Genomic DNA, 288,358 nt, shown 5'->3' with positions numbered 1-288,358 from the left:
ATCTGAACTGAAGAACCAGTAGACAAGGAAGATGTGCTTAACTCTTTCCCAGGTTTCTGCTTCTCTACTAGTACATCTTTCTCCCAGACATAACTTCCATCTGTAATTGCTTCATGTTCAGCACATCACTAATGAAGTCCCCATAACTGATAAATTCCTATTTGAGCCTGATGTCGGGGAGGAGCTTTAATGGCGGGGGGGGGGTATTATTTTCTTCTTATTGCAAAATAGCATAATTTCACAATTAAAAAAAAACAAATGAAAATAAATCCTTTTGTGAGAGCAGAAGCAGAACATTAAGGGGTAGTTTATCAGTCATGTCCCAGCTACACTGGACAGGAAGAATGAAGCTTCTAAGCAAAAGTACACTAGCCCTGGATTGTCTAGCACTGCAAACTGTCCTTTAAGATGGGGACTTTGTGGATTGCCACAAATCACAAATGAGGTCTGGAAAAAGATGGGAGGGTATCACAGAAAACTCTGGAATGCAACAGAATAGCAGTGACATCTAGATTCTCTTTAAAGTGGGAATGAAGGATAGCAAATCTGGTCAGTGTAGAAGCAATCTCAGCCTTCCAGAACAATCCCTATGTTTTGTAGCCCATGTCCCAGTCCTGTGCACACAGTTACTTGAAAGGAAACCATATTGAAATCAATGGAACTGACTTTCAAGTATTTAGTATTGTAAGGTAACCATCTGGGAGTATGTCCTGCTGAACTCGCTGGGGCTCCCTTCCAGGCAGACCTACCTCCAACTACTGTATTTTGGCTTGCTCTTTTTTGATCCAGCCTTGAAAAGGTTAAAGCAGCAAAGAGGATTTTGAAAAGCATCACTTCCAAAGCCAGACAGAAAGACAGAGGTGGGAGAGGAACTCTGATGTCATGCAATGTCAACCCAGCCATGGGATGTGCACAGGTGGGGCAAGGGTGCCCCACATGGAAAGTCTTTCCAGAAGACCCCTCTCGACTGGGTTGGCAGTGCTGCTGAATGCCTGGCAGGTCTCTCCTTGATTGTGGCTCAGATTCTTGAGAAAGGTCGGGGTTTAGTTTTTTGAAGGGAGCAGAGCAAGGGCGTACCCACCGCGGGGCAGGGAGGGGCCGCTGCCCTACTCTAGAGGCAGGGCCGGTCGGGCAGCTGCGGGCAAGAGTGGCGCTGCCGGCGGGGCTGGTGGGCAGAGGCGGAGGACAGCCCAGCGGAGCGCGAGTTCGGCGCCCGCAGCAGTCTCTTGCGCCCGAGCCGTGCGGAGTCCACACAGCCGCGCTGTGTGGGAGGGGGCAAGGGCTGACGCTCCCGACGTTCGGGAGACCTTTGCGCATGCGCAAAGCGGGGCGCATGCGCACAGCGCGGCTGTGGACTCCGGCGGCCGCCGTGCAGGGCGCATGCGCACAGCGCGGCTGTGCTCAAAGGTCTCCCGAACGTCGGGAGTCGTTCAGCGCCTGAGACCGCTGCAGCAACGGAGCCTCGGATAGCTTCGCGGAGGCCGGGGCTTTGCTCCAGACCTCCGCGGAGGCCCCGATCCAAGCCTGGTTCCCTTCTCTCCCCCCCCCCCGCCCACCCCCAGACTTCCCTCTTCTCCTCTAGGCGGCCGCTGGTTTTCTCCCCTTCGCCGCCGTCGCTTCAGGTTTATTTTGATTTCACCTGGGCTCTGTAGCCCCGCCCACATTCCCACTTTGTGGCCCCTCCCCTCCCGTGCCTTGGCCCCGCCCCTTGCCCCCCCCTAGTTTTGATCCTGGGTACGCCCCTGGAGCAGAGAGCAGTCCATTGCTCCTTTTCAAATGACATTACAGCTCTCTGCTCTGGGTGATGCCGTATATTGTCAGCTGTTTCAAGCTGGAAGATGGAAAGGCAGAAGTTGCCGGCGAGGGGCGGGAGAAGGATAAAAAACAAAGCAGGAAGCAGGAGGGAAGGAGTGCCACGACTAACTGGTTTGATAACAAATTCACTGACGCAGGGAACCATCTTTTTTCTTTCCCCTGACGCTGCCAATTGCTTTAACGATGCTGACTCTAAGGGCTCCAGAGGGAGAGGAACTTTGACTCCACAAAAAAACCCTTTACTGCAACAGAATTGCTTTATTTAAGGCTATGTTGGGCATGTTTAAATATTAAAGGCTGAGCAATAATGGATGGTGTTAGTTTAGACTGAAGAGGAGAAGCCACCTCCCAGAGCCCACATTCACCAAAGGCTGATGGGAGAGAGAGAGTGTGTGTGTGTGTGTTTAAGAGGTTTTTCAGAGGACAGGGAAACCAAACAGTTTATTCTGCTTTCAGTTTCCTTTCACAGCTATGCCAGACAGGTCTTGAGCAGGTCTCAAGCAGACAGGTCTCGAGCAGGTTGGGTGCCCTGGCGCTGAGGCGCAGAGATCACTCCGGCGCCCCCGTCCTCGCAGCACAGCTTCCGCACGGCTTCACCACGCAGCGCCCCCTCCTGCCGGCCCGGCACCCTGGCGCCCCGCGCCACCGGGAGTGCACCTAGAGCTGGGCCTGATGCCAGATATCTCTTTTCTACTTCTTTTTTAAAAGATGTCACTTCCATCCAATTCTAGAGCCCTATCACAAGAACCATCATGATGCATTTTACTTCTGAAGTTCTGGTTTAGTCATCTGTCATCTGATTGGTATCAGTGAATTTACGGTAAGAGAAAACGGAATTTACCCTAGAATTCTTCAGTTAAGAATTAGTATCAATACAAAAAGAGACATTGCTTAGGATTCTCAGAAACAACAAAGGGTGAGTTGCTGTTTCAGGTTCTATCAGCAGTGTCCGTCCCCCCTCACCCTGCCCACAGCTCCTTTTAGAGAGCAAAACCTGCAAACTTGCAAATTCCCTCTTTTTTTCTTTGTTTCGTTTCTCCAGGGGGTTTCTGCAAGCAGAAATCACAGTGACAGGTTCTCTGTGTTGGAGATTCATTCCCTGTGTCTGCAGTCATGGGATTGTTGTCTATCACATGACTGTATATGTTTTTCATTCCACAGAGTGGGAAGTGACGTAGACAGGATGTTTGTCTTGGGACTATTGTCCTTTGTTCTTTCTCTTTGCTGCCCTTGCATGAAGTCTTGGGTTTGCAATTTTGGGAGAGGGGAGACTGCCCGCTGGGGAGCGGGAAGGCTGGTGAGGCCCCCTAGATTTAGGGGCCCTAGGCTTCAGCCTACTTAGCCTATACATAAATCCGGCACTGGTTGGGGAACATCAGGCCCAAATGTGGCTCTCCAAGAGGGCCAGCATCATGTAGTGGTTAAGAGCGGTAGACTCGTAATCTAGTAAACCGGGTTTGCGTCCCCGCTCCTCCACATGCAGCTGTTGGGTGAACTTGGGCTAGTCACACTTCTCTGAAGTCTCTCAGCCTCACTCACCTCACAGAGTGTTTGTTGTGGGGGAGGAAGGGAAAGGAGATTGTTAGCCGCTTTGAGACTCATAGAATCATAGAATCATAGAGTTGGAAGAGACCACAAGGGCTATCCAGTCCAACCCCCTGCCAAGCAGGAAACACCATCAAAGCATTATTGACATATGGCTGTCAAGCCTCTTTAGGGTCACTCCTTAGGGTAGTGATAAAGAGGGATATCAAATCCAAACTCTTCTTCTTCTTCTTCTTCTTCCTCTTCTTCTTCTTCTTCTTCTTCTTCTTCTTCTTCTTCTTCTTCTTCTTCTTCTTCTTCTTCTTCTTCTTCTTCTCTATCTGGCCCTTAGTACTCTTCCCAGCCAACATCCTCTCCCCCCAGGCCAAACACCATCCTTGAACATTTCTGCCCGGCTAGAATGCATCCTTGAATTCTGGTAATGACTATTGTTTCCCTGAATGGAGAACAGAGAGGGTTGTATGAGTGTGTGTAGAGACTAGCCTACTGTGCCGAGGCCAAAATCACATTCATCGCTCTGACCACTTTTTCCTCTGGCCCTGCCCTGGCCCTGCCCACCACTCACATGTGGGGGCCCCAGATGCTTTCCCAGAAGGAAATGCTGGCTTTGGGCTGAGAAAGGTTCCCCAAGAACACCAAGGCTGGATCTAGAGGAAAATGCCTTGTAAACCTCATAATGAGAAATCATGTTGCTGAAGGTCGGAACTCCACAGCGCCGTCTGGTGTCACAGTGTTATAACACATTTACAAAGGCTGGCAGGCTCCCTTCTCTAAACCTAGCTCTGCTCAGCTCACAGCAACACCTGCAGCTGGCAATAACAAGGCTACACTCAACCAGACCATGCAGTGACCTCATGAGGCACAGTCTCCCTTCCTTGCCACTGGCTCTGGCACTGAAGCAGTTCTCCAAGCCCTGCTGAGCCCTGCTCAATTCATACCAAACACTGAAAGCACTATGGTACCATTTTAAATAGTCGTGGCTTTCCACAAAGAAACCTGTCAGTTTCTTAAAGATGCTGAGAGTTGTTAGGAGACCCCTACTCCCCTCACAGAGCTACAGTTCCCAGAGCTCCCTATGAATAGGGATCAATTCATTTCAAATGCTAGTGGTCCTTCTTCAGGGAAATTGAAAGAAGAGTGATTTGAAATTCAGATGTGATGGTTGGCATCTATCTGCCTTGGGAGAAAATGGAAGAGTGTGCCTTTGGGCGTGAAGTCAAACCATTGGAGAGTTGCGGCGCCTGCTGTGGCTGTAGAGACCAATATGGGAGAGACATGTTTTGTTGCTGATGGGGCAGATGAAGGCATCTGGTTGTGCTGCTGCAGATGCACCATGGTGTACCTTCTTTCAGCACTCCTCCCAGCAGTCAATCTTCCTCTGGTCACTGCCGTGACTGCCTGTCTCCAGGCCCTGTGGTTGTCTGCAAAGGGTTCACATGCAGCGGGGTTAATGTTGCCAGACTTCGTATTGTGTATGCAGACATCTTTGTAATGCAGAGTTAGTCTGCCAGTGGGACCTACCCATTCTATTTCTTATGCTAGCTTGAGACATTATGGGGTTTAACTGCAAGGGAGCTTGGGATTTTGGGGAGTTGGAAAGGACTGGAGTTCTTCCCCCCCACCTCCAGACATGTAGCTGGTGTGATATAAGGAACGAGTGAAAGGGAAGAACTATGTCCCCTATGCTCTTTGGAGAAAGGAGGAGATAGAAACGTAAAATATAAGTAAATAAGAACCTGCCCCTAATCATTACACCACAACAGAGCTCTCTTTTCAACTGGGATCTTACACTGTACTGTAGCATGCATAGCATAATAGTTAATTTAGCTCTATGAAGGAAGATTGCAAGGAAGGGGGGAAGCAAAATAAAGCACACATTGTACGTGTGTGTCATAATATTGTAAATATGCTGGTGTAGCAATGAGACCAGAATTAGCTATTGCTGAATGCTGTGCAAAGCCAGCTTTCCTGGAAATGCAAAAGTACTGCATGATAAGGGGAAGAGGAGAGATCCATTTCGAAGCTGCAAGAGAAGACCCGTACAAAAGCCGGGGGAATCAAGGCAAGAAAACTCCTTTTGCCACATGTCCTCAAAGCTTCTGGTGCTGCTGACTAACTACTTTTGAAGACTGAGCAGTGAGATAGATGGGCATGAGGCTGGGTTTGTAAAGCTTGTGTTGCAATTATGCTGTTGCATGATCTATTTTTAATATCCTCTTCTCACTGGGGGAAAAATGCAGTGGGACACTTAGAATCAAAGAGAAGAGCCAGTGAGGAATATACCCCCAATGCTATAGTTAGCTCTTAATGTAATTTCTTTGATTCCAGTAGAGATTATCTAGGGGGTGACCCCCCCCAAAAAAAGGATTGACCTTTAAGTGAAGTAGAGTGCCCCCCAACTGTATATGGATATCCATCTTCCTCCTCTTGAGATGATAAAGATGATGAAATCCTAGCACTGACACAACACAAAAGGCAACCTCATACGCACACTGAAGAATCTAGCAAATATTCGGATTACAAGTCCTTTTAAAACAGAGTAATTTAATTACTGCAGTTGTACCCACATCTTCCACTGAGATCAGGGTGGATACACTGTAGATAAGAACCTGGCTCCATGGCTCCTCACCCTGCTCCCAGTTCTGGTCCATCCACTTTCCAGTGCAATCCTCCAATTTCTTATCCATAACAGCACAGCCTCCTTCACAGGATGGCTGTTTCCTTTGGGAAAGGCAAACACTCCACATATCCAATGAACATGCCCAATCCCTGCCAAAACTGTCCATTAGTGGTTAAAGTTCCAAGCAAGCTCTGATTTGCCCATCACCTTGAAGGTGAAACTGTGCAACCTCTTCCTCTGATGCAATCTGAGGGTGGTACAGGCCAAATCTATTCAAGTATTGTGATGATGCCCCCTTCTTTCTGTCTCCGAAATACCTGTGACAGGCTAATACTTTAATCCACAACTGCAATGACAGACTTAAAACCAACTTCCTCCATTCTTTTCCACCCCCAATAAGAAGAGAGAAGAAGAGTTTGGATTTGATATCCCGCTTTATCACTACCCAAAGGAGTCTCATAAAACGGCTAACATTCTCCTTTCCCTTCCTCCCCCACAACAAACACTCTGTGAGGTGAGTGAGGCTGAGAAACTTCAGAGAAGTGTGACTAGCCCAAGGTCACCCAGCAGCTGCATGTGGAGGAGCGGAGATGCGAACCCAGTTCCCCAGATTACGAGTCTACCGCTCTTAACCACTCTCCTCTCTGAGAGACCCTTTTTTAGCTGGTTGCAGTAAAAGCGGCTCAAATAGGTGTTTTTTCTCAACCCAAAATCAAGCAATATACAGTATGTATAGTACATGTATATGTAGTATATTTGTTCACATCATGCATACTCTGCAGAAGATCTGAAAACTCAAGCTTTGGAACTATATTCCTAGTATGGATCCATTCAGCTTGCCCACAAAAGTGTCTTGCCCACCAGATCAGCTCACCCACAAAAGTGTCTTGCCCACCAGATGTTGTCCAGGGATTGAACAGCTGAAGGATTCAAATTGCAGAAACAAGGGGAAAGTACAAGAGGAGCCCACTCATCAGCCCAAGGAACCATTGGAACCAACTGCTTTTCAAGCAAGAACACCAGCAAGGGAAGATCAGTCTATCCCAAACTGGATATAGATGCCCACTTGAAACTTACATCTTCATTCTGGCCTTGGAGATACTTTTCCTTTACCGTGTGTGATTTCCCCCTCCCCTTTTTTTAGTTGGAAGTCTGATGGCAGGCCCCATCTTTAAACAGTCATGGCTTCCCCCCCCAAATAATCCTGAGAATAGCAGTTTGTTAAGGATGCTGAGAATTGTTAGGAGATTCCAATTCTCCTCACAGAGCTACAATTCTCACAGCACCCTGCAAAGATAGATTGGTTGTTAAACCACTCTGGAAATTGTAGCTCTGTAGGGCGAATAAGAGTTTCCTAACAACTCCCAGCATCCTTAACCAACTACAGTTTCTGGGATTATCTGTTTAGAATGTTATGGAACTGCTTGAAATGTGTACAGCAGATGGGGCTTCTTTCTTTACTGACATGAGCTGCTTTGCAAGACAATAATTGTCTGGAAAGGGGTATAAAAAGCAATCTCAACAAAATAAAGAAAAAAAATGTTATTTCTTGACATGCATAGAAAAGAGGCAAACATTCTCCTCCTTTGTACTGCTGCTGTTTATTCTTTTCTCTCTCTTTTCCCAATCTCTACTTTCCAACTTTACAAAGTCATCACTGATATAAGTTATTTATAAAATATGTACAGAAAATTGCCACAGTAGTCATTCCGCCCTTTATAGTCCGTTCGGCTCATAAACCAAATGTCATAGCAAAAGACGCTTCCTCTGCCTTGGGGGTGGGACGGGAGGGATAAAGAGCTTGTCATCAAACAAAAAAACCAGAAAGATTTCAATGCCTGCAAGCAAATATTTACAGGTTTCAAGACAAAAAGCTATCTATGGTGCCATTTTGAGGATATAGGGGTTTGTGCAAGACTCAGAACTCTGTACAGTTCCATTTGTTATAATGATTTATCAGTATATCGATTTCCATCATCCATACACTTAACAGCAAGAATGCACAACTCAGATGACTTTGCATTCATTTTCTTGTACTTAGAAAGGAGTGAAAGAGACAGTTCTGGATTCATCGCTCCACGTTTTATCGATACGAACGGATGCCTTTGAAATAGCCCCTGAATCTTGTGTAACTTCAGAAACACACTGAATACCTTCCAGAAAGAGAAAAATTCAGTTCAATAATCCTTTGAAGCTTTCGTAATTTGCATACAACATGTGCCTTCAAGAGGATTCAGAATACAGTACAAAGAAGCTAGACTCGTCATTTTGGGGTCCAGCTGGAATGGACTCTGGAACCTGCTCAGTGCCACAAGGAAAATACAAATACGCAGTGTGTTTCTTCCTCCTAGAAACAATGTGGCTAAAAAGCAAAAGTGTTTGTGTCTTCTAATAGGATTCAGTGAGTAACAAACAGCTGGAGTGAAGATGATGTCTTTAATCAGTCAATAAAGCAAGTTAAGCACGGATGGTGACAAAGGGCAAAGCTACCTGTCTTATTGGTTTTTATGGCAATATTTTTACTTTGTTGTTGTTTTCTTTTACCTTGGGTGGCATCTGGGCTGGCTGGAAAGAGACCTGTAGGCCTCTAGCAACCCTGCCACCTTCCCTTCCTTTCCTTTCCCCATTTTTAGACTAAAATAAGGTGAAGTAGCTGGAGGCCAGTACTTTGATTTCCAGCCTCTCTTGTCTAAAACTCTGTGGGAGGGTCCTGGCCTGGTAAGCTTGGGTGATGCTACCATGTCTGTGTGTTGTGTTGTGTTATTTGTTGTAGGATGCTTGTTTTTGTTTTCTTTGGGGGTACCTTGTCTGCATTTTGTGAGGATTTGGGTGTGTTTGTTTTGAAGCAGAGGGGTCTTGCCTGGTTTTTTTTAGTGTGTATGTGTGTTACCTGTTTGGGGGTATGGGTGTTTTGACTGTTTATTGGGGGGGCTGCCTGTTTTTTGTTTGTTTGGGCTACATGCTTTGCCCTTTTTTAGTTTCTCACACAGCAGCCATTTCGTTGTGGTATCCATGACTTTATCAAAGTGCCACATGTGCCTTTGGTCCCAGAAAGGTGGGGAGACCCTGAACTAAAGGCAACTATCCAGAAACAAAGCATTGTTCCATTGGGTTAAAAGCAACAACTGTGATAATTCAACCCTTTCCCTCCTTTCCTCCCTTCCAGCAGACTTTGGTGAAAATGTGGAAAGCTGAACCTATAGCTGAGGTGGTTGTTCCAATCTTTGTCCTCAAAGCACACAGAAAGCAAATCATACCATTCCTTAGATGTAACCACTGTTGAAGGAAATGCAGATATTGCTTCTTGATCTGATATCTTGGCCTTCCCTTGTGCTAAATAGCTTAGTTCCATGGTGAAGTTTGAAAAAGTAGGGATGGATAAGTCTGTTTCTGCTCCATGTTAGTAACACATGCATTCCTTCATAAATTCATTCATAAATCACATGTGATCCTTTTCGGCTTCCATTTGCATTTTTAAAACCTGCACAAAAACTCACATATAATCTTTTTTTTTCACAAGACACACATTTCTGGATACATTTCAACCTTAAATAGGCAATTTTAAACAAATTCTGGTATATATTTTTCTCTGGGTTTCTTTTTTAGTGAAAAACTGCATCTCAAAATCTGGAGACGTGTCAAAACCTAAGAATAACTGCATTCTGTAAGCAGAAGCTATTACAGTAAGCCCGCAAATTACATGAGGGTTGCATTTCAGGGATAGCACCTAAAGTCAAAATCGCATATAGTCAAAACACATTGGGTGCAATAGCAGGTAGAATGCCAAAGGCTTTTCCCAGTCACTGGGTTCCTTTCCATCCCTTATTTATTTATTTAAAAATGCCAAGTGTGCAAAGTTAAATGCCAAGTGTGCAAAGTTAAATGCACACCAGTTAAATGTACATAATTTGTGGGCTTACTGCAATTGTTCATTTAAAAAAACTCAGTACGTAGACGTGAACCTGTGTGGCCCCTTAAGTGATCTAGCAATCTTCCTATAAGAACGGTAGCCAGGAGCTGCTGATTCCTAATGTCAGTCTCAATACGGACATCTTCTCTGGCTTTGTTCAAATGGAGGCAGTTGCACACAGCACTTAAAGCACTAAGCATTGCTAAGAAAACAGAGCTGAGCTGCGTGCAAAGCTTCACCATTTTGGCCAAATACCATACCCCTGCACTGTCATGCACATTTGTTTGGTCAAGTTTGACCCCAGTGTGCCTCAAGCTAACAACCGCCAACAATCATCAGCATCCAATCACATGGAGAACATTTTATTTCCTTTTCTTTGTGTGTGCAAGTGAGCAGACAAGCTTGGTTTTGACTGTGTCAAGCAAGGAGGTGTGAGTTGACAGGGCCTTCATACAAACTGCAGTTCTCATGTACAAACAACACAAATAAATGTGATGAGCAGCATGTCCATTTCCACAAATGTGTGCTGATCACATAGAATCATACAATCGTAAAGTTGGAAGGGTCCATCTACAGAGTCATCTAGTGTCGTCGTCCCCCCTGCAATGCTGGAATCTTTTGCCCAACGTGGGGCTCAAACGCAGGACCCTGAGATTAGAGAGTCAAGCTGTACCGACTGAGCTATCCCAGGTTTCATGGGCAGGTTTTTGCCCAGAGGAATGCTTGCACAAATGGTTATAGGATGCACACAACTATTGCAGAGAGGGAATTACATAGATTACAAGTAGATACCATCAAAAGGGTTATGCTAGACTGTGCACTCCTGTATGTGTGCGGTATACAACATTTGTGCATAAAATAAAAATTGGGTGAGAGGAGCTCATAAACCAGAGCTCAGTTGAGTGAGCCCATTTCCATTTCCTGGTCCCAAAGTGTGGCAGGTCACCAAAGGTCAAAATGTCCACAGCCTATGCAGGTGACACTTGGCTGGAGGAGACAGAGGATACCTCAGTTTTGCTTTGGGATACAGTTGATGAGACATCGTCGTCCCCAAAGGGGTTCTTGCCGCAGCAGATTGTGGTGATCATGCAATTACGGAACTAGAAAGAGAAAGAGAGAACAGAGATGCTCTGGAACAATTAATGTGTACCACACAGTCAGAGAAGCTTAGCTGCAAGGGAGATATTCTGGTAGAAAGCAGAGGGTCTCTGCATGCCTCGTTGGGCTGTCAACTCTAGGCATATTAACCGTCATCACAAATATGTGTTTTCAGAGAAGCAACTCAATGGCAGTATGACATTCCAAGTAACTCTAGGTAGCAGAATCAGGTACACTATTGCATCCACTTGGACTTTGGACTTGGTTAGCAGGAATTGACATTAACTGATAGCCACTGAGATTTAATTGTTTTTATGTTCCCCCTTTGACACAGAGATTTATCAGGAGAGCTATATTAACTGTATTCAAAACTGTAATGTCCGAAACCTGCAAATGAGGACTCCTAACACCACCTGGGGTTGAGGTTATTATTTAAGAGAGGAATATGCAATGTTTTAAGTTCAGAGAAGTTAGCAATGGAGTCTATTGGAGGGGAAGTTGGGTTCATTTTTTGATTTGGGGGGAATCTCACCTGTTTGTTCATGAGGACATAGATGATGGGATTGTAGAGGGATGAGCTTTTTGAGAAGAAGGCAGGCACTGCCATGAACGTAGCAGAAAACTCTGACCCTTTGTTGGTGAAGATCCAGAATGCCACCACAGCATAGGGGGTCCAGGCAAGCATAAACCCTAGCACCATCAAGATCACCATGCGGGTAACTTCTTTCTCTGCCTTCTGGGTGCTTGCAGACTCTTGCTGCTGAGCAGCTGCCTGGGAATGCAAGAGAAGACAGTGACTCAAAAGGGCTCTCTCCAGCCAAGCAGCTATGGGGCTATTTCAACATCACCCTCAGAGTTGAGTTGAGTTGCAGTTGCCTTGAACATCAGAAGAGGGCAGTAAGCTGTTGTCCTCCAGTAGCCAAAACAGGGCTGGCAACTGAAGGCTGTTCCTGTTCCACCATCTGCCTCTCCCTGCACAGGGAAGTGGATATTGGTGCTCATATCTTCTCTTTCCCCACTCCAGATTCCATTTGTCCAGGCAGACCCGTCCTAGCCATAGAGGCTAGTGGCGCAGAGAACCACTGCGCTGGGCACTGGAGGGCGCTGGAAGGGCGCTGGAAGGGCGACAAGTGAGCACAGGGTTCCGGCAATCTGACCAGGACTGCGCTCCATGAGCTGAGAGGCTGCGCTGCATCTCTCTCCTTCTCCGAGGACTCCGCGCTGTGCCTCCTCCTCATTTCCCCAGCGCTGGGTTCTGCTCAGTCGAACTTTGCCACCAGTGCGCATACAGCGCCCAAGCAGCTCTTGCTGGTCCCGCGGTGCGCATACTGGTGGCGAAGCTTGACTGAGCAGAACCCAGCGCTGGGGAAATGAGAAGGAGGCGCAGCGCGGAGTCCTCGGAGGTGGCCTCCCGCTGCTGCCGTGGTCCGCTTGGTGCTCCCGGGCCCTTGGAGAGGCTCTGGAGGGAGGCACTGGAGGGACCTTAGCGCCAGGGCGCTGGATGGGCTTAAGACGGCCCTGTGTCCAGGTAACCAGAAGAAGTCTATCTGCTGGTTTCTCCCTTTGGTTAAGGCAAGTGGAAGCTGTGGCTGTGAACTGGTCCCAGTCCCCACTTCCCTTTGGTTTGGGGGAGGTAAGTGCTCTGGGATATCGCCTATATTCTTCCAGTGGTCAAAACAAGTGGTGGGGAAAATGAGTTTCTGACATTTCCTCAGGTAAGAGGCTAATGTCTGAATTGGCCCTTCCATGAGACCAGAAGCCTAGAATAGTTGAGGCTCAGATCCCATTCACACCACACATTGTGATACCACTTTAAACAGTCCTGGCTTCCCACAAAGAATTTGGGGGGCTGTAGTCTGCTAAGGGTTGTGAGAGTTGTTTGAAGACACCTATTCTCCTCACAGAGCTACAATTGCCAGAATGGTTTACCGCTCAATCCTGTTTCACAGGGAGTTCTGGGAACTGTAGCTTGGGGGGGGATCAGGGTCTCCTAACAACTCTCCCATAATTCTTTGGGGAAAGCCATGGGTGTCTAAAGTGATATGATATTGCTTTATATGTATGGTGTGAGTGTGGCCTGAGAAGCAACAAAACAGAGACCAGGTACACCTATAAAGTGGTCCCCAATTCAGAGACCCTTGTGGATATGCAGATTCCACTATTACATATTACAAATGACTTGTGATCTTGCCTATTCAAAAGTGTGTAGCCTTCCCATTTTGTCTCCCTTATGGAGCCTCCATAAAAACCTAGATGCTTATATAACACTGAAGACATGCCCAGCTATCTTTATGACCACCCATCAAGGTGGAACCAGCCTGCAGCATCCCTCAGACAGTCCAGCGTACACCTCATTGCTCTTGACCTCTGCCTCCTCATACCTTGAGTGTGGAGGGAGATACGCTACCTCTCGGACTTTGCATATGAGCCGCCCATAGGAAAAGAAGATGACCACCACGGGGATAATGAAGTGGGCGACAAACATATAGACAACGTAGGACTCATTGTGGTAATCAGGGTTGAGGGTGTAGTAGTCTGGGCCACAGGAACACTGCATCCCCTCAGGTATATATCTGTGAACAACAAAACCAAGCCTTTGGATCAGTGCAAGAGTCACTGGCTCAAATAGAGTCATTGTCACCAAATTTCACCTATAAGCAAATTTTTCAGCTAATTTCAGAGGTTCTTTCTGGGGTGAAATTTCTGAGGGTTTCAAAGGAAGCACGAAGAATGCAGTTAAAACTAACAACTTTTCTCAGAGCAACTGCACACCTCCCTAAGTAGCCATTAGCTAAACTTCAACATTAATGTGGAGGCGCTCACTTCTCTGCAGCCTCTAAGAAGCCTGCAAATTGTTTCAGGATGGTTCCATTTATTCCCAGTTGAGAGCATTAACTGAAGTTATAATAAAAAAAATTCCTTCAGTAGCACCTTAAAGACCAACTAAGTTTTTTATTTTGGTATGAGCTTTCGTGTGCATGCACACTTCTTCGTTATAATTCCAGAATATCGTTCTGTGAAGTTTCTCTAGCAATTTCCTGTCTTTGCACTCCCTTCTACATCTCCCTTCAACAGTTCAGCTAATGCACCAGAGACTCTTGCAGCATTCTGTATAGTTGCTCTCGACCTGGTCATGCTCATCCACTATCCTTTAGTGTAAACTTTGAGTTCCACTTTTAGCACACAGTTTTTCCCAGGCACTTCCATCCAATCCAAAGAAGTCCTGGGCTATATTCATTGTAGACTAATAAGGGATCATACCGGTAGTGTTTTTCTGGAAAATTGCTCACCTGGTGCCTCCCTCCGAGATCAGTTGTGTCTCCAGAATTTTTGGGCAGGAGATGATTTGACAAAGGATATTTGACAGTGATATATAACCACCTCCTGCTTACTCTAAAGCAAGAGTGGGAAACCTTTTTCTGTCAAAAACCACATTCCCTTGAGGGTGATCTGTAGGGGTCCACATGCTATTGGTAGGTGGAACCAAAACCAGTAGCAGGCAGAGTCAGAACTGAAACAGGTTTAGGGAGCACAAAGGAAAAGAGAGGAGGGAAATTCCTGTTACACAAGGGGACTTCATTAGCCATGCACCTATGCTACGGTACACTGACTTTCACCTGCATAAGGTACATGTGTTTTATCTCTTTCTAGCTAGTGTTGATTTTTAAACATCTTTGAATGTTTTTAAATGCCTGCTTTTAACTGTTTTTATTAAGAATGTTTATGTTTTATTTATAGGGTGGTGCAATCAAGTGGTATACAAAAATTTGCTAAATAAATAAACTGAATGAATGAAAAAAAATAGAAAAAAAATAGAAAACAGGCAAATCTGATCTAGTCATCTACTGAAAGCCATAGGATTAATTAAAATGTCTAGGGAACACTGTCATAGTCAAACAATGACACCACATGCAGGGATCAACGGCTTTCGTCTCTGGGGTGCCTCCTGTTGCCAGTCTCACAGGGACAACACCATGCCATCATGTATATTCACTTAGAAGGAGGCAACAAATGAGCTGAACATATTCACAATGTGCTCCAAGCTGGCATGTTGCAGTTGGATGTATAGCATGAGTTTGTTGTGACGCTCACTGCCTCCCACGGGGAACTATTGATTTAGTCTAATCTCTGCGCAGCTGAGTGCATGTGGTTGAACTTGTCAGACACCTGATTGCGTTGTGGCAAACTGATGAGGAAGGCAACAGAGATTATGTGGGTCCTTGAGGGCACTGCTAACTCTAAGGAGTCTGTAATTTGCAGCTGCAGAAGGAAGTGGAGCAGGGGAGTATTGAAGTGCCCATTTGCCAGGTCCTTATACCTAAGTAGCACACAGCTAAGTTGTAAATAGAATTATAAACAATGCCTTGGAAGCAGAGCTGTGAAAGCCTAGTCTTAAGTGTTCACTTGAGCTGTGTGTAACATAGTGTGTAATAATAAGAGAGCATGCTAGAGCATTACCTGCTTGAGAAGGCACTAATATATTAAATACTGATACTTTTCACTTGTACATATGGGAGAACTCTGTTGACCTGAACACCATAAGAACTCCATGAAAATTACTAAAATACACCAGTATGTCCAGGACTGCAGTTAAAATTTACCACCAATGGGGGGACACAGGGGCAGTTCCCCCAAGCGAAAAATTCTTAGGGGCACAAAATTTCAACACCCACTGCTGCCTCAGTACAGCTACGTGCTTCCATCGCTGGGGTCCGTTGAAAATGGCTTCTCCATGTGAACCAAGAATTGACCTCTTCAGACAACTGAACAGCTTCTTTTTTTCTTATCTCTGTGGCTGTGATCTCCTGGGTGGTGCAGATGCCATTAGGCAGATGAACACATGCATATTCTGCCAGGTCCGCCCCACCCCACCCCCCGCATGGCCCCCGCATGGCCCTGGGTACTGGCAACCCACGCTAGGCCACTGCAACCAATGGTGAGGTTTTTCGGTAATGTCTACTGATTTTGTGTTTCCATATACATTGGTACCTCTACTTACGAATAACTCTACTTACGAATGTTTCTACTTACGAATGGAGCTCCGTCCGCCATCTTGGATGCGGTTTAGATAGGATTTTTTCTACTTACGAATTTTTAGATAGGGTTGCTTCTACTTACGAATTTTTTCTCCCAATGCATTCCTATGGGATTCGACTTACAATTTTTTTTCAACTTACAAATGTGTGTTCAGAACACATTAAATTCGTAAGTAGAGGTACCACTGTACTAAGGACCAGGAACAGTCAGATGTAGAAGAAAACTGTTCATCTTAGTTTTTTTTGGGGGGGGGGCATACAAACTATTGTCTTTTTCCCAAAAGGGCTTGAATTTGTGTTTCTCAAACAGCAGGCCTCCAATGCCCCATGGCAAATTGCTTTTGAAATGGAGATGAAATTCCAAAGGTGTTTGTGTTGCACCATAAAGGGCTGCTGTTCAAAGGGGGGAAAGTCAAGCATCTTGCTGGGCACCCTATGGGCATGTCTACATGCTCTCTGTGGATCCTGGCCATTGTGTGTAGAGAAAAAGATGAGGTGTGCGAGTCAGTGCTTTTACTTCCCTTGGATTTGGGAAGCTAAATGGAAGCCGTAGGGAATATTTCTGTGTTGGAAGGCTGGAAATGGAGATACTGGATAGACAGCCTTCTATGGTAGAGAAATCCCTCGTCTTTCCATTGAACTGTAAGCAAATACTAAGGCAATTCACAATGCCCAGCATGGTGATCCAGTGCAGATTATCACCCAGCTCCTTCCCATTATTGCTGTTCAGAAGTAAATGGCAATTGATTAAGCACCGCATCTGAAAAGCATGACCTCAGCTTCCCTTACTTGCGTGAGAAAGCCCACAGACTCTGAGAATGACACAAATGCACAGGGATCTACTGAATGGTTCAAGGCTGTTAAAATGGGACTCACCATCTTTTCGTTAAAGCTAAGGTTAATTTGTAGCAGCTGCTGGAGTAGAAATAGATGGTCTCTGTGTGCATGTGTAAAAGAGATGTTGTGTGTGTGCCCGGTCACATGTGCAAGCATGCATGCACAAATGTGCCTCATGCCCTCCAGAGGAGAAAACAGCTGTTAAATGGAGCACAGCAGGTGGGACAGGGAATTAGACAATTGCATTACAAGCAGCCAGCACTTCCACTGAACTCTCAGCTTAGTACAAAGAATCTCTCCTCTCCCGTGCACTTCACCCCTTTCACTTAAGGGCTTGGGCTCCTCAGACTAAATAGTGGAAAGTTTAGAACAGTGTTTCTCAACCTTTTTTGGGCCACGGCACACTTGTTCCGTGAAAAAAATCACGAGGCACACCACCATTAAAAAAGTTAAAAAAATTAACTCTGTGCCGCCCTATATTATAATTATGACTGTAAGAAACACTTGCCAAATATTGCTTTCTGGCGGGTCAGTGTTGTATATTGGCGGCCGCCAGGCTCGTTTGCACTGAGCCTTGGGAAAGAGGAGGAGAAATATTGCTTTCCAGCGGGTCAGCACTGCTTATTGGCGGCTGCCAGGCACATGACAATGCAAATCGCCCTTCTCGTCGCCGCACGTCGTGGCACACCAGCCAGCGTCTCGCGGCACACTAGTGTGCCGCGGAACAGTGGTTGAGAAACACTGGTTTAGAAGACTCCGAGTGACTTGTGAAGACCTCATATAACCAATTTTATGACATGTCAAACTGACTTTGCCCTTGACCACTCAACTCACCCACATTCACACTGCATCAGTGAGATGACCTGAAATTAGAGAATGGTTCTACTGAGAATGATGCCTCAAACTGAGATGCCTCAGTTGTCTGCCATGAGTGAGACCCCATGGAGATATTTTATTATTATTATTATTATTATTATTATTATTATTATTATTATTATTATTATATTTATCCCCCACCCATCTCTGGCTGGGTTGCCCTAGCCACTCTGGGCAGCTTCCAGTGCATATAAAAACATAATAAAAGTCAAACATTAAAAAGTTCTTGATACAGGGCTGCCTTCAGATAGCTTCTAAAACCTGTGTGGTTCTTTCTCTCCTTGACATCTGATGGGAGAGCATTCCACAGGGAGTGATATATTTGGAAGTTGATGTCGGAAATTACAGAATCATCATACAACAGGTCCCCAGATTAATCTGGAGTAGGGTGATTTCATCTGTATGATGAACTTTTGCCAAAATGCAAGGAAATGCATTCAAATTTACTCATTCTTATGTGAATATAGGGAAATTGCACATACAGGCTTGTATGTGCAGGCATTCCCAAAATTTCCATTCAATTCTGCTTCCATATCTGATATTGCACAGTACTCCAAGTGCCAGCCTTAGTAATAAAATGGGATTGATGCCTATGAAAATCTATAGCTGTTCCCATAATTACTTCTCAGCTAGTCAGTTCCTAACTAATTGGATTTCAGTATTTAGTCAGTGCAGCATAGTACCCCAATGCATGTATATAATGCAAAACTATCATTTTTACTTACCTGGACCAACCAAAAAGGGGTGGACATGCACAGGATAGGGCCAGAACCCAAGTAAAAGCAATGCCCATCAAGGCATGGGAGGAAGAGAAGCGAAAGTTTCCCATTGGTTTACAGACCACGATATAGCGCTCTATGGCAAGAACAACCAGTGACCAGAGAGCAACTTGACCTGCAAGTAATAAGGGGGAGAGAGAAACACAAAGCAATGAAATGCAATTAATGTATATCGGTTGGTTGGGTGCCCTTTGTGAGGCCTAATTCAGGTCTTTTTAAGATAGCACAGAAGCATGATGTGCTGGTTTCAGTGAAGGATGGGGAATCAGGAGCCTCGTAGCTTACATTACATCATCTGAGTCCACATTTAATGGAAGATGGTCTGCAAGACCTGTGGTGCACGGCATGGCGATGCAAAAGCTCCTGACAAAATGCCAACAGTGGTATAAGTATTATCATCCTTTGATTGTGTACGTGAGCATATGGGCCTATTAATCTCTTTATCAAATGTAATCAAAACTCAGGGGATTATCTGAGCCTAGGCTGTGCCTTAAGCCTATTAATGCCCCCAGCATGCGATTATCCAGTGATAAGTATGCAGGGTTTCATGTTGGAAAGGCAGCTGCCGCTTTTATATCTAGACTGTTCTTTTCACTCTCCATTTGAAATATAACATGATTTCCCCCAACCCTCCAGAGATGGTATCTCACTTACAGTGTTGTTTTCCCGTGGGCCCAGGGCAAGTTTTTGTCTTAAGTGTAAAGTGTAAAGTGATGCTTCACAATTTCCTGTTGCGTCATGAACATGCATGTGCCTTGTTTTGTAATTATTTGAATATATACACATCATTTTCATATAATCCTATTGGGACCTTATAATCACCATTTGGATTATTCTCGATGTATGGAATGCTTGTCAATGCTCATTTATAAACATCTCATTTATTTCAAAGCAAGAGAAAATGTGAGGGCGGGTGCACATCAGGAAATTCTGGGGCAAGTTTGATGCATTAAACGGAAGTGTAGAATTTGGTCAAAAATTGTGGCTTAGCTGCAGCACTAAAATAGGAACTTTCTCACTTCTTACTAAGGATTTAGTCTGCTCCAGCTCTTTTTATTTTGATTTATCCCTCCTTGTGTGACGAGATGTCCCACATCTACCAACCAACAAACAAGGCACACCACAACCATTGCCAACTGATAGTGAAGATTTCGCTAGGGTTCAAGCCTAGCTGGTTTGGATTAGCCAACTAAATTACATGAGAAGGTTGCTCATGCAGCGGGTGAGTAAAGACAACATGCTTTGAAGAGCATTGGGGGAGGCGGGGGGGGGCTCAAATCTCAGTTACATTTATGGGACTCATGAATCTACTCCAGAATCCAGTTTGGCCACTACAGCACATAGCCAGAAGCGCAACAAATGCTGACATTGTGAAAGGGAATTGCTTTTGCCTTGGAATCCCGCAGTATTGAAAGAGAAAGCCCATCTGTGTAGCCAGTAGCAGCCTTGCAATCATCCCTGTTCGCTACATGGGCAAGGGACAAGGGCTGTGCCATCCCATATGTGCTAAACACAGCTCCTAAAGAAACACATGGAACCCTTTGAAGTTGCACATTTATTATTCCAGAGATTTTTTTTTACCCAGCTCAAGCTAGAGACAGGTGACTTTTCTTTTCTTGTTGCTCTTAGTGTCACTTCTTCAGTCTCAGAGCTCCTACAAGGTGTCTCTTTGAGCCCATTCTTCATCACAAAAATACTGATAGAAGCTCCAGGCTTATTTCCCTTTTTCTGTTGTTGTTGTTGTTGTTGTTGTTGTTGTTGTTGTGGGATGGTTTGTGCAGGGCATTAAAGATGACTTCTAACTGCTTCGCAATTCTCACAGCACAACTAAAGATGCCAATAAACTTCACCAAACTTGGGCCCAAAAAAGGACTTCAGTGGCACAAAGAAGAGGTGAATCTTCTCTGGCTTGGATTAAACTATTAGCTGAGAGGACTTCCTGGCTTAACCCTGCTTAGAAGGGCTGCATCCTGGAAAATTGCTGGTGTGACATTATCACCTTCGAGGAACCCTCTTGCCCCATGAATCTCCTAATGAGAGAGGGCTTTTATCCCCAAAGCAGCAGTTTTCCCAGGTGCAGTCTTTGAAAGCAGCCTATATTCAAATAGAAGGAAACCCTTATCTCCATCTGTTTGCACAGAGACTACTTTCAAAGATTGCAACTGTGGAGGAAATGGCAAATTCTTATTGGATCTGAAATTAGGTGATCTGCTTCCTGATTACAGAGAGAATCATTTAGATTATTTCCAAACCAAATCAGCATGAACCAGATGGAGCTCTACCATCTTTAGACACAATTAGGTTTGACGCACCAGGAGATCCAAGATTGGGATCTCCCACGGATTTTTTAAAAGAACTAATAGCAGCTGGAGGATGGTGATCTGGTATAGTTTTGCCTCCATGCAGATTCCCCAATAAAATTGCTCCCTTCCCCCAAGCTATTTTTCCTGTGGTGGAAAACATATGCATTTCAAATGCTATTTTTATCAGCATCTGGGAGTGTTTCTGTCTAAAGAACATGGAATAAACATTTTGAATACAAATAAATAAGAAAGATGTGGGGTAGCTATGTTTTTTTCTCTCAGAGAGCAAATAGCATGTTGGATAGAGGGTGCTGATTTTTTAGTTCAGAAAAACCATATGGAATTGGGTTGCGAGCCTCAATTCCAGTACTGCAGTCCCAATCTGAATGTTCCCACTAGGCAGGTATTCACTTTTTTCAAAGGTTCACATGAAGCCTTGATCATGGCTCGCTCATGTCATGTTTAGTTGTGCCCACAGGAATTGCTTGATGGCCTCACCCCACCTTGGAATGTGAGCTCACCTGAAAGCACTTGGGCTTCCCTTTTACTCCACGAAGCAGGAAGATGCTACTAGGTTGTTCAATGGCTCCCATCTGGAGCACCTTGGCTGTGCCTTGAATCCACTTGCTCATTCTTCTCTTCCTCTTGCCATGCTTTTCCTTGACTCTCTTTATATCTTGCCACATCTCTTCCCTGCTCCCTGCCTGTTTACTGTTAGCTTCCATCTGTACCTATTATGCTACCTATGTCCTGACTTTCCCCCTGAAACTCAGTCCCTCTGAAACACAAAAAAAAACATCCTCCTCCCTGGCACAGCACCTCTTTTTCTCCAAATGCCAACTGCCTTATCTCATTCCAAAACTATGATCATGGTTTGGACTGCTTATTTTTAAAAGGCTGGCATGTATAGCTTATCTTAGGGTATGTCCATGTTAATTATTTTTTTATCGGCTGGTTGTGCTCCAGCTTTGCAGTAATATAGATTAAGCACAGATTTCACTTCTTCACATTAAAATCAGTGAAATTTGCAAGTTCTTACCCCTAACTAGATTTTTTGGTCTATGTAGAAACTAATCAAAACCTTCTGTTTTCAAGGCAAAACTTAGAGAGAATTGTGTGTTCAAGCATTAGCCTTAATATTCTGAAAAGGCAACATATGATTAGCAGGCTGGTGTTTTCCTCTCAGGACCACAGCAAGAAGTGAAGCACATAGCACAGCACAGCTTGGTCCTGCAGTTGCCCTTTTAAGTGATATAGAGGGAATCAATGCCAGGAAAAAAAACCCAGACCATGTGGATTTTAAGGACCGTGTTCTACATGATTGCCTCCAATTCATAGTGATGACCTGGTTAGTGGGGTAGAAGTGGCAGGATCATTAGGTGGGAGTGACCATGCTCTTCTGGAGTTTATTATACAGCGGAAAGGAGCAACTAAGAATACTAAGACTCAAATCCTAGACTTTAAGAAAGCCGACTTCAGAAAACTTAGAGAAACGCTGGGTGAAATCCCATGGACAGTAATACTAAAAGGGAAGGGAGTTCATGATGATTGGGAGTTTGTTAAAAGGGAGATATTAAAAGCACAACTTCAGGCAATACCAATGAGACGGAAACATGGAAGGTGCCTAAAGAAGCCAGGGTGGCTATCTAAAGAACTTTTAACTGAGTTAAGTTTTAAAAGGGATATGTACCAAAAATGGAAAAGGGGGAAATCACCAGAGAGGAATTCAAACAAATAGCCAGCACGTGAAGAGACAAAGTCAGAAAAGCTAAAGCACAGAATGAACTCAGGCTTGCTAGAGAGGTTAAAAGCAACAAAAAGGGTTTTTATAGGTATGTCCGTAGCAAAAGGAAGAACAAGGAAACAGTGGGGTCACTTAGGGGAGAAGATGGTGAAATGCGAACAGGGGACAGAGAAAGGGCAGAACTCCTCAATACCTTCTTTGCCTCAGTCTTCTCCAAAAAAGAAAACAAGGCCCGACCTGAAGAATACGGAGCAGATGATTCAGCAGGGGAAACACAGCCCAGAATAAGTAAGGAGGTAATACAAGAATACTTGGCCAATTTAGATGTATTCAAGTCTCCAGGGTCAGATGAACTACATCCAAGAGTATTAAAAGAACTGGCAGAATTGATTTCAGAACCACTAGCAATAATCTTTGAGAATTCCTGGAGAACAGGCGAAGTCCTAGCAGACTGGAGGAGGGCAAATGTTGTCCCTATTTTCAAAAAGGGGGAAAGAGAGGACCCAAACAATTACCACCCAGTCAGCCTGACATCAATACCAGGAAAGATTCTAGAGCAGATCATTAAGCAAACGTCTGTGAGCACCTAGAAAGGAACACTGTGATCACTAAAAGTCAGCATGGGTTTCTGAAAAATAAGTAATGTCAGACTAATCTGATCTCATTTTTTGACAGAATTACAAGCCTGGTAGATGAAGGGAATGTTGTGGATATAGCCTATCTTGATTTCAGCAAGGCCTTTGACAAGGTGCCCCATGATATTCTTGTAAAGAAGCTGGTAAAATGCGGGCTAGACAATGCTACTATTCAGTGGATTTGTAACTGGCTGGCTGACCGAACCCAAAGGGTGCTCATCAATGGCTCCTCTTCATCCTGGAGAGTAGTGACTAGTGGGGTGCCACAGGGTTCTGTCTTGGGCCCAGTCTTATTCAACATCTTTATCAATGACTTGGATGGTGGGCTTGAGGGCATCCTGAGCAAGTTTGCAGATGACACCAAATTAGGAGGGGTGGCTAATACCCCAGAGGACAGAATCACACTTCAAAATGACCTTAATAGATTAGACAACTGGGCCAAAGCAAACAAAATGAATTTTAACAAGGAGAAATGTAAAGTACTACACTTGGGCAAAAAAAAATGAAAGGCACAAATACAGGATGGGAGACACCTGGCTTGAGAGCAGTACATGTGAAAAGGATTTAGGAGTCCTGGTAGACCACAAACTTGACATGAGTCAACAGTGTGATGCAGCAGCTAAAAAAGCCAATGCAATTCTGGGCTGCATCAATAGGAGTATAGTGTCTAGATCAAGGGAAGTAATAGTACCACTGTATTCTGCTCTGGTCAGACCTCACCTGGAGTACTGTGTCCAGTTCTGGGCACCACAGTTCAAGAAGGATACTGACAAGCTGGAACGTGTCCAGAAGAGGGCAACCAAAATGGTCAAAGGCCTGGAAACAATGCCTTATGAGGAACGGCTTAGGGAGCTGGGTATGTTTAGCCTGGAGAAGAGAAGGTTAAGGGGTGATATGATAGCCATGTTCAAATATATAAAAGGATGTCATATAGAGGAGGGAGAAAGGTTGTTTTCTGCTGCTCCAGAGAAGCAGACACGGAGCAATGGATTCAAACTACAAGAAAGAAGATTCCACCTAAACATTAGGAAGAACTTCCTGACAATAAGAGCTGTTCGACAGTGGAATTTGCTGCCAAGTAGTGTGGTGGAGTCTCCTTCTTTGGAGGTCTTTAAGCAGAGGCTTGACAGGCATATGTCAAGAATGCTTTGATGGTGTTTCCTGCTTGGCAGGGGGTTGGACTGGATGGCCCTTGTGGTCTCTTCCAACCCTATGATTCTATGATTCCGATAAGAAGAATCATGCAGATGTGCGCTGAGCGTTTTCTTTGGCAGTGCAGAGAATAATGCAGCACCAGCTGTGTCCTTTCAGAGCCTCTTTTGGAGATGTGTCCAGTAGAATAAGAAGTGACATTTTTCATCTATTTGAGCATTAGGCAAAATGTGAGAAATTTGCAGGACATGAGATACTTCTCAAGCAGAGGAAATAACAACACTGACTTGATTCATAATCTAGTTAGGGGATAGGTTTTCATTTATCAATGGTAAATTTCCCTTCAGTTGAATACCTCCCCGTTGCCTACCTGCATCTCCAAACATAAAGAATTGTATATATTTTGTGGCATGCACATTGAAAATAAATGTGTGTTTTTATTTTTTGCATGCACACAGGCTTGACATAATAATAAAGATCATAGAGAGTTCCTCACCCTTATAGGGTTGCCATACATCCAGAATTTCGTGGACATACCTGGAATACTGCAGTCGGAAACAGTGTCCGGGCAAAAATTGATAAAATGTATGGGGAAATCTGGACGTACGGCAACCCATGTTGTCAGTGTTGTTTTCGCCGGTTTTCCTTTTTCAAAAACTTATGTGTCTGTATTTTCACTTTTTGAAATATGGCAACCCTAGTATATGTTAATTATATTGAAACTTGGCTTGGTTTAGCCCTGGAGTGATGTCAGTGTGATTGAACTAGGCATGGGCTTTGTAGGAGCTGTTTTATCCCTCAAATATTCATTCCAGAGAGCAAGGCCCAAAGATTCAGCATTGTTTAGTTTGTGTTCTCTCCAGATGGCAGAGAAACAACAGAGCACATAGGCGCCATAGGGAAATGGTTTCCATAGGGTAATAATGTTCTATTGCAACTTGCAATGCAGAGAAGCAGTTCTTAAATGAACTCCAATAGGTTTGCCAGAATAGATACCCACTTCAATTTTATGTTGTTGGAAGCCTATGGGCTAGTGTCTCCTGACAGCATATGGCAACTTCTCCTGCTGCAAGTTTAGTGCACTGGAATTTATTTGTTGGACCACTTCTCTTTCCATGTGAAACAAAAATCTCCTGTCAGTAGGAATGCTTAAGTAAAACGTTCCTTGCAAACAGAAAGGATCTAGGGGGCACAACATTTTCTATTCATTCACTGGAATTGTGCCTTCCTTACTACAAGTGGAATTTCATAGTTCCCTGAGGATGTTACACTGATATACATAAACCAGCCTCAACCAGATTTCCATTGTTTGAGACACAACCTACATGGGAAACTATCTCCATGTAGGAAAAATCATGTGTTGATTACCATACACAATGACTGCACACAGATATGTGTCGCAGTGTGTACAATGCTTTTCAGGTAGGAATTTTGTCAAATGAGCAACCCCAAGTCTTTGAACCAGTCGATACGATGAATAATGAAATATTTCAATTTTTTTTAGTAATTATAGTTGAAGCAAATGAAGGGGGATTCATATCTTCATGAAGTTGGCCAATAGTTCAAATAAAAAAATAATACATGAATGGGTCAGGATGGACAAAACTGTCCATTTTGGTTGCCTAAGTTTCTCAATCTTAAAATGAGTTCTGTACATTTTTGGAGCAATAAGCTTTTCTTTAAAAAAATATTCATGAAAATTCACGAGGAACTTCTTCTAATAAACACATTTTTGTATGTATTTGACTAATGTACACATTTTTGCAAGAAATTTCCCCAATATAATGCATATATTATTTTCACCAAGATATGCATTTTATATGCATTTCTCCCTAACACACACATTTTTGTACATTTTGTTTGGTTGGAGAACCGCACTGCAAAATTCAGCGATGCACAAATTTCAAAGGATAGCTGTGTTTTGGTTCACACATTCAAGATGTCTGATGATAAGTGAACCCAATGTAGGCAGCAGAAGCTGAGCCAGCCATGCCGCTTCTGCCCACCGCTTATCTAGTCATGTGCCACTGCTTCCTTGCAATGCTCCCATAGCTCATTGCTAGAGCATCTGCAAAAGATCCTAGGTTCAATCCCCTGACATCTCCCAGTACGGCAGGGAATTTTGAGTCTGAAACCCCAGAGAACCACTGACAGACAATAAAGACAATACTGAGTTAAGAGGACCACTCCTTTAACTCCGTACAAAGTAGTGCTCACTACTCCCCTCGTGGATCTTACCTCCCAGTGTTGCACAGAAGCCCTCAACGGCACAGCCGGTGGGACCAAATATGAAGTAGCCATTCCAGGCTGTGGAGAAGGTGACCGTGAAGCCAAAGCAGGCCATGAGGAGGTCTGCTACTGCCAGGTTAACCAGGATATAGTTGAGCGGCTGTCGTAGCTTCTTATGTTTGAAGGTCACAAGGAGGGTGAGGATGTTGATGGGCAGCCCAGTGGAGATGAGGAAGAAGATGTAGCAGCACACTACGTTGTACTTCCAGCGCTCTGCTAGGTAATACTGGGGATATTCAAAGGGGCTCCGCACCAGCCCTGTCTTGTTGGAAAAAGGCACATAAAAATTGATACCTTCCGTTCCATTCATGATTCACTTATTTAATCAACTGCTTTCTTTTGGGTTTGCGGTTGTCTTTTTTGTTTTGTATTTAAGTCAAATCGATTTGGGGTTCCCGCCCCCCCAACTTTGATTATTTTTCTACGAACTCTTAAAAAAATAGCAAATCCCCTAAGGGAATGCAGAGCTGGTGCATCTGCCGTCATCTATGTCCCGGGGCTGGCGCAGCCAGGATCCAAAGGGGGTTTTTATACCCTCTGCCCAGTCCTGCTGGAGGGAGAGGAAGGAGTGGGGAGGGGAGAGGAGAGGAGGATTAGGGTCTAGGCTAACTTTATATGACAAGGGCAATGGGATTGAGAGGGGCTGATGCTTTAAGCACCCTCTAAGCAGCTAGTTGGCCCCAAAACCTGTCCTAAGGCGTATTAGTTTCTACTAAGTGTTTAATATTATTTAAAGGGTTTGTTTTATTTAAAGATGAGGGGGACAACTAGGCTGACAGGTAGTTGTCATAGAAGAATGTTAGATTTGTACAAAAATACAGAAAAGAAAAGAAAAATACAGAAAATACACCGTATGAAAGGATATACAATTCCTTCCTTATGAAAATCAAACTGGTGATTTATTGCAAATCATGAGAAAGAAAGAAAGAAAGAAAGAGAGAGAGAGAGAGAGAGAGAGAGAGAGAGAGAGAAACTCCAGAGATAGTCAACAAGGTGCCCTACAGATGTTATTGGACTACTGCTGTCATCATTCCCTCAACTTTGACAGCTGAGGAACACAGAAGAGAACTTCCAATGTGGACCTCAAAGTTTAGGCAGGTCCATAACAAGACAGTGTTCTTAGAGTATCTTGAGCAGAGGATATTACCATATGCTATCTAGAAACAAAACAGGTTCAAAGGATGGCATCACCTGAGAGAGAACCTTCTTGTTGGTGGTCCCCAGGCTGTGGAATGGCCTCTGCCCCAAGGTGTGTCTTGCACCACCAATGTATACTTTTTGACGATGGGTCACAATGCACTTCATTACCCAGATCTTTGGTTGAGTGTATGTCTTCCCACATTTCTGTACACTGCTATGCACTTCTGCTCTCTGTTGCTGTTTTGTTCTTCTGATATTGGCCGGCTTTGTGGTTTTATCCTATGGTTTTTATTGCTCCTTGTGCTAACTTCAATTGTGATATTTTTGTAACCCACCCTGGTGCCATTTGGTGGAGGGAAAGCTGTAAGTGGAAATAAATAAATTTGATAACACAGGGGGTGTGGTGGGAAGTGCTGAGGGCTGCCAAATGGTTTTGAAGCCCTGATTTGGGGGCAGGTAGGTAGCCGTGTTGGTCTGATGTAGTCGAAACAAAAAATAAAAAAAAATCCTTCCAGTAGCACCTTAGAGACCAACTAAGTTTGTCATGGGTATGAGCTTTCATGTGCATGCACACTTCTTCAGATACTTCTTCAGATGTTTGATTTGGGGCAAACATTGTAATTATTCTGTACCTTTAGAGGAATTTATCTCTGGTAGAAAATCAGATACCAGAATATGTTGGAACCCCAACCTTTTCTCACATACACTCTGCTGCTGCTGCTGCTGCTGCTGTTCGGTTACATGTATATCCCACCTTTCCTCCATTGAGTTCTGGGTGTCTTCATACATGGTTCTTTGCATTCTACCCTCCTAATGACACTGTGGTGTGGGTTAGTCTGAGGGTGAGAATGGCCTAAGATCACCCAACAAGTGTCACAGTCGAATGGGGATTTGAACCTGGATCTACCAGGTTCCAGTCCAACACCTTATCCACCCTAGCTCTCCAGTTTTTGATTTTGTTTGTGCCAAAAACAAGCTGGTTTGTTTATTTGATCGGGGTGGGGGGGGTGGCATGTTCTTCACCTCTGTAGATGAGCTTTCCTCATGACCTACTTCAGCATTTCGCAAAGTGTAGCTGGCAAGGGTCATCTATTTTCTTATTGGGGATCTTCTTTGCACTTTGTAATCTTACGCTTTGCCACTTAGTGTAATACCTTAGCCTAATTTAGCAGAAGTTGAATCTTAGATGGAAGACTATGGAAAGTATGTCAGAGATGGGTCGTGCCATCTGCCATGCTGTAGCTGTTCAAAGGTGCAAAACTTCATTACATCGAATCTGACATTTCTGGTACTATATTAATCATTCGGTTTCACACTGTCCTCACCGGGATTGTACTGTTTAAAAAAAAAAAGAAGGATAGCACTAGAATGTTAAGATTTCCTTTCCTTGGTCTAGTTCATTATTTTTTTTCCTTTTCTTTTCTCTGGGCTCTGGGGTACCCAACCAAGCAGCCTGTGGAGCTTTTCAAGAAAAGACCCTAAGCACCAATCCCTGGAATCAGAAAACAGAAGCCCTACTCCAATCTCTCACACGTGATGGAATTCTGGGGCATGCTTCACTGATTTGCAGGTAGTATTTCCCCCCAATGCAGTCTCAGTCATACGCTCCGAATGAACGTAAGAAGAAAGTTTGCTTTATGTCCCCATACAGGCAGGGTTCCATTTGGTATTCTGGCCATCTCTCTGGAAGCTTGAAGAAGGTCACTAGGTTCTTCTCCTGCCGCTCACCTTCCCTGCACTGACAAAACTCCTCCTCAGGAAGTGAGATGCCAATCCATCACCATGCAGCTTTGCAGGGATTGGAGGGTTTTAGAAGCTCTTTGGCTGTTGCTTCTAATATCCTCTTGACAGGTTGCCAAGAAATGTGCAAGGAGGAAAGTTATTCTATGTGTGCCACACGTCCTCTTTTATCTGCCATATGCATCTATGGAACATGCATCTAAGGAGCAGTTCACACCCTTCAGGTTGGTTACCTTCCCAATTATCCAGAAACCTGTGGCTCAAACTTTCCGTTAGATTGTGCCAAATTTCAAGAAAGCAGGAAACTTAACTCAAATAGTGGTGCAGCAATACTATTCACTATTCAGATGGGCACTCGCACCAATAGATTGGGGAGGGAGAGTAGCATCAAGAAGACAAGAAGCTCCCCAAAACAAGGAAAAGTTTTGAAATCGAGAAATTTATTGGGAAATATAGTGGCCCTGTGTGTCCTGGTGTTTCACCTTCTAAGGGATGGGGGGGGGGAGAAACATGTTTTCAGCTAACTACTGCAAGAAATTCAACAGAATCCTTTTGCCCCCGGTGATTACCAAACATGGATACACCTTAGGCATTCTGGGTTTCCCAATAAACCTCTTCATTTTAAGCATCATTTTGAAGTGTTGTGGAAGTGTCAGCTTCCATTGTGGAAAAATTTGGTGGACTCCAGTAAAAAATGAGTTTCGGTCTCCCCCAAACCTTGAAGTTAAGTATGGGGCTATCTCCATCTCTGCAGCTCCACTGGCACAACAGACTTCTATGTGTGCAATTGAGCATCCTCTTCCTCGCCTGCCTCTTCCACTCACACCCAGGCACCCTCAAAATCAGTACTAGAGAGATATGGAATACTTTAGAGCAGATTTTTGGGGATGATAGGAACTGGAGGTCCCATTGCACCTGCAAAACTACACATAGAGATCATTATATACAATCTACAGAATCTATGGGTTTAGCAATATATTTTGTCTGTGATAGGCTCTGAAATTATCTTCACTAAAATGTCTAGCACAGAGATCTACCCCCATTTGGGGGGGGTTCAGTTCAAAGTTGCTGTACGAAGCCCCAGTTTTTTAGGGGTTAAAAATAAAGCTTGGGGACTTCTGTTGGGGGGGGGGCTAAAGTCAAGGGACAAAGGGGTAAAGTCACTCACAAAAAGATAGCTATGGATGAAAACAGCAGCGCAGAGAAAGAGCCAGTGTGGTGTAGTGGTTAAGAGCAGTAGACTCATAATCTGGGGAACCGGGTTCGTGTCTCCGCTCCTCCACATGCAGCTGCTGGGTGACCTTGGGCTAGTCACACTTCTTTGAAGTCTCCCAGCCCCACTCACCTCACAGAGTGTTTGTTGTGGGGGAGGAAGGGAAAGGAGAATGTTAGGCGCTTTGAGACTCCTTCGGGTAGTGATAAAGTGGGATATAAAATCCAAACTCCTCCTCCTCCTCCTCTTCTTCTTCTTCTTCTTCTTCTTCTTCTTCTTCTTCTTCTTCTTCCGTCTTCCGTCTTCCCTTCCAGAGATCAAACAACAATGGTGGGCAGGGTGGGGAGGAGTCAGTTTTAGCGACGCTAAGGAAAGGGAGCCAGAGACTGACCGCAATCTACCAAAACTTGTGGGGATCTACCAATAGATCACAATCAACCTGTTGGACATCCCTGGTCTAGCACATTCAAGGGTTGAAGACATCCCTGGTCTAGCACAGTGAATGAGGCCTGGTGTTGGCTAGGTGACCAGGCTGTGTGCATGGATAAAAGAAGGCAATGCCCTCATCCCATTGATATTAGGTACCAATGTACCTAATGTATGGATTTACAATCCAATGGAAATTGTCATGTTCCAAATGCAGTCCTTTAATGAGTCCACTGCATCCAGGTACACCTTTGGCAGGCACAAAATCTTAATTGACTGGGCTGGAATGCCTCTGCCTGTTTCACAACCCAGATTTTCAAACCACAATGTTCTTTTTACGATTTCTTTTCCCAGGGTACTGAAAGATATGAGAGGAAAGAAAAAACATGAGATGCTCTATAAAATTCCTAAGTATGTGTTGCAAAGTTAGGATTCCCTAAGTCTCAGGGGCTTCATTTCTACTTGCCACTTCAGTCTACCCCATAAAAGCCTAGTAAATTCACATCTGTGCAATTGAAAAGAAATAAACAGATGTAATTAACCCCAGCGAGCCTTTCCTGGCTCTCTAATTCAGTTTCAGGATTTCAGCCACAAACCGATCACAGTTTAACTCAGAAAAATGGTAGTAGTAGAGAAGCTCGCTTTTTATGTCATCATGTATCCTTTCTGCGTTTCTCGTCATCTGTCATGGGACTTTGGGCCACCAGCTTTTTATAGAAATCCAATTTAGTCTCATAATTTGTCGATGTGGGCTGTCACTGATATATGACATCAGACAATCACAGCCCCCTGCAGATGACTTGCTAATATCCACAGCAGACTGAAAAGCTGAGCCCCAATAAAATAGCTTTTAAAAGAGCTCATCATATGAATGTTTGCCCAAGTCCCGTGGCTTCATGCTGCTACTACTACACAGTAGTGCATATGAAGCCACAGACAGAGATCTTCAATGTTAGATTGCCCTGCAATGGCTTCAGCCAGCTAAAAATGTGTACCCATCAAATGTCCTGGGAAAACCAGGACATCTCAATTTTTTTCTCACAACAGCACAGGGAGGGAAGCTGCAAGCCTCGTGTGAGCAGCGTGCGTGCGCTGGGCGGGCCTCTCGACGGCCCACCAATCCCAGGCGTGCAGGAGGGCGGAGCCGGCCGGCTGCCTCAGGGCCCACAGCAGAAAAGCCTGTGGCACTCCGACGAGCTCTGCTCCGCATGGCAGCGGCTGTTGGCTGGCCTGGCTCTTCAATTCATGGACTCCAAATCTCAGACCTGGACTCTCAGCCTGGCACCCCTGAGAGCCTGGCACCTGGGTGCCCCGCTCTCCTAACACCTGTGGGTAAGCCGGCCCTGTGTATAATGGCTGGGGTGGAAGATGGGGGAGAAGGACCCAAATTGCTACACAGGGCTGGGCAAATCTGTCCATTCTGATTTCTCCTAGTTTCTAGTTTTCCCAGCCTTATATTCGGTTCCCCACCTTTTCGCATCAGTTTACAAATTGCTTTTTAAAAGCCCTCCGTTAAAATTCATCAGCATTTTACTGCAAATTTCATTTTCATATGCAATTTTTTCCTAACAAAGCACATTTTTAATGTTGTTTCAATTAATATATTCATGTGAAATCACACTTTCCCCTAACAGATGCATTTTTGCATACATTGCTTGGCTGGAGAATGGCATTGCAAAATTTGGAGATGTGTGAAATTCAAAGGATGGCTGTGTTTCAGTCCTCGTGTTGTTTCAGGAAGTGTGAATGAGGCAGGTTCACCTTTGAATGCAAACTGAATCTAGCTTTACTGAATGTTGGAGTAGCAAGCAATATTTTCCTACTCTTTGGCTCAGGCTTGGAGTATTTCCTCAGGGACTTCTCTGTCCTTCTGCTCCTAAGCTGATGTAGGGCCACCATGGCCAGCTGTCCCCCACTCAGACACTTGTTCTCCTAACTGGACTTCTCTCCAGCTTTTCTGCTTCCACTCCAACTTTGGGTTCTCAGTTTTGCTTCAAAGGTCCATTAAGGGTGTCTGGGTTTCACTTTGCACATTGTTTTGGAAAGATTAAATAGGCTTGCATTTCAGTGTGGACCAAATCTAATTTCTCCTCTAGCAACTCCAGCCTGCCCTGGTCTCTCCCTGCCATTTTCAATGGAATGGGCAGGTCCTGCTTCCCTCTGTATAGGCAGTGTCCAATGAGAGTTTGATGGAGGCTGATAGGGCTGGGTAGAGTGACATCTCTACCCAGTCCAACACACACACACACACACACACACACACACACACACACATACACAGAGTCTAGTGCAGAGGGACTTCAGCTTAACTCTGTAAGTCATTTTTATGATGATGTTTATTATGGGCATTTTGCTAATATTTCTCTTTTGTGTTTATTTTTACTATGACCTTCTTTTTGCAAACTCCCCAAGTCATATCACTGAGTAAGCTGATCAATAAATTAATGTACCAGCCCCAATATGCATACACAATCCACAGAAAGCAACTGGGCTTGTAATGCAATCCTATGAATCACTTGGGTTCAAATGGGGCTCATTTCCAGGTATGTGTACATAGGGTTGTAGCCTTAAAGACATACAGCTGTGTTGGATCTGTCAGCTGTGACAAAAGGAAGTTGGCAATACTTTTTCTCAAACAAACATAGCCCATGCCTGCAGTAGTTCCTGCAATAAATTGAACTCCAAGGGTTCTAAGGAAGTATGAATCCCGTTATCAGGACTTGCCTTATTGCTACTGTGCAAATACAGTGAGATGTCCCAGTCCTATGCAATTTTAGTTTTCAAGCCTGCAAATAATTTCTCGAAGCAAAAGATAAACATAGTTGGGGGGGTACTTCTAAGATGTGCTGAGCAAATGTGGACTCAATAGAGTAGGTGATCCGCTTAAGAGAAGAGAGGGGAAATATGCCTGGCAGAGATTTTCCCACATACAGTTTTTTAAATGGTGTTGTTAGCCAGCCCTTTGGGAGCCAAAATATGAGGAATGGGATACACACACACACACACACACACACACACACACTTCCTTTTAAGAGACACAACAGTCATCATTCCTTATGGCCCGGAAATCTGAGCGGTTACATCTCAAAGTATAACCATATATTTTCACTACTTTATGGTATATAAAGTTAGTATCATGTGCAAACTGCTTCAGAGGAATGGCCTGCAACATGGAACAGCCTCTCTACAAATGTGAACCCATTTTGTCCCAGAAACTTGAGGCCATATCACCCTCCAACATTTCACAGTTGTAAACAGTAACAGGCATGCAACACCTCAGTTATCCATTTGAAGGATGACTCCCATAGCCCCACCTCCTCCATTATGACACTTCACTGAAGGCTCTTCATGACCTGCTGCTATAGATCATGCAAGGAGAATAAGTAAATCCAAACCGAAACCCTCCAAATTGTCTACTGCTTGCCTTCTCACAGCCTGTTCTCTTTAATTGGAGGCCTTCCTGAAACGAGCAAAGGATCCAAACCTTGTAAGGAGAGCTCACTGTCTAATCTGTGGCATTTGCCAGGTTTCATTGCCCTAATCCAATTCTGTAATCTCTCGTTCCTTTTCCCCTCCCCTCTGCCAGGATGAGAGAGATGGAAAAAGTCAACGTCATGTAGATGAAGGAACTGGATTGTCCCCAAAGCCCTGTGAGCAGTGAGCAAAGGTGGGGGGGAGGTTTTGTAGCAGAGGCTTCCAGGAAAGAACAGAAGGCCAGAGAGTAGGAACAATATCTGCATCACCTGCATGTTCTGATCCTTTAGCCATGGTTTTAAAAGGACAGAGAACTAGGACACCTCTGATAAAGTACAGAAAGATCAGGCCATGGCACTCAAGCAACAGGCTGCACCTGGTGATCTATGGGTACCACATAGGAAGGTTCTGCTTCTTGGGTTGGCATTACAATGTGAGGATTGCATTGCTCTGAATACAGAGGTTCATGAGTAACTATCATGCTAAGAGCCATTAACTGAATCATGCCTCATTGATTTGCCTAATCCTTTAAAAAGATCATCTAAAACTACTGGCCATCATCTGGTGGCAATTGAATCCATATGTTAATTATGTATTATGTGAAGAATCATTTCCTTTTGCTTATCCTGAACCAGCTGTCAATCAATTTCATTTCATTAGATGGTCCCAAGTGCTGCTTTGCTAGCAACAATGTGGGCTGCCTCCAAGGCAAATATTGATTTCAAAGGAAAATGCCACTTCTACTTTGTGTATTCACATTTCCAGCAGGGGAATCCAAAGCAAAACGTCAAAATGCTATCCTTAACTAACCACGGAATCCATGATCTTCTCAACCTCTCTCTATGTGAGTTACAGTCTTTGACTCAACAGTTATGCAATTCTGATTTTTTAGGATCCACTGAACAACTAATTCATTGGAATTCATGCCATACCTAAATGCACAGCACACACAAACACACACTCGCTTACTCCATGGATATTCTGTTGGATAGATAGATAGATAGATAGATAGATAGATAGATAGATAGATAGATAGATAGATAGATCTCTTCTTTGCTAATAGGTCAGATTTCTTATTTGACTCTGCTTCTTCCATTGTGTCTGGTAGATATTGCATTCCAGTGTCTTTCTATGTGCACGATCTTCACTTAAGAGTAATAGATGGATGCTGAAGTCCTTACTTGACATGGATTTAGAGTTATCATCAGGTCAGTAATAGGCAGTCAGCAGCTGAAGACCTTAGCTAAACTCAGGGGAGGGAAATGATACAGGTCAATTGACTGGCTTTCCGGTTCATATTTGAACATGAACTAGGTTCTCCCCAACTTTCTCTTCACAAGTAATAGAGTTGGGAAGTGATATATTTAATCCAAAGCTCATTAGGGTATATCCAGGTGCCTGAAACTGCTGCCTCCCCATATCATTCTAACCCTATACACCTCCTGCCTATAAAAGGGAGAGAGCTACGATCACTTTGAAAAACTGCATGCTGAATGTTCTTGTTAAAACATGCATTTATTTATTATTAAAGCTGGTTGTAAACTGCCTTGGGTACAGACCAGTACAGTATCATTAACAATGGAGCATTCGATAGCATGCTGCAAGAGATTTGAGAAGCACTTTGAGGACAAAATTGCTTGGAACTGTGCCAAATTTAATGCCACAATTAGTTCAGGCTTGTTGGGAGTCTCTGAAGCACTGCCATGGGATCAGTTTCAGTTGCTGCAGCCTGATAATATGGACAAGACACTTGCAGCCTTAAGGCTGAATATGTGGACTCTCAAGCCCTGCCCATCATGGTTGGTAAAAATCTAGTAGGAGCTGGTTGGCTGGCTGGGTCCATGAAGTGGTTAATGCCTCACTGCAGGAGATGGCTGAAAGAGGCAGTGGTAAAGCCCCTCTTGAAAAGGCCCTCCCTAGATCCAAAGGTTGTATAAAATTACCACCCAGTTTCTAATACTGTATTCCCTTCATGGGTAAGATTATCAAGAGGTGGCCAACCAGCTGCATGTATGTTTGGAGGAAGCAAATCATCTAGGTTTCCCATTTCAAAATAGCTTCAGGCCAGTTTTAGCCCTGAAACAGCCTTCGTTGCCCTGATTGATGACCTTCATTGGAAGAGGGACAATGGGAGTACAACTCTTTTGGTTCTTCTTCATCTGTCAGTAGCTTTCAGCACCATTGGCCATGATGTCAGCCTAGAATGACCCAGGGAAGTGGGAGTTGGAGATGTTTTATTACAGTAGCTCTGCTCCTACCTGCAGCATTACTACCAGGAAGTAGCACTAGGAGACAGTTGCAAAGCTTCATGGCTTTTGGGCAGTGGGGTCCATTCTGTCTCCTATGCTGTTCTACAGTATATGAAGCCATTGGGAGCAATCATCCGGGGGGGGGGGGTGTGGCACAGTGTCATCAGTCTCTCTCTCTCTCTCTCTCTCTCCCTCTCTTCCATATGAATCAGGAGAGGCTGTGCAGTCCCTAGAAACCTCCTTCATGGAAAACATCCTCGGAAGCTTCCATGAAACAATATAGTATACATAAGTATACATAATATACTTATACATAATGGGACCCAGGTGGCGCTGTGGTTAAACCACTGAGCCTAGGGCTTGCTGATCAGAAGGTCGGCAGTTCGAATCCCTGTGACGGGGTGAGCTCCCGTTGCTTGGTCCCAGCTCCTGCCAACCTAGCAGTTCGAAAGCACATCAAAATGCAAGTAGATAAATAGGAACCGCTACAGCGGGAAGGTAAACGGCGTTTCCATGTGCTGCTCTGGTTTGCCAGAAGCGGCTTTGTCATGCTGGCCACATGACCTGGAAGCTATACGCCGGCTCCCTCGGCCAATAATGCGAGATGAGCGCGCAACCCCAGAGTCGGTCACGACTGGACCTAATGGTCAGGGGTCCCTTTACCTTTACCTTTTTAAGTATACATAATAGTATACATATAGTATACATAATCAAACATATATACATCAAATCATCATTAAAGTAATAAAATCCAGTAACAGTAAAAAATTAAAAATAGGGGGGACCTACCGTAATATCAGATAGAATAGCACCCCCATATCTTGTTAAGAAAAAGCAATCTGAAATAATGCTTGTTTATTCATTCATCTGAGTTCTTTCACAGCAATCTTTTCAGTTGGGTCTTAGAGTTGTTTAAGCCATTGCCATTAAAAACACATTAAGGTATTAAGATCTAATAATATTTCTGTGTGCCATGCTGAAACCCAGAAAGTATTTCTCAAGCTTCAGAAATCTAATGCTTTCATTCTAATTATGGGCTATTATATGTGTATATCTTCTTATTTTCTATGAAAATCCTTAGTGCATTAATATGCATGAGCAAGATTTTTGGATTTCATTCACGCAATCTACATGGGATTCTGCCTTAGAAGGGATGGGAAAGATCTATCCATATGGTGTGCAAACATCCATCATTGGTCAAAAAAGGCCAAGACCTTCATTGAGCTAAAGGATTCCCCTCAAACAAGGAACATTCAGTTTTGATCTTTATGGTCCTGTCACTCCCAGTCTTTCTTCTTCTGGCTTTTCAAATGTTACAATGAGCAAAAGCATGCCACCTGAGTTCCTACATCTCATTTAAAAGAAAGAAACCACCAGAGCTTAGCTGTTAAAATCCACCTAATGTTACACAGTTTATTTTCCTGTATTAAGATTTCCAGAAACAAATCTTGAGGAGGGGATAACATACCATGAAAAATACCCCTTGTACCGTGAAATAAGCAATTGCTTACTGTGAAAAATATACAGCCTTAATAATTTCATAAACATAAATGACAAGCACTCAATTTGGATGCTGGTAATTTACAACCTATACTTTTCAGCCAAGGTTTCAAAGAACTATATCTCCCATTTAGAATCACAAGTCTCTCTGGGTTATATTTTCCAAGGAGTTTAACCACCGTGAACTTCGGCCTCAATGAACGTCAGTTATAATACTGAATGAGATGCCACCTGTGACGACCAGTGTCCCACTCTCTCTTACTATCACTGCGGCACAGGAATCCAGAGGGGAAAACACCCACCCTCTTCTCCTGCCGCCTCAAAAATAAACCCCTTTTACTAGTGGGTTTCTTAGTAAGGAGAGCCTTCCAGCTTACGTGGCCTGGTACCTTAGGGAACTCTAGGCTGTCCGATGGAATAACCTCTTGCCTACAGTAAAGGGTCTCCCTCAGTTGGATTCCCCACTGTAAAAGTTTGCCCTTTTCACTCTGGCAACTTCTTGGCGCCTCAGGTTACCCTACAAAGCCTCCCCCGTGTAACCTCAGGACACAAACTGCCACCTCCCTGCCTGAGGTGAGTTTTGCCCTCTCTTGAGCCACCACGGCTGTGAGTCCTGGTACCTCGCTGGACAAATAAGGACGAACCTTTTTGGCAAAACAGAGATGAAGTTTTATTGTGTTAAAAGCATAAGTGTTTCTTTAACGTGTCATTTATTTATTTATTTGCCCTGTTCCAGTTGTACAGGAAAAAAACTCAGTCAAACATTTAACTTTAAGTTTTCCTAGCCTCTTCACTTTCTTCATACAAGCCACCACACCTTCCTCCCTCTCCCTCCTAACTGACCAAACCGACACTCCCTCCTTTTAAACCGGGCACAGTCCCGCCCCCATCAGAGTTCTATGTCAGTCAGGCTGGAGGTGGGTTAACTCTTTGCCAGCCGGGCAGAAATAAACATTCCAAAAGTGCTTCAATTTGTCACACCACCATTATTATGATACTGGTGCAGAATGTGCCCCTTGCCCTCTTGTGCAATATTGGACATAAGCACACTTGCATGACTCCTTGTTCTTTCAGCCTTCACACTCCAAGGAAAGTAGGAAGGATTCAGGGCTACAAGGCAGCAGGAAACTCAAAGCAAGGTGGCATCTTGCTCTCTGTGAGTTACGTCCAATTGGTGCTCCTCCATTGATTAAAAGCTCTTTGATCCAGTGGAGCCTTCCATCAGTGGAGCAGTGTCCAGGTGGAAATTTGGGAAATGTTAGGGGGAAACCCAGATACGTGGCAGCTGTTTCCCCATAAAAATAGCTCAAAAACTGCATTCTTTGCCATTTTGCCCAACTTTTGGACAGCTTTTCTGTCCAGATTTTCACAGCTTGAAATATGGCAGAAAGCGATGACTGCAGCAACAGTGACAGGGGACAGGAAGACCTGGAGGCCTTCCTCCTTCCTCTCACCTCCCAGGTGCCTGAAACAGCATGCCAAGGGCCTTGAAAGATGGAGTTTCCCCTGTAGGTGTATTCTGTTGCTCTCTCTGGTGTTGCTGCAGCCACAGATAAGTGAAAGGGATCAGCAGCTCCTGAAGCAAGGGCATTCATATGTTATCAGGAGTGCAACAGGGTTTTTAGAGTTGAAACTGGGCTCTGAAAAAACCCTATTGTTTCCGTCTTTGGGGGAAATAGCTTGGCTTACCAGACCCATTCATGAATGAAGCCCGAGGGGGTGGGGGTTAGACATACAAGCTATTATACCTCATAGCATTAAGGTTTGTTAAATCTTAGCCTCACATACAACAGATCTATTGAGATTGGGGTCAATTTATTTCTTCAAAGGTCAGGGGCATTGTAAGGAGACGTCTTTGCAGTGTTACAATCAGCACCCTTGAATGAATCCCCTTCCTGGCCTGAAATGGCTGTGATTCTCTGTGTTCCCAGTCTGTAAGGCATTCGCTCTCTGAGCCATCTATGCACCTTTGTCACAAGCTCTGGTGGTATACTCATTTAGGAGGTGAGTGTGTTTGCCTGCCAAGCTCAATGGTTATGCTCCCTCCAGTGTATAACCCCAGGCCAGGAGATGGAAGCAAAAAAAGGAGAAAATGGCTTAGGGAAAGGGGGAGGATGAACATGAAGGGAATGGACAGCTTTGATTGCACAATACAGTTTGAAAAGCAGAAAGCTTCTTGGCAAGGACGCTCACTGGGGGTGATGAAACAATGCTATTTTTGGCCTATTTGAGTCACTTGAAGAAGATGCGCTGGGGTTTAAATAACAAAAAGTGTGATTTGTTAACACTTCCCAGCAATTCCCCTGAGCCTGCTTTCTATACAAATTGGACCTGTCATTCAGTTGCAGTAAATGGGAAGGAGGAGAGTTTTTCAGACTTTGCAGGAGATTTAGTAGCCCCATTAAGATTCATTTCAGCATTTTTAAGAGAGAATCACTCCTTCCTGATTAAGGGGGATGGCCTAACCTGGTAGCTTCTCCGTGACCTCCGATGTTATATATGCACTGTAAAATCTGAATTATTTTTATTATTATTTTTATTCCTGCCACAGGCAACTCAAAGCAACTTTCAAAACAAAACAAAAGAAACCCCAATATTAATATACTCTGTCCCAAAGAGCTGCAAATTCACAGCTACTCATTCTGGAACAGGGATGCTATGGAAACCTTATTTTTATTCAACAGGATAAAACCAGAGTCACTTCCTGTGCTCACCTTAGAAATAATCACTTATGATCTCTTTGGGTTAAATCCTGGTACTTCATTAAAGAGGGGTTGTGGATCAGAGTGCCAGGGGATAAATAATGCAACAGGCATTAAGCACTCAGCATTTGCATGCTATGATATACTTACTCTCAGCAAAGCTAGTGGGAAAAGATGGGATATTGGTTTGAAAAGAATGCCTCTGGCCAGCTGAGAGTGTGAAACACAGTTTGCTTAGAAATCTAGTCCAGACTAGGGCAAAACTACACATTACAAAGAACATGGGTTGTACTCAGCTTCATGCCAAATACCTTCCTTCTTTCTCGTAATATTTAGTTCAAGTTACCCAGGAGTCACTGCACTGTACACTTTACTCTCACCCCTTTCTACTTCATGAGGGTGCTGCAGATGTGGGTGGAGATATGTGCACCATGATGACATCAGGGCTTGGGTCTTATGCACCTTAGCTTCTGTAGGGGGTGTCCATTCACTATTCCACCTCAGGAAGCAAAATGTCTTGAGCCAGCCTTGATAGTAGGCATGTCATGTGTTAACAACCAACAACGAGCGGTACAGAACAAATCTTAGACTTGGAGCTGTCAGGCTTGTTCCAGCATCTCTGGGATAAGTGACCACTGCTCTATATTCTCAGCTTGGAAGACCTACTGCATTCCTGTCCTCCAGATATCTTCTTGAACTCCGTCCCCCTCCCTGATCATCAGTGCCTGTTGACCTTGGCCATTACAAATATTTCCAGGCCATTTTCCAATTCTTGCCTGAGGAACAGATTAGCTGTGCTTGTGACACCTGGCGCATGAGGCCTCTCCACTTACAGTGCCCATCCTGCCTGTCTATTTAACCCCAGTACATTTTGTTCTCTAGGCCATTTTGCCCCTTCAATGCCTTGCTTGGGTGGGGTTCCATTTCTTATCTCCACTTCCCCACACACAGATGCAGGCATGTTGGCTTCCACATCTCAAAACAAAACAAAACCTTCAAAACAAGATCCTGTTTGCTTTAGCGTCAGAGGAACATAATTGTCTCGTCTACAATAAAAGCAATTTTATCCTGTGCATGAGGTGGGAGATCCAGGAAACAGAATAGTTGGCAAGACCATGAGGTTCGCCCAAGGTCACAGTGGAAACCAGCCATGAGGCAAGCAAGCTTACAGGCTGGCTAAACATTTGCTCAGTTCCCTAAATTATGTCCTGACCTGTTTCCTAATTCTCGGCAAGGGTTGCTGCTTTCCTGCTGAGGAGGAGAAAGGAAATCTCCTATTATAGCCAGACTTCTGCCCCTCTCTATCCCCAGTAGAGACCAAGTTGTGCATTGTTGAGGAGCTGAGCTGCTTATCTGTGGCTTGTGAGCTCACCCAATGGGAAAGGGGTTAAATGGAGATAAAGCTGGAGAGTGGTAGAGACCATATGGAAGGGGAAGAAAACTCTTTATCCTGTAATTGGATTCATTCCCAGCAGCTCCTGGCTAAGGTGAGCTTGAGTGGATGTGACAGGTCATGATCTGTGCATTGCTGTCAGCTGGGCCGCCCCAAGCAGGATGTGTGTGCACAAACTTGTAGATCAATCCATTAGTATGGATCAAATAGATTTAAATGTGTGACAGGGAAGAAGTAGGACACCGATATATTTACAGTTAGGTTTGCTGGTGTTGTGCTGTTGCTTTTTTTCTCCTTCAGAGTCAAGATTAACTCTAGCTCAGGTAGCTGTCCCAGCTCTGTGCTCCTAAGCCCTCTGCTGGCTACAGGAAGGCACAATTTTACACAAGACTAAAAATAAAACAACAGCTTGAAAGCCTGAAAGAAGGAGCCAAGCTAACCTGGTGCAGTGACATTCTGTAGTTTGCAGGAAAATAATGGTAAAACTCGTGTTTCTGTTGCTTTATTTGGAAAGATGCATAAACCACTTCATTTAAAAATAAAAAACCTCCAAGGGCTGTGCATAAAGCAATCATCAATCAACTACAGATAAAAATCAGCAGAAGTTAAAAACAAGTGTACACGACTAAATTATGTGTCCAGATAGGCTTCCTGAAATAAAATATTTTTAACAGGTGTCTGAAACAGCATCGTGAGGGCACCTGCCTAATATTAATCAGCAGGGAGTTCCAAAGCTACACTGAAAAACTAGCTCCTAGCAAAATGTGGAACAGACATTTTATGGCTCTTGTAAAAGTGCAATTTTTGCAGATGGAAGCGGTCAAGTTGGCACATAAGGGGCAAGGCAATCCTTCAAGTAAGCTGGTCCCAAGTTGTTAAGGGCCTTGTGCACTAACAGTAAAACCTTGAACCAGTAACAAATTGGCAGCCAGTACAGATCTTTAAGCAGATGTGCAATATGCGTGCTATAGCATTCTGTATTAATGGCAGTTTCCAGATTGATTGCAAGGGAACTCCCGCATAAAGTGCATTCTGTTAGTTCGGTCTTGAAGTTACCAGTGCCGGAACTACTGTGGTCAAACTCTCCCAGTCCAGGGACAGCTGCAGCTGGGTTTAGCTCCGCTCAGGAGTTCCAAGTGAAGATGATTCTTTCCGAAAGTGGAACCTGCTTGGGTCAGCTGTGGTCAGGAGCTCCAGAATGCAGCCAATCCCTGTCCAAAGTGGGGCTTGCAGTCAGCATAGCTGCCAAGTTATCCCTTTTTTTTAAGGGATTTTCCCTTATGCTGAATAGGCTTCCTTGCGAGAAAAGGGAAAACTTGGCAGCTATGGCAGTCAGCATTGAACGGAAATGCCAGTAGGGACTAAGGAACTCTAGAACTAATTGCAACTGGAATCCAATACGAGCACGGCTTTCAGTTAGCCTCATATCTTAGAAATTTGTCTGTACCCACCTATTGGCGCTTTTTTTACCAAAGCTAGATTAAATGTATTTCCATCGGAAGTTATAAATGTTAGACTGAGAGGCATCCCCTATCAGAATATGCTTTGTTTGTGTTCTCAGGACGTCGATTGCATGAACCATATCCTACTGCATTGTGGGCAAAGTTTCTTTCGGAGATCGCAAGAAACAAAGATCATGTTCTAGACATAACAAAATGACTACCTCGGTCTCTTTCCCCTGTTGTTTGGTTGTCTTAACTGTATCTTGTTTTGAAACTGTTTTCTGTGTGTGACCTGATAATGAGCATGCAGCCTAAGCAAGCCCATTTAAGGCATTCCTTCCACACACATACACACCAAGCTTAGACCCTCCCTGCCAGCAATTCTCTTGGATGTGGCAAATCTGTTATGGATGCTGCGGTTGCAGATCCTGCGTTGAGCAAAGGGTTATACTAGGTGGCCTCTAACTTTGAGGTCCCTCCCGGTACGTTTCCAGGCACAATTCAAAGTGTTGGTGCTGACCTAAATGGCCTCGGCGTCTCCACCCCCATCGTCCAGCCCGGACACTGAGGTCCAGCACCGAGGACCTTCTGGCAGTTCCCTCGCTGCAAGAAGCGAAGTTACAGGGAACCAGGCAGTGGGCCTTCTTGGTAGTAGCGCCTGCCCTGTGGAACGCCCTCCCATCAGATGTCAAGGAAATAAACAACTCTCTGACTTTTAGAAGACATCTGAAGGCAGCCCTGTTTAGGGAAGCTTTTAATATTTGATAAATTATTGTATTTTAATATTTTGCTGGAAGCTGCCCAGAGTGGCTGGAGAAACCCAGCCAGATGGGTGGGGTATAAATAAATTGATGGTGGTGATGGTGATGGTGATGATGATGATGCACATTCCTGACATTCTTTATTGTTCACTGTTGGTTTTATTTAGTTTTTATGCATATTTGAATACTCAATTGATTTTATATCTTTTAAACATTTTAGTGCTAGAATTTTATTCTTTAAACAGCTTCAGGAAGCTGGGAAGTGATCTAAACATTATTTTAATGAATAAATATTACTACATTGCTACTGCTGTGACAGCGCTACTGAGGGCAGCACTGTCTGTGGGGGTTGTGGGTGGAAGCATTGTTCCTCATCCATGTGTCAATGCGAATGAATGGCCGCCCCACTAATCTTCGCAAACAAACAAACGCTAATAGTTGCAGATAAATAGTAAGGTTGACAGCACAGAATTTTGCAAACAAAACACGCAACTGTCAATCAAAAATGCTGATAAAATCTAAAGCATCCAAGTCTGATTTAATCCAATTCCTGTTTTCAGAAAATCTCCAGGGATTGTACAGCATTGAGAACAGCTATTTCTTTTCATTGTGCACCTCTCTTACAGTGACAGCTAATATCTACTGACAAGACTTGGGTGGTAAAGTTGAATCCAGGGGTCTCCCACTCCTTACACAGGCAAAATATCCATTGGTTTCTGTAAGAAATCTGTGTGAGCAAAAAGACCTTGGTCACTCAGGACAGCCTCATCATTTTTTCTGCTTCCTTTTTTTAAAGCCAATTTTTCATCCTTTGTCAAGAGGGACTTGGGTATCATGCATCATTGTCTTACTCATTTGATTGTACAGGCAACTTACAAAGACATAGTTAATGTCCTTCCTGGTTCTGTAGTTTTTTATCTTGTTATGCTTAGCTTAATATATTTCAGTTTGGTATGCTGCTGGTGAGAATGTGCAAGAGGGTAAGGAACAAGTAAAATGATTAAAATGTGTGAAAGATCAGATGGCCTGTCAATAGAGATGTGGAAGGAATTCTATTCAGTTTGCATTTAAACCTACCTAATTCACACGTTTGAAAACAATACAGGACCCAAAACACAGCCATTCTTTGAAATTTATACTCCTCTGAATTTTGCAATGCAATGCTCCAACCAACCAATGTTTACAAAAATGCACAATGAGGAACACATTAGTGAAAATGTGCAAAATGCATTATATTAGGAGAAATTCCTTGCAAATGCATTAGTCAAAACTGCATATGAATGTGTATCCCCTCCCCCAGGATAATTATGCACTAAAATGCTGACAAATATTCATGAGGATTTTTGTAATGCAGGTTGCTGCAGAAGAGTGGAGAAATAAATTTAAGATTGGAAAAATGAGAACTGGAGAGAACTGGAGTTGACAGTTCCATTCATCTATATCTGTAAATGGACCGTCTGTGTGAGTAAAAGGCAGTTCCCAATATTCTGACTGAGAAGCCCAACCCAGGAAGCGGTTCCCCAAATACCAATACAATAAAATTCATTTGAAATACAAAAGGATCTTCATTGCTTCTTTTCCTTACAAGTGAAACTAAGCATTGCTTGTTTTTCCTACTCTTTTACTAAGAGTGCAGTGGTGCTCTCCCCTTTGTTGATGCCGGGGGCAAGGAGAATAGCAGGATGGCACACAAGCTTCTTTCCATTAGCCCCCCCCCCAACTCTCAAAGAGGAGCAGTACAGGTCTAGTGGACATGAAAACCAGCAGTTTTCCAGCTAGTGGTAACCACCACAAAGTCCCCAAATTGGGCACTGGGAGGAATCTGCCAGCTTTGGATCTGCTGGATCCAAAGCCTGAAGGGTTGAATCTTTGGCCTTTCAACTACAGTCATACCCCGGTTTAAGTCCGCTGTGGTTTGAGTACTTTGGTTTACTTCCGGGTTCCGCCATGCGCAGAAGCGCTCTATCGGCGCTTCACACATGCACGCTATCGCCCCTTGGTTTAAGTACTTTTCGGGGAGCGAATGGCACCCCGGAACCAATTAAGTACTTAAACCGAGGGAACCCCACCTTTCACCCTGGCCAGTATGAGCCGGCAGAGCTTTGGATGCAGCTGTAGATTCACCAATCTGCACATCCCCTCATTAGGATTGCTCTATAAGTTGGGTAGGAACAGATAATGTGGCTTCAGGAGATGAATCCCAAGCCCAACTTCAAATGTGCTTGACGGGGTCTATACAACCCAAGCCTGTCTTGCTATTGCCTCTGTCACAACCCACCCCAGACAAGGAAGGCACACATCTGATAGTTAACTCTTTGTTGGCAAGAGAAACAATTACCATAGTTTCCCATATATATATATATATATATATATATATATATATATATATATATATAATGCCACCACCTATTTTGGGGGACTCAAATTTAAGAAAATGGGGGAAGATGAACATTTGGGGGGAGGATTGCCCAGAGTTGTTGATTGCCGGAAATCGCTCAGCCACATGCGTCACAAAATCCGCCTCTCGTCTGCCCCCTCACCGGCAGAACCTGCCAATCGCCCACCCAATTGCCGCAGCATCAGCCAATCAACACCAGCCATTGACACAGCAACCAATAACATACCCCATAAACAATGACAGACATGGCAGCAACCAATCAAACGTCCACCCTATGCACTATCCATTTATAAGATGACCCCCACTTCTTACCAAAAATTTTAAAGGAAAAAACCTTGTCATATACATGGAAAAGTACGAAACATCAGCTCCCACAGTGCTCAGGATACACATGCATGCACGCTTCTAGTCTCTAGGCATGGTCTGGACCCCATGGAACAGTTGTAGCAACAGTGGGACCATTCCTTCCAGGTTATACATCTTCCTCTGATGGGTTGCATGCCTGAAACCTGAGATTTATCCTGCATGGAAGTGATCACTGCTCTTCCCTTTTCAAGTCCCTCCTGGTTCAAGGAGACAGTGGGGTGGGGGAAGGTGAGGACCAGGCATCCCCAAACTTCGGCCCTCCAGATGTTTTGGACTACAATTCCCATCTTCCCCGCCCACTAGTCCTGTTAGCTAGGGATCATGGGAGTTGTAGGCCAAAACATCTGGAGGGCCGCAGTTTGGGGATGCCTGGTGAGGACTGTACTAACCCATCCCTCACCTGAACTGTCCCTTTTTCCTCTGCCACATACTGTGCGCCTCCCTCAGTCTCAGACTCACTGACTCTTCCTCCTCCCCCTGGCCTGGTTGTTGCCTTGCAACTAGTACCCAACCCCATAAATCACTGCCTCCCCACTCCTGGGTCATTCTCCTAGCCCCCTGCCTCTGCTTCAGAGCCCTGCTAGTCCCTGACACCCTTAGGTGTGGTACCTGGCCTAATGGAGATCAGCCCAGGATTTGGTACCATTATTATATGGCTTATGAGTGTCAGGTGTGCTGAATCAATGTGTCTGTCATTGATCGTCCTTCTGAATCAGGAGTACTATGTAGCACTCACAGACAGGATGAAACCTCACTTCTGATATCCTTCATTATCACATGCCTGGGGCAGCCATTGGCATCTGATTAATGGTGTAGCCAAAGTCGGTTGTTTATTTATGGGGGAGCACAAGATGACAATATGCCGCAATCTGTAGGGGACCATGGTCTCTCATGGAAAATGAATCAGCTCTTGTTAGGATCAGTAAACATTCCCAGCTGGAATTAGAACCAGGATCACAGGGCTTTTGGCATGGATCTGAGAAGACGGAGAAAGTGAGAGTTTAATGTTAATCCAGAAAAGTGATAACCCCACCACCAAATTCCCCATTAATCTGACATTGCTTTCCCCGGCCAAGAGCCAGAGTATGCAATATGGTCTGAACCCAGCAGGAGTTAAATCTTACTATTGATTGTCTCTTTCCAACCCCGCTATGCTCCAGTGAATTAACATGAATTACATTGCTGAGAAGTTGGGAGAAATGTAACCAGTCTGCAGGGAAGAATAGAAACACAAGTTAAAGGCTGTGCATTTAAAATATTTATGCTGTGAATGAACATGTATTTAAACCCTCCGAATTTCAAATATTTATGTATGCAGGGGGACAAAATCTAATATTAAGAAAAATGTATTAAAAGTTGCCAAAGGCACTTTTCTTCATTAGCAAAGCTGAACACCCACAAATAGCGGTGGTGGCGGCTGTTGTCCAGAATGCACCTGTGCATTAACTGGCAGCAGTTTGCAAATGCTGCTTGGATAAGAATATGCTCTGTTTTGCACCACAAATCAAATCATTTGCAAACAGAGGGATTAAAATTGGAGTTTTGTGTGGTCTTGATCCCGTGGACAAGATGTGTGCCTCTAAAACAAACCTCTGTAAGATGTTGTGTCTGTATTACCTAGAATTCTGAGCAAGGTGCTTGCACACACAGTGTTAGAAATCTGTGGTGTAGCTGTGTTTTCCTTGAGTTTGGTTACCAAAAGCAGCTTGATATTTAAATAAATGCTAGTTCTCATGAACAGACATGGATACCCACCACACACACAAACCCTTTATGCTATGATTTATGCACAAATCATCTTAATGAGAGTTGAGCAGAGATGTGGCAAATCACAATTTGTGTTCACAACAAATCATTTGTTAATCATGGTGCAATCAAGAAAAAGCAGCCACCCATGTTAATTGTATTTATTTCTATAGTACCACCTACTCTACATGCTCAGAGATTGTGTAACCTAACCACCCAAAGACTTGTGGATTTTCAAGAAAAGAGGAGAAGCAACTTGAATATATAATTTTGGTCCAAGGACTCAATGGCTGAGTTGAGATGGTCTGCAAAGGTTTTATAAACCATGGTTTATGGAGGTGTGGATAAGCACCAAGGCTGTTTGCTCCTCACTCACCCCTCCTCTACACTGCCATCTTTCTATTGCACTCTGGGTTCGGCATTAAGCAGAGTTTCCTGTTATATCTGAACTCATGGTTAATGCCAGTTAACAAACCAGGAAAATAAGCTGGGATCATAGACAGAACAGATGTCACATCAGCCTGTTCAGGTGCAACAGGGAACCCTGGTTTAACTCAAAACAGGCTCTTAATGCAGAAGCTAGCACAACAGGAAGAGGGCCAGGAAGGATTAAGAGAAGGGCACATAGTTATGGTGTTCATTCACAGCTTCATATGCCATGGCTAGGAAGCCTTTGGCAATCACCTGAATGCATCCACTGGGCAATGGAGATAATCTCCAAGAACCATTCTGTTTGAGCATCATATCATAGGAAGCTGCTTTGTACCAGGCGATAGTTTTGCCCATCTAGCTTAGGAGTGGGATCTTTGGCCCTCCAGATGTTGCTGAACTACTACTCCCAACAGCCCTTGCAAACATAGCTAATGGCCAGAGATCATGGAAGTTGTGATTCAGAAACTTCTGGAGGGCTAAAGGTTCCCCATGTTTGATGTAGCCCATGTGGCTCTCCAGAACCTTTGTCTGAGAAATCTTCCATCACCTGCTATCTGATTCTTTTAACTGGAGATAGTAGGGACTGGACATGCCCAGGAGCAGATGATGTGGTCAAGCTGTGTTGCTTGCCGACCTCCCTCCTGCCAACTCCCTGCTGCATACCATGACAGAGAGGATAGCAAGATTGGTGCAGAGCCAATCTGGTGCTCCTGCCGGGACATTTGCACCATGCTGCCCATGCTTCCACTTCACTCCTTTCTGTCACAGTATGCAGCAGCAGCAATTTGACTGAAGCAAGGCCAGGTAACCAGCACAGCCCCACTGCACCATCTGCTACGGAGCTAATCCAAACTTTTGGTCCCAAAACTCAGCTCCATTTAAACTGAAACAGTGAATTTAGCAGTGGATTTCAGGAGCTGCGAATCTTCCTCCATCAGAAGACTATTGATCTCATTGTCGCGTGTTGAAACCGAGCATCGCCTCACTGTAATTAATGATTCCTCGGCAGTTTCCACCAGGTATGTCTTTTCAAGAGCGTTGGTTCTGCTCCAGCAGCAGTTCCACAAACACATGCTGTGGGAACCACATCGGCATAGTTAATTTGTCCTCTGACATCTAATTGATACAAATATGATTGATCTCACCATTTTACTTTTATTTTTAAAACTGTCCCTCATCCTGGCTAGCAGACACATTTCACTGGCACAAAAAAGGGAGAAAGATATGAAAGTTTTGTGCTTTCAAAGAATGACCTTTCCTGATAATTAATTTGCTGTTCCCGGCACCATCTGCTGTCTCGCAGCCACATCCATCATCGGCGTAAAAAAAATTAAAGCTCAATTAAAATGAAAACTGGTGTCACAAATTTGTCAGGGGAAGGCACAGAGTTCTGAGCAGCAAAGCCATTTGACCCCTCCTGGAGGTTTACAGCTGGGCCCACTTCACAGGATTTACGATAACCTATCATAAATACAAAGGGCTCTGGGGAGTGCCTTAACTACCAGCACATTTCTAGGGTGTGTTTTGATCAAAGATGACATTATTGACTGGGATGATGACTGGGAACGTGTCGTAAAACTTGGGTGAAATTCCATAATTGAACATGTTTGCATTGAGCTGCTGTCAGCCAAAGCAGATGAGGAAAACTCTTTTAAGCAGCCCACGTCTCAAACCCCTTTGTATCTGGAAAACAGAGAGAATGCTCGGAATCCATACACAGGAGAAATGTTCCTTGAAAGAGCAGGTTCTCTGTTTGTTTGTTTGTTTGTCATTTATTTTCGATATCTCTGCCCTACGCTTTGGTAGACAAGGCTTCCAGAGCACCCTACAAATGCAATCAAGGATAAATGCAGCCGATAATAAATAACTGCACCAAACAGATAATCATAATAAAAGCAGCAATTAGGGCCAACATCTAAAAGGTTTTTAAAACCCAGCATAAAATGCAGGCTACTTTAGAAGACTAAGATGAATTCACCTGGCACAGAAAATAAAATAAAGAGGATACCAGGCGAGTCTCTCCCGGCAACCTCTTATAAACAGGGGAAATAACCCAGCAGCTATTAATCAGAACTGGGATATATTTGGAAGTCTCTGTGTCCAGAGTTGTGGCTTCTCCAACCAAACTCCATTGTGGTTGCTTCTTCCCATAACAATGGGATAACACTGAGGGAGTCACCTTTGGAGGCAATGTGGGTCCTCTGTTGGTCACATCAGACTTTCCAGGCCATCTGCACTCAGACAGTTCCACTGTACAGTGTATCAAGGAATGGAAGTGGCTGACTGATTAGATAGATTAGATAGATAGATAGATAGATAGATAGATGATAGATAGATAGATAGATAGATCTCAGAGGAAGTTTGCTACCTTCATAGCATTTTCCCACTAACCTCAGGGCTACACACACTTGCTTAGACTAATGAAAGGAAGAAAGCTGAGATTACAGTTTCAAGTGTCAGGGCTTCAAAGAATAGCCCCCCCCCCCAGGGCAATAGTTCAATAAGAGAATGAAATGCAGTCTGCAGGACCAGTCTTCCCCCCCCCCCCCCCCGAACAAGACAGCCACTGGAATAGCAAACTCAGTATTGGACTGTGGGAAGTAGTTCCTCCGCTCGGGTACGAAACTGAGAACTTTGAGCAGCACCAGGGGAAAGGCCAGCTGGACCCTCCCTCTGGAAACATAGCCCCTTCAAACTCATACTCTTATATCCACCCCGAATGACAACTCCCATAGCCTTGTAAAGCATTTTTATTTTTAATAGCTGGTATATGACCATAATAAAGCTTGATTGATTGATTGAATGAATGAAATGCAGACTTGGAAGATCTACCCTTTTATAAGTAACTTTTACCATGTATGTACAAAGCATTAAATAGAAAGGGTTCATCATAAATCAGAGTCATGTATGTCTAGGCAAAGTAATCGGGGGGGGGGGAATGAATAGCATACTCCAGATGATGATTTTAATTGAATTAAAAATGTTTATTTGGCACATCTTTGTGTAAGTTATGTGAGTTATCATTCCTGACAGCGGTAAAGATTCAACTTTCAGAATTTCAGTGTTTACATAATTATGGAGTGACACCTTAATTTTCTGTAATGCTTAAAAGATATGGGTAAGTGGTTAAAAAATATATATGCTTAAAAGCTGTAATTTTCCACAATTCATCCAAAATGATAAACACTGAAAGACTTCCTTTACAAACAAACATGGATGTACTCTCTGTTGGTATGAAATTCTGCACAGCCTAATTATAGATATTAAGACTTAGCAAATTAAGTAACAGGAAATCAAGCCAACAAGATTCATGGGCTTGAATCTTGGGCCTGAAGCCTGGCCCATATTCTACAGCAAGGAAAGGAAACCTCTTCTTTCAGCCCATGGCCACATGTCTTCATGGACAACCTTCCGAGGGGGGGGGGGGCACATGTCAGTGATGCTAAGGACCAGATACAAAAGTTGGCAGAACATGTGTGGCAGGCTACATTCCAGGCAAGCAAAAGTCTCAGGTTTCTACACATCCACCTCTGCAACCTCTATCCAGTCAAGCAAAAGGCATTATCATGCTTTTGAGCCAGACAACAGGCAAGGAGCACATTCAGTTGTGCTCTGGGGACAATGCTGAGGGCTAGATAGAGGAGCTTGGAGGACCACATTTGGCTTTCAAGTCTGAGATTCCCCACCCCTGTTACCCAAAGTAAACTTGGGTTTGTCAGCAACAACAGGGAGCTACAGCCAAGCCTGGCATTCTGATGCATATCCCTCTGCATCAGACACTTGTATTTGCAAACATATTTGTTGCATTCACCCTGTACGTTTTTTTAAGATGTGCTCCAAAATATGTAATGTTGCATTTAAGAGACCCTCAGCAAGAGCTTTGTCACTAAGATGAAAATGCCATTCTTTGAATTCAAATGTCGTTGTGAGTGTTTACAATTATTAAAGATCGTGGATCAAACATTGCAACAAAATCTCTGGGAAGGAGGTGAGGAAAGGGATGGGGATGAAAGCACAGCCCAGAATTCCCAGTGGCAGCAACTAAGGGAAGCAATGCTCCTTGGAAACTCAGGATTCTTACCTGGTATGTGCAACAAAACCATTTCTATGTTCCTACATTTCCAATCAATCCAATGCCTTCAAGGGCCATGAATGATGACAAGGGCTGTTGGTGTCATTAGGAGCTGGTAGTGGTTATATAAAGGCCAATGAGATCAGACCAGAGAGAAGAACAGACAAGGGGAATCTCCAGAGCACTGTTCCACAGACAAGGAGACAGCACATTCACTAGGTAAGCATTTCTGCCCATTCATTTCTATGCAATGTAAATCTTCCGTGGAGAGACAGTGGAGTTTAGGGATCTCAAATTTCTCCTTATATGGGTATTTCATTCTATTTTGTGGCCCAGAATGTTCTCTCTGTAAGCCCAGGACAATTGAACAAGAATGGGCTTCTGGGTTCTTTCCGTGTGTGAATAATTTTTTAAAAAAACAACCATTTTTGATCTCTATGTAATGATGTAAGCATACTTTAGAAAATCCTTGACAATGCACAGATCTTCTGTGGAGGCTCAAAGTATGGGTGAATTTCACTCTAGTGATGTTAAGGAAGGCTACGATTATGCCCACACCAATATTATTACAATGATTGGGACTCTGCAGTTACAAAGTCCAAACACATCTGCATCTTCTCAGTGTCACAGTCCACTTTGTGTACCTGATAAAATAAATGCTTGCCTATAAAAGCTTGTGCTTCATTAAAACAGAGTCTCTGGCACACACACATTGCTTTTCTATACACACCTCTTCTGCACTTTCGTTGCTTGTAGTTATAGCCCACTCCATTGCCCAATTGGTCTTCTGAGCGGTTTATAAGAATAAAAACCATTTTAAAGCAACTATCACATTGCAATGAGGACTGTGGTTAATTTTGGACAGGAGGTCAAATCCAAATATGACTTTTTATTTTATTGATTTTGGAAAGCTACTTGCATTCCCACATTTGCCCCCCTTCTCCCCCATCCCTTACACCAGGTATGGGGAAGCTGTGACCCTCCAAATGTTGTTGCTGGATTCCAGCTCCCGTTATCCCTGACCATTGGCCAAGCTGGTTGGGACTGATGGGAGTTGTGGTCCAGCAATACCCAGGGGGTCACAGCACCCCCATTATCATTCACTGTTCTCAGAGTTTCTTTGTCCCATTAAGTAGCAGGCACTGCAGTAGAGAAGGGAAATAACAAGCTCGCCATTATCATGTAATGCATCTTCTTTAATTAAAATCACCAGGGAGATCGGCAAGGCAATGTGAATTGGCAGCAGCCACACATTTGGGATGCTATGTCGTTTAGCCCCAACACTAAAGCTATGTCCAAGCATTTGCCTGAGCATGCAAAATGTTAAACCAGGGAAATGTTAAACTGCTGATGAGGGCAGGGGCATGCATGAACTTAAATACCACCCCCAATGTCCTCAGGCATGAGCAGGTTGTGCTTCAGATCTTTGCATGATTAGCGCGAAGGTCTGAAGACACCATTTAATTGCATTCAGCACAACATGCTTAGAAACCTCCATGAGAGTGGGAATCCTGACTTACCACGGTTTCTGATCATGGGGAGAGTTTCTGCTGACTGAACATGGCTAAAGAATGATCATCAATGTGCACGGCACTTCACAGAGCACAGCAGCACATGTCCCAGCTGCCCCAAGGAGCATACAATCTGAAATCCAACACAGGGGGAACGATAGGGGAAGGTAAGGCAATCATAAACAGAGAAGCAATGTGCAGCTCTTTCAAGTTACACCTGTTTGGTTACAGGATTTGGAAGAAGAAGGAAACAGACTATCAAAAATTGCTGAACAGTAGGAGCAATGTAGGTTCAAAATAAAGGTGATGTTTGACACATTGCTTGCCCTTGAATGGTTGGAACTGGGGGACCCTGACATTATGGGCAGGGACCTTTAACCCTTTGCCCCCACCAGTTTCCCACTTGGAATTGTTCACCCCACACCTGCTATTTGCAATAGGAAGAAATTCCTCCTTGACACTGATGGGAGTTTTCCTTCCATTGCGAAAGGCAGGCATGGGAAACAGTCTGATTTCAACCCCTGACCATGGTGTGGACAAAGAGTTAACACTCCTGTGCCTCCCTGACATGGTCCGAATTCAGCTCCCCCTCCCCAAGTTGCCTATTTGCTAAAGAAAAATGAACTTGGCAAATGTTATGTCTAGTTTGTCTCCCCAATTCTAATGTTTCTGGGTAGAGGAGAGATAAAAGCAAATGTTTAAACAAAAGAGACAGTGCTTCCTACAATTCCTTCTCTGCCTCCACATTAATTTCCCCCTTGTTTTGTACCGATGTGCACGATGACACATGGAAAAAAAATGGTCAGAGAAAGGGAATCAGGCCCCGAAGATGTCCAATTTTGAATCACACCTTTTCAAAATGTTACCAGTGCAGCTCATTTACAAACAGCAAACACACTATTCGCCTTGGGAGGCACCGAGCTGCAGTGTTAATGTTTGAAAGACGTGCCCTGTTTGCAAAACAAGGAAGGGGCAATCCGTAGTCTCGCCAATCAAACAACAGAAAAAACTAGGGGCTCTTTCCCCTGTAGCAGAGAAATAGTCAAGAGGAAGGGGGAAGCTAACTGGCTTTGAGGCTCTGCAGTGTTATGCTGAAATTACAAATAAAGTAGCACAGAAGCACAATCGTGCAAAGGTAACGTTGTGCAAAGAGAGAGAGGCAGATTGTGTTATATAGAACTGGGCAGCAACATTTCAAATCAGAGCAAACCACACTTCCCTCAACCTTATGGTGCAATTGGCTCGAAGCAGAATCCACAAATTTACTCTGGGGTTCTGGTCCCTAGCAACAATTTGTAAGCATGACAGCTGGTCAGGAAATAGAATATATCTATGCTGCTGCTTCTTTTTTTACCTGATGAAAAATGTCGACCTTTTGTCTCTCTTCCTATTCAAGGAAGACATTTTATTTTAATCTTTTAGAAACTGGACGTTTTCCGGTTTCTGATGTGCTGTGCGCACTGTGTCCATGGAAATGATGCACAGCCAAATGTGCAGCAGAATGGAAACAAAGCTCATCAACACTGGGCTCAAAAATAGCCAAAATAATAGTTCTGAACTGTCAGGTTCTTGGGGGGGGGGGGGCTAAACCCAGCAATTATTTAAAGAAATGGGTTTATTTAAGGGCACCATTTGAAATGAATGAAGGTGGCTCCAAATGTTCCAACTAAGGATGGTAGTGCTAATGTAAAAAGAAGATAATGGCGGCGGTTAAGTGGTTTGCAAATAAAGAGCACATGCAAAATAGTGATTTATTGCAATCTGTTGGTTCCCAGTAGCAATCGGAGCGGGTTGGAGGGGGGCACTAATTAGCACAAACAGTGCATTACGAACTAAATATGCAAATGACTGCTTTTTCTCCCACTGAATATACAGATACAGGTGCAGGAGTTCCAGGATTGTGGCAACAGCTCCACGAGAGAAGTAGGGACAATTACTAAAAGTATAAATTCCTCCCGTACGTGCTCCCACTAGCCCAGTTTTTGTGTGACTTGATGAAGACTGGTTAGAATCTACTATTAGGGCAACAAAAGCTCAGTCTTCCTTTCCACCTGGCTGCTCAGTGCCAGATTAGATGCTGCATATGTCCTAGGAGTGTACCAAACTCCTAGTGGCCTTTTTATATCCACCCACCTGCAGAAAATGCAGCTTTGTGAAGTGATGGTGTGGTGTTGGGGCTAGTGGGTGCTTACCCCTTTCCTTGTCAGCCACCTCTCCACTCTACATTGACCTCCAAGCTGCTTTATCGTCTGCAGGATGTCAAAGGGGTATTTGCCCCTGCAAATATGCATTGGGAGCCTTATGGTGGGATCACAAAAAAATCTGCTTTATATATAGTCAGACCATTGATCCATCTAGTTCAGTATTGTCCACATTGTCCAATGATGATGATAATAATAATAATAATAATAATAATAATAATAATATATTATTATTATTATTATTATTATTATTATTATTATTTATACCCCGCCCACAACTACAAGCACACATCAGGGGAGATTAAAGGCTGTTAGCTCTATTAAGCTTGTTATTTAAAAGTAGCTTTACAGATGAAATCCTTGTCACAAATCAGTCTCACTTTTGTTACAACTGACTAACGAATATTTCTGTAAGATAAGAAGGATTTAGATTTGCAGCAGCTTAGATATACATGGTCTGAATTACTAATCTATAACAAGCTGTCTGTTAATTGCACATCAATAAATCATTAGATTTTTCTTGGAAAATAGCAGAGGTTTTCTTCTGTAGCAACACAGATACTAAGTGACCTATGGCCAGTGCCTTTTTCTAAAAAAAATGTTTAGGGATACTCTCATTTTCCTACTCATATTGAAATACTGCCCCTCAATGAGGCCAAACTTATATTCACAAAATGTTTAGGGGAATAATAATAATAATAATAATAATAATAATAATAATAATAATAATAATTTTATTATTTATACCCCGCCCATCTGGCCAGGTTCCCCCAGCCACTCTGGACGGCTTCCAACAAAACATTAAAATACAGAAATCCATCAAACATTAAAAGCTTCCCTAAACAGGGCTGCCTTGAGATGCCTTCTAAAGGTCTGGTAATTGTTGTTCTCTTTGACCTCTGGTGGGAGGGCATTCCACAGGGTGGGTGCCATTACCGAGAAGGCCCTCTGCCTGGTTCCCTGTAACTTGGCTTCTCGTAGCGAGGGAACTGCCAGAAGGCCCTCGGCGCTGGACCTCAGTGTCCAGGCAGAACGATGGGGGTGGAGACGCTCCTTCAGTTCTTCAATGTTTCAGAGAGTTGTCAGCAGGGCTGGGCAGCCCATAAGGTAGCCTGAGGCAGCTGCCCTGGTGGCAGAATCTGCCCCATGGATGCCCCACCTGCCCCTGCTGCCACTGGAGAAGTGAGGAGAAGCAGCAGCAGCAGCTTCTGAAGAGACCTTGTGAGATCTTGCAGAACTCTCACGAGATCTCGTGGAACTCTCATGAGAATTTGCCGGAAGCCATTCCCATGCAACCCTGGTAAGCAAGGCTTTGGCGGGGGAGGTGCCCGGGGGGGGGGGAGTGCCTCAGGTGGTTAAATGGGATGGGCCTCCCCTGGTTGTGAGGGATTTAATGTTGGACCTTTTGCATGCAAAGTTGCAGGACCACAGAGAGCTCCATGAGGGCAGCTTGCTAGAACAGAAACTGAGAGCAGACTGAGACTTTTTAAGCCTCTGACTCCACACTGCTTCTTCTAGGCTCTGCCCCTATGTGGAGAACTTCAAGTTCTTAAAGGCTGAACCCTCTGGCTTGAAGAAAGGTGCTTCTCTTCCATTCTATGCCCTCCTGTCCGATGTGTGCCGATGTGTGCTGGACCAGTGAGGTAGTGTGGGAGACATTTGGTTCCTCAGGCTCAGGGAAAGGTGCCCGTGAGGATTATGGCTCTGGTTCTACAGGCCCTGGTGTAATGAAAGGTTCTTCTGGGGACTTCTAGTGGTCTCTTGATGTTGAGCAGTCTGTTTAGAGCCCTGCTCCTTGATCTAGCTCCTTAGCTGGTGCCTCTGCAGTCTCCAGTTCTGCGTCTGAATTGTTGCTGCATTCGGGGATCATAACACCTTGTGCGTATGTAAGCATGTAGTTGTTGTGACAGTGTTTCCTTTATTGTTCTGCATTTGGACATCTGATCTGGACCAGTATCTATATCAGGGATGGGAAACCTGTGGTCCTCTAGCTATTGTTGGACACCTACTCCTGTTATCCCAACTAATGGCCAGATGAGAGTTAGAGGTCTGCCACATCTGAAGGGCCACAGCCTCCCTATCTCTGATCTAGATGGAACATGGCCCAGGAATAGAACTGAAACCCATGTTAAAGGTGTAATTACATCAGATACTTCTCAGGTTCTCGGTTTGTGCTCTTGTGTGCAGTCAAAAATGTGCATTGTACACAATGTGGTGCAACATTTCTTGCACTAGCTTTTCAACTTTTCATGTGAGTACTACAGCATATCCTGGGTAACCCTGTATCACCTAAGCAGATCGGTGTGAGATCAAGATTCCTGGGTGCAATGAAAGTTTTGGATTTTTGATGTGCTGAATTAAAGTATTTTTGATGTACTGAATTAAAGTACTCCCCCAAAACCCCACAGAGGAATCTCATATAAATGGCACCATGCTCAGTGCTTTTTCATCTTCCATGCCCTAATACATCTGGGTAATAAATGCACCAGAAGAATTAGTTTTTAGGTGCTGTACAATATTGGTTTCAGATCCTGCACAGTTTTATTGGTACATAAAGGCTTGGTTTAGAACTAAATCTGACCCAAGAGCAATACTTGAATAATGCCAAAAGCACTTTAAAAAAATTAATTAAGTCTCAGGATAAAAATGAGCAAAGCTTCTAAGTACTTGGACCATGCTTCATTAAATTTGTTCAACAAAGAGCATTTAATAATTAAAAGGCTCTTGAATGTTTACATAAATCCTCCTTGTGATGTGGTATTGCTGTCCAGTCAAGTCAAAAACTGGTTTACAGCAGCCCCTTAAAGTCAGGCTCCCTTAGAGTGGGAGTGACAAACCATGTTCTTAGCTCTGTACAACCTATCAAGGTTTATTAAGGAGCTCAGCACACCAATGGGAATTGACCAGATGAGCTTACTAGGTCTCTTATAAGATTAGGGACTGTGACACAGCTGTCTGATTCTTTTCTTCCCCTCTGTGAAGCTTATGGAAGAAAAGGAAAAGGGGGAAATTACAATAATACTAATAGGAAAAGCAATATGTTTCACTGCCAAAATCAGTAGAGCTTTCTCATCAGGGGACAAACGGTAAGGAGGAAAGATGCAAAACCCTGATGCACATTCCTGTACTTTAGTGACTAGATTTCTGAAATACAGCTATAAATCTGCAGTATAGCTAGCAACATTGAGCAGCAATTTAAAACTCCTGGAGATTTGGTTATAAATGCAGTAGGTTATTTCCTTGTAACAAGCCAGTAGTGTTGGTCAACTGTTATAAAAGCTACAGTATCTGGGTCTTGATGTAATCCAGTAGCTAGAGAAGAAAACACAACCAAAGTGTCAGAGGTTCTTGCAGCTACTCTTGAGTAATGACACTCCACACCTCCTTGTCTTTAAGGTGTCTTTATTGTGCATATTATTTACAGTGCAAAGAGTCTGGAAAACATGTCTGCTCAGTCTGAGTCAGAACCTCGCAATGGCTTCTTTCCGTTTCGTGCCCAACATAACAGCTTGAGAACACCAAAGGGCCTCCCTCTCGCCCTACGGGGTGCCGTGCGCCTCAATTCAGGCATCGGGGGGGGGGGAAGGGCTGTCCTTCTGACTGCTCTCCATTGGCCAATCCCATCATTTCCTCCCCAGCTGCTTCCTTCTCTACTCGGTGTTGAGGCTCTCGCATGCTGTCAGAGCCTCTCTCCTCCCTCTCTACTTCCTGATTCCTGTAATCTGATCCGCTACTGGACTTGCTGCTCTGTGAAGAACTCGACCTATAAGCCCTCCCCCTTACACAAGGTCTCCCCAAGTCCTTGTTTCATCTGAGGACAATGCATCAGATCACATGAAACACAATTTCATAATTCCATTTATGGAGGAGGGCGGCATTCTGGTGTGCCCTCGAGCACAGGTCAGCTTTCTCAAATGGGTCTTGAGATGCTGCCCACAGGTGTTGGGAATAATGGCGCCAAGAAGCAAGAAGAGGTGACACAGGAGCACACAAGCCCCACGCTTGGCTGTGTGTGAATCCACTTGGCATGTGAGCAAAGAAGTCTGTGAAGGTTGTCTGGGTTGTGTTCCAGCACTTTGCACCTTGAGTCACCCAGTTGCTATTTCCTGAGGAGCATGAATTTGAATGCTACACAAACAGTGCACTCCTGTGTGTATGTATACTCAGAAGTAAGCCCCCATTGAGTTTAATGGGGTTTTTATTGAGTGAGTATAGGACTGCAGCTCTAGGCTCTCAAACCATTAGAAGAAGTCCAGAGTCAATTCCCCTACCTATATAGTTGCTCTGATGACTTACTTTCTGGAATATGAATGGTCACTGAGAAAGGAGCTGGGTTTTTTATTAGGCAAAAGATGTAGTTCCAGATACACTTTACTACATCACATTCCTGCTTCATTATCTCAATTCTAGCAAGCACAGTCCAAAGCAATATAATAGCAGTTTCAGATGGTGTGCAGTTTCGCCTGTAAATTGCAGATTTATGAACGCTTTTCAGCTGACTTGCTGAATAACTAATAAGTGCTTATTAATCATCAGCCATCAGATCATATTTTGCTCTCCCTATATAGTGCTTTTCATGTTCTAAACAGGGAATCAGCTTTCTATTTCAGCTTTTAGAGGAAGGGCAGGGGACCTGTAGCCCCCCCCCCCCTGACATTTTTGAATTCCAACTCCCATCATCCCTGCTCATTGGCCACACTGGCTAGGGTTGAAGGAATTTAGAGTTCCACATGAAAAGAGCCACAGGTTCCCCCATTCCTGCTTAAGAGTCCGGCTTACCAAACACTTCTTTGTTGTATTATGCTGCGTTACATGGCTATTCTGACTAACATATTTAACAGAGGAGGGATGGTAATATTTTTAAGTGCTTTCCATTTTGTTCTTACCGGGTGTTATATTTCAGCTTGCTGTGAGTGACCTGTCCCTAGATTATGTGTGATGAAGAGTGAGATAGAAATCCCATAAATAAAAATAAAATAATCTGGTTGTGTGGCCCAATGTTGCCAAACTATAACTCTTACCAAACCTGGCCATTGCCCATGCTTGCTGGGGCTGGTGGAAATTGTAGTAGAGTAGCATCTGGATGTTCAAAGGTTTCACATTCCTGGCGTAGAGGACTGGAAAACCTATAGCGGGACACATGGATATCACTTTTGTGCAAGATTCTTTGCATCTCTGGCTTGTTGAGCTGCCACAATCATGTCCATCCGAACTCGCCAGCCTTAACTGTGACCGTAATTTCTGGCATGTAGATTCTCATGGTGGAAAAGCCCACAAAAACCTGGATTGGAAAGTCACATGTGGTATCTGGCAAGTCTATGGCCAATCACATGTATTTTTATTTTATTTTTTGTCGTGCTCTAGGATGGTTCCAAGAAAGGTGGTGGTAACTCTTCTGCTCCTCTACATGGTAGCCATGCTGGCTAAACAGAGTGAAGGGTATCTCGCCTTCTACACTCCTGAAGACTTCAGAAAAATGCAGGTTGGTATCTGGAAAACAGTGTGCCAATGTTCAGGAAATGCCACAACTCAATGGTAACATGCATGATTTGCATACAAAAGGTCCCAGGTTCAGTCTTGGGCATCTCCAGAAAGGGCTGAGATAAAGTTCCTGTCTGAATCATCGAGAGCTACTGCCAGTCTCTGCAGACACTACTGAGCTAGATGGACCAATGGTCTGGCTCGGTATAAGGGAGCTTCGTATGTTCCTATGACAGAATTAGAAAGAGTATTGGGAAGTCTTATATGCTCACCATTCTGCAACTGTTTCTCCACCTCCTGCTTGGCATGATCCATAGTGATGTCCACCACCAATGGAAGTTCTGGCCCAAGCCCACAGGAGATCAATAAGCCCAGAAACAGACAGAAAAGTAAGGCAAGGTCAGGACCCTGGATAAGGGTGAAGCTGCTGGTTCAGAACCATGGTCAGTGGTCCTGCAGCTGAGGCAGAAAATGCAAGCTGTCTCAGCAGTGTTTCAGAGCACCTGGCAAAGTTCTACAATCTGACCCAGGTAGTCAATGAGTGCCAGATCTTGCCAGTTAAAATGCCAGTGCCTTTTGCTGCACCTGTTGGCTTTTTCTAGACAGTGGAGTTTCAAGCTGTGGGGACTGCTTTGGAGAAAGTAATGTAGTAATCAGAGTAATGTAGCAGTGATATCTTCTCGGGGTTCAAGAAATAAGATGTGGACCCCAGTGCCATCAGACTTAAATTCGAAGGACCATGGAGTGGATCCAGCTTCTCCTTGGAACTGATGTTGTAGGAAGTCTCTGCATCTGAATAATTTTGGCTCAGGAAGTGTGCATGCACATCAAAGCTCATAGCAATGACAAACTTTGGTGGTCTCTAAGATGCTACTGGTAGGAATTTTTTTATTTTGTCCAGATTTTGTTGACAGGGATGCTGCGACCAGTTGCTATTGCCTGGCACCATTGTTATATTCATTTGAAATGGCAACATAGCCAACTTGGTTCTCATACAGTGAGTGACCTACCCCAAAGTGCTATTCTTAATATCTCTTGTCGTTTGGCCCTAGGAGAAAGAGAGGAACCGAGCACAGAAGAAATCTCTGACTTTGCAGCAGCAGTCAGACACAGGAGATCTTCCTGAACTTTCAGAAGATGAAGGACAGGTCATCAAGGTAAATTGTGCTCCAAATTATGTCAACCATTACACTGATGACACCCAGCTCTATTTCTCTATTGTGAGAGGCCATGACTTTTTAAAAACAGTGCCTAGATACAGTGGTGGGCTGGACGAGATTGAATCTGGTAAGACAGAGACTATGTGAGTGAGTCTGTAGACTACAAATGGGATTGGACAAGAAGCTGCAGATGGTGCAGAATGCTGCAGCCAAGTTGCTGAATGAAGCACATAGATGTGCGCATATGATACCTGTGCTGAGGGGGGTCCAAACGTAGTTGAATACCATTCATGAATTTTTTTTCCTCGCTTTCCCTGACCCATAAGGTTATACTATGTTTTATGTGATTCAATTCCCTTGATTTTTGCGTTATTTGCTTTTCAGTGGTTTAAGGCTGCTACATTTTTAATGATATTGCTTGTTTCTTGTACAGTATTGTATACCACTTAGAGCAGGGATCGGCAACCTTTTTCAGCTGTGGACCGGTCCACCATCCCTCAGACCATGTGGTGGGGTGGACTATATTTTGGGGGGAGAAATGAATGAATTCCTATGCCCCACAAATAACCCAGAGATGCATTTTAAATAAAAGCACACATTCTACTCATGAAAAAACACCAGGCAGGCCTCACAAATAACCCAGAGATGCATTTTACATAAAAGGACACATTCTACTCATATAAAAACACACTGATTCCCGGACCGTCCGTGGGCTGGATTGAGAAGGCAATTGGGCCGCATCCGGCCCATGGGCCTTAGGTTGCCTACCCCTGACTTAGAGATTTTAAAAGTATTAAGTGGCTTACGAATACTTTTAAACAAACAAGACAGGTACAGGCAGGTACTTCTTCTAACATATGAGACAAAGCGTCATACTGATTAGCAGGTAAAATACTGATGAAGAGGCAAGCTTATTTCGATTCTCATTGGGCAGAATCTGTGCTTTCATTGGTAAAAATTCACTGTTGTCCTCACTTCTCTGTAACTTTTTATTATTAATTTGTACCATCCATCCATCCATCCATCCATCCAATGTCTTGCAAGATTCCAAGGGAATCTGTGGGACAATGTATCAATTTCATATACTGTAAATGCTATTATTACAACAAACGATCACTTAGTCCCTAGAATGGCACTAGAGCTGAATGAAAGAGAAATTTTCAAAAAACACTAGTAAAATGTGACTGTTATTTTCCTCTTATTCGAACGCAGGTCCCTGAGATTATTTATATGATGATGCCAATAAAGGTTTTGATTGATTGATTGATTATTTATATGAAGTTGACTCATTCCCTTAAACAATCTAAATGAAAGTAGGGGAATGGCTTGAGAACAGTCTGAAATACCGGTTTATATTTGTTGAAATGTTGTGCCTACATAAAAGGAGGTGTGTGCTCTAATGTGTTGTATACAGCTGAAATCCTAACAGGATGTGATACAGTCAAGTCAACTAATCACACATACAAATTGGCCCTTTTAAGAATTACAAAGCTAAAAAGGCTTCAGGAGCTCTCCTGCCTAGCTGCTATTGTGAATTACAACTTGGCTTAGGAAATTGTCTCCCCCAAACACAAGCTTACTGATTAACTGCAACACTTGCTTCAGATCTACAGTTTATACATCTCTCATCTACTTCATTGTTTAGTCTCCTTCATAATCTTTAATATATTTTATGTTCATATTCTGACGGGAAGTTTCCACTAACTCTTCCAGAAGCAACACAAACAATGCTCATGGCAAACCTTAAAATGTAGACAGGTGTCTTGAGCTCCAAGGCCAAATTTACCTCCACATCCCTCTCGCTGATTTTACTGCAAGCAAATGTGTTCTGAAAATGGAAATGGCTGTGGCTGAGCAGTAGAACAGAAAGTCCCGTGTTTAAAGCCATGAAGAGATGCTTTCAGCCAGTGTGGACAATACCAAACTGATGGACCACTAGTCTGACTCGGGATAATGTGGCTTCCCATGTCCCTAAAGTATAGGTGCTGCCCTCTGTTAAGTATTGGCAAGCCTCAGTAGATGAAGACTTATTTGTAGCTAAGTAATTTTATAAATTAAGCTTGTCCAACCATTCAAGTCCTGTGATCAAGTTCCCATCCATCTCAAATTCACACCAAAATCTTCATTATTCTAATCCATCTAGCTAGATTGCCTATTGGAAGTGCTTTAAAATCATGAAACTGGGTAGCGTAACTAAATATGGAGTGCATATAATTTAATTTTGCTCCCCGAAGTCTTATCCTGCAGTTCTGTTTCTCAGGAATTTGTCTGCATCCATGCAGACTGGATATTTCCTTATGTGAGGTTCTTGACATGCTTTAATTTAAGGCCTATGGCTCAACCACAATCCAGATCAGAGTTCCACTGATTTCAGTCACCACCTGGTGCTGCTCATAGTGTAGTGGACTGCAGCCTCGAGCTTTGAAAAACTTGATAAATTGTCAAGACTTATAAGATGAGAAACAACTGGCATTGGCTTTTGCAGCCTCCCTTTCAATGAGCGACTTAACCCTGCTCCACAGGTCACAAAGTCAAATGCTAAAATACTGGATCAGGAAATACCTTTAAGCAATAACAAATGACCCAACACTAATGATTCCTTCAGCGTGTGTGAGGCAGAACGCGACGTTGCTTTTTCCTTGCATGTTAACCCTGCTTTTCTTCACAGCTGATTGCTCCAGTAGAAATAGGAATACGTCTGTCCAAACAGCTGGAAAAATATCAAGATATCCTGAAGGAACTCCTAACAGAGATGTTACCCGATACTCAGAATGGTACGATATTATCTGTCTCTCCCTTTCCTTGGAACTCCTCGGCGCAGAAATTCCCGGAATACCTTTTGTGTCATGTTGACTCATTTTTAGAAAACTCCTGAGCAAAGATCATAAATCATTCTATCAGCAGTAATTGCAGTCAAGAAAAAGTACACCCCAGGAACATTTTTCATTGCCACAATGCTTCCCCACTTAGGGCTCATCCACGTGGCCTCTTGTCCTACTGCTTTCCTCCAGGGTAAACCACTCCTTTGGCACTCTATCAGAGCAAACAGCAATTTGGGTTTTCACTCGATTGACATTTGCTCCAATTTAGCACTAAAGATCAGGTTTTCCTTGGGTGAAGGAGCAAGGCAAGGGGGAAACCACTCAGACCCATGCCTAAGTAAAAGGTAAGGTAAAGGACCCCTGGACAGTTAAGTCCCGTCAAAGGCGACTATGGGGTTGCAGCGCTCATCTCGCTTTCAGGCCAAGGGAGCTGGCATTTGTCCACAGGCAGTTTTCCGGGCCATGTGGCCAGCATGACTAAACCGCTATTGGTGCACAAAGGACCGTGACGAGTGCCAGAGCGCACGGAAACACTGTTTACCTTCCCGCCACAGTGGTACCTATTTATCTACTTGAACTTCAGGTCCAGTATACCTGAAGGAGCGTCTCCACCTCCATCATTCTGCCCGGACACTGAGGTCCAGCACCAAGGGCCTTCTGGCGGTTCCCTCATTGTGAGAAGCCAAGTTGCAGGGAACTAGGCAGAGGGCCTTCTCGATGGTGGCGCCTGCCCTGTGGAACACCCTCCCAACAGATGTCAAAGAGGAAAACAACTACCAGACTTTTAGAAGACATCTGAAGGCAGCCCTGTTCAGGGAGGCTTTTAATGTTTAATAGATTACTGTGTTTTATTTTTCTGTTGGAAGCCGCCCAGAGTGGCTGGGGAAACCCAGCCAGATGGGTGGGGTATAAATAATATTATTATTATTATTATTATTATTATTATTATTATTATTATTGGCATGCTTTCAAACTGCTAGGTTGGCAGGAGCTAGGACAGAGCAATGGGAGCTCACCCCCTCACAGGGATTTGAACCGCCAATCTTCTGATCAGTAAGCCCAAGAGACTCAGTGGTTTAGACCACAGCGCCACCCGTGTCAGGTTTTCCTTGGGTAAAGGAGCAAGGCAAGGGGGAAACCACTCAGACCCATGCCTAGAAAGTATGGGTCAAGCAAAAAAAAACAAACTGCTTGGACCTGTGGCAATACATCAGCTACTGGAAAATCATATATGTGACCAAAAAACCCTACCATTGTTCTGTACCCATTTTCATCAACTGTTGAGTTGCTCTCCTGTATTGCACTTCTGTGGCAAACCTGGAGTTTTGTGTGATTATGGTGTGCAATGAATCAAGGGCTTCAAACTGGACTATGCATTATTTTCATGTGAGTTATTCCTGTTTCTCTCTGGAACTGATAATAGACTTGGAAATGAATTACACTGTGGGCTTGTAAAAAGATATTGCTGTTAATAACTCTTTAGGATTGCTTATCTTTCAGCCTTGAAATCAAAGGGAGTTATGTACATGAGCTTGGGCACGATCAGAGAGCCTCATCTTGCTGAAAAGTTCCAAGCTATGCAAAGCGGGAATGGGGAATTAAAATACTAGTCCAAGAATTCTACTGAATAGCTAAATACATTTGGATAGGATGTGACAAAATATTCAAATTACCTCTGCATCCGTAACTGGAGCCAGGTACTCAAAGACATGTGCCAACTTAGCTCTTTTGAAAATTTAATTAAAATCTCAGAATATCATAATCAGAACTGCCAATAGCCTAATAGAGTAGGATTGTAGTCTGTCCTACACATGTGGGTGAGCAGGGCTTACTACTGCCATTTGAAAATGCGGATCTGTTTAACACCATAGACATGTTTAGCCATTCCCCCAGAAATGCAACATCTTAAAACACACCAGCAACTTCCCACCCCCATGTCTCTGCACATGTTCCTCTTTAGGTAAAGGTAAAGGTAAGGGACCCCTGACCATTAGGTCCAGTCGTGACCAACTCTGGGGTTACGGCACTCGTCTCGCGTTATTGGCCGAGGGAGCTGGCATACAGCTTCCAGGTCATGTGGCCAGCATGACAAAGCCGCTTCTGGTGAACCAGAGCAGCACACAGAAACGCTGTTTACCTTCCTGCTGTTGTGGTACCTATTTGCACTTGCACTTTGACATGCTTTCAAACAGCTAGGTTGGCAGGAGCAGGGATTCGAACCGCCGACCTTCTGATCAGCAAGCCCTAGGCTCTGTGGTTTAACCCACAGCGCCACCTGCGTCCCTAAGGGTTCCTCTTTAGACCACCAGGCAATTAACACAAAGGTCTGTAGAGGGTTTCAAAGTGCATTTAGTTGAACACACTAAAAAACCTCCCTACCCTCAAGAATGCTGTCCACAGTTTATGACCTAGTTTGTTCCAGCAAACCTTGGAATAACACCTTGTAATTATTACAGAGAATTATTGTGATAATCTACTTAGTTTCAAACCATTTTTATTGTTGAAAGCACCTTTTGTTTCTTCGTTTGAAGGATTAAGAAAATCCAAATTTGATCTTGCACAGTATTGATTCACAAACTTACATTGTTGTTTCTGTTTCCTCTCTTTATAGTTAATTGATGTTCTCGGAATTAGAAGACAAGAGCAAAAGACTAAACTGCAAATTTGCAAGATTCCACTTAACAGAAAGGTTGTCGGGGGGGGGGGATACTTATGCAAGATAATAAAGCATGAAACTTAAATATATGATTAGTTTGTTCAAAGTTCATTTGAAAAGATTGACCCAAATGACATCTGAGAACATGAAAGGAAGATGTCACTACAAGTCACTCTGCATATGTAAGATACATTAACGTCCTTCCACCAACATCAAAATACTTTGCAAATCCCAAGCAATTAAGAGCTTGTCCTCTGTACTCAGGGCCTAATGTATTATGCTGATAATGAGGCATAAAGCCCTAGTGCCAGCAACTTCAGGAAGAGAGGAAAGCTTGCCTGTGCATATTTGTGCATATTTACAGTTGTGCTAGTAAATGGAGCTTGAGTCCTGAACCCATCCTGACATACCATTCATATTTCTCAACTCAGGTATATGCTATAAAACAGCTTTGCAGGCCACCATAGTGCCACATCTTATCAGTGCCGGATTTATGTATAAGCTAATCAAGCTATAGCTTAGGGCCCCACTCTCTTGGGTGCCCCAAAAATTACCATATAGCATATATTCAACCCAAAAAACAGCAACAATTTGTTGTTGACAAAGGAAAGCTGAACATGTAAAGGGCCCCATTACCTTCAGTAGCTTAGGGCCTCATTAAACCTAAATCCGGTCCTGCATCTTATGCTCCCATTTGCAAATGCTGGACTAGGAAAGTCAAGTTGATGGGTCAGAGAGATGAGGACCTAAAGTGTGGTTTGTCATGGACAGTGGATTCCATGCTTTCCTGAACACTCATAATGCTTTACCACCATTCTGATTTAAATAATGAAAGCTAACTAAAAGTTTTGCAAAAAAAACCACCATACAATTTGCTGTCAATAATCCACAATTGTCCATCCCTGCCTATTTCCCCCACAAAGCACCGAGGTCCCATACAATCTCATTTTACTCTGCTTTCAGGTGAAACATTAGTGAGCTTGTTAGACTGTGGAACAGGGAAGTTAATAGGAAAGAAAAGAGGGTGTCATAATAATGGAGAGATATTTCATCCTTCACCTGGCAAGAGTCCTGACTTCTAAACTTCCCTTCAACTGATAAGGAACATTGTCCTTTTTCCTGACTGATCCCATGAACCTTTACACCAGAAATAACTGTGTATGCTCATATTACATTAGAGAGCTAGGGTATCACAGTGGCAGAATATCCCTGGCTCAAATTTCACTGCAGCGATAAGCTCACTGCATCTTTAGGGAAACTGCTATTGTGCCAGCCTCCACACACAATACTGTCCTGGCTTTACAAAACTATCTTATAAATTATTGAGCTACAATACGTGAACCATTTAAATGTGTGGTGCCAATGTTAACGAGTATCTCTGGCAGTTCAAGTTGACCCAAGATGTTATGTCAATGTCATCAGATGGGCTGACAAAAGGGCAACAGCCACCATCATAAGATGTGGCATCGTGGTGTCATGCAAAGCTATTGCATAGTGCGTTCATGGGTGTGGAGAGATAGGGCAGTATCAGGAGTCCAGGTTCCGACTTGATAACACAGTTGTTGTTGTTGTTGTTTAGTCGTTTAGTCGTGTCCGACTCTTCGTGACCCCATGGACCATAGCACGCCAGGCACTCCTGTCTTGCACTGCCTCCTGATAACACAGTAGGCATAGGTAATTTAAAAGGAGGATTTATTGCAAAAACAAACAGATAGCTCCGGACAGCTATAACGAAGCCACTGACATTATCACTCAAGATGACCCTTCTGAAGACTTTTCTGGTTCCTACAGAAGATATTGAATTTTCGTACCTTACGTCTCTTGTTTTGCTTCCTGTCTAGCAGCGCTGCCATTCGCTGACTCTTCGGACTTATTGGATCAGTTCCTCCTCCTCCTGTTCAGCCAGACTGTCTCTGTGTCTGTTCGTGCCTGTTTGAGCTTCCTGAGAGCTTTGGCTGTGTTCCAGCCCGCTCTCAGTTGTTCCCAATCGGCATTCCAATGTCCAGGGGAGCCTGCTTCAAATCTAAACCTCTCTGTTTTGCAACTGGCTGTAAAGCTCCACTAGGAGCTGGCTCATTCCTGACAAGCAGCATGTCAGAATGGATTCTGGGCTCAAGTGCCTTTCCAAAGATAATTCCACTATCATTGAGCCAGCTGAATCAACCCTGCACATCAGACTCTCAACACCAAGTGGTGACCAAAGAATAGTTTTGCTTCTAGTGGCCAACAGCATAGCAGGACAAACCTCCCCTACTTGTCTCACAGTGGGTGCCAAATACACGTTTTGAAATCAAGTTTCACAGCTGTGTGCATTGATGATGATAATAATAATAATAATAATAATAATAATAATAATAATAATTTATTACTTCTACCCCACCCATCTGGCCATGCCTCCCCAGCCACTCTGGGTGGCTCCCAACAGAATATTAAAAACACGATAAAACATTAAACATTAAAAACTTCCCTAAACAGAGGAGAATTGGGGTGTTATGTTAACCACATGTGACTTTCCATGAACATGCAAATCACCAGAATATCAATTCTATATCGTTATTACAAGCTCTCAGCTTTCTAGTCTTCCCCCATGTCTCCCCCTGCCAACATGGTTTGCCTGGTGTTATAAGATCTAAGAGTGCACTGTGCTTATGCACACTGGTGCTTATTTCAGCCCTGTAAACAAATCTGCTGGGGGGGGGGACTTAGATATGCTCCAATTTTACATTAATTGCTAGCCACTTAAAAGCCTGACATTTGACGAAGAGCTGTCACTCTCTACATGGCACACTCTCTTTACAGCAGCAAAGGTTTGAAAGGTGGGGGGGGGGGAGAGAAGCACCGTGACAAATGATATGTGTGACACAGATTCAATTCCAATCCAATTTTGTACTTCCAAGTTAATGTGAATTCTTCTGTCACTCTGAATCATTGAGCGAGCTCAGGTATTGCTGCCAAAATGCCATACATCCCATTCTAGCAGCTCTGCACTTTGCTATGGATGCCAATCTCAATGAGAACTCTCCGAGGGCCTAATTGATTCCTATGGTCACCAATGGTGGACACCATTTCCATATTAACTGAAGAGCATCCACATATATTTTCACTCTTCATTGTTAAGGTAATACGCATAAAAGGATTAGTTTGGCAAGGTGGGAACCAATGCAGAGAGAATTTGAGCAGATAGAACATTTCTGGATTCTTTCCTATTGCTATGGCATCATCCAGAGTCAGCTTTTCTAGTGCATTTCTTTTCTGGAAGTGAGTTGCTTTGAAGGATGCAACATGCATTGCAGTACTGTATGTACACAATTACAATAGGTCAGTGTCTCTGGCTGTTAATCAGAAGGTCGGTTGTTTGAGCCCATGCAGCAATGGCTGTAGGCAGGATTCCTGCATTGCAGGGGTTGGGTAAGATGACTCTTGGAATCCCTTCCAACTCTACAGTTCTACGATACCTGCAAATAAGTCCCACTGAGCTTCATGAGACTTGTTTCAGACCAGACATGTACGGGATTATGCTGTTATAAATGCAGCCTAATTTGAAGAAACAAAACAATACAATTTTAACAGTGTCCTTACCAGTCAACATAAATCTGAAATTATTGCATAGAAGAGCCTGTTTTTTTTTGCAAACATTTGGCTACAGTCAGTCCCTGCCACCTATTTGCCATTTCTGTATATAAACACACATTTTGTCTTCCATTCCCTGCCACTGCTTGTCTCTGATGCCTTTCTCTATAATGAGCCAGAGCAGAAATCAGGTTGTATTCTCCATCTGTATGCAGAGCAGCCCAGCTCACTGTTTAGAAGCCCTTCTTCCCACAGTCACCCCAATCATCAGCATTCAATTGTTCTCCATCGGCTCCAATCATTTATTTTTACCAGCAGCAGCTCATCCAGTTTCTGGGACGGCAAACTCCATTTGCTGTTCCAAGAATACATGGCTAGCTGCAAACAGGCCTCCAAAGAGATCCTGCCCCCTCCTTAGATGAGATTGGGACAAAAAGAGAGGGAAATGCCACTAAAATAAACTTTGGACGGACCACAGGGCTAGTAATGAGGCAGAAATAAAAACAGAATTCAAGTTAACGCCAGCCTTTAAAATGTCATCAGCTGGAGCGAAAAAACCTAAATTACGACCTCCCCATTATTTCTTAAAGAAAAAACAAGTTACATAGAACAGATTAATAATAATGCATCAACTCAATAGTTTTGTTGATCAAATGCTAGTGCCTTAAAGCATGCTTGGTAACTGGCAACCTTCCCCTGTCTAGTTTTGTCAAGCTACTATATATGCTGTAGTATAACCAGTGCTTCATCTAATGACAATGTTGGTGTTGCTCTGCCAGGTCCTGCGAACAAGCCCCACCAATGTATCCATGTGTAGCATTGATGAGAAAGTAGCTTGGGTCAGAAGCAATAGTGTCTCCACCAAGTTTATCTAGGGATGGGTGTGGTACAAGCATGGGTGCATGGACACTATTGCACAAATATTTATTCTGGGGGTGGGGAAATAATGCAACTCCCCAATTCCAGGAGGAAGCACAGAAATAGCTTTCATGTGACTTCCTACTTTCCCAAGTGGCAGGGAGCACCATAGAATCATAGAATCATAGAGTTGGAAGAGACCACAAGGGCCATCCAGTCCAACCCCCTGCCAAGCAGGAAACACCATCAAAGCATTCTTGACATATGCCTGTCAAGCCTCTGCTTAAAGACCTCCAAAGAAGGAGACTCCACCACAATCATTGGTAGCAAATTCCACTGCCGAACAGCTCTTACTGTCAGGAAGTTCTTCTTAATGTTTAGGTGGAATCTTCTTTCTTGAAGTTTAAATCCATTGCTCCGTGTCCGCTTCTCTGGAGCAGCAGAAAACAACCTTTCTCCCTCCTCTATATGACATCCTTTTATATATTTGAACATGGCTATCATATCACCCCTTAATCTTCTCTTCTCCAGGCTAAACATACCCAGCCCCCTAAGCCGTTCCTCATAAGGCATCGTTTCCAGGCCTTTGACCATTTTGGTTGCCCTCTTCTGGACACGTTCCAGCTTGTCACTATCCTTCTTGAACTGTGGTGCCCAGAACTGGACACAGTACTCCAGGTGAGGCCTGACCAGAGCAGAATACAGTGGTACTATTACTTCCCTAGATCTAGATGCTATACTCCTATTGATGCAGCCCAGAATTGCATTGGCTTTTTTAGCTGCTGCATCACACTGCTGACTCATGTCAAGTTTGTGGTCTACCAAGACTCCTAGGTCCTTTTCACATGTACTGCTCTCAAGCCAGGTGTCACCCATCCTGTATTTGTGCCTTTCATTTTTTTTTGCCCAAGTGTAGTACTTTACATTTCTCCTTGTTAAAATTCATCTTGTTTGCTTTGGCCCAGTTGTCTAATCTGTTAAGGTCATTTTGAAATGTGATCCTGTCCTCTGGGGTATTAGCCACCCCTCCCAATTTGGTGTCATCTGCAAACTTGCTCAGGATGCCATCAAGCCCATCATCCAAGTCATTGATAAAGATGTTGAATAAGACTGGGCCCAAGACAGAACCCTGTGGCACCCCACTAGTCACTACTCTCCAGGATGAGGAGGAGCCATTGATGAGCACCCTTTGGGTTCGGTCAGTAAGCCAGTTACAAATCCACTGAATGGTAGCATTGTCTAGCCCACATTTTACCAGCTTCTTTACAAGAATATCATGGGGCACCTTGTCAAAGGCCAGAGACCTTCTGCTATGGTAGCAGTATCCTTGAGAGCTAAAGTTTAACCGTTTGAGGTACAGGACCAGAGACTTATGGTGCTTCCTAGCTGGAAGCCATCAACCACCTATGATTTTTAAATAAACCTTCTCGAATTGCCTCCCTTAAAAATCTAATTGCCCCCCCCTGTTGGGGGGGTGCCCCACATTGGGAACCACACTTCTAGCCATCAAAACCTTTGAGGAAGCATCTTTGGGTAAGTCTGGAAACATCAACATACCATCAATGCCTATTATGTCAATGGTCCCATTGTTTCACCTCAAACTACATTATAGCATTTGTATTGCATTGAAATCATAAATGCATGAAGAGTAATACCAGGTCAATGAGGGGCAAAAGTGAAATGATACTCAAGATGACAATCAGTAAAGGTCCTATCTAGAAGAAAACACTTTTAACAGAGAGGGGAAAGTTTGTTTGGAGCCCTTCCAGATTATCTTTCTTAAAAGAATATATCCTGATTTGTCCGCAGGGAGATTAGATGGTGTTGGCTATTTAATGAGCATTCATTCTGATATGTCCGCAGGGAGATTAGATGGCAATGAATCCAAGCAAATGAAGTCTGACACTTTCCATTGCAGTTTCCTATCATTTCCCTAATCACAAAAATTCTAGTCTTTTGGGAACACAGATTAGTTGTGCAAGAGTTTGAATCATTTGTATTCATTTTAATGTATTTTTTTCTTGGTTTTAATGTTTGTTGTTTTGTTTTTGCTAAAAGCCGCTTTGAGTTGCCTGTGGCAAGAAAAAGCATCTAATAAAATTAATTAATTAGTAATAATAAAATATAGTTGTACAAGCAAAATTGGCTGAATCCCGCCAGAAAATAGCATCCGTCTGGAAGCCTGCCTGGTTACATTGATCAGATTTGTCTGCTTAACCCGCACAATTTGAAGGCCCGGAGACTAAATACTGAGTTAAGAATCTCTGTGAAAGAAGGAGGTAGCACTTTAATTCCATATTTATATTAGTTCCTGCTCCATCCTATTAGCTGCTATTTGTGCCTTCCAGTTAAGACAAGACACAACTTTCGCCTCACGCTCCCAGGCTTTCCCCCTCAGACCAGACGCTATCTTTTGTTAAACATACACTTGCAGCTGCTAAATGAATTAAGAAATTGCACTATAATTTGCAGGGGCCTCCTTTAATAAAGAAAGTTGAGCATGGCTTGATCTTGATGCCCCAAATTAGAGTAAGTGATGAGAGCAGAGTGGCTTTGAAAGGAAGGCACCACGAGGCAGAAGCATCACAACCAACTTTTCCCCCCTCACACTTTAATGCACTCATTAAAATCAAAGGCACAATTGCTCACTGAAATAGCACCAAAATGCATCTTTTAATCAGCTGACACAACTCTATAAAAGGCTGCATGTTCTCCCCTTACGACTGCACCCAGTAGAATCCAGATGAAATTTCTCACACTTCAAAGGTCTCCACACATCTTAAAAGGGAATATAAACTGCATAAATGAAAGGAGGATTTCTCGGCTGATGGGACCAACCACACAAGGCTTTTTTTTTTATGTATGAGCAACACCCTCTCAGCTTATACGCTGCGTTGCTCTAATGACTCAAAGGGGTGCTCCGGAAAGCTAAATAATACATACACCACATACAATTCCATTTTCCCCCTCAAGCAGCGCTAGTAATTATTCCAATTTACATAACTTGGAAGAACTTGGGACGAAGTGTTTAAAATGAATAACCAGAGAGGGACATGTGAAATGAGGCAATATGTCCCACTGGCATGCCTCTGAAAAAGAAAAGTTGACTCTCCAAAATGCAAGGTTTTTATTTCTTACCGAGCTTGAGGGCTAAATGCTAAACTTTTGTAGTTGCATAGATCAAGTCTGGGGAGCTTTTTTCATCCCAAGGACCACATTTCCTTCTGGAATCCTCCAAGGACTGCACACCACATCTTTTGTACAGTAGACTAGTTCCTACACACTCCCACATACACCCTCTCTTTCATCTGTTCAGACAAGCAACGTGTATTGTTATTTATTCATTAAAATGTTTGAATACTGCTGCTCATTTTTAAAAAAAATCCAAGAGGTTTACAACCACAAATACATACAATAAAAACCATATAAAAATAGGGTTGCCAGACTCAATAGTGGGCAGGACTTCTGTGCCTTTAATTGCCCTGCTCTCTTTTGAGTCTGGAAACCTTAAAGAGAAACCAGCAGACCCTTTGTTTAATTTCCAAGCAAAGGGTCTGCTGGTTTCTCTTTAAGGTTTCCAGACTCAAAAGAGAGCAGGGCAATTAAAGGCACAGAAGTCCTGTCCACTCTTGAGTCTGGCAACCCTATATATAAATTGAAAGCCAGAATTCAAGGGCACATTCCAGCCAAGCAAAAGAAGCTGGGCTGCAAAGCAAGACCAGTGAGGGTGTGGTCTGAAAAGAGTTTTGAGGGCCAAATAGAGATCTGGAGCACTACATTTGGTTCCCAGACCGGAGGTTCCACACCGCTGGCATAAATAATCTCGGTAATATATATTCCAACTACCTCAGAAGGTGGTGGACTCACCTTCATTGGAGATTTTTAAACAGAGGTTAGATGCCCATCTTTTTCCGTTGCGATTCTAGCATTGCAGAGGGTTAGGCTAGAAGAACCTTGTGGCCCCTTTCCATTCTAGATGGTTCTTATCTTTATAATATGTGAACAATTAGCTCCCCTCTCTCACTGACACATACATGGGCCCAAGCACTTGCCTCCCCTCACAGGCCATGTCGTGGGTACACGAAGGTAGAGAGAACTTTCAGCCAGAGCAGGCTGCACACACAAAAGAGTACTGTACTAGCATGACGACGCACTTACACAAATATGTATTAGAGAGAAAAGATTGATTGCACAAGCAGGGATAATCATAAAATGCTCAAACATTATCCTCGTTGTGCAAGCGGAACCTGATAAACTCTTTTATTGGGGGGTTAATTATTATTTCAAATACATCCATATACAAACCAATATATACTTCTCCAGGAGTTCCCTTGCTTACCAGAAGTTATAGTCAGGCAAAGTAATGAATATTACCTATTAACATATCTGCCTAATACAAAATAGGTATGAAAAGAAAATAATGCAATTTGATGGTTTAAGGTTATGTATTTTGTACGTTTTGTCATGCAGAGTTGACAATTTGTGTTTTACAGCTCAGACCACAAAAAATGACTCATGGTTCAGAGCTTTAACGGTTTTTATGAAGACTAAGGCTCTACCAATCTCAGCATCTCCTATAATCAAATAATTATTATCCAAGTCCATAATTTTCAGCAACTGTAAACATCTAAATTTATAGAAATAAAACAAAGTGCAAAAAAAACCTCTCATAAATAAATGCAAATAAAAACCTGGCAGTTAAAACTCTCTTTCCCAATTTTATAAATAAATAAATAAAGGGAAGGGAGAGAACTCCAACCATAATTTCTCCATTTAGGCACTCGCAATGCATACAAATGAAAAAGATGCTTAAAGCTGATCATTTATCAGAGCTCCGAAGAAGTAAATCTATAAAAACAAAAAGCTTAAAAATAAAAATTGATTTATATTATTGGCTGAAATTACATAAAACAAGCATTACGTTGATTGTTACTGCCACTGTTGAACATATATTTAGAACGGAGGTAGGGAACTACCAGCCCAAAAGCCAGATGTGGCCCCTGAGACTTTTCCTGCTTGGCCCTTAGCATCTCCTCCTCCACTGCAATTGGGCTTGGTAAAAGCCATCTACTAGAGCCAATAGAATACTTTTTCAACTCTAGTTGCTGATGGGGTTGCTTCAGGGGTTCACAGCTGGGGAGAGGGGTTAGAATCAGTGCAGAGGCACAGGGCATAACACTGATCATAAAAGTGCCAGTGACGCTGATTGCTTGAGTGGCAACTTTAATAGCCCACTCCTATGAAAGGCAGCAGGGACGCGGGTGGCGCTGTGGTCTAAACTACAGAGCCTAGGGCTTGCCGATCAGAAGGTGGGTGGTTCGAATCACTGCAATGGGGTGAGCTCCCGTTGCTTAGTCCCAGCTCCTGCCAACCTAGCAGTTCAAAAGCACGTCAAAGTGCAAGTAGACAAATAGGTACTGCTCTGGCGGGAAGGTAAACGGCGTTTCCGTGAGCTGCTCTGGTTTCGCCAGTAGCGGCTTAGTCATGCTGGCCACATGACCCGGAAGCTGTCTGCGGACAAACAGCGACTTACTCGGCCAGTAAAGCGAGATGAGCACCGCAACCCCAGAGTCGTCCGCGACTGGACTTAATGGTCAGGGGTCCCTTTACCTTTACTATGAAAGGCAGCTGAAAGGCCTGGACATCATTCTCTGGAATGATGGGTGGTATTCAACTAACTGTAACACATCTCATCAATGCAAGGATTTCGTCTTACGTAAGAGGACCTTCCCCACCACCACCTCCCTCCCTGTGCACACCCTGAAAAATGCTACAATTCCCAGAATTCCCTGTGAAGAAGGATTGATTGTTAAACCACTCTGGGAATGGTAGCTCTGGGAGAGGAATCAGAGATGCCTAACTACTCTCAGCACCCTTAACAAACTGCAGGTCCCAGAATTCTTTGGGGGAAGCTATGACTGTTTAAAGAGTCGTCATTTAAATATATGGCGTGAAGGTGTCCTTCATCTGAACAGAATAGAGGACAAGAGACCCTGGGCAATCTCTGAAAGTAGCATAAAGGGGAAGGGCTGGAGCTGTGCCGCCATTTTCACTGAGTCCAACAGGACTGGTGATCCACTAGTAACCACGTTAAGTACTACAGTCAGGAGCCACTCTTGGTGCTGCAACCACTGAAACATTGTGGAGTCTGAAGGCTGGACAATCGGTTTCTTTACTGTGTGATATGTGAGCTTGGCCACACTTCACTTGTCCCATGCCTAGAAAATACGAGTCCAAGCGGTTTTCCATTTGCCCTGCCAGTTTTCCTGGCCAAACCTGCTCATTACCTCTGAATCAGAGCAAACATGAACCCACCGAAAACTCAATTGATGTTTGCTCCAGTTTGGTGGTCAGGTTTTCCTGAAGAAAAGCAAAAGGCCCTAAGAGAGGACCAAATCATAATGAAGCAACCTGGGCTTCTTTTTTTCACCAGACACCAACTAGGGTAAACCATATTGGGCCAGCCAATATAAATATTAGACAGGGAGCCAATGAAGAGAGCTGTACTTTGGTCACAATCCAACCTAGGCTGTTGCCCATGTACAGCATCAGCAGCCACACCACTGTCTGCTGAAGTGCAGTGGAAGTCCCCAAAACTGTTATGTAGCACAGAAATGACTGGAGGAAAAAGCTGTGCCAGGGGCAGGAATGGAGACAGTTCAGTTAAACACTATCCTAAAGGGCATTTGATACCTCACACAGCTTGCCATTTGACCTGCTTCATGCAACCTGATTCATAAGCCTGACTAGTAGTAAGCGCCTATAATAAGATTACAGTCAAAAGACCACACAGAAGACATGGCATGTGCCACTTGTCTCACGTGGGCCTGCACACATTGAAGTGCTCAAGGCAGGTGGACTTCCCACCATCACTGGCGGCTCCTCCACTGGCTCCTTCTTCCCCCAATTTTTGCTCCCACATTAACAGCAGCAGCAGCACAGGTGTTCGGGGGCCATTGCACAATATCTCCATAAGGAAGAGTCGTTCTTCAGAGGTACCATGGATGAGGTCGCCCCAGACAGTGCCAGCTCTGCCACCATTTTGCAAATACTGCTGTGAAATCTTAAACAATATTTGTTGCAGCAACAGCAAGCAAGTCTATGCACGCACCGTGCATACATGGGCTGCTGTTTCTATGTGTCCGTTTAAGCACCTTTATCCAGTTTTATGCCTCTGAAATCCATCCCATTGTTTCCCATCTATTTATCTATTATATATATATTTGCACTGTGTTAGTACTCCACACCATCACCATATGTTCTGCAAAGCTTCTTTTTTAAAAAAAAAATCAGGTTTTCCAAAATACCAGATTTGCGCACAGGAGCAATACTTCTTTAAAAAAAGAAAGAAAAATATTATTTCAAAACACATTGTGGCATGTGTTTAGGTATGTGTTTTCCAATACACCAGATTTGCACAAAAGAGCAATCAATTTGTTTTTTTGTTTTTAAAGAAGTGTGTTGCTCCAAGGCAGGCAAGGATTTGGAGTTGCTTGCCTTAAAGGCTGCTGCTTCCTTTCCTTCCTTTTTCTTTTCCAGCCTCCTATACCTGCAAGGGCAATTTTTATTTTTAATAGAGATGTTTTGTGCAAGAGATGTTCTGCACCAAAGAGATGTTTTAAAAATAAAAACACCTCAAATGTGCCTTCAGCAACCAACAGTGGAAAAGGGCAGGCTCCATCCTTTCCTTTGGGTTGATGGAAAGGAAACGGCTGGGGGTGCTATAGAAAGCACCCAATTAAACATTATTACACATGTCGAAAGGCCTACCCATACAATGCGCTACAGCTCATTCACAGTCAGGTAGCATTCAATTTTATATTGAATTTTCTTCCTTTATCAGGTTATTCACAGATCAGGAAAGTCTGAAATTAGTGGAAGGGAAATAGGAACTGCTACTTGGATAAGAACATTTTGTGGATGCCACAAAATGGAAGAGGCACAACCTACTTCAGAGGGTTGTTGTGAGGGTGAAATGTAGAGAGGAGGAGAAGTATACACCACCTTGAGCTCTTTGGAGGAAATATTGAATATGAATGTAATAATAAATAAACACAAGCAAGCAATCAGCTTCAAATCCATATTCAACTCCAGGGTGAATGTGCTCTAAGTTTCACAGTAGTCAACATTTAAACTTTAAATAGGTCCTGCCTGGGCCACCTTGCCCACATGCCTCACTCTGAGGAACAACCCTCAGATCAAGGCGTAGGTGTCAGGCTTTGGGGGATCGAATTCCTCCCCCGGTGGCAGTAAATAAGCAGATCAAACGAAAAGAGCAGTCTTACCAGATAAGTTATTTAATAATCACGGCAAGAGACAAAGGAATGCATATCTCTCTTTAAAAAAAATATGGTGTTGCTCCCAGTAAAGGTTTGCCCCTCCGTCCCCATTAATCTACGTCAGGCCTACGCCGGGTAATCGGAGCTTGTTACTGCTGTGCTTTCTGTTCTATCACTTTCCAAGCCCGTCTAGTCTTAGGCGGGGGGGGGGGGGGTTCAGGAATCCTGTCCAAGGACATTGAATCTGCCAGCTGGCTCTCAACATTTCCTCTTCTAGCTCTTCCTCACCCAGTATTTTGCAGCTTTCCCCCCTTTGGACTATGCCCTTCTGCAAATCACTGTTCTAAATCAATATTGTACTGTCTTCCTGCCCTTGGGAAAGTTCAGAAAAAGGGGGGGGGGTCCAGTCCCTGACAGTAGGTACCATTCCAGAACGCACTTTAGGGATGTCACCACCACAGTGATGCTCCTAGAGGTCATGCCACAATGGACCAGGATGAGTGGGTGCAGCAGTAGCTGGCAGCCCAGCAGGTGCAGAGGCAGAGGCAGCTGCAGAAGGGCAAATAGGCAAAAGGCCCTTGATACTCTCCCTAAGCCAATGTGTAGAAACCTCTGGGTTTCGTGTATTGACTTTTGTGCCTGGCCCTTCGCTGGCCCGTGCTTCCCAGAATGAAGCTTTTTGGCTTGGGACAGTTGTTCAACATCCTAGCCCAACCAAATCATAAAATGAAAAGTTTGGCGTGGTGAAAGAGGAAAGAGTAGCTCAATCTTTCCCTCGCATTACTTCTGTCAGAAAGTCTGCCTCTTCTTTTCAGAACTCTGAAAGTGGATATCAGTACTCAAAGACACCCGCCCCGCCCCCCCCAAAAAATAGGACATGAAGAGCTCAATGAGTGCCCAAGGTACGTGTAAAGATCCTTATATTGTTGCTGTTATGAGGAACATTAGTCACTATTTCTGCATTATCTTTAATTAAATTCAAATATTAAGCAGCAATATTTCAGCTGTTTTCATTTATTTTTTATACAGAGCAGCGGGAAAAGCAATTACTCTACATCTCTGATGTGCTAAATTTAATTTTCAAATCACGCCTTTTTTCTTATTTAATTATGAGCACCAAGTCTCTTTCCCCCCCTTAATTCAGTCCTATTCCTGCTCCTGTAAACTTCTGTGTTAGATTATCAGGTGCAGTAAATTGAAAAGGGGAGCAAAGTGACATTGGTTCAGAATTCTACATGAAGGGGGTCAAGAGATTTGTAAACTGACAACAGAAGTGGCATATCTGTGTTCCCCTTGACAAATGCCCCTTACATTAGTGCTGAAAGGAATCCTGCTCCCTAAAGCCTTATCAAAAAAATTCTACTGCAGCTTTGGAGACTAAGGGTTGGATCTTAACTACCGGTAATAGCACACTCCTAGACATGCCTACTCAGAATTAAGCCCTACTGAATGCAATGGTGCTTACTCGCAGATAAGTGCAGTTAGGGTACCAGCCTTAATCGTACCTTTAAGAATCTACTCTAATACAGCCCTGGATGTCGGCTGAATACTTAGTACTATATCATACCAGTATTTGACATCAAGTACATAATAGCCAATGTTAAATTTATTATAGCCCATCATGTAAATAGGAAAAATGTGCCCAGAAAGTAATTTTCTCCTTTGGAAGCAAAGGGACCCAGTAACATTGTTTTACAATTTCTTTAGATAAAGTTTTAGACCAAGGTGAGCAGTTCTACCCGCTAAGGGCTACCCAATTTCCAGCTGGTGGAATGAAACGCAACATAAAGGGTCATTTTAGTTTTATTTGTATCCATGTTTGCTGCAACCCCGCTAAACATAGCTGCCAAGTTATCCCTTTTTTAAGGGAAATTCCCTTATGCTGAATAGGCTTCCTCGTGAGAAAAGGGAAAACTTGGCAGCTATGCCGCTAAAACATGTCCTAACGAACGAGGGATGAGATCGCCGAGGCACAGGAATGAACAAAGAAACGGGATAGTTCGCATCGGCTCTTCATTAATATCATTGCCCCAGTGGCCCATTGAGTGCATTGCGCCGCCTGCGAGCCTTTTCCCACGACGCGAAAAACCAGTAGTAAAAGCAATCTTGCGCCACAATCCGATACGCGTTTACATGAAAGTAAGCCCCGCTGCGTTCAGTTTCACCGAAATGCATCCCTAAGTCATATTTAAGAAAGAAAGAAAGAAAGAAAGAAAGAAAGAAAGAAAGAAAGAAAGAAAGAAAGAAAGAAAGGCAAGAGTCCAGACAGAAGTCAGGCTGTACTAAAATAAATAATCATCTTTCCACATTTCGAAAATAAAGATGGGAGGACTTTAAACAATAACAATATTTAAGGTGCAACAGAGATGGGGGGGGGGGAGTCCGCAGCGTACTCTGCCACTGGTTACCAAGTATACGTGCTTTCTGCTTTCTTTTTTATTTATCTCGCTACAAGGGCCTGGCCGGCTTGCAGTACAATCCTAGTATAGGCGTCTACTCGGAAGCAAGCCCCGCGAGCTCAAAGGCACTTTCTCCTAGAGGCAAGCGTACAAAAAGCATTGCAGCCTCGAAGCGCCCACAAGTGACCCTCTCAATATGGCGGCCACGTCGGCGGCGGCCCTGACCTCCACATGATGGCAACTGGAAGAGAGACGCCTGCTTTCCCCTACCAAGATGGCGGTAAGCCCTTCCTCGCCGGAGAAGGTATCACTTCCGGCTCGCGCTCCTCCGCTCCTCTCTGGCTATGGCCGCAGCGGGTCTGTCGGACGCAAAGCTGCGGGCGGAGCTGCTGGGCCTCGGCTACCAGCCGGGGCCCATTACCGATTCCACCCGCAAGCTCTACGCTAAGAAACTCACCCGGCTGAGGGCCGAGGTGGCTGCTGGGCTGAGGAGCCGCGGCAGCGCCGGCCAGACACACCCTCAGGGCCCGACAGGCCCCGCGAGCCCCAAGGCCGCGGCCGGGCCCAAGGCGGCTCCCCGGGGGCCCCGCGTCCCGGTTAGGAGGGAGGAGAGCGATGAGGAAGAGGAGGAGGGGGAGGAAGAGGAGGAAGAAGGGAACGACTACGAGCCGCCTCGTCGGGAGGCGGCGAGCGGGAGTCGAGGGCTGCTGCCTCAGGGCAATGACTGGCGGGCAGAGAGCGGGCTCGCCGCCCCCCGGAGGCCCCATTTGACGGCTCGGGAGGGAGCGACGCCGAGCAGCCGCTGGGAGGGCAGTAGCGGGTTGACTTCGAGGAGAGCCCGGCTGGAGGCGGGAGATGGCTTCGAGGCCCCTTACCAAAAGGATGCGGCGGCGCCCAGGTTCACCCCCAGCCCTTCGTGGGGAGCAGCATCCCCAGGAGGTGGCATAGGGTCAAGTCCCAGCAAGTGGTGGGAGAGCGAGCAGAGCGTGAGCCCCAGCCTTTCCTGGAAGCTCCCCGTGGTGGGGGGCAGTGCTGCAGGCTTCAGTAACAGGGCCCACCTCGAGGCCGAAAGGGGGATCGCCCCAAGCGCCTTCAGTAACAGGGCCCACCTAGAGACAGAAAGGGGAGTCACCCCAAGCTCCTATTTGGGGTCGCTGACCCAAAGGAGCGAAGAGGGGCTGACCTACAGGTCCCCATGGAGAGCGCAGAAGGAGGTTGGGCTAGCGCCCAGGAGTTTGAAAACAACACCATGGGGGGCAAGAGAGTTGGGTAGGGAGACACGTTGGGATGGGACGCGCCAGCATGTAGGCTTGAAACCCCAAGCGCAGGGCATAAGGAGGAAAGGCAGAGGCCTAGAATTTTATCTCTCCTGGTTCCTGTGGCTGGCAACCATAGGGCTGCTGGTAATTTTCCTGGGCATCCTTTGGGTGAAGATGATGGGACCTCCCCGACTGGAAGGACCTGAGAATTGTACGTGCGGGGTGTAATGCTGTTTTTCCCCTTCAACCCTGCTTCCATCTCTTCTTCCTCTTGCTGATAGCCTCATTTAGAGTTTTGTTGTTCCAGTTCCTTTTCTTTTCGGCTTGTTGCTTACGGAAACACAACTCGTAGAATGTTTTTGTGGCGAAAGTTAGCACCCGTTCCTTCAAAAGCTCATAATCAATGTACAAAAATGACTGAGGCTGCATGCTCACTATGTCTTTAAAGCACATTCAAAACACATTTTCCCCCTCAATGCTAGGCGCTGTAGTTTATTAAGGGTTGCTAGGAATTGTAACTCAATGATGGGTGAACTACAGCACCCAGAATCCTTTGAGGGAAAGAATGCAGTTGCAGTGTGCTTGAAAGTTATAATAGCCTAAAGATGATTAATCTTTTCAAGTAACCATTATAGGAAGTTTGTCCTGGCCCAGGTTCTAAGAATATGTTGTCAAAAGAAAGCTTTATGATGTCTTTCAGATTGGCTGCCTAGCAACTACTGATCTTGAAATGTTTAATAGTTACAGACACCAAAGAGATTAAGCAGATGAATTCTACCTTTTGAAAAGGATAGACTGAAATAACAATTCTCTTGTATGACTTTAGAATGACAAGTAGGAGATGGACATGGTTGTTACTAATAGGATGTTTCCTTCACTCTCTTAGACTACCACTCCAAAAGTCATAACAGTTACTTCAGTGACTACAAATTCATGATCAACTGGACAGTTTTTCTGGTCACTTTGTTCTTGCAAAGTATTGTGGGAAAATGTGTAAAAGATTCTTCCCACCCACTCCGATTTTAAAAACTGGTGAACTTTTATATGACGGTATATATCAGCTGTTACCCTTAGGTTACAGATTTATGATGAAGTAGTGGGATGTTCTTACTCATGCCAGAAATCAGTTTAGCATGCTTTCACCAGCATAACAGTAACTTCCTACAGTATGATAGCAAAATACTGTCTCAGTCAAGATTTGTCTGCACTATGTTTTAATCCATAAGTGTTCAAGAAACTAAACCACATTTTCTCTCTATAGTTACATTCAGAATCAAACCCCCAGATACTCTGCAAAGTAAACAAATGTGCTTATTTTGACATGAATGCAGAATAGTTATTTATTTCTCTTGTCTGATACTATGTTATGTAAATCATTTCCTTTTGATGGGAAATCTATGGATGCTTAACTTCCCAGTAAGTCCAATTGAACAAAATGGGGCATTTCCAAGGAACATTACTGTATTAGGTTTGTATTGCAGGTTTAACAAAATAGCATGCTTAGAGAATAAATTCCAGAAAAGTAGCCATGTCCATCTTCTGTAACAAAACAAAGTGGGCTTTAATCCGCAAAAGTTTATGCCACAATGAACTGTTAGTTTTGAAGATGCTACAAGACTAATTGTTTTTTAAAAAATAAATCCTTATTTTTTCTCATTCACAGTTAAGCTATTGCCCATGGATTGTGAAAGAACTAAAGAAGGTGTAAGTGTGAATCTTATTACCATCTCCAATGTTAAATTTCATTAATAAGTACAATGTACAGCTTACCTGTGACCCCTATCAGCCCCAGGCAGTTTGGCTAAAGGCTAGAGATGATGGGGAGTTTGTTCCACAATATCTGGAGGGCCACAGGCAGTGCTTTTTCTGGGGGGACGCTGGGGTCTGCATACCCCTAAACATTTTGTGAATACAGTGGTGCCTCGCTAGATGAATTTAATTTGTTCCACGGGTCTTTTCTTATAACGAAAAATTCATCTAGCGAATCCCATAGGAATGCATTGAATTTTTTTTAATATATTTTTTTTTAAAAAAATTGCCCATAGGAACGCATTAATTGAATTTCAATGCATTCCTATGGGAAACTGCGATTCGCTAGACAAATTTTTCATAAAACGAATTCGTCTAGCGAGGCAACCTCTGCTCGAAAAATCCTTTCGTTAAGCGGAAATTTCGTTAAGCAGGGCATTTGTTAAGCGAGGCACCACTGTATAAGTTTGGCCTCATTGAGGGGCAGTATTTCAATATGAGTAGGAAAATGAGAGTATCCCTAAACATTTTTTTTAGAAAAAAGCACTGGCCATAGGTCACTTAGTATCTGTGTTGCTACAGAAGAAAACCTCTGCTATTTTCCAAGAGAAATCTAATGATTTATTGATGTGCAATTAACAGACAGCTTGTTATAGATTACTAATTCAGACCATGTAAATCTAAGCTGCTGCAAATCTAAATCCTTCTTATTTTAGAGAAATATTCGTTAGTCAGTTGTAACAAAAGTGAGACTGATTTGTGACAAGGATTTCATCTGTAAAGCTACTTTTAAATAACAAGCTTAATAGAGCTAACCGTCTTTAATCTCTCCTGATGTGTGCTTGTAGTTGTGACTTTTTCTATAACATGTAGATGAATAAGACAAACCTTGTTATATAGTGCATATAATTAAAATGAAAGCCCTTGGTTTTTTTGTACATACGTAGATTTAAGATTATTTATCATCAAACTTACCGGTATTTAGAATATAAGAATTTGAGATCTGAGGACTGTATAGTTTTTGCACACACACCCAACCCCAAAATCCAATGTTTTACAGTGCACATAATCCACAGGATGTGATGGGTTTTATTCTGATAGTAACTGCAATGAAGGGAACTGATATATATTGAGTCCACTCATTCTCACCATCATCATACAAAATGATATACTTTAGCAATGACATTTGCAGAAAGAGAGAATTAAACTCCTGGCAAGAAACGAGGTCTTATGAGTCCATCCTTAGTTTTCAGTAGCTAAATTAGAGCGCATGAGAAATGTTCTATTTGATAGTTAGTTGTAATTTTTGTAGTTGGTTGAATTAAAGATCTGATGAATAATTTTCTCTCTTAATTTTTCAGTACTGTCAGGAAAAGCATGAAGAAATGGTAATGACCATTCTGTATGAACTATACAATTATCTTGCAATTCAAGCTGGTAAGTTCTTATTTATCTTTTTTCCAGTCATTTGTTCAAAGAAAATAGGTGTATACTAGCTAGGTTTTTTCAACCTTAATTTGAATTTAAAAGAGTGAGGACTGTTTTGTTTCCCTTCAAAGCCTGCAGAGGAATGTAGGAAAAACAGCCTTTCTAAATCTGAGCTGCATTATTATTAAAACAATCACCCCCTAATATGGCACTGATGTTTTCACATAGATAAAATGAGATTTAGGGTCATATTCAATTACTTTAGGGTCATATTCAACTAATCCATTGTGAGCCCATACAAGGATTCCCATTAGCGCAATGGGAATTCCCTCCTTTCCTCCCCCTGCACATATGCTGTGCCATTCCTATATCAGCTCCGGGAGGTTGGGGAAAAGCACAGTACAGATTTGATGAGAAGAGAGGGGGACAAGGAAAGTCCTTATCCTAACATAACCTTAGCCTTTGTGCTATGTTGAATACATGTCAAGCATTTCAGTTCTCAGATGTGCTTTCCTGATGTGACCCCCAGTCCATGTCCAAAATAGAGATGCAGTTCACAAGTTAAGTTCAAGACCTTCCTCTAGCTTTCACAGATACACAGCTTAAGGTTACCAGGAGTCCCCGTTTCCTGTGAACAGTCCCCAGATTTACAAATCAGTCCCCTGACAAAATCCTATCATTCCGACTCATTTCAATGAAGTGTCCCTGGATTCATTGAAAAAAATCTGGTAACCTTAATTTAGCAGATGACTAATCAAAATATCCCAAAGGATATTGATATGCTTTTCCCTGTGAAAGCCATGGTTGTGTGTTCATCCTTCACCCATCTCATCCTGGATACTATATGGAATGTTTCCATGAATGAGTTCCCTGATCACAGCAATGTATATGCCCCCTTTCCACCAGGCTGGCCCATTTTATATCATTAAGCATTACATTTCTCTCTGTGTGTCCCATTCTGCATTGCAGAACTGAACTGTGTCTGGAAAAACTTTGGAGGTCACTAGGGTGAGCTCCCATTGCTCGGTCCCAGCTCCTGCCATCCTAGGAAAGCACGTCAAAGTGCAAGTAGATAAATAGGTACCGCTCTGGCGGGAAGGTAAACGGTGTTTCCGTGCACTGCTCTGCTTTCGCCAGAAGCGGCTTAGTCATGCTGGCCACATGACCCGGAAAAACTCTGCGGACAAACGTTGGCTCCCTCGGCCTGTAAAGCGAGATGAGCGCCACAGCCCCAGAGTCGTTCGCGACTGGACTTAACTGTCAGGGGTCCTTTACCTTTTTCTAGGCAGCATTTCTTTAACGGCAACAGGGTCCTAGATGCGGTAGGCTGTAATCCTCTGCACACATTGGACACAGTGGGACTTTCAAATCGAAATGCAAAGGATTGCACTGTTAAATAACTTCTTGCGTCGTTCTCAGTATAGTTTGTTTGTATCTTGAACATATTTTTTTTTCAGCTGTCAACACAGCAGACGTTTTAATAGCTGGCCAAAACTACTTTGTGGGCAGTGGATGGTAGGGGTTTTAGGCCACTGTTTCATATAGTAGGCTTGTTTCCTGAATTTCAGTGGTTCTTAAGCTTTGTTGAAATTAATTTGTTTGTTCTTTGTACATCACATTTTCTTACCTTGTGGCCACTCTGCAGGGAAGGATACTTAAAAGTCTTTTGAACAAAAAATCATGACTGGTTATGTTCTTTATAACCACAGTGGGGGGCAGTGCATAAACTGCTTGCACTGTTGAAGAATTTGGCTTCTTTTCAGTTCAGATTTTGACATTTAACTTTAAAATTGGGTTGTGTCATCAGCATGTGGTAGATATATCAAAGCGTTCTTGATGGCTTCATGGCCTTGCAAATGAGAAACCAGTTTTTTTAAAAAAAAAAACCTGTCACTGGACAACTGCTTAAGTGTCAGGCTGTATCTTAGAGAGTGTGTCCATTATGATAGGCAGCAATCCCGTCTCACGCCCCTCTTGTGTTTATTGTGAAAGTCATAGTAGTAGTATGCCACCCTTCTTCCAAAGATCACAGGGCAGTCACAACAAAATGGCAACAACAAAATGAGAAAACAAAATACATAATAAAAACAAGAACAAAGCATTAGTCCTCCTCCCACAAGCAAATTTAAAGGCCATAGAATGTTAATCAACCAAAGGCCTGGTTATAGAGAAATGTTTTCGCCTGGCACCTAAAGATTTGTAATGAAGGCATCAGGTGAACCACAGAACATAACCTAACCAGCAGCTAAGTGGCAGCCCCGCTCTAAAACCTTTTCAGCATTGGAAGCCGGTCAACGTGTAACATCCCTGATCCCATCCTGAACATGAATCATCATGAAAGCATTTTTAAGGGGCATCTGGGGGTGGCCTCAGACATGTTATAAATCTTTGTATAATTTAGTATCCCATTACCCCAAAGTATTAGGCAAGGTACAGTTACACAAAGGCGGGACACATACATGCATTTCTTCAAAGGTATGGGCTGCTCTCATGGAATAAATGTGAGGTTTGATTGCCTTATGCTAGCATGTATACAGCAGTACAAATGTTATTAAGTCATAAAACTAAACCAGGTCTATATTCTGTAAAAACATTTTGGCTAGCATTAAAAGTGCTTTAAAAAGGAACTTAGCTCAGTGCTTCTTTACTATTTGGCAAGTTTCATGATTTCCATGTCAATAACGCTTTCTGTCTCTCCCACCACCACCAGGCAACTTTGAGTGTGGAAACCCTGATAATCTAGAAAGTAAATGCATTCCAGTGAGTGTGGCAAAGGATTATATAGAGGTAAGCAAGGCTATGACATTTTTCTATTGCTGTATATATTTGTATCTGCTATTTATTGCATTAAAACTAACTTTTATTTTATTTTTTCCCTTCAGTAATTTTATTATTATTATTTTGGCTGTTACTTGGTTGGCATTTTTTTCTTTTGAGTTGTTGCGTTGGAAAGCCTAAATAATATGACTGCTGAGACTTACCATTTCTTTTTCCATTTGAGAAACCAAAATCTTCCAGCATTTTAAAGTGGTTGCTTACAAAGCAGTAGTAAACACATTGCTTTCCTCTTTTCTTTTCTTTTTTGTACCTCTCTATAGAAAAGGATTGTTAGTATACTATAGTTATGCACACTTATGGGGTGTGTTCCTGCATCAAATATGATCATAAAATTATAGTCTTAGCTACTTAGAAAACTGAATAGAATCCTAACACTCATTTTAATGCATTTAAAAGGTTGCTAAACTACCGTAATTGTGCTGTAAATAGGAACCCTGTGTATATTTTCTCAAATTCCTCTGTATATTTTCTCAAATTCCCTGGAAAAGCAGGTGGAATATAAATATAATAAATTAAACAATATGGAAAGAATGTATTTACAGAAAAGTCTCACTGCTAGCTGAATGCAGAACTTACATCTTGGGGCCCACTTCCTTACAGAATGTGACTGCCTACAGTGCACAAAGGTTTGTGGATGCTTTGCAGCGGTTACTGGACAATCACAGAGACTCGGGGATATGGTAAGTGCATTGGAATGACCTGTGTTAAATTTATCTCCATATCTGTTCACTATCCCATGAGATTCAGTAGAGATGTGACTCAGGGAACCATAAGTGACTGTTTGAAAAGCAAGCAGTGTAAGACTTTCCCTAGGAAGACCCCCCAGGCTCCTAGAACCTGCTAACTACAAATGTTCTTCTAAGCCTGGCACTGTAAGATGTTTTTATTTATATTTGCATTTGATCTGCAGAATTTGATACCCACCAAGTTGTCCACCAGAGGTTTGGTAATTCACCTCCTTTTGCTTTCTGCCTGACATTGCCAAAACATGGGTTGACGGGCAACTGGAAGGTCATAGTTGCTAGCTGTGCAGCTGCATAACTCTCAAAGAAATGAAAGGCTGGATTTATAAAGGTGCAGTTGTACCAGGGCCCAATGCCTGCAAGGGGGCTTGAACTGAGCTTCCTTTCGCTCCTCCTCCTCCTCAGTGTCTGTCCCTACATCTTATAAAGCAAGATGTGCAAACACCCTTCTAAGCAATTTCTGTGAGATAAGCCAGCCTGGCTACTCCCACTTTTCAGTGTTTGTACTCTGTGAATGGAGTCAGAACTGTGATGAGCGAGTTATTTGGACAACATACCGTACTACAGGAATCTCTGCAGTTCTAAAGAGCTGCTGTTCTCCTCTCCCCGTTAGTGTGCTTTCCTTTCCTGCCTCTGTCCTTGGGATTTATAGTTTCTTTCCGTTCCATTCTGTTCCTTTTTAAAATGAAAGAAAATCAATCTGCTCTCCACAATCCCCCACCCCCATTTTTCACCATGTGAAAAATGAACATAATATTTTAGCAGCAGTTAATTCATTTTCAGCTTTGTATTCTTGTTCTAAAAAAGGTGTGCCTAGACATAACCTAGGTTTAAGGTGCCATTTAGCTCCTAGCTTTCACCTCTCAGTTTCTAACACTGGCTATAGGTCTAAAATAACTCCTTGGGAATAAATCTATTGTGCACTCTAGCCTGGGAACAATATCACAGCTGAACACAAGTGGGATTGTGCATCTAAAGCATCCAACCATCTGGCCAGGTTAGTATTGGTTGAAGCCTTGGAGGTGTATTTAAGTGCGAGTGGGCAGAAAAATCTGGCCCTTTTGTAGTACAAAGGTGCATCGCTCTGGTTAAAGGAACCAAAAGTTGATACCTATGATAAAAGCACCAAGTCCCCTTTTGTAGGCATTTAATGCCTCCTCCTGTATCTCCACAACAGGCATGCAAAACAGGTTTGACTGACTGACCCAGGTTAGGAAGTGAGCAAAACCAATGAGATTTGAGTATAAAATATGAAAATGCATGTGTATTCATTTTGTTGGTTGTCAAAATGTTCGTCTTTTGCTGAGAGCTGTAAAACTGCACATGCTCAGAGTATTTATTTGATAGTCCATGAAAGTAATAATAAATTTAAGAAATATCTTGACATATTTTCTGGTACTTTATTTCATGCATTCCTTTTGGGAGGAAGAGGGGGGACTGTTTGGTGAACTGCACCAGCCCTCCAACTGCCTTAATGTGGCCTTGATGGTGTGTGCAGGCCTGACTTGTAATGCTTGGCTGTTAAACTTTATTTATTTCTTATTTGTGGAAGCTAGTGTGGTGTAATGATGGGGGCTTCCTGGTTCAAATCTTACATCTCCTTAGGACAGTTGCTCTCACATGCATACCTGTAATATGGAGATGATAACAGCCTACCCTACAGGAGGAAGGTAGGGGAAGTCCCATTGCACACTCAGAAATAGTGGTGCTGTCAGGACACTTGCTTAGCACTGCTTTGGATACAACTCAGTACATAGACTGGCTGTCATTTCTCAATCTGGAACCTCATTGGATCATATGGGGTAAGCAATATTTTGGTACATCATAACTGAGAAACCTGAGGCTCTCCCTGCTAATACCAGGGTGTTACTTGAAATACCAACAGTTCAGAATGCAGTGATCTCTCAGTTACGGAACAAGGGTACACTCTGCCTTTTCTGGGCTTTCAGGTGGACTGTAAAACTGATTCCAGTCCTCTGAGATTTATTAATTTTATTTTGTTTTAAGAGATTGATACTGAATACCATGTAGTTTATGCAGGTGGTTGAAATATGAGCTTGGTTATGCTGGCCTAGCTTTCATGTGGTTTAAATTCAGGAGATTCACGGAGCATTTGTTCCCGTTCTCTTGTGCTTGAAGCAAATGTAGTTATGTTAAAGGGAAGTTTTATGCTCTTTAAGGTATCTATAACACATACGAAATTTGGATAGTCTTGGTCACATCTTCAGAGTAGCTAACTTGCTCACTTGCATAAAGGGCAATATCCTTGCTGTCTTCAGTTGGTTCTGGAAGAACAGAATAAGCTTTTTTTCCCAGCAGCTGAGTTTGTTTATTTGTAAATGGTGGCTGCAGACTGTCTGGAGAGCAAACATCACCCTGTGCAAATCATTTCAGCTCTTTGAAAAATCATGCCATCTCTCTGAGTGCCTATTATATATTTATGAGGACTTCCTTGCCTGTCTCGTCCCGATATTATAGATTACTCTCTTGAACTGTGAGGGAGATATCAAGAGCCACTTGCTGCCGGCAGGAAGCCCATATAAATATATTTTCAAACTCTAATACAGATGTGCTATTTGAAAACACAATTATTTTGGTGAGCAGGAAAGGATGGATAATAGCAATTTGAAATGCATTCCTTTGCAGTTACCAGAGATTCAAGCCAGCTAGTGTGCTAAGATTATTCAATCTCCACTCATCATAGTTATTTCTGTGTGGTGTAGAATTCTTTATTTGAGATTCTGCATTTGTAGTCCTGTCTACAAAAGTTACTGTTGAAATTCCCATAGGCCTCAAATGACTTACTGTTTCTCATGAAGCTTGTAATCATGTCTCAGTTCAGGTTTTTTGGTAGGGTTAACCTGTTAGGACCCTGTTTTCACAATAGATTTTAAATCTGTTCAGCCACTGTGGCTTCAGTCTAACCAAAGATACTGGGAAAGATTGTTTAAAATTAGTTAGCCCTTTCAGCCTTTCACAGAAGTCCCGGCACACTTGTAAGCGTGATGTAGTGGTTAGAGCAGGGGTCCCCAGACTACGGCCCGGGGGCCGGATGCGGCCCAATTAGCCTGCCAATCCGGCCCGCGACGACCCCCGCCACCCGCCGCCGCCCGCTCTCGCGGCGCGCAGCGTGGCAGCGCTCTTCCGGGTTGGGAAAAAAGCGCTGAAAATCCTTTCTGCGCATGCGTATGGGCCTCTCCCGACCCGGAAGAAGTCATTTCTGGTGCACTTCCGGGTCGGGGGAGGCCCACGCGCATGCGCACAACGGATTTTTGGCGCTTTTCCGCCCCTGGAAGCGCCGCGCCCCCGCCCGCCGGCCCGCACAGGCACGCGCTCCCCCGCCCTCCGGCCCGACACGCGATTGGCGCGGTGGGAACCGGCCCAAACGCCGGTAAGTCTGGGGACCCCTGGGTTAGAGTTTTGGGCTCAGACTTGGGATACCAGGGTTCAAATCACCAATAGGCCGTGAAACTTGCTGGTGACCTTGGGCTGGTCACTGCTTCTCAGCCTCACAGAGTTGTTGTGAGGATGAAATGGGTAGGGGGAGAATCCCTGTATTGAGTTCCTTGGAGGAAAGGTAGGATATACTGTAAAAATAATAAGAAAATAAATAAATAAATACTGGTAACTATAATTCCTCGAGTTCTTTGGGGGAAGCCATTGTTGTTAAAATGGTATCAGATTCAATCTTTTATCAAGGCAGAATGATAGAAGAGTAAAACAATTTGCCTGTATATGTGTCCCTTTTGAAGCCCATGAGATTAGTGCACAAATTTGCATAGAATGCCTGGTACCAGATTTTAATTATTTTGGTATGGAATACAGTTCTGGGTAATGTTTTGAAGCTGATCCCAAAAGTACAGTCTTGCTGTGTTTTCATGTAAGTTGGTAGGTGCCAGTGCCTCAGTTCAGTAGTGTTTATCAGATTTCAGGCATAATTTTGAGGCATTGTTAACTCTCTCACTGCTGTAGAATAATTCAACAAGCCCGAGGCTGTGAGCAACAACAAAATACTCTCCTCCCCTAATCTCATTATCTAAAACTCTGCTGTAACCTAATGTTCGAAAATGTGTTCCATTTTTCCATTCTTTGTATAGGAAGACTCCACACTGCTAAACACTGTTCCCTTAGGGACATGCTTAGAATTGCTGGTGGGATGGAATTCAGTGTTTTCTAATTAAGATTTTCTTCACTGTTACAAGCCATAGCCTGGAAGCGTAAAATACACTCCCCACTTTTGTATTCACCATAATTAAGAGTTTCATCAACACTTGAGCAAATGGATCCTGTTCTGGCAGCTCAATATGAAACTCAATAAGAATGTACAGCATACTAAAGACCTGCTGCAGGCTTTCCAACAAATGTTGTGTGAACTTATTTGACACTGTTCTGTTAAGAGCAGAACCAAATAAGACAGCTGTGCTTGGGAACCCTGCTCCACATTTTAAGATCTTTCAGAAACTTGGGATCCAAATAATCCATGGGGGTGGGTAAAAAGTTGGGTGTAATGCGGTATGTCAGGAGCTTATGTGCACTGTTCAGCAGTATTTCTTGGACAACTGATTTGGACTATCTGTATGATGAGCTATTAATTGCAACGCTGGTGTAACATCAGTTGGCTGCCAAAAATGTGATCTGGATTTTTTTGTATACGCTGATTGAAAAGGCCTGGAGACTGGGAATTCTACAGCAGGGCTCTCCCAGATTTTTGTTAGTGAGCCTGCAGAGACTAAATTCAAAGTGCGGTAATTGCTGTACTTCTTCCATCTTTCTGTTTTGCGGCAATTCCTTTATCTGCCTTCAGTTTCTGAGAGAGGTTTTCACAGGCATTTTACCAGCATTGCTAGGGCTGGGCAATATCAGCTTTTCGACATCACGGTGTATCACCAGCCAAACACTGTGGTTTGGCAATATACCGCAATGTTGAAAAAACAAGATGCATTGTCCTCTGCGTGCAAGACACCAGGTGAAACTGCCCCAGCTCTCACCTCAAGAGGGTGAGACAATTCAGCTTGTTTGCGGCACTCAGCTGGGAGGATGGAAGGTCCTCCTGCCAGCTGAGACAGACCCAGTGCTCTTGCCGCTCTCACACAAGCAACAGAAGCATCAGGGCTGCTTTGCGCAGCTCAGCTGGGGGGAGGGAACGTCCCCTCCCCCAGCTGAGATTGCCCCAGTGCTCTTGCGCAGGCAGAGCATCGGGGCTCCTTTAACTGTTCGCTACAGAGAACGGCAAACACACTCTCCTCAGCTGAGCAGTTTCACAGAACCCCCACGCTGTTGCAGGCTTGTGTGAGCCAGGGCTGGGCTGGGGCCTGGCAGCTGCACACTCCTCAGTCGAACAGTTTAAAGATGCAGAGGGAGGAACAAGCTGTATCGGGGCCGTCGGCAAAGTGGGATGGCAATTTCACTCAGTAATATATCATTGGGGAAACCACCACCGCTCCTGAGTCCCTCTGCTAGTGGATGCTGCTAGTGGATGCTGCTAGCAGAGGGACTCGGGAGCGGTGGCGGTTTCACCAGTGATACGCCTCTGAGTGCAACCGACGTCACGGTCTGCTTCTCATACTGGTCCTGGGTGATAAATTGATACATTGCCCAGGCCTAGCATGTACAGACTCTTAAATTCTATATTCACACATTCTGCTGTCATGCAAGTCCATTTACTCAACTGCATGGTTTGAAAGCACTCCATGCCCAGTTACCAAATATCCTGAGATAATCGTCTCTTGCATTGAGACTCCCTTATCATGTTTACTCTGCTGGGTCCATGGGAAGCCAAGTTCCTGTAAAGCCCCTCTGGCACAGTTTGCCAAACTATCATTTTGTGGGGAGCTGGAATTATCCTAGTGGTCATTTCCAGTGTTTTCTCATTTTGCAGGATGAGGTTTTTCCTTATTGCAGATTTTGCACAGAATAAATTTGGTGTGCATATAATTATAGGCTTTCCCCTTGTCCTTTTCCAAAGATACACCAACATTTAATTCAGGTGAACTTAACATTTTATTCAACAAAATTGACTGCTGGAATTTGTTCCAAGGAAAATAGACCCAACATGCATGCACACTTTCACTTGATCTCTGTGCAGTCACTGGAGGAGGGAATCCAGTTTAAAAGTTTAATCTCCTGTATACTGTACTAAGAGGTGCTGTCAGAACAAACAAAAATACTATAGAAGATGACTACCTTGCTCGTGTGCTATCTTTGTTTGCTCTCATATCCTTCTCAATCTGCTGCTAATGAGCCACTCCTGGAATATTCTGAGAAGGTTGAGAGCAAGAAACTAAGGAGTGTGATGGAGAAGATATAATCCTGATAAATATGGACCATCAGTTTCTTTGCATTGTTCAGTCAAGGAATCTTTCTGCTTCATCCTTTCAGGTTACAAGGCGATGAGAGTTCCGAAGCAGTTACTACAGTGGGCCAAGTGGTTTGTCTCGAATCCACCCGTCCCCGGATGGGCTTAGGCTGCCGTTTCCGCCGGGCACTGAATACAGCAATTACTAACCTATTTATATTCTTCTGGAGTAAGTTTCCCCCTACTTTTATCTGTGACAGCCAAGATCTCCCGACAGTCTTGTACAGTGTGAGATTCTGGAAGGTTGAGGGAATAATGGATGAAATTGCTGAATATTTAACCTTGGGCCTAACAGCAAGAAACAGTCTTGAGACTGACTCACACACTGTGGGTGTTTGCCATTTCATGAAAATCATCCCGTGGCGGTCTCCCTGTGTGCACCAAAACTTCATGCAGTTGTGCTCTGGCATTTACCCCAATGAATTCTGCCCTCCTCCTCACAAGGCACTATTAATACCCTACTTCCTTAACAGTAGCAGTTTTACTTAGTCATGCATTGCTGACTAAGCACAGATCATGCACACACATTAGTTGAGATCCAAGTAGTGTGGTTAGGCATACATTCATGCAGCAGGGCTTCTGCTTCCTGTTTTTCTCCTGCAGCCATCTTTCTCCTCAAACCTCCAGAAGGTTGACCCCCCCCCCCAAAAGGAAATTTTGGGAGCTGCATGAAGAAGAAGCAAAACCTGCAACCCCCACTGTGCAAGAGGATTTTTGTTGCGCAAGTGGGCAGACCTCATTGGATGTCTCCTGTTTCATGGGGAATACCCCGCAAAGAATGTGCATGTGAATAATATAAATGGGAACAGGTTTTACGAGGAAAATACCAGCAGTCAGCCTTTACGCAGCTGGTGTGTTATAGTGGGTGTTGTTTGGATTTAGACTTGGGAGGGGGAGACAAGGTTTCAAATTCCCACTCAGCCATAAAGCTTGCTTGGGCCAGTCACTATGAATTGTCAGGATAAATTGGGATAGCTCTGAATTTCTTTGCTGAAAAAGTGAAACACTGTGATGATCTGCCAAGTTGGTGAAAACAAAGTGTTATGTTGCCATATTTGTAGCTCAATCCTTCACTGAAGTCTTCAGCTAACAGTAACTTAACTGTGTTTGCTAAAGCATAGAGATACCCTGTGAACTGGCAAAGCTAGTCTGATTTTATTTTATTATTAATCTACAAAGATTGCAAATGGTGTTCAGGCTTTATTGGGTCTCCAAGAGAAGAAAGTCTCATAGCTGTGTAGCACCTTCCAAAAAACACGTCTCTACATAATGGCTATAGCTGGGTGCATGGATGGGAATTATTAGAGAGCACCTTTGATAACTGATCTTAAGGATTGCAATGAAATATTTCAGGCTAGCTCATGTGTATTCAGAAGATTTCATCTCTGTGCTTCCTTCCTCACAGGTTTAGCTTTCCTTTGGGGGATTCTGATTCTTCTAAAGTATTACTGGCGGAAAAGGGAAGAAGAGGAACGGGACATGTATAAAATGGTGCAGAAAATCATAGGTAGCATTCACCTGCTAGTCAAATTATAAGTACTGTAAAATCATCTCAGTTTCATCAGTTTGCTTATTTGCCTGACTGCATGTGTTGTTCTCTCAACAGCTGCCGTCCAAGGTCACTACAAAGAATGGGAGCAGAATCTGGAACGGTACCCATATGTAGGCATCCTTCACATCAGAGACACACTCATCCCACCACAAGACAGGTGAGTTTTTCTTTGACTTTATTAATGGTCCTGATTAAGTTACCATGTAGATGTGGGGGTCACTCTTCCAAAATAATGGCCAACCAGTTGTCCCTGAGAAGCAGGCTGAGGAAGCAAGCATCCGTTCATATTTGCCACCAATATTTGGAATGCCTAAGAACTATTTTCCTCCAAATATAGATGATAGCCCCTGATAGGACCAGTCCTTCATGGATGTGCCTGAACTTTTCAAGCCATCTACATTCGGGACCACGATGATAACCTGCAGCAATGAGTTCTATAAGTTGATTGTTCAAAGCTCAAATGAATATTTCCTTCTGCTTGGCCCTGACGCTTTTGCAGATGATGTCTTTTGAGTTCCAGTTTTTAGAGAGAGAGATCTACAATGACACACAAGTTGGAAAGGGGCCTTTTTTCGCTTTTGTAGCTTCAAATGTTGGCTGCTACAGAAATGATCCTTGGTTGATCGTGCTCTAAGCATTAGATTAGACCACCATTTTCCTGCATTGCACAAATGCTCAGCTTTGGTTACAGTGCTCCTTTTTTATCCCCAGGAAAAAAATGAAGCGGGTTTGGGACCGAGCAGTGGACTTCCTTGCTTCAAATGAGTCACGTATTCAGACCGAGTCGCACAGGGTGGCAGGAGAGGACATGCTGGTGTGGCGTTGGACACAGCCTTCTTACCTCTCTGATTCAGATCATTAGCTCTGACCAGAGGCCAAGCCATTGGTTTAACACTGTGCAGGGCGATGTTCCCTCTTCTAGCTAGGGAATGTCCTGTTGCCCAAACTCAGGTGAACCCCTGATACTACTGTACATGTGTGTGAGAGTTGTACAATGACTCCTTGGGGGTGATCATTTTCTGTAAGGAATATAAATGTTGAAATGCAGGTGCACACCAAAGTTACTCTCATGGCATATATTTGGCTTTCATTACGTAACAATTAAAGAAGAGGAAACAGGATTCCTTGCCCTAATTGAAAGATGCCATTGATAGCTTTGCTTTGGTATTAAGGGAAGTCTGTATCCGACCATCTACTCAGAATGTCGGTGCTGACCACTAAAAGATGCTTTGTAAAGGTGTTCATTACAGAAGCACTGTGGATAAGAGTGGACAGCAAATATGCAAGGTATATTTGTTCTTACAAACTGATCAGGAATAATCTACTGGCATTGTTTATTGGGTGATGGGTGGGACTGAGAGGGCCAGGTCTTGAAACTTTGGAGGCAAGGTGGGAGGGGCTTAAAGCTTTTTTTTCCTTAGGCAGTGGTAGGTGAGCACATTTTTTTCCGCAAGCAGTAGAAAGCATTCAGTCTTAAAATGGCTTGGTGGGGAGCACCGGAATGCAAGAGCAGATGGGGCGCCAACAGTGTTTGGTACAAAAACAACTCCTCACAAATCAAGTGTTTACAGGATTGCCCAGGGAGTGGAAATCTTTTATTCAGCCAATATAGTAACATGTTTTGTGCATATAGCACCTTAGTTGGTCCAAGTTCATGCTGGTTTGTTTGTGAGGGGGAGAAACGCACCAAAATGCCATGCACTTCCTCAGTGACGTCATAAAGTCTGAGGCTCTGGCATGATGGCACGTCATTCCATTATTGGTTCAGGGCACCCACTTAACTCATCATGAACTTCGCCTCTGTCCAGTGGATATAGCAAGTTGCATATGAATTTGGAATAAAGTGTGCACATTTGAGCCTCTTTAAGTAAAATGAGCTGAGCCTTTATGCTACCTTTTGTGACATGTTTTGTTTCAACTGGCATATTTTTTTGCAAGTGGGTGGTAGCCTGAACTTGGAAGTTTGCCCTTTTACTCCCCCTGCTGGCAGAGCTGAAAAACTGACAGATTGGAGTTTTCACCTAGGTGCCCTTCGAGGCTGTTTTAGCAGCATGTAGCAATTCATTATGTGCCTCCTGCTGATTCATCATTGCTGAAATCAGTGCAAAGAAAAGCAGCCTCCAAAAACAAAGCACCAGGAGGTCTTATTGGTTAAGTAGAAGAAAATCTTGCATTCATTTGAATTTTATCCCCACATGTTGCCATCTGTAGCGTAGGCGGTGTCTTAGAGCAAAAGAAGAGATGTAACAGATGTCTCCGTGACATTAGCCATCCTTTTTTTTTTTACACAAACACTCCCCTTATACTGTTGAAGCCGATAAACAAATTATTGCTTTTAATGTATTCTTAATTTCTGCTGATGTTTGCAAAAAAATCCACAGTGCCTGCATTCTTAGGGCTTTAAAAGAAACATTTGTGGGTATTTTTTACCATCAGACTCTCAAGGGGAAATGCCAAACAATATTATGTACAGTTGACTAAGCTGTTCATTTATTTTTATGTAGATGGGCTGGTGCTATTTATTATACATTTTGTCTGTCCATTTTATCTTGCAAAATAAAAATTTGCTACAAATGGGACTGACTGGTATTGGTAACTACCGTAGTACCATCTCCTGACAAGGCAGACGCAGGCAGTTTGATTCCCTGGATATTCAATGCTGAAAGCACTCCTGAACTGAACTTCATCTGATCATATGGGGTTGCCATGAGTTATAGACAGCACTGGACAAGCACAATGGTACTTGTAAAAACTAAGGCCTTAGGGTGAGGTCCCATCATCCCTGACCATTGGCCATGCTGGCTAGGGCTGATGAGAGCCTGATTCCAACAACATCTGGAGGGCACTACATTGGCTACTCCTGCCCTGCAAATAACCAAAGCTAAACTCCAGCCTTCAGAAACAATTTACAAACATTCACAATGTCTGAGGATTTTAAAAGTTGAAAGGAAATCATAAGTTTCCAGAATGGATTTGGAAGAGAGATCACAGATCACTCATCCTACTTTTGCCCCTGGTAAACACTTGTTAAACCTGTTTGACCAAGAAGTGATAGTGGGATAAAAATCTCTCAAACTGCTTTAAATTCTTAAGATGGTCACCTGGTTTCCCACAGCACCCGAACTCTCACTAAGCTTAGTTGAGAGCATGTGAACATGCTGGCTCCTGGGGAGGAGCTTGCAGCCACGTTGCTCTTTTTTGGTCCTCCTGGCTAAGGTTTGGCTTAGCGTGCCAACCAGACAAGTTTGTTGTTAAGCCCTTTACTCTCTAGCCACAAGCTGTAACAGAGATTCTCATTTACAGTTCATGGTTAGTCAAGAGAGAGCTTTAACCACAAGTGTCAGGTTGGATGGCACACCATCATTGTCATGAATTTACTTGTATGCCAGGTTTCCATGGCAGAACCATGCTCAAACTAGCGCACGACAACATACAGAATATAATACAACAACAACTAAATATTATACATTAACAGTTACAAAATAACACAATTTAAACAAAACACCACACTAATAATCACTAGGGCAAACAAACATCTCATGTTAATAAATGCTGAAACAATGCCTAAAAATAAAATGCAAAACATCCAAATAGCACCACGCCTTGGCCATGCTTAGTGCAGCTGCAAAAAATGACGAGGAGCAAAATGGATGCAAGCTTCTACCCATGGGCCCTTACATCACACAGTCATGTTTGGCTTAGGGTTAAACTCTTTGCAAAATGAAAATACAAGCAATGAACTATTCCCTGAGAGATGGTAACTTCTAAACATAGCTGGGGATCTGAACCCAAGGCCAAGTCTAACCCCTTCACTGTACAGAAAACATTACCTAAGTCACTAGCGAGGGCTCGAAGAGAAAACAAAACAACTGAATGCAGACAGCACTGAGTTTTTATTTTTGCCCTCCTTCGCCATTAATGAAATATTGGGGTAGCCCCTGCTTCTACTTCATCGCCCCATCCTGATATGTGATGTAGCGGACAAAGTTCTACAGATCTTAGTTTAAAATGGTTTGTGCTTCAAAGGTACTGTCTGCAGCTGGTCTGTTGAAAGTTATTTCAGGGTGTCAGATGCGTGCACTGTTTTTATGCCTTTTTTAAAAATACTGAGATGCTGATGTGCTTTGAGTGTGTATTTTTTTTCCTGTGGCAGAGGCAGGCACATGCATTAGCCTGTTCATCCAATTGCACCTTTTCAGCAAGAGTTGCCTTGTGTTGGGGCAGTTCACAGTTTCCATTGACTGTTTTCTTCTGTCATTGTGACACACGCTAGGGAGACTATAAATCTGAGAAATCTGGGTTGATAATGCCATTGTGTCCTTTTACTGTCAAAAAGAAAGAAAAAATATGCACCAACTAAGCATCTAAAATAAAATTTGCCCTTTATCTTTTTTTATTTTCCATTTCCATTAAAGGCTTTTCATATTAAATGTTTTGTCTCCCACTGACATGACAGCTGATGCTGTTTTCTATTTATGGGAGCCTAGTTTGGGAACAGTGCCAGTTCTACTGGGAAAATCAGCATGAAGTAAATAATAAAAAGGAACAGGCGGTGAAATGTGCCCAAAGCAGCTCATTTCCCAAAGCCCTGGACTGTAACCTTCAAACACTTAGGCCGAATTAGATGGTACGCAAAATGCATAAATGGACTTTACATTTTTACACTTTTGCTTTAAATAATGGGGCAGGGGGAGTCAGAACCATGACATCCAAAGGGGAATGTTCACTTGCCTGCTGTCTAGTAGCCATCAACAGCTGTATCTTCCATGACTTTGTCCAATCCTCTTTTAAAGCCTTCCAGGTTGGAAACCGTCACCACATCTTGTTGGGAGCGAAGTCCATAGTTTTATGTTCTCTGTGCAGAAGGTACCTTCCAGCAAAACGTCAAATAAGCAGAGTGAGCTTAAGGTTTGTCCCCTAAATGGCAATGGCAGGTCCATTGTTCCCTTTCAGATAATCAGTCTTCAGTGTGATGGCATGGGATGCAGCCCTCTTTCCCAATGGTAGTCCTTTTAACCTGGGGATAGCTCACATTCTCCCACCAGCATTTTATTGTTGGGAAAATGCTGTTCTTTCCTCTCTGGAATGTCTCCATTGTTGCAAGTGCATATGTTTTCTGCTATTATAGGCATGTACTGGGTAGTGCCTACTTTATACCCATCTCTCTAGAAAGACTATTGGGGTAGCCAATGTGGTACCTTCCCATAAACCCCAGCCAGCATGAATCGTAGCCCAAAACATCTGGAAAGTGCCATATTGGCTACACCTGCTATACCTCCTGTTCTTTTATAGGGGATAGAATAGCTACTGCCCCGGTGGGAGCCATCATAAGTATAACATTGTGTATGTAATCTAATCTTGCACGTAAAGGTAAAGGACCCCTGGCAGTTAAGGCCAGTCGCAAACAACTCTGGGGTTGCGGTGCTCATCTCGCTTTACTGGCCAAGGGAACCGATGTTTGTCCACAGACAGTTTTTCCGGGTCATGCGGCCAGCATGACAAAGCCGCTTCTGGCTAAACCAGAGCAGCGCACAGAAATGCTGTTTACCTTCCCGCCAGAGCGGTACCTATTTATCTACTTGCACTTTGACGTGCTTTCGAACTGCTAGATTGGCAGGAGCTGGGACCGAGCAATGGGATCTCACCCCGTCGTGGGGATTCAAACTGCCGACCTTCCAATCAGCAAGCCCTAGGCTCAGTGGTTTAGACCACAGCGCAACCCACATCCCTATCATACACAAATATAAATATAAATAATCTGGAAAGGCTATCATTCAGGGCATTGACCATTGGAGTGTTTGGGTAGATATCATAACTCAGACTATTTTCAAAATTAGTGTCAGATCATAAAGACAACCCTTGTTCCCTACAGCTGTAGACAAGTCGATTTTAAAATGGCGGGAGTCCCATCCCCCCAGCCTTTTGTCTTGAGTTTTCTTCCTGAACTCCAGCAGTATGGGGCTTGTCTGCTCCTTTACAGATTTTTTAAAAGCTGTTTTAAGAGAACTGTGGAGAATTTGCACAGCAGAATATACAGTTGTACAAAGAACCTCAAAGACGTTTATATTACAAACCTAGCTAGCGGATCCTCTTAATTGGCAGCAGGCTTAGCAGTTCTACAGAGGTTTATTTCCCCCCAATAACAATCAAACTGGTAGGGAGGCAATGCAAACCTACTGCAATAAAAGAACACAAACCCATTAACACAAATTCTAAAACCCCGTCCACAACCCCAATGCAAGCAAAATATAGCTATAGGCTTTGGTGCTTTGTCAGCACTGAAGGACTTGCTTGCCGTTTAGTATTTGATCAGACAAGAGGCAGCAGATGCCCCACGTTTCCATCACTGAAGAGGAACTTCTCCATGCGCTTCTTACTGGAGCTACTGCTGAGTATGTGCCGTCCTTCCACTTGCTTCTGCCAAGGCTAGTGACAATTATTCTTCCTGATCAAAAAATGAGGCTCTTCCTCAAACCTCTTGAGTGATGCTGGGAACCAAGCTTCAGACTCTGCACAGGAGAGATAAAAAGACTCCGCATCAACGCCAAGGATTTCCACACATAATGAATCACCGCCCACTTTGTCCCTACTGCTCTGTCTGTACAACCAAAACTCATTCATTCTGGTGGGCAGAGAGAGAGCGGAAGGTGGCTTGTTAGATATTAGAAGCAACGTTGCCCGTGGTGAACATTCATCCCACACGTTTCTCTGTTTGCAGGGAAGGTTTTTCCAGGTGGTGTATACAACACAAGACGATGCCCCTATTGTATCACTTTCTATACACCTTAAAAAGATGGTCTGTCTCTGCTCTCTAGGCAAAAAAATACTGTCATCCTTGGACCTACGGCATTTTTTTCATATGGTTGCATATAGTTAACCCTAGCAGAACTGTCTTACTGTGTTAGCAATGCTCATCCTATAAATGCTCAAGCTGTAACAGGGTTAGAAGCCCAAGCCAAGCCTCAGTAAGTTTTCTTCAAGCTTCTAGTAAATTTGCAGACACTCTAGTAATTTTTGCTCCTTGTACATACAGGAACATAGGTCTCTGCTGTGATGTCTGAGAATAGCACATGGGTCGATCATAGAATATTTGCAGCTGCTCTGAAGGAAATTAATGGATCTTTGGGTATGGAAGGGAAATTATCTACACAAAAGAGAAGAACTGGCTAGGACAGGCATCCCCAAACTTCGGCCCTCCAGATGTTTTGGACTACAATTCCCATCTTCCCCGACCACTGGTCTGTTAGCTAGGGATCATGGGAGTTGTAGGCCAAAACATCTGGAGGGCCACAGTTTGGGGATGCCTGGGCTAGGACTCCAAGCAGTAGGTCAGCAAAAATAATATTTTAGTTCCATTAGCTGGCAGATCTTCATGGGGAGGCTACTACATGTGTGTATAGATGCATTAATGGCAGCATACAGTTGTTGTTGTTGTTGTTGTTTAGTCGTTTAGTCGTGTCCGACATAGCAACATACAAACAGGTGTTAGGTAAATCATGCTTGGAGTCTACATGTGAATTTGAGCCTTAAATCACTTTCCCTAATAAATTCTTGCCATTGCGCAAGGCCACGTGTCAGTCTCATTTCACTTGCCTAGCTATGAGGAGGACCTGACTATACAATTACGCAGGCTTGGCAGCTCACTGGCAGCCAACACCATCTGCAAAAGGCATCCCTGCTGCAAAAGGAAGGAGACTGATCTGGCTCTGATTTCCTCTGTCTAGAAAGCTGTGTAAAAAGGTAGTGATATTGGTTGTGTGCTCTGCTCAGACAGGGGATTAATGAATCGGTCAAGGTAGTAAAATATGATTCTGGGTGTTCTACATAAGTTGCAGAAGGAATGGCAAAGTGTGGCTCTGGCTTGTCATCTGTTATCCCCAGAGCGTCCTTTCATTCCTGATTGTATCACATTCTTCCCCACCAAAACTGACACTTTCTTGCACCTTAACATTCCTTAACATACAGTACCAGATCCAATAGCTGTTCTGCTAAGCAATACAGTGGTACCTCGCTTTATGAACACAATTGGTTCTGGAAGTCTGTTCGTAAACTGAAGCTTTCATAAACTGAAGCGAACTTTCCCATTGAAAGTAATGGAAAGTGGATTAATCTGTTCCAGACGGTCTGCAGAGTACTTAAACTGAAGCATTCATAAACTGAAGCGAACTTTCCCATTGAAAGTAATGGAAAGTGGATTAATCCGTTCCAGACGGGTCCGCAGAGTACTCAACCTGAAGCGTACTTAACCCGAAGTATGAGTGTAATTGGTTCCGGAAGTCTGTTCATAAACTGAAGCGTTCATAAACTGAAGCGAACTTTCCCATTGAAAGTAATGGAAAGTGAATTAATCCATTCCAGATGGGTCCGCGGCATTCGTAAACTGAAAATTCATAAACCGAGGTGTTCATAAACCGAGATTCCACTGTAGTTCATATGCCTCAAGTTTCTTGCTTCTCTTAATGCATATCTCATGGACATCTGAAAGACATGAGGTTGACAAATGATGCACTAAATCATGTCCTTTAGAAAAGCAAAGCAAATAAAATCCAACTGAAGGGCTGTGAAACTCAGAAAACACTTTTAAAAAAAAATGTCTGTTTGGATTATCTCTCAGCTTAGAACAAACGAGAGGAAAACCGTTAGAGACAAATGCTTGGGCAAATCAAGAAATGCTCATTCCCTTTAGCAATGAGTCAGTACACAGCCTAGGATGAATGTGTTTTGATTCTGGGTTAAATCACAGCAGTCCTCCTGATTCAGAGATGCTCAAATGCTCAGGAAGTCCGCAGCTAGCTGAGTGGAAAAGCTGTGCCCACATAGACATCAGGCGCAGAGCTGGCAGTTCTACATCCACATTGACAGACGGATGCGTAAGAATGCTCCCGGCCATCCTGTATGCAAGGGAGGACAGAACTGCACTGCCTAAATTGCATTGGCCTGCACCTCTGTATGCCCACACCAGCAGTAACCAACAACAGCCTGTATGTGTGGAGTGCAACTACAGTACTTGGAACTGCCTCCATCATGTGAAAGAGGGTTTAGCATTGTGCATTTCCAGGCATCAAAAAGCCTCTACTGAACGCACAGGATGATGATCACTGGGCAAACAGGCATAACTGAGCTGATCATTTTTTTAAAAAAAAAAAAAGACTAATCAAAGTGCCAAATAACAGCCATTGATTATACAGTAGTTCAGATGATGATGATTTTATCATTTTTACAGCTGGTCAGGTGTGTTTAAGGTCCAAGGTTGGTCTGTAAAACAACACATACATGCCGTAATGCAATACAATCGTACCTTGGACCCCGAACGCCTTGTGAGTTGAACGTTTTGGCTCCTGAATGTCGCAAACCCAGAAGTGAGTGTTCCAGTTTGCGAACATTCTTTGGAACCCGAACATCCAAAGGGGCTTCTATGGCTTCTGATTGGCTGCAGGAGCTTCCTGCAGCCAATCAGAAGCCGTGCTTTGATTTCCAAACGTTTTGGAAGTCGAACGGACGTCTGGAATGGATTCCGTTGAACTTCCGAGGTACGACTGTACTTGCTTTCAGGTAATGTCTGCCCAAGTGTGTTTTAAGTTTCCAGAGGGTACTCATCCTTTGGTTTGGAAAGTATTGGAGCCAGGTAGCACCTTCTAAACATATTTCTACAAATGCCAGACTCCTGGCCATAATGGCACCCAGCATAAGACATGGTGGCTGACAAACCTTAGAAGTTAAGCAAATGGATGCAAGCATCGTTCCACTAAACCAGCCTTCCCCAACTTGGTGTTTTGGAGTACAGCTCCTATCAGGCCCAACCAGGTGGAGTAAAGATGAACTAAATCATGTCCTTTTGAAAAGCAGAGCAAATAAAACAGAGAAGGGCTGTGCCACTCAATTAACTTGCCTTAAAAAAAAGTCAGTAGACATGTCCACCGTCCCCTTTACACTAACTAAATTCTCCCTGCAGAAGAGAAGTTTGAACATGATTCTTGCAACGTGCTTTGTCAGAGATAGCACATGGCAAATAGATCTGTATAAACAATTCCTAGAAGGCATTAATCCATGACATGCTCATCACCCAAGGGAAGGAGAGCTTACAAGGCAGATGGATAGCATTGCTGCAGATAATGGCTTCATTCCCATGTGGAAGAGACTCATGTGGAAGACTTCGATGCTAAGGGCTCCTTCACACATTAGATACTGTATACATCTAGGATTTTGTTTTAAAATGTTCAGCTAAAGGAGGAAAGTGTGCTTGCAACAAACAGGTGTTTGGAAATGCATTGGCTCAGGCATGTCTCTGCAGAATGTGTGAACTAATACTTAGCAGTCCAATATACTTAGGAAAAGTTTAGGCCCCTTCTGAACGTTTAGAATGTAAAGCTGAAAATTGCAGGGGATGTTTATTTTACAGCTGTGACAAGCATATGAAAGATCCAAAATATCCAGGGTAAGGGAAAGCTGCCATATTGGAAAATGGTCAATTTCTCACCCTTTAGCTAAAAGCACCCATATATCTGAAAATGACAAGATATGCCTTAATTGAACAAACCTCACCGAAGGATCTTACAGCCCAAATGATAAGGATTGCTCAGAGAATTATTTTGCAGAGGATTTTAAAACTGAGGGTTTGGGGGAGATTTATCAGGGCTATCCAAGCAACGTGCCTTGCAGATTTCAGCTTTTCATTCCAAATGTCCAGGTCATTTGCTAATGTCACTGGAGCTACAGTTACATGTGTTTGTCTATATATGAGTTTTATAGCACATATAACATTGCAAAGGCAGCCAAACATAGATTGCACCCATTTTTGTCATACAAAAATAACCCTTCTTCAGACATTAGCTATGGCAGCCGCATGCCTAGCTAGATACCTGGGCCACAGTCCAACACCACATTAAGCATGCTGAAGCACATTGAAATCAGTGGGCTTCAATGCACTGAACAATGTGTTATCCTGGGTCCCTGATCTCTAAATTTGCCCTTTCAGATTGTGCCTTGGTTTGGGCTGCTATTATTATTATTATCACTTTAAAAATAAAAGTTTTATAGTCCAAATTGTGGGACATATTTTCAGCCCTCTTCTGCCACACAACTAAAATTAGCATTCCAGCAAAACAGGATAGCCACATGGGTCAGATAAGGACGAGCAGACCTGCTTATGAAGCCTAGAAACAGGATTACACAACCCACACACAGCTCCACATCCTGGATAAGGTTTCCGGGGTGGGACTTGATTGTTATTAATAAATGTCCTGAGATCATGCAGACTGAAACCTGGGAAATTAATTTCACCATCAGTGTGGGATGGAATAAAATTTCTGATGGGTCTATAAACCGATTCCTATTCTAATGGCTAGCTTATACTTGTCTACTCAGAAGTAAGCCTTGCTGCGATTAATAAGACTTGCTCCCCAGTAATTGTGTCTAGGACTGCTGCAAATATCTGTTTAAAGGGCTGGAGTCAACCCAGGGCTTCTCCACACTTGTTCTTTCCAGGAAGAGGTCTGCACTTCAATGCTCCATATCCAAGCATTTATTATTATTTTTTATTGCCCAGAGTTCCCCCATGAAAATCAGCTCTTTAAAGCGGAATCAGAGCAAACGTCAATTCAGGTTTCCCATGGATTGAAGTTTGCTCCAATATAGCTTTAAAGAATGGGTTTTTACAGAGAACGCTCAAGGCAAAAAAGAAAAGGGCTCTCAGACATGGAGATTTAAATAGTTGACCATGCCTGGGAAAAGTGAGGGAAAGGTTAAGTGTGGCTAAGCCCCTAGATGGAAGAAGGGTGTGCTTTAGTGTGACTTAACAGGGATGTGGGAAGGGTTCACATTTTTAGGCAAAGTTACCTAATTTGCATTTTCCAAAATGATACACAAACTGAAACACTGCAACCCTGTGAAATTTGGACTTCTCTGAATTTTGCAGTGTAGTTCTTCAGCAAAGCAATGTGCACAAACGTGCAGATACTAAGGTAAAGTTTCCATAAAATGCATACATTTCCCAAAATAGCATATAGAAATGCACTACATTATGGGAAATTGCTTCGCACAACTGTGTGCGTCAGGTACAGTTGCATATAAAGATGTGTGTGCATATTAGGAGAAATCCACACGAAAATGCTGCTGAATTTTCTTGAGGACTTATTTTTAAAAAATTCACAAACTGATGTGGAAATGTGGAGAAATGAACTTAAGAGAGTAAAAATGAGAAACTGAGAGAAACTGAAATTGACAGATGCACAGTCCCTAGTTATCAGTGAATAATAATAATAATAATAATAATAATAATAATAATAATAATAATAATTTATTATTTATACCCTGCCCATCTGGCTGGGTTTCCCCAGCCACTCTGGGCGGCGTCCAACAGAAGAATAAAAAAACCGATTAAAGATTAAAAGCCTCTCTAAACAGGGCTGCCTTCAGATGTCTTCTAAAAATCTGGTAGATGTTTTTCTCTTTGACATCTGGTGGGAGGGTGTACCACAGGGCGGGTGCCACTACCGAGAAGGCCCTCTGCCTGGTTCCCTGCAACTTGGCTTCTCGCAACGAGGGAACCACCAGAAGGCACTGGACCTCAGTGTCCGGGCAGAACGATGGGGGTGGAGTTTAGTCTGCATGATTTCACAATGACAGTGATGCCTTAATAGTCAAAGCTCCAGTTGACAGCACAAGGGTGGTTTGGATATAACTGGTCATTACTCAGAGCACCAATTCAAACTGCCATAACAAGCCAGTGCATATTTGGGTTGCCAGCTTTTGTTTTTGTTTTTTTAATTGTGGCACATGGGCAAGGCCTGGGGTCAGAGGCCAGATTTGACTGAGTCCAGAATCGTTAGGTGTTTGTACAAGTAGAGGCCAAGTTACTTGCATAACTTGTCTTCAGATGAAATCTGGCAACTAAAAATTCTGACTGAGAGTCTCAGCCCAAAATAAGACGTTGTTGCTGCAAACACAGCTAGGATGCTCTAGCCAAATATGAAAGGCTGCACAGAGCAACAGAGCACAAGCTACAGATCTAGCGTCTCCTACCTTAGCAGCTCCAAGTGCCAAGAACATAATGCAGACTACTCCGGCCTGCCAATGGCCAAGAGTAATAATATCTTTGTGCCTATAATTAGTGCTTATTAGCATACTTTGAATCAAAAGCAGGCCTGGTCTCCCCTTAGAGTGCTGTGCTTTTGACAAGTGGCTGAGTAATTGGCTCTGGTGCTTTGCGACTCCTTCAGCTATGGTACTCCGCACGGCCAGCTGCCCCAGGGACCTTGCAAAGGCCACAACCTCCCCATATTTCATAGACTTCTTGTTCAGCAATCCTCAGCTCTGCATGTCTTAATGATATAATAACTTGCAAAGGACACGTCTCTTGGCACCACAATGTACTCGACATAAAAATTTAATCTCTTCAAATAATCATACATTATAAAATGCACACCATGTTACATTCATTTGGCTTGGCACAGGAGCTGCCCCACAAGCGTCTGACCAAGTTCTACAAAAGGAATCGGAGTTCTCTTCCAAGCTCTTCTGAACTCTCAGTGTAGGATTTTCCATGCCCTTAGGCATAGCTGCCAAGTTTTCCCTTTTCTCGCGAGGAAGCCTATTCAGCATAATGGAAAATCCCTTTAAAAAAGGGATAACTTGGCAGCTATGCCTTAGGATTGCTGCTAAATGGAAATAAAGGGAGTGTCTCCACTAGCGCCAATCTATGGATGGTTTTTTTTTTGTAACAGATCCATGCAGAATACCAGAGTAACCAGTGCCACAGATGAGTGTGGTTGCTAGTGCAATTGTAATGTCCAAGTTACAGGTAGGTAGCCGTGTTGGTCTGAGTCGAAGCAAAATAAAAAAATTCCTTCAGTAGCACCTTAAAGACCAACTAAGTTTATATTTTGGTATGAGCTTTCGTGTGCATGCACACTTCTTCAGATCTGGTATCAGATCTTTCGTGTGCATGCACACTTCTTCACATCTGGTATCTGAAGAAGTGTGCATGCACACGAAAGCTCATACCAAAATATAAACTTAGTTGGTCTTTAAGGTGCTACTGAAGGAATTTTTTTATTTTGTAATGTCCAAGTCTGTATTATGTGATGTGAGGGGCGGTGTCAGTAGTAGATGATCTAACACCACATCTCACTGATGTAATAATAATAATAATTTATTATTTATACCCCGCCCATCTGGCTGGGTCTCCCCAGCCACTCTGGGCAGCTTCCAACAGAAAAATAGAACACAGTAATCTATTAAACATTAAAAGCCTCCCTGAACAGGGCTGCCTTCAGATGTCTTCTAAAAGTCTGGTAGTTGTTTTCCTTTTTGACATCTGTTGGGAGGGCGTTCCACAGGGCAGGCGCCACCACCGAGAAGGCCCTCTGCCTAGTAAGAGATGCACTATGTAAGAGATACACTATGTACCATAATCTTAGCGTCATTGGAAGCTACATACCAGTGGAGTTACAGCAATATAATTCCTTACCAAGAATAGCAGGAATGCCTCTTCAGACACATAGCTGCCAAGTTCCGGCCTGAGAAATAAGGGACTGGACCTGAAGTAGCGCTGCTGCCATTTTGGAACTGGGCAGAGCATGCTCAGAAGCGACTTTTGATGCTGCTCTGCCCTGTTCCAAAACAGCGGCCGCACCAGATGTCACGCTGCAGCCATTTTGGAACTGGGCAAAGCAGCATCAAAAGTCGCTTCTGAGCATGCTCCGCCCAGTTCCAAAATGGCCACCGCACCAGAATAAACCGAGGAAAAACAAAAAAAATCCGTTTTTTTCGGCTGGGGACAGCCGGAAAAACGGGGGTTTCCCGGGGAATACGGGAGACTTGGCAACTATGCAGACATTGTGTGGGGGGAATTGTATGAAATCACATTTAGATTATCATGTTATGATTGCACACATGTCTTTTTTCCTGCAGGGAGAGATTCCTTCTGAGAAAAGATGATTAGTCAGGGCTTTCCAGTGCAAACTGTAGCTTGTTCCACATGAACTAGGACTTCTCTGCATGCACACCGAACCACCACCACCAGTGCTGCTGCCACTCTGTAGCCTCCATGTGAGATGGAGTCTGCACCAAAGCCTTTAGGCAGTGGCACATACTGATGTCATTAGTGCTTAAAAACCTTTTTCATTGGCCTCAGCCAATGGAAATCTAACAAAACCTGGTGTGGCTTCTGACAAGTCCTTTGAAAACTCTAGTGGGTTCTAGCTGGGCAAAAGAACGCCCAAATCTAGTTGGAATTCTGTCTTGACTCATAAAATGGGCTGTTGCAGTTTGAGAGAAGAACCTGCTCCATCTTGGGTGGGTGTTGCTTTTGAAACTTAGCACCACCCACCCTGCTGTGAGTTCAGCCCTGCACTCGCTGAGGGGCCATCAGAGGGTGCAATAGAGACCCTTTTTAAGGGGCAAGGGCCAGTGCGGGATTAATTTCAAACCTGAGTAAATCCCAGGTTGGGGTGCTGTGTTGGAGTAGAAAGGTTGGATGGGGAACAGAAAATATGCTGGTCTCCAGCCCTGGCTGGTTACAGAGCCAGAGAGGGGACTCCATGGGGCTCAATGGCATTGCATGAAATTTCAAGAGCATGAGGCGGGGTTGTGCCCTCAATTATGAATGGGGCCAATGGAAAGCTCTCAACTTTGAGGGGGGTTTTAAGCCTAACTTGATAAGAGAAGTGAAATCTCAAGGGGTGGGGGTGTCTAGTTGTCCCTGTGATGTCTGTCACCTGCCTGTTTAAGGGTATGGACTAGGATTTTCACAAGGAATAAAAAGCACAGTGAGAAACTGGGACCTGGACTAACTGAACCCCCCTGTGATAGGTGCTGCTAAGGAATGGGAAGTGGACTCTTGTAGGAGAGAGAGGGCTCACGAAGTCTACATGTCCCCCCCCCTCTCTCTCTCATTCTCACCACACCATTTGTTATGAAGGTGAGCTAGGCAAGTAGACAGACCACATATCTGCACATTGGCAGTTCAAGCCACTGAAACCACAGAGGCTCTGCTGATTTCAATTGGCTGAAGAGAGCCAGCTCATGGCACACAGAGAAAGAGGTGCAGAGTTTGGCAAAGAGGGACTAACAATTACAAGGAAGAAACAGGAGGAGCTGTCCAGCTCAGCTGCACTACAGTAGCTCACCTCAGCTCACATCTTGTAGACTTCAAGAAGAGCTCATTTCAAGGTGTGTTTTTTCCATTCCTCAAATGTAGGAGTCTGCAAATAACACTGGCTGAACGGGGCTCTCATGCAGGTGCATGTTTGGTCTATAAGTAAGCCAGCTTATCACTCATAAAAGCAGAGGGGTTTCCGAGGTGACCATTTTTAAAACAGCACTAGGTGTGCTTAACAAGCTAGACCCAGATCTAATGAGGTGTGCTTGAGCTGTACTTGGCACAACTGTGCCAAAGACACTATATTTTATCTGGGATTCATTTACAGCCTCTAGGGGTGATGTTCCCTTTTACCTTGTATTTCCTTTGAAACTTTGTGCAGGGGATTGTAGGCATGCACAAGCTCACATAAGAGTGTTGTTTTGTTGCATGGATTTAAAGCATGGAACCCCTAAGGTGCCACAACATTCCCTGCACAATACCTCTTAGTGCATAATTAAGCCAACATTTCTTTATACAGTGTGTTTATTCATTATTTCCAACTATACACCACCTTTCAAGTCTTTGGTCTCCAAAGTAGCAAATAATGGGATCAAACAATAAAGCATTTCTAAGACACTTTTTTTAAAAACCCAGTATGTCCACACACACACACACACACACACACACACGGAGAGAGAGAGAGAGAGAGAGAGAGAGAGAGAGAGAGAGAGAGAGAGAGAATATACCTACCAAAATCAACAAAGTCTTGTGACACCTTTACAGCTAAGTAGAAAAGGAAAGGCAGGGCAGGGTGTATAGGTGCCAACTCCTTGGGGCCCTGGGTGGCTGAGCACCCACAAAATTCCCCACAAAGGGGCTGGGCACCCACACATTTTGGTGCCAGGGCCATGCACACTACATGTCAAGGCAGCCCTGTTTAGGGAAGCTTTTAATGTTTGATGGATTTCTGTATTTTAATGTTTTGTTGGAAGCCACCCAGAGTGGCTGGGGGAACCCGGCCAGATGGGCGGGGTATAAATATTATATTATTATTATTATTATTATTATTATTATTATTATTATTATTATTATGTCACTCACAATCCCAGGCACCCACAGTTGCTGGCACTCCTGGCGGGGTGGTTTTGCTGAGCTCTGGCGGAAGGGCTCCAACACATCAGTTGCACCAGCAGAAACTCGTTGGGCAGCAGATTGCACAATCTATTGTGCAACAAGTTTACCAGAAACCTGCTTATGCTTTCCCTCATGCATTAATATTCTGCTGGCACAGGGGAAAAAATCACCAGTGTTTTCACTGTGTGACTCTAACTTAGTGCTGCAAGAAGTCTGGACTCACCCCGTTCAAAGCAACTGAATCAAGTTGGCATGGGCACTTTTGCTGCAAAGAATTGCTTCCACACTGTCTGTTTCTCAATGGGAAATGTTAGAACCGCCTGTCACCGCCATAGCAGGCAGCAGGAACATTTAAAAAAACCAATCTCATCCACTCACGTGGTGACACATCTATGCTTGTTCTTCCATAGTGTGGAGGGAGTGGGAGAACAATCAGTGAAGAAATGTGTGCTTATATCAGTACAAGCATGAGATGATGGCAATGCCACAAGCTCATCTCAGACTCCTTTCCAGGGTGCTTATTTGATGTAACAAAGAGCTAATGACACTCTGGCAGCCAGAGCACAGAAGCTCATCATCATCATCTCTTTTTACCAGTTTATGTGAGATTGACTGAAGCAAGCTAGAGTTTTACGGCTATTAATTTATCACTTGCAGGGCCAGGGACTATGGTTATTCTGAAGCCCACAGCATGCTGCAGAATCTGAAGTGGCAGCAGAATTAAAGTTATCTCGTGACCTCCCCCCCCCCTCCGGAGATTTGCAGCTGTTTTACCCAGGAGGCGATTGGTAGGGAGTGTTAGACTGTCAAGTTAATCTATAATTACATTCAGGCAGCTTGGTGGGTTGAAGGAGGCTCTGACGAGGTGACAGTTACATGTGGGGTGAAACTGAACCTCTGGCGTTCATAATTCTGAGCCCAGGGCACCTGCAGCCACCATAATGAGCCTTGTTAGGGAACTTTTTCAGCTTCCAACTGCAGCAAAAATTCCTTCCATGGCATGTTTGTGGGGATGTTTGTAAGCCAACTTCGAAAACAACAGTTCAGAGCAAATGTAGATTACATACTGATCCCAGCCCAGTTGATATGAATCAGGTGGTTCTGAATCATAGAATCATAGAGTTGGAAGAGACCACAAGGGCCATCCAGTCCAACCCCCTGCCAAGCAGGAAACACCATCAAAGCATTCCTGACAGATGGCTGTCAAGCCTCTGCTTAAAGACCTCCAAAGGATGAGACTCCACCACACTCCTTGGCAGCAAGTTCCACTGTCGAACAGCTCTTACTGTTAGGAAGTTCTTCCTAATGTTTAGGTGGAATCTTCTTTCTTGTAGCTTGAATCCATTGCTCCGTGTTTGCTTCTATGGAGCAGCAGAAAACAACATTTCACCCTCTTCTATATGAAGAGCCACTGTTTTATTTGATTTTGAGGCTGTAAGTAAAGCTTACTATTTCCCACTGAGGTGGCCATTCTGGCAATGTGAAACTTCTCAGCAGCAAATCCACATCAATGACATGAACAGGAAGATACTGGGAAAAAAATGTGGTGGTTTTCCCCCCACACACACATGTTCACATCATAGGGTGCCATGACCAAATTAAGGACATGACAAAACTCAACGGACAACAGCGGGCTGGCTGAAGCCTGTGTTTTACCATAAAGCTCTGGATATTGGAATATGTGCAGTTGGCTGGGGACATGATAAGGCGTGTGGTGGATGGATCCTACACTCCCCTGCTATTTAGCTGTTCAAACACAGCGGGAAAATGGAGGTAACTGGCTGGCAAGGGTACCTGCCTTTTCCCTTGATGGATGGCAAGGGCAGACCTTGGTAATATGCCGCCCTGTGCAAGGCCCTGAGACACCTTCCTCCAGCCTTGTGGCACCAGTTTAAGCCGTGCTTTGGGAAGGAGGCGTGAGGTTCTGGCAGGGTCCTGGTAAGTGCTTGGCTGGCTTTGGAAAGGAGGAGTCTAGGACTTTGGCAGAGCCCTCACGCCTCCTTCTCGAAGCTGGGCAAGCGCTAACTGGCCTTTGAGAAACACGCAGCCCAACAAGATAATGACAAAAATTTACCAACAGCATACAAATCAGTATGGCTAACCTGACCCAAAAATACCCACCCACCCCACTCACAAATGAAATCAAAAACCATCATAGCCAATCACAAAGGAACAACTACACCCCTGGCCAACCCAAATCTCTCTCACCATCAAAAGACCTCCTTCTTTGGAGGTCTTTAAGCAGAGGCTTGACAGCCATCTGTCAGGAATGCTTTGATGGTGTTTCCTGCTTGGCAGGGGGTTGGACTGGATGGCCCTTGTGGTCTCTTCCAACTCTATGATTCTATGATTCTATGAAAAGAACACAAGCGAATAAAGAGGTACCAACACAAAAAAACTGACATCAAGCCCTACATATATTAAGCAAAACAGAAACATCTTCACCTACTCTCACCCCCATCCACCCTCCCATCCCCTATCTACTTCGTTTTCCCTCTTTCTTCTTAGTGTCTTAACAAATGAAACTGATTTGCAAAAATGATACATGTTAAAATATGAGTGATACTGCACACACCTTTGTAATTCAAGAAATCTTTAATAAAGAATTTTTTTTAAAAAAAAACCCTGGGCTTCGAGAAGGCGTCCTCCTCTACTGTGTGGCCAGTACAACTGCAGTGCTCGCATTTCCCCCAAATTCGCCTCTGTGCATGGTCACTTGGCATGCTGTCCCTCCTGCCTCCTCCTGCATCTGAGGGAAACTCTAATGGTTGGGTGATAGGAAAGTGCTGGCAGGTTTCTTCCAGATGAGCAACTCTGCAGCAAGTCTTTAAAGTGAAGCTGGTCCGCACGTCTAATTTTCCGAGACTAGACTTGCTGCAACAGCTCTTTTTGCTGTAGTAATGCAACAAGGTGCTGTGCTATTTCTTTCCGCGTCCAACAGGTGGCACAGGTATTTCACAGGTCATTCATTTTAGTCTGCAAGAAGCATCCCTCATATTAGGAAGAGAAAGAGAGATAGTGGATTTGACTGGACTGGCTAGTCCATAAAGTAACGGAGGCAAGCTTTTGTTCAGAAATTCATCTTCAGAACTGTTGTTGATGTATAGTTGTTGTTGCTGTTAATAAAATTAAAATTTTAAAATAATAGTTAAAAATGTTTTTATTGCATAACACCATTAATATTAAGCTATGAAAGCAGAATAAGGAATTGTTCGCTCACCTCCATCTAAACCTTAGCATTACTGGTGTAGAAAGGGAACCAGTTCTCAAGTTAGCAATAGCAGCGCATGCGCCACTTACGATGTTTCATGGAGGTACCAGGGTGCTAGGCTGGAGGCAGGAAGGTGGGGAAGCAAATGTTTCATTCTGTGGCTGATTCCTGTCAGCTGGAGCCTGTGATGGAGCAGTTATGGAACTACTCTGTGTACAGCTTGCAGTGGTCGGAAAACCTTCATTGTGAAGAGACCAATCTCTTGGCGCATTAGAGGAACTGCCTTCTAACCGAAGCACCTTCGATTCCGTCTGACAAGACTGCTTTAAAAGCCCAGTGGCTGATATGGGCAAGTCAGGGATTATCACCAGTATTTGGCTTAGTTATGTACTATAGTTGCTTTTTCTTGGCCTGCATAAAGACCAGCTAAAATATCACTGTGAGCAACACCTCAGTGCTGTCTGGTGGCGTCGTAGTAGCTGGACAAATAAATGGCCCAGAAGCTGTCACTAGGGGACCCTAAGCAAGCTGTTTGGTGCCTGTGATTCTAGTTGCCGTGAGAGAAAATGTCAAATTATAAATTAATAGTTCAGCTAGAATCAAGGAAGCAGTCCTTAAATAGAATGAGGCAGCCACCTCAGGCAGTTGTTTTTGGATGTCCTGAAAGGGTACCAAGGTGTTAGTTTTTAAATTTGTGAAGTTGTTGTTGTTGTTGAAGTTATTATTGTTCTTTACTTGCCTCCAGGGAAGAAGGAGAAGCATTGGCGTGTCTATCTGCCTCAAGGGCCAAAGTAACTTGACCAGACTGAGGTACATCCTGCATCCTGACCTGAGGGGGCAGGGAGATTGACAGGGGGGCATTGCTGTTTCACAAGAAAAATGTCTTCAGCCAGCTCTGGTAAGATCATGCAACATTGTTATAGCACTGATACACCACCGGTTCTACTGCATTTGGGTGCCACCCAGAATTCCAGTCACTGTGAAACAACAGGAGGTGTTCCAGAATGGCATCTGTTTGGCTGCTGTGAGAAATAGGACCAGATTGGCCTTTTGTTGGATCCAGAAGGGCTGTTTTTATGTTCCTTAAATGCCACTGTTGTTGTTGTTTAGTCGTTTAGCCGTGTCCGACTCTTTGTGACCCCATGGACCAGAGCACACCAGGCACTCCTGTCTTCCACTGCCTCCCGCAGTTTGGTCAAACTCATGTTTGTAGCTTCGAGAAATTGCCACTATCATCTATCAAAGGCACTCAGGGAGCACACATGTACAGAAAGATTTATGCCATATCAGAAATGCGAAATAAGATGAAGCCCATGCCTGTTGCTCTTGTGCTAAACCTGTTATTTATATGTATCAGTTTCTCCTTTGCTGACAAAATGGCCACCCTCTCTGTCTATGTCATACCATGCTTCCACTTGTGGGGAATTTCAAAGGCACCCAGCCACATGGTAGGATAGGGAAATCTTAAGAATTAATCCAGTCTTAAATAGAGTGTGATAGGTAAAATGTAGACTCAAAAGTAGAAGGATGACAGCCATTTTAGGGACACGTATTATTGGGTCACAGATAATAGCTTTTGGGGAGCCACAGCACAGTATTAATAGAAGCATAGAAGCAAGAGGGTACTAAGCATGCTGTAATTTTAACACTTGGTTGAAATAACCATCTAAACACCTCAGATAACTTGGAGCGAACTATTAAAATGAGCCCGTCCTTTGTTGTTGGCATAGAATGTCCCTGTGCAGCATTTATAATTAGATCACAATATCACCACAATTTCATTCCAATTTGCTGTTTACTCCCTGGCCAATGACAGATTTATCAAATATTTCCCTGGTATGTTCAGACCAGAATAAGGCAAAACTGCTTTCACCTGAGGAAATGATTATCTTTATCAAGCGTAAATCTCTTCGCCCATGAACAACTTCTTCCCCGTTGCACTTAATTTCTGCACTCTTTTTGTGAACACTTGAATAGTCCCAGCCACCCTTGGACATTACTTGGCATTCGTGTTACGTGGAATAGACAAGCATAGCAATTTTGCACTGCTGCACCATGGGAGTTGTTGCAGGATTAAGTATGAGCTCTGAATTTGCATGCTACATTTGTCCACATGACTTCTTGCCCCAGGATAGCTAGGACTGCTCACACATGGACAAGGAAAGAAAGAAAGGGGGAAACATGCGTGATTGAACTGGCCCTGAGAGGAAAGTTGTCAGCCTGGCTCTTTCTGCTTGTGTTGGCATTTGTGGGGTTGGATCATGACTCAGCATACAGGATGTAAGGCTTGGTATACTAGAATGAGTAAGCCTGTAGCTGGAAACAGGGGCGTGGGTTGGGAGATGATGGGGAATTATTTGTGCAATTTCTAAATGCAGAATGAAGCTCTATTTAAAAAACATTTTTTCTTAAAGAAATGAAAACCAGGCTGTTCTATGTAGCAATTATTTGACCATTTAGAAGATTTTTGAGGATAGCATTTCCATTCATGCAGTAAATAGGGTTTAGGGCAGGAATCTGGAACAATTGCTTTTTACAAGAGAAGGCAATGTATGGGGACAATGTTCTGTTATTTAGCTGTAATCCAGTACTTATAGTTTTGCAGCTCCGGTACTTATCATTCACATGCCAGACTCTGAATGTGGGTTGAATTCTCCTTAACATAAATCTGCAAAGAACTGTGGCACAAACAGTCCTTAACACAAAAAAGAATAAAAAAGTATTTTAAAAACTACAGATTTTATTTTATTTTTTGCAATAACATAATTATAATATCTACAAATGTTTCAGTAATCAATCCTTAACAGGCCAAATCCTTTGCAGTATATTTCAAAAATATGCAGCACAGGATCTGGCCTATTAAGGATTTATTAAAATCCTTCTAAAATATACTGCATAGGATTTGCCCTAGTAAGGCTTTATTATTCGCCTTTTTGTATATATGATGATTGATTGATTGTAATAGAGAATCCTGTATTTTTAATGCATTTCCCCCTCAACTCTGATTTTGGTTGCTGAGTTTTCCTCAACCTACACATCTGTTGCAGCCCTATGAAGAAAGTATAAAACATGATGGTAATTTTCACACCTATCTTGCATAGTTATTAAAGAGCAAGGGGAACTCTGTTCCTGCCCCAAGCCTATAGACATGAGCCTGAAAGCCTTTTAACACCTGTTTGCAAGTTTCAAAGGGACCTTTGTCTCCCTGTGGATCCTTCCCTCCCACAGCATGTGGCGAATGTTGAGCTTTGCTGATTCAATAATCCACCAGCTGCCAATGTGTCTGCTTCCTTCTATCACAGACATGTGAGTTATGTCACTGCACAAGTACAGAAGAGGACTGGCATGTGTTAAGTAACAGTTGCAGGCTAACATAGTCAACAGCGGAAATAAAAAGAAACATTGAAGACCCTGGTGAAATATTAATTGCAACATGGCAGATTTTGACGGGATCTTCACTTTCAGGGGTCAATACAAAATACAAACATTGCTTTAGGCTTAGATCTCCACATAGAGGGAAATTTCTCTGACCAGCAAGCAGAAAATTCCATCCATTGAAGGGTTTCTTTTTCTAACCTGGAGCCCTCAGCCTAATCTAGGCATGGCCAAACTTGGCCCTCCAACTGTTTGGGGACTACAATTCCCATCATCCCTGACCACTGGTCTTGTTAGCTAGGGGTGATGGGAGTTGTAGTCCCCAAACAGCTGGAGGGCCAAGTTTGGCCATGCCTGTGCTGTGGCATGGAGGGAGGAAATGGGGAGAAGGGAAGTAACACAGAGAGAAAAGGAGCATTTGTGTCACTCCCTATATGGGCTCTGGCTCCCCACTACTGGCAAAAGATTTCCCGCAAGGGTACACAGCCTTCAGTGAAAAAGAAGGTTCATCATATCTGAAATAGGCTATGTAAAAAAGAAATTTAGGGACAAATTCCAAATAGCTGCCTTGTTTGTTTATAGCAACTTGGTGGGAGAAACAAAACACCCCACCCCTGTATGGTTCTAGAGATGTTTACTCATCATTTGACATGAGCTTCTTGTAAGCAGCATGCTAGATGTATCGGATGCATGTACATATGGAATTGAGCATTCAGTGTGATGGGTCTTCGGCTGCTTCATAATAATGGGAAGCCAAAGTGTAAGAAAGAACAAAAAGTAATGGGAATACAAAATACCATCCGACAATACATACTCTGTACGTTTAGCGGAGTACATAAACCAAGCAATTTATGCTAGACGTGAATGCAGTGCATTGCTGAATGGGAGACGGTGACTTTTTAGCATGAGAGAGTCATAATGCTCTTTATTCAGCTCATGAACAGGACAGTCACATAGCTATGCAATGATGCAGAAATATTGGTTCCCCTGGCAGCAACTGCATTCTGAAATATTTCCGTTTAGGTAAAGCAATCCGGAGGTCCAAGATGGAATGTCAACAGTCTAGGTTAGGGGCAGGGCCGGCTCTAAGGCAAGGCTGGGTGGCACAGGGCGCTGGGGCGCCCACCCGCCGCGCCGGGAAACGGGGCAGGGGGGCGCCGGAGGGATCTTGGAACCATGGCACCAGGGCGCCAAATACACTTAAGACGGCCCTGGTTAGGGGGCTGTTCCCCCTTTGGCTGCATTTATGAAGAATATGTTTTAGAGATCATTGTAATCTACACATGGATCCCTTTCCTGCCTGTGTAGATTGAATGCTGACCACCCTTTGCACATAGAATCTGCAGACCCCTTGAATGACATGGGACGCCATTGAGTCCTGCTAGTAGTGTATATGTTGTTTGGCTAGTCAACACACCAGGAGACCAGACCAACAAATCCTACAGCCAGCCTTCAGCAAAGCGGGGGTGTGTGTGTGTGTGAAAGAAGAGGTCAGAAACCTTTGTTAGAAACTATTTAGAGACTCGCATTGGGTTAACACAAGTGAATGCCATGGAGAATACTGTGAAGTGCTGTCTGGGATCTCCATTTCTCTATTCTGGTCACTGAGATATAAAAAGAGATGAAATCACTAGGAAAAGTACTGGGCCACAGGGAAGGATGCTCACTTTCCATAGTCAGGCAACATTATCCTTGAGTTGCCAGCGTCTATTAAGGAAAGCAAAAACACTGTCACCTTGACATTAGTGGATGCTTCTGAACAAAGATAAATGAATAGAGCAGCTGTGGTGGTCTTTGTTTTGTTTGTGAGTGGGGTGGGAACAACCATATCCTAGGCCAAGCCCAACATCTCTCACCATCAAAGGAAAACAAGCGAACAACAGAGAACCTACACAAATGTTGCTGACAAAAAAAAAACCCCCACACCTATTAAGTAAAATAAAAACATTGTCACGGCACCCCGCCCTCCCCCATCTACTTTCCTTCCCCTCATCTCACCAATGTCTCAACAAATGAAACGGAGTTGTAAAAAATGCTAAGAGACACATTGCTCTTATCTTTGTAAACCAAGAAAACCCTTAATAAAATAAAATGAATTGTAATATATACAATGTTTTTCCTTTTTAAAGAAAAGGCCGGCTTGATTATTTGGACTAAATAAATCACTGCTGGCTGCATTGCAGGGGGTTGGATTAGATGACCCTCAGAAACCCTGCAGTTCTATGATTCTGTGATTCTACAATTCTATGATTCTATTATCTATGCAGGACTGATACATCTTTTGCAACTTTCAGGTATGAAGCTTTGTTATACTGTCCAGTAAACTTAATGCCAAGAGCCTCCTGCTGTAAATTGTATTTATTTCTAATGTTAGTTTCTATTTCTTTTCAATAACAAGCAAAAAACAAATAGTGAATAACAGGAAAATCTTATACAATACAGAGTAAAAAAATGTTTGCGGCAAAGAAATATGTACATAAAGCAAAACAGTCAATCTTTATAAGCTTTTTGTAACCAAATAACTTGACACACTGTAGGGATGGGGTGGTTGTGTTCAAATTTCTTTGTATAGGAAAGAAAAGAAAACCAAATTGGAAAAAGTCATACTTTGTCCTCTGGCTTCTTTTAGTTTCTTTTCCAATATGGTATTTGCTATACTGGAAGTCAAGAAGTCAAGTACCAAAAGTCAAGATTATTCAAACTATTTCCCCCCCCCAAAAAAAAATAGTGGCCAAAAAAGATAGGTAATTAGTTCCTGTTTTTAATATTAGGGTCCTCATTTGAAAAAAGGTCATGTAGGCAGTGCAATGGGGCCTTAAGGCTCTCCCAAGCTCAACACAGAAAACCACATCTATGGACTACACAGATCGTATTAGCACTGCATTGGACCTCATCAGCCATGACATTAAAGTGGAACATTTTATCCTCAAAGTGAGAGCTCTACCTTTAGATTTAGGCCATACTACAGTGGTGGAATACATGCTTCATACAAACAGGATCCCAAGCTCAATAACAGGCTAGTTGGCAATAACCACTGATTCTACTAAAACTTTGCAGAATTGAGCCAGCAGTTTGAGGAGAAACATTTCAGTGAATTTAGCAGCCCTACCTAATTGAGGAACATCCTGGGGAATTTAGCAGCCCTACCGAATTATAGCAATGATTGAAGTGATTTTGTCACTCACACCCAAGAAAAAAAGAGGGAAAGTCAGACAGAACATGTGGAGGTAGGTGAACAATATCTAATTGCTTCTTGTCATTTCAAGGCAGGCCTTGGACCAGTGTTTGGCAGTAAAACAGATGCAGACCCCTTGGGTTTGGCCATGGCTAATTGGCATGCAAAATAAATTTGGATTGAATAAAATTGATTAAATGAATCCGAGTCGCAGTGCATTGTGACTTTGGCTGCTCTGTGCAGTAAAATGAAGAATGCTGTGGTTGAACAACAGACTGCAGTACTTCAGCTTCTAGGTAGGAGATTACATTTTTTATTTTTTATTTTTTTAAATATATTTTTATTAATTTTTCCAATTAAAACCAATTATATCACATTCATTATTTCAAATTATACACATATATACACATATATATCAATCAAACCGAATGTTATGCCAAATCATGAGAAAGAAAGAAAAGGAGATTACATTTTTTAAATGTTTCTTTAAATCAGTTACTCCCTTTAAATAGCAAGCAAGCAAAGGGCTACACTAGAACACTTCTCCCTCATATGCTAGTTTTCTATCTGTAGGGAATTTTTAAAAGCTTTCAAATGAGGTATCCCCAATCTACCATTTGAAGAAATACTGTCTGTTCCGCCATCTCAGTCTGATGCATGTGGTAACATCAGAAAATATGTATTAATGTCACCTAGAGTCCTCATCATTCCTTTTCTTTCCAATGAGTGATGCTGTTTATTCAGGGCAGCCAAATTGCCACTGCCACCACCCCAAGCAGCATTTAAACCAAGCAAAAACCTTGCTCTCCCTCCCTCTGTAGCCTGAGGTAAAGTTATTCAAAGGGAGTTCTCCAGAACCACATAACATAAATGTTTAAAAAGTAATTCATAGGCAAAACATTAAAGGTAAGGACTGAGGAGTCAGATCAGAAATGACATCTGGATATGAGATGGGTTCCTCGGGCTATGCAGAGGGGAAGACATGGGTTCGGTTTGATATATTTCCCAGCAAACGAACAAGGCATCCTAGTTCAAAGAACTGTTTAATCTGTCGCTGTGTTCCCAGAGCCTAGCTTATATATGACCTCTCCCTCCCACCACAGAATACTTTTCTTCCCCATCATGTAAAACTCGATTTGCTTCAGCCACATGAATCATTTTGTGTAGTGCTAATTATTAGCAGTGATCCATGTGTTATGATAACATCTGGGAGTCCCAAAACACAATGTGGACTTAATAAGAAGGTAGAATATATATATGTGAAGAATATTTAGTTCAAAGAACTGAAGGCTAGTAGAGCCTAACCGGCTAGAGAACTAACGGGAAAGGGGTGTAACTGGCAATGAAGAGCAGGATTGTGGAATTCTGCTCCAGCAATTTGTCTCCTTGTTCATCCATGTGGCCTAGGCTGGATGCAACATCTTTCTTTAATAGACTCTTGACCGCAGCACCCAACAGACACTGAGATTTAATTTGGGTGCAATCTCTCTCTGGGCTCATCCACAATTGCACTTGTCTTGTGCCTCATATGCATGGATCTGGGCAGTTTTCTCTTTGTCCCACCACTTCCCCTGAGAAAATGAACTCTCTACTGCTGAATTGGAGACAGGGCTGGCCCACCCATGTGGCAAGGTGAGGCAATCACCTCAGGTGGCAGGATCCAGAGGAGCAGCAAATCCCAATGTATATCTTTATTCCACACACACACACACACACACACACATGTTCCTGATGTAGAACTTTACTCACCCTGTCTTCCCTGATGGGGAGTGGGTGCACCATTTTGTGGTTTGCCTCAGGCACCAAAATGTCTTGAACCAGCCCTGATCAGAGCAAATATCAGTCTGCAGAAAACTCAACTGATGTTTGCGCCGATTCAACATTAAGGAGTGGGTTTTCAGGGGTGGGGAGTGGTGGTACAAGCAGAAGTGTGGATGAGCTCTCTGTCTCTCTCACTACTTGCGATACACCAGGATTATACATCTATAGTCCTACCTTTCTATCATCGCAACAGCAGCAACAAAATCTCAGGCCAAAATTCCTATTGAAGTCACTCAATTAAATTTGGATACTTTTGCTTCTCAGAATTTTTATGTAGTATTCTATTACTAATTTTTGGACTAAGAGCCCTCACCTATTTGAAATGTGTTTACTGGGGACTGAGAAGGACTAAGAAATATCCACGCCATACATTTGAAGCACATGGTTTCCTCCAAATAAGCATGGGAGCTGTAGATTACCGCTCATGGAGCTACAATTCCCAGGATTCTTTGAGGGAAGCAATGTGCTTTAATGTTGCAGGTGCTACCTTATATTGTTTTGCATTCCTCAAGCTACCTCTAAAAACCATTTTGCCATCCTGTCTGGGATCAGTCAAAGTTGTGAAGAAGTATGATGTTTTCCCCCATCCTTTCAATGTGTGTTTAATGGGTGAAACTGATATGCTAATTCACTTTAGTGTCAGAAAGTGCAGCGTTTAGAGGGCACTAATTCAACTACATGAGTGTGATAATGTGAAGTCTGGTTTTTGTTTTTACTTTGGATTTGTTTGTAAAAGGTAGGTTTTAAGCACCCCCAAACTTGTGGGCAGTATCCACCATTTGCAGCCACCTGGAATGCACAGAATGTTCTTGAAATCATGCCTGGCTGGAAGAGCGGTAGGGAGGACAAGTATCAGAATTCAAGTTTGCAATGACTCCTGAATTTGGAATCTGAGGGGTGGCAGGCAGATTCAATCTGTGTGCCAGCACCAGCTCCGTCCAAAGAAGAAAAGTTCAGGGTAACCAGCAAGACGAGCAGAAAAGACCCTTATAAAAGCATGTAGGTCACACTTGCTGTCTGGGTGTAAGCTACTGCTTTCATTCAACCTACAACTACACACATCTCACTTCTGTGGCTGGGGCAAGGAAGGGATGTTTAGGGAGATGCCAACTGTGAAACTGAGCAAGAACCTTCATTCTGACTGTGCTATTTTAATCAAGCCTATCCACCCATCTGCCTAAGAGGCTACCAGCAACTTTCAGCAGTTATTACATTAACCATCTCTGAGCTGCATCAGATGCTTCGCTTTCCCCCCAAAGACAAGCAGTTCTAGGTAACAATGACAGTCTTCTTCTTCTCCAAACCTTTATTAGGAATTACAAATATAGGCCATCATAAAACACCCATATATAAAATTTTAAAATACTGTATATACAAATAAACAGCCATGTAAAAATATGTAAGAACGATGGTTTTCATTGGTGTTTCTTCCCACCACACTAAGAGATACTATTGATAAAAACTCAGCCACCCTTGCAGTTTCTTCCAGGTTAATGTCCTCTTTGCCGATCACTCGTAGCCAAGTGAGATTGTCTTCGATAAACACGGTTTTAACAATGAGTCCGTAAGTGACTAATGGAGGTCAATTCTGGATCCACACGTCCTTCCACAGTGGGGACATTGGTTTCTGGGCGGGAGTTGATCACGGTGTGGATTTGCCAAGCGTGCCTTCCTCTTAGCACGTTTCTCCCTTGCGTCCTGAGTTCGAGTGTCTTCAAAGCCCATGACACCTTTGCTAAAGGCTGTTCTCCAACTGGAGCGCTCGCAGGCCAGTGTTTCCCAGTTGTCAGTGTTTATACTACATTTTTTAAGATTTGCCTTGAGACAGTCTTTAAACCTCTTTTGTTGACCACCAGCATTACGCTTTCCATTTTTAAGTTTGGAATAGAGTAGTTGCTTTGGAAGACGATCATCAGGCATCCGCACAACATGACCAGTCCAACGAAGTTGATGTTGAAGAATCATTGCTTCAACCCTGGTGATCTTTGCTTCTTCCAGTACACTGGCATTAGTTTGCCTGTCTTTCCAAGTGATGTGTAAAATTTTTCGGAGACATCGTTGATGGAATCTTTCAATCAATTGGAGATGGTGTTTATAAACAAGCATTCTGGTTTCCCTGCGAATGTCCCGGTCCTCAAACACTCTGCACTTCAATCAGGAGAAAGCCGCACTTGCAGAGCTCAGCTGGATTTTGGCATCAATGTTAGGATAGATGAACAGCGGTCCCGCATCAGAAATGCGGTCCTGAAGGCACCTCTTGTCGAACACTTTTTATCCAGTTACAGGTAGGTAGCCGTGTTGGTCTGAGTTGAAACAAAATTTAAAAAATCCTTCAGTAGCACCTTAAAGACCAACTAAGTTTTTATTTTGGTATGAGCTTTCGTGTGCATGCACACTTCATCAGATACCCTTTTTATCCAAAAATCATTCAGACTCAGATTTACTCTTTACAGTTCTGTGGATTAATAGGAGAGTTGTAAACACTAGGTGTGACTATGTAAAATGGTTTAAGACAAAAGGAATCCCAGTTTATTTTTATATTCAAGACGCTCCATCCAGAAGGGCTGAATTGTGAGTTGGACCTGAATTGTTTTATTTAACAGTATGGTCATGCATCCTTATTTCTGTGTCTTAAATCAGAGTTGGTCTGTAGCTTTAAATGTTCTGTGTCTTCACGATTAGCAGGAGAGTCACCTGTGGTCGGTTTGGTGTATATTAGACTTTCAACATCCTGGGTTGGGTAGCAGTGGTTACATGGTTTTATGATCACTGCTCCTTAGAAGTTGACTGTATACATTTCTGAGGTATGCTATTATTTTGTTTACTTTTGTGTTGTTTACCTTTATTGTATGGATATTAGTGTTTTTTATTATTAAGAACCTTGTTCATGCTGGTTATTGTCCTTGATATCTTTGGTAGTTGAACACCGAAGAAGACCACGTCGAAACAGTGTCATTATCCAGATCACTGTCTTATTATTTGCTATGATTTGCATCAACAGATATCGCTAAGCTATTCAAATGATTATATCACTGGATGAATTTCATTTTGATACTATATGGACTGTACTCTTGAATATCGCTTCGCTGCAACTGATAAAGATATACACAAAGATATACATTTATGCCCTTATTCTTCGGTCTACGTGTTGCCGCTGTTGTTTTTAGGTAGGAGAAGTGATCAACATTTTCCAACGTTACACCACTGAGTTGGATTTGTAGTGCTGCAGAGGGGTTATTTTGTACTTGTTGGTGCAGCACTTTGGTTTTTTGGATGTTGAGTATAGGCCAAGGTTTTCGTAAGCGTCTGCAAAGATATTTAGGATGGTTTGAAGGTCGTCCTCTGAGCATGCGCACACTACGTTGTCATCAGCATACTGAAGCTCTATGATGGAAAGTACGGTAACCTTACTCTTTGCTTTCAGCCTGCTCAGATTGAAGAGCTTTCCATCTGTTTGATATGATTTCTACTCTGGTGGGGAGTTTCCCTTCGACAAAGTGTAGGATCATGGCAATGAAAATAATGAAGAGAGTTGGGGCAATAACACAACCCTGTTTAACACCTGATCCCACTGTGAATTGTTCACTTTGAGAGCCATTGTTATCTGTGATTGTTGCTGATTGTTGTTATATCTGTCTTACAGGTTAATAATGTAAGACAGATAGAATCTGATATTTTCATTGTGCCGTGATGTTAGACTACCCAGAAAAGGGAATAGCATGTGTTTGCGTAGCTGGGTATACAATGGACAGTAGAAGAGAATATGTTCTACTGTGTCCGGCACATTCAGAAAACATCCGCAATGTCTATCGTTTCTGGGGATGTTTAAATATCTGCCCTTGACAAAAGCTACGGAGTAACATAAAGGCCCTGCATTGGACTAGAATTATTCATTTTTGCAATATAAGTGACTTCGTTATCTGTTGGATTTAAACCATAAAACTTGGGGGAGCAAATTTTATTTACAGCTGACTCGATGTTTCGTTTTTCAATGTCCCTTAATCTGATTCGAATATTACGATAAATATATTGCTCGCTTGAATTATACTGGTAGAAGAATTCCAAGTAACAATGACAGTCAGTGGGTCATTAGGTTTGACCATAATGCCCATGTCTTTATGTTATTTCATACACATGAGCTGCGCACATGTTAAGGAAGCTGTGGCAAATGCCAACTACATGCGAGCACATGGTATACGGCAATCTGCATGCAGTGTTCATTTTGTCACCAAGATCAGTGCTTCTCAAGCTGTCTGATGTGGTGGACTAGCAATGCCCCCCAAATGTGCCAGGGACAAGTATCATATTTGGTCCCTGAAGTGTCCCACCCGTGGTGGAGTTGCCATGGACCAGCTCAGAGGCTGCCACCAGTCCATGGATGACCACTTTGAGTAGCAGTGACTTAGACAGAGCAGTGTCCTTTGTAGGAAATGCAAAATATTTAAAGCAGTCCACAGTCACAGGTTTTCCCCCCATCAATGTCACAAGTGTTTTTCTTCCTTCTCGTTGTCTCCATTTAACTCCCTCCAAGCCCAGTTGCGTCAGCTGTCGGCTGCACATAACAGATGCTTGTCAACAATTTCCAAGAAGATCAGGTGACACCTTGTGTTCCAATTCGCTCCCTTCCCTTACAGCCCAACTCACATACTGAGGCTGGACTTCCAAGCAAGGCTGCATTTGAGCAAGCAAACCAAACGGATCAACATCTCGGATGAATCTGGGATAGTTGTGAACCACCATAACCTTTGCATATACTGGTGATTATCAAACGGACAGCTGGGTGAGTAACTATTTTGTGCATCCACCAAGGTCTTCTTTTAGCTCTAGAGGGAAAGTTCTGATTTTGCTCTGAAATTATAGACTGTTGGGGTTCATCTTTAAACTTGGGTATACCTCCTTCATTTGGATCAGACAGGGGCAGACTTGGACAATGAGGATGGAATATGAATCAAGAGGTTGAATAAGTGAAACCTACTAAGTTCAGTTCTGCAAAAGTTCACTGCGTTGCTGTTCATGTTAGTTGAGAGAATTTAGGGCGTTCTGAATATTCTTCTCTAATTCCCACTGTGTAAGTGTTTCTACAACATCCCCATATTGCTCCTGAGTGGGGAAAAGGCTGCCAAATATTTGCTGACCTGCAGGTGTATTTCAATCTTAAGTGCACAGAATTTAGAATATTAGACCTTGTCTTCTATAAATATATTATAACGTGCACAAAAAGGGTATTATTTCCATTGAAAATTATAGAAGGGTCTCTAAATAGCAGGTCTTTGAGATCGAAGCCCAAGGCCATGAGATCTGCTTACACAGCTGGGTAGATTGTTTGACAGCAGTCTTTGGCTGAAACACTAAACTCTTAGGTGGAGGGGTACCGGTATGTTCCTCAAATCTTAACCTTAATGTTGCTGTGGCGGTGAAGAGGGAGTATTTGTTATGATGTGACCAGTTCATTCCATTAAAAAAACTCTCTTGGTGATGGAACGTTTTGACCAATCCGCTACTCTCCGGTTAAAAAAATCACTGCCTTTGAGATCAAATTTGTTTTGCAGTATAACAGGAGAGGTTGCTATCTGCTAGCCTAATAAATCTGTGTTGACTGTCAATAAACCCATGTTGTAGCTTCTGGTTCATAGCAGAATATTTCAGACCCAGCTGATGCTGGAGGAGGAGGGGGGGGGAAGAAGGGAAGCACACACCCACACATCGGACAAGTAACTTAATCTCCGCTACTTGTTCTCCACGGACCCGTACTTGAAGGAAAGTCACTTTTCACATACTAATTATACACTGGGAATTAAAGCTGCAATTGTAAGCATGTTTACTTGAAAGTTGGCATCTTCAAAATCAATATGATTGACTACAGAGGAAAATGTGTTAACACCAGAGTGTTGAAGTGAAATATATTTTTCTCATTCAGAAATCTGTCACTGGGGACAAACTTCTTGCCTTTTCTATGCCCCTACTCAAAAGTGATTTCCCCACCCTGGTGCTGCCACCAAATTCAGATCACAATTTGGTCTGATTGCAAGCATTATTAAAGTAAAGTTACCAGACATCCCCGGTTCCCGGGGACAGTCCCCAGATTTACAAATCAGTCCCCTGACAAAAGCCTGTCATTCCTACTGAAATTGACAAGTGGCCCCGGATTCATTGAAAAAGAATCTGGTAACCTTATATTAAAGACAATTAAGACTAAGGCACAGAAAAGCCTTGCAATTGGAGAGCGGCTTCACAGTACCTTTTGAGTTCATTCCAGGCCATACTGAGTTCATTCCAGGTTAGGGCAAGGGAGATTCCTATTCGTAGTTCTGTACCATATGCATATTTGCAAAATACCCTTCCTTTTCCTAAATTAGCAAAGGGTGATCACAGAACTTAGTGCCGAACTGGCCTAGATCCATACTGAAATGAAAAAAGCTGAAAGCCAGAGGCATTTTTATGAAGGTAGCTAGAAGTGTCTGCCAACTATGGTGCAGGATGTGGGGGGAAGCTTTTATAACCACACACCCCAAAATATTGGCACTTACTCAGATATATCTTATGTCGGGGGGAGACCGAGGGACAGCTACAGAAAATTTACTAAAGGTACACAAACCACCCGCCAAAGCAACAGCAGTTCCTCCATTATCCCAAATGCCCAAGCAATCACAGGCAAAGAGATGCAGCATTTTAGCAGCATATCAATCCTGGCTAATGCCTCTCCCATCCTTGCTGTCTCCAATCCTCCAGCTTTGCAGTGCAACCATATAAATCCTTCAGTGAAGCAAACTGTATCTTTGCTTCTTGTACATGAGGGATGCTGGGACCAGACATAAACTTTATGAACATCATATTCTTTCAGGAAAGGAAATACAAGATTAAAAGGGCTCAGAGTCTGTGCACACAAGGATTTATGGCCTTGGTGCTGGAACTTGACTCCTCACAGAGAATGAAGCTTTTCATTTTCAGCACTCTGTCACCCAAGACAGTTATTCTTTCAGATGAAGGAAAAGGAGCCAAAGTAGATTTAGAAATACACTGAGGACTAATGCTACACATCCTGGCTTTGTGCATGAACTGTCTGTATGGAAATAAGCAATGAGCTTGCTGAAGTCAACCAAATCTTTCCCCAATATCTGCAGGGGGCTTTCGATCAGATACTAGGGCAATTTTTCAATAAAGCAACAGAGAGACGTGTCTGTCTCAGGCTGCAATGAGAGGCTGAATTACACAATGGGTGAAGCAGATTTAAGGCAGATTGTACAGAACCACTTGCGTACATTCTTGCCCTCTACTGGTTAAAGTTAGTATACATATATACAGTATTTTCCATTACTGTTTGGGTGACACATTTGCTTCTTTCTTGACTTTAAAACAGAACACTTTATAACATCTGATGGATCTATACATATAGATATGTGTAGGGTAGTTAATGTTTTCAAGAAGCAGGTAAATATTAAATCGGAGGGGAGGGAATCAAAATTGTTCCCAAAGTGGGAGGATGTTTTATGACATGAGCAAAGCATTCCTATACACCAGTTTTTGGTGCTGGTGGAACAATGCCCAAAGAACCTCTACCTGTGTCAGTGGACAGTGGAGGTGCCACTAGCCCTGAATCCAGCAAGCTCCTTGCCTGCACCACTCCAAGACCCACCCTAAGGCCAGCTGTAGCCAAATCATATTGGTTGTCAGTACAGGATTCTGATAAATAATAATAATAATAATAATATAATTTATTATTTATACCCCGCCCATCTGGCTGGGTTTCCCCAGCCACTCTGGGCGGCTTCCAACAGAAATATTAAAATACACTAATTTCTTAAAGATTAAAAGCTTCCCTAAACAGGGCTGCCTTCAGATGCCCTCTAAAAGTCTGGTAGTTATTTTTCTTTTTGGCATCTGGTGGGAGGGTGTTCCACAGGGCGGGTGCCACTACCGAGAAGGCCCTCTGCCTGGTTCCCTGTAACTTGGCTTCTCGCAGCAAGGGAACTGCCAGAAGGCCCTCGGCACTGGACCTCAGTGTCCGGGCAGAACGATGGGGGTGGAGACGCTCCTTCAGGGCATGTTAGGGAGACACTCCCTAACAATGTTGAAACAACACATGAGACAAAGTCAAAGCATCTGCTGAGCAGCACCCAACGTGAGCCAGATCTCGAATGGAAAAGATACATGGGTGGGTTGCCAACTAGTTGACCCAGCCGGGCTCTTGCGCCTTTGACAGTGGCTCAATGGACAACAAGGATAGCGGGTTCAGTGCCTCTTGTGGCACCAGCTCCACCTTCACCTGTTGCATGGAGCTTGCATAGAATAAGTTGGCGAGGAATCTCATGGAAGAACAGCCAAGAACATCCTCTAGTCTAGTCACTGCTGCTGGTCATGGGGTGGGCCTTCCTTGTGGTCAGGGGTGAATGCTGTATCTTGGGAGGGTGCCTTGAGGAGAGCAAAGGAAGACAGACAGTCCACCTCTCTCTCTGTACCGTATGTGTGCCCTCCTCGGTTTCTCTATAAAAAAATCTCAGATCAGGACACACCACCCCAGTCAATAAAATGACATCAGCAACCATTTTCCTTTCCCCCTTGCCTCACGAAGTCACATCAGGGCATATATAAATATATTGTCCTTGCAGGAGGAGGTTAAAAATAAAGAAAAGTACTGTCCTGTGACTTTACAAGGAAAAGGGGAAAAGGAAACCTTTCCCTGTGCCCTAGTGTTAGCAGATGTGGAACATCCTGATCTGAGGTTTCTTTCGGGAAGATGGGGGTGCAGGGAGGTGAAGTGAAGTGATTCCCTGAGGGAAAGGCGAAAACCACTTTTGCTGACGCCAAGATGTTAATGGGTGAGGAATGTCCTGTGTGGGTTCCCCAATGCATCACTTTATTGACAGGGAACGTCCTGATCCTGGGGTCCCAGAGACAAAGTAGAAAAGCTCATTAGCAGCTCCCCGGTAAGCAAATGGAGATTGTTCTCCCAACCAGGAGTCTCCATAAGGAGAGAGAAGGTGCTTATTAATAACTTTATGTTAGCTGGCAGTAGGAATGCCCTGATCTAGCTGCTTTCAGGGGAGCCATATTAACCTGATACCTCTCCTAGGTCATGTTTCCTTACCTTTCTGCTCTGCCAACCTTATCCATGCAATCTAAATTGGGTCCACCTTGGATACATACCTCAGGCCTTGGAATGCAGCCTGTAACTATGTCTCTAAAAGTGTGTTAGGTGGAATATGCATTCATTTTCTGGCTATATAGCCTTCTCTTAGCCCAGAAACCAGTACATGCAATGCTTGTAAAGTGTAGGGACTATTGCAATAGATGCCTGACCTTTATGAGAATTGCACTGGACAGTGGAGAATTGGGAGCGAGGAAGCAATTTGTTCCTGTTTTCTGACCTGCTGAATTTCTGCTTTAGGTTACAGGAACGTTCTCAGAGGATTACTCAGCAGCCGGAAGGCACAGGCACTTTAGAACTTGAGCTCACTTGCTGGCGTGAAGAGCCTCAAGCCATCTTCTATTCCCAGCTAGAGAGAACGAAAGTTGGGTTGTTTCTCCAGTCGTGGCTTAGCATCTAAGAGAGTCGGGTAGAGACAGAGAGAGAGAGGTGTTCCAGTGCCTCTGCTGCACCATGGTGGTGCAGAATAATCTGGACCTTGGGGATTCTAGAAGATGGACTGTGCTGGAGCCATTTATCCACCAGGTTGGAGGCCACATGAGCATGATGAAGTATGATGACTACACCGTCTGCAAACCCCTCGTCTCCCAGGAGCAGTGGTTCTACGAAACTCTCCCTGCTGCGATGAAACGATTCACACCTCAGTACAAAGGTAGGCTCCAAGACCCCAGCGTCTACTGGAAAGTAGGTCCCTTTGCATGTTGAGTCAACATAAATGAGATCGGGCCGCAAGATTCAACGTTAACGCAAGAAAGAGGGTTTGCATTCAGTGATTGGTGTTTATTGCATGGTTCCCATCTGTTGTTCCTCATCATCAGTTACCAAAGCTGATTGGCTTTGCCAATAATGCATTTTGGTGAGGGAGGCATGCCATCCCCTTCTTCCCCATGCAGATCAGACCACTAATAATTTTTATTGCCGTCTGATCAGGGTCACAGGATCGTCAGTGCTCAGTACTCCACTGTGGGGTTCAGTGCTGTGCCTGCGTCAATCTCACAGTCACAGCGTGTAGCTGAAGACATTGTGCAAGCAGAACTAGAAACTGCTCAGTCTACAATTACACGATTGCTTTCTGCAGTCTACAATTACACGATTGCTTTCTCCTGTGCCGTGGAGAAATTATTTGCTGCTGAAAAGTAGCCAAAATATGTAGGCCACTTGTTGTTTGCTGCTTGTGAAGGAAAATGAAATTTGATACACGAGTGAAAACATGGGGCTAGATCTAACATTCGTCTTGCTAAGGTTGTGTACGCATTACTGTTTACTATGACTCCAATGGGCTCCCGCTGCTGGTGTTTGAAGCCATGTATGTGTGACATTAGCCACCATCCAACTATATCCTGTAGTTTATTGAGAAGTACTGCTGATTGGTGCACTTTCTCTCAAACCAGCTTCCATCTGATTTGAAAACAAAACCATGATTAAGCTGTGAAGGTGAAAGCAAGAAGCAGTGACTTCACCCTTATAAAATGTTGCCAACTTTTTGTACAGCAGGGATGGGAATTTGTAGCCCTCTGAGCAATGGTCAAGGATGATGGGAGTTGTAGTCCAGCAGCATTTGGAGAGACACGGTTTTCCCATTGCTGTTTTATCAGGTCAGGCTACAACCCATATTACTTTCATGCTAGCTGTGCCTTTGTGTGAACAAACATCTGCAAGCCCCAAAAAAGGTTGTTGTCAGGATTGCAATCCCAGATGGAAATGGTGTCCCAGTTTGAAAACTTTACCTCGGTCTAAGAACAGAATCCGAATGGTGGAAGGGCACTGGTGGAGGGAACGCGCGCCTTGGTTTAAGAATGGTTTCGGTTTAAGAACGGACTTCTGGAACAGATTAAGTTTGCAAACCAAGGCACCACTGTAGTGTTCTTATGCAGTTACACTGTTACATTGCCATTTCTTTGTGATCTGGCACAGACCTTTCATCAAGCACACTGAGATTTCCAGAAGCACTTCCATCCCCTTGCTCAGCAATAATTTGATCTTTTTCTTTAATGAGACCCCAAGGGTTCCCCTACAGAGCTAGGCTGCCACCTTGAATTGGATTAGAGAGAAACAGTTGCTTGTTTGACAGTCTCTCTTCTTGGCAGGAACCCCCCCACCCATTTCAGTGAAGTCTTCTTGCATAAGGTTAATATATTCATGTTGCTGTAGTCAAATAAGCTGGTGCACTGCTGTGACTAAGAAGAGCATGACCTGGGAAGGCCAAATGATGCCTCTTCTATTAACTCACTAGGCTAGGTGGTCTTAGGCAGGTCAACCACCTTCAGCTTCAGCTACTCCTCCTCCCAGCTTGCAGCATGGGGTTGTTGTCAGGATTACTGATAATACTGGATTGTATCCAACTAAGGTCTGCTCTGAGTTGGACTAGCATTGGATACAACCCTACGTATGTGATGTAAAGCTTTAAAATACTCCATTAATTGCTATATACATGCTATTTATTACGAACGAAAGGTGAATGTGGGATCTCACCCCCCCCCCTCCATTAGCAACTTGCTGGAAGGCTGTGCTTGTTTAGATGTGAAATCCAAGGTCTTAGAAAGCAAAGCAAAGTCATGGGGGCAGGGCAGGCAGATGGAATCATCATCAGCCTAAACAACATTAACACTCAGCCTTGATCTTTGCCCATTTCCTGCTCTCCTAAGTCACATTGTAAGGTGAGCCAAGATACATGACACCAGGCATCTTGTCTGAATCTAACTGGCACTGGGGATCATGTGTCTAGAGCTGACATCATCTCCTCTCTCCCAGAGAGGTAGCACATGCTCCAGAAGGCAAATTCCGCCATCTCTCAGCTCACCAACAGTAAAGCTTGCTCTAAAGTGCCAGGTGGAGGAAGTTCTGACTTCTTTTTAAGCCTGGGAGAAGGAAAAGTTATGCTAAAAAGACTATTAGAAAGGTACCAGGCAAACCTCTCAGGGGAGGCGATTCCATAGCTAGGGGGTTTGTCCCTAAAAAGACCCTCTCCCTCACTTCACTGGGTGGGGGTGCTCAGAACTGGGCTTCTGAAGAGGACATCAAATATATACATGCATGGGCATAGCCAGTACTTAACTGAGGTTCTGCCCCCTCTAAGATGAAGCCTGCCCCCCTAACATAAATCCTGGCTACGCCCATGCATACAGGAAAAGGTGTATATGAGCCTATCACACCCGTGCTTCCCTGTCCTCACTAGCTCCCAATCTGTTTCTGAGACCAATTCAAAATGGCAGTGTTGACCTTTGAAAGACCTACTACACAGTTTGGGACCAGGGTACCTGAAGAACTGTCCATCACCACATAAAGCTACCCTTAAAATTCTCTTTGAAGGGACATCTCCAGATGCCCTTGCTGAGTGAGGAAAGTGCTTTTTCAATGGTGGTACCCTAGCTGTGAAACACCAGCCTTGGAATAACACAGTATCTTTTCTGATTTTTGGCTGTGGCCTGGTTTTGGGTATTCATCCTCACATGGGCTTCATGGCTGATTTTATGTTCTTTGTTTTCTGTGGATGAACATGTTTAGTGTGTTTGTTTTGCTTTAAAGGATTTTATAGTGTTGTTCTTGTAAATTGCTTTGGGACTTTTCCTGTGTGTAGCAATTCATAAACTGAATGAGTTGAACCGAACTGAATTTTTGGTGCCAAGCAAAGACCTTTTCCTGGGATTTTTAATCGGCTAGTTTCTGAGTCCCTATTACCGGTCCCACATTTTATTCAAATGTATGAAATTTTAGCTTGTTTTTAATTCTATTACAAGCTGTCCTGAGAACCAGCTATTGGAAGGCCTATAAGTACTTGGGAAATCATAGATAGGCATATACATAGTTAAGAGATTAAAAAGAAACAAATTAGGCATCTAGAAGCATGCTTCTTAAAATCTAAAAGCAGAATTTTGTTACTCTAATCTACACAGACCCACGATAAAATGTGTTTCGAATGAAACATCTGTGAAAGAAGAGAGAGCCTTAAAGATCTAAAAGAGCTTGTAATCAATACGTACATTTTCAAAATAGGATCAGGGAAGTGAAATATCAATATGTAAGCATGGGATAAGAGGCTCTTAAACTGATATTCTTCTATCAAACACTCTGCTGCCTGCCTTAACCAAAAAGTTATTATTTCGCTCACTCCCATTATTTTTTCTAAAGTGTGTTAAAAGCAGTTCAGCTCACACACTTCCTCCACTGTTGTTAATTAACTTCCCCCTGGTGACTGTAAGTAAAACAACAGAAGAGTATGCTGCCCCAGCCAAAACCTTATGCCTCCACCTCTCTCTCTCTCTCTCTCTCTCTCTCTCTCTCTCTCTCTCTCTCTCTCTCTCTCTCTCTCTCTCTCGGGCAAGATAAAAAGCATTTCCCTCATGCCCTGGGCTGGCAGATTTCCATGGCAGCATAACATATAGTGGTTTGAACACCTGCATTTTAAGGCTTCTCTTTTAGCTCAGCCACTTGCCAATATTTTGTCTTGCATATGCAAGGTGTTCCCTATATGACCCAGTAAAGGCAACTAATGCTCCCTCAATGGCCATTTGAGAAACAGCCTCAGCTTGTATCTCTTTACTTTAAAAACAATTTTACACCTCCACAATTCCAGTGACAAAGCCGTGAACCTTGTCTGAGGATCAAGACCCCTCTGCAGATTTTTTTCTTGTCTCATGTCCCTTTCTTTAGTTTGTACCTTATTCTTGGGTATTCTTGTGCTGCTGTTTGCACGCTGACATTCCCCATCTCTGGAGTTGGGGAAGGTAGAGGGATTTTCATGGCGCAAGTCTGCTCCCAGGATGGGTTGTACCCAGCCTGCTGCTTGAAATGGCAGGCATGATTGTTTACTCATAAGTAGGTCTGCCATCAGTTATTAGATGCTTCAGATAAAGGTAAAGGTAAAGGGACCCCTGACCATTAGGTCCAGTCGTGACCGACTCTGGGGTTGCGCGCTCATCTCGCATTATTGGCCGAGGGAGCCGGCGTATAGCTTCCAGGTCATGTGGCCAGCATGACAAAGCCGCTTCTGGCAAACCAGAGCAGCACATGGAAACGCCATTTACCTTCCTGCTGTAGCGGTTCCTATTTATCTACTTGCATTTTGACGTGCTTTCGAACTGCTAGGTTGGCAGGAGCTGGGACCAAGCAACGGGAGCTCACCCCGTCACAGGGATTCGAACCGCCGACCTTCTGATCAGCAAGCCCTAGGCTCAGTGGTTTAACCACAGTGCCACCTGGGTCCCTTTGATACTGTATAAATATTTTGGGTCAGTGACCAGTAGAGAAGATAAAAAGGAAACAAACCACATAAAACACAATAAAATTTGTTAAGTATAATATTAAATGTGTAGTTTAAAAAGAATGTCAATATTTTTTATTAAAAAAACACAATGAGAAATATAAAATAATTATTTTTAAATGGTATAAAACAAGGTAAGGTACTGATAATTCTAAAATTAATACAAGATAATGTGCAGCAATTTTTAAAGTTTTAATTGTATATTTTACTCCCAGGGAGAGGCACTTTTAGGATTTCCTGCCTCAGCTGCGAAAAACACTTGGCCAGCCTTCATTATTATTTACCTTAACGTGGAGGGAGGGGGTGCCATTAGCTGTTCAGCCTCAGATAGCGAAATATCTTGGGCTGGCTCTGCTCTTTTCCATTAGGCAAAATGGTAGCCTAAAAGGAATACCTGTGCACTCCCTGGCTTGGATTCACCAGTGTGGCTGGACCTTGGGTCTATTTTTATACACCCTGAAGGCTTCACAGAGGCCTAGGGACCATTGCGTAAGAATGCCATTTTGCAAAACTTTGCTTGGCTATCGCTACAATCTAGGCTGCAACCATATGTACTTAGGAGTTCAGTGGGACTTACTTCAGAGTAAACATGCATAGAATTGCAGTGCCTGTTTACAGAGAGGACAGCTCCTTTTATGCATTTCCAACAGGAAAAATGACCTTGAGACAATTTTGCTTCTCTCTCTCTCTCTCTTTCACGAACACCTCCCTTCCCCAAAGCCGCCTGCTGAGAACTACTGTGAAATTACAGATTTGTTTTTCAGGCCAGGTTCTGCCCAGATTCATATTGCACATGGCAGTAAATAAATGTGCCTATTAATTTAAAAATATACACACGAGAACGGAGCTAGGGAGCTACATAGCAAAACAGCTTCTGAGAATTGCTGAGATGCTTCTAGCATGCTGATACCTTCTATAAATACTCTCTGCCTGACTAATTTGCTATGCACATACCCCAACTGAATCATCAGGGGTACCAAAACGAAGGCTAAACCAAGCCTTCAGGACGTAGAAATCTGGTAACAGCTTTTGCCCCTTCGGTGATACATTTCTAATCTAAACTGTAGCAAAGCCCATTGCAGAAGCTCATGCACTGAAACCGAGTTGCATGTGCTGCTGGGTTTTTTGATCATATGTTGCACATACCAGTGAAATGAGGTGCCATGAATCTCTTGGCTAGTTTTGTTGCAACAGATTAACACGCCTCCCCTCCCCTTCTCTGGGAATATGTGACAATTAATCCACTAGCCCATTCTTCCACTGAGCTTTGCCCATAGCTGCCAAGTTTTCCCTTTTCTCACGAGGAAGCCTATTCAGCATAAGGGAAAATCCCTTAAAAAAAGGGATAACTTGGCAGCTATGGCTTTGCCATAAAAAATACTGGTTGGCCATTCCAATTAGTATACACCAATTGCATCAGGTCAAGAGAAATAGGTTGTATTTGCAAAAAGTGTGGGTCCCAACCAATTGGTCCCAAACCTCCAAATGTAACTGTTGAGACATGCAAATAAACTATAGGGAAGTGGCTCCCTCACTGCTGCTTTAACCTATGAAGGGTCAACTGGCTTTGGATATCTCAGAGTTTTGCCACTAGCTTATTGATCATTGGGAACAAAGTTTAACAAGTATAGGTAGGATACAGAACCTCTCCTTCACAGGTTTTCAAGAACAGTTGAGCTGGCATTCATTACAGATGCCAACAGAATAGGATGCTTTGCCTCAAGTTGGACTGCATGGTCCTTCAGATCCCTTCCAAAATTTCTGATTCTGTTCCAGTGCATGAGTTTTAGGTTTTGTTTAAGACTTCTTGGTCTTGGACAAAATAAGTGTTAGGTTATGCAGCCGTTCTGTGTCTATTCCCTCCTCCTTGTTTGGCAAACACACACAAAAAACACTGATTGATTCATGAACAAAAATAGATCTGGTGTTTCCTCCCACCTCTTAGGGTATATAGCCAGAGTCAGGACCAAGAATTTATACATGTTGAGAGCAGGTTAGTTCAGCATTCCCAACACCCCATAATCAAGAGGTGGAAATCATACTGATCTCAGATTGTCCAACACTGGCCAATTCTGCTGAAAATAAGAGACCTTTACAGGAAAATCCCACAGTGACTGTTCTTTCAAGTCCTTCTGTCTCTTCTTTTGGTTTAACTCTGCAGCACAGAAGCTATCTGCTATGGGAGCAGCCATTCAAGCACATCCATATATCTGTGCTGGTCTTATATTTTGAGCAGCTGTGAAAAAGAGGAGGGTCCCAACAGTCTTAACGCTGATCACCAAGAGACAACAGCTGCTTAGGATATCAGAGGCAGGCTAGGGAAGCATCTTGAACGTGAAATACATGCAGAACTAGGTTAGTAGAGTAAGAAGATGCTGTGCTTATTATGAGCATCCCCCCCCCTGTAAGACAGTGGACAGATAACAGCTCCTGGAGTTAACGGTGCAGGAGATTACCTACAAAAATACTTTTAGGGTGCAATCCAAACCCTCAATCTGCCCTGCTAGAGAGGGGTGTTGGATGGGGCAGAGGTCTCCATCCACCCAGCCCACAATAGCTCTGCCAGCGTGTGCAAAGAGAGCTCTGTCTGCTGAAGCCACAGGCAGGTGGAAGTTCTGCCGGTGGGCTTCCAGCTTCTGGCAGCTTAGAGAAAGCCCCAAAATGGGGCATTGGGGGCAGGTGAGGTACTGAGCAGGCTCAGGATCTGCTGCATCCTTAGCCAGACTCACTGTTGCCATCAGACACCATCCAGGCTCTGTTCCTCCATCATATCCCACCACTGCTTGGCCGGGGTTTGGATTCCTCTGTCATCAAATATTGACAAAATCGGGGGTGTCGGCTACCTCCAGGTATTGGAATAGAGAAGAAAACCAGGTCCTCGTGCTTCATCAAATCTCTCACACTCAGTAGCTGTGGAAGGGGCTAATATGTGGAGCAACCTCTGCAAAGTGGCTGCCAACACACAGCCGCAGGGTAGAAGGGCATCAGTTGGCAACCCTGCTCTGTCCCAAGTTCCCACCAGAAGATTTGGAAGCCTCTGGGCACTGCTGAGAGCAGCTCACGTGGAAGTCGGAGCTGGGGATGAAAAGCGCCATGCTGTGCCTGAAGGAAGAGGGACAACTGCCGTTGGCCTTTCATCCAAAGGTCAAAGCTGCCTCCTCTGCAAGCCAGGCCCGAAAGCAATCTGTCATTTGAGATGTTCTGGGCCGCAACTGTGATCACTCAGGCTTTATTGGGAGTGGAGTAAATATGTAAAAGGTTACCCAGCTGGCACTTCAGCCATGTGAGTCCCGTTAAAGTCAGCAGGAAGGAACTTCGCTGAAATATCAGGGTGCTTTGGCGCAGTAGATTAGGAGGGACTCTCTCTTTGGGGCTGCCTTGTCACAACCCATGGCTTAATCCTATAGCTTAGGCCTGATTTTCACATTATGGGATGGCTCTCCAGGTGGTTGCCTTGCAACCCCAATTTGGATGTAGGATATTGAAGGTTTATCCATTCATACAGGCCACAATTCTTGCAAACCTGAGGTTCTTCTATCCGGGGGGGGGGGCGGGGCGGAGAGGGGGAGAAAAGGCATTTGGTCTGGAATTTATCTGATCTCTACAACCACCCGGGGGGGGGGTGGATCCGCAAAGTACTCTGCCACTCTGCATTTAGTGCAAGGCAGCTTTTTAATTGTGCAAGCATGCATTTCAAAAACCACTTCGATACAGCATCTGTTTGTTTCTTTTTACAACAACAAACAAACAACCTCAGCTGCAGCACCATAGGTGTAGCAGGCAACTAATTTGGAACTACCGCCCTTCCAGTATTACTGTTGTTATTATTGCATTTTAATGCCATCTTTATTCCAAGGAGCTCCAGGTGGCATACATGGTTCTACCCCCTCCTAATTTAATCCTCGTAACAACCCTGTGAGGCAGCTTAGGTTCAGAGGCAGCGACTGGCCAGGGAACTTCATGGCCAAGTGAGAATTTGAACTCTGGTCTCCAGCACTCTAACCGCTACACCACAATGGCTTTCATGGGTTTAAGGATCAAGGATAAGAGCAGGGATAAGAATTCTGCCCATGGACTATTCTGAGCTTTTAGCCTTTGGGACATGGCAAGTTAAAACCCAAATAAACAAATGAACAATAAAGAGGGCTATTTTGGTACGATACCATCACACTTGTTCCTGCTCGGAATATCCTGCTCTAAAATATTCCAACAACAAGATCCACTGACTTGAGTATGCCAGACCTTGCTTTCGTTTTCCATGGTGTTTTATTTTAGGGCAATACCTATTGCCACACATGTGAAATCTGAGCAATGTGGATAAGGGCCCGTGCTATTTTAGAACATGCAAAGCAGCCGATCTCATATATAAAGGAAAGGCTAAAGGGTAGATAATAAGACCACTTACCACTGCTTTAGTCCCAGTTACAGATGAGCAGGGCCGTCTCAAGCATGTCGGGTGCCCTGGCGCCGAGATCGCTCCGGCACCCTCGCCCTGGTGGGCGGGCGCAGCACGGCTTCTGCGCTGCTTCACCTCGCAGCGCCCCCCTGCCGGCCCGGCGCCCTGCGCCACCCAGCCTACCCCTAGAGCCGGCCCTGCAGATGAGAGGGCAGCCGAGGTGTGTGGGGGGGGGGGGGCGACAAACAAGCTTTAAGAACTCTTGTAATTTTCCTGATTTCAGGAACTGGTTTTTTTTTTATCTGATTGCCTTATTTGAAGGTTTGGGTTCTGCACAGGAACAGTTACTAACAGTGAAGTAAAGTTGTGTATGGTGGGAGAGCCGTACCTTAAAATCAAACTGCTGCTGAATTCCTGTAAAGCAGGAGTTGGGATCAATTTGAAGTGCAGGAAGAGAACACTGAACTCATACTTTATTCTCTTAAAACAACTCCCCTAGACATTTCCCCCAGTGGAAATGCTGGATCAGGGCAGTCTCGAGCAGGTCGCGCACCCTGGCGCTGAGGGGCAGAAATCGCTCCGGCGCCCCCACCCTCGCAGGGTGCAGCATGGTTTCCTACCGGCCCGGCGCCCTGGTGCACCGCGCCACCGGGGGTCTACCTAGAGCCGGCCCTGTGCTGGATATAACTTCCACTGAGAGAGACAGAGATAGGAAAAGCAGCTTCAGGTTAGGGGAGGATTCATCACTCCCTTCTCACCCCCGGCATGCTGCACTTTAAGTCATTTGCCCCACGCTCCAGTTTATAGGATAGATTTCATATAAAGTACAGTGTTGGAATGGAGATGAAAGGAAAAGGCATTTCAGAGAGGTCAAGTACTGTTTTCTGATGCATGCCAGGGAACATGCTTGACTCCTGAAAGTCAAAGATCTAAATAGAACTAGCTTAGAACTGCCTGTAGCTTCCTATGCAACTACAAATGGTATCGTAGGTTCTCTTCACACAATATAGCCACACTCCCCACAAAGAGCAGGATCATAGTCTGAGGGTGCTTCTGGATCCATCTTTGTTGCTAGAGGCCCAGGTGACCTCCAAAGCGAAGTGTGCTTCGTGCAATATTGCTGGGACAGCTCAGCTGGTAGAGCATGAGATTCTTAATCTCAGTGTCCTGACTTTGAGCCCCACACTGGGCAAAAGATTCCTGCATTGTTGGACCTTTGTGGTCCCTTCCAACTCTACAATTCTATGATTATATGATAGCATCCCAAGAAACCACAGTCATGTCATTTTCGCCCTAACCAAACGTAGATAATGGCTTCACAAATTATCTATGGCGTACTAACCAAATTCACAAACTAAGGGTGGGATCCAACATTGCATTGTGATGAATATTCCATCTGCACAAGCATTGAAGCCCCCCTTGTCCCCTTCACATGCTATTCTTAGGGGTTCCCCTGACTTCCCCAGAGCTAATTTTGGGGGGGTCCATTGGGGGAGGGGAATCCCTGTTGCGCAAGTGGGGCTTATTAGGTGAATTCTACCCTAAGTAATTTGGAGGAAACCAATATTTGCAGAAGTTCTCAGAGGACGTAAATTGGAACTGTGCCTGACTGACTCATTAAAAGTACTTAATTGTGAACTTTTTTTGCTCCTCCCAGCACCGATATACTGTACTTCAGGTGAACTTATCTCTCTCGCTTTTTCATTTTTGTCTTTCCTTTAAAGGTATTGTTTCTGTACACCTCAAGAAGGACAGCATGGGCAATTTGAGCCTCATAGCCTGCCCGCAAACGGATGACCGCAGTTCCCTGGACAATGCCTCCAAGGAGTCTTCAATGACAATTTGGCAGAAGCTCAACCAGGCAAACACCAGCAGTGGTGACCACACGTTTGTCAAATGGAACCATGGCCCACTCACAAACACCGCCAAAGACAGGTGAGGAGCCCACCTCCAGCAAAACATGCACCTGTGCAATGCCCCTGCTTCACAAAGCAGCAGTGAACACACCTGGGTGGAACTCAGGTTGTCCTCATCCTTGAGGGTAGCTCAAGAAATGGAAATAGGAACTGCACATAACATTAGTCTATCCCAAGGGATGCAAAAGCACTGAGAGCAATTGGAAACGCATTCAGCTCACCAAGGGACATAAGTCTTTTCAGTGGCAAAGTCCTTATTTAAAGCATCACATGTTGAACAGAAGCTAGTGCACTTGGCTTCAGTAAGGGGGCCATATCTCCTTCCATCATAAACTAAACCAGGAATGAAAAACCATGTTGCCTGAGGGCCGCATTCCTGTCTGGGCAACCATCCAGGCTTAGAAATATGCACCAGGTTTTACTGGTGTCACTGGCACTTAACGCATGTTTAACTTACACAATTTCAACTTTACATGCTTGCAAACGCAAATCAAATGCATGGAACACAGAGAGCTTCAGAGCTCTTTCTGTGCAGGGTTTTCCCAGTGCGTAAAAAATCCACTTGAGAGCCCTTTGGGCAAGGTGGAGAGCTTACAAGCTTTGCTTTTTTGGGGGGGGGGGGTTAAGACCAGAATGCCATCTCCATAAAGTAAGATTGCCCATGTGGCAGTTCCAAGGGGTTGCTTGGACTATACACGTTTTTGTGTATACATGCCATCTGTGAGTTACCTGCAAACATGTTTAGGCTGAGGGTCAGGTGATAGGCTTTTACTTCTAGATAGTAGGCTAATCATATTTCCCCCCCCCCTTTTTTTTCTTTTGCATTGTGCGTAGCTGCCAGGGGAAAGCAGTATTACAGACAGACCTTCAGTACCACAGAGACGTGTCTTCAATTATGGAGGATGCCAATGGGAACCAACCAGAAAAGAACAGCTATAATCCCTGGGGACTATACTGCCATAAACAGCATCTAAACCGCATGTCTTCGAAGTATAATGAGAACAAACTTCATCGTATCTTTTTCCTAGCTGTTTTTCTACATTTTATTTCATTTTTATAATCCCAAGGTTGCAATGCAGAACTCCCAGTATCCCTTTCACTTTTAATAATAGATGAGCGTTTCAACATACATATATATATTGTGGATAATTTGTTCTAATTTTAGGCTCTAGTAGTACTGGATAAAATAGAAATACATAAGGAACAATCTAGTAAAGTTTAGTCATAATAAGTACTGGCATTTGTTTCTGTGGGACTAGGGCTGGAACACTTACTTGGGAGTAAGCAGCGGCGTACCCAGGATCAAAACTAGGGGGGGCAAGGGGCGGGGCCAAGGAACGGGAGGGGAGGAGCCACAAAGTGGGAATGTGGGCGGGGCTATGGAGCCCAAGTGAAACTGACTCCGGTCTCACCTAGGCGCCGCGAAGCTTTTTGCAGTCGGAGGCACCGGGGCTCCGCTGACAGCACGCAGCCAGGGTGCTCGCTCTGGCCCGCTGGGCTGCCCCTGGTGCACTATGGCCAGGACCCCAGCGGAGCGCACAGCTGTGGGCAAGAGCGGCGCTGCCGGCGGGGCTGGTGGGCAGAGGCGAAGCACAGCCCAGCGGAGCGTGAGTTCGGCGTTCCCGCCCGCCCCACTGCGTCCTCCAGCTTCCCGTCACGCTCTCTGGTTCCCTGCCACGCTTGGCCTTGCCGGAGGGCGCGATGGGGAGCTGGAGGGAGGGTGCAGCCGCCGGCAGTGCTGCTGTCGCCCACGGCTGCGCCAGCCCTGCTTCTGGGGGGGCAGCTGCCCCCCCACCCCGCGCTGGGTACGCCCATGGGAGTAAGTGCATGGAACTCAATGGGACATACTTACAAGCAGGCAGGTATCGCAGTGTTAGTCACAACTAATATATGCTGGATTTTGCCCACATTCCCAAGCTCTGTATGAGCCTTGTCTCAAAAATACTGAAACAATAAATCGAAAAAATGCAAATAAATGTTTATTTATATTATTTCTAATCCACCTTATAACAGAAGTTCTCTGTCACAATGTGCCATGTTCACAATGTTGGAGGGAGGAGATTTGCATCTCATAGATTTTTAGCTTCACTGTTTTATTTCATGTATAGGAAGCTGAGTTTCAAAATATGAAAAGCTGAGTTTTGCACTCCTCTAATACCACTTTGGCAATATTTAAAAGTTATGCATTCAAATGTAAAAGTTTCAAAGGGAAGTTTTAAGCAGTCTGGATTTGCTCTGATTTTCCTTTCAGCTCTACTTTATCTCACTCAGTGAAAAAAAGGGGGGGGAAGAGTCTACATGCACAAAAATCTGTCTGAAGTCATGTAAGACCCAGCTCCTGATACACATCTCAAAGCCCAATCATGTAATAAGAACTTTCTATCAACCTTTATGCATTGGTTGGTGTCCTTTATACCCGGAAAGCCTCCACCGGCCTTTAGCAGTGACTGAAAATGATGGGCAGCTCAGAGGCAGTAGGACCTTCCCAGGATAAATGAGCAGAGATGGAAACAAAAAGCTGGTCAGGGGAGCTAGCGCAGGTGGACTGCAAAGTTTTGCTACAGTTGTAAACCTAAATAGAAAAAAATTGATTTCCTTAACTCATGTGTCCAGAATTTTTGTTGCTTGAAAATGTGGTATCCAAATATAAATGCCCTTGCATTCTGGACTTAAAGATGGGAACCAGACAGCATGGTGATGATGCATCAGAAGAGAAGAAAGCACGCCAAATAAAGAAGTGTGAACAGAGTACATCAGCATCCCTTGGAGCCCGTATTTGTGGGATGCAGGTAAGAACAGCTCATTCTAGTGTTTCAAAAAAGAAGAAGCGAAGCACACGGAGGTGTGTCATCAAAGAGTACATTCTTCAACGGTACAAGGAAATAGGGCTTGGAATGAAACTACAATATATACCAACTGAGAATGTAGTGTTAGAAAAAAAAATAACATTATTGATTTTACAGCTCAGCTGTAGCCTGACTCTTTCCTTTAAAAAAGAGAGAGAGATAATAAACCTGAAATATTTGTTGATTTGTGAAGGTTGTCTAGCATACAGAGGTGAAAGGTACCTCCTAAATATTATAGGTTAAAAAAAACAAAACACTTCCTACTACTTGTTGCTAAAACAATCAAGATTCCTGTAACACCCTAAAAATAAGAACAGCCTATTGAAAATAACTTCTCAAACAGCTAATGTGTTGTCCTTTGTTTTTTCCCCCCAAGGTCTACCAGGCAGACACTGTTCAATATCTCTGCAAAGATAAGTACTATGGGCGGAAACTCTCACCAGACGGCTTCAGGCAAGCCCTCTCACAGTTCCTTCATAATGGGAATCGCCTCCGAACGGATCTTGTGGAACCCATTGTGTCTCAGTTGAAGGCTCTTCTGTCGGTCATCAAAAAGCAGAACTCTTACCGGTTCTACTCCAGCTCGCTTCTCATAAACTATGAGGGACTGGAGAAAGCAACGCCTTCAGACAATCACCCTCAGGGACAGGGAAACAGCCACCCGAAAGTGGATGTCCGTATGATAGACTTTGCTCATACAACCAGCAAAGGCTCTAGGTTTAATCACACCATTTATGAGGGACCAGATCATGGCTACATTTTCGGTCTGGAAAACCTAATAAAAACTTTTCAGAGTATCTCTGTGGGAGAATGACAATGGCTGAACTACCGAGAGACCTTGTGGCTGTAAAAGGCACACCCTGTACTTCAGAGCAATGGCTCTCCCAGCAACTATGTCACAGCCAGAGTTTTCAGGGGGTGAACTGATGACATACAGTATTAGGAAAAACTCTGAAGATGCTACATGCTACTGTGGATTACACAGAATCCATCATACCGGCGATCCATAAGAAGGTTATTGCCCTTCCTTGTTTTAACATTGTCCATTCATATCATCTCTCAGCTAGAAGGAAATGTTACTTGAAAATCATTTTAGGACTCGTTCGTAAAGCACCATTTAGACTTGCAAGGCCAACAGAGGCCAAACACATGAAGTGCTCCTGAAAAAGGGTGGTGTAGATAGTTTAGCAAGTCCTTAAAAACCTCCAGCTTTACATTTTAGTTCACTGTTTGATGGGCCAAGGACTTTCAAGAAAGCAATCAGATGACAACCATGCTCCACAAGCTCAGCCGCCACCAAACTCTGGCACTTTAAAAATGGACTGTAGATCAATTCCTTGATTCTTTATATTCCATACCAGAGGTTGTGGGAAAGTATTCTCCAAGGAATCTATGTGTCAGCCAAAAGGAGTGAGTGAGTAAAGCGATAAAAAGCAGAAGCAGGCAGGGGCGAGATAGCCCCTCCTGGAATAAGGCAGTGCTTTCAAAGGTTCTCTGATGGAAGAGCTAGAAGGGCTGTTATGGAGAGGGTGCAAAATCTGTGGAATAACAGTCAGAAATGAATTCATGTCATGGCTTTTTATATTGGAGAGATGCCACCTGAGGAATTAGACAGGCCTTGAAGACATGTGTGCACAGATATCAGGGTTAGGGCCCAGAGGCGGAGCTAGCTGCTCCGGCACCCAGAGCGGCGCACATGCTGTGCACCTGGGGGGCGGGGCCATGGGGGCGGGACGAGCGTCTCAAGGGGAGAGACGCCCATGAGGGCTGCTTTTGGGCGGGGGAAGGGAGCCCCACCACTTTGTCAGCAGCCTTCCTCCCTTCTCTCTTCTTTTGCCAGCTCGGGAGAGGGTGGTTCCCCCCCCCCCCGGAAGCAGCCTGGGAGCGGGGGGCAATGGTGCACTGCCCACCCGCGACTCCCAAGCCTCCCCCAAGCTGTCAAAACGAAGGGGGAAGGCCACCAGCAAGGCAGCGCAGCTCCACCCCTTCCCCAACAGCTCAGGGTAGGCTTGGGAGTCATGGGTGGGTGGCGTGCCGAATGTCACCCCCCTCAGTGATGACACCTGGGTCTGACCACCCCACCCCCACCCCTTCCTTTGCCCCTGTTAGGACCCAAGTGTCATCTAGATGTTTTGAGTTGCATTTCTATGCATGTGTGTGTGCGCCGACAAAACTTGACAAAATGTTTACAGACTTTGTTAATCTTTGTGAATATGGAACCACCAAATAATCAATTCCTTCCTGTGTCCTATGTCACATGGGAAAACTGTTAGAATATGTTTGAATAGAGAGAAGCCCAAAATGGGAATGTCAAACTGTAAATAAATTGCATAGGCCGTGTAACAAACTGGTTAAGTCTGCGTTTCCTTTCTGCTGTTTCTTAAAGATCTGTTGGCATTTGCATAATTGCTATAAAAATCATCGTTTCCCCTTGTTTAAATTTCAGGCCTCCAGGGAAATCCTTTTGCTGCCCATGTGTTGCCTGTGGCTTGCGAATAGCCGCAGATTGTGACAGGAAGAGTAAATCATTAGGCCAAGTACATGCTCCGCTTAGACTGCTACCCAGCTTCAGGAAATTGCTAAAAGAAGTAGTTCACAATACCAAATATTGCTAACATGCAAATGACAGCAAGCATCCGGAGCAGAATCATTTGAGCTGTCAAAGTCTCCAGGCACAAATAGCTGTTGTCTTCATTTGTGCTGCTCATAGAATTCAAATCCTTGTTACACTTAAAAAGAAAAAGAAAAAAGAATCACTCTTCCCCACACCCTTCAAAAAGTAATTAATGCAAATCGAAGCTTCCAGAGGGATAGCCATTTTTGTTGCTGCAAAAACAACCAAGAGTCTTGTGGAGACTTAAAAGCTACAGGTCTCATCTGGCAAAGTAGTACTCAGAGCAGTCATATGGACTCTGCATACATATAAAAAAAAATGCTGTGAAAATGCTTTTTTAAAAAAAACATTTTGAAAAATAAATTGACTTTTGCATAGCTCGGTGTTGCCATCTAGTGTCACACCTGTATATTGCACTTACAACACATTTAAAATGTTTTATTTGCAGAGAAAACCCACTGAAATCCATGGACTTTAGTTAGCCAAGTTATATATATTGATCTTAATGGGTCTACTGTGACCACCAGATACCATCCTAACACATTTTATTATGGCATGAAGTTTCATGGATTTGAGCCCACATCATCAGATGCAAATGTAGTTCATTTTCTGCCAAGTTTCAGACAACTGTGCATTTTACATATTGTGGGCTATCCAACTAGCCCTTCTGTGTTAACCATATGATTGCATCTTGGAAAGAAAAGCCTAAAAATTATCTGTGGATGTGCAGATTAAGGCTGCAATTTTGTCAACATTTACTTCACAGTAAATCCCAATGAATTCTTACTTTGGAGTAAGCATGAATAGGATGGTACAGCATAGCTGCAGTGCTGAACTTGCTTCGGAAAGACTAATAAAAAGATCACATCCAACTAGCCATGTAAAGCAAGTGGCTTTCCCCAAAGAATCCTGGGAATTTGAGTTTAATAAGGGTACTTGGAATTGTTGCTCTGTGAAGAATAAACCACAATTCCCAGAATTCTTTGGGAGAAATCATGTGTGAATCAAACTCAAGCGTCTCGCCTTTGCTGCTTTGCATAAGATGACGCCCCTACCAATCACTCTCCACTCCCAACACGGGTAAAGGGACCCCTGACCATTAGGTCCAGTCGTGACCGGCTCTGGGGTTGCAGCGCTCATCTCGTGTTATTGGCTGAGGGAGCCGGCGTACAGCTTCCAGGTCATGTGACCAGCATGACAATGCCGTTTCTGGCGAATCAGAGCAGCACACGGAAACGCCGTTTACCTTCCCGCTGTAGCGGTAGTCTTCTACCTATTTATCAGATTATCTACTTGCATTTTGATGTGCTTTTGAACTGCTACCGGTAGGTTGGCAGGAGCTGGGACCAAGCAACGGGAGCTCACCCCTTCACGGGGATTCGAACCGCCGACCTTCTGATCGGCAAGCCCTAGGCTCTGTGGTTTAACCCACAGCGCTACCAATTCCTCTCCACTCCCAACACGGGTGCACCGGCAAATACCGAAGAATGAGCTCCATTACTAAAGTCTTCCCAATCCAACGAATCTTCATAGAGATATGAAAAAATAACAATGTAACATGTTGCCAGATTTCTGGTTTGTATGGACTCCGCCCCCGCACCCCTTGCGCAAACCCACAGAAACCTATAGAGAAATTCTGAATTTTACCGTAGCTGTCATTTGGGCGGCCAAATAATTTTCAAAAGATAGCAGCAAAGATAGGATTCGTGCTCTTTGTAATTCGGGACTTGTTTCTTATTCTGACAAACGAATGCAGTTAGTTTCTGAACATTTATAAATGCAAAGTGTCTGCAGGCAAGCTTCTGTATGCTACTGGAGGAATTTAGGGAGATCGACTTTGGCTGCAATTTGGGGTGTTTTGCGTGAATCTTTCTCTTTTCTTTTCCTTTCCTCCTCAAAATCCAAGCAAGTCTCAGACCGAACCTCAAACTGCAACCCTGCAGAGCTGTCATAAAGCGCTGGTCTCAGCCACACATTTTCCAACTTCGGGAAAGGATGGTCGGCATTTGGAATTTGCATTGGCAGAGCTACTTTTCAAATGCTCAATTAGTCCCGAGTCAGGAGGAGGAGGAGCGTGAAGTCCCTTTGCCGCTAACTCTTAGTTTTCGGCGGGCACGACCCAGCTGCTCAATCACAGCTAAGGCTACCGTATCCCAGATTTCTTCGTTCATTTCCATGAACCGCGATCCATTTCGCCAATGTAAACCCGGAATGTTGTCATCCTGAAAAAGAGAAGCACCTCTCTCATTTTTCTTATCTCTGCGATCCCGCGGGTCTGGGCCGCTCTCGCGTTCCATCTGCGCAGGTTCCATCTGTAACCAGATTGGAACGAGGGAGCAGGAGGAGCCAATCGCCCCGCCTCCGGTATGCTAATAACGGGATTAGCATAGCCCGGACCACGTGAGCCACGCTCCAATGGTGTCGCGCAGGCCTCTGCCAAGATGGCGCTGACGCGGTACCGGCGCTTCTTGAAGCTCTGCGAGGAGTGGCCCGTGGAGGAGACCAAGCGCGGGCGGGACTTGGGCACTTTCCTTCGGCAGAGGGTGGCGCAGGCCTTCCGCGAGGGAGAGAACACGCAGGTGGGGCGGGGGCAACGCCCGGAGGGGGAGGGGGAGGAAGGTCGGCGTCCCGGGCAGCTGGTGGTCTCCGCATTATTTAATCCACATTTATGTGGCGTGTTTAGAGTGGCCACCATTGTTCTGGTAAAATACAGGGCGGTTTGTTTTTTTCATCTGGTGCTGAAGTGACTTCAAACCATTACAGTCTATTTCAAACGAACAGGATGGCCCCTCTGGAACGTGCACACATACCCTTGAATTTGTAAATCTGTCTGTGCTTGGCTACCCCGAGCTCAAGTACATGACCTTTTGCGCAGCCTTTCCAACAAGTGCATTTGGAGAGGATCCCTATCTTGGGGGGGGGGGAGCTCAAATACAGGGTGTAGCTGCATTTTGCATGAAATATGGGACAGTCCTATATTATACAGGACGGGTAGCAACCCATGTGTGTTTGTGCCTGTGCATGTGATGTGTGCATAGTGAAATGTTGAAGAGATGGCACAGGCCTTATTCCCAAATATAGTCATACTTTGGAAGCCAAACAGAATCGGTTCCAGAAGTTCGTTCAACTTCCCAAACGTTCGGAAACCAAATCACGGCTTCCTATTGGCAGCAGGAAGCTCCTGCAGCTAATTGGAAGCCGCGTTGGACGTTCGACTTCCAAAGAACGTTTGCAATCCGGAACACTTCCGAGTTTGCGGCGTTCGGGAGCCAAAACGTACGAGTGCCAAGGCAATCGACTTCCAGGGTACGACTTAGTTCTGTGTCTGCATTGAGGCTTACTCCCCAGGTAATCGTGCACAGGATTGTAGCCTGAATCAAGCAGGCCCTAGGGTGAGTCACACCTGTGCTCAGGGCCAGCCCAAGACATTTTAGCACCTGAGGCAAACCATTAAAGTGCTGCCCACACATTCCAGGCCAGGGAAGAAGGGGGGGGGGTGAAGATCTACACCAGGGACAAGGGGAAGACAGCTCTACATCGGTATATCGGTTTTTTTAATGTGTTGTTTTTAATTTTTTAGTTTTTATGGTTTTTATTGTGGGTATAATTGAGGAGTATTTGGTGTTGAGGAAGGTGCGGAGATGTCCATTTGGGCAAAGAAAAGGATCAGGGGTGATGATGCACCCCGGGACCCAGAGAACTACTTTAAAAATCCCAACCGGGGGGAGGGGAATCAAATAGCGAAGCCCCACAGCCCCATAGCAACAGAAGGCGCGTTCTGAAGCGCCCGAGCTGTTCGGGTCCATAAAAAACCCAGGAAGTGGCAAGGGGAAGGTAGGGGACTGTAAATTGGCGGGGGGGGGGGAGAGAATTGGCCACTGCAAATATCCGAGGTCTTAAACTGGGGAGAGAAAGTGTATGGTTGTTGTTTTTTTAAAGACGCAGAGGCTGGCAATCAGTCATAGTATAAAGCCTACGTTAAAAGGGGCACGACTGCCCTTACTTAAAATGGCTGTAGTAGCCTCGCATGTGACACAACGCCCACTAAATTAAAAAGCAAAAACCCCTCCCCGTGCCCCCAAGTGTGTGTTAGGGGAAATGATGAACGACTGCCTAATGCTGCCAGGCATTTATCAATGCAGCTGGCCGGGAGAGGCTTTGGGCTTGGGCTTTGGAGGTGGAATGGCCGTTTTGGTGGTCGGCCTACTCAGTTTTCCCTGTCCCAACTCACCTCCCACTGCTTTGGCTGACTCAGGGTCCTCCCTCCCCCACATGGGTATGTGTTTTCCCCTCCCTTTGTTGTGCCTCATCCCTGTGCCCCCCCCATTGTGAAAGGCCCTATTCTGTTTGTTTTTCCCTGCTTGGCAATGCTGCGGCCTATTGAAAAATCTGGGCCTTGTTGCTGCAAAAGGACTGTTTTCAGTTGGTTGCTGTGGAACTTAGTGATGTCATCTGGCGGCGCAGCTTTTGGATGCTGCTGGAGTCTTCAGAGCTTCTGGTGGTGATGTCTAATTTGGGCGCCACTTTTTTGTGTTTAATCATTATTTTAGGTGTGGCAGGTGTAGTTTTTTTTTGGGGGGGGATTTATGCCAGATCCCTCCCTGATGGGCAAGGTACGTTGTGGCCAAATTTGTTACATTATGGTTCAGCGGTTATGGAGAAAGACTGTTTCATCTGTGTGCACAATGCCTACATTTATATATATACTAGCTGGCCCTGCACGCGTTGCTGTGCGTTAGTCTGTGAAATGGAGGGTAATAGCCCCCCTTCAGGTCCCCCTGAGCCGAAGCGAGATACTGTGGAGAGGGTAGGTTTCATCCCTGTGTGTCCCGCCCCCCCCCTGTTCTGACCCATTACCTATCCCTGCCCCCTATTCGGCCCCCCATCCCCTCCAGGCAGGCCCCTACCTCCACTTGGCAATGTTGGGCCTTGTTGCTGCAAAAGGCCTGTTTTCAGTTGTTTGGGCCTTGCTGCTGCAAAAGGCCCGTTTTAAGTTGGTTAGGGCCCTGCTGCTGCAAAAGGCCTGTTCATGTCGTGTGTCTCTGCTGAGGTCTTCAACACCTGCTGGATGGATGGATGTGAGTGGTGGATCTGGTGGTGGAGGCGGGGTTTGTGGGTGTGGTGTAGATTTCACAGGAACTGTGTACTGTGGGAGGAAATCCACTTGAGGGCGCTGTTTTACTTTGTTGAAAAAGAGGCTTGTACCTGCGGAGGTGTGAGATGTGTGGGTTTTTTTTCCTAACAACACTCGGGGAGTGGCCTGGATTGTTGTGTCAAAATTTCAGGACGATCGGTCAAGCGGTTACGGAGAAAAGTAGAACCCACACTTTCATGATTTTTACATTTTTATATATATAAAGGTAAAGCTAAAGGGACCCCTGACCATTAGGTCCAGTCGTGACTGACTCTGGGGTTGCGCGCTCATCTCGCATTATTGGCCGAGGGAGCCGGCGTATAGCTTCCAGGTCATGTGGCCAGCATGACAAAGCCGCTTCTGGCAAACCAGAGCAGCACATGGAAACGCCGTTTACCTTCCCGCTGTAGCGGTTCCTATTTATCTACTTGCATTTTGACGTGCTTTCGAACTGCTAGGTTGGCAGGAGCTGGGACCAAGCAACGGGAGCTCACCCCGTCACAGGGATTCGAACCGCCAACCTTCTGATCAGCAAGCCCTAGGCTCAGTGGTTTAACCACAGCGCCACCTGGGTCCCTGTTTTATATATATAGATACCGGTAGATATATTGTTTGAGACCTCACTCTTTGTTTACTGGGACTTGGTGCCAAGGGGCAGAGCAATCTATACCCCACTTGCAGTGGGCTGGGAAAACTAAGCTAAATGGGCAGGAGTGCCATTGATGGGATATCCAGTAACAGTGCGGAAGATCCCCACATGGGGTATTCCTGGGCTTGAGCCAATCTCACTGCTGCTGTGCAACAGCATCAGGCCCAATCCAATTGTATGTAGCAATTGTACTTCCCCCTCCACCTCAGTCACTGTTCGTACCAGAGCTCTGGATGCAGTACTAGCCAGCAGGAGCGAGGATTGAGTTATATAGCTTTAATGTGCAGGTTGCTTCACTGTGTGGGTTTTTGACCATTCAAAATGAGAAGATTGCATTGGAAATGGGGTGGCAAGTTTGAAAGTTCTTCATGTTTCTTCCTATGTAAAGTGGGATTGATCTCCACTGCAACATGTGGCAAGGAAGGATATAAATGTAATTATGATATCAGTTGCATGAAATGCTCTGATAAACTGTTCTATGCAGGAGTAAATGATTGAAGTGCCGTATAAAAATACTTAGATAAATTCACTACTCCCCAAGCCACTTACTATGACTGCTGGGTAATGTCCATAGACTCTGTTTTTCTCTGGATTATAGCACAATTTTTCAAAAGACCCATCCCTAGCTCTCAAGAAACAATCACATGGCTGTGGCTTGAATAGCAAATACCAGTATAAGAGAGAATTTTGGCAAGTACATTTCAACATGCAGTGGTGAAAAGAGATGCACATGTTGAAATCCCCTCTTTTGACTGACTCCAGTACAATATACTCTTATGTGTATTATCATCACAGTGCTCTACAAATGGGTATAATATTAATTCTTACATGGAAGTTCATTTTCAAAAATTTAGTATATGATGTGAACCTTGGTGCAGTGAGGATCTTGAAGTTAGGGCCAGATGAAATGAATAGTAGGTATCTGGATTTGACTTAATGCACCCAAAGGCTATATACAGAGTAAAACAAAGACAGTCTGAGCCAGGTGGCGCTGTGGGTTAAATCACTGAGCCTAGGGCTTGCCAATTGGAAGGTCGGTGGTTCGAATCCCCGCGACGGGGTGAGCTCCCTTGCTTGGTCCCAGCTCCTGCCAACCTAGCAGTTCGAAAGCACGTCAAAATGCAAGTAGATAAATAGGAACCACTACAGCGGGAAGGTAAACGGCGTTTCCATGTGCTGCTCTGGTTTGCCAGAAGTGGTTTTGTCATGCTGGCCACATGACCTGGAAGCTATACGCCGGCTCCCTCGGCCAATAATGTGAGATGAGCGCGCAACCCCAGAGTTGGTCACGACTGGACCTAATGGTCAAGGGTCCCTTTACCTTTTACTTTACCCAAAGGCTATATACAGAGTAAAACAAAGACAGTCTGAGCCCACAAGGTTACAATCTAAAAGACACAACACAAAAACAAAAAAGGGGAAGGAAAGGAAGAGAAAAATAAAGAAACTCAGGGACCAGTTCTTAAAGTTAGGTAGTTTTTATAACAATCAGTTTCATTGGAAACAATTCAGGGAAGGAACGTGCCAAATGGCAGCTGGTCTCTTAGCTGAACTGATAGCCCTCTTTCTGTGCTGCAGTCAAGTGCCAAAAATTGTTAGGTTCCCCAACCCTCCAGGTTGATGCCGGTTTAAAACCAGGTTCACATTGTTTGCGGGATATATCGGCTTTTCCAGGTTACCAGTACTTAAGTGATAAGAGACCATTTCTATGGCTTTGAGCTTTTCTTGATTTCAAGTCATGATTTGTTCAGCACTTAAAATGTTTTGGAGTCAATTCTTAATGCCTGGGACATCAATGTATGTATGCATTGAGATAGTACATCACCACATAATGGTCTCCATGGAAGAAGAATGCATACTTTGCAAATATTAATGAAGTAAATCTATGGCAGACACTCATTTGTAAGAGTCACTATCTTCTGAGCATCCTCAGAGCAGGACTGTTCTGTTACTTTTGTCTTCTGCATGCATTTCAGAACATGCTTTCCCACTTTTTTTGTGCTCAGAGCAGCTGATTCCTACCTTAATTTTCCAAAACTGGCATCGGTTTTGAAAAAATTAAATTGATGCTTGCAGCGCTGATATCAATTTGTATGTATAAAATACTTTATATAGTAAAGAGATTATTATTTTTTGCCAAATAGCAGGAGGGATGCATAAAGAGCAGAGTCGGAGATATAAAGGTACTTTGTAAGTCTAATGTCTGTTTTATTCATGTGTAATGAGATGTGCTGGGGCATTTTTTCTTTTTTGAAAAGCTATTTCTGCTTTCCACATGATAGCTGCAACACTATCAGGGTTTTTCAGTGTGAATACAAAAATATGTAAAACTCAATATTATACAAGCGGCCTGCCCCATTTTTCTGATTTGAACACTGGCCAATATCTTGGGCTGTGGAAGAAAAGAAACGTCATATTATTCTGACTTGCATAATTCATGCAGCCGATTATTGCTTTCCAAGATGCCGTTTGGTCATTACATGACTAGATATCATTCTTGTAGTTTGTCACATCCCACCCATCTCTCATTAAAAACATATATTTATGCATCATTTTTTTCTGTCTGAGAAGACCAAGTACAATATAATAAAACTTAGAAATGAATATGATAGTTACCTTCCACATGACCTTGTAGTGTGCTTTGTCCTCTTATCTAGTACATCTGGGCCACAGTTATTGACAGTATCTTGGATTGAATGCATTTTTTCCCCTCTGTGAAGAGGTTTGCTCATGTTTGTTGATCTGTTTGGCATATTTTGGAGCTGTTTATTCTGCAAACACTTCTTTGCAGCACATCAGTGTAACGCAGTGTGAAGAAATCCTGTTTATTTGAATTAAGTTGTAATGGGTATTGTGTAATGTGTTCTGACACTCGTATTGTACTTTGCATTGTAATGTATTCGATGTAGGAAGTTTTCTGTCTGGTCTGGTGAAAACTAGTTTTAACTGTTGCATGGGGCCTTAACTGACAGCCGAGAGAGAATCCTTAGTATTCGGGAGGGAGGGAGATTGATTGTGCATATTTTGTTTGTTGTGTGCAAGCTTGGAATTTTCAGTTAGACAGTGGGATTGGATGGATCGGGGCTTGAGTGGTCAGAATAAATGTGTGCAATATTGTGTGTGTATATAGATATATAAATGGCTGGGTGCTGGTCAGCAGTTAGTTAACTGGAAATTGCAGTGGGCTGGAGACTTGGAGTTAAGGGTGGTCAGTGACAGCAGAGGAAGGGGGTCAGGGAAGAAGGAAGACATGAGGGAGAGGTGGAATGCCTTGTTGGCTGATAACTTGCTGTGGGTAGCTGAATCCCTTGGCTTAGGCTGAGGAAGAAAGGGGAGAACCTGAATGTTGGTCTCTGGTGACTGGCAGGAGAGGGCAGATTTCCAGGGCAATGCAGCAAAACAAATCTCTTCAACAGGTCAGTAAAGGGTTGGAAGAAGAGGCTTCCAACAGTCCTCAGTTATAGTGTTGGTGAGGCTTAACTGGGGTGTAGAGAATACAAAAACAACTTGGCTAAAGGGCTTTAATCATAGAGCTCTAGAGTTGGAAGGGACCACAAGGGTCTTCCAGTCTAACCCCCCTGCAGTGCAAGAATCTTTTTTGCCCAATGTGGGTCTTGAACCCACAACCCTGAGATTAAGAGTCTCTTGCTCTACCAACTGAACTATCCAATTTACTGTTCCTTTAAAGCTATCTTAGCTGGATATAAGCTATTTGTATTTAAAGTGACAGTAAGAAGTTTAAAAAGTATAATCTAAAGATTAAGCGCCATTGTTGAAGTAACCAGAAAAACCTTTGCACTTGATAATCTTATAATAAATAAATGTAATTATCTTTGTTAATTATCTGTATCTGACTGGCTTTGTACCATGCCTTGTACCCCACAGTTATGGAATATTGGTAAGCAGGGTTCAAAGGAAATACAGTAAGTGAGACTGAATGGTGGCAGGGCCTGGGTTTAGAATTTGCCATTGACATGGGATTTGGGTTTTGTCATTTTTGAGTAAGTAAGAAAATGCCACCTTCTCTCAACAGACAGCTTCATTTGCTCACAGTATACTCAGGACTTTTGGGTTGATATGTGAAAGAGCTGAAGCTTAGATAGGTTTTTCCTCAAGGATGGACTTCTGATTGTATTTTAGCTCAGTGACTCTGTTAGAATAGATATGAAGAACAAAACTAGTTTGCATTTTAAAATGCAATGTCTAAAAAACTGGTAATATAAAATTTCTGTTCAATGGAAGTGTTGTTTACACTCTAGGAATAATTTCACTGTACTTTTGTACTCTTGCAGATTTCTGATCCAGTGACCTGCGATGAAATGTTTGAGAGTTTAGCCAAAATCCATACCAATTACTATAAAAACAAGGTAAGTCCTATCACTGTGGCCTGGTACCCAGTGTTAGAATCTGACAGCTGCCTCTGGGTTGTGTTTTGTAATCTTGATGCTAAGACCTTTATTATTTATCTTTAACAGGGGAAGCCAACATGGCGCCTTCTAGATCAGGCATCCCCAAACTTCGGCCCTCCAGATGTTTTGAACTACAATTCCCATCTTCCCCGACCACTGGTCCTGTTGGCTAGGGATCATGGGAGTTGTAGGCCAAAACATCTGGAGGGCCGCAGTTTGGGGATGCCTGATCTAGATGTTGTTTGACTCCAGCTCCCATCAGCCCTAGCCAGCATGTCCAATAAAATCATAGAATTGTAAAGTTGGAAGGGACCACAAGGGTCATCTAGTCCAACCCCCTGATAATTATCCCATTATCAGGGTTAATGGGAGTTGAAATCCAATAACATCCATAGGGCACCATATTGTCTACCACAGGGTCTTTGCTTTTTCTTGAGCAAGCCAGTTCACCTTTTACTGTGTAAATTGGAGTGGCAAACCTGTGGCTCTCCTAGTGTTAAGACTACAATTGCCCCAATCTTTTGCTACTGGCTATGCTTGCTGGGGTTGATGGGAGTTGTAGTCATGCATTAACCCTGATAATGGGATAATTATCACGGGGTTGGACTAGATGACCCTTGTGGTCCCTTCCAACTTTACAATTCTATGATTTGGAGGACCACGTTAGCCATCCCTGCTATTTCAGAAATGCATATATTGCTGAAACAGCAGTGAGCATGTTCATGCTGTAGCATTCAGCAAATTTACTTCAGCATGCAATTTTGATGCCATTATGAGAAGAAAGATTAAAAGAACATTGTTCTCAGGGGAAGCGGGAGGCTGCTGTATTTATACAGTGGACACTTGGGTTGCGAATGTGATCCATGCGGGAGGCACGTTCGCAACCCGCAGCACCGCATCTGCGCACGCACGTGTCGCGATTCAGTGTTTCTGTGCATGCGCGAGCGCCGAAACTCGAAAGTAACCCGTTGCAGGACTTCTGGATTCGGCATGGTGCGCAACCCGAAAACACACAACCTGAAGCGGCCGTAACCTGAGGTATGACTGTATGTTTTTTCTGTTTGTTTGCATAGTATCCACGTTTGAAAGATACAAGCTTTACTGGGGTGACAGTTGAAGAATGCAAGCTAGTCCTTGCAACAGGTATTTGGGCAAACTATACTTTATCCCTTTAGTGTTCTGTGTCTGGTTGGCTAAAATGATTCAGCTGCCCTTTACATCCTCTCTGCTTTGCGCACAGGAGTTTCCTCCCTCCCTCCTTCCCATAAATAGCCTTCCCATGAGCAAAACATTATGCAAAAGCTGCTTGTAATGCACCAATTTGTACTATTGAATACTTCCATGTCCACCTGACCATGCTAATACTGCTCTCTTGTTTCTCATTGGCCCTGTTTTGCCTCCAATCCTTTCAGTACAGAATTGGGGTTTTCAGCGTTTAATTGCCCTGCATTTGAGACACACAATTCTGAAGAAGGGAGTGTGTGTTCCCAGAGCTAATGAGCCTCAAATTAAGACTCCCTGTCACTCCCAGAATAGACATCAGTAATCAACTGTTGCTTTCCATTCTTCGTGCATTTGGGAACAAAAAAATATGATAAAGAACAGTCTAAATTAACCCGTGTAGAAGATGCTTTCTCTGCTTGCTTTCACTTTTTACAGATCAAGAGTTTTCTATTATACTATGATTTATCTAAGCTAACTGTATCGAGACAAACAGCCTTCATAGAACAGTAAATGTAAACATTTCTGAAGTGTCCTGAAGCTAAATAGCGGTCTTATGTTCTAGCTGCAGTGCATTAAAAATGCTAGTCTTTGCTGGCTCGACATGTACTGTTCTGACTAAGGAGAGCAGGTCTGCCCCGGGCAGCGAAACATAAACTTATTGAGATGGAAACGAATGGTCGTTTCACACCTTATGGTTTTTAGAGTGTACTTTAAATGGAATGGTTGGACATGATTAATGTGAGTATTCAGGCATGTGAACTGCACAGGCACATGCGCCAGGGAACTAGGACTGGCTGTGGCTTCCTGTCACATGTACACATGATGGCAAACTTGCATATATCACCATGTTACTGTTTAAGCAGCTTCTTAAAGAAAATTGTTTTTATAATGAAAACCCTATTATTTTTTGTCTGTTCCAACTTCCTCTAAATGCAGCTAGCTTGAAGCAGATGGAAGAAGCAAAGAAAGGAAAATGGACAAAGTTACGTGAGAAATTTTCTGCCAAGAATCCTGAAGAAGATTCCAAATGATAACTTTGTGACACTAGCCAATTTCCCTAAAGCATTATATTTTGCCTCCTTGAAACAGAGGTTTGTTTGTTTGTTTCGTTTGCTTACCTAGGGTGCTGTCAGACTTTTTAAAGCAAAGAGATCTGGTTTTGACATCTCATCTCAGAACCATTTCTATCTCAGGGAAAAATGCTTCAGTATTGGTGAAGTTTTCTAGAATGGGACAAGGAAGCCCCTCTTGATGACAGTGGTTTATAGGAAGATGTTAGAAAGTCTTTAAATATATTGATGTGGTTGCCACTCTTTGGTATGTCTAGGTTTTTGCATGTTCTTTAGGGAAAGGATATATGCTGTTGAACACAGCTGGTATGCTGGGACATCACTGAATTGTATTTCATGGCTTTTTTAGAATTGAGGATTCCCAAACAAATACAGGCACTATAGCATATAGATATGTGGTCTTGTGTGTTTTACTGAAATGCCACCACTTAGTCAAGGAAGGCACAACTGCCATATGTTGGTGCAAAATTGTTGCAGTAGAGCACTCGTTTTCAAGCTATTTGTTCTGAAGAATACCAGTTTTTGCTGTAAAAGAAAAAGGGTAATAGTGGACAAGTTTCTAAAAACAAATGGTTCACCATATTCTGCCCCTGCAATACAAGCAACATCTGTTCTCATCTAGGATGAGAAAACAGTTAAGAGCCAGTAGGTCTTCCAGCATTCTGAGCAAACATGGAATTCACCCCAGAATGAGCCTAGGAACACCCTGGAATCTTGTGGCAAGATTAGTTGGGCTAGTCAGAGCATTTCATGAAAACCTACCGAAAATGATATGTCTGAAATATTTGCTTAAATAGCTTCAGTATCAAGCAGAATCCAACTAATCCAACAAATCTTTTAAAAATCTGCTCAGTCATATTAATGTCCGACAAGTTTGTAGCTTTACCAACAAGCATATCAAGAGATGATTCCTTCTCCCTTCCATTTTATTTTATTTGGTTCTGTTTGTGTTAACTTAAAAAAGTTATCACATTAAAACTTAAAACAATATTTGTAAAATATTCCAGAGCAAGACAAATTGCAAAGCTGCATTCTTGATTAATGAAATCCCCCCCCCCCTCTTTCAACCTGCACTGTAAAATGTACCCTTGAGGAACACCCTGCTTGGGTCAGAAAGGAATGGAAAAGTATATGCAGGCTGGAACAAGAAACTGTCATAATCTCTCCCTAATCATCTCCCTCAAGTGGCCACCCTCACAGTTAGACAAACCTGTACCTAATGTACTCTGTTTTATATTATAGTTGAGTTTGAGTTGTAGCCTGGCTGTTGAAGTCGAACTTGCAATGCTTCTAAATGGTTGGGGAAATGCTCTGGGGCAGTGTATGTTGGTTAGGGAAATTCTAAAACAGACTTTCACAATGTGGTGCCCTTCAATTCACAACAGCCCCAGCCAGCATAGCAGGGCTCATAAGAAGTGTGGTTAATTTACATCTCAGGACTTTATGATGTACTCTCTTTTCTCTCCATCCTTCTCCCCAAACCTGTTTTCGTACACTAACTAATGACCCTTCAATGTCCATTCTGATGATAGTTGAAATATTACTGCTACCTTGCATTAGCCAACTGAAATAATCCAGTTATACCACCTTTTAACCTCCCTAGAAGCAGGCTAACGCCTACGTGTGTACTGTCTTCTAACCTATTGTGTGGGAAAGGGGGGGGAGAGATTGCTTTTTCACAGTGCAGCACGAACATGCAATCTTCCGCTAACGCTGATAAAAAGTCTCTTCTCTCCATGGTGCAAAATGCCATTGCATTTCTCAACAGTGGAGTCTGCCACTCATCTTCAGTTGAAGTGTTACGCTAATAGTAGATTTTCTTAGTTTCTTCTTGGGTTAGATAGGATTCTAGAGATGAAGAAAAATGCCAGTGACTCCAGGAAAAGTGAGATGACAAGCTTGTAAAGAGAGATCCATGTATGTTGAATTTCATGGACTCTGTTAAAATAAGTTAAAATATAGCAACTACTACTTGCTAGTAACAGTGTCAATCCTATTTGCACCTGGCTGCGAAGCCATCAAAATGTAGTGCATGGAGACAGATAACCCATGTTATAGCAACAGAGCTATCATAAGGAGCAGCAAAGCTCCCAAATGTATGGTAAACTATGAATCCGCACGAAAGCAACAAATCATACTAGTTGTCAGCTTCAGGTCTCTCTCTCTCTCGAATAAAATGCAATCAGCCCTACTGGAGATGAACAGAAGGTGGTGCCGGAACGCCAAAATATGAATCATCGTGACATGAATCGGCTTTCTTTGATGGATGAGATCTGTGCTGGCAACTTAGTACCAAATACCCTCTGCAGGAACTGCATATGTAAAGTAGTTTTTTAGCTTGGTGAAGTTAATTCTTCTGTCTCAGTGGTTCAGACTGTTCTGGACATCCACAAAGCCCATCCGCTGCCTTCGCTTCCTTTGCTCTGTCATCTGGAATATAAAAACGGGGTGTTTAAAAGATGATTTTCATTTCTTCAGTTGAATTCATAACACCATTATTTTATCAAATTTACAAGTGTTCTCTGCCACAAACCTCTGCAAGTTGAAGCTTGTGAGGTCTTTTGTTGGGTGTACTCAGCTAACGCATCACTCATGTAGAAATGTACCCACACTTCCCTGACCTACATGTTGTAGAGCAGGGAGGGAGGTAACAGCCACAGGCCAGGGGTGCCAACTTGAATAAAATATTTGGGGCGGGGGGCAAGTAAGCCCCACCCCGATTAATTACAAGACGCTGCAGGCACACACTATTTGAATGGCAATGCCTTTCAACTGGGGGGTGCTTAAAAATTTCAGGGGGGATTAAGCTGTCCATTCATCAGCTGATGCACAGAGAATTCAATCCATAGTTGCTCTCTCCCCCTTTGCCTGTGGGCCAACTATGACAGATGGGTGGTCCTGTTGGGTGGGGGAGATGAAGATGTGGCCCATCAAGGATCCCCACCCCCTGTTGTAAAAGGAGATCATTTAAGGCAGATGGTATGTTTGGGACAGTGCATCCTCTACTTTTAATCTTTTTTGGGCAACCTGCTATTAGCTTCCACCAAATAAAAGTTCTCTGCAGAACAGCATTTGAAAAGAATAACGGTGGCAATAGCTACAAGTTGGATTGTGTGCTTGGAATATATGAGAGAAATACTTTGAATCTCAGGGCTGGCAAAGGCTAGCTATTTGTCACATTGTGATTTGCAATCCTAACGTTTTATTTATTTATTTTGACAGTTATTAACCATGCCCTCTGGACAGCCCACACAAAATTCAAAGCAATAAGATACTTTTGTATTTCTACGAATGTTGTCAGGGCTGCTCTGTGCTTCTTCTAAGAGCAATTGCATTCAAACAACAGGATCCACCCCCCCCCCAAGAGCATTATTTAGTTGAAGGGTTAGCAAATGTGGTCTAATTTTATGACATCCCAAAGTTCCAAAAAGGCACTGCTTCTCTTTAATTCATTCCCTTAGTCCAGGGTCCCCAATTGTGTGGCCCCTGCTGACCCCCACCGCCGCCCGCTCTTATTGGTGCGGTGCGGCACCAGAAATAGCATGTGTGGGCCGGAGGAATGCGCTCCATACTCATGCGCACAAGCTATTTCTGGTGCCGCCCCGCCCCGGAAGTGCACCGGAAATGACGTCTGCACATGCGCAGAAGCCATTTCCGGCGCCGCGCCAGAAAAAGCGAGTGCGCATGCGTATTGGAGTGCATTCCTCCGGCCCACCGCGCGATCAGCGCCGGAGGAACCGGCCCGAAGCTGGGTAAGTTTGGGGACCCCTGACCCCTGTTCTTAAAGTTTCTCATACCTGCTCCTTCAGCTCATTCAGCTGTGATGTGAGATGGGATACCAATTTCATGGTGGAATTCAGTTTATCCTGTAGACACCGGATCTCGTTCTGCTCCCCTTCACCTTCGTTGCTGACCAGTGACATGGCTCGCATCCGAGGGAACCAGTCCAGGTTCTTGTTCTGGAACAGTCGTTGCAGGAAACAACAGTTTTAAGGGAAGGAATAAGTAATCAGAACAAAAGTAACCTGGCACCGCAAAACAGGGCAGAACCTAAGAGAGGGCGGTTAACTCAACTGTCAAGAACAAAGACTCTGGTGCCAAGTCCTGCCTGTTTGAGCAAGAGAGAGGAGTTATTCATCTACTGATGGAGAAGCGATTCTGCAATAAAGCTAGGGCACCCAGTGTAATAATAGCATCCCTTCAAAAGCACTATACAGAAATTAAAAACCAAGAAAGTCCTTGCTTACAAGCCAGTACAGGTACCAATTCTTGAAGTTACATCCTCTCGGATACATCTGGCCACTGGCAGAGGCCAGATTGCAAAACTGAAGGGAAGTAAACCTGGGGCAACTGATTTTATTTGAGATTATATACATCACACAGAGGCTGTCCACTAAAACTGCATTTTTCCAAAGTGAAACTCTTCCCATCATGCAAGAGTATTGATCGCCTTTACCTTTATCATTTGTGCTACGTAGCTCTCGGGCCCCGTGTAATCAGTCTTGTTTTTGACTCGCACCAGCACAATGAAATACAGGTAATTCCACATGTTGTGTTCAAATTTAATGTGCTCCTCAAAAGATACAGTCTTGTTGTCAAACTTGTCCCTTTCGAGTCCTAAGGAAGTAATGAAGAAAAGGAAAATGCTGTGTTATCTTGCAACTGCTGCACCCGTCCATAAGTCCCATTAAAGAGACTGATTCTGCAAGCATTTTTCTCTACCTGACCTCCACTTGTAGCAGACAGAAATATGAACAGCATAAGTTGGATCGGTGGGGTGCTAATGGATGGGTGGTCATATTCACAGCAGGGAACTGGAAGAGAAAGCCTTTGGGGTTCTTCCAATCTAATTTTAGCAGGTCTTGAGCAGAAAATGGCTAGTGCCTAATGTTCACGGCTGAGCAGTTAAATTTCAAATTAGTGTACCTGTTTTGGACACTTAAAAGAAGTCTCTGTAAAATTGAAAACATGCCTTAAAAGAAAAGATGGATGGAGTAGTTTATAACCACTTCAAGAGACCTCTTGAAATTTAAACACCGTTAATTGTGTAAAATAGGAAAGATGTGATATTATGCATATTATCTCAAGTGATATTGCACTTCTGCCATTTTGCACCCACGGATAGACCATCAGAAGCCAATAAAAATTAGCTTTGAAAGTAAAATTGTGAAAACTTAAATTTGAATGCACTAAGATGGATACATTTCTGCTGTGTTTTGGATCCTGTATGCAGGCCAATGAATATCTGAAGTACAACATATGTTTGCATTGTGGGCAGTTTTAGCTGCTGCAGTCAAATGAGCACACAAATCCTAACTCCCCTTTCTGTAGGGGTCTGCAGAACATCCCCCGAATACTTAGTTTACTTTCAGGGATAGTTCCTCTACCAGATAGTTCCTCTACTTTCAGGGATAGTTCCTCTACCAGATAGGTAATGATCTTGTTGGATGTTTGCTGAATATATGGGAATATTTCCTGGATAAATAGTTTCTCTGGGCAATTACCACATATAAAACATGTCGTCTTCAGGATTTCTTCTTTCTTCTGCTTCTCGCTCCTCAGATCTGCAAAGGTGTCGATGATGACACCAAATATGAGGTTGAGGACTATAATTATGACAATGAAGAAGAACAGGAGGTCGTAGATCACTCGAGCAGGGAAGAGAGACTCCTTTAGGACAGAAAGACAAGGACAGCCATTAAAAGAAAGCATGGCTTCTCTGATCCGGTGCTTTGCTGAAAAATGCCAAACATTTCCCTCCAGAAATGGGCAGACAAGTTGCCAACATGCCAGTGGCTACAATAGACTTTTTTTGTAATCAATGAAGAAAATATTTGGAAGGATTGATTGAGTTAGGGGTGCATAATGTTGGAATTGTAAGATCTGACGAAAGGTGAAATTGTGAGAAAAGATCATCTGAAATGTGAGAAGGGAAGGTAGCAAACCAAGGTGAGAAGATCTATCACACCTCTCAGGTTGGGGACCTCATTTGCCCCATATAATGTTGAGTTCGGCATTTGGTATTTAGCATAGGTGCCCTTGCGCTATGTCACAATAGACAAACTATTGGAAAAATCCAAATATGCACATCACGATGGTATGCACTGATTTCAGTAGGGCACAGGCACCCTTTGGTGCGCTGGTTTAGACCCCTAGCCAGCATTGACTAACATGGGTTGCCCCCAAATTAACTCACATCTTTGGACGGCTTCCTGAGGATGTCACCCACACCACCTCCATTTCTGAGGCCATGATTCAGGACAGTGACTATGCACATGAGCAATGTGTCGCAGGCACGCTCTGAATTATCTTCCTCCGCTTCTGGAATGCAAGCAAAAAGTGCACTCAGCAGGAACACAAGCAGAGCACCTATGATTAGCTTTCAGTATTTTGAAATCCATATTTTTTTGCTTCATTGGCTATATGCAGAAAATTCCTGGCTGTTCTGCCTCATCCTCCCTTTTTTTGAAGATGGAAGAAAATAGCAGAGACATTTCCAATAGCCACGGGCAACAGCCCAGCTTGTTTCTAAAATTCACCCTGCATTATATTGTTAGGGCAGTATCCAACTCTTTCCATCAGTGCAAGGATCTCCACTTGTGAAATGAAATTTCCCCTATTCCTCTCCTCCCGTGTTTGCCCCCAAAATCTTCTCTGAGAATACTCCTGGTCCTCTGAAGCAGACCTGAGGGGGACACAGGGGGATAAGAGAGGAGAAGAGTTCCATTGTGCAAGCAGAGATCCTTGAAGTGGCAGAAATAAGTTAGTTGGCTACCATCCTGACTGACTTACATAGAGTGGCTCCTAGTCCCAGTAAGATGCTGTGGATAAGTACCAACAAAGTAACTTTGCATCTTAACTTGGACATTAGATCTTACAGCATCTTGTGCTGACTTCCGAGACACAGATCAATTTCATCCTATTTGCCCTCTCAAGGTGCCAGATAAAATATGCAAAGTTTCTCTTCACTCCTACAAGCATCTGAATTAGAGAAAGATGCTTCAGCCACCCCACCTACCTTCTATCACTTTGGGCTTAGCAACACCAGAAGAGCAGCTCACTTTGTCGCTACTGCATGTCTCCATAAAAGCGTCCATGTCAGCTTGCATCCCCAAAGGAGTACCTGGAAGGACAGGAGGCAGCAGAATTGTCAAAACATCATCTTTCAATTCGTAACAATGACAAAGTCCTTTGTTCCTTTGACCGAAGCCATGTCAAAAAGTATCTCCCATCATGTTCTTCTTGTTCTAGGTTGCACATAGCCTCACCACCACAAGCATCCTGTCCACACCCTCAAACTAACCGTTCCCACAAGCTGTACTTGAATGGTGCTCCAAGGACCTCCAACAAGCACGAACTAATGGTGGCACTGTGTTCAGCACAGAGCCAACTAATTTTACCCTCAAACTAATTCACAAATCTCTTGCAGGAGACCATTGAGTGGTCTGTTAATAACGCCACACTGTTCTGGGCCAACCACTTTGAATAGCTCTGCTGCACAATTCACTGAGGATGCACAAGAGATACACCATCTTTGCTCCCATCACTGCCATGTGGCATGAACAGCTATGTACTTGTACCTCAATTCAGTCAGATTCATGCCGGGACTTGCACTCCCTGCACTAGCTGATGTCTGGCCTGCTTCATCACTCAGGGCTCCTCAGTAAACCAAGGAGCCTTCCAGATACCCCATGGCTGTAGAGAGCACTTAGGAGTGATTGTGTCAATAGAAGAGGGGAAAAATGCATCTACATCAGCCAGCATTGAATTCACACACCAATAGAAGCTCTTTGCATCTCTTCAGAACAGGAGGGAAGGAGGGTGTCCAGTCCAAGCATTCAATGAAACAAGCGTGGACATGTTTAAGGGGTGTCAGGGACCATGCTGAGGAGGGCTGCACTGAGGAGGAACGGGAGCGACCCCTGACCCTGAATCTTCCCAGGAGCAGGAGGACAGTACAGATTTGGAACAGTGGTTTGCAGAGGGCCATAGATCAGAAGGCAGAAGCTGGGAAATACTGGATGGGGAACAGCTAGGAGAAGAAACACTGGAAGAGAGAGGGTTAACAGATTCACAATCTTTGGACAGCATTCCTCTGATCGCCCCAAAGTCATGAAGAGCTCAGAAAGTCTCAGAACAGAAAGCGCAGAGGGTACAAGCTCAGATTACAAGACGTAGGAGTGACTTAGATTAATAGGGATTCTTAATCGGGAGCACCACCATTTCTAGGAGATGTGTTCTTTGTTCTCTCACTGTGATTATTAAAGTTTCTAACTGGTAAGACGTTCCTTTCTTTGATCTTTTTATCTGCTGACATGAGGGGAGGAAGCCAATTCCCAAAAGCCTGACAGGGGAGCATGTTCAGTCTAGGAGAAGCTGATCAGGTGAAAACAAGAATGATGGAGGAAGAGCAAAGTCAAGCATTGAAGGTTTTGAGGAGATTATTTACAGAGACCTTCTGCAGGTGCCTTTTGGGTACACTGGTGCCCAAAGATACCATGTTGGCAACCCCTGAAGTGAAGCATCTGAACCCACTGAAATCTACACACTTGAACAGAAGAGTCTTTATACGTCGTATTTTGAATTGGGGGAAGAGACTGCCATGTTAGCCCGCAAAACACATACAAGCCAGTTCTTTCACAGTTGCAGTCCTTTGCTAGTAAAAGCTGCTATTTATACACTCATAAAAGGTGCCCAATCCAGGAGTCTCAAATTGCACTTCCCTTAAGTGCAGCGCTGAACGTCAAGGCTTCCAAATTGCAAGCCTTAAGGACATAAACAAGCTGGAGTAAATTTAGCTTGCCCATTATCAGTTATTCATTCTCGGCTGAAAGGCCTAGTACAAAATCAAGGTGAAAACCAATCCTTAAATAAACGCAGGAGGGAACTTAGAGGTTTCCAGTGTAATTGGATGAACCCCGGTGAAGCAACACCTTCCCATCGAACGTGCTTAGAAATAGATTTTCCAATGGACAGATATCGCTCTTATGTGATTGTAATTGTGGGGCACCGGAATCATTGCATCACATAATCCTTGATTGTGCTCTTCACTTATCGGCCAGGAGCAAGTTTCTTGCTCCATATCTAAAGGGAATCGCCGATGATTCGAATGAAGCCAAACTGAGATATCTACTAAATGATGAAGACCCCTTAAGATCACTCACGGTTGCCAGATTCTTGATCAGCGTCCTATCCCTAAAGAAGAAAAACGGACTCCTGTGCGGCTCGGATAACCCTTTTAAACCATGATTTATGTTTTAGGATGTAATTAGGTGATATCATCATTGATGTCTTTTATTAATTTATGAGCAGAGGGCGATGGTTATGTTGCAAATTTATTGTATTGTATGTTGTTGGTCTTTGTTTGTTTGTTTTTTGTAAGTTTTTGGCTGTTTTAAATTTGGAGGTTTAAATACATATATGTTGGTATGGGAATTGTTGTGTGATGGGCCAATGGCCGTAATAAATATCAATCAATCAATCAACCCCGGTGAAGACAAATGGGTTGCTTCAGAAGTCAGCAAATCTTAAAATCCTTTCTATTTAAACCCCTATTGTTAAATATCAAACTTGAGAGGGGGGGGGAGCAAACCTTTCGATTTGATGTTGGGCAATGGGTCTACTTCAAGGATGAAGTCATCTTTCAGAAAGAGAAAGCCTACAATGGAGAAGAGGTAGACGAGGATGAGAGCCAGAAGGGCTGTCAGAAGAATGGAGCGTCCGTTGCGTGTCACACTTTTGATGACATTAAATAAGGTCTCCTCCCGGTAAATCAAGTCAAACAGCTGAAACAGAAAAATAATAATAACTTACTTATATAGAATCAGTCTGAAGAGAACAGGCATTCTGTGGCAGTCCTTCAGGCCTATAATATTTATTAGCAGGAGAATGATTGCCATTCATTCATCTGAGCACCAACACCCCCACTTTTCTGACAGATAAATGTGGGCGTTCTTTTCCACAAAGGAACAAGAAAGAAATCCTTTGGACTTTTGCTTCAAGAGCCTAGCTACTTCTCAGAACAGGAATTGGTTTCGGTGTTGCTTGACAGTACCAAACCATCCCATCTAGTCAATGATTCGTATTTCTTTCTTGTCCACTTCATAAAATGAATAATTGCAATCCTAGCTAGCTAGCGAGAACAAGGCAGGCATAAAAAGAGGTGAAATGCCACGCATACAATAGGTAGATAATACAGAAGAAATTAGCATACCAAGATGCTGTAGAATAGTTCGTGCACAAAGAGCCCCAAGACGCTGGTCACGATATAGGCAACATGATAGAGAAATTCCATATCCATGATCATGGCCTTATATCCTCGGATGAATGTCCCACGGTTGCCAACAAAGCTCACCACAAACACAATCTTATTTGTCAGCTGTGGAACAAACACAAAGCAGAGGGGGAAAGAGGCAAACAGTTACTTTCCAGAGTGAGTTTATGCTGTTTATTATGCTACTTTAGCTTTATTGACAGCATTCTTCTGCTTTCAGTTAACACTGCTATAAATCCATTGCCATTAGATTTGCACAGACAAACTGGTCTTGGCTCTAGGCATGGTGCCAGTACCTAAAGCCCCTTGCTTCTTTGTTTGTCAATCAATCAATATACTTTATTCGACCAATAGTCAGAACAGCTTCTTTGTTTGTTGGTTTGTCTGCTTAATAAAATGTATACACTGCTTGATTGTAATAATAATAAAAAAAAACCTCAGCATTTTAGAAAAGATACAACAGTAAAATCAATTAAATTCCACAACCAAACTTAAAAGCACACAAAAGTTAAAATACTAAACTAGTTTAAAATTACTTCGATTTTCTAAGCATCTAGGTAGGCATGTTTAAACAAGAATGTTTTTAGCAGGCGTCAAAAAGAGTACAGCGAAGGCGCCTACTTGATCTCAGTAGGCAAGGTAGTTCAATGGAACTCATTCCCACCAAATATGTATAAGACCACAGCCAGAGTTTGGCCTGAGGTTAGCCAAGTGACTTACATTGAGAGCTCCCAGTATGTTCAGAGTGAGTCCAATGCCCAGGTGGTAGATGGATCTCAGGATCAATGCCACAAGGAGCGGTCGGATCCCGTAGCGTCGGGTAAAGAGAGCCATGATGGAGAAGCAGATTAAAAGCCAGGAGAGCAGGGGGATCAGTGGAGAATCCAACAGCCCTGGAAATGCACAAATTAATTCATTAAGTAGCCAAGACATTTGTTTGTAGCATAACCTTCAGCAGCAGCTGCTGTGATGGAGCAGAATCGCTCTCCTGACACTGGCATCACTGAGACTTACCTGGAAGGTGCGGGGGTGGGGAAGGGTGAGGTTTGGATGCCCCCCCCACAAACCCTGACCTTGCCACTGTTCTGTCCCACCTCAGCACCTTCTAAGTGAGCTGCAGGGACACTGGTGACAGAAGTGGAGCTCTGCATGCCCCGCTACTGATCACGTTGTACAGCATTAGGTGAGAAGAAACAAGCGTCGACTCAAGAGCACACAGCATTAAAGCACTTGCATAGCAGCAGCCAGCGAGGTAAAGCAGAAGGCAGTGAATGCCATTACTGTTAGGGCTCATCCACACTTTTGTTTGTGATTTCTACGCCTGGGTCTCGTCGGAAAATCTGCAGTTTACTGCTGAACTGGAACAAACGGCAGTCGGATTTTCTGCAAAGAACTGCAGCTGACGGAGGAGAACTCTGTGCCACACAGATGACTCCTTGCCCAGGACGGTGCAGATGTGCTACTAATGCATAACCAGCAATGCCTAGTGGGAACCAAAGATGCCATCACCCTGTACCCACACAGGCACTGCTAGCCACTCCCCAACAGCACAGCTGCTCAGTGGACCACATCCTGCCTCATCTGACTACACATTTACTGCTTTCAACCCCAGATCTAAGCACCCAGATCTAAAGTGAGACATTTCTTTCAGGAGACCACATCAGGGTATGTACAGTCTACTATGAGTGTCATCTACATCAGAGGCTTTCAACCTTTTTGAGTCCATGGCTCCCTTGACCAACTACATTCTTTCTGCAGCACCCCTGTGGGGCTCAGGAGCCCAGTTATGTCACCCTTGCCTGCAGATCTGGCAGTCTCTCACCCTTTTTCAAACAGCTTCCCTTGTGGAGTGCTCCCTCAGCCTCCTCTCCCCTCTCCTTGGGAGTCCTCTGGGCAGCTGCTGCTGCCGCCGCCCCGGTCTCTGAACTGCCCAGCCCCAAAGAGAGGTGGCTCCTCACACTGCCCCACAGGGGCCTGGGACTTGTCTGTCCATTCCCAACAGCAAGGGCAGGCGGACTGGATGGCTGGGCTCCCTCGCCCACTTGCTCTCTTACTCCAAGGCCGCTTCAGCTCCTGGCAACCAGCACCCCCCGGCCAGGGCCAGAGGCACCATTCACCTAGGGAGCTTGTAGCCAGGACTGCTACAACAAACAGCTGTGCATGGCACACTGGTTGAAAACCACTGATTTACATGCTTGTTTGTTTCAAAAAAAACAACCACTCATAATATACAAACAGAACACAACTTCTTACTGGGAACAGGTTTACCAAAGTTTTTGCAGAAAGGTTCTTTCCAACGGGGGTTTCTTTTTAATGTTCACAAAAAGATAAGTGATTCGGGTTTTTGAAACGATAGCTTATTCGAGGTAAAGAACTGCTAGCGAGTTGGCTGCAAAGGCCTAGCTGGCAAAATTGACTGAAGAACCACAGGGCCCCAGATAGCATTTTCTTTGCATGAATACCAAGTGGACAAAGTATCCCTGCAAAAGGATCCATGAATGCTGGCAAACGGTTGTATAGAAATCAAAGTGAGCCTGATGGAACATATACCCATTGAGGATGCCTCGACATAAGGATAGAATAAAGCAATGATGATGTTTATGAAGACAGCTAGGTTGAAGGAAATGCTTCCCCAGAGTGTCATTCTGCGGGAGAACCAGTACATCAGTGGGTTGCCTATGAGAAGAAAGAAAGGCAAAGCTGAGTATATCACGTACGCTTTTCGGAAAGTAGCACAGAACTCTCCAAAGACCCAGCAATCTCAGTGCAATTATTTATAGAGCCAGGGATCAATGCTCTTGATTCCCCAACCCAGTTGCAAACACTATCAATTGCCAGAAACTGGGACATAATTTTCAAATGATACCTCATATTTGTGCTCATCACATTTCAGTGGACTGCAGCACATAAAACTAATCCGGGATCATGTCCTCATTTCCTTCTTTCTACCTCTGTTTTCTGCAGGAAAAAACTCACTGAGATTTTCAAGCCTAACATTTTAAGCAGGGAGGGTGAAACAGCAGCCCTCCATATCTTATTGGACTCCAACTCCCATCAGCCCCAGCTAGCATGGCCAATGGCGAGGATAATGGGAGTTGTAGTCTGTGCAGCTACAGGTTAGCCCAGGCATCCCCAAACTGCGGCCTTCCAGATGTTTTGGCCTACAACTCCCATGATCCGTAGCTAACAGGACCAGTGGTCGGAGAAGATGGGGACTGTAGTGCAAAACATCTGGAGAGCCGAAGTTTGGGGATGCCTGGGTTAGCCACTGTTTATTTAAAGGGACATCCAGCCAGCTCTCTCAGAGCTGAGAGACAGGATAGGGATGCTGCAGATGTGACAACCACTCAGCAGCCTCCCTGACTGGAGAATCCCCACATTGGCATTGGGAGACGTCAATATCCATGCAGAGGCTGCCTCTACAGACCATCACGGCCTTCGTGACTACTATGGGGCACTCTCAGTTCATCACAGGCCCCAAACAAGTGGAAGGGCACATTCTTGAACTGGTCTTTGCTATTGAGCGAGTGGCTGCAGTTAGGGTTTGCAATGAGCTCATTGTCATGGGTAGATCTTGATGACACTTGGACTGGCAGCAGTAATATCCTCCTGCAGGCGTGTGGAACTATTGAATACAGTACTAGACAGGCACCATCTCTTGTCTTTTCAGCAACAACTGAAGACCTTCCAATTTCGAAAAGACGTTTCTATTGAAATCTTTCCCACTCTGCACCTGTACTGGAATTGTTTAAAATATTTCCTTTCTTGTTTTACCACTTGTTGGCTGCCCCCCGGGTTGCTTTGGGAGGAAGGGCAAAATATAAATTTAATGAAAAAATAAAACAAGATGGCCTGCCTCACAGACTTCTAGAATTCAATGGATTATTGAATCATCATGGGGTTTCCTGATTGACATGGTTGGCACTCCTGAAAAAGCTGCGGTCTCACTGTGAAACAGGAACAGCTATTGAAATGATCGCTCCAAAGCGCTCTCTCCGGGGCTATGGAGTCTGCATGGCCCCATGATTCTCTGGAGAGCTGCAGGGAATGAATTGGGTGCCACCTTCAGGACAGGGTCCGTGGAGCCTGGTGAACATCACTTGACTATCCACGCTCCTCAACAGGTGCTGCAGGGGCTTGAGCTGACATGCAATTTGGCATTCTAAATTATTATCTGTACAAACAGCCTCCTGCCTTGATCTAGTCTTACTGCGCAGTTTCTTCTGCCATTCCATCTCGTTGTGGAGAAAGGACGACTGCTCAAAGAAGTCACTGACTTTGCTGCCCTGGTCGTCCTGCTCTGTTGTGGTGAACAGGCGGTATTTTGTCTCTTTGGTCACAAACTCGCAAATGCTGGGCACCGGGAAGATGATCTGCTCCATGCTCCGGTCGAGGCGCACAATCTGGGAGAAAGCAGAGATTTGAGGAGTCTTTGGTTCATATCCTGGAAGGGACCTAGGTCTTTCCCCCCACTTTATCCTGGTAGCTTAAGTATGGGTCAAAGTTTAGAACCGTATGTGTCAGAGGGTCATCGTGGCTACTCTAGAGTAACTCCGCTTGAGTCCAGTTTGTCTTCAAAGACGTTTATTGTGCTAATTATTTACAGTGTAGAGACAGCTTAAAAACACGACCTCTCATCCTGAATCAGAATCCGGCAATGGCGTACGTCTGTTCCTACGCCAGCAAAGTAGTCTGGGCACCCCAAAACGCCACCCCCTTGACCTGCGTTGCGGTGCTCTCCTCATTTCTGGCGCTGGAGGGAGCGATGCCCTTTCAGTTTCCTCCCTCAGCAGTCAGTTCCCTGGCTCTGCAGTATTCCCAAGCGCCTGCCTGCATCCCTCTGCCTCTGAGCTTTCCCATTGTTCTTCACTCTGATTTCTCTCCCTCTCCGAATCTCCTCCTCCTCCTCTGGCTGCTTCAGAACCACTGGTGCTCTCTGTACTTGATGAGGTGGACGTTAGGATGATGGGGGCTGGCTCCCTGTAGGGAGTCCCCCTTACAGTATGTATAAAACATACAGCTAAAACCAGTGCATCTGTATATGTGACAAGCACCCCCAGCAGCTAAAGCCAGGAAATAAGCATCTAGGTTGGGGCACAATGCCTGCGAGAGTTGCAGCTAACCCAGGACGCTGCACCAGCAGACAGCATGGGCCAGTGCTTCGACATGGGCAGGCAAGAGTTAGCATCACCAGATGCAGCATCATAAAGGTTTTATATGGTTCAGGATAAGGTAGAGAAAGGACATGACTAGGTGGAATCTTGAGTGAGTCAACCACAGGGCATTTTTCAAAGAGATTTGCTAGACACAAGGGAGGCGGCCAGATTAGTGTATTCCGCCATGATTCCTTACATTCAAGCAGAACTAATGGGATGACAGCTGAGAGGCAGGAGCCTGAGCTCTTGAAAAATTGGTTGTGCAACTTACAAGCTGCACAAGCAGCAGCTCTGGTGGCTAATAGAGCCATCCTAGAGTTGAAGATGAGGAGAAAAGTTCTGTAGAGGTGAGCCTAGTGGCTCACACCAGCCAGAGCTGGAGGTTTTCCACTGTGTACTGCCTTCATTCAGCCTTCATGAAAAATAGGTTCCCCACTATTGACATTAATGGAAGAGAAAACAATTATGCTAACTTCAGAACTGGTGTACATTTTTGCCATTTGTGAGGGCAAATCAGAGGAAGCTTTGGATTCACAGTATCCAAGGCCCCCTCATAGGCCTCTTATAGAGATTTCGGAGCAGGTCCTCCACATGCTGTTAGATAATGAAATGCAGAACTGTATATTACACCGTTTCGGTCATCTGATAGAGAAATCCGGATACCAGACATGACCCCCCAAAATTCTAATTACACGCAGCTTTGAAAATGTGTGGAGATAGCTATGAAAAATGTCAACCCCACCTCTATCTGGGATGTGTGCTTCTCATAATACGCTAGTGGGTCTTCCTCTTCCTCTTGGACAGGAGTTGTTGATTTCAGCATCTGGGTCAGCTGTTTGTTGTGTAGAATGAGCTGTGAGAAAGAGAAGGGGAAAATACTATATCCTCAGCTTGTAAAGGCCCAGGGGGAATCTCCTTCAGCTATGTATTAGCAATACATTTCCTTGTTTTTACTAGGTATGACAAGCTCTGGGGGGTGAGGGGAAACATATATAGTCAGGGTAGACAGGGCCTGTGCTTCCCCTGGGAGACAGCCATTCAATTCAGCACACTAATTAACAGCCAAAGACCACTAATCTGTAAATTACAAATCAGTGCCCATAAATCCCCACACAGAAATTGAATTATAACTGGGTAATGATCGTGGTCTTGGACTGTGCGATGTGAGCAAACAAGCTCACAGCCAAGCAGTCAGTGTGGCTATCTCTGAAAAATAAAAGGAAAGTTGCTTGTACCACAGGGAAAACTCACCTGCACTGCTGTATAAAGAACTACTGGGAGGTGAAGGAAAGTGTGCCCAGAGGCCACTATGCCCACAGGAAAGCAACACAAAGCTGTACAATCATCCAGTAGATTTCCTACTTTGGTGTTTGGGGTTCTTTTTTCCTTTTCTGGTGTAACATACTATCGCTCAAAAGCTCCCCCCCCCCCTGTTCTTGATCTGAAGGCCAAGAAGTAAGGCCCTTTCATTCTTCCATTCTGTGCCTCCATGACATATTGTGAACCCAGAGGTGTGGGTGGCGCTGTGGTCTAAACCACTGAGCCTCTTGGGCTTGCCAATCAGAAGGTTGGCGGTTTGAATCCCCATGACGGGGGGAGCTCCCGTTGCTCTGCCCCAGCTCCTGCCAACCTAGCAGTTCGAAAGCATAGCAGAGCAAGTAGATAAATAGGTACCGCTGCAGCGAGAAGGTAAACGGTGTGTCCATGCGCTCTGGTTTCCGTCACTGTGTTCCGTTGTGCCAGAAGCAGTTTAGTCAAGCTGGCCACATGACCCAGAAAGCTGGACAAGTGCCAGCTCCCTGTCCTGAAGCGAGATGAGCACCGCACCCCATTGTCTCCTTTTATTGTTAAGCCATTGCCTATTCCTCCATGTGCCCTTTGGCTACCCTGACTCTTAACCATGCACCTTGGGTCACTCTGGGCAGCTAACAAATCCCACAGGGTCAAACAGCAAAAACAAGTAGTAAAATCAAACAGTTAAAAACACCATATAAATCATAATATATACAACAAAATAGCCACTAATATAAGGCAAATGTCCACAAACCTATTCTGATGTGTGTGTACCTCCACAACAGTGAGTAAAGTTTCTTAAGCAGAGCCACCTGCCATGCTCTAGCCATCCAGCCACTCAGTGATGTTTGAAGTTTGCCTGCAACCCACAGCTCTGTTTCATATCTGCTTCTCTTCCTCGACCACCTTTTCCCAAAGCCTCTGTCTCTTCTACCTATCTTTAAGTTTCTGGTTTTTGGTCCACTGCCAACTCTGCCTCCTTCCCTTAGCCACATTGCCCTTGGGCCCGTGCACAATTTTAATCCCTGAAAACTATTTAATTTCCCTCACAAACAGACTCTTTGCCAAAATGCTTTACTACCTCAGCAGGTTTTTTTAAAAATGCTTGTGAACATTCCATGGCATAAATGTTTCTCGATCATAGCCCTTGATTTCACTAGCACAAAACATCTCAAAAGCATTCCAACAGTGTTTTAATAAAATCCTTTGTAAACTGGCATAGTAGCAGTGTCCTTAGTTAATATCCTTATGGATTTGAATCACTGAAGGCTTGTGGAGCTTCACCATCTCCACATTTCACCTCGTGGGAAAATGTAAACAGGTGAAAAATTAAATTATGGGAAACATCTGCAGAACTGTCCCTTACCAGGACAGACGCAATATGTCAGCAGTACTTCCTAAGCACCTTCCTGTTTCAACAGGGAGCATACACATACCATAGAAGAGATCCCTTCCTCCTCCTCCTCCTGAATTCGTTTCACAGGTTTTAAGAGATGCTGGAGATGCTTGTTGTGCCGAGACAGCTGAAAATGTAAAGAAAACAAATACTGAATTGCCAGAGCCTAACAGTTGACTTCAAAGTCATTTGTGGATAGGTGAAAGCCTGTTTGCTCTGGAGCCTAATGTCACTCAGTTACAATACTACTACTACTACTACTAATAATAATAATAATAATAATAATAATAATAAAGCCTTTGCACCAGTGCATCCTTTCAGAATGCACATCACCAGTTCAACCAAAAGTAACGCTTGTGCCCATCATTTGGACAGGAACATTGGGGTGCTCCTTGCTGGCAGGACTTTCCCACCAATGATGGAGCAACTTCCACAGCAAAGGTTAGGAGAGCCAAGCTAGGCTGGGTGGAGGGACACCTCCATCACATCTAAACTCACAGCAAATTGGGGTTTTTAATTGCTCTGCCCATCAGTTGTACCATTGCTTCCTCCTCCCCGTTTAAAGGTTTATATGGAGCTGTGGGATGAGAGTATGGTACACACACACACACACACACACACACACACACACACACACACACACAAAACAATGTACTTCCTTGATCTGGGTTTGTGTGGAGAAAGAAGGAATAAAAACTGACGGGTAAAGCAGATTTGGACCTGAAGAGAGAACAAGACCCCAAGATGTCTATTTCTTTTTGTTGGAAGTGTGTTGCATTGCATGCGGGTCAAGACTGCAGCGCCATCCACATATCAACTGAGGCTGAAATCTTCCAATGTTGTGCTTGAGAAACTATTTTAATTGGTCTGGGGGGAGAATGTGGGAAGAGTAACCCTCTCTAATCCATCCTTCATCCTCAAGGGCACTAGTGCCTAGGAAATGGGAAAGGAATCTTTATCGAGCAGTAACGTTTTCATACAAAGGATACCTGTAGGGCTAAAATGTAGATGTTGTGTCCAACTTCCCGAGGAGAAACATCAGAGTTCTCACACTCTTCTTCTTGAACATAGGCTTTCTTAATGACATCAACCTGTGAAATATTTCACACATAAGGAATCTGCTATAGGCAAGGCTATAGCAACAGCATAGTAACCAGATAGGCTTGCAGTATGAGCAGAGAATCTGCTATTCTGTGAAGAATTTAGTATCCTGAGAATCACACCTTTCATTTTTAATAAGAAAACGCACAGCCTTCCTGTTACTAGCTCTTGTAGAGAAACGGACTAAAAATCTCAGAATCCAGAAGGGTTTGAAAATAACGCCCTGAGTCTTTTCCCCTCCCACATAGCTGCCCCATCCTAGAGTCCGCAAATTCCAACCCACCTCACCAACCCCTTATTCCATTCTAGTCTTTGCAAATGTTTCCAAGTGGTATTGAAACTAAAGGGCAAATGCTCATCAACTGACCAGTTAGTTCTCTCAACTTTGAGCCTACTGTATTATAGTCCCTGGGAAAACCTCAGGCTTGTGAGCTGATGGAGACCCCCCCTCCCCCAGGCCTATTTACTGGGCCTGAGGGATCTTCCGAGGCCATGTCCACTCTCCTCAAGTCACTTCCCCTGTTCCCATTCCATGTCCCTCACAGACCCTGCTTCACGCCCTCCTTGAGTGCTTTTGCCTGGCTGGAAAGTGTTCTTGGAACTGGGACAGAGTGTGCGGCTTGTCTCGTTGGAAGAGGGAGATAAGTGGGTACAGAAACCTTTGGCTTTTGCGGAGTCACATCCATTGCTGCCTCAAACTCTACCCACCATTGGCCTGCAGCTCCCAGAATGTTGCCAACAAGGAAGTGCAGTCTTCAGGCTGAAAAATGTTCCACACCCCTGCTATAATTCTATAACCTTGGTCTCTCTGCTGAATGTGCCAAGGGGTGAGATAGCTGGCATATTGTCTGAAGAATGCTCAAAGACGGTACCCATCTAACATGGTGCAGAATGAGACCAGTTGCTTGGGAGCAAATGGATTCCACGTTCGTGAAAGTAAAACAGGATAGACTTTTACAAGGCTCTGCCAAGAGGGAACTGCAAAGCTGATAAAGAGGAGGAGGAGAAGCTGTTTAAGGGATGGATGCCTTATATCCCAGTGGATCTCCACTCGCTCCATACAATTCCAGGTCCATTTATCCCCTTGCTTTCAATAACGATTTGAAGTGCAACAGATCTCTCAAAAGCAGGAAAGTTCCAGACAGAGCAATCCCAACCCCCTCAACCTTCTTACCAATTCCTGAGGCCGGAGGCTGATGAGAATCCGCTCGGCATTCTCACTGTCATGCCTGCTCTCCATCAGGGCCAGCAAAAGCTTGGAGGCATTGTCCTAAAACCAACAAAAAAAGCTACTGCAGGAAAGATAGATGGTTTCAGCACACCATGTATCCAGAGCGCACTCGCTCTGCAGAGGATCAATCCTCCATGAAAGCTACAAGAGAAGTCAGGATTCCAAAGGGATGAGGGAGAGCAAGGAGGAACCAACACACACTATGATTGGGTGAGCAGTATTTGAGAGGCAGGAAGTGGAAGAAGAAGCTTGGTGCATGCAAAGCCCTATCTTGGCGCAAAGAGCTAGAATTATCACATTCAAATACTTTCTAGTCTAACCATGACATAATTGCATGCAGGAAAACCCCCAAAATGAAGCATCTCTTGCCATCCCATCTCTCCCTGTCCCATCACCACATTTCCAACCAAGCCATCTACCTTTAGTTGAAGAACCAAGTCCATTCGGTACTTGCAGAGGGGGCTGATGTCATTGAGGATCAGGGCTGTGATGATGTCTATGCCGTTTGATTCATGGGTCACAATGCAGCTCTGTGGGTTAATACATGGGAGTTACTCAACTGGCTCACAGCAAGCTCCAAATCTCTGCTCCTATTCAAATGCTGAGACATGGCTGTAAAAATTGATGCTCTATCTCCCTATTCTGTGTGTGTGTGAACCAAGCCGAACTCACGATTTCACTGGATGATGAAGCAATGTGGTTTTATCCACAGGTCGGGTTGGGGTTACCTGGTTCTCATGACAGGGTCCCTGGCAATATTCTGTCAGTGTCTCCAGGGTCTGGGTGATGAGAGCGACGTTGTATTCATTGATGTAGAGGCCCAACAAGCCTAGCCGTCCTGTGGTACTACCACACATAATATCCAGAAACTGCAGGGTTTCACACACCAGATTGTAGTTGGTTTTATTGTTCTGACAGCGGAGGAAGTTCTGTGAAACCAAGAGCAGAGTTTAAGAGGCATCTCAGCGGCGGGCAGCTTTTCAACAGCAGACATCACTTGGATATGAGATATGCTGCAGAAGGGACCCATTTCAGTGCAGGATGCCCACCTGGAGATCCCGGTTGTGATTCTCACACAGCAGCTGCAGGAAGCGAAGAATTGGCTCCATGATCAAGACGGACACACCCATTTCATTGCTCTGGCTTCTGTCCCTTGCATCGTGGCCGGTCCGGAGCCCTACCCCCATCGGATAACGGGATGGGGCGCTGGGCAGCATGAAAGATGTGACCCGTTCTGCAAGGAAATCAACACTTAGCATATGAGCTGTGGGCAACCTGTCTGGAAGGCCTAAAGCCAGTCTGTCTGACTTCTCAGAAAAAGGACCCCCAGCAGGCATCCCCCTTTGTTCCACTGAGCCTCTCCCTTCCTGTAAGCATCACCCAGCAGCTCAAATGATGTCCCCTTTTTGACACTCTGGAAGACTCGGCCACTGAAGACTTTGTAATCTACTGACAGAAGGCTCACCCATTTGCTATCCTGGAGCATGGCTTCTACCAGGAAGCTGAAATACCAAGTGGTTTAGGCTGGCAACAGTGACACACACCAAGGATCCCTGCCCCCAGTAATTAGGTGTCTCCCTAACATAGTCATTGCCAGCCTTTCATCTAAGCTGGGTGTCTCCTGGAGCTTTGGTTTATTAATGACCAAGTTAACCACTTGCAGAACGCTAAGGGAGCTGGCTTAAAGATTGATGGAGATAAAAAAATTAGCACCCATCAGTGCAAGGAACCTTTATTTTCCCATGGAGGGCTGCATTCCTTCAGGGGTAATCTATGGGGGAATTCTTGCTGGTGATGGGCAGGGCCAAAGTCAGCGTGTGGGGGAGAGCCAAAAGTGGTTGGGGCACTTCTATCTCTCTGTCTCTCTCCTCGTCATCCACATGAGGTTGAGGGTTACATGTGACCCACAAGTCACAGACCCCACATTCTTCAAGAGGGAGTTACGATTCTTCATTTGGGAATCCAAGGGTTGAGAGAGATGTGGCTGAGCCATTTTCAGTGATTCTCGCCAAGAGCATTGGTTGCTCTCCTAGGCAAGCTCTGGTGAGCCCAGAAAAAAAATCCCTACTTTCCACGTACCTTTGCTGGTATGGTCCGGGGAGTCTTTGTCCTCACGAGGTTTGTTGCCAATATCACTCATGTTCACAGTCACTGTAGACTTGACTTCCTGCTGAGCTTTCTTCATCCGGTCATGCAGCACTTTAAAGAACTTTTCTGACTTCTTGTCACCCGTCATCAAGTTATAGAATGATTTCTTCAGAAAGGGTGGGGGGAACAGGGACAGCGGTTAGACACACAGTCCTCCTTGCAGGCTTCCCATAAGCATTTGGGAAATGGTTGCAAAAGAGCAGGGTGTTGGATTAATGGGTCTTTGGCCTGATCCAGCGGGGCTCCTGTTAATTTCTTATCCTGCTAGGACCGACCATTTCTTCCAAGGCCATCTGGATTACCTTTAGCAATCACAAGGTCTTCTGACAGGCAGCTCAGGTGTCATATTACAATTGGGATCTGATGGTCACAACACAAAATTCCTATCCTGCAGATCTCCACAAGCCAGACTCACACTAAATTAACATTTTCCAGATTGTATCAAGAAGGAAAAAAGTAATGGCCACAATGAAAGGAAGGATACCCAGCAGAGGAAGTCCGTGGTTTGGTCTGCACCATCAGATTTATAATACGACATCATGCTTCATCAACAATTTCCCCCAGAGGTAGGGAAGTTAAAATCTTACAAGATTTATGATTCATGATACAGTGGTACCTTGCGTTAAGAACTTAATTCGTTCTGGAGGTCTGTTCTTAACCTGAAACTGTTCTTAACCTGAGGTACCACTTTAGCTAATGGGGCCTCCCGCTGCCGCCACTGAGTGATTTCTGTTCTCATCCTGAAGCAAAGTTCTTAACCCGAGGTACTATTTCTGGGTTAGCGGAGTTTGTAACCTGAAGTGTCTGTAAGCTGAAGCATCTGTAACCCAAGGTACCACTGTACTGTATAGTGGAGGAAAATTATACTCCCATTGGCTTTTTAAAAACTTTTAGGAAAGCTTAAATTAGAACAAAGTTGGATATGTGCATTTCAAAGTTAGTTATGCCCAGATCAGGTTTCTAAAATAAAGGTAAAGTCAAATGTTGTCACAACGTGCTATTTTAAAGATGCCCAGTAGAGGGAGCAAAAGTTGTTTAAGAAAATCTATTACAGTCATACCTCTAGTTACGTAACTTTTAGGTTACGAACGCGGCAAAGTGTTTACTTTCGGGTTCCCGCAAGCACATGCACAGAAGTGATCTGCAGGCTTCGCGCACACACAGTAGTGACACTCTCCTTATGGACTTTTTGGGGTGCAAACAGCACCCCGGAACAGATCGCATCCATAAGTAGAGGTACCACTGTACTACAGTTAGGCATCTCAAGGGTATGATTTTAAAGAAATCTGGCTAGATGTCTTACAACTTCCTTCTTCCAATTATATAGTCAACCAACAGATGTAATATTTTTAAAGGGTTAATTCCACCAAACATGTTTTGTGCTCGCTTGCTGGGGCACCCAAAGTCGTTGCCACAGGATCACATTATACCATGGGACAGTCAAATTTGGTAGCTCTGTCCCTGCCTATGTACCCCACAGTCACAATATGGCATTAGAAGTTAAACCGAATTTACACAAGGCAAAAAGTGAGCACTTGGGTAGTTTTCTGAACTTAAGTGGAAGCCGTTGCAGACACAAACCTGTATCTCTGTGTTGCCCCCGTCCAACAGCCGTATGGCCAGGCGGATGCTTTCCTGAAAAATCTTCTCATTCTTGGTGTTCATGATGAGATCAGACACCAGCTTGGTGGCCCCTTCTCTGTCCAGCCGGCACTGAATGGCAGCAATGACTGACCAATCCTGATCTTGGCCTGTAGGCAAAAAAAAAAAAAACATTAGGGGAAGAGCGGGATGGAGGTGGCCGAACAGCTTAAAAATCATAACCTAACTAATACAGAGAGGAAGGCTAATCCAATAGTTAATGTGTCACCCTCAGACATGGAAAAATACGGTGCTCCATTTAATTACTACCCTTGGGCGGTTTATGTGACTTTGGCCCAATCAAGCAGAAAAAGATGCAAAAACCACTGATGCGATTAAACTGTATTAAGGGCTACATATCAGCTTAAGTAGCTGGTGATGGTGAATAATTTGTATTTGCAAATAGTCTTTGCTACCTTGGCTCCTCTATCCATCAGTTTCCTCTCTGCTTGGCCAGGGATAATAAAGAGCCCCCTGGTTCACAGTGATAGCTTTGAAGAGCAGAAGGTAAGGTCCAAGGCTCAGTGACAGAGCACATCTCCTGCACATAGAAAGTACCAGATCCAAGCCATGGCAGCGCTGACACCATGAGAGGGCCACTGCTAGTCTGCACCAGGAAACCCTGAGCTAGATGGACCAGGAGTCTGGGCTCACAGAAAGCTGGATGCAACCAACATGTGCACCTTCAAGAACATTTGAAAAGCCCATCCTATATCTGTGTCCTGCACACCTGAGTGGCAGAAGATGAATTTAAGGGATCCAGAGAAGGGATGGGGAGAAAATGACACAAGAATGAGGAAGATGAAAGCCAGAACTGCAGACCGCTTACCAGTTCCAGAAGGGTCAACAATCTCCCCTTTGGAGCCAGACCTCTTAGTTTGCAGATAATTAGACAAAAGCATTTTCCTCAATGTGTTGCCCTGCATGGGAAAGAAGTGGGAGGAACTGCTCATCATGATCATCATTATCTTTTGTATTTCAAACCATAACACAAAGTTCTCTGGGTGGTTTACAGTAAAAAAAAAGGAAGGAAGGAAGGAAGGAAGGAAGGAAGGAAGGAAGGAAGGAAGGAAGGAAGGAAGGAAGGAAGGAAGGAAGGAAGGAATATAAAGCATAAAAGCACAAAGTCAAAATTAAACAAATATTTTAAATAAACAGAACAAATAACACCCTCCAAGATTAAAAAACATGGATTAAAAAACTGAGAGGCCCAAACTACATAACTTGTTTAGGAGGCTTAGGTAAATAGAAAGGTATCCACCTGGCACTCAAAAGTTAACAAAGATGATGCCAGGCAATCTCATTTGAAAAGCTGATCCATAACAGTGGTGCCACTACCAAAAAAGGCCCTCTCCCTGAGAATTACTCCATCACTTCATTTAGTGGAGGCACCTGGAGCAGGGCCTCCAAAGAGGATCCAAAGGTTCCAGTAGGTAAGTATGGAAGAAAGCTGACCACTGTAAGGAACAAGATGCTGGACTACATAGACAGACCTTTGGTCTGAGCCAGCAGAACTCCTCCTAAGTCTTTAATATTAATGACCCATTTCATTCAGGCTCTCAGTGAATGAGTTAAACTCTGTGAAAGGGCAGAGAGATGCAATGCCAAGAAGGGGGATCCTCTCAGAAAGCGGTAAAACAGGCCTGGCTCTTTACCCAGAGAGCCTACCAGAGAAAACAGACTGAAAAAGTGAAAAAGTGAGTTTGCTGTGGAGGTACCTTATATGTGAGCCCAAACCTCCTCAGCCACTCACCCTCTCTCCGTATTTGTTCCTCTTCATCAGCATCTGCTGCAGGGTCCTCAGCACCTTAATGCAAAGCTTCTCCTCACTTTCCATCAGGTCTTTGGTGTGCTGGACCAATCTAGCAACACAAGAAGAATTCCTCTCATTTCCACTACCAGTATGCACACCCACACCCACAAGGAATGTTACAAAATCCCAAGGACCCTGTTCCTAACTGGACAAGTCCACAGGCCACATCAGTCTTGCCACCCAGGCCCCAAAGCCTTTAATTCTTTCATGCCAGCACTTTTTATCTTCTCCTTCCAGGAGTAAAAAGTAAAAAAAAAGTTAAAGGACTCCTGGGCGGTTAAGTCCAGTCAAAGGCGACTCTGGGGTTGCGGCACTCGTCTCGCTTTCAGGCTGAGAGAGCCGCCGTTTGTCCACAGACAGCTTTCCTGGCTCATGTGGCCAGCATGACTAAACTGTTTCTGGCGCAACGGAACACCGTGATGGAAACCAGAGTGCACGGAAACGCCATTTACCTTCTCACCGCATGTGAGCATACCGGTAAAAGCCCCACTCGTGTGCTACCCTAACCTCCATGTCACCACCACCCTGTCCCAGATCCCTCTCCAGAATCTGTCTTCCAAGACCCACTTACTTGCAAAGGAAACCGCCACTTTCGCAACGCTGGTAGGCCTCCGTGCCTTCCATGAAAAGCAGTTCTGGGCGGTGCAAGACGTCCACCAGGACTGAAAGTTCAGCTTCTACCAAGGGCTTCAAGCGCTCCTCCAAAGAATTGATGATGTCCTGGAAAAGCACAGTGTCGTCAGGGCAAAAGCTAGATGAGATTATGCTACAGCAGCGTGACATTTGTTACTGAGTGCAGAATTCAGGATCCTGAATATCTTGGCTTTCGTAGAAAAAGGAAGATGCAAGTTTCTAGTTCTGAAGCCTGCAAAGATAAACCTGAAAATGTGCGGGCACAGCCAGAGAGTAGGATATCGTCAAATGAATGAATGAATGATATTTATTACGGCCATTGGCCCATCACATAGAGTAGGATATCAAGTATACGACAGATCAGAGCTGCCATTTATGCAGGCTTCAGAAAGGCTGACAACGTTTGGGCACACAGAATTGGGAGTTTCCTCAGAGTGGCGTACAGATTTTTATTTCTGACAGAAGAGAAGCCCTTCCTTGAGGAGAAGCACACCGTGGATACCTTCCGAACAAGACCTCTTCCCAGTCCCTACCTGCAGCTTCTCAATGATGTTTTTATAGTCCCACTGGTTGGTTGTTGCCAAGACCCGGGGGAAAGTGCGTGAGGCTGTCTTGTAGCTGGCGGCATTCCTCTGTGCATTGCTGATGGAGGCGCTGTTCAGCAGGGAGCTGACGTGGGCATCAAGGTCCATGGGTAACGCAATGGAGCGGCTCTTGGCTGAAAGGAGAGAAGGCTTACAAACAAGGAAGGCGCTCCAAGGTACACCCAGGGAACCCACAGCCCTGGTTCTGGCAGATCACCCATGCCAAGAACTAGTAGACCCCATGTTGGAGACCACAGTTGGCCACCTCTGGTAGGAATTTCAGCCATGCAAAATCTCAGGTGCCTAAATAACTGCAGGGAGAGAAGATCTGTAGTCCATCCAAATCAGACCACTGAAGGATGTAGGTCTGCTTTCCTCATGTTGACCTCAGGGGACAAAGCCCAGACAGTCCCCCTGACTCACTCAGCCCAAGACAGTTCCTTACCAACCATAGCCAGCGTGCGGATGCAAGCTTCCACTGAGCCCTTGTGTTGCTGCTGCAGCCAAGGACACTCCAAGAGCCGCATGGTAGACTGGAGGAGCTGCACCACAATAGTCTGGTGGGTCTGCAAGAGAGGTGAGGCATTTAAGGGGCACTTTCAGCACATTGCTTACACTGCTGTATCAGCTTCTGTTTGGATACAATGAGACAAGGGGACCATGAGATTAGACTATGGGTGATCCATAGATCCTGGAGTTTTTAAAAGAATGTAACAGCAGCTGGGGAGGCCTGAACAAGATCGGGGTTGTGGTAAAGGGTTAACCCTTTCCCCTCCTACCATTTTCCCAAATCAAAATTGCAAAGTAGCAGTTTAACTCACAGAGGGAAAGATAAAAAGTATATTTTTCCCACAAAGCTAGCAGCAGAAAGCGGGGGAGGGGCAATTGGATTAGGGAAAGGGTGCAGGCGAAAAGGGTATTAATTATTATTATTATTATTATTATTATTATTATTATTATTATTATTATTTATACCCCACTCTAGGTGGCTCCCAACAGAATATTAAAAACAAGGTAAAACATCAAACAGTAAAAACTTCCCTAAACAGGGCTGTCTTCTAAAAGTCAGGTAGCTGTTTATTTCCTTGACATCTGATGGAAGGGTATTCCACAGGGTGGGCGCAACTACTGACCCTCCACAGACCTGATCTGATTTTGCTCCCCTCCCACCAGCTGTATTTACATTTTAAAAAAAACAAAGCAAGGTACCCAATCATGGATCTCCCGCTGTCTCATCTAGTTACCCTAAGAACAGCAGCTTATCAAATCAACCTCTTACAGTGGTTTTGTTTTTCGATTCTAAATTTGAGTTGAGGATCCACTCAATTGCTGATTGCTATCCTGATTCAAGTGGGAATGAAAGAAAGAATGATAATATAAAGTGTGCAAACTGAAACCTAATTTTTAGCTATGGAGAATATTCTACTTCTGCTTCACCGGGGCACACTGAGCTTCTCAAATACCTTTTTAGCCAACAAAGTAGCATTCGCCTTATGAATGTATCTGTCCCTCAGAAGAGAAGGGAAAGGCATGCTACAGCTGGCCTATGCAGACACAGAATTATACTGCAAACCTTGGTCCTTAGAAGTACTGGGACCAGTGACATCCTTCCCAGTTCACAATTATGGTCCTACGCTGGAAGAGATTTGAGAACCTGAAGCGACCCATTTGTACCTGTAGTGAGGTGCTGTTCTCAGAGAAAGGAGAGCTGAAGAAAGCATGGATTGTGTCCAGCACCACAGTGAGGACATACTTCTCCAAAGAGGGATCCGACAGGCGCTTCTCACGCTTCTTGCACACCTGTGGAGATGGAGATGAAAAAAACAGTACTTCACTTTTCAAAGCACTCCTTCAACATTATCTTAGCAATCGTAACTACAACCCTATAAGGTAGGTCGATATTATTATCCTCCCCATTGCTGATAAGAGGATGTGGCTGAGTGGCCTCCTTCAGGCCACCTAATGAGTTTGTGACTGAGACAAGTTCTCAGTTTAAGACTCCTCAGCTCATGCTTTTAGTGCCACCATTCCACCAGAACTGTTGAGGCAGTGGATTATAGCTCATAGGACCAGAAAACAGAGCATGGATATAATATTTCCAGAGTTAGATGACTCCAGGTGGCATCTGTGAGACAAAAGTCTGGCATCTCCTCCCCTAACCCCAAAGCCAGGGAACTGGGCAGAGTTTGCCTCTACCATGAATTACCAGTATTCTGTAATAGTAGGCCCTGGCATGGGAGTTCCTAGCCTTGGGGCATACTGCCAAGCAGGAACAAATGTGCATTGCCTACAGTCATAATGGCACAGTATAATTTGAGGAAGCAATTTCTCGTCACACAAAACACAAGGACAATAAAACAGCGTCCTGCTCGGAGGACGGCATACCCGCTCCAGCACACTGAACAGTAATGAAGAGCTAGCTCAGCATTCAACCTTCCAGCTGGCCACAAGCCAAAGGGAAGTTCAGAAGCAGGGCATATCGGGGATATCTATTCCCTCCTGACAGCCACCGGCATTTGGTAGCCAGAGGTTTACTGTCTTCAAACTCTGAAGTCATGCTGGCTATTACAGCTAATCCGTTTGCAGCTGAGCACATAGAAAATACAGAGCATTGTTTTGTTTTACAGCGCCCCAAATGAAAACTGTAATCAAAACCACATTGGGCTCCATAAATTATATTTAGTGCCCCTCCGAGGTTCTTTCTGTTCATTCCTACATTAATGCCACCTTGCCTTTTCATTATGGCTAAGCACCACTAATAGACCCATCTGTCACATGTGGTCACTAAATCCCATCATATTTTTTTTGGTTTTAATAAAATAGCTGTTTTTGCTAATGGCCAACAAAGCACCTTCAGCAATGAATTCTACAGATGGATGAGGTGTTGTGTGACACTTCCTCCTTCCGCCAATTCTTCAGCTAACTAGCTGTTCATATAACTGCCGCCAGCGAAGCGTCAGGCTTATGCTATGAGCAAAGGGACTTCCTTTTCCTGGAGTCCCATCACAAAGGGCAGTGGGAACCTCTCTCCCTCCTCCCATTATCCCAGCAACACTATTTAGGTACCAGCACTTGCCCTGGCCATGTCAAGAGTGAAGTTCTCAAACAGCGTCCAGATGTGGTTGCTGGTGTAGATCTCCTTCATCTCCACCTCTGTGTCCACGTAGCAGTGGTTGACAAAGTTGACGTAAGCAATCTTCACCTGGAAGAGAAGAAGGGATGGGTCAGACGCTCCTGCCTGGTGCAGAATGAGAAGAGGCAACGCAAGAAACCTCCACACTCATCCCTTTGGACTTCATAGGAGCATGTTTGTTTATATTGGTGCCCCCAAATGCTTCCCTGAACCCCCACCCACATCTGTACAAGAAAACGGAAAAGGGGGATTTGAGCCAAGGGAGGGGGCTACTTCAGCATCTAAACACTCTGCTGCAAAGAGCAACAGGTGCCAAAGATGCATTCTTACAACTCCATGATGAAGACTTCCTAATGGCCAAATGAAGCTTCCAGAGGAATTATGCCACTGCGTAGCAGTTGCTGGAGACCAATTGTTGTTGTTGTTGTTTAGTCGTTTAGTCGTGTCCGACTCTTCGTGACCCCATGGACCATAGCACGCCAGGCACTCCTGTCTTCCACTGCCTCCCGCAGTTTGGTCAAACTCATGTTGGTAGCTTCGAGAACACTGTCCAACCATCTTGTCCTCTGACGTCCCCTTCTCCTAGTGCCCTCAATCTTTCCCAACATCAGGGTCTTTTCCAAGGATTCTTCTCTTCTCATGAGGTGGCCAAAGTATTGGAGCCTCAGCTTCACGATCTGTCCTTCCAGGGAGCACTCAGGGCTGATTTCTTTAAGAATGGATAGGTTTGATCTTCTAGCAGTCCATGGGACTCTCAAGAGTCTCCTCCAGCACCATAATTCAAAAGCATCAATTCTTCGGCGATCAGCCTTCTTTATGGTCCAGCTCTCACTTCCATACATCACTACTGGGAAAACCATAGCTTTAACTATACGGACCTTTGTCGGCAAGGTGATGTCTCTGCTTTTTATGATGCTGTCTAGGTTTGTCATTGCTTTTCTCCCAAGAAGCAGGCGTCTTTTAATTTCGTGACTGCTGTCACCATCTGCAGTGATCAAGGAGCCCAAGAAGGTAAAATCTCTCACTGCCTCCATTTCTTCCCCTTCTATTTGCCAGGAGGTGATGGGACCAGTGGCCATGATCTTGGTTTTTTTGATGTTGAGCTTCAGACCATAATTTGCGCTCTCCTCTTTCACCCTCATTAAAAGGTTCTTTAATTCCTCCTCGCTTTCTGCCATCAAGGTTGTGTCATCTGCATATCTGAGGTTGTTGATATTTCTTCCGGCAATCTTAATTCCGGCTTGGGATTCATCTAGTCCAGCCTTTCGCATGATGAATTCTGCATATAAGTTAAATAAGCAGGGAGACAATATACAACCTTGTCGTACTCCTTTCCCAATTTTGAACCACTCAGTTGTTCCATATCCAGTTCTAACTGTAGCTTCTTGTCCCACATAGAGATTTCTCAGGAGACAGATGAGGTGATTAGGCACTCCCATTTCTTTAAGAACTTGCCATAGTTTGCTGTGGTCGACACAGTCAAAGGCTTTTGCATAGTCAATGAAGCAGAAGTAGACGTTTTTCTGGAACTCTCTAGCTTTCTCCATAATCCAGCGCATGTTTGCTATTTGGTCTCTGGTTCCTCTGCCCTTTTGAAATCCAGCTTGCACTTCTGGGAGTTCTCGGTCCACATACTGCCTAAGCCTGCCTTGTAGAATTTTAAGCATAACCTTACTAGCGTGTGAAATGAGCGCAATTGTGCGGTAGTTGGAGCATTCTTTGGCACTGCCCTTCTTTGGAATTGGGATGTAGACTGATCTTCTCCAATCCTCTGGCCATTGCTGAGTTTTCCAAACTTGCTGGCATATTGGGTGTAGCACCTTAACAGCATCATCTTTTAAAATTTTAAATAGTTCAGCTGGAATATCATCACTTCCACTGGCCTTGTTATTAGCAGTGCTTTCTAAGGCCCATTTGACTTCACTCTCCAAGATGTCTGGCTCAAGGTCAGCAACCACACTACCTGAGGTGTACGAAACCTCCATGTCTTTCTGGTATAATTCCTCTGTGTATTCTTGCCACCTCTTCTTGATGTCTTCTGCTTCTGTTAGGTCCTTACCACTTTTGTCCTTGATTATGGTAAGCTGGATTATGCCAGCTGGAGACCAATAGCAAGAGACAAATATTGCCTTCATGCTCTGCTTGCTGGCTCCCCAGAGGCAACTGGCAGGCCAGTAGGAAGCAAGCGGCTGGTTTTATGGACCCCTGGCCTGATCCAGAAGGATGCTGCTTATTCTTACAGTGACTGGCTATAAGGTCGCCCAGTGGGTATCATGGCTGAGCAGGGAATGGTTCGTGTCTGACACTACCCACCACATCACACTGGGGAATAACCATCTCACATGCATTTGAAAAGCAGATTTCCCTTCGTTTAGAATCGTGACTCTCCCTAGAAGGGCAGAAACCTGGAAACCAGCAACAACCGCAAAGCCACAGCCTTTGAGTGCCTGCACCTCAAGCAGCTGCCCGGATCCAGCCCTCACCTCCGTGATGCAGTCTTCGTGAGTCACCACTCGCACCACGTCCTCCAAGGGGAGGAGAGAGGTGCACTTGATTTCGGTGTAGACGTTTTTGCCTTCAGCACAGGCTGCCAGCAGATCCACCAGAGAGATGTGGTACATAAGGGGGCTGTTCTCCTCTACTCCGTCCCGGGCTGCTGTCATCATCTCCAACATGTTGGCTAGGGAGGCCTTATCATTGTAAAACACCACCACGTCATCCCCAGCATTGGTCAGCTGTGGAAACAGGACAAGGAGGCTAAGCAACACAGCCCAGAAACGAGAGTGGCTAATCTGTGGTTCTCTAGGTGTTGCAAGACTTCAACTCCCACCGCCCTTGAACACTGGCTCCCCATCCCTGCTCCAAAAGGTTGGCAAACCTCTGCAAAGAAATAGTCACTTCTCAGCCCCTCTCCATCGCCACTGCACCCCTGACTAGCTGTATACAGGCTGTGGTAGAGCTAAAGAGGAATGCCTCATCCAAAGGAGAATATAATTCTAAGGACCTGAGATACAATGAGAGGATGGCATTTTTACAGCACAGCAGTCACTGTGACGGCATCTCCTGGTTGGGAAAGTCCCTCTTCCCCATTGCTTATAGACTAAGTGTTCTGTTTTTCTCTCTCGTATAATTTCACCACCAGTCTGAAGAATGAAGCCCAAGCTGGAAAGCTCAATAGGGATTGTCAGGGAGTTGTTGCGGCTACTCCCGAGTAAAGATGCTCCAGTCCGTTGTGTCTTTAAAGGCTTTATTGTGCATACTATTTACAGTGCAGAGATAGCAGAAAACATGACCTCCTAGTCACTCTCAGAACCCGGCAATGGCGCCCGTCGGCTTTGGGGCCAGCATAATAACCTGGGCACCCCAAAACGCCGCCCCTTTCGCCCTGTGTTTGGGCATGCGCCCCTTCTTCCCCTGGCCAGTTAGGGCAGTGCCTGGGCTCCGATGTCTCCCTGAGCCGTCCCTCCTCCACTTGTTGGTCAGAGTGGTGCAGGGGCTCTGAAGCCTTGCTGAGCCCTCCCTGCACCGCCTGTTCCCCAGAGCGTTGCCAGGGCTCTGATGCCTCGCTGAGCCTTCCCTCCTCCATTCCGCTTCCCCCTGACCCGCTGCTAGCGCTGTCGCTGGGCGAGGTGCTGGTCAGGATGATGGGGGGAGGCTCCCTGTAGAGAGTCCCCCTGACAGGGATCAAGCCATATACATCTCAGTGCTTGAGATGTAGGGGCAGCACTACAGCTAGAGGTGGAGCTCAAGCTCCTGGGCCCCCAAATGATCACCCAGAAAGCGGCAGGTGATGGCAGCAGCTACAGACAGTCCCTGCATCAGCACTTGGGCTGCACTAGCAAGCATGCAACCCCCCCAAGGCTGATACTGGCATTGATGCTGGTCGCCACAGCGCCTTGCTTACTTCTTTTTTTACAAGCCATTATAGTCAGACAGCAGCTATTCAGGCCTGTGCATTGTTACAGATGCTGATGATGTTGTTGTTATTACCTTCCTACCAGAAAATGGCGATTCTCCCCCCCCCCCAAGCAAAATCAGGTTTTTTTTCCTTCTATGAGATTGCAACTGCATGTGTCACAGGCCTGGCACTCCATTAACCCAGCCAGAAACATGCAGCTTGACGCTTTCCCCCTCTAATTACGGGAGAACTGCGGGCAGGCGATTCAGCTAAAGCCTGAAGGAAGCCTACACTTGAGGCTGCCTGATTTACCCTTCCAGCTTTAAAGCCCAATTTCCTTACTGCTAGACCAGGACTTCCCATCAGCTCCTCGTGTCATGATCTGTACCTCACCTCCTCCCTCTTTTTGCTCAGCCAGAGAGGGGGGGGAGAGGGAGAGAGAGAGAGAGATGGAGCCTCACCTCAGTCATGATCATGTCCTGGCACTTCTTGATGTACTTGCCCTCAGCCTTGATGATGGTGTGCAGGAAGTCCAGGTACTGGACGTGGCGTCCGTGGGTGGCCAGGCAGTGGATGAAGTGCTGCAGCACCGTCTCGTTGATCTCGGAACACAGCTGGTAGTTGTTCAGGAAGATGTGCTGCATGGTCTCTGCTTCCAGAAGCTGGCGGAAAGAAGAAGGAAAAGTGAGGCCTCGGGAGGCTCAGCAGGTGTAGCTCATACCTGTATCTGGCCTTGATCGTTGGCTTCTTGGAACATCTTCCAGTCTATTTTTTTTTTCTTTTAGTGTATCATTTCTTTATTTATCCACTTAAATCCATACGTACTCTTTAAGACATATACAAACTTTTACTCTAAGGATGCATCCACTATTTTATCTTCCCATAAATTAAATCACATATAATAAGTAAATAATAGTAATAGTAAAAAAGGAATAAAAATTAAATTAAATAAATACCTATTTAAAGTACAATATATTGAGATAAAAAGAAAACAAACCCTGAATCAGATCAGACTTCCCGTCAATTCCCGATGCACTTAACAGTTACAATATTGAATGCACTTACATTCATACCTTATTCTTACTGTATTTTCTAGTACTTTCTTATAACATATTGTACCTATCTTCCAGTCTATTTCTTTCTTCTGTCTGCTCAGTGTCAGATTAGGACTGGGAAGACCGAGGCTCATATCCCCATTAAGCCTTCTGAGGGACATTAGGACAGTGACAGCCTCAGGCTAACTTACCTCACAGGGTTAAAAACGGGAGGGGTAGAGAACCATGTAGCCCACCTTGAGCTCCTTGGACTAAAGAAAAAGCATAAAATAAAAAATATCCAATTTTTCACCCAAAGCTTTTAGGAAAGGCCTAGACAGGGCTTTTTAACTGTATCCTCACAGCAACCCTGTGAGATTAGAGTGGGACAGTTTGGGCTCCATGGAGAGGTGGCCTCACAACTCAAGTGTGGGGCAGTGAAACTACAAGCCTCTGTTGTAAATTCTTTACTGGCTGAATCTGAACAGAAACAGGAGATCTACGAGAATTTATATCTTGCATGCTGCCTGCACACAACATTTCTTAGGTTTCTCCCCCCCGCCCCCTTTTATTTCACTTGCTCCTTCTTCTCTTACCCCAGTGGTGAGGAACAAGCTGAGCTGCTTATGGAGCAGGGCCTGGTTTTCTTGGTTGCCAGCACAAAACTTCTGCAGGAACTGGTGGGTCAACTTCAGGATCTCCAACATCTTTGTGTCACCCTGTTCACGGAGAATAAAACATAGGTAAAGTCTTTAATGTCCCTTAATTCGAGCAGACCATGACGAAGTGGGGTGAGGTGGCATCAAGATCAGGGCACACCTGTGTGGGACACCAACACCACCAGCCTGGAGCTCCCCCCTTCTCGCCACACCCCACTCTATCCCAGTGAAGGCACCACTGACAACCCCACAGATTTAGAACAGCGTTATCCCCATGAGAACTCCAGCAGCCCAGCACGTTGTTCTGCTCTCCTAATCACGACTGCCACTCGTTCATCTCCTCCTCCTCCTCACCTTCTCATAGGGGATCTGTAGGAGGTCCAGCATCACTTTGTGGGCATCCATATTCTTCAGCAAGCGCTGCTGCTTCTTTCGCATCTGCTCACCGACACCACACATTTTATTAAGCCGCTCTAGAATCTGAAGGAAAACAAGTTGAAACAAAACAAAAAAAATTTTAAAAACCACCACCCAACAGGAGATGAATTAGTGGTAGAAAGCAACTAGCAATCTTACCCCTGATTCTAGAGAAGCAAAATGAGAGGTGCCCTCACATGCCACTGCAGAATCGAGGGATGCTGCTTAGCCCAAGGCATACTGTGTCTGTATGGATTAATTGCCATCACAAGCTTCCTCCAACAAGCTCACGGCAAGGTTCTCCCCTCTTTCCTCACAACTTCCCGAGAAGGAATGTCAGGTGCAAATGCTTACCCCTTTAACCAGCTGGTAGTTCTCACTGCTTTTTTCTCCAGGGGTCCCAGGCTCCTCATCTGTGGGTCGCTGGGGAGAGGAAATAAATAAAACTATTCAGGCATCCTTGCAGCAGCTAATGAAGAAGAAATCCACCCCTTGTTTTCTGTGAAGCCTACTCTCCCTTCATAGCAGTCAAAAACCAGGCTAGCCTATATTGTACACAAGCTAATCTTTTAGGTACACATTATGCTATAGTGTAATAAACGAAGCCAAACCTGATTCAAAGTGACTACCTTGTGTCGTCATTTCACACACACACACACACACCCATTCCTAATCGATTGCTCTCCTTTTCCCATCCCCTTTTTGTCATAGATACTCACAAGAGATCCAGGATTAGCAAAAGCTCCCTGTCGAGGGATCACTCAGTGGCAAAGCAAATGTTACTGCTGAAATAACATGTGGAACGTTCTCAACCCAGGCTTTCGATTCTCATTCATTCATCATTCAAAGCACACCCAGACTTTGAACCAGCAATGCAGAGGTGCTCCCTCCCTGCCCCAGAGCCGCTCCTCTTTCTACCTCTTTCTTCTCCTTTTTTTCTCCTTCTTGTCCGTCTTCTCCCTTGGAGCTGCCCTTCTTTTCCACCCAGAGCTCAGACTTCTCCACCATCATGCGTAGTTTATCCAGCTCTGACTTGATCACTTTGTAGTTCTCAACATCCTGAGCCGAGATCAGCAGCTGAACCTGCATTGAGATACCGTGAAGAACATCTGCTGATGCTGCTGGCTGTCAAAAAAAAAAGGACCAGGACGACTGCCTAGCTCTGTTAAAAGATAGCATGAGAGACATGTATCTCTCTCAGTTTGTTCATGGGTTCCTCAGATAGCTACGATGCCCCTAATCATGAAATTTGTGTGTAACAAAGAATGTGTGGAGGCACACACTGGCCCCACACTGATCTCAGACGGATGGGAACCTTAGTGGATCAAGGGCCACCTGATGCACACAGTACCAAGGCAATGCTTGTTCCCTTCACAGCTAGGTCCAAACAAAGTGAAGCAACAGGGGAGGCATAGATAAAGCAGAACACGCCAGCCAAGTGGCCAGTTCCATCGAGGAAGAATTGTAAGACAACACAGAAAGGAAGCAGATGTAGAGGACCTGCTGGCTGGCAGAAGTCACATGGCACAGAGAGTTACCTGCTTAAAGGTGTGCAGAACCTCCTGCCTCTGGCTGAAATGTTTGAAGAGGAGCTGAAGGGAACCTGAGACAAGTGGGGGGTAGTCGTGCATGGTCAAATGGATCAGCACCCGAAGGAACATCCGGCCTCCTTCATCATCGACTTCTAACATGCTGCTTGTTTTCCTGCCGCCAAGTTGAAAAAAGGACATCATATCCAACACTGGTTTTGGAGTTTCAAGAATGATTTGCATGCAATAATCCCAGATGTGTTGCATTATCTAAAAAAATTGTTTTTATGGTAGCTCCTACTGATTATCTCCTATGCCTACACTTTTGGCTCCGAAGAAAGAGATGCTCTTTGAAAAAGGCAATTGGGAGCACTAATAGAAGAGCTGGAAGTGACAAGAACTTACCCAACCCCAAACATGGCTTCAGCCTGCTCGCCTATCCGGTCCAGGTTCATTGCTGCAGCTGCAGGAAAAGGAAATGCATAGGAAGTGAGCAATGCTGTGCACCATTAGGAGACAACTCAGAGATGGTAATGGGGAATGTAAATAAGAAAGGAAGGGAAAACAAATAATCTGAACAGCTCCACATATCTGACCCTGTCATCCATCTCTGTCTCAAAGTTGATTTTTGGAAGGATCCAAAAGTGGCCAACACTCCATGGACCACTTTTGACAGGCAGGTGGCCCACCTTTCAATCATCTGATTTCATATGACATCAGATGCATCCTGTAAGGTCAGACATTTCTTCATTAGGTCCAGAAAACCTCAAGCTGCAGAGGAAGAATAGGGATTCCTCCTTCACAACTGCAGCTTGATTCTGAGACTTTTAAAATCTGATGTCCCTTTCTGTTGCCATGCAAAGGGAGATATTTGCAGCTGTGGCTTGATTTCAAAAAGCACCAAATGCAAGATAGGCTTGCAAATGGAAAATCAGGAGTGCACCCAGGCTTGGGAAAGATGGGCATGATTCACCCTAAATGGCTCATAATAATACTAATAATAATAGTTCCCCACCATTGCTTTCCTGTTTAGAATGCAGATGGGGAATCTGTAGCTCTCCAGATGTTGCTGGATTCTTATCAATCACAGTCAGCATGATCAATGGTAATGCATGATGGGTGTTGTAATCCAACCCCATCTGCAGTGTTACAGGTTTCATTGATCTGCAGGTAAAAGTCTAACACCTGCCTGCTTTTGTTCTGTCTATTAAGGCACTATGAAGTTAGAAAGGATTCCATGACACAGTTCAAGTAGGGAGAAAAGACAAGGGAGGTGTAGGAGATTACTTGTAGAGTCAAAGGCTGGAGCTGTTCCATCCGCTCCGCTGTCCTGCATGGGATAGACCTCTACAAATTCTTTCTTGAAGACAGAGAGCAAATAGGAGATCCTGTAATCCAGGCGTACATTCAGGATGAACTGAGGAAGAACAGAGAGTACGGAGAGATAATCAATCAATCAATCCAATTTGCACACCTTTCCAACCTTTCATCATCACTTTCCCTTCTTAAGCCCCAAGTCAGTGTTAAGAAAAGGTCCATCATGAGCAACTACTGGTTTCACATGGTCACAAGGTCTCAGGAACTTCAGACTTGCCCTAACCTGCAAAATCTCTAGAATTTTCAGCTTCGTTTCCATCACCACAATGTTTTCATTTTCTATGCTCCTTCCCCTATCAGCAGGTTCAGGAACTACCACGGCATTCATATTCGAGGGACCAAAGATGGACTGCTTCCTGCTCAGCACCATAGTCGACATCATCTGGCCAACACCATGGATGGACCTCCGGACATTTTTCCCTGGAAGAGCAACCACAAAAATCATGGCCAAAGCTGGTCCTACTTACATAGACATCTTGCAATGGCTATTTGCTGAGCTTTGGCTGGAGATCAGCAGAAAACGCACCTCCGCACTCAAACCAAAGGACAGTTGAAACTGAAAAATATCTGGTCTGAGTCCTTGGCGGGTAAGCAGAGCACATTTTTATTTCTGTGCTAATTTCAAGTTATTTCCCCTCATTATTCTGTCGACATCTTTATTTCTTCTGAATTGTCGTCCAGTGTATGAATATTCTGTTAAGGTCATTATATGATCCTTGCCAAATTACGCCCCGGCCACGAAGAGCGAGTCATGGTCATATCCATTAAGTGAATCAAACCAAATAAAAAGAAATGTGTAAGGTGAATTGTGGGGTTTTCCTTTAACCATTTCTGGTCAATCAAGGTTCACGGAATGAATTATGCTTCTTCCGTAATTCGTAAAACAGAGATGGGGAATCTGTGGCCCTTCAGATGTTGTAGGACCGCCAACTCCCTCCAGCCCAAGGCAGCATAGGCAATGGTCAGGGATGATGTGAGTTGAAGTTTAGCCACATCTGAGAACCAAGTGTCTGTCCTACCTAAGACAAACAACCCCTATCTAACACCATACCCTTGCAGTGCTTTATTAGACTGCAGCATTTAAAAATAGGTGCTATTTTTAATTTAAATGATGGCATTTGCCCTTAGCTCAATAAGATGAAGACTCACTAGACGTACCAGTCATATCATCATTGTACATGGCCTGCATCATCAGCTGAGGGTTTTGGACACAGTCTATGATGCCAAGAAGAGTTCGTGTCAAGCGCAGCAGCTCACTAAAGCTATAGAAGCCAAAGTAGATGAGATTGTGGGCAAGACTGACAACCTGAGAAAAGAAAGAAAGAGAGAGAGAGAGGTTTTACCAAACTAGTGGAGATGAAATCGCTCTTGAAAAATGCCCCAAACTACCAATGAGGTCAGTAAGAGCTGGTGGTGTCTGAAGCCATCCATTGGCAACTTACTTTCCTAATCTGACCTGATAGTGGCAGTAGTGAGAACTAGTTCTTCCTCAGTCTTGGGGCGAAGTTACACGTGACATGAAAGACCTTATGGACCAGATCTCCCAGTGCCTTTTACTTTTGTTAAAAACAGCCACCAGAGCCCAAATCTGAATTGAGTTTGCAGCATCGGGGAAGATGGATTATACGTTTTTGAAGCTGCTATTAACTGACCTCAAAAGTGAGCTTGTTCTTCTCCTCATTAGCAAAGGGCACTGCCTCACTGACGACATTGTTGAGATAGTCCTCCACAAATTCCATGGTGCTGGCAAACTTATTCTTTTTGTCATCCCTTGAGCTATTCACATTGGCATCATAGCTGAAAAGGAGATTGAACGAATGAATGAATGAATGAATGAATGAGGTACCTAATCTCCAGCACAGATAAACTCTAGACTTTCTGAATACATTGAATTACAGGTAATTTACAGGGAGGTTGAGTTCCTGGCCATTGCACATATAAGCAAACCTGCATTAATCCAGAACTGCCCCCCACTAGAAAACCATTTTTTTAAAAAAAAACACCCAGAAAACCATTTAAAAACCCATTTTAAAAATTGCTGCAAACCCCTCAAGTCTCTCTGGCCTCCTTTGAGCACTCTCTCCAACTGCCTCTTCCACACCCAAACATTCTCACAAAGGTTGCTGGCCATTTTTTCCTGCTCTCCCACCCTCTTTTTTTACCATGCACACCATTTTCAAACCATTTCTTATTTCCCCCTATGTACACCATTTTTGCATCATTTTAAAAATTATTATTATTATTATTATTCAGCAAAGCATGTAAAGCTGAGGGTGCATATGTTAAATAAGTTGTGAGTTACCTGCAATCAACATGGTGGCTGCATTTATGACATCATTTGGGCATGCACACACACTTCCTAGAAGGTTATTCTACCTGGGCCATCCATATTGTCCATACCGCCAGATGGGCAGGGTATAAATAAACAATTATTACTATTATTATTATTACTGTGACCAGTGAAGAGGATGGGATATGGACCTAGAACCTTCTTGATTAGAGTTAATCAATCTTGGTTTCCAGATATTGCTGGACTACAAATCCCATCATCCCCTGTCAGCTTAACCAATGGTTAGGGATGGTGGGAGTTGCAGTCCATCAACACCAGAGATCTAATGTTGAAGACCACTGTCCTAGTTGCTATGGTCCCCCCTCATACATGCATTCCCTTGTCCTCCAGGTATTCCTTACTCTTTGATGGTGATGGCTGTAGGAATCTCAGTCCACAGACGTGCAAACTTCACGGGCATCACCTTCTCCTGCGGATCCCTATCCACATGTACATGCAGCATGAGATGACAGAAGGAAGCCCGGAGGTCAAAGGGCAACATTTCATCTGCCATGCAGAGGAAGATGAGCTCCACACCCAGTTGCTTGGATATTTCCTTAATGGCCAAGTATTGCCTATCCATGCACATGCGGGCAAACAACTTCAGCTGGTATCTGTAAAGGGCAAAAGCAGGGATGGAGAGGAGACAAAGAGCGAAAAGAGAAAAGTCACATAAGTATGAGCATGTGCGGAAGGTTAAAAAAAAAGAGAGCAAATTAATAATTAGTAAAGTCGAAGACTTTTCCAAGGCAGTTCCCTGTCAGTTCAGTTGTTCTTGTTTAACAAAAAGACTTACAAATGCAAAAAGCTTGAAACAAACATCAAAAGAATAAAACAGCAACATTTACTAAAAGTGATCATCCTGCAGTATTATAAACAGCTTTTTTTCTTTAAAAAATGTTTAGGGGCACTCTTATTTTGACTCAAGAAAATAACCATTTTATAGTTCAAATCAGGAAAAATAAATACAGTAAATGGACAAAAGTACAAAGATTGACAAAATGTTTAGGGATATGCGTACCCCTGCGTACCCCCAGGGGAAAAAAAGCACTGCTACTACCCCACCCCACTAAAAGATTAACACTACAACATGATGCAGCCAACAGAGGGGAAATCAAATTATGCCTACAGGTACCATTATCACAACAGAGTGACTGAAGTTCTGTTTAAATAACAACCTGCTAAGAGGACTGTTTTAGGATTGCTACTTAGGGTAACAGGCAATAATTGCTAAAGAGGAAAAGGATGGGTTGAGGCCCAGGCAGAAACAATACCAATGGAGACCCGCTTGATACCTATAGTAGCTCAGGACGTTCTCATCGTGGGCATTGCCTGCTCGTGCTTCCTGGGCGAGCTGCCGGATGCTCTTTTCATGGTTATCGTTGTTTCGGTCACTCCAAGTCAGCCACACCTCTTCCTCAGAAAATTCAATACTCAAGTACTCATGAGTCTGGGACATCTCCTTCACAGGTCTCAACCTGGAAAAGCAGAATGGGACACTGAACCAACCCATAAGATTGTTTCCCCCACTTTACAGGCAGAGCGGCAACAAAGAGGAAAAAAGGAACCTGCTGAATGCCATTTACCGTGTTTCCCCCTTTTTAAGACACCGTCTTATAACTTTTTTCTCTCAAAAAAACACAGGGTGTCTTATTTTTGGTGGGGTGTCTTATTTTTTTATTACCAGTATGGTTTTTATTATGGTATGTTTTATTATTGAGGAACCAGACACTCCAGTTGACCAAGTATTTTGAGCACATCTGTCTGTATGATTTCTCAGTTGTCTTTAGGTAGACAATTGAGTTTTGTGTTGGATCCTGTGCAATGATCAGCCCAGCAAACCATTCTAAAGGGAAGCCAGTTGCAGAGTTTCCAAAACTTCTCATGGCAAAGAAATGAAGCAGAATTTAGGAGATAATTTTGTACTCATGTATAAAAACACAGTATCAGTTACCATACTTCAAAATGGATGTCACAAGCATCTATCTTGTACTTGGGACTAGGAACGGAAATAAAATTATCTCATAAATGGTGGTCCTGGGGAGTAATCAAGAAGAAAAAGGAGGAAAAATGGTAACCCTACTTGTACCTTGCAAAAGTACAACTCAAAACATATTGTTAGACTACATTGCAACAGCAGGATTGCCAACTTATTTTTACTGGCTCTGCTCATGTGAGTGTAAGAGCAACCTGCTGTGCAAAAAATAAACTTCCTTTAACTAGTCCCCATTTTCAAGCCCTTTGCTGCTTAGTGCAAAGCAGAAGAGGGCAAAGCAAACCAGCAAGCAGGTGCAATTGACGCTGCTCTGCCCGACTTCATTCTGCATCCCTCCACGCTGCCCACGATTCTTCTGCCCTGGGGTCAACTCACAAACCCCCAGCTTCTCTTCTGCCTGGAGAGAGGGCTTCATCCAGGAGTCTTTTCCAACGCTCCAAGCTGCTGCCGCCAGTTCCGGGCGGGGGGAGGCAGGCAGACTTCCTTGGCAGGGCCAGGCGGAGGCCGCTGGCTCAGGCGTTCCACCCGGACCGACAGGGCGCTCCAAGTGCTTGGCGCTGTGGAGCACTTGGCGCGCTCCACGCTGCATCCGCCAGTTCTGGGCGGCGGGGAGGCAGGCCTCCTTGGCCGGGCCAGGGGGAGGCCGCTGGCTTAGGCACTCCACCCGGCCCGGCAGGGCGCTCAGCGCGCTCAGCGCTGCAGCCACCAGTTCCCGAACACAAATGCCAGAGGGAAACAGAGCTTCCCTGTTCCTCCGCGCTGCTGCTGCTGTGGCCGCTGTCTCCTCCTCCCGCTTCGGCAGCCCTCGCTGCAGCTTCCCGCTTTGGCGCGCACTGGCCTCGTCAGCAGCCACGCGCGCACGCTGCCGTCCTTCCACACGTTTTCCCGGGCTCAGCCTCGGCAATGGAATTCCCCCCTCTTCGCCCAGCGAACTGCCGCAGCAGCAGCAGCTGTTCCCGTTAACGGGCTGCTCCAAGCTGCTGTCCCCTATTACGGCCGCAAGCAACAAGCCTCTCTCTCTCTTTCCTCCTGCCGCTCGTGCTCCGTGCGGCACTGCTGCACACTTTATCGGCGCTGCAGCAGCCGCCACCGCTTACAGGCGCCGACCCGACCCGGCAGGCTTCCTCCTCCTGTCGCGGCCGGCGTGCTGGGTCCCGCTAGCTGGCTGGGGCACGCGGAAGTATGGCTTATTTTCGGGGTATGTCTAATAGTTCTCAAATGCTTAAAAACCCTGCCATGGCTTACTTTATGACTACGTATTAAAAAGGGGGAAACACGGTAACCCCTAGGCCAGTTCAAAGCTGGTAAGGGACTCCTCTCCACCCATAAGAACATACGAAGAGTCTGCTGCTACAGGCCAATGATCTGTATCAGGGGTCAGCAAACTTTTTTGGCAGGGGGCCGGTTCACCGTGCCTCAGACCTTGTGGCGAACCAGACTACACACGCCCACAGATGCATTTTAATTTAAAATAAAAGGACACCGCTTACCTGTGCCTGCCCTTGAGAGTGGCAGAGGCTGGTGGCGGCGGAGGGACGAGGGGTGTGAAAGGGGTGGCTGGCTCCAGAGAGGCGCTGCAAGAAATGGCGCTCAGCCAGCTCAGCCCAGCCCCTTTCCTCCTCTACACAGGGTGGGGTGAAGCCAGGAGGAGGGAGGGAGGAGGTGTCGCGGTGTGGGGGGGGGAATGGCGCAGGGAAAAATGGAGGCACAGGGGAAAAAATGAATGGACAGAATCGCCACGCCGATCCAGAGACCCTTCGCGGGTTGGATCCTGAAGGCAATTGGGCCGGATCCGGCCTCCAGGCCTTAGTTTGCCGACCCCTGATCTCTATAGTCCAGCATCCTGTTCTCACAGTGGCAAACTTGATGACTTTGACAGTGTTTTCCCCACTTGTGATTTCCAGTAACTGGCACTGCAGCTGGCAGACAATGATAGCCTTACCACCCCCTGTCTCTCCCTCTTTCTGTTTTTTCTATTAATCTGTCCATTATTTTTCTAATTTGCTTTCCGACTACAGAACGAGGCTCCAATAATGGCCACATTACGATGTAGTAATTTAATCTTCAGGATACACTGACTCCTTCAGGGAGGCTATAATATAATGCTTTCTCCATAATCAGCACCATTTGTCTGTAATTCTCCTCACTCATGCTGGAGAAATAACTAAATCTGGAAGAAACTGAACTTAGTTGATCGTCTACTCACAGTACAGAGAAATGTTTTGGAAGGCAACCCTCAGACTTGAGTTAACCTACAGTTGGAATTTGCCGAAATGAACTGTTTCTGAATTATTACGGGTTTGTATTGAACTGTGTCCTTTTTTTAATGAATTGCTGGATTTTGCTTATTGAAATGCTCTTGTGTTTGTTTATATCATTAGACTGATGAAGTGTTGTTTTTATCTGTTATTGCTGTGTGTATTTGTTACTGTTGGCAGCCACTCGGAGCTCAACTTAGGGCACTGTTGCGATTTTCAGATAGGATTCAATTACATCTGGCAAATTCAGGCTGCAGAGTCAAAGTTAATTGGGCAAAAAAGCCACTTCCTCAAAGGATCAGACTTTTTGAAATAAGGAAAGTGATGGGGAAATGCACTTAAAAGTGTGGGATGAAACTTCCTTGGATGCCACATCATCTAACCTCCCTGCAAACGAATCAGCATAAATGCTCAATAAACAGGTTTCCTGGAAGCTCCCTTTGTTGTTGGAAAAGCAGCATACAAATATAAAATCAAGTATATAGTAAGATCAAAGATTAGAACTCTTCTCAATACCTTCTTCATTAACTTGTTTTACTCATTGACCCAAGATACTCATTTTTTATTTATTTATATGGGGTGCTCTTCCCAATTTTAACTGATATGGGCTGAAAGTTACCCTTTCCAGAGAAGGTAATTTCTAAGCGGAAGACTAAGGCAACTCCAGTGTTCAAAGGAACAGGGCACTCTAGATACTCACTCAGTTTGGATCAGGATGTCAGTGTTCTTGGGGTCCAGCACACACTTGCAGATCAGTTCCTGAGTGACAGGAATGGCCACATGGTTCGACACACACAAATCTGACAGATAGTCTAAAAACCTAGGAGACATAGGAGAGGTTTTATCATATCATCTTCCAAACAACCTAGAAGGACTACCTTCCGCCCAGGTGTATCTGAGCTGCTTTTGGCTGGATTACGGGCAGGAAATCAATCCTCTTCATGATCCCACATTGACACATAGCAATCAAACATCAAGCTTTTTTTTTTTAAGAACGTCATTCTTAACATCATAGAAATGGGTATACAGTGGTACCTCTACTTACGAATGTTTCTACTTATGAATGGAGCTCCGTCCGCCATCTTGGATGAAGTTTAGATAGGATTTTTTCTACTTACGAATTTTTAGATAGGGTTGCTTCTACTGTACTTACAATTTTTTTCTCCCAATGCATTCCTATGGGATCCGACTTACAATTTTTTTCGACTTACAAATGTGCGTCCGGAACGCATTAAATTCGTAAGTAGAGGTACCACTGTATATTTAAGGACAACCCAGTGCATCTGTTATCTCAGCTATCAACACTCGCTGTGTAAGTTTCCCCCCCACCTTGTCTGATTCAGACCATCCTTTTGAACAGTTTTCCTGTGCGTTTACTGCCAGTGCCTTCAACTCCTCCACCTACATGACTAACACAGCTACCCTCCAGCAATCCGCTGCCAACCCCACTATATCCACAGCACTTCAGTTCCCTTTAGTCAAACAAACCTAGCAGAGTGACCGGCTTGTGGTTTTTCCACACTGACAAAAGGGTAGAGTTCACATAAAGCAGGAGAAGGGAACCTTTTTCAGCCACGTTCGCTTGGGGAAAACTTTCCAGGGGCCCACAGGGCAGTGATGGCAGGGGCAGAGGCAATGGGGGGCCAAAAGGGGAACAAAAGGTGTGAGACCCTTTGGACGGCAACCTTCAGAGGTTCTCACATACCGTGTTTCTCCTAAAATAAGACGTGCCTCTAAAATAAGCCATGGCACGATCTTTTGAAGGCCAAAAAATGTAAGACATCCCCCCAAAATAAGACGTGTTGGGGGAGCCAGCGGGACGACCCAGAGCGAGCCGGCAAACGCAGCAGCGCGCGCTGCGCCGAGCCCCAGCACAGCGGGAGCCCCAGCACAGCGACGCGCGGAGCTCCGGCTGAACGGGCCCCAGGACCCGGCAGCGGGCGGCGCGCGAAGCGGCAGGAGCCGGCAGGAGCCGGCAGCAGCCCCAGCCGCGCCGCGCTGCACTGCGTGAAGCCCAGGGACCCAGCAGCGGGTCCTGGGGCTTCGCGCGGCGCGGCTGAGGCTGAGGCTGCTGGCTCCTGCCGGGTCCTGCGGCTTCGCGCGCCGCCCGCTGCCAGGTCCCTGGGCTTCACGCGGCGCGGCGCGGCTGGGGCTGCTGCCGGCTCCTGCCGGCTCCTGCGGCTTCGCGCGCCGCCCGCTGCCGGGTCCTGCGGCTTCACGCGGGACTCGGCAGGAGCCGGCAGCAGTCCCAGCCGCGCCGCGTGAAGCCCAGGGACCCGGCAGTGGGCTCAGCGGGCGGCACACGAAGCCGCAGCACCCGGCAGGAGCCAGCAGGAGCCCCAGCCACGCCGCGCCGCGTGAAGCCCAGGGACCCGGCAGCGGGCGGCGCGCGAAGCCGCAGGAGCCAGCAGCAGCAGCCTCAGCCGCGCCGCGCTGCGTGAAGCCCCAGGACCCAGCAGTGGGCGGCGCGCAATGCTGCAGGACCCGGCAGGAGCCGGCAGCAGCCACAGCCGTGCCGCATGAAGCCCTGGGACCCAGCAGCAGGCTCAGCGGGCGGTGCAAGAAAGCCCCGTACCATACGTAACAATAAGACATCCCCCGAAAATAAGCCGCGATGTATTTTTTTAAAAGAAAAATAAATATAAGACGTGTCTTATTTTAGGAGAAACACGGTATACCCACGCCCAACTCTCCAGCCTCCATCCAAGCATGCAAGAGGCATTGCCACAACATACAGCTGCCATGGAAGGCACCACATGGAAGGAAAAAGTAAAAGCATTGGGAAATATGTTTCCCTTAGTATTAGGACCCTGAACTAGAATCACCAGCTAGCCAGAAAAAGCAGCCTCATTTTTCAGTCTTTAGCAACAGCTTGATTTAGCAGCTAAAGCTCTTTACCATGGAGATGAATATTATCACCTGCTAACTGCTGCAGATGAAAAGGCCTGGTTCTAAAGTTGGCAGCTCTGGCTGCCTCACTGCCAGGGGGGCGACACACACCTGGGTTCCCGGTTCTTTCGCACCAAGCTCACAAATGTCTCCACCTCCGTCTTGGTGATATGTTTCTCGAGCAGCTTGCGGTTGTTGTGCAAGAGGGCAGTGATGGTGTCCTCGGCCAAGATGTCGTAGCCAATCTGGGACTGCATCATGCCAAACTGCTTGGCAATATGTTCCTGCGGGACGAGGACAACACGCCCGAGTTAGAACGGCAAGTCTAATTCCTCACTGTCTGAATGCTTTGTTTCCCACATGGATCATCATTGTGCCTAAAGGTCTCAGAATAATAGAACCCCCAAGTTCTATCTCCTACAGACTTACATCCTCATGTCGGCGAAAGCCTACCTGGTTCTTGCGATAGTCTTCCTGGGAGTGCCGCAACACCCTGTAGCAGAGCCGGAACATGTACTGGTAGGGAGCATTCTTCTGGTCAGACAGCTCTTCCAGTCGTACGAGTGGGCCTTCCCCACCCTTGTCCTTGAATGGAGCCTTCAGGATCCCAAAGATCTACCCAATGGAAATGGAAGTTACCAGTCATACTGAAAAGGACCTGCAGGACCAGTTCTGGAGAGTGGCCCTGGAGGTCTTCTGTTGGGCCCCATGATGGCTGTGCTGCGGGGTCCCACTGGGTCCCATGCTGAGTGATGGAGAAAGACCTATTACAGGCATCCCCAAACTGCGGCCCTCCAGATGTTTTGGCCTACAACTCCCATGATCCCTAGCTAACAGGACCAGTGGTTGGGAAAGGTGGGAATTGTAGTCCAAAACATCTGGAGGGCCGAAGTTTGGGGATGCCTGACCTATTATGTGCAGCACATGTCTCTACATGTTTTCTCAGAAGTAAGGTGCTTTACTCCCTTGTAGCCTCAGAAGAGAAATGTGGCTGGAGAAGTAGTAAAAACTCTCCACTTAATACTGCAATGATCTTGTCTCCATCTTAAGTCTTTCTCTCTAGACCCAATCACCTGTTTCAGAATGTTCTGCTCCCTCATGAGCTTCTGCCTCTCCCGGTTGGGCTTGGTAACAACGATATCCAAAACATTCTGCCCATTGTTGGGTACATCACTGACAAAGAAAACCAGGTCTTCCAGCAGTTGGATCACAAACCTGCCAGACAAGTTATAGTGAGCATCATCAGTAAATTATCCCTACTCCCTTCAAACCAGGGTCATTAACACCATACATACACACCCCACATATGTAGTTAACAAGAAACCAAATCAACATAGATGTGAACTATGGACTTCATAATTTGCCTTGTTTCCTTACAATTCAAAGCTACACCAAATTCTACATCCAAACATTTTCAAATTCTGCAGCAAGAAACATCAGATTATGTGTCCAAGACAAATGATGCAAATCAAAACAAAATGATCAGGCAACCTCGTGGACATGAAATTTGTTTCCCTGCAAAAGGCAACCTGCTATTGGTTCTTCAGGTTGATGGACCTATAACCACACATGTTGATTGCATCTGTCAGTGGATCCCATTGCACCATTGCCTCCCCATGCACAGTGAATCAAAATACTTGGGATATTTTTACCTCCGGTCATTCTGGCTGAGGAATCCTTCGTTCATCTTCTCCACTACATTGGCTAACATGTAGCTGGCATCATTGGCAAAGTCCAAATCACGGATTTCTGACACTGGCACAGAGACAATGGCAAATGCCTCTTTGTCCTCCTTGGTGGGGCATGTGCCAAGCTGAAAAAGAGAACCTGGTCATCCAATACCAAAGTTTGCTTTGTCCCCCAAATAAGCAAGTCTGTGCTTCTTGGTAATTTACACCTCCTAGAACAGGCATGGCCAAACTTGGCCCTCCAGCTGTTTTGGGACTACAATTCCCATCATCCCTGACCACTGGTCCTGTTAGCTAGGGATGATGGGAGTTGTAGTCCCAAAAACAGCTGGAGGGCCAAGTTTGGCCATGCCTGTTCTAGAACATGTTGGTCCAAGAGGCACATGCCATCCACCCCAGCCTTTCTTTTCAGTGCCAGATCAAAAAGTGCCCAGGTCAAGTGAGTGTCTGATTTGGGTGAGAGACATTAAGTTCTGGACAATTTTTTTGTGAGCTGATGATTCTGCTCATGGGTTGGTTGGTTTTTAGATCATTTTTATTCTTCTGATTCATATAGTTGGTGCTGCATAGTGTGCCACTGTATTTTTATATGTGTATATATATTTCACATATTCATTGTATTGCGAGCTACCTTGCATGTCCAATTTTTTTTTAGAGAGAGGCAAGAAAGAAATATCTTAATAAATAAAATCAAGCATGACATTCTCCTGCCACAGTAATATGACCAACCAATCCATCTAGCTCGTAGCTCTGTCTCTTAGCTGCAACCAGTATTGGATGCTTCCAAGATAGCTTCCAAGAAACAGAACTGTGGAACTGCCCATGCACTATCAGTCACCAAAGGCTTCTAGCAGTCAGAAGCGGTAGCAGCCTTTGTGGTGGGACAGAGCCACAGTGCCACCTTCCTGATACTAACAGGGCTGGTGGGGATGCCAGATTGGTTCCTGTAGCAAGCTGGCGCTCCCTTCACCAAGGACCAGTTCTCTTGTTTATAGCAGAATCAGCCACTGGCCCAGAAATAAACTTACCATAAGGCGAATGGGTCGCTCTTCATCCACATCAATGGGTACATTGGTACTTTGGATCCAAGTGTTGGTGCAGAGGTGACGCAGTCGGACATAGGAGTTCCTGAAACCACAAGAAGGTAAGAATGAGGAAGATATTACACTCCTTCTATTTCAACTTTCAACTTTTAAACTCCTGCTGAGAACTTTTCTTTTCTGCCAGGCTTTTAAGAATACATCTTTCCAAGATTATTAGTTGATGCTATTTGTTTATAAATTTGTATCTGTTTTTTATTATAACTAGATATTATTGCAAACCACTTTTATATTTTTAATGATATAGTGCAGGCACGTCCAACAGGTAGATTGTGATCTACCAGTAGATCACTGGATATCTGTGGTAGATCACTGCTAGATCACTGGCACCCCTAAAAAAAGCTCACCCAAAATTTTCCTCCTCCCTAAAAAAAGCTGAACTATGGCCTAAAGCCCTAAACAAAAATGGGCCTCCCTCCCTCCTAAAAGAAGCTCAACAAGTTTGACCTAACCCCCCCAAAACAGGGCTTCCCTTCCTTAAAAAAAACTCAACAGCTTTGACCTGAACCCCCCAAAAGGGAGTAGATCACTCCCAGTTTTTAACTCTGTGAGTAGATCATCTTGGGAGTTGGCCACCCCTGATATAGTGGTACATAAATACTGACTTTAATAAGACCGAAGCCGTTAAAGCCGTAAATTCCATTGGTCTCAATGGGATTACCGTTCATCTCTGAACCGCACTCATTGGACAGGACACCCTTTTGAACCCTTGCATCTGTTTTGCTCTCCATCACACCCTGGGCTAGGAGAAGAGCCTCTTACCCCAACTCTGTAATGGGGAGGAAAGCCCTTCCAAAACCATGTGTCCTTCCTCCCCTTTGAAAAGCATTGCTTCTTCCTTCTGGCACAGGATTATTGTTAGGTTTTAGAGAGGAAACATGAAGGTGCCCTCCTTCCGCTTCTCCTGAGCTTCTCTACAACTTTACAACAATGGTGCTATGCGCCATTTTGGAAATCAGTGGTAGGCCGTTAAAAACAGCGTCCTGGGCTGTGGCCAGACCATGGGCCAACAGTCTCATCACTTCTGAATCCTATTTCCTACTTGCATGTACTCTGTTGTGTGCATTCTCTGCCTGCTCCGCTACAGTTCTGCCTTATGCGTCAGATTGTGCCCCATGTATAGAGAAAGTGGATAGAGAAACATCTTCCTCCCTCTCTCACAATGCAAGAACTCAGAAGATTCAGGATGGACAAAGGAAAGTACACAGCATATAGCTGAACTATGGAATGTGCTCCCACAAGATGTAGATCAGGCATCCCCAAACTTTGGCCCTCCAGATGTTTTGGACTACAATTCCCATCATCCCTGACCACTGGTCCTGTTAGCTACGGATCATGGGAGTTGTAGGCCAAAACATCTGGAGGGCCACAGTTTGGGGATGCCTGATGTAGATGGATGGTCACTAACCTGGATGGTTTTCAAAGAGAAGGAGACAAATTCATGGTGATAAGGCTCTCTCAGTGACTACTACCTGCAGGAGTGATGTTCTGCCTCAACTAGAGGCTCTATGCCTCTTAATACCAATTGCTGGGAATTACAAGTGGGAAGAATTCTGCTGCATTTAATAGTTCTAGTTACAGGTAGGTAGCCGTGTTGGTCTGAGTCGAAGCAAAATAAAAAAATTCCTTCAGTAGCACCTTAAAGACCAACTAAGTTTATATTTTGGTATGAGCTTTCGTGTGCATGCACACTTCTTCAGATACTTCTTCTGAAGTAAGTGTGCATGCACACGAAAGCTCATACCAAAATATAAACTTAGTTGGTCTTTAAGGTGCTACTGAAGGAATTTTTTTATTTTGCTGCATTTAAGTCATGCTTGTGAACTTTCCATAAGCATTGAGTTGGCCCCTATGAGAACAAGATACTGAATTAGCTGGGCCTTTGGTCTGATCCAGCAGGGACCTTCTTCACCTTTCTTTTCTTATGCCTCCTATTTGCACACAACTATGCCTTTCTCTCTGGCTTATGTCCTATATCTCCATTCTGGCTTGGATTCTTTGGACGTCCTGGATAAAGCAACTTACCGTGGGACAAAAGAGTCGGTCTTCTGCAGTGTGGTGGGATCCAGTTCAAAAAGGGAAGCAATGTCATTGCCGTGAGGCACAGCCACCAGTCGGTATTTGATCTTTTCCCCTGTGTATCTCCGACTGCAGCGACTTGTTCCGGCCTGTCCCAAAATAAGGCAATTTTTTTTCCAGTTAGGTGTGAGCAAAACCCAACAAAGTTCGTGCACCAAAAATGGTCATGAACTTGCTATGGGATCTTCAGGGCACCAACCTACAGCAAGCCAGTCCAGGTATGAAAATTTATTTAGTCAATTTTGTTTTTGCTATTGCAGTAATTGCTGCTGTTCTCTGTGATGTGGTTTTTCTTGTAATTTCAGTGAAATGTTGATTATTTAGTCCTAATTTTAAAATTCTGCCATTTTTACATGCTCTTTCAACACACACACATGACCTAAAAGTCTAAAATGAAAGAATAAAGCAAACAAAATGTAGCTTTAGTATTTCACAGCTGCTGGCCATGAGTTTGGGATGCAAAATTCTAAAGCAATTTAAGCCAGAGGAGAGGGAGAGGAGAGGAGGGTGGGAGAGAGAAAAGTATTAATGACTGGCACCTGTCCAGGCCCAATTGGTTTCATTGTGGCATACACTGGCATAGAAATTTGCCTTGATAATGTCTGGGTACCCAGTTAGAGGCACTGAGATAAGAGTGCTGTGAAAGCTATTACCTGTACTTTGTTTTTAGTATTGTTTTTAATGCTGTAACACACAACCCCACCCCGCCCCAGGACCTCAGGGCAAAGGGTGGGTTATAAATAAATTGATAAAAATAAATGAATGACTTTATGAATGTAACTTTTAAAAAGGAAAGTGAACTTTTTAAAAGCCCAATCTAAAAAGTTGCCTCCTGCATACTGCTAAGCCAAACCATCACAAGCAAGTCAAATGCAAGAGACAAATTACCGTGGACTTTGGTTCTCCTGTGTCTCCTTTGTAACTGGGGTTTTCCTGGAAAGTTGAAGAAATAAAAATATCAGCCACTTCCCTGATATATTTTTTAACCGTCATATAATAACAATAATAAATAAGAATAATAATAAATTTTTATTTATGCCCCGCCCTCCCCAGTCAAAACCGGGCTCAGGGCGGCTAACACCAATAAAATTACAATAAGACATAAAAGAAAAGAAAACAATTAAAATACAGATTAAAATACAATATTAAAATTGAAAATGCAGCCTCATTTTAAGTAGTCCATAAATCAAAACCATGAGGGAGGAAAACACAGGGGTCAGATATATAACACTAAAAGTCCAGAGGTTGAATAACATAGTTTATAATGCTACGCATTCAGACTCCGGGAGACACCTGTGCAGCTGCTTGGGCCAGATCACCATACTATCCAAAGGCACAAGGAAACAGGATTTGGACGAGAGATGTTTGAGTGAGCTGCAACCTGCCAGGCCACATTTTTTGGAGCTACTAAACACTGAGCCTAATCCACTAAAAGGGAAAGCAGATATTGGCTCAAAGTGAACAAACAAAGAGAATCCTTCCTCTGTAGCCACTAATCAAGCCGAGGAAGGGAAACGGCTATAAAGTGATGAAAGGCTTCATAACAGAAGAGGCTGTACCAGTAGGCTTGAGTTGCTGGGAAGTGCCTGGCATGAGCAGCACAGACCAGCAATAATATTGTTTATGGCCCTGGTCCATCATTGTAAGCAAGAAAGAGCTATGAGAGCGGCCTAGAGTCACCCAAGGACCATTTATAACAGTGAAGGCAAGATCAGTTCAAAGAAGACGGCTCCCCTTCAGCTGTTTTCACATAAGGAGTGGCTTCAGCTTAGCAAACCTCACGATGCACCATAACTTCCCTACTGTTCTCACTGACAGAGGAATTTGAGCAAGGAAGAAATAGCAGTGTGGACCCCGCTTTGGAGTACAGTCACACACTCCTACTTCTGAATGGCTGTTTGTGCAAACAGCATCAGAGAAGAGTCTGGAGAGTCTCTGTCCACCATAAGAAAAATGGCAGGCCCCTCTATAGAGAGTGCAGGAGAGCCCTGGGGTATTCTCCATAGGATATCACTTATATGGAACATATACTGTTGAGAATGTATCCACTTAAGAAGTACGGCATAGTCAGATGACGGGAGTACCTAGTTTGATTTGCATGTGTTTATATGAAAGCGCAAACTAAAATCTGCATAGTTTGTGATCTTGAAAATATGAAGGACACTCTGCAGAATTTGGGTGCAATGCTAACTCCCTACCCAGTACAACACTGTTTTATGAAGTGGCAGAACAATCACCACATCGGCAGCCCTACACTCACAGCAACCAGGGCAAAAGATGGGGGTGAGGTAGGCAGATCTGGCATGAGCCTGGACCTGGCATGGCAATTAGGCCTGGACAACAGGGAAGCAAGTACAGGTCACCGGGCATCATTGTGGGCACCAGGTAATTGACAGGTGAGAGTCCTTACCCACCAGTCAAACCTAGCCTGCAGGGGCGGGGAGATGCGCAGAGCAGATAGTGATGCAGCCTGCAATTCTGGAATGTTATAATGCTTTACGGTTTGGGACACTTTGGTAAAGAAAGAGGAAAGATCAAACTGATACTACATCAAAAGGCATGGCTCTAGAGTTCGCCCTAAATGGAGCCAATAAAATGACTCATCCCAAGATATTGCCAAGTTTTAGCTTGAAGTTCAGCTTTAACATAGTGTTGATTAGTGGAGGGAACCCAAACCACAACCTACTGGAGTCTACACCGAACCTGCTAGGCTAGTCTACTCAGTTCCTCTCACCTCTGCTGCCAAATAGTTCCCCGTGGCAAGGTGCTTGAAGCGGTATAAGCCATTCCAGTGCCCAGCTCCACCGCGGCAGGGATCATGATGGACCACCTGGAAAGCAAAATCAGTGTGTTGTAAGTCGCAGGTCTGATACTTGCCTTTTTGCAAGTGCTGGCCAAAGCACAGGAATGCTTGAATCCTCTGGCTCTTCGAGGCCACCTGACTACCTGAGCTGTCCATGCCACTTGACTAAAGCATTAGTCACCAATGCTGCACAGAAGCCCTCCTTGTGATTAGCTCTGGTCATGGAATTTATAGATTTAAACAAAGGATATATCAACATTTGCTAACACCTTCAGATTTATTTTGCTGAGAAGCGAAGCAAGAGCCTTTCTCTTCTTTGAGATGCTTTTAAAATGTTAGGCAAACTCTGACAATGAGTAATAACAAAGCATTATCTGATGGCACTATTGTTATGCATTTACCCAGAATCCAGTCTTCTTTTCTAGCCTAGCTTTGGCTTTTGCGATGAGCCTATTCTTTGTCACCAAAGAGGCATCAATAGCAAGGAGACCTGGTCTCTCTAGCTCCCCAAAGGCTTCAGTAGGAGTTATGTGCCATCTCCTGGTGTGCCGAGTAATCCAATAGGAATCTTTAGACCACTTTATTTTAGCTAAGAAATTGAAACTTGAGAAATGTCACATTATCCCAGTGCTTAATTTCTAAAATTTATTTGTTCCGAGGTTGGTCTACAGCAGGCACCCCCAAACTGCGGCCCTCCAGATGTTTTGGCCTACAACTCCCATGATCCCTAGCTAACAGGACCAGTGGTCGGGGAAGATGGGAATTGTAGTCCAAAACATCTGGAGGGCCGAAGTTTGGGGGTGCCTGGTCTACAGCTTTGAAAGTACATGCCAAGGCGAAGTCCATGTGAGCACAATTAATCCCTCATTTGTCACTATTTAAAACAACCCAGAATGCAATGCTGTCGCCCATGGACATTCCTGTTGTTGATCATCAGGGAGACACAGAATCGGGACACCAAAACACACAGACCTGCCATGTAAGCTAAAGTAATAATGCATTCAGATTAAATAAACAATATAGGGAAAGGGAAAGGCAACTTTTTGCAAGCAAAAACCTGCAATAGGCCTGGCACTCACCTCAACTTCCCAGAGTGCATTGGAGCTTGTGGCTGATGTGGCCGATTGCCGCAAGGTAGTTCGAAGAAAAACGTGCAGCTTGGCTTTGTATTCATCACAGGTGAGGAATTTCTCCTGCTCTGCATGGAACAACCTGACCACGTCCCCCTGTCAGCCAAATACAAAAAAAAAAAAGATATGCAAAGATAGTTTCTTGCTGTCTAGACCAGGCATAGGCAACCTTGCCTCTCCAGATGTTTTGGAACTACAACTCCCATGATCCCTAGCTAACAGGGCCAGTGGTCAGGGATCATGGGAGTTGTAGTTCCAAAACATCTGGAGAGCCAAGGTTGCCTATGCCTGATCGAAACTCTAGGGAAACCACAATGCAAGGGAATAATAGTATACTCTGCACATAACACTAAAGCATGGTTTGGAGCTCTGTGGATGAGCTTCATCAAGGACAAGTAAAACATCAAGCTTGAACACTTCCCCCTTCCTTCTCCTCCTCCCACAAGACTAGGAGGAATACTTCTGCCCAGTTGAGTTTCCTTTCAAACAATTTCCAGTTACCATTATGTGCAAACCAGGGTTCCTGGTTCAAAGCAATGATAAGTTAAACCAACCAGCTTCATGGCCCATGGTTTGAAATTAGCTTGTTCAGTGACAAACCATATTTTGTTTTAAACCAGGAGCAAACACTAAAGCAAGGTTCTTTGAAAGCCAAACTAAACTCAGCAGATGTCCTCAGCAGAGCGACTCAAGGCTGATGGACATACGCTCATAATTACCCCTTTAAGCACTTCCTCCATGTGGTCCCGGAACTGCATGAACAAGTTGATCTTCCAGCTGGTGTTGCAATTGACAGAATTCACCTAGGAAAACAAAGAGCTGTTAGAAGATCCACATGCTACACACGACTAAGGTAAAGGACCCTTGGGCGGTTAAGTCCAATCAAAGGCAACCATGGGGTTGCAGCACTCATCTCACTTTCAGGCTGAGGAAGCCGGCGTTCGTCCACAAACAGCTTTCCGGGTCATGTGACCAGTGTGACTAAATCGCTTCTGGTGCAATGGAACACCGTGACGGAAACCAGAGTGCACAGAAACGCTGTTTACCTTCTCACCCCAGCAGTACCAATTTATCTACTTGCACTGGCATGCTTTTGAACTGCTAGGTTGGCAGGAGCTGGGACAGAGCAACGGGAGCTCACTCCATCGCAGGGATTCAAATAGCCAACCTTCTGATCAGCAAGCCCAAGAGGCTCAGTGGTTTAGACCACAGCACCACATGCACCCGTTACACACGACTAGCCCCAAATTAAATCCTGTAAGGGGGGGGGGAATCTGAAATAGCAATCTAGCTCAGGCCACTGTCATCAATTCCTGGTACCTCTTTGCATCCTGGGTTATCAGCGAGTTCATAGTTGCTGGCATGTAGAGGCTGCCCAGCATTCACAGGATTCAGAATCACCTTGTCTCCAACAACTACCTGGGGAAGGATGTCATAATAGTTAGGACAGCAGTTCCAAAGTCTTTCCCCCCCCCCACCGCCTCGCCGCCACCCCCCCCCCCCGGACCACTTAAATGTTGCTGAGGACCTTGGCAGATCACTTAAAGATTCTTTCCTGCCTCCTGTAGCAACTGTAATGCGCTGTGCTAGATGCTGTAGGATTTTTTATTTTATTTTTAGCACTTCTTTGATGTCTTAAATTGTATGTAGGTTACTGTATTACAATTGGAAAGCTGTAGAATTCAACATGTAATGTTCTTCAGGCACACCATGGACAACCTGAATGAAGCAGACCACTGGTGGTCTGTGGACCACAGTCTGAGAACCTCGGGGTTAGCGAGTGTTGGCCTAAAATGCCTCCAGTGAACATGAAGAAAAGGAGAGGCAAGATGGGCGCCGAAACAGATGCAGGGTTTTGAGCTCCAAGACCAAATGCAAGGCAAGTTCTGCTCTACACCCAACCCCCACCTCTTATTTTTACCCTCTTTGTATTTTTTAATTATTTTAACCTTTTAGCCTTTTTAGCTAAACCTTTTAGCCTTTATTAGCTTTACTTGCGGTCCTAATTACACCGATTTCCTACCTATTCCACGGCTCTACTGCAAGGCTGTAGAAGCTGCACGAGGCTCGGTGGGGCTGAGCATTCTGCCAGTCAGCGTCAAATGCAAGGCCGAGCCAAGCTCAAAGCTTAAAGCTAAAAGCCTCTAGCCACCAAACAAACGAAGAGAAACAGCCTAATTTTTAAATTTTAGACTATCAACTGTTGACGATTAACTGCCTGTGGGACGGTACTGACGCGCAAATCCAAGGCTGTTACACTTGAAGCTAACTGACTCCTGCAAATCACCATCAGACAATCCAATTAGCATGGTACTCACCAGAAAGAACTGCAAAGATCTGGGAATAAAGCCAGACTTGTTAACCAGCTCCCCAGAAAGCCGAGGGAGGCAGAGCAAAATAACGCAGTACTTTCTTCAAAAGCAGGAGACTAACGAGACTAACGAGCAAATTTTAGACGAGGTGGTTCCCCTCCCCTCTAATGTCATAGACTGGTCAATCCATCTTAAAGGGCTCCATCTAAACCTCGAAAACACCAACAACACAACCAGCCTGGCCCAAGAACTGATTCTGGCAGAAAGATCCTTTATGGCAAGCCTGAATGATACAACAACGCAGAGGCCACCTACGGAGGACACACAAGGCCAACAAGTTGCTTCCAAATGTTCTCAAACAAAGGAGTGTGACAGCTATTTACAGGACCAGCTCCTCCTCTTATGTACGGATATTTCCAACATAAAAAAATATCTCACAATAAGAAACAGGTTACTTCTGACCTTAGTGGAAAATTTCACATTTCAAGAGAGAACAACAACAAAGTCAAGCAGTACTGAGCCAATGAACAACCCATCTTTACCTACACCAGCAGACATGAACCACCCAGCAACTAGTAAGAAAGCACAAGGAAGAAAATTGGCAGTAAGGAAAAAGAAAAGCAAAAATATCAAAACACTAAGGAAACCGAAGATAACTCACCGTACCAGCAAAAAAGAATGGCAAAAACTCTACAACCTACTTCCATCATCCACTACACCTGGCCCAAACAAATCTCCCCGACGAGTCAGCAAAGCAAAAGACAAACAGGGACCTATTATGGTAACCACCCAGTCGGAGAAGGAACCCCCACCGCAAAGCGCTGAACTCAATATAGCGTCAGAAGTAACAACCCAGAGCCCTGGAAAGAACTCCATCCAAACCACGGGCTCTAAAGAGGTCGTGGCCCATAACATTGAGGACAAAACACCACAGGAAGGGCAGACCTCATCCCAGAAAAAAGACTGGAACCTGACACTAATTCCACAAAAACTTGTTTTTGTCAATTACCCCAAGCCAAGGGGTTTCCACTCGCAGATTGAACGTATAATGCACTTCCTGAACATTTTGAATGAGGTGCTGCCAGGAGTAGTGAAGCCATCTGACATAGTCTCTGTGGAGTACCTGCACCACGACGGTTACTCGGTAAGGGCATTGATCACCTTTCGGGATCAAGATTTGGCCAAACTAGTTTATAGATCAAAGCACCTGTCCCTAAAGAAAGGGATAGCAATTGTAAGATTATTTGAAAACAGGATACCTTTGACCCTCCTTTCAGACACCAAGTGTGCCAAGCCGTTGGCAGAGGAGGACCAGGAAAAGCCCAAAATGGAGAATCAACCCCCAAAGGGCTGGCATGAGCATTGTAAACATGAGACTCCAAATCTAAAGGGGAAAGGCACACCTCCACCCGATCAGCAATGCCCTGAGAGCGAGGGACGGGCCAATTTCTCTGCAGAAGAAAACATCCTAATAAGCAAATTCTGGTCATTCCCGCCCCCAATTCAAGCAGAAATAATAGAAAGACTAGAAACTTTAAGATCCAGACTGGCGGGGGAAGACCTGCATAAAGACACCAGGAGGCAGGACGACCAAAAATGTAGCGAGATCACCTCCAAAATGACATCTACTCTGGAGCTTAACATAGCAGACAGTCGCCCACAAAATCGCCAAATAAAGGCCGAGATAAACCTGCCCTCAATGGTGAAAGCAGAACAAATAAGGGAGAGAAGCATAAACCCCCTTAAAAGGAAAACCATCCCCATGTAGACCCCACCAGACTTCTGGCATAAAATGAGATATCTCGACGAGGAGGAATTAGGACCCAGTCAGATAGTACATCCTCAGGAGGAGGCACGGAAAAACAAGGCTCCCATGATCTCCAATGTGAGTACCTTATTTTCGCCATCTGAAATCTCTGAACTCCCGGGCAGTTCCCCATACAAGGATACCACCAAAATAAAGGGCAGCCAGCTGATACAAAGCACGGCAACTTTTAAAAGCCCGTGGAAAGAAAACTGACAGAGATCAGTCCCCAGCAACGCTAAAGCCAATCTTAGCCCCCTACTAGGGAGCATGGCAGGCTGCCAAAACAGAGCATTTACCCCTTCCACTGTTAAACCTTGCCTTAATCGAACGATTAAAGGACCATCAACTGCTGACAGCAGCAAGACATCAAAAACAGATGACTCCGCCCAGTTGCCTAAGGCACCCAAGGCCGGTGAAACCCCTGACCCGATACAGCCTCCCCGAAGCCCAGCGGAACCCCCTACCCTGAAGAACCATCAGTGGACCCTCTCAGAGACCATCCCCCCAAAAAAACCGCGAGACTCAACCAATACTCTAAATATACTCTCTTGGAACGTGGCCGGATGGGCTAGATGTCTTTCCCATTCTACAGACATCCCTTTTTATCGACAAAATTTCAATATTATTGCCCTCCAAGAGACATGGACAACAGAAAACATAGAGCTGGAGGGCTTCTACTCACATGTACTAAATGCAGTCCCAGGCAGAGGATCAGGAAGAATGAAAGGAGGGTTATGCATCCTGATCTCGCTGTGCCTCAAAGCTACATGTAAGGAGCTTCCTCCCCTTGAGCACTTAGCCATGGCTGTACTTCTATCATGGGGAGGAAGTAAATTACTAATTATAAATGCCTACATCCCTCCATCCAGCAAAAATTCCGACATAGAAAATAAGTGGCTAAGTGTGGAAACCTACATCAGGTCACAGCTCTCAGACCACCCAGGGGCAAAGGTCCTACTTATGGGAGACCTAAATGCAAGACTTGGGCCAGACGACTCCAGTTTAGTAATAAAATATAGGTATAAAATCGGGTTCACAGAGGAATTGATACAAGATGCCCAACAGCAACCAAGGCGGTCAAAGGACCAACTCTCAAACTACGCCGGGGCTTGTTTTTACAAATTCTCACGGCAGTTAAATTTAAACATCCTAAACGGTTGTACTAGCGGCGATATCCCAGGAGAATTTACATACATGTCAGGGTCAAGGATCAGCACAATTGACTATGCACTGGTGTGTGGCGAACTGCTAGAGGCAGTAGAGCAACTAACAGTGCTCCCCTACGAGGAAGGAGATCACTTCCCTCTTCATCTGCAGCTGTCATTCAAAAACAAAACAATTTCTCTCAAAACTGTATACCCTGCAGAGATCACCGCTTTAGAGCGTCCTGGGTGCCGGGTTAAATGGACCTCAGCACTGGACACCAAATTGAAGGAGATCTTAGCTGCTAAAAAAGCTAGCATATTTCCCAATGACACCACGAGCAAGGCCAACCCAGAGGACCCAGTAGCTGAATAAGAACAGCTACTCCTTCACCTAAAACCTCACCTCTTCACCATCACAGAGAAGAACCAAATTAAACCGAGAATAGCAAACAAACCTTGGTTCGATCACACCTGTCTGCAGTCCAAGAAAGCATTGCAAAGCGCCTATAAAGCTGCCTTAACATCCGACAATTCTACCAGGCAGCAAGCCTACTCCTCCATCTGTGTCCTAAAAAAAGAATATAAAGCTCGGATATTCCATCAAAAGACCAACTATAGCAAGAAATGCTGGACAGAATTAATTACTGCAGCAAAATCAAAAAACCAGTCCTTATTTTGGAGACTGGTCTCTCCCGGCTCGCATAGTGGCACATCCCCCCTGTCCCTTTTCATTCCACCTAATCGTTGGGTCACCCATTTCCAATCCATGTATGAGGACGTCGAGTCTCCCACTGAGGACCTTAAATTGGAAGAGCTGGACAAATGGCCTGAAGTTACCGAAATTGAAGTGAAAACATATATAAATCAATTGAAAACGGCCAAAGCACCAGGCCCCGATGGCATCCTCCCTGAAATGTTAAAATCCCAGGTGGACTGGTGGGCTCCTTTCCTTGCCACCCTTTTCACACATATAGACGACACTGGCCGTATCCCAAGGGACTGGGGCACAGCCATAGTGGTGCCATTTTACAAGAGGGGTAATAGAGAGGATCCATCAAACTATAGGCCGATCAGCCTACTTAGCGTGGTCAGCAAGCTGTATGCGAAGCATTTACTCCTAAAATTCCAAGAGTGGATAGAAAATGAAAACATCTTAGCTATAGAACAGGCAGGCTTCAGATCCGGCAGATCCACAACTGATCATTGCTTAACATTACAACACCTAATAGAAAAGTACAACTCAGGGGGGCAGGCCTCACTCTACGCCGCCTTTGTGGATTTTAAAGCAGCCTTCGATACTGTCCCTAGAACAAGACTATGGGACAGACTTCGTGCCACTACTATTGACAGAAGGCTTCTATTCCTAATAATGGCAACGCACTCAAATACGGCCCTAAGAGTCAGATGCAGTCGTCTAGGGCATCTAACAGATTCCATCAGAACCTTCAGGGGTGTCAGGCAGGGGTGCCTTTTGGCCCCCTTATTATTTAATTTCTATCTAAATAATCTGGTGGACACACTCAACAGCCCTGACTTTCACCCCCCGAAGATTGCAAACCGGCACATTTCGGTTCTTCTATATGCCGATGATGCCATAATTCTCTCTAGAACCCCCATAGGGCTAAGAAGAGCCTTAAGGAAACTAGCAGCCTACTGCGATATAGAACGCCTCATAATAAACTACCAGAAGACAAAGATCTTAGCCTTCGGGAAGAAACCAAGGACCAGAAATTGGGAGCTCCAAGGTCATAAGATACAACAAGTCTCAAGTTACAAGTATTTGGGGAGGGTGGTCCAATCCTCAGGATCAAACAAAATCCATATAACATCTTCAGGGAGCGCCGGAGAAAGATCTGCAAATTCAATCCTCAACTTCTACAGATCAAAAGGAGGCTTTTACGTCCCTGCGGCCTTAAAACTTTACAGGGCCAAAACATTGTCCCAGCTCACCTATGGAACCTTCTTGGGCCCACCTTCCCCTTCCTTCATCTTACTTGAGAGAGTCCAATCAAAATTTCTCAGAGCCCTACTGCAGGTTCCCAGGTGTGTCTCAAATGCCTGGGTAAGACTAGAAACAGGGCAAATGAGGGTTGAGGCTCATATCAGACTGACCTCAATTTATAAATGGCTGACCCTACAATCACACCCTCGAGGTCTGGCCCCTCTGATCCTTCGAGACCAATTTCAGTCCAGCTGGCAGTTTGAGGTCCAGGCCACTCTCCGGAAACTGGGCTTCTCACCTCAAGCCCTATTGGCCAAGCGAAATCTGAGGTCAGACAAAGAATTGTGGACACGGAGAGACAGCTGGACAGCATGAGGTCCCCGGATTTCAATATAGTTGAAAACAAGAAATACGTTGCTGCCCCGGCAGCGTATCTCTTTTATCTTGAATCCAGAAACTCAAGAAGAGCCTTCACGCTCGCCCGAAGCTCGGCATTGCCCTCGCCAGTGCTGCTAGGCTCATTCGGAAAGATCCCATACGAGCAGAGACTCTGCTCCTGCCCGTTGGGGGAAGTAGGCAGCCCTGAACATCTTTTTTTTAGATGCCCTCTGTTCGATAAGGTACGTAGAGATACCATCGCCCCCATTCTGGAGAGCCTGGCCGACCTCCCAGATAAGGCCAAACTAAAGGCCCTACTATTAGGAAAGGAGCAAAAGTTAACTCGGATGGTAGCCAGATTCTGCACCCAGATCTGCAGGACCAGTCTTCCCCCCCCCCAAAAAAAAGACAGCCATTGGAATAGTAAACGCGGGATTGGACTGTGGGAAGTAGTTCCTTCGCTCGGGCACGAAACTGAGAACTTTGAGCAGCACCAGGGGAAAGGCCAGCTGGACCCCCTTCTGGAAACATAGCCACTTCAAACTTATAGACTCTTATATCCACCCCGAATGACAACCCCCATAGCCCTGTAAAGCATTTTTATTTTAATAGCTGGTACACGACCGTAATAAAGCATATAGAGAGAGTTCATAGTTGCTGGCATGTAGAGGCTGCCCAGCATTCACAGGATTCAGAATCACCTTGTCTCCAACAACTACCTGGGGAAGGATGTCATAATAGTTAGGACAGCAGTTCCAAAGTCTTCCCCCCCCCACCGCCTCGCCACACCCCCCCCCCGGACCACTTAAATGTTGCTGAGGACCTTGGCAGATCACTTAAAGATTCTTTCCTGCCTCCTGTAGCAACTGTAATGCGCTGTGCTAGATGCTGTAGGATTTTTTATTTTATTTTTAGCACTTCTTTGATGTCTTAAATTGTATGTAGGTTACTGTATTACAATTGGAAAGCTGTAGAATTCAACATGTAATGTTCTTCAGACACACCATGGGCAACCTGAATGAAGCAGACCACTGGTGGTCTGTGGAGCACAGTCTGAGAACCTCGGGGTTAGCGAGTGTTGGCCTAAAATACCTCCAGTGAACATGAAGAAAATGTGGCAACTGAGGAATTGACAGCACAAGTCCATGCATCTTTACTCAAAGATAAGTCCCAAGGAGCACAATGAGGCTTACTTCCAGGTAACTAAGTGTAAGTCTGCAGCCAACAAATCCCACATTTCCCGCCAAATCTTTAGTTACCCGTTTGAACTGCAAACACATTCCAGTGGGGGGGGGGGAGCTGATTCGCATATGCATGCATATCACCCAGTAGCTCTTAAGTAGATAACTTAGCATTCAATTACTTGCAACAATGTGAACCACCTCTATCAAAAAGCACTTTGTGCAAGCTGATATGAAAACTCAGTCTGCAGCTGTTGCCACGCACACATAAATCATCATTTGACACTGCAACCACTGAGTAATAAAGAAGCATCTGTGAACTTGGCCAGATTATGTACTCCTTTCCATGACACAGTACCCCCAAATCAATCTCTCCTTTAACAAATTTCAGGATAGAAAATGTGGAAATATCTTCCTGGGAAATTAGGTTTGGGGCTGAGAGTCCATCCTGGGAGCTCAGTCGCCAAACTCCTTGTGTGTTTCGAGTCAAGTTGCTGCCTCTCTCAGAGATTTCTCCTCCTTAAAAGTGGCACCTGCTCCACTGGGAAGTGGACAATCCTAAATCAATCCCAGCTTGTAAAGCCTTGGGAGATCTATAGCTTATAGCAGGGATAGCAAACAAGGTGACCTCTGGATGTTGTTGGACTACCAACTCCCATCAACCCCAGAAAGCATGGCCATTGATAGGGATGGTGGGAGTTGTAGTCCAGCCACATCTAGGGGGCACCACATGGCCTAAAGCTTATAGCAGTATTACCGGTACTGGGAAGAGTCACATATTATTTTCTGCCTCCCCATAACACACTCACATTATCTCCATTGCTCCTCAGTTTCCAGAAGGGTTGAATGAAGAGCCAGGAGCCTTCATTGCCTGTGGCATCAAGCGTCACCCTCATGGCATTCTTCTCCAATAAGGCAGGGAGGCGCTTGTTAACGGTCAGGTATTTATTACTCTTCATGTGGAGAAGCTGGAAAACCAAACACGAAGCAGGACAGTTCCTACCTGGAACCTTGTGCGGTACTCAGTTACACAGAGTGCTTGAGAAAAACTTAGGCCACATTCACAACATACAGTATGTTAAAAGCACTATGATAACACTTTAACCCATCGTGGCTCCCTCCCACCCAATAATTCTGGGAGCTGTAGTTCATTAAGGGTGCTGAGAGTTGATAGGAGACCCCCCCACAGGCCCACACCCCTCCCAGAGCTAAAATTCCCAGACTGGCTTAACAATCGATCACTCTTACCAGGGAACTGGGAGCAAAAATGTAGGGTCAGAAATATAAGAACCCTGCTGAATCACACCACTCCAATTCTGCTTCCCACAGTAGCCAACACAGTAGGCAGGAGATGAGGGCAATTGCTCTCTCACACTGTTGTTGTTCACCAATAAATAAAATAGTATTCAGAGGCATGCCACCTCATAACCAGCTATCATATCTAGTAACCATTGAGAGCCTAACCCTCTAGGACAGGCATCCCCAAACTTCGGCCCTCCAGATGTTTTGGACTACAATTCCCATCATCCCTGACCACTGGTCCTGTTAGCTAGGGATCATGGGAGCTGTAGGCCAAAACATCTGGAGGGCCGCAGTTTGGGGATGCCTGCTCTAGGAAGTAATCTAATCTCCTTCCCAAGCCTTCTAAATTGGTGGTCATAACCACATATTGTGGAAGCGAATTCCATCATTTCACTACGCACTGTGTGAGGAAATGCTTTCTTTTCTTCCCCGACTCTCCCAAGATTCAGCTTCGTTGGGTATCTCCGGGTTCTAGTATTAGGAGACTGGGAGAAAAACCTCTCTCTGTCCACATTTCCCACACCATACATGCTTTTCTACATCCCTCCTCAATCACCATTTTTCTCTAAACCTTTCTTTTCCTCAAAGGCGAGTTGCTCTGCCCGCCCCACTCCCCCCCAACCGCTTTTGGTTGCCTTTCCTTCACCTTTCCCAGCTCTCAGAAGCGGAGGAGAAAAACAACCTTCCATACCTGTATGACGCTTCCATACTTCACCACATCCCCATGCACCTTCTTATTCTCGGTTTCGTTCTGCTTCTGCTCCATCTGTGCAGCATGCTGTAGGGAAACACAGACCATAGCAGAATGAATCCAAACCAGGATATACAAAAAAAAATGAAGGGAATACTTCAAATCAAGAGTCAGAGCAAGAGGCAGGTGAAGAACAAGCAGGCAGCTTGCTGTGATGAAGAGGAAGAGCAAGACCAGGGGGCTCTTGCCAGTGGGACCCCCACTGGGATGTAGGCCTCTGGCAGATGCCCATCCATGTCAACCCTTCACACCAGCTCTGATGTCCATGACAACTGCACTCTTCATCTCGCGTGGTAGGTTCATGCCACTTTGCATACAACTGAACTGTTGGAATGAAATCAGTTCAGGGGAAATGTTCAGGGAGACTTCCCTTCAGCCTGCTAAGCTCTTTGCTACTTCTCAGTTCACTTCAGGAGGATTGGAGATATAACTGTAAGGACATTGCAGGTCAGATGAGTATCTGATAAAGAAAGGAGCGGCGAGGAAAAGTCAAGAAATATTGGGAGGATATCTATAATGAAAGGACCCAGGTGGCGCTGTGGGTTAAACCACTGAGCCTAGGGCTTGCTGATCAGAAAGTCGGCGGTTCGAATCCCTGTGATGGGGTGAGCTCCCGTTGCTTGGTCCCAGGTCCTGCCAACCTAGCAGTTTGAAAGCACATCAAAGTACAAGTAGATAAATAGGAACCGCTACAGCGGGAAGGTAAACGGCGTTTCCATGTGCTGGTCTGGTTTGCCAGAAGCGGCTTTGTCATGCTGGCCACATGACCTGGAAGCTGTACGCCGGCTCCCTCGGCCAATAATGCGAGATGAGCGCGCAACCCCAGAGTCGGACACGACTGGACCTAATGGTCAGGGGTCCCTTTACCTTTATATATAATGAGATTTTTTAAAAAAAATCTTAAAATATACAATAAAAAAGAAGCCGGAGGCATTCCTGTAGGGAATGGTGGGCAAAGATGTTGAGAAAGATGACGTGAAATGGTTACTTTTTATGCGAATACAGGAGCAAGGGTAATTCTAGCTCAGGTTTGTAAACAAGAGCTAATTCCATCAGTGGAAAACTGGCGAAAGAAAATTGTGGAGTACATGGAAATTGCAAAACTAACATCGAGAATAAGACAGCAAGGCAGTGGGGTGTATATGAAAGAATGGGGAAAATTTATAACATACATAGACAAGATAGTAGAATTAAAATAACATCTTTAATAAGAAATTACTCGCAGAAGGAAATGAATCCACAACAAATTAGAAATCTTTATTGGATATACAGATAGAAAATACAAATACAATGTATAGCAAACAAACAAAGAAAAAAAAACAAAAAATGGGGTTTAAGTAAGAAGATATAAGTAAGAATATAAAGGTTTAATAATGATATGAAGAAAGCTGAAAATGGACTGAAACTATAAGGAATGTTATACCACGCAACCAGACATACGAATTCAAAAATAGCAGAAGAAAGTCGTGTGGAAGTCGAATTTGTAATCTTAAATTCTAAGTTTAAGTCTTGAATGTTAAGCTGAATCTCTAATTCGAGAATTAAGACTAGGAGACAATGATATGGATAAACGTAAAAGATAAATTGTAAATACAACAAATGTAATGAGATTAAATGTTTGACTATGTAAAAGAAAAAAGAAAAAGAAAAAAAGAAAGGAGCGGTGAGGGTGGATTCCTGAGGCTGCCCTGCAGGAAAGAGAATTGCTTGTGCGGTGCAAGAGAACAGCCATTAGCCATGAGTCAACCACTTCAAGCCATGGAACAAAACCATCTTCCAAGTAGGTGGTGCCCTGACCACAAATCCACCCTGGCAGAGGCTGGCTCTTCTCAGATGCTTCACTGGCAATCCAAAGCCCTCAGAAACGCTACTGCACTCTTTATTTAATTAAACCCTGATCTCTCCAAAACACCGGATTAATATTTGACTCGGTTTCCAGTCTGGTAGCAAAGGGGAGGAAAGCAGAGCACGCACAGTTTGGGACAAGCCTGCTGCTCAGGAGAAATACCGGCAGCAAAAGGAACTGAAAGAAAAATAAGCAAATAACCCCTGAGGCTCCTGGGCTGGGTCAGAGTACAGGAAGTATGGGATGCAGCAGATAGTGGAACGGATCTAGGTACGCAAGGCAAAGAAAAGTGTGCATGATTGAACCTTCTGATCCTAGGAAGAAATCAGAAGCAACAGCAAATGAAGGCACCATTTGAAATTCTCTCTGTGCTTCAGTGGAGTCCTTGCTCTTCCTGAGTGTCGCCCATAAAGGTTAAACTGGCACAATGGTCTGTATTCAGGGCTGTGCATATTCCCAATTTCACATTAAGATACTAGATGCAAAATTCAGTTTTGTGAGACTTCTTGCTTGCTTGCTTTTAAAAAAATAATTATTATTTATTGATACTTATTCGGAGATATACAAAAATACATACCAATTACAAAGTATCTTTTTTATAATATACTAATATAAAACAGCTACTTGGTCTAAAATAGAACAAAGGAAGGAAGAAGAAAAGGGGAAAACCTAATGAAAGAGGAGAGGAGAGAGGAGAAAGAGGCATCTGCATTCTTTTTAGTTTGCTTGCTTTTTGAATGCAAGTTTTTAACCTTAACAGCTGTAAAAACAATATGTGACAGATTGTTTCCACTGTTTGCGGAGAGAACTCAGTGACCTGTAGCTTCCTTCTCTACACCATGATTGGAGAAAGTATAGTACAGCCTAGTTTGCATGTAACAGTAAGCCAGAGTTCAAACAAACTATGGCTCACCAGGAACAATGAAGTGCCACTGCACAGGTGCAAATTGAACCAATCTGCCCATCTCCACTCCAAACCGAAAACAACAGGAACCCTTGGCTAGCATTACTGGAAGCCAGCCCTTAGCATCTGCCTAGGGTAGAGCTTTTAAAAAGACACAATTATATTTTTGAACCAGTAGGCCCATTTGCAGCTGCATTTCAATCTGGCTTCCAGCCTGAATTTGTGTCCAGATTGAATTTGTGTCTGAATTTTACTCTGCATCCAATGCAGTCTGGGAAGTGGTGTACATACAACGTTAGCTACAATCTAGATCTGTCCTGTTGTTTCTTAGGAATTTCTGCGTTTTGATGAGTTTTTTCCCCAAGCCATCTTCGATCCCCAAGCCATTGAGAGTAAGAATGACCTTAGATGCATTTTAAGCTTAAAATGTGTACACAGTTTGGAACAGCTTTGGTTTCCCTGCTTGATTACCTTTGTTGGAAGCAAGATGGGGGAGTGTGACCTGGTTCCTCAGCCTGGCAGATTTTGTTACCATGGGGCAGGGTGTCCTTTTGCATCAGCCCCAAGGGTTGGACATATGGGAGCTCTGCTTTGCCATGGTTACTAGAGCCCTTGAGAGCCCTTCCCAGAGTCAGGTCAGCAAAGCAGAGGGCTTAAAAAGCTCTTTCAGTGGCACAGATTTCCCATCTCCATTCATTCATTCATTCATTCATTCATTCATTCATTCATTCATCCATTCATTGGGCATGTGCCTAAGGTTGCAATCATGTAAGTAAATTATGTGTAAGTGGTGGACCCACCTTAAATAACTTTACTGGTTCTTAGACAGAGCACAGCTGGAGGAATAACCTTCATGGCAAGGAATTACAAATCAACAAGTAAGCAGGTAAGGGATCCCATTTTCAGAAGGCTAGGCTAGGAGTGGAGCTTGAACTGAGCAAGCACAGTGTATAGGGGAACGCGCAGCCCACATGGGAACAGATCTTCCCATGTGGAAGCCTGCAAACCACATTGACTGGCAAAGGAGGATGGTTTTGTGCATTCATTTACTTTTAACACGAATCAATGTTATTTCTAAAAAAAACCTCATTCGCCAAAAAACCTCTGCCCACAATAAAAAATTACAGTGCCATTCAATTGTTTGTTAATCTCTTGTCTTAATTTTGCAGTGACCGGTACTTGCATGTTAAGATTATTTGTTACTTTAGCATTTTATCTGCTCCTGACTTGTAGCTGTATTTGTTGTTTTAGTGATTGTTGGACAGAGAGCAAGATATATTTTCCAAAATAAATAAATTAGCAAACAATAGCATAACCAGCAGGGATCAGGAAATAGCCAAGGACTGAATAAAAGCAGCCTCTATCTCTAGCCCACCTACAATTCAAAGAGCCTTCATAAATAATAATTTAAAACAAAAACCAGTCTTCTAAGGCTCAGAAGGGAGCTGGTCAGCTAAGGTGTTCCATATGAAAGGCCCAAAATTAGAAGGTGGAAGCTCTAAGGATGTTGCTGTTCCTGCCTGAACACCAGATAACAAGGGCTCAGAAGGCAGAATCTCACCTAGGTTCAACATGGGAAGGAGGACAGGAATGCCTTCTGATCACCCCAATGGAGCAGAACAGAGTCCATCAGGATGCTTAAAAATGGGTTACAATTTCACCAAAGCCACCAAAATGAATTTAGACTGCAACCCAATACACAGTTTAATGGGATTTGTGTACTGAACTCACTGAGACTTGATACTGAGTACACACGTGCAAAACTTTGCTGCAAAGCTGGCTCTGATGGTGCCGTTCAGCTTCAAATATTTGGGAGAATTGCCCCAGGAAAATTCAGATCGTTCTTAAAAAAAAAAAAAGGTGTGACTGGATTTCCGTTCTTTCTGTTTCTATTTTAGAAAATCATTTCCTCTGATTGAAATACAGTTATCAGCCTAACCTGGTGAGGGGGGGGGGTGTCCTTAAAAAATGAAAACAGGCCTCGTTTTTTAAAAGTTGTCTGCAACAAGGCTGCATTGTAGCCTCAAAACACACAAGCACTTTTGAAGAATCAGGAATGTTAGGGCTGGTTTTTCTGCCTCTGTTTTAAATCTTTTTTTTTCTGTTGTGGGTTATTTTGTTTGGGTGTTGGACTTGCATTTTTGCTTTGCTCTTTTTATTTATTGTTTTGCTGGGGACACTCCTCAGAAATTATGGCTGAGCGGCAGCATATCAATGCGTTACATAAATGCCTCAGCTGGGAGAGGTGAGGAACAATGGAGCCAAGCTATGCCCCTCCTTGCACAGAAAATCTACTTCCATTACATTTCAAATATTAATTTACTCATTTGTCTCCATGTAGGCTAACCACAATTGTTGATGGTGTGAATTACTGTTAGAATCTCATTACACAAGGTGGGGGGGGGGAGGCACTGGACATGATCCGGGGAACCAGAAGAACAGCTGGGGCTCATTATACAGAGGGGGTGTGTGAAATGGCAGTGCAAATACAAGCCCTTCTATAAAGTCAGGCCAGTGTGCATTTCCCAGTTGCACAATGCACACATGCAGGAATGGTTCTGGGCACAGAATTCAGCATCCTAAGAATCTCAGCTTTTTTTAAAAGAAAGTTTTTAGTGAAATGTATAAAATTAGTGAAATGTACGGTATAAAATTGAAAATTATGAATAAATAAAATTCCCCCAAAAGAGAAAGTTTATATGCTATAAAGCAGTGAAGATAAATCTGGAGGATTATTACTATTATTATTTCTTCCCAGGGTAGGTTATAGCAATTTAAAAATACAATATTAAAAACAATTTTCTATCACAATAGAGTGCATCCCATATACAGTGGTACCTCGACATCCGAATGCCTCGACTTTCGAAGGTTTCGACTTACGAAGTCGGCAAACCCAGAAGTCTTTTCGCCGCCCGCACAGTCTGCGCATGCGCAAAGCGCAAAATCATGCACAATAGACGCTTCAACAACCGAAGGTTTCGACTTACGAAGAGCACCGCGGAACAGATCGCCTTCGTAAGTCAAGACACCACTGTACATCCGTACATACATACATACATACATACAGTCATACCTTGGGTTGCGTCCGCTGTGGGTTGCGTCTTTTTGGGTTACAGACGCGCCAAACCCAGAAGGCCCGGAACAGGTTACTTCTGGGTTCGGCGCGTCCATAACCTACGCACCTGCGCAGAAGCGCAAAATTGCACTTTGCGCAGGCGCAGACTCGGCGACTGACATCACGCACCTGCGCAAAAAGCGCCGCTGGGGCTGCAGATTTTTCGGGGTGCGAACGGCACCCTGGAACGGATCAGGTCCGCAACCTGAGGTACCACTGTAAATACATACATACATACATACATACATACATACATACATACATACATACAGTGGTACCTTAGTTTTCGAACATAACCCATTCCAGAAGACGGTTTGACTTCGAAACATTCAAAACCCAAAACCTCAATAGCCAACAGCTACACCTCCAGATCTTGCACTCAGCAGAAGCTGTGTGGCATGTTTGACTTCCAAGGTGTGTTCGAAAATCGAAGCATTTACTTCCAGGTTTACGGCATTCGAAAACCGAAACGTTCATCAATGGAGACATTCGAAACCTGAGGTATCACTGTATACACAAAGGTATCACACACACACACACAAACACACACACACACAGAGAGAGAGAGAGAGAGAGAGACCAGGATATGATGAAAGTTGCTAAATGAAACTCTGCGGGGAGGGAATTCCACAACTGAGGCTTTGCCACAGAGAATCCCTTACCGCTGAGCTTCTGAGGGTGGCAGAACAACCAAGAGGCTGGCTCTTGAGTTGGCTCTGCCTGTCATTGGCTCTGGCTCCCCCTACTGTTGGCCTTCCACCCTACAAATTCCAGGGGGCAGCAAGGATGATGCTGAGGGTAGACAATAGACAATACAGCAAGGTCTAAAGCAGGAAGCAATGGAAAGGTCCTCCAGCCTTGCCAGATCAGAAAGAAATGTGGTTAATACGTTTTTTGGAGCTTGTCATACCTGAAGTTTCTGCAGCAGTACCACATCGGCTATTTTGTCCTTGTCCTGTTTGGTTTGCTTGGCTTTCCAGTATTGTTTCTGGGCGGAGTAGCGGTTCATAGGACATACTCTAAAGAGGCAATCTGTAACGAGAAGACGTTAGCAAGCGTTAGCTTGCTAAAACCACAATTCATAAGAACATAAGACGCGCCTGCTGGATCAGGCCCATGTCCCATCTAGCGCATCCTGTTCTCACAGTGGCCAACCAATTGCCTGTGGGAAGCCTGAAAGCATTACATTCTTCTAACGCTCACCACTGATTATTAAGAGCTGCTGCTCACCAAATTATTCTCTTTCTACTAATGTTAACTTTCAGGTTAAATACGATGTAAATCTTACATACAGTATCTGAAAAGTCTGGAAAAGACAAGACTCTTAGCTGTGGGAGTCCACCTCCCCTTGTGTCACTGCTAGTGTCTAAGAGCTATGTGAGAATGCAAATCCTTCTACAGCTTTTAGATGCTAGAAAAAGAGGGCCGTTTTTCATTATCGCCATCCCTCCTGTAGCTCTCAAATGCTAGGAAAAGAGATTCTCATACATCTTTTAGGAAGCAATAGCAATTCCTGCAAATGTAATAGCATGTACAGCTTTTCGGCAAGGATGGAAAAGTTCTATTAAGCAGTAAGAATAATTCTTCTTCACATTTGACCCTGCACAAAATGCATTATCAAAATAAATAAAGGAGGGTTGAGAAAGAATTAAAATCAGCCTTGCAATTTGTGGGTGCCATTCACACTGTGACCATTTTTTAAAAGGGGGAACTAGCAACCTTGTATTTAAAGGTAGATCTACCCTAAAAAGTTCTTTAAATTCCCCTGCTTGAAGATTAATACGATCCTTGAGTGATATTTTTGCCCCACCCTGGCAAAACATGTGAAAAGTGCTTTGAAAACTGGCAGTGATTTCAATTGTTTGTTAGAAAGATGGTCCCAGGTGGATGGAACCAAAGTCCTTGATGGCTCTTAATTGCTCCTAAAATAGCACCACAGAAACCTCAGACACTAGAAGAAAATAATTTCCATTCTTGGATCCCGTCCCAAGTTGCTGGCAAACCTGTCAGTTATTCATCAGAGAGTGATGAATAAGCAGGCGCAAAAAATTATTCTCACCGGTTCTGGAAGGAAGCCATTTTTTGGTCGTCTCATTCCACACAGCTGCTTCTGCTATTGGCAAAGTCCCACCCCAAGGACACCTCACCTCCCATGCCAGTGGAATTCCTTAGCACAGGGTTAATGCATGTGGTGACCCCCCCCTTTCCCCCTCCCCGAGTTTTGCTGGACTCCCAACTCTCATTGTCTGCACACAGCATGGCTAACCATCAGGGATGCTGGGAGTTGCAATCCAATAGCATCTAGAGAGCATCATATTGGAAACCCCTACCTTAGCAGGTCCTGACTCCTCCTCATGAATTAGGACCAGCTCCTCACAAACAGCAGACTAAGTGGTCAACCTCTGCCTGGTCTGTACTGTTCTACTGCTGGTAGGTGCTCATAGATGGGCAAATGCTCAGATTTCCACATTCATATACACACTTCACACACAAATGCTTGTACATAGAAAACTAGAGGGAGCGTCACACAAAACAACCTCTCATGTACTGAACAAGTGCGTGAAGGGGCTGTGGGTCCTTACTGTCTCTCAGTACAAGAACTGATGTGCCCCAATGCGTCATCAATCACCTGTGCTGGAGATTAATGGTACAATTTCTTATTTTTCATACATTTTCTCCTCCAGGTAACAAGCTGGGAGCCCATATATCATAGAATCATAGAGTTGGAAGAGACCACAAGGGCCATCCAGTCCAACCCCCTGCCAAGCAGGAAACACCATCAAAGCATTCTTGACAGATGGCTGTCAAGCCTCTGCTTAAAGACCTCCAAAGAAGGAGACTCCACCACACTCCTTGGTAGCAAATTCCACTGCCGAACAGCTCTTACTGTCAGGAAGTTCTTCCTAATGTTTAGGTGGAATCTTCTTTCTTGTAGTTTGAATCCATTGCTCCGTGTCCACTTCTCAGGAGCAGCAGAAAACAACCTTTCTCCCTCCTCTATATGACATCCTTTTATATATTTGAACATGGCTATCATATCACCCCTTAACCTTCTCTTCTCCAGGCTAAACATGCCCAGCTCCCTAAGCCGTTCCTCATAAAGCATCGTTTCCAAGCCTTTGACCATTTTGGTTGCCTTCCTCTGGACACGTTCCAGCTTGTCAGTATCCTTCTTGAACTGTGGTGCCCAGAACTGGACACAGTATTCCAGGTGAGGTCTAACCAGAGTGTTCTGAGGAAGGCCAGACAAGAATAAGGGCTGAGCCAAAAAGTTTCAAAATTCCTACCTGGAAATCAGCCCTGCACCCTCACCAAAGACCATCACTTAAATAAAGAAGGGTTAACCCAGAGAATAAATGGAGCTTGAGGGTACAGCAATGCGCTGGCATCCCCAGGGATACAGCAAAAGGAATGGATGTAGCTGAGTGGTACAGCATCTGCTCGGTGCAGAAGGTCTTTGGTTCAAACCCTGGCATCTCCGGGTAGGACTGGTAGAGAACCCTAACTGAAACCCTGGCGAGCCACAGCAGTCAGTGTGGACAATGCATCCCACATCATTTAGCGCAGGGTCGCCCCCACTCCTTGCCTCTGCCATTATCACCAAAGGAATAGGCACATGTGCTTGCAAGTGAGTCGTGTCAAGGTTAAACTGCACCAGCAGTTCGGTGACTTAGCTGGAAGTCTCCCTGAGGACTGAGCACCAGAATTAGAGCAGAGGTGTGAATACATTAGTGGAATGGCTCTGCTTCCTGCTGATCCTGCTGGACACAAGAGCTGCTTCTGAGCAGAGGGTATGAATGGAATCAGCGGTCCTGCTGCTATGTCCTCAATGGGTGGGGTTTATGTGCAATAATGTTGTCTGTTACACCCAGCCAGCCACCCACAGTGTGTGTGTGTGTGTGTGTGTGTGTGTGTGTGTGTGTGTGTGTGTTTTAAAAAAAACCTTAAAGCGTTTATTGTCATCTCTCTGACAACGTACAAGATTTGAACACCTTCCTTTCCCCCCCCCAAAACGTGTCCAAACATGGGGATCTGCCTTGCTGAAAAAGCCTCAGGGAAAGCATGGAAAGGGGCGGGGGGAAGGAACTGCCAAGCTGTGATCAGACATTTCTGTTGGCCCAGCCAAGTCCAGACACTTCATAGCTGAACTATGTGATTTTAGCTGGATTCTAAGGGCTGCTGCCAACATGACTTTTTGAACATGTGCAGCTTAATACCCGTTTCTGAAGAGGTGTGCAAATGCTATTTAAGAAGTCTGCTTCTCTAGAAACATACAGATTCAGTAAATCTCCAGCAGCCATTTGCATGAATGTGTGTCATTTGCAATCAAACAGAGGCACATAGGAAAGCCTTAAGTGACATTTGCATGGGCCCAAAGGGGGGGGGTGTTTAAAAAGGAATATCAGGGCAGTTTCACTATGAAGTGAAATATCATCAGTGATCTTTGAAGACCAATCCACAAAAGAAACTTAAGGAAGATCAGAGGAATACAGTCAGCGAAATGCCAAGGTCCAAACCAGGGCAGGAAAGAAATCCATGCCTCAGAATTATATACTTCGTTCAATTTAAAGGTAAAGGTAAAGGGACCCCTGACCATTAGGTCCAGTTGCAAACGACTCTGGGATTGCGGCGCTCATCTCGCTTTATTGGCTGAGGGAGCCGGCGTACAGCTTCCGGGTCATGTGGCCAGCATGAATAAGCCACTTCTGGCAAAACCAGAGCAGCGCATGGAAACGCTGTTTACCTTCCCGCTGTAGCGGTACCTATTTATCTACTTGCACTTTGACGTGCTTTTGAACTGCTACGTGGGCAGGAGCAGGGACCGAACAACAGGAGCTCACCCCGTCGCAGGGATTCGAACCACCGACCTTCTGATCAGCAAGCCCTAGGCTCTGTGGTTTAACCTACAGCGCCACCCGCGTTTAGTTTAGTTTAATTTGGAGGTTTCATAAGTCGTCTGGTGCAGGTCACCACTATAGCTGTGTCTGCTGCTTGGCAAACAGATTGTCTCGTCTTTTTTGACAAAACCATGGGAGGAATTCAATTTCACACTATTATTATTGTTCTGCCAGCGCAACCATTTTTTGCTCTCCTGCCCCCATGTGCTGTTCTAGGGATTCTCCCAACCCTCTGGGGTTGATTGGGGGGGTGCATAGGCACATGGGGAGAGAAGATGAGGGAAAGCCACACTGCACTAGCCAGACTCATTGCTGATACAACTGTTTTGTTGAATCTAGGCCCACGTGTTTTTGTCTCAAAAAGTGAACCTGAAATGGGGGGGTTCTATTTCTAGAAATTGCCCAGTAAGACCCTACACAGTCCTAGGACCAAAAAAGCTCAAAGACCCACAAGGATGTGATAACATGTGCCAAAGACCAGAAGTTGAGGATAGCATTTTTAATCTTGTGCTGTAAATAATTATATCACAGAATATAAAAAGTGCTGAACCACTGTCTGAGCAGTTAATAGACCAGCCTTCTGAAATTCATTGGGAGTGAATTTTCCTGAAAGCTAGAACTCTGCACAAAAGGTGTGTCAGCTCCAGCAGTTTTCAAGAGAGTGAGATTTTTCTGAGTGTTTGGACCAGTCAATGTTATTACTTGCAGTGGTTTCCTTGCAGTAACCTGAAGCTGCTTTTATTGAAATCCTATGACGTCAAGAGGAGAAACAGCCCTGGAGTGGCACATGCCCTGCTGGCACTGCATTCATTCAGGGTCAAATTTCCTGAATCCCAGGATGGCAAAGTGTAAACACCTGAGGATTCACGCTAGGTTCGTTGCATATCTTGTGAGAATATGAAATCCATTCTGTTTCAAAAACCCACTGCATAGCAAGATGCAGGAAGCCCCAGAAAAGAAATGTGTGTATGCAGATCTGAAAGCATTCTACCCAATACAGACAGTGTATTTCTGTTTTGTTTTCCTGTGCATGTTTCCATTCTGAGCTGTGGCAAAGGAAACAAGACAAGGACAAGTGACAGCAGAGCAAAGGGGTTTTTCACTTCCAGAAGCACAAATATCATAGCACACATACATATATACACAGAAAACCATGAGCAAGTCAAACCTAACAAATAGGATGGGTTTCATTATTTTGTATTTAAATGATATACAGTGGTACCTCGCAAGACGAATGCCTCGTGGAACTAAAAACTTGCTAGACGAAAGCGTCTAGCGATTCTTTGTTGCCTCGCAAGACGAAGCTTTCTATGGCCACATCTCGCAAGACGGGGGGGTTTTTGCTGCTTGTTTGTTTGTTTGTTTTGGCCGTCTGCCGTTTGTTTCCACAAGATGAAAATTTTTGTAAGAAGGCACGACCCGTGGAACGAATTCTTTTCATCTTGCGAGGTACCACTGTAGTTCTTCTATTGCTGTAAACCATTTCAGATGGGCTTTGCATAGAAATGCAGCGTAGATATATTTTGAAATAAACAAATGCACGAACGTTAAAAAGCCAATACTTCTGACAATGGCATAACTGTACCCCTTTCCATCTCAAATAGAGGAAACATTATCACTACCACATACAATTATATCTATAGTGTTGCCTTGTACAGGATACTCCTGGAAACAAAAGGGCAAGGATAAAAAGATTACCAGTAGATAAAATGGTGGTAGAAGAGCAACGAGCAATTTAATAGCCCCTAAAACTGACACAAGCTGCCAATCACTCTGTTTAAACTTGCAAATAGCTGGAGGATATTTTCAACCCATGAGCATTATACGATGCTACAAAACGCATAGGCAGCTTGGAATGTGTGCCATCGCTTGAGCAATAGGTCAAAAGTCTGCGTCTGAAAAGAATTCAAGTTCTGGTTTTGCTTCCCCCATTTGTTTGTTGTGGGCTGCCTTCCCCCTGAAATGTAGCCTTCTCCTTAACATGGAGATGGAAGAATGCGGATACATTTCCTAGTGGTTTTTCTAGAACAATTGGTTTTAAATACTGTTCTTACGACTTTTTTCTCTATCCGTCCTCCGCTCCTACTTCCTTTTTAAGAATCATACTTTTTGTATTTTTAATGCTTGTATTTGAATTCGTTTCTGTATGTTTGTGTAATGTATTGATAAATAAGTTGAGCAGAAGGAGCAGCTGAGAGGGATGCTGTCACCAACAACCCACGTACACCAGAATCTGCCACCTGAAGTGGCTTCCTCACTCTGCTTAATGGTAGAGCCAGCCCTGATGTCTGTCCCTGATGCATAGGGGCAGCCGGAGCGTATGAATTCCATCCAAATGCTTTGTTTAGGTGGATTCTTAGGCCAGAGTGTGGTGACAAGGCAAGTCAGAAGAGAAATTGTTGAGAAGGGAAATGAGCCTCTATACTTATAGGGAAAGGGGGGTTGTTGGAATGGACGAGGACTAAGAGAAGGGATGGTTTTAGGAAAGAAAACCGATGTTTTGGCCCTGACATCCTGTTTCACAGGCCAAGAGTTGCCCTGCCCTTTCCTGACTCATCACCTTTTTTCCTTTGGAACGGGACACCAGGCAGCCAACACACCACAAAGACATGCTTGAGAATCCATGGCTCTCGCATGCATAGGAAACAATTAGCAAAAGTTGAGTCACGGAAGGCATGGCTGAAGTGTGCCAAACAGGAGTGGCTCAGGTTAGCTCTTCTCCCGGCACCGTGTCTACATCATCAAAGAGATTTCCACAGTGCAGTTCTCTAAAGTTCTCAGAAGTAAGTCAGCCCAGTTCAATGGGGCTTACTCATAGGTAAAGGTAAAGGGACCCCTGACCATTAGGTCCAGTCCTGACTGACTCTGGGGTTGCGCGCTCATCTCACATTATTGGCCGAGGGAGCCGGCGTATAGCTTCCAGGTCATGTGGCCAGCATGACTAAGCCACTTCGGCGAACCAGAGCAGCGCACGGAAATGCCATTTACCTTCCCGCCGTAACGGTACCTATTTATCTACCTGCACTTTGAGGTGCTTTCGAACTGCTAGGTTGGCAGGAGCAGGGACCAAGCAACGGGAGCTCACGCCGTCACGGGGATTTGAACCGCCGACCTTCTGATCGGCAAGCCCTAGGCTCTGTGGTTTAACCCACAGCACCACCCGCGTCCTAGGAAAGTGCATAAAGGTAAAGGGACCCCTGACCATTAGGTCCAGTCGTTACCGACTCTGGGGTTGCGCGCTCATCTCGCATTATTGGCCGAGGGAGCCGGCGTATAGCTCCCAGGTCATGTGGCCAGCATGACAAAGCCACTTCTGGTAAACCAGAGCAGCACATGGAAACGCCATTTACCTTCCCGCTGTAGCGGTTCCTATTTATCTACTTGCATTTTGATGTGCTTTCGAACTGCTAGGTTGGCAGGAGCTGGGACCAAGCTACGGGAGCTCACCCCGTCACAGGGATTCGAACCGCCGACCTTCTGATCAGCAAGCCCTAGGCTCAGTGGTTTAACCACAGCGCCACCTGGGTCCTAGGAAAGTGCATACTGTATAACATTTTAATCAAAGGCACAGGAGCACAAAAAAGCCTCAATAGCACTTTGCCCATTTCCACAGGAGCTGGAATTGCATATTATGGGTGTGTCCAAGGAGAAAATCACCAGGTATCAGGTCTAAAAGGAGAGTGGCAAAGAAAGAAAAATGGATGGGGAGAAAGAAAAGAGAAGAGAGAAGGGTTGACCTATCCACTTTGGGCCCTAGCCACTGCTGATACACAGGTCCCCCACCACTGATGATGTCCTCAACCAGGGGGGGGGGCATCCCCACTTCTGATATAACACAAAGGACTCTTGTGACAGCCCCAATGCCACTATGGTAGTGCACAAGCACATCACCAGCATCACCACAGGAGATGGCCAGAAAGTGGTACCAAAGGTGCTGAAGACACACACCCTTACCCTAGTATTTGACACCCTGGATATATAGAGATACCTGGAGATATAGATGTACATACAGTATTTTCGTTCCCAGTCTAGTCTCATAACTGTAATTGGTTATAAACTGTTTTTAATATTGTATTTTTAAATTGCTGTAACCTGCCATAGGACTTTATGGGGAAGGGCGGGTAAGAGATAATAATTATGATGATGATGATGATGATGATGATGATGATGATGCAGCTACCAGCCCAGCACAGATAAAATAAGTCAGTCATCTGGCCCTTAAAAGCTACTGACTGCTGCCTGAGCCCTCGCTTTGATTGCTTCTCCCAGCTTGACTTTCTCTGGAACTGCCTGTATCCCTCCAGGCCACGAGCTCTGACTGTTTCCTGATTAAATTCTAGCAAAACGCAACTCACCAATCCTAAATATTTGCAGTGACATATCTGTCCACGATGTTCACGTGATACTATGGTTTGTGACACGTCGTGCTCCTTTAGCAGATAATACATCCTGAATGCCTATTGGGCTTCAAGTGTTGGTAGGCTTCAGTTTCATAAGGCTCTTTTCTGATTATTATTTTTCTTTCAGATTATCTAAGAACATCAGAGTCCTACTTCATCAGATCAAAGGCCCATCTAGTTCAGCAGCCTGTACTCTCTCAGCCACACAGATGCCAAGGGGAAGCCCAAAAGTAGGACCCGAGCATGGCAGCACTCTAACCATTTGTACTCCTGAGCAACTGGCATTCAGAGGAACACCTCTTCTGATACTGGAGGTAGGACATAGTCATCATCACAGCCAATGGCCATTGGTAGACTTATCGTCCACGGATTTGTCAAAGCCTCTTTTAAAGTTGGTGATGAGAACCATTGCTTCATCTTGTGGCTGTGAATTCCATAGTTTAACTATGCACAGTGAGAAGAGAGTTCTTCCTTTTGTCTGTCCTCTTCCTGTGGGATGTAACATAAGCAGTCAAGTACAACACTTCCTGTTTGCCCAGAGTAGACACACAGGGGATCTTACTCCAGCCAGGAGGACTTCCTGTCACACCTGTCTGGAGCATCCTCCCCCCTGTATGTGACCAGGTAGATGGGTGTGACCCTGTGAGGCCCTGTAAAAGGGCCAGTCACGCAGCCATCTTCCTCTTTGACTCTCTTCTGATATTGATGTTATTTTGCTGTCTGCTGGCTCTCAGCCAGCAGCACATGGGCTCATTCCCATATGGGATTAACTCAAACCCTTTTCTGTAACTACAAGCTAATGCCTGCCTTCAGGGAACCTACTGTGAACTGAATGTAAGTACTGTAAACTTTTTATCATTACTTTTAAAAGAAGACTTTTGTGTCTTTATTCTTTTTAAGAGGGAACAAAGGGAATTTACCAGGAACTAACCCAATGTGGACAAGCCAGATTAGATTGTTTAAGTAAAGAGATTCAACTGAATCTACCAACTAGCTTCCTGCTATACACTGGGGAATGTACTCTGCTACTGACTCACTAGCGTGAGGAAGGATAATATTTAATCAATATATCCTCTCCTGCTACCCACAACATTCCCACACTTCCAGCATTCAGCATCATGGGGGACCTTAGGTTATTCCAAGAAACCATTGGTTCATCTACCTCAGTACTATTTATGCTTACTGGTAATGGTTCTCCAGGATTTCAAACAAAGGTCCTGCCCAGCCTTTTTTGAAAATGTCAGGGATTGAACTGGGGGCCTTTTGCATGCCAAGCAGGTGCTCTCCTGCTCAGCTAAGGACCTACCCTCCCATATTACAAGAGAGAGAGAGAGAGCGCAAAACCTCCAATATCCTTGGATAGGCCTGCCTCTCACTGTGTGTTCTAGCAACAGAGGTGGTTCTGATCTTGTTGGCAGCCTGCCGAATTATCTTCTGGGGGGGGGCAGCATAGCTACCTATCAACAGTAGCTGTCAAAGAAATCAAGATGGAGGAAACATTGGCTAGATAACCCAGACCCAAAGTTTCCCTCAAATCACTAGGAAAAACAGACTAGGTAATTCTGCACCATGTTTATTTAGCCACACCTGCAATTTTGTTTTCATCGGTGCTCAAATGGAAACATCCCTGAACGAGGTGAGAAAGAGGCACTCCACCAACAGCCTTGGGGGAATGTTCCTTGAACTGAAATATAATAAGATTGAGTTCACCTTCCTAGGTATATATCCTACATTCACCTTTACATTTCCAACAATGTTTAATGTTTGATTGACAGAACGCCACTGGCTCTTGTTACCAATAAATGAACAGAGCTCAAGAAGCACCACAGTGAATACTAAAAAATAATCTAAGGTAGCATACACAAAGCTTAGCAAATTAACCGTATTCCTGAAGTGCCCTCCCTTCCTGTGCCCTTTCTTAGTTGGCATACCTCCAAGTATCTGACATTGCCAAAACAGAGTGAATGAAACAAATTGCAGAGAAGACAGCTCATGTTGTGTGGTGGTTCAGAAACTGAGCTGTGAATCAGGACATCTTAGGTTCATATCTCACAACTCCATGAGCTCACTAGGTAGCACTGGGAAATCCACTTTCTCAGCCTGAGTCTCCCATCTGCTAAGTGGAGGTTAATGATAATACCAACTTACCTTACAGGTAAGGATCGCATCCGGATAATAGATGCAAAAAAAGAGCTTTGAACACCAAGAAAACTTTGAAAGCACCATAAAAAGGTTAAGTATTATTCTCCCTTTAACAATAGCATTTGGGAGGGGGGAATCTTGAGAACCAAGACTTATATTTTATATGATACTGAAATTTATTCTACCCCTGTATCAGTTTTAAGTTTCAGATTTTGCTTTGTCTTTAAATCATGTTGTTCTACCCCCAGCTTGGTCTAACTTCAAATAATTTTTTTAACCAAGTCAATGCATCAGCCAGAGAGATCAGAGAATGCATTCAGTTAAAAAAGAAAACCCCTACTGACTCGAATGTGCTTGGGAGCCCGGCCACATAACCGGCATTAGAGAGCCAATGCAAGCTCCCAATAAAATTTATTGCTTTGGCATTGGCTTGAGTGGCTTCTTGGCTGCTCAGCGTTTGGCTGAAACACTCAGGCTGCAACCCTACACCATGTGCAAGGGAAGCAGGCACAGAAATGCCTTTCATAAGAAGCCAAGGTAGCCTCCCCTTCCGTACCTGGGCATTCATGTCAGCCAATGCCATGTTGAGTGTGCTGGATGTCAGAAGGCCCATCCGTCTAAACCAGGGATGGGGGAACTTTGGTCCTTCAAATGTTGCTGCACTGCAACTCCCATCATCCCTGGCCTTTAGACATGCTTGCTGCGGCAGATGGGAGTTGTAGTTCAGCAGCTCCTGCAGTGCCAAATATTCTAAATGGAGGTCCCTTCATGCCTTCACCTTGGAACCTGTTCTTGTTCTGCTCCTGCTTTTTATGGGGAAGCAGCTGTGTACTAGGGAGCAATGGGTGGAGTTGGATATTGGAAACAAGATGCAGAGGGGGCTCCATTTAAAAAGTTTGGCCTGCAGGGTATTTGACACAACAGCAGAGCGCCAAGCATGGAGATTGCCTGGGGATGGGGATGGGGAGGAGATGGCCGCAGTGGCTTAGGAGAGCCCACTGTGACTCTCGCTCCTTTCACAGGGTTGCGGGGTGAAGCAGGGGCGTAGGAAGGGAGGGGCGATAGGGGCGTTCCGCCCCAGGCAGCACGATCCCGAGGGCACCATGGCAGCTGCCCGCCATGCCCCCAAAATGCGTGCCACGCCCCCAGAACACACATCACGCCCCTCCAGACGGCGCGCCATGCCCCCAGAATGTGCGCCAGCCCCGCCCCCGGTGCCGGAGCCTGAAGCTCCGCCAGTGGGGTGAAGAAATGCAGTCATTGTCTGCTTGCTTCCTCCTATCTATCCATGCAATTCTCCATTCGGTTTGATACAGCATAAATAGATTATACTTCCACTTGTTACAATCCCAATCAGCTCCAATCCAAAACTTAAAAGTAAGATTAGAACTACAATACACTGTGAACCAGGGGGGCCAACTTGGATAGAATATTGCGGGAGGAAAACCCTGTCCCACATAATTGATCACAAGACACAGCATGCGCACACCATTTGAATGGCAATGCCCATCAACTGGGGGGTGGCAGCCCCCTCATATATTTTATTGCAGGGGCTGAAGGGACCTCAGACCCTAGGAGTTGGCTCCTATGCTGTGAACCCTTGACAAGATTTATTGTTATTCACTTCTATTTGTTTTTTTTAAATAATATTTTTATTGACCTTTTACAAAAACAAAAACATTTCGTTCACTTCTATTTGTTTATACTGTACTCTACACTTCAACCCTCTGTGCTCTGGTAATTTCCAGACTGGATTATTGCCATGTGCTCAACATGGGGCTGCCCTTGAACTCAGAAACAATTAACAATAGTACAGTGATTTCCCTTCTGTCTCAGTCACAGCAGTCACTAAGGAGAAATTATCGTAACACTCTAGATTGAAGTATACCCTGTGGACATGAGCTTAATCTCCAAAGTAAAAGATTTTCTAAGTCTGTTTCAATATCTGTACCTGCATTTGTCCTGGAAGACAGCACTTTGTGCTTGGTAATTGTTTTTAAAATTATCAATGAAGTTTGGAAGAAGAAGAAAAATGCAATGGTCACGTTACTGGCTGGGATTCCATTCAGAACCCACACAACCCTTGTTGTAGAACAACTGCACTGGTTGTTGGTTTGTTTCCTGGTCCAATCCAGGATGCTCACACTAACTTTTAAGGCCTTAATGACCTGGCTCCAAATACTTCCAAGGCAGTTTCATTCCCTGCAAACCTTATTGGATGTTAACATCAGCAGATATGGTCTTCTTGATAGTTCTACCACCCTCAGAAAAACTCAAGGAGTGGTGGCCCAGGAGAGGGATCTCTCTGTGGAAGCTCCTAGGTCAGTGATGGCGAACCTATGACACGCGTGTCAGCACTGACACGCATAGCCATTTTTGGTGACACGCGGCCGCATGAGACCTCACTTCCGGCCGGCGGCGGAATGTCGCAGGTGACGCATCTCTGGGGGCCTTGTGGACTTCCGGCAAGGCAAGATGGCGGTCGGCACGGAGCTGCGGAGCTCCTGAAAGTGACCAGCGCTGCAGGAGCTGCTGGACGGGCTCCTGAGCCACCAAAACTGCCACCTCCACCGCCCGGACACTGGGGGCCACCAGTGCAGCAACCAGGGAGCTGCCGGACCCTACCCCCACCCCGTGAACCTGACGGACAGTCTTGAGGCACTCCGGAGGCAGAAAAAAGAAGCCCCTGCACAGGCCCAACCCGAGCCCACCTCCCCAGCGGCAGACCCATTGGAGGACGGCCTGAGCCCAGAGTCCCACTGGGAAAGACCTCTGGGTTTTGCCTTATTTTTCCCCCTTTTAAATATTTTTTTTAATTGTTTTTTTTAAAAAAAAAACTAATAATTTTTCCCTCCCCTTTTTCTTTTTTTTAAGGGGAAACAATTATACATTTTTGTTATTTAAACTATAAATATCACGAAATTATATGTGTTTTTTTCCTCGAAGTGACACACCACTCGAGTTATGCTCGGTTTTTTGGCGAATTTTGACACACCAGGCTCAAAAGGTTGCCCATCCCTGTTCTAGGTTGTGGAGTTCCCTCCTTACAAAAATACCGTGTTTCTCATATTATAAGACACGTCTTATATTTATTTTTTCCTCAAAAAAAAACACTATGGCTTATTTTCAAGGGATGTCTTATTTTTTTCCTCCTCCTCCTGCCGCGGCCGGCATTGCTGCTGCGCCTATCACTATGTCTTATTTTCAGGGTATGGCTTATATTCCTTGAATGCTTAAAAATCCTGCTATGGCTTATTTTATGGGTATGTCTTAAAATATGAGAAACAGGGTATATCTGGCACCTTTTTGTCTGTGTTGAAGATACACCTCTTTACCCTGGCTTTTGACACTTAAGTTATATGTTTTTGAGACCTACCCTGTTCTTGTGATTTGTTTAAACTGTTTTGAATCTTGTATTTTAAATTGTTGGGACCTATCCAGCAACCTTAATGTAAAGACTGTAATAAACCAAAGTAAAGTAATGATAATAAAAATACAAAATAATTAATAATAGGGTTTCCTGGGGGGCTAATGTAGTGAGTAAATGTGATGTGATAAAAATTAAAGATATCAATAAGATATCACTGACTCTCTCAAAGAGTGCAAAACTGAAGGCACCAAAATATAAAAAGTTTGAAATATGTTTTGTCTTTGACAGAGCTGACAAGGAAAGGATTCTTAAGTTTAGTGGTTATCCCAACAAACTGTCTTTCTGTGAGAGGGCTGTGGATAACAACCAAATTAGTACTCATGATTCTAGACTTGTAGCAGTAATGTAGCTGTGCCACTCACTGCTAATGCCAACTGCAAATCAGTACCTAAACAGATAATTGTTTTTAGGGAATCTCAAAGCAGTTGATCCAGCAAAAATGTTGACTTTACTGCTTCATTAGTCTCTTACCTCGAAATTTCTTGGGTGGGTTATCCAAATCACCAGCTGTCGGCTCCACCACACACCGGTCATCCACCAGCCTGAAAAATGAGCAAGAGAACATTCAGTTATGGTATTTGACTTTGAACTCAGTGGTTTCAATGGTCTGAAAAGTTATCTGTTCTACTGTCTCCCTGCTCTGCCAGCTCCCTCAGCCTGAAGCAAGATGAGTGCCGCACCCTATATTCAAGTTTGACTGAACTTAACCATCCAGGGGTCCTTTACCTTTGTACCTTTATCACAGAAAACAGGAGACACAGGGTGACGTCCTGCTTTGTGTTTGCCAAAGCTGCAAAAATAATTAAAAGCAATAACACAGATTCCTAGACCTAGTCTTAAATTTTGGGAATACAGCATCACTATTTTATGGTACACCAGCAGCACCTTGGGGCGGGGTATCCAAACAATCAGGCATCTGGTTTGTTTGTTTTCGTTTGCACACACACACACACACACACACACACACACACACACGAGACCAAATATGCTTTGAAAAATAAATTTGAAATTCCCTTTTAAAAAAATGAATAAAAATAAATCTTGAACATCCTGTAGCAGTGCAGCGAAACTTGAAAATTAACATTTGCCAATATGTTCTAAAACAGACAGCTAATGCAAAAGCTTCAAAATGCATTATGTGTTAAAATTGCAGAATAATTAAAGTCTTGTGACTTTAATGAAAACAATTCATGATTTTGAACATCTGGGGTTACTCATACCAGACTGAGTTACTCAAAATACATAATTTGGTACATCTTTCTGACAGCCCATATATTTGAGAACAATCACTTTCATTCTAAGTATCAACTAACTTCTCTATTAAGAATAATCATTTCCAAAATAACCTAAGAATTACAATTCCTTTTTGTTTCATTTTGGAAATAACGCAACATCAGCAGTGATAACCTTTCATGTTTTTGAACGCTTTCCACTATGATCTTAAATGTTGAAGAATCTTTTTGTCTCTCTGTATACTCTTCCTCCACATTGGAGACTTTCTCCACATTGGCTAATATAAGACCACAGTGAGTGCTTGGATATGAAACATGAGAGGAAGCCTTAGACCAGGACAGAAAGACCAGGTCTCTCTTCTCCCTGCTACCCAAGATCCATTTAGCTGGAGATACCAGGGGTTAAACCTGGGACCTTGATAATTCATTCAGCCTGCTTAGGCAACAGTACCTAATACATAAACATTCTGTGCAATTAAAAAGTTATTTCCTATTTGTCAACAGAAACCCTCTGCACTATGATAATGAGGAAGGTGGTTTGGTAACTTGCCACCATCCCTCTCAGTATATAAAATAACATAACTCCTCCGTGTATTTTGGCATGTATGCTTCCAGTTGCAACATAGCGCAGAACACTGTCATCATAAATCAATAGAGGCCAGTAGTATAACACAGATGCTGGAGGTGTACCTCCTCAAACCTAGGGTCCCCCCCCCCCATTTCAGGAGCCACAATAGCTCTGATGCATCTTGCCCTTTGTTGACGTTTATTTCTATCTTGACTATGGCTGCAAGCTTTAAATGATGTAACTGAATGTTTAATCATTCAAATGTGTCACTGTTTAAACACTGGAGCCAAGAAGGAAGGGCACATTGATATGGAGACCATATAAGCAGGCGCAGCATTGAGTGTGTTACAGTAATCCAGCCTTGAGATTATTACCAGCTCATGGATCACTGCAGGCAAATTATCCTGATCCAGGAACCGTTGCAGCTGCTGCACCAGCCCAAGCTGGGGAAAGGCCCTCATAACTTCTGAGGCCACTTAGTCTCCAGCTACAGTGACTGGACAGCTCCATGTAGTGCCCAGGCTGGAAAATCCATATGAACAGAGTCCACATGTTCCAGCAGCAGTCAACCTCAAACCAAGAAGCTCCAGGTCTGGCTAGCTCCCTCTGCCTTCTATGAGAATGGAGACCACCTTGGTTGAGCAGTCATAAGCTTCAACAGAGTGGAAGGGCCTGTGGTTCCACTCGGACAGGGGTGGGAAACCCTTGTGGCCCCCTGGATGTTGCTGAACTGCAATTCCCATCAGCCACAGCAAGAATGGTCAATGATGATGAGAGCTGTAGTTCAGCAACCTGGAGGACCAAAAGTTCTCCATCCTTGCATGAGGGTTTCTGAGCTACAGTCCTCAGAGGCAAGGGAGGCAGGTCCATTAGGGCAAAGGGGACACTGGCTGACCAACCTCAGTCTGCCTCAGCCAAACCCCCACCAGCTTGCCTTCTTATTGACAAAACTCAGGGATCATTCTGTGTGTCATTGGCTCGGCTTCCCCGACTTGCCACCCTACCAACTCCAACCAGCCGCCACACCTTGGGCCAGAGAGATGCAGGTTAGTCGTGCCATGTAAGCCAGAGCCAGAGCAGCAGACACAACAGTGTACAAGTAGAAAACATAACCAGGGTGTAGGTGGTAAGCTTATTTTAGGACCCCCAGATTACTAATACTGTAAAGCACATTTCCCAGTTGAATGAATAAGACTGTGCCACAGGTGTCTATTTTGCATTGTTTTTAAACTCGACTTCTGTTAATTGTGTACTGTTCTTTAGCTTTTATTTTTAGATTTTGTACACCACCTCGGGGCAGATGTGGAAGGAACAACAATAATCCCCCCCATTGCCTTCACAGAAACAATACAGTGCCATGTCACAGGCTGTCAATACATTCTGCTGGGGAGAATGTTGCAAAAGAAGGCTGGGGGATTCCAGCAGGATCTGAGATCAGCTGCATGTTGAACAACCTGTTGCTTGTATGTCAGGGGACCCTGTTGCTCCAGAGAATCAGGCTCTGCCTGCTAGAGCACTTCATTCCATCTGTCTCCTTTCCAGCTCTTCCTATGGTAGTGAAACAAACAGCTAGCTGCTCCTGGCACTTAGGGAAGCACATTAACCAGGCAGCCAAAATTTCAGACATACACCAGCTTTTACTCAATGCCAAGGTGTCCTCAGCAGGAAGGGTCAGGATGAAGGTTGGGTCCCACAGCGGTAATCCTTTCTATTTGTGACTGGAGATGGTCTTCAACAAGCGATTCTAATATGACTGATCAGGATCCATTACTAGGTTATGGTAGATCCCGAGGCTACTGGCACTGCCAGTACTAGCTCAACACTTTTGGGTGTGCCAGCTATCCATTAAAAATGTAACTTGGGTCACCAGATTCATGTTGACATTAGCGTTCCGTGAAACACTTATCCAAATTTAAGGGTTCTTTTCTTCCATTTCAAAAAGCATTTCTTTTTGTTTGCTGAACTATTATCTAACAGTGGACACTTAAGCAGTGAACCTTGGTGAATAAGGAGCAGAAGAATCCAGAGAAGGGTTTTCACTACTGACACTGTGACCCCCCAACTACATGTAATGCTCATTCACAAACATCTCTCCTCCCCAACTTTCTTTTTTTAAACATAAGCAGACAAAATGACTACAAAAGGAGAGGGTGATTCACTTAACCTTTTCACCTCTGGCTGTTTCACTACTCAAAAGCCTTTCCTGCCATCACTACCACCACCCAACTGCACAAGTGAAAATGTATGGGGATTTTCACAAGTGACACTGAGAAGTGCTTATAATCTTGTGGAGGGGAATGTCTGCTAATGCAGGAAAGAAAAGGGCAGGCAGCAACTTGTGAAAACACCCTAAAAGGTATGGGCGTAAACATCCCTAGTTAGATAGCATAAGCTGTATCTCAAGTTGTACTCAGAGTAAAATGAACAGACCTAAGTTAGTCATGTCCTGAAATTCTAATGGGTTTACTCTGAATAGGACTAACATGATTGGATATAACTCCATGTCCCAAACAAAGGCAAAGTGATTTTATGGAGTGGTGGGGAACTCTCTTATTAAAGAAGTTAGGAAACTAGGTTCTGCAGATTCCAGCCAAAAAAACCCTACGTCAATTAAGAGCTTTCAGAAATATGAAGTTCATCTGCCACCTGAAAGCAGGAAGAAAGCAAACCATGGGAATATACATCAACTTGGGAAAAGGCCAAAGCTCAGTGGCAGAGCATTTGCCTTGCTTACAGAAGGTACCAGGCTCAATTCCCAGCATCTCCAGGTTGAAATGTCCCCTCCTTGAAGCCCTGAAAGGCTCCTCCCAGTCAGTGTAGACCATATTGAAGTAGATGGACCAATGGCCTGACTCTATAGAAGGCAGCTTCCTATGTTCCTTGGGCAGGGATTACCGGAGCCAAGCTACCAGCATCCAGAAAGCTATAGCTCAGTGGCAAAGCATCTCCTTTACATGCAGAAAGTCACTGGTTCAGCTGTCAACATGTGGGGATGTCCCCAGTCTGAAATCCTGGAGAAGTGCTACCAGCCAACGTAGACAATAGTGAGCGAGATGGACCAAAGATCTGACTCGAAAGGCTCAAGAATAGATCTTGTAGGCAGCAACAGTACTTCAAGTGCCTTTTCTGACAGTCTCAATATAATCTAGGGCAAGATGCATTGCACTTTAAAGGTTAAAAAACAAAACAGTACAGTAATACTGTTTTGAACACAAAACAAAGAAGTAACCAGTGTTCTGTAGATCTTCTAGGAGTGGTGTTATATGGTCCTGGCAGTTGCACAATTGAATATTTTTGCTGTTGAACTTTGCACCAGCTGAAGTTTCTAAACTGTCTTCAAAGGCAACCGTGCATCTATCACCTTGAGTTCCCAAAAAGAAAGGAGGGACATATGTATAATTGGCTGACTAACTGAAAATCTGCTCACCTCTCTGACATGCAAAGGGCCAGCCAGTCTTTTATCCCAAGGGCTTTGAGAACAACGAAGAACTGGGAAATAGATGCAAGCACTTAAGCAGCAAGAGGCCTCTTGAGTACTTTGGAACAAACCCAGAAACCAAACATTGTTTGCCTAATGTCTCTCAGTTCAGTGTTTTCAAGCTACTTCAAATTATGAAGATTGTACAAGAAGCCTTTTCCATCCCCTGAACTGTTCTCACAATCTGAGAAGAGCACTCTCTTCTGTTGCTCTGCCAACTGGAATTCGTATTTAGATTCTCTAAATCACTTGGATCCCCAAGACCTGGATGTAGCAAGAAAATTAGGCAATCATCCTGCAAATCAGAGGTGTAAGGAAGCAAAGAATCATAGAATTGTAGAGTTGGAAGGGACCACAAGGGCCATCTAGTCCAATGCCCTGCAATGCAGGAATCTTTTTGCCCAATGTGGGGCTCAAGCCCACAACCTTGACAAGAAGCACTTCACGCTCTTCTGACTGAGCTACAGATATGATGTAGCAAAAGGTGACATATTCTCATTTCTGGCACCTAGTTTAATCCCTGTGAAGCTAACATAGCAGCTTTGATCTCTCAAGGTTGCTGAAATCAGAATGTGCTCCAGAGTCATTACCAGGCACTTAACTGATGTGCCCTTGGTCTTCTCATGATGAGACAAATTTCCATTCTGCTGAGACAGTGAGCAAGCAATATTATACAGCAGGCACTGGTTATCTTAAGACCTAAAAGTTGTTTTCAAGCATTCCATAAAAACTTTTTGGTGCATAGACTACCACTTGCATTAGAGGCGATATGTTTAAAACCATCAGAATTAAAGCACTGATTTGCATGAGATTATAAATGTCAGAACAGTTGATGCTGGTTACCAAGAGGGAGAGGGGCAAGGCGGCAGCGAGGTTGGTGTGATGCAGGTGCAGCCAATCTGATGATGCTCGCAATGCTCCTACAGTACACCAACCTCCTGCGCTGCCTCACCTGTCTGTGGTCTTGCTAACCACAGTGAGCCTCACATTGGGAAACCAGGTAAGCAACACTTCCTCCATCAACCACTCTTGGAGGGAGCAGTTTGTTGTTTGGACTCTGCTTCAAGGCATCAAAATGGTTTGGGACCACACTGCTGAAAGGAGCATTTCATGGGACACGTTTGCATGGTTTGATTTAGGTGCCTAACGGGTAAAACCCGTGATTTTTTTATTTTTATTTTAGATTTTTTTAAAAAACCTTTATTGATATATACCATTTAAAAACATTAAAGGAAAACAATAACCATACATTAAAACAATTCAAACAAAACAATATTATATGAAATCACAACTTCAAAACCATTTCAGCTCACTCGTCAATAAAGAATAAAAAAGAGATAAAGAAGAGATAAAGAAAAGAATATGAAAATTGAAAGAATAAAGAACAGGAAAGAGCAGAAAAAGAGAGAAGAAAAGGATGAAGAAAACATCTAAGGTAAGTCACAACTTCCACCGCTTCTCCATACAGTTATTTTTTGCATGTACATTTCTGTCTTTTCATAAATGTAGTTTATAAAACAGTTCGACAGTATACTGTATAACCAAATCCATTCCAATTCCCGTTTCCAACAAGGTCATTCTAAACACAATCCATGATTCATTGTGAGAAAGCAAAACTTGTTGTACGAATAAGACAGGTTGGGCCACTGCAAAATAAAAACAGTTGCAAAAGGGCAGGTGTTATGTTTATTTGAGCACTCGGCAGCTTTGTCACTAATTGCCACACAGTAACCCTATGAAAGTACAGTATCGAGTAGAAAGTGAGGGGGAGGGACAGATAGAATTACAGGAAGAAAACTCAAAAAGTAAAGTTAGCTGCATTGTTCCATAAGGGGGAGGGGGATCCCAAAATCCATATTAGGACCACATCTTTATTAGTTCAAACATAATAAAGCAGGACCCCTTCATGAGCATATAAAGTTGTCATCAACTCCAGCCCAAATTCTTAGGAAAGTAAATGAAATAATGTCTGGAAATATAAATAACCAACATCTATTAATCATAATTAAAATGGCAGCCTTGGGGAGCAGCAGGAGGTCCTGATGAAGGCAGGGAAGGAACTGCAGTTCTGAAACCCAGCTCCAAAGCCTTCTGAAAAGCTCCCTGACCCTGGACTATATGGTAAACAGAGCAATCAAAGGTGTGGAGGATAAGGAGGACTGGAATAATACAGAGACCCTTCTTCTGATTCTACCAAGGAGTGGGGTGCTGACCCACAAATAGGGCCACTTCTCTGTCATAACATCCTAGCTGTGGAACTCCCTCCCTTTCAAAAGAGACTCAGGGTGGTCTCTGAGCATTTCTCAACACCTATTAAAAACATATTTATTCTCCCGGGCTTTTGGTAGGGGCTAATGAGAGATGAGTCTGATCAAACTGTGGGAGGCAGTGCAAGACAGGAGTGCCTGGTGTGGGGGTCACAAAGAGTCGGACACGACTAAATGACTAAACAACAACAACAATGAGAGATGGATGTGCCTGCTGTTGTAATGCAGCCGGAGAAGATCTGATATATTTGCTGCTGCGCTTTGTTGGGACAAGTTGCTGTTGGCTGCTGATTTACAATTGTGCTTTACACAGCAAATGGCTTGTTTTAATTTTGCTGCAGATTTTAAACCGCTTCAATCCGCTCTGGGATCACAAAAGTGATGAAGGGCAGGATGTACACCTAAAGAATAAGGAAAAGAACAAAAATATACTTTTGTAGGAAGAGAGTAACGGGGTGTGTTCCGCAGCCTGGCTTTGAAAACGTCTGACTTGTGAATGAGGGCAATGGGGAGATTATGAAACTCTGTCTACAATGTGAAGAGAAGGATTAAGTTCCTAAGATTCAATCAGGGAAGAGATTGCTATCCCAGGATCCACTTTTGGAATGAGAAAATAGAGGCAAGAGATGGATTAGAAAGGAGGAAATATGTAGTAGAAAAGAGACACAGAGAAGCAGACCAACTAGAACAGGCATCCCCAAACTTTGGCCCTCCAGATGTTTTGGACTACAATCCCCATCTCCCCCGACCACTGGTCCTGTTAGCTAGGGATCATGGGAGTTGCAGGCCAAAACATCTGGAGGGCCGCAGTTTGGGGATGCCTGAACTAGAACAACAATAGTCTTCCCCATGTATTCCTATCAGTCACATGCTTCACCCCAAAACTATTTGTTATTTCTATTTATCAGGCTTCCGTCCAATCAGTTTTTGCTGACGTGCACAACTTCCTTGCTGTCAGTTCAAATTTCCATTCGCTCTTCCTGGTACCTTCCACATTGTTCCACCACCTCTTCCCACCCGGGTTACACTGCTTATCACATTCCTTCACAGCCATATAACACAACAAAAAGGTAGCAGCTGCTCTGGAAACACAGCCTGGGTTTATATGACACCGGAACTCCATACCAGTAGCCTGTGCTGCTTCTGTTCATATATCAAGAACCAAAACCTGCTTCTGAGATTCCGCACTGCAGCTATATATCATGCCTTTAAGTTAGGGTTGCCACATGGCCAGTTGTTAACCCACCCAGCCATAAGTTTAACATCCGGGTTCTATTTGCATATTTATTCATTGATTTGTGGTTTGTTTGATTCTTATTTATTAAAAGGCAGTATCTCCAATCTTATCTGTTTTAAGAGCTAGGATGGCATAAACGCTCTATGAAAATGAAACCAAATGGTCTACATGGGGCGTGGTCCCAATCTTATCAGCTATTCCCCAGGTTTCTAATGCACAAACATTTCCTTCAACCTTTTCTTTCTGCTGCCCGTCTGTAGCAGGGGAAGGAAGAGGAAATAATTACCGGTAGATATGGGGCAGGGAAGGATAAATGCATATATGTGCTGTGCTTGCTTTTAACCTGCATCAAAACTCCAACTGTGTACACATTAACACTTACTCTGGCTCTAGTGTTGGATGGATTGAATTTATGACTGATTGATTGATTGAATTTATATACCGCCCCATACCCAGAGGTCTCAGGGCAATTCACAGAAAAGATCACAATATATAAATCAAAAATAAAAGCAATAACCCAATAATACCCCTCCAAAAAGAGCCACATTTTAAAAGGGTATGGGATCTTGATCAGATCAACCAAAGGCCTGTTTAAAAAGGAACGTTTTTGCCGGGTGCATAAAGGTGTATAATGAGGGCGCCAGATGAAATTCCCTGGGGAGTGCATTCCACAGAAGGGGAGCCACTGCAGAGAAGGCTCGATCTCGTGTTGCCACCCTCTGGACCTCTCGAGGAGACACACGAAGGGGGGCCTCAGATTAGGAGATGATCTCAGGGTCTGGGTAGGTTCATATGGAAAGAGGTGGTCCTTGAGGTATTGCGGTCCTGGGCCATTTAAGGCTTTATAGGTCAAAACCAGCACTTTGAATTGGGCCTGGAAACTAATCAGTAGCCAGTGCAGTTGGACCAGGATTGGTGCAATATGCTCAAACCATCTTTCTCCAGTGAGCAACCTGGCTGCTAAATTCTGCACCAGCTGAAGTTTCCAAACCGTCTTCAAAGGCAGCCCTACGTATAACACATTGCAGTAATCAATGCAGAGTTTGAAGCCCCAAGTACACAAGACTAGATGACCCGTTGGTTCCCTTCCAAGTCTATAGTCCTATGATTCTGACTTCAGCCACAATCCATAAGCGTCCTGTTGGTTCTTGAGAAATACAGTCATACCTCGGTTTAAGTACGCCTCGGTTTGAGTACTTTCAGTTCAAGTACTCCGCGGACCCATCTGGAACGGATTAATCCACTTTCCATTACTTTCAGTGGGAAAGTTCGCTTCAGGATAAGTAGGAACAGGGGCATAGGAAGATAGGGGGGTCGGAGCGGTGCACCCCGAGCACCGAGCGACCCGATCCCAGGGGCGCCATTGCCGCTGCCTGCCCCGCCCCCAAAACGCGTGCCACGTCACGGCGCACGGTGCACCCCACCCCAAAACGCATGGGTGCCCCACCCCCAGAACACGCACCACGTCACTGGGGGCAGCACGCCTGCTCTCTGCCCCCGGTGACGGAGCATGAAGCTCCACCGCTGAGTACGGACTTCCAGAACCAATTACACTCATACTTTGGGTTAAGTACACTTCAGGTTGAGTACTTCGCGGAACCGTCTGGAACGGATTAATCCACTTTCCATTACTTTCACTGGGAAAGTTCGCTTCAGGTTAAGTACAGACTTCCGGAACCAATTGTGTACTTAAACCGAGGTACCACTGCACTCCTGCTTGATGCTCTTTCTCTCACGCCAGTTTCCATCGGATTAGAAAACAGAAGCCACAGTTAAACCAAGGTGAGTACATTTCACAGATCATAGCGTATGCACCTATGACAGCTTCCATGAATTGGAGTTTGGTGCAGGGGAAACAAATCAGGTAACAGAGATTGGGTGAAGACACCTCCACTCCTTCTCTGCCATGAACAGCAACATTAAAAAGCGCCTTGAAACATAGCAGCCAGGAGTGGACTTTGCTAATGGACTTTGCTGCATTTCAAGCTGTTAACGTGTGCTGAGCCTTAAAGCCCTGCTTGTCCTGAATCCATCACATACTTCTCCTGTGGCACAGTGGGTTAGTGTGTCCAGCTGTTAACCAGAAGGTTGGTGGTTTGAGTCCATCCAGAGATACTGTGGGCAAACTTCCTGCACTGCAAGGGGTTGGACTAGATGACCCTCAGGGACCCTTCCAACTCTATGATTCTACGATTCTTCATATTTGGGCATAAATCCTATTGATTTCATTGAGGGGTGGGTGAATGTTGGGAGTTGCCTCCACCAAACAGAAAATCTTAATTGCCCTTCAGAAGTGCACTGTTAACTCAATAGCACAGTGAGTGACCATGAATACTAGCACACAGAGGCTGGACACATCAAAGAAGCATTTCAGTTAAATACATTGTAAATTTAAACAGGGAAAACAGGTAGAGAAAAACGGGACTCCACTGCGCCGTCTGGTGTCAAAATGTTATATCACATGTACAATGCATATAAATCACTTTTTCTTTCCCAATTTATCTGACTCCTCTAGACTAGTGAGGGAGAGAAAGAGTAAAAAATGAAGTTTGCATTCTGGAAGCCTGGAAACTTCTGAATTTCCACCCTCTCCCAAATCCCAGTCTGACTCAAAAGCAACAAAACTCTTTGCTCGTCATTTCTTAGATCTACCGATTGTCATCAATTCAAGATACTGTGATAATGCATGCAAAAGACTCTAAAGACTTCAAAGTGCTGTAGAATAATTGCCATGTCTTATTATCTCACTTATACCATTGCCCACCTCCTAAGAGTATGCACAATTATTTAGGAATTGGGGGCAAGTGCCAGACACTTCCCCTCTCTGGAAAAGGGCAAACACGGTCGGTTTTATTTTCTTATTTTATAATAATGACAGAAGAGAACAATCTTCAATGATACAAGCGTACGAAACAAAGACATATCTGATGCCAGGGATATTAGTCATCAATATTCACTTTGCGAAGACAAAAACAGTGATGACTAAGGTGTGCCTGACGCATTGCTTATAGTCTATTTCCTCTCCTGGTATTTAATTCCCCAGAGAGCCACTTCATTATAATGCTTTCCACACCATGGTCATCCACATGGGGAAGGCAAGCAAGGGGGGGCAGCTGCATTCCCTGGATGAACCATAATTCCCAGGTTGCCAGCTTTCATTATTTAAAAAAGGAATAAATATCTAGCATTTGTAGAATCTGAGATATGGGATAAAAGGCAGAGATACCATTCTTCTCATTTTTTCTGGTAAGAAATTAGCCTGCTCTCTCTCCGTTCGGCTTGCCTTTCACTTCCCAGAATTCACTGGGAAGAAGGATTTACTGTTCAGACACTCTTGGAATTGTAGCTCTGTGAGCGGAATAGGAGACTCCTAAAAACAACCAGCAGCCTTAACAAGCTACCATGATACTCTTTTATCTCAGGGTCATGCATTCAAGCCCCACGTTGGGTAAAAGATTCCTGCATTGCAGGTGATTGGACTAGATCAGGCATAGGCAAAGTCAGCCCTCCAGATGTTTTGGGACTACAACTCCCATCATCGCTAGCTAACAGGACCAGTGGTCAGGGATGGTGGGAGTTGTAGTCCCAAAACATCTGGAGGGCCGAGTTTGCCTATACCTGGACTAGATGGCCTTTGTGGTCCCTTCCAGCTCTACAATTCTATGATTTCTATTATTCTATTATTTAGGGGAGGGGGAGAGATGGCTGCTTAAAGGGATATGATATTCCTTTAAATGTACAGCAGATCCTCCAAGTGTCTCTATTTTCCAGGGACGTCCCCGATTTAGAGAAGCCATCCCAGTTTCTGTTTTGATCCCGGAATGTCCTGCTTTTCCTTAGGATGTCCCTATTTTCATTGGAGAAATGTTGGAAGGTATGGAGTTATCCGATCCCAAGCCGTCTGAAGGCAATTCTGTATAGGGAAGGGGTTTTTTATGTTTAATGTTTTATTATATTTTTATATATCTTGGAAGCCGCCCAGAGTGGCTGGGGGCAACTCAGTAAGATGTGTGGGGTATAAATAGTAAAATTAGCATTATGGAATGGGACGGCCCTATTTTCATCAGAGAAATGTTGGACGGTGTGTGTCCAGTCCAAATGGGGGCTATTTGGGGCAAAACAGGCCATAAAACACTCTAGTAGAGAGGAAGTAAATCTGAAATTTGAGATTCAAATGACTGCAACCATATTCTTAATTATGTAGTATACTATTTTGCATTTACTTATTGCATTTCTAAACCACTTTTCCTCCACAGATTATACCTGGTTCTCTCACTCACTCATTCCACAAGCATTTTCTCCTCACAACAACCCTGTGAGGTAGGTTAGGTTGAGAGATACTGACTGGTGGTCCAATGTTGCCTAGTAAGCTTCACGGCCGAGTGCGGATTTGAACCCAGGTCTTCTAAGTCAGACTGACACTCTACATTGGCTCTCACTTACACTGACTCTTGTTGCCTTTGCAAATCAAAGGTGAGCGAATCAAAGCAGCATCACAAGCACATTAGAACATTTAATTTAATAACCTTTTGCAGTAATTTAAATGAAAGGTTTTCAAGAGGTTATTGTTAAACAAAAGCTAAAGGGTACATTTCACATGGCATCTGACATTTTTGAGGATATTTAAAATTACTGCGTATAAATATCTGCTACTAAAAGTTGCTGATCTTTGAATACCATAAATAAGCAACAAAGAAAATCAATATACACTTAGACTGCCGTTCTATACCAAATTACCTAGGAATAAACCCATTGAACTCAATAGGACCAACTCTAAGGAGGCATGTATGTTAGGATTGCACCATTAAGAAAGTTTGGATCTACACATTGCTCAAAGAGAAGTTGTGTAACTTCTGTTTGCGAAGTAGGTATCTATCCAATTTTCTGGTACTCGCTGTGCTGTTTAAGCCCATTGAGTGACAAGAATTTGTGGATACTCGAAGCCTCATGAGGACAAAGGGAGGCTGTGTCAATGATTGCTTTTAAAGTGGACAAGTGTTTTATTTTCTTGGTTTTTTTTACTTTGAAATGAATTTGGTGATCCCCAATTCTATGTTATGTATGTAGTGCATTGATTTCATTATTTTGTTTTGTCATTGCTGTGGTCAGCACAATGACTGAACAGAACAAAATACTGTACATGTCAATTTGCAGTTGTTTTAAGGCATCCAGAAAAGAAAAGGCAACAGGGCCAGAAGAGAACCAAACACATTTTCTGCTTTCCCTTGAAATGTCCTTCAAGGATCAGCTGCGGCGAATTGCATGTGCAAGTGTTGCTGACATGAAACAGTTAACACATGAAATTTAATACAAGAGTAGATTCAGCAAGGAGGTGAGGCACACAGAACCTTATTGTAATTAGGCCATTCAGGGTTCCTTATCTAGATGATAGAATCAGGCAATTAGTGCATCATGATCTAAGGAAGCTGAACCAGTGTTTAATTAGCGCAGGTCCAGGCTGGGCCACTGCTGCACTTGCATTCACGCTGCATTGTCCCAGTAGGGAACTCGCCAAAATAGAAATGCTGCATTTGTTGTACAGTTCCAGAGCAGAGGGCTGGGATGAATCTACAGGATGTTAATCTAGGACAATCCAGATAGCAAGGCACTGGGCTTAGGATTCAATGCAAGCGTTATTCCATACCCTTCAGCATTTCTCTGATGAAAATAGGGACATGCCAAGGAAAAGCAGGATATTCCAGGATCAAATCAGAAACCAGGATGGCTTCTCGAAATCAGGGACGTCCCTGGAAAATAGGGACACTTGAAGTGTCGGTTATTCTATTTATTTATTTCATATATTTATATGCTGCTACTTAATACTAGAACACCCTCTAAGCAGTTTACAAAAAGATAATGTGTGTGTGAGAGAGAGGGGGGGACAAATGACAGATAGCTAGATAGATGATACGGTAGATAGATAGACAGACGAAATAAAAATAACAATATAAAACTAAGACTGCAATAACAGATGAAACAATATTTTTTTAAAGAAACCCAAAATGTAGCAACACTCTTAGAAAACTTTTTTAGGGATCAGGGAAATGGCTCAGTAGCCTGGCCATCAAGTGTCAGTAAGGTGAATGGAGAACAGGAGAGAGGTATGGTCTGCAGCTATTCTGACCCTGCCCTCAACCCTCCAACCTTATCCACCTCGTTGCTCACCATGCTGTCTCCTGCCAATAGCCACTTGAATAGGGGCACCATCCCTTGTCTCTTCACCCTCCGGCTTGCCAAAGCACAGCCAGACTCGCAATGTGCAGTATTTGCCCCACTAACACACGCACATCACACACCCAATTCTGTCTTCCACCTACTCCCAAGCGATTTCCTTACTCAGACCATTCACACTGCATCAACACAAATCACAGAGCATCCCCCTCTCATCCATTATCACTCATGCCATATTACTCAGACACCTCCAGCAAGACTCACAAATGCACCATCCACCCAATCTCTCCAACACTTCCTTCTTAATCACCAATCTCTCAATCTAGTCTGCAGCAAAAACATCAAGGCAACAGTAAAAGCACTGGCAGAAGCATATACAATATTTAAGATATTGCCACCCATCAATCACACACATGTGTTGTTCTGGGCAGCTTTCTGGCTCTCATCCAGGTTGCTACCTCCCACCCAGGACTCTCAGCCAAGGATGGTTCTGGGACTGCACTCCACTCCCTGGTACTCCTTCCTCCCATCAATGATGCCCTCAGACATTTCTAGTCCACGAAACAGGGACTTGACAAAAAATTGTAGTTCAGTTTGAAGGCAGGCACCCTTGCCCTCATCACAACCCCAAAAGGGAAACCCTAAAGTGTGGCCCTACCCTTTGATTTTGCCCCTTCAAGCTCACTTGTGGGATGCCTCAGGGTTCCGTCCTCTCCCCCATGCTTTTTAACAGCTACATGAAGCCGCTGGGAGAAATAATCAGGGGGGTTGTGCTGGGGCTCCATCAATATGCTCTACTGTACCTTTCTTTTAAATCGGAACCAGTGAAGGCAGTGAAGGTCCTGTGTGAGTGCCTGGAGGCGGTTGGAGGATGGGTGGTGGCTAATAGATTGAGGTTGAATCCTGACAAGACAGAAGTACTGTTCTTGGGGGACAGGGGGCGGGCTGGTGTGGAGGACTCCTTGATCCTGAATGGGGTAACTGTGCCCCTGAAGGACCAGGTACACAGCCTGGGAGTCATTTTGGGCTCGCAGCTGTCCATGGAGGTGCAGGTCAATTCTGTATCCAGGGCAGCTGTCTATCAGCTCCATCTGGTACGCAGGCTGAGAGCCTACCTGCCCGCAGACTGTCTCGCCAGAGTGGTGCATGCTCTAGTTATCTCCAGCTTGGACTATTGCAATGCGCTCTACGTGGGGCTACCTTTGAAGGTGACCCGGAAACTACAACTAATCCAGAATGCGGCAGCTAGACAGGTGACTGGGAGCGATCACCGAAACCATATAACACCGGTCCTGAAAGACCTACATTGGCTCCCAGTACGTTTCCAAGCACAATTCAAAGTGTTGGTGCTGACCTTTAAAGCCTAAACAGCCTCGGCACAGTATACCTGAAGGAGAGTCTCCACCCCCATCGTTCTGCCCGGACACTGAGGTCCAGCACCAAGGGCCTTCTGGCGGTTCCCTCATTGCAAGAAACAAAGCCACAGGGAACCAGGCAGAGGGCCTTCTCGGTAGTGGCGCCCACCCTGTGGAACACCCTCCCATCAGATGTCAAAGAGATAAACAACTACCTGACATTTAGAAGACATCTGAAGGCAACCCTGTTTAGGGAAGTTTTTAATGTGTGACATTTTAATGTATTTTTAACCTTTGTTGGAAGCCGCCCAGAGTGGCTGGGAAAACCCAGCCAGATGGGCAGGGTACTTATTATCATCCATATATGGCAGACATTGCACTTCAGCAGTGCTGACTGTGAAGAGCAGACCTATAACTGCTGAAGTGCCTTCTTCTACACAACTACTCAAGGTAGAGCAATCCCCTCCTTTTCACCATCTGGCCACTCTAGGTGTCTAAGGCAGCTAGCTAAAGAGCTTTCACTTGAATGGAACTGTGACTTGGAAATTGCAAATGCAACCTCACAACACACCATGAACCACACAGTCCTTGAAAAAAAATCCCTAAAGAACCATAGAAGCTGTGGTTTTAGCGCTTTTCCTACTGACACATCTGCCGCCAGAATTCCTGCTTCTCCACCATTTGATCAGCATCAATCTATAATCTGTTTTACTTTACCCCAGCCTAAGACACACTTCAGAAACAAATGCAACATGAAGTTCCATTCAAATCATTTTTCGGTGCTGCAAGCATAAAGTGATGGACATGCATTTGTGATCTCAGCCTTTTTTAAAAAAAAAACCCACTGAGGTGTCGGTCTTAGTCCTGGTTTTCTCATCCTGGTGTCCTCCAGACACTGTTGGACTACAACTCCCATCATACTGCTGACTGCTGGCCATGCTGGCTGGAACTGATGGGAGTTGTAATCTAGTAACATCAAGGGGGCACCGTATTGGAGAAAGCAGGTCTAGTCCTTTGAAACTAGTGGCTCAACCAGCCAGCATCACATTCTGCAGCAGTGGATACAAAAACAAACAAACAGGTGCTGAGGGCAAACACAGACCATCATCTCTGTGTGCCCTGCTTGTGAACAGCCAAAGGCACCCAACCAACCACGGCTGTAAACAGATCACTGACTGAGATCCTGAAAGGCATCTCTCATCATGGTTGTTTTCAAATGAGGTACATGCATATGTGAATGGACACTTCAACAGAATGGATAATTCAGTCTAAGGCAAGCTGTGAGACAACAGACAATACAACCCAGGACACACTAATTTTCCTTTCAATATTGCTCCTTCCTAGCTGTTTTCATTTATTCTCTGAAGACAGGAATGGAATCGTACCCTCTGCCCCCACTCCCAACCTGTGAGTGTTCCTTGAATAGCATCTCTCTCCAGGCTCTTTCCATGCAACTGGGAATTCTGAAAAAGGCAAGGTCCCTATACATGTACACAGCCTGTGCATGTCTATTTGTACACACAGATGCTCTAACTGCACCTTTGACCAAGTGCACAGAGGTCTGGAGCAATGACACCAAGCCTGATTCCATCTTGGTGTTTGGTGAAGGCAGATATGGGGAGAGGGAAGGGGCTCCTGTTGAATAAATGCCTGAGGCGGTAAGAACAAATGAACCATCATCATCACTCATCAGGAGATGGCAATTTTGCACATGCAAATTAGCAAGCCATTGCCGCAATTAGGTGTGCAAATTCGCTTTAAATTGCTATGAGCAATTTTCAAGGACTGTTGTGTTCCATTAAGCACACTGTGGTGTTCTATGGCTTTTCTTACGCTTTCACGTAAGACACTATCAGAAAAATCAGAGCTATGGAACTGGATCTGGCCAGTGGGCAAAGTCAGTCATTCCTCATTGCCCAGTGGGCTGACGTGGTCTGCCTGGCCACACCCCTGTCAAAGTTCAAAGGGGCTAAATGTGCTGATTAGCAGTTACAGTGAACCCCTTAAGTCCATATGCAAGCAAGGTTCAGATTCAAATGGACATTCTTCCTCTGCAGACAGTGTCCAAATGAACAAAGGACCCTGACCTGATTAAGACTATTTCAATGATCTTATGAGAAGTACTGATTGCAACAAATATTGTTTTATGTCTGAAGAAGATCACATATTGGTGCCAAAAAGTGAACTTACCCAAACAATGTGTGTAGCTATCTGTGCCTTCTTTAACTAGCTGCATATATAAAACTTCCTTTCACAGAACACACACAGTCCAAAAAGCATATGTGTAGATTTTAAAAGCCTGGAAATAATTTGATTAGATTCTAACACATCAGCTTGGGGTGGGTGGGTGGGTGGGAAAGGAGGAGTTAACTTTAAAATTAAATGATGTGCATAGAGGACTGGAGTGAAACCTGCCCCTCCCTCTCTCTTAATTTCCCATGCTCCACAGCTGCAAGGTGGTTTCCCTTGGCTCACATCGGGTATCTGCAATGAGGTGGGAGAAACCATTTTAGAGCAGGAGAGGGGTGAGAGGAAGGAAGGATGTGGGTTTTGTTTCTATCATTCATGCACTATGTTTAATGTTAGAAGCTAACCTCCAATTCCTACTTTACAGCCAAACCAGCCAACATATGCTTAATAAACATGTGTGCCTCAAGAAGCTGGCACCAGAGAACCTTGGCTATCTGCCCTGGTTGCCACCCTGACACACCCAAGCAGAGGCTCTTGCTTGTAAGTAAGTAAGAAAGAGATATTTATTCAGACAAACAATGGTCCAGGTTCAGCATCAGGCACAAGAAACAGGAGTCATGGCTCAGGAGCTGAAGAGCAGGACAAGAAGTTCAGAACTGGATGAAAGCAATGAAGATGCCCTAACAAGTTTCCACGCCTCACCCACCAAGCTTTGAAAGACAAGGTGTGGCACTCTCCTTTGCAAAATACCTTTGCCTCGCATGAATGTCGGACCCACCTACCTTTTGGGTGGGTGGGTCTGTTACCTGTACTCCCACCTGTGAAGGTAGCACCTGATTCAAGACTGCACTCTCCGGCTCGGGTTCCTGTTCAACTGCTGCTACCTCCGGTTCTGCCTCCCCACTTGGCTGCTCCAAGCCCTCCCCATCCTCCACTGAAACTCTCCACTCTAAAGGAAAATGAGGATAAGCTAGCATCCCTGCTCCCTCGTCCCTAAGCAACTGAAGTCAGGGTAGTAAGGGGAGATCCTCCCTCATCCAACTTGTGTTCCCACCATTCAGCCCTCCCTTCCCACACCACTTTTCTTTTTCCTTCTCTTGAGTCAGAGCCTGCCAATCCAACCAAATTCTGACTGCACACTGCAGGGGTCGTGACAATATTGACCACTCATAAGAAGGGAATCTTTGCATTTTAAAAGAGTCTTCTGTGCTCTCTGGGCATTTACCTCCCTACCAGCCAATTGAAATGGACCCCATTCTTTCTTAACACTGGAAGAGCATGAGACAATAACTGTCAAAGCCATGTTATTGTGCCTGTTTAATTGTTACCGACAGAATAATATTTCACACCATGCAGATTTGCTGCTGCTTTCCTGTGTACTAAATCCTGTTCCATGGAGCCCCACCCTGCAAATCCACATGCAACCACAATAATAGTTATCTGAAGGTGTGATTGAAAACTAAATAGCAGTCACTTATACAGCCATGTTTACTCAAAGCCCTTCCTCTTCAACCAGGTCAGAGTGCAATCCCAGCACATAGTCATACTCTTTTCTGACATACTGTTTGCATGCTCCATTCTTCACAATAAGCAGAAGTAGTTCTACATTGATGGAATGCAAGTTTGCAGTTTGTGGTGTAAAGAATTATTAATTCAAATAATTGCATTTGTGTCTACAATATGGGCTGAAACCAAGTGTGTGTTACCCCAAACACATTTTAACATGTGCTGGCTTAATTTCCTATGGTCTACACTGACTTTACAGTCTTTTTTCTTCTTTTTTTACTAACATTTACTAACACTAGCTGCCTGTTCAAAGTGAGAGGAGGATAGTGAAGAATATTGTGAAATGGATGTACCAATTTACTGTTAAAGCATAAAGTATTTATTTATTTAAGTGAGAGTTCTCTCAACTATTAAGGCATCATGTTAGAGAATTATGACTAAGAACTCTTGCTAAAAGACAATGATGATGATGATGATGATGATGATAATAATAATAATAATTTATTTGTACCCTGCCCATCTGGCTGGGTCTTCCCATAAGAAGAGTCCTGCGGATCCAATCAAGGTTCACATAGTCCGGCACTTTTTGCAACCTGCAACCAGAAGGGACTTAGGAGTGCTAAGTTTAGAGGCCTGGGACCCTTAGAAATCAGAACATGGACTGAGACTATGGTTGTTAAATGAAGAGGTTTCTTTCTGAGTATTTTCCTTGTTCACGGTTACATGTGGACAGGTGTTCTTCCTCCCAGAATTATCTGCAAGTTCTGGGATAGACTACCAGTAGTCTATATTCTGGAATCCTGATCTAATCAAGGAATAGATCCACCATTGACATTACAAGATGGTTCACCAGAAACAGGGTAATAGGTCACAATTTAGCTTCTGCCCACCCTTCTGCCATAATTACCAGTATCCCTGTCAGCTTTGGGACACTGCAGGTTTAACAGTAATTTGCTTTCCCCAAGGTACTCTGGGAACTGTAACAGTAGGGAAGATCTAGCTCAGTTCCCTCACCAAATTCTCATGATTCACTGGATACCCACCCAGAGTTATAGGACTAAATCCAGCCTTGTCATATCTAGAGCAAATTTAAGTCCCATTGATTTTAATGGGTCTATGCTAAGTATGAGTAGTTGGGATCCAAGCCATGGCTGGCATCCTGACAGCACTAGCAATGCATGTCAGGAAAGAAACATGTGCCCCACCACCAATGGTGTAGATCAGGCATAGGCAAACTCGGCCCTCCAGATGTTTTGAGACTACAATTCGCATCATCCCTGACCACTGGTCTTGTTAGCTAGTGATGATGGGAGTTGTAGTCCCAAAACATCTGGAGGGCCGAGTTTGCCTATGCCTGGTATAGATCCCTTTGCCCAACTCCACACTGGAGAGCAAGACTGCTTTTTGCTTCTGGCAGAGGGTCCCCAGATTCAGCCCCTGGCATCAGTAGTTAAAAAGGGGCTCAGGTAGCAAATTTAGGAAGTAAGTCACCTTGGAGAGCCACTGCCAATGGACAGCACTGGGTTTAATGGGACAAAGGCCAGATTCAATATAAGGTAGCTTTGTATGTTTAGCTCAAGGCTAAGCAGCAAAGAAGGAAGCAACAATTACCGGTAGGACAAAGGACTAAAAACTGAAAGCCAAATCCTCTGAAAATAAATCAATCTTTCCATGCCCTAGTTGACCATCTGTAGAGGGCAATTATTAGAATGTGCCTTTATCTGAAAATGGCTGAAAATGATTACGATGTGTGTGACACATTGACAGAGCCCATTCCTAGCATGCAGAAGGTCTTCCCTCATCACCATCAGGAGGGTTCGCAAAGACCTGCATCCTAAGAGGAGTTGTCAACCAGGGCAGGCAGAAGTGGACTGCACAGACCACTGTCCTAATTCAGTAAAGAGCAAACACAGAAGCAGTCCCTAGGCCCACCTTACCTATCTTCCTTTCTTATGGAAAGTTAAAAGGCACAGGTAGATTGATCCTTGTGGATTTCATTCTCCACATCCCTCCATTGGGAGAACTATCCAGTTATTCCTTCCTTCTGCTGCATGTTCATTAATCAGTTACTAATCCGCAATATGACTTTTCTCACTCCATTACTGCTAAACATTCTTTTCTGAAGTCTAAGTACACCATGGCAAGAGGAACTCCTCTATCAATATGCTTGTTGATACTCTCCTAGAACTTGGGTAGGCTAGTGAGATAGGCCCCACGCATGCAGAAGCCATGCTAGTTCTGCTTCAGCAAGACTTGTCCTTCTATATGCTCAGTAATTCTGTCTATAACAATGATTTCCATCAGTTTTTTCTGGAACAGACATTAAACTAATCAGCCTGTATTTCCAGGCTCTACCCCCCCTCCTAACCCCTTACTGTTGTTGGTAGTTATTATGCCAATATGGATGTATGGAGTTTGAACTGAACATGGGGGGGGAATATCAGGACCATTTCCTTAAAAAAGATTCTGTTAGATAAGCAAATTAAAAAGACTTTTCATGGCAAGGCACATGTGATGTAGAATTGTGGCCTCCATGGCTACTGAGTGTCATTTCCTTAGCCATGGCAACAGCCAAGCTACTGTCACTGTTATTATATACCATAATGGTTCACTATCTGGGCAGACATAACTCCTCAGTGACACACAGGAATGAGCAAAATAAGGGCTTCCATCTGCCAATAGAAATAAGCCCCCCTTTAATAATTGTCCTTATGATCACAGTTGCGCTCATGTTTGCTGCTTTAATCCAGCATCATTGGTAGATTCCCCAACCCCCCCTTCAACTTTGATGAGATTAACGCAAAGCCTTCAGAACTAAGTATGCCATGGGAAGGGTGTAACTGGCAGCTTTATTTAGCCTTAGGGTAATTTGACATGTTTGGTCACCAACGGGTTCTTCTGTTACAGGCAGGAGAGCAAGCCTTTCATTTCTGCAAGAAGTCTTTAATTGTCTCCTGCATTCATTCCAACCTTGTCATTTCATGCAATTTTAGTGTTTTGGCAGGCTTTCAATACCAACCTTAGCAAAGAGCTTGAGCTGCAATTGAAATTTATGCACAAAGGGCACACAGTCCAACTACACTTAAACAATGAGTTCAATGAGAGAAAGTGACTATTTCAAAAAATGAGCAACTGAAAGCAAAAGTTCATTCCATTTCTCACTGATCTGGTGCACTACTGCAATGGCAAAGGCAATGATCCACTCCTTTCCAATAGGGCAGGGGTCAGCAAACTTTTTCAGCAGGGGGCCGGTCCACTGCCCCTCAGACCTTGGGGGGGGGCAGACAAATAACCCAGAGATGCATTTTAAATAAAATGGCACATTCTACTCATGAAAAAACACGCTGATTCCTGGACCGTCCACAGGCGATTGGGCCGCATCCGGCCCCCAGGCCTTAGTTTGCCTACCCATGCAATAGGGCTAGGGTGGTCATGTGTCCTATTTTAAAGAGGACAGTCCTCTATCTGAAGGGTTGTCTGATTTAAAGACTAAAAACCATTAGAAGGGAGAGCAGGATGCCTATCAGTTAGCGTCTAGATACCATACTTGCAGGGAGACAAGTTACCTAACCACGACAGTCTGGGGTACTGTATTAATGCATCAATAACAGCAAGCATTTCTAAATCTGTATATATGCCTACAAACTAGCACATGCATGTTTTGTGCAAATCTGTGTCCTGATTTGTTTTCTTGGGGGCGAGTAAGTTGCCACCCTACATGGGACCATCAAAGCAATTCACATTTGCAAATTTTATTTTTTTCATTTTAATAATTTGTATGCTGCTTAATATTGCAGTGTCTAAGTGGTAACTCTGTACATCCAATGACAATAGATATATAAGAGCAACCACCACATTTCCTGGTGAGGTATGGGTTGAATTTGACACTGCTGGGATGGGGGACCAATTGAGATGCATCTCTGAGACTTCTGATGAATTCCTGAATGATCTGGGAGGAGCTGTCACAATGAGTTGCTGAGTGAAATGAAACCAATAAGCAGATGGCACCAAGCTCTATCTCTCCGTTTCATCTGAATTGGGAGAGGCAGCTGAGGTGCTAGAAAGGGTGCTTGGAGTAGGGTTGCCATATTTTGAAGAGCAAAAAAGAAGACACTATGACAGCCATTCAAAGCAAATGCAATTTGTCTCAAATTTTACCCCTGAAAAAGAGGACATGTCCTGGAAAAAGAGACACATGACAACCCAACCTTGGAGGCAGCGACAGGGTGGATGTGGGCAAATAAATGAAGCTGAATCTTGAAAAGACAAAGGTATTAGCTGATTTCATCCTGTGGTGTACCACAAAGACCACAATGGCCGTTGTATAGGTAACATAATGCTCTGTAAATACCCAAGTAGTTGCTTCCTAAAAGTTGGTCCTATCTTCCTGGGTTACAGTGCTATAGACCCTTAAAGCATAGCTGTCAACCCTCACTTTTTTTGCAGGAAACTCCCTTATTTCAGCGCCATTTCCCGCTGCTATCCTGCATTGTTAGATATACTGTAGACCAGGCATCCCCAAACTGCGCCCCCCCCCAGATGTTTTGGCCTGCAACTCCCATGATCCCTAGCTAACAGGACCAGTGGTCGGGGAAGATGGGAATTGTAGTCCAAAACATCTGGAGGGACGAAGTTTGGGGATGCCTGTTCTAATTGGTCTGCTTCTCTGTGTCTCTTTTCCGCTACATATTTCCTCCGTTCTAATCCATCTCCTGCCTCTATTTTCTCATTCCAAAAGTGGATCCTGGGATAGCAATCTCTTCCCTGATTGAATCTTAGGAACTTAATCCTTCTCTTCACATTGTAGACAGAGTTTCATAATCTCCCCATTGCCCTCATTCACCCGGGACAGGTGAGGCTGCTGATCCCTTATTTTCAAATCCGAAAGTTGACAGCTATGCCTTAAAGGAATTCTATAGTCCGTTCTTCGAACCAAGTGAAGAGCAATAACCCCCTGTCTGTTTCCAGAGGAGGATAGCGTGACTTTTGTCACTCATGTTCTGCTTGCACCAGTCCAAATGCATCTAATGGGCATTTTCCAACTTGCATAGTTTTCGTTGGGCCTTCTGCTGCACCTCCTCCCAACTACTGAAGATTGCAAGAAGCACAAAGCAGTTTACAGCCTGCATGGCAGCTGCTGTGATGTTAACACAGTGCTCCCCTTCAACACTTCCATTTCAGACAGGAAGGGAATTCTTCTTGTCCTCAGCCACTGACTATACAGCACCCATGTATAAATCCCCATAGAGCAATCAACATAGGACTCTGCCATCTAGGCACAAGCAGACTGCTGGGCCTGTTAAAAAAAGAATGCCTGGGTCTGCCGGTTGTGGGGGCAGCGCCATCGCTGTTGACTCCTACTCTGGATTTGCAGGCATCCTGCATGGTTTTTACAAGCAGCACAACTCTAAGCAAGATCCTTGGCAGACAGCAAGCAAGAATCTACCCACATCCAGCCACTAACATTACTTTGTTCCTTTTCTTCTCCCGGGGAACGCTTACAGGGTCTGCTGAGGATACAAACAGCCCACCAGAGCAAAGAATAAATTAGCACAGTTGGACGGCACAGTCTTAGCGGCTACTGAGTACTGCGCACTGACAAACTACTTGGCAGGTTATGTCACAGTTTACAGGCACTGATTCATGGCTGTTAATTAGCGCCTATGGAGCACCAGCCCTGCACTAGGTGCTGCACACAAGGCAGAAGTGACAAAGTCCCTGCCCAGCAGGCTTACAAAATTAAGCAGAAGACAGGACAAAAGCGAAGGGAGAGATTTGGAGAGAGGAGGAACAAGGGTGGGAGGGTGAGCTGGGAGTAGACAGCACTAGCAAGCGAGGCGAGGCCAGGGTGATTCAGGAAAAGGCGTCTACAGTTCGTGATACAGTTTGTTTTTCTAAAAGAAAGGCAAAAGCAGGAATTCGGTTTGCATTCATCTATACAACACTGAAAGCATTAATTGCATTAATGTTATTGGGTCATGCTTTTTTTTTTTGGAGGGGGTGTTGTTTATCACAAGTGCGAACCAAAGTAGCAGGATTTGTCATCATCATTGTTGAAAACTTTAGGAGGGGCAGGGATGAGCAGGAGAAAAGTAAATCCCTGCCACTTCATGGATCAAAATGCCAGTTAGGGCTGGTTCATTCAGTACATCTTATGTCCTAGCAAATAGTTCTGGATGAATGGGGCTCTCAAGCATGAGCATAGCCAGGATTTTTGTTAGAGGAGGAAGGTTTTTGTTAGTGGGGGCAGAACCTCAGATTTGTATTGATTTGTACTGATTGAGGGGGCAGCTGCCTCCCTGCCTCCCCCTTGGCTACGCCCAAGCTTTCAAGCATACACTTGATGTGTTGATCAGGCAATCACATAAATGGGGGCGGCAACAATCCCCAGGATTGTTCAGACACTTCCCCCCCCCCCCATTGTCACAGTCATGGTGCTCTCTGGAGACAATATGCATGATAACTTGTTACCAATTACATCCGCCCAGGCAAGTGCAAACCCAGGAAGAACTGGGTGGATTAAAATATATGTTGTTGTTTAGTCGTTTAGTCGTGTCCGACTCTTCGTGACCCCATGGACCATAGCACACCAGGCACTCCTGTCTTGCACTGCCTCCCGCAAATATATATATTGTGCAAATTGGCCCAGAGGTCAGAGCAATTTTATTTCTGGTCTTCTTGTTGCCAGAGCAGGCACTGACTTTTATGGCCAAAGCCACTGTCTTTCCCCAAAACTCAAGAGGCTCAAGGAAGCCCACTGTCAGCTCAGTCCGCAGACCATGAGACTCTTAATCTCAGGGTTCGAGCCCTATTTTAGGTAAAAGATTACTGTAATGTGGGGGGGGGGGTTGAACTGGAGGATGACTCTCGTGGTACCTTCAACTCTACGATTCTGAGGCTGAGCTGCCCTTGTCATCGAGCCCGGACCCCTGCTGGCTAGGGACTAAATTACAGCCCAAACCAGGAAGACATCTCGAGCTCCACACCAGCCGAGCTTTTGACCACTCTCGGCAAGCAGATCCTGCCGGACTAAACAAGCCAACAACAAACCACTTTCGATCCAGGCCCTACAGAAAGAGATCCCCGCTGCCATTCAGCAATGCTTGCATGCCCGCGTCTGTGCTCCAACCAGTCTCAAAAAAAAACCACGGGCCGTGGTGTCTATGCAACTCAGGCGCTCTCCGGAACTTCAGCTCAACTTCAGGCTAACGAAAGACTCGCGCATCGCCCTCGATGACACCCGTGAAGCCATCGCAGCCCTTAGAAACAGCTCCGTTTCCTTCTCAGCGCCGCCGCCGAGCTCCTTTCCTCGCAAGGACTGGCTCTCTTTCTTCCCACCCTCCACAACCCCACAGGAAAGGGCACTGCAAACTCACCCCAAAGTGCTGATGAAGCCATTGACCGACCCTTCGGCGTACAAGGAGACGATGTCCCCAATGTGCAAGAAGCTGGACATCTCATTCATGATTCCAACTCGGCTGGCGTCCCGACGCCTTCCCCACCCCCCTCCTCTCGAGCCGTTCACTTCCCACCCAGGCGATCCACCATGTGGCCGGCGGAGCACCAGGATGCAATGGTCCAACGGCTCCTCCGCCCGAGAGGGGCGTCCGGGCAATGGATCGCCCTCCGTTCACACGTGCTTGTGCTTATCCGCCGGGACGCGGCGCGGCTCGGCGCGGCAGCAAACGAGGAGGGAAAGAAGCGCGGCTGTGTACTTGGGGCTGGCGCGCGGTGGGAGGGGGGGGGCGGTGGAGATCGGCCAGAGATTTGCATGAGTTCCCAGCGAGACACACTCTCTTTTTCGTCCAGCTCTCTACCTGCAGCCAATAGAAAGCGATCAGGAAGTCCTGATGAAACATTCGATGCAAATTGGGACTGCGAGGTGGGGGTGGTGGCGGCGGCGGCGGCGGCGGAAAAGCCACACCCCTGCTGGCCACGCCCCTTCCCACCCACGGAAGAAACTTTTCCAGCATTGAGAAAGAAAGAAAGAAAAAGTATTTTGCTTCCGAAGAAGCGTCTCTCTTGCATGTAGAGGGAACAAGAAACTTGGGGAGGTGGGTGGGGAGGGAAATGAATTGTTTCCTCTGCTCCACCTCCCCGCCCTCACCCGAAGTATGTGTGTGCGTTTGGTGAGCTTCAAAAAGGAGCATTATCTGATTGTTCTTGCCGGAACTGCCCACGATTACGGCGCGAGACTCCTGCCAAAGACAATGAAGAATGAAAACAAACACACACACACACGCCCCTCTTTTTTCCTTACACCAATCTTCTCCATTCACAATCCTGCCATGAGCTCTCTTGGGCTTTTGAATCCGATCCGAGGAGAAATGCTCCTAATTCGCACATCAGTGAGCGCACGTGTGCATATACGCACACGTGTATAGACGCACAAGCAAGCGCGCATGCTACCCCACTCCACACCCGTGCTTCGTAGGCTTTCGTCGCCGCTGATTCGCGTGGGGACAAAGTTGGTGGCGCTGAAGCCGGGAGTTGCGCGCGACAGTGCTCTCACCGCGGTCTGGGCTTCCAGTCGAAGTAGGCGCTGCAGCTCAACCTCCGGCGACACACTGAAAGTGAGAGACAAAGAGCAGAAAGCCAAGACTAACTCCCTTTTATTTCGCTCGGCTATAGAAAGTAGCTACGGTAGTTGTTTTTAAAGCGGCTGCAGCCCTTTATTCTCATAATCTGCTCGACCCAGGGAAAGAAGGAGGGGCGGAGATAAAAGGGGAACCTGACATCAGTTTAACCCTGTAAAAAAAACAAAAAACTAACAGATTACCGTATTTGACACACGCAAAATAACTTCTTTGAAACAACATTATTTACCACTTTCAGAAAGAGGGAGTTGTACCAAAACATCTAGGAAGTGCCAGGAGTTCTGGCTTCCTTTCAACATTTATTTATTTATTACATTTATATCCCACCTTTCCTCCAGGGAGCTCAAAGTGGCCTACAGACTTCTCCTCCTCCCCGTTTTATCCTCACACCAACCCTGAGAGTGTGTGACCACCAGTCCAAGGTCACCCAGTGAGCTTCATGCCTGAGTCGGGATTGGAACCCTGGTCTTCCAGATCCTAGTCAGGCACTCTAATCCAGTGGTAGGCAACCTCAGGCCTGTGGGCCGGATGTGGCCCAATCGCCTTCTCAATCCGGCCCATGGACGGTCTGGGAATCAGTGTATTTTTACATGAGTAGAATGTGTCCTTTTCTTTAAAATGCATCTCTGGGTTATTTGTATGGCCTGCCTAGTGTTTTTACATGAGTAGAATGTGTGCTTTTATTTAAAATGCAACTCTGGGTTATTTGTGGGGCATAGGAATTCGCTCACACACCCCAAAAAAAAATATAGTCCGGCCTACCACATGGTCTGAGGTATGGTGGACCGGCCCACAGCTGAAAAAGGTTGCTGACCCCTGCTCTAATCACTATACCACACTGATGCTCATGTTGCTTGCTAGATGATGTTGCACACCACAACAATCTTCACAAGTAGTGTTAGATTCTAGGAGTTTCAGGTGCACCTACCAGAGTCTGTGATCCCTTTTGGGACAACAAGGCACAACAGAGACTGTGGTGTCTTTATGATACAGTCGTACCTTGGTTTTCAAACGCCTTTGGGAGTCAAAGGTTTGGGCTCCCAAACAATCGAAAACTGGAAGTGATTGTTCCGTTTTTCGAATGTTCTTTGGAACCCAAATATCCAACGTAACTTCTGTGGCTTCCGATTGGCTGCAGGAGCTTCCTACAGCCAATCAGAAGCCGCACGTTGGTTTCCGAATGTGTTGGAAGTCGAATGGACTTCCGGAAAGGATTCCTTTCGACTTCCAAGGTACTACTGTATATGGTTTATTTACACATACATACAAACCTGAACTTACGGTAGATGAAAGGTTTGCAGAGCATTCACATCCCAAGCAGGCCTGGCTTCCTCCATTAACGTAGCTTTGGATTAAAAGAACAGCAAAAGGCCATCCTCTGTGTCTCTTTGTTCCGGCTTCTCCCAGAAAGCCCTCATCAAGTTGCCCCCCAGCAACCCACCCACCCATTTGCCAAGCCATTTGCAAAAACTGATGCCTTTCCCCTGTTCACTACAACATCACCCACCCTGAAATCCTACACTCCTTTGGTCTCTCCCCACCAACACACAGCTTATCTGGCAGCGTTTTGCTCTCGCTTGATCAGGCATCCCCAAACTGCGGCCCTCCAGATTTTTTGGCCTACAACTCCCATGATCCCTAGCTAACAGGACCAGTGGTCAGGGATGATGGGAATTGTAGTCCAAAACATCTGGAGTGCCGAAGTTTGGGGATGCCTGCTCTTGATGTTTTCATTGATGAGCCATGACTGGTCTTTGTGTCTTAATGCCTTACACCAGTGGTTCTCAAAGGGTGTGGCAGGAGAGGGGGAAGCGTGGTGGGAAGACTCAAGGACAATCAAAGAAACATGTAAACATTTCAGCATGGTGTAGTATAGTATCACAATTACATATTTATACACAAACACAACCAGAAACAGTATGATTAATGCACTTCTGTAGCTACATTATTTTTATTCTTTCTGGGTGTACCATGATCATATTATAAAGTAGTCCTGTTCTGTGTTATGCATCAAACATTGCTCAGAGTTGTTTCTTTTAGTTTTGCAATTTATTTCCTACCAATAAAAAATTGGTGTGACGTGAGCAAATTTTTATTCTGAAAGTGTAGCCCAGAGAAAAAAAGTTTGAGAACCACTGGCATACACTTAGCAAGCTAGCCTGGCTTTTTAGAATGAGCTAAACCCAGGAAAGTCCATGTTTGGCAGTTTAATCACGCCTTGATTAATTCTAACTTCTGCCAGTTCTAAGAATTATGGGTGACCTGCACCCACAAACCATAGCTGTCAAGTTCTCCCTTTTTTTAAGGGAAATTCCCTTATGCTGAATAGGCTTCCTCACAAGAAAAGGGAAAACTTGACAGCTGCTATGCCACAAACCCCAGCATATAAAAATACGTTTTGGCTCCTATGTCTTTAACAGCTATAAACTCCACCTGTGCAGCTTTACCAAGTGTGGAGATACAATGATGAAGAAAGCTTTGTCATCAAAGTTTCTGCCTGCCTTGCAACCACTACAGGCACCTGAACCCCACCAGGCAAAATACAGCGCACCTGCTTGCATAGAAGCAAGCCCCTAAGGGCCGAGAAGTCTTAGGCCCTGGC

At 44.4% G+C, this 288,358-nt stretch overlaps 6 protein-coding genes across 6 annotated transcripts; 4 read left to right on the top strand and 2 right to left on the bottom strand.

Annotated features, from left to right (window-relative positions):
- Positions 1–10,730: 10,730 nt before the first annotated feature.
- LOC118088651 (green-sensitive opsin) lies at positions 10,731–26,949 on the bottom strand. The gene is made up of 5 exons (XM_035122549.2): positions 26,589–26,949; positions 18,463–18,631; positions 13,396–13,561; positions 11,521–11,760; positions 10,731–10,990 (listed from the first exon to the last, which is right to left on the bottom strand). The coding sequence occupies exons 1-5, from the start codon at positions 26,947–26,949 to the stop codon at positions 10,859–10,861; spliced, it is 1,068 nt and encodes a 355-aa protein (XP_034978440.1). The 3' UTR covers positions 10,731–10,858.
- Positions 26,950–53,861: 26,912 nt separating this feature from the next.
- On the top strand, positions 53,862–69,615 carry MLN (motilin). The gene is made up of 5 exons (XM_060277032.1): positions 53,862–53,912; positions 62,770–62,887; positions 63,939–64,043; positions 66,715–66,820; positions 69,480–69,615. Exons 2-5 carry the CDS (start codon positions 62,771–62,773, stop codon positions 69,485–69,487), a joined length of 336 nt encoding a protein of 111 aa, XP_060133015.1. The 5' UTR covers positions 53,862–53,912; position 62,770; the 3' UTR covers positions 69,488–69,615.
- A 15,344-nt stretch (positions 69,616–84,959) lies between these two features.
- LEMD2 (LEM domain nuclear envelope protein 2) lies at positions 84,960–103,133 on the top strand. The gene is made up of 9 exons (XM_035121706.2): positions 84,960–86,100; positions 87,553–87,593; positions 89,000–89,075; positions 91,777–91,853; positions 92,505–92,584; positions 99,026–99,171; positions 100,408–100,509; positions 100,609–100,711; positions 101,266–103,133. Exons 1-9 carry the CDS (start codon positions 84,975–84,977, stop codon positions 101,414–101,416), a joined length of 1,902 nt encoding a protein of 633 aa, XP_034977597.2. The 5' UTR covers positions 84,960–84,974; the 3' UTR covers positions 101,417–103,133.
- A 30,853-nt stretch (positions 103,134–133,986) lies between these two features.
- On the top strand, positions 133,987–154,402 carry IP6K3 (inositol hexakisphosphate kinase 3). Its single transcript, XM_035121707.2, has 6 exons — positions 133,987–134,131; positions 138,737–139,148; positions 149,877–150,087; positions 150,903–151,081; positions 152,682–152,857; positions 153,291–154,402. The coding sequence occupies exons 2-6, from the start codon at positions 138,950–138,952 to the stop codon at positions 153,726–153,728; spliced, it is 1,203 nt and encodes a 400-aa protein (XP_034977598.2). The 5' UTR covers positions 133,987–134,131; positions 138,737–138,949; the 3' UTR covers positions 153,729–154,402.
- Positions 154,403–156,872: 2,470 nt separating this feature from the next.
- On the top strand, positions 156,873–168,404 carry LOC118089410 (ubiquinol-cytochrome-c reductase complex assembly factor 2). The gene is made up of 4 exons (XM_035124052.2): positions 156,873–158,107; positions 165,604–165,678; positions 166,794–166,863; positions 167,881–168,404. Exons 1-4 carry the CDS (start codon positions 157,970–157,972, stop codon positions 167,973–167,975), a joined length of 378 nt encoding a protein of 125 aa, XP_034979943.1. The 5' UTR covers positions 156,873–157,969; the 3' UTR covers positions 167,976–168,404.
- ITPR3 (inositol 1,4,5-trisphosphate receptor type 3) lies at positions 168,095–284,908 on the bottom strand. Its single transcript, XM_035124051.2, has 58 exons — positions 284,536–284,908; positions 257,627–257,697; positions 243,196–243,317; positions 236,361–236,447; positions 235,177–235,335; positions 226,923–227,021; positions 226,322–226,405; positions 225,552–225,698; positions 224,404–224,499; positions 222,558–222,602; positions 221,616–221,758; positions 219,519–219,618; positions 218,455–218,615; positions 217,876–218,017; positions 217,256–217,417; positions 216,914–217,086; positions 214,614–214,733; positions 210,955–211,137; positions 210,022–210,273; positions 208,983–209,127; positions 208,489–208,636; positions 207,554–207,750; positions 207,241–207,370; positions 206,359–206,416; positions 205,963–206,128; positions 205,343–205,507; positions 204,779–204,847; positions 204,362–204,487; positions 203,945–204,067; positions 202,776–202,976; positions 200,900–201,151; positions 198,360–198,485; positions 196,958–197,083; positions 195,729–195,849; positions 195,233–195,417; positions 194,638–194,786; positions 194,007–194,115; positions 193,083–193,173; positions 192,194–192,363; positions 190,544–190,718; positions 189,514–189,698; positions 189,193–189,393; positions 188,884–188,994; positions 188,408–188,503; positions 187,122–187,223; positions 186,173–186,259; positions 184,186–184,296; positions 182,498–182,690; positions 180,838–180,963; positions 179,008–179,180; positions 178,228–178,392; positions 177,607–177,799; positions 175,033–175,137; positions 174,211–174,335; positions 173,519–173,684; positions 172,471–172,631; positions 171,812–171,973; positions 168,095–170,444 (listed from the first exon to the last, which is right to left on the bottom strand). Exons 1-58 carry the CDS (start codon positions 284,622–284,624, stop codon positions 170,376–170,378), a joined length of 7,998 nt encoding a protein of 2,665 aa, XP_034979942.2. The 5' UTR covers positions 284,625–284,908; the 3' UTR covers positions 168,095–170,375.
- Positions 284,909–288,358: the final 3,450 nt, after the last annotated feature.

The sequence above is a fragment of the Zootoca vivipara genome, chromosome 7 (genome assembly GCF_963506605.1).
Source record: "Zootoca vivipara chromosome 7, rZooViv1.1, whole genome shotgun sequence".
Classification (NCBI taxonomy): domain Eukaryota; kingdom Metazoa; phylum Chordata; class Lepidosauria; order Squamata; family Lacertidae; genus Zootoca; species Zootoca vivipara.
Note: the sequence above shows the minus strand (reverse complement) of the source record. Positions and strands in the feature narration are given on the sequence as shown.

What these genes read in the sequence shown, in the direction of transcription:
- IP6K3 (XM_035121707.2), top strand. Translation starts at nt 138,950, where the DNA reads ATGGTGGTGCAGAATAATCTGGACCTTGGGGATTCTAGAAGATGGACT. An exon ending in ACAAACACCGCCAAAGACAG is followed by an intron (nt 150,088 to 150,902) that starts GTGAGGAGCCCA and finishes CATTGTGCGTAG; the next exon opens with CTGCCAGGGGAAAGCAGTAT. An exon ending in CCCGTATTTGTGGGATGCAG is followed by an intron (nt 152,858 to 153,290) that starts GTAAGAACAGCT and finishes TTTCCCCCCAAG; the next exon opens with GTCTACCAGGCAGACACTGT.
- ITPR3 (XM_035124051.2), bottom strand. Translation starts at nt 284,624, where the DNA reads ATGAATGAGATGTCCAGCTTCTTGCACATTGGGGACATCGTCTCCTTG. An exon ending in CCCACCCAAGAAATTTCGAG is followed by an intron (nt 243,318 to 257,626) that starts GTAAGAGACTAA and finishes TTCTCGTTACAG; the next exon opens with ATTGCCTCTTTAGAGTATGT. An exon ending in GAAGCCATGTTTGGGGTTGG is followed by an intron (nt 206,129 to 206,358) that starts GTAAGTTCTTGT and finishes ACTTGGCGGCAG; the next exon opens with GAAAACAAGCAGCATGTTAG.
- LOC118089410 (XM_035124052.2), top strand. Translation starts at nt 157,970, where the DNA reads ATGGCGCTGACGCGGTACCGGCGCTTCTTGAAGCTCTGCGAGGAGTGG. An exon ending in CCAATTACTATAAAAACAAG is followed by an intron (nt 165,679 to 166,793) that starts GTAAGTCCTATC and finishes TTGTTTGCATAG; the next exon opens with TATCCACGTTTGAAAGATAC. An exon ending in CAAGCTAGTCCTTGCAACAG is followed by an intron (nt 166,864 to 167,880) that starts GTATTTGGGCAA and finishes CTCTAAATGCAG; the next exon opens with CTAGCTTGAAGCAGATGGAA.
- MLN (XM_060277032.1), top strand. Translation starts at nt 62,771, where the DNA reads ATGGTTCCAAGAAAGGTGGTGGTAACTCTTCTGCTCCTCTACATGGTA. An exon ending in AAGACTTCAGAAAAATGCAG is followed by an intron (nt 62,888 to 63,938) that starts GTTGGTATCTGG and finishes GTTTGGCCCTAG; the next exon opens with GAGAAAGAGAGGAACCGAGC. An exon ending in ATGAAGGACAGGTCATCAAG is followed by an intron (nt 64,044 to 66,714) that starts GTAAATTGTGCT and finishes TTTTCTTCACAG; the next exon opens with CTGATTGCTCCAGTAGAAAT.
- LEMD2 (XM_035121706.2), top strand. Translation starts at nt 84,975, where the DNA reads ATGGCCGCAGCGGGTCTGTCGGACGCAAAGCTGCGGGCGGAGCTGCTG. An exon ending in CACAGAGACTCGGGGATATG is followed by an intron (nt 92,585 to 99,025) that starts GTAAGTGCATTG and finishes TCATCCTTTCAG; the next exon opens with GTTACAAGGCGATGAGAGTT. An exon ending in CCTATTTATATTCTTCTGGA is followed by an intron (nt 99,172 to 100,407) that starts GTAAGTTTCCCC and finishes CCTTCCTCACAG; the next exon opens with GTTTAGCTTTCCTTTGGGGG.
- LOC118088651 (XM_035122549.2), bottom strand. Translation starts at nt 26,949, where the DNA reads ATGAATGGAACGGAAGGTATCAATTTTTATGTGCCTTTTTCCAACAAG. An exon ending in CTTCTGTGCAACACTGGGAG is followed by an intron (nt 18,632 to 26,588) that starts GTAAGATCCACG and finishes TATTACTTGCAG; the next exon opens with GTCAAGTTGCTCTCTGGTCA. An exon ending in CCCCTTTTTGGTTGGTCCAG is followed by an intron (nt 13,562 to 18,462) that starts GTAAGTAAAAAT and finishes TGTTGTTCACAG; the next exon opens with ATATATACCTGAGGGGATGC.